General features: G+C 39.8%; 9 protein-coding genes across 32 annotated transcripts; 7 read left to right on the top strand and 2 right to left on the bottom strand.

Annotated features, from left to right (window-relative positions):
• The first annotated feature begins 36,277 nt into the window (after window positions 1-36,277).
• Window positions 36,278-63,070, top strand: stard13a (StAR related lipid transfer domain containing 13a). 3 transcript variants are annotated; one of them, XM_072374968.1, is made up of 14 exons: window positions 36,278-36,784; window positions 47,580-47,651; window positions 48,798-48,879; window positions 50,090-50,153; window positions 51,823-53,129; window positions 53,516-53,686; window positions 54,223-54,382; window positions 54,562-54,760; window positions 55,040-55,253; window positions 55,927-56,041; window positions 56,895-57,146; window positions 57,426-57,643; window positions 61,092-61,268; window positions 61,357-63,070. In XM_072374968.1, the coding sequence occupies exons 1-14, from the start codon at window positions 36,658-36,660 to the stop codon at window positions 61,472-61,474; spliced, it is 3,276 nt and encodes a 1,091-aa protein (XP_072231069.1). In that variant the 5' UTR covers window positions 36,278-36,657; the 3' UTR covers window positions 61,475-63,070. The 3 variants fall into 3 exon arrangements, with proteins under 3 accessions (XP_072231069.1, XP_072231068.1, XP_072231070.1); XM_072374967.1 differs by lacking the exon at window positions 36,278-36,784 and adding an exon at window positions 40,469-41,137; XM_072374969.1 differs by lacking the exon at window positions 36,278-36,784 and adding an exon at window positions 46,242-46,343.
• An 11,002-nt stretch (window positions 63,071-74,072) lies between these two features.
• nbeaa (neurobeachin a) lies at window positions 74,073-165,912 on the top strand. 17 transcript variants are annotated; one of them, XM_072374973.1, is made up of 61 exons: window positions 74,073-74,641; window positions 99,665-99,896; window positions 102,684-102,784; window positions 106,090-106,185; window positions 106,440-106,561; window positions 108,358-108,484; window positions 109,581-109,700; window positions 110,593-110,739; window positions 115,255-115,452; window positions 117,175-117,308; window positions 117,993-118,101; window positions 119,108-119,260; window positions 120,872-121,040; window positions 126,971-127,050; window positions 127,339-127,401; window positions 127,813-127,910; window positions 128,812-128,904; window positions 132,323-132,431; window positions 132,572-132,653; window positions 132,915-133,038; window positions 133,171-133,363; window positions 133,830-134,516; window positions 134,723-135,172; window positions 136,823-137,040; window positions 137,129-137,282; window positions 137,816-137,839; window positions 138,260-138,343; window positions 139,059-139,239; window positions 141,057-141,181; window positions 141,298-141,363; window positions 141,479-141,647; window positions 141,971-142,365; window positions 142,882-143,018; window positions 144,012-144,166; window positions 144,918-145,044; window positions 146,662-146,781; window positions 149,706-149,839; window positions 150,441-150,502; window positions 152,955-153,019; window positions 153,404-153,512; window positions 153,832-153,998; window positions 154,979-155,103; window positions 155,198-155,347; window positions 155,794-155,930; window positions 156,051-156,168; window positions 156,324-156,426; window positions 156,529-156,644; window positions 158,402-158,514; window positions 158,751-158,891; window positions 159,004-159,123; window positions 159,582-159,734; window positions 159,857-160,021; window positions 160,316-160,405; window positions 161,395-161,587; window positions 162,044-162,115; window positions 162,340-162,495; window positions 162,827-162,997; window positions 163,161-163,262; window positions 163,511-163,707; window positions 163,791-163,942; window positions 164,334-165,912. In XM_072374973.1, the coding sequence occupies exons 1-61, from the start codon at window positions 74,336-74,338 to the stop codon at window positions 164,422-164,424; spliced, it is 9,150 nt and encodes a 3,049-aa protein (XP_072231074.1). In that variant the 5' UTR covers window positions 74,073-74,335; the 3' UTR covers window positions 164,425-165,912. The 17 variants fall into 17 exon arrangements, with proteins under 17 accessions (XP_072231074.1, XP_072231077.1, XP_072231075.1 ...); XM_072374976.1 differs by having other exon boundaries at window positions 141,295-141,363; window positions 149,706-149,833; window positions 161,410-161,587; XM_072374974.1 differs by having other exon boundaries at window positions 141,295-141,363; window positions 149,706-149,833.
• Window positions 165,913-167,149: 1,237 nt separating this feature from the next.
• Window positions 167,150-175,194, bottom strand: LOC140279797 (serine-rich and transmembrane domain-containing protein 1). Its single transcript, XM_072374970.1, has 2 exons — window positions 174,875-175,194; window positions 167,150-168,012 (listed from the first exon to the last, which is right to left on the bottom strand). The coding sequence occupies exon 2, from the start codon at window positions 167,997-167,999 to the stop codon at window positions 167,658-167,660; it is 342 nt and encodes a 113-aa protein (XP_072231071.1). The 5' UTR covers window positions 168,000-168,012; window positions 174,875-175,194; the 3' UTR covers window positions 167,150-167,657.
• A 10,744-nt stretch (window positions 175,195-185,938) lies between these two features.
• Window positions 185,939-188,912, top strand: ccna1 (cyclin A1). 2 transcript variants are annotated; one of them, XM_072374818.1, is made up of 9 exons: window positions 185,939-186,013; window positions 186,646-186,804; window positions 186,931-187,150; window positions 187,248-187,360; window positions 187,444-187,670; window positions 187,822-188,026; window positions 188,120-188,233; window positions 188,330-188,463; window positions 188,630-188,912. In XM_072374818.1, the coding sequence occupies exons 2-9, from the start codon at window positions 186,646-186,648 to the stop codon at window positions 188,700-188,702; spliced, it is 1,245 nt and encodes a 414-aa protein (XP_072230919.1). In that variant the 5' UTR covers window positions 185,939-186,013; the 3' UTR covers window positions 188,703-188,912. The 2 variants fall into 2 exon arrangements, with proteins under 2 accessions (XP_072230919.1, XP_072230918.1); XM_072374817.1 differs by lacking the exon at window positions 185,939-186,013 and having other exon boundaries at window positions 186,548-186,804.
• A 1,404-nt stretch (window positions 188,913-190,316) lies between these two features.
• On the top strand, window positions 190,317-196,871 carry sparta (spartin a). 2 transcript variants are annotated; one of them, XM_072375049.1, is made up of 8 exons: window positions 190,317-190,469; window positions 190,712-191,519; window positions 192,962-193,156; window positions 194,086-194,224; window positions 194,404-194,598; window positions 194,813-194,974; window positions 195,087-195,177; window positions 196,202-196,871. In XM_072375049.1, exons 2-8 carry the CDS (start codon window positions 190,713-190,715, stop codon window positions 196,449-196,451), a joined length of 1,839 nt encoding a protein of 612 aa, XP_072231150.1. In that variant the 5' UTR covers window positions 190,317-190,469; window position 190,712; the 3' UTR covers window positions 196,452-196,871. The 2 variants fall into 2 exon arrangements, with proteins under 2 accessions (XP_072231150.1, XP_072231151.1); XM_072375050.1 differs by lacking the exon at window positions 196,202-196,871 and adding an exon at window positions 195,383-196,051.
• Window positions 196,872-197,788: 917 nt separating this feature from the next.
• On the top strand, window positions 197,789-202,979 carry ccdc169 (coiled-coil domain containing 169). Its single transcript, XM_072375051.1, has 9 exons — window positions 197,789-198,137; window positions 198,244-198,326; window positions 198,445-198,555; window positions 199,706-199,746; window positions 200,520-200,618; window positions 201,140-201,193; window positions 201,600-201,676; window positions 202,261-202,506; window positions 202,560-202,979. Exons 1-8 carry the CDS (start codon window positions 198,061-198,063, stop codon window positions 202,448-202,450), a joined length of 732 nt encoding a protein of 243 aa, XP_072231152.1. The 5' UTR covers window positions 197,789-198,060; the 3' UTR covers window positions 202,451-202,506; window positions 202,560-202,979.
• A 4,583-nt stretch (window positions 202,980-207,562) lies between these two features.
• dclk1a (doublecortin-like kinase 1a) lies at window positions 207,563-254,585 on the top strand. 3 transcript variants are annotated; one of them, XM_072375283.1, is made up of 17 exons: window positions 207,563-207,791; window positions 208,315-208,710; window positions 209,290-209,639; window positions 224,942-225,041; window positions 227,947-228,054; window positions 239,049-239,143; window positions 247,442-247,523; window positions 247,844-248,016; window positions 248,360-248,479; window positions 251,184-251,330; window positions 251,915-252,048; window positions 252,260-252,337; window positions 252,687-252,783; window positions 252,891-252,971; window positions 253,059-253,172; window positions 253,383-253,456; window positions 254,433-254,585. In XM_072375283.1, the coding sequence occupies exons 2-17, from the start codon at window positions 208,350-208,352 to the stop codon at window positions 254,488-254,490; spliced, it is 2,172 nt and encodes a 723-aa protein (XP_072231384.1). In that variant the 5' UTR covers window positions 207,563-207,791; window positions 208,315-208,349; the 3' UTR covers window positions 254,491-254,585. The 3 variants fall into 3 exon arrangements, with proteins under 3 accessions (XP_072231384.1, XP_072231386.1, XP_072231385.1); XM_072375284.1 differs by lacking the exons at window positions 207,563-207,791; window positions 208,315-208,710; window positions 209,290-209,639; window positions 224,942-225,041; window positions 227,947-228,054 and adding an exon at window positions 237,452-237,580; XM_072375285.1 differs by lacking the exons at window positions 247,442-247,523; window positions 247,844-248,016; window positions 248,360-248,479; ... (6 more) ...; window positions 253,383-253,456; window positions 254,433-254,585 and adding an exon at window positions 239,247-240,169.
• A 2,932-nt stretch (window positions 254,586-257,517) lies between these two features.
• On the top strand, window positions 257,518-259,297 carry rfxap (regulatory factor X-associated protein). The gene is made up of 3 exons (XM_072374624.1): window positions 257,518-258,203; window positions 258,341-258,451; window positions 258,981-259,297. The coding sequence occupies exons 1-3, from the start codon at window positions 257,778-257,780 to the stop codon at window positions 259,083-259,085; spliced, it is 642 nt and encodes a 213-aa protein (XP_072230725.1). The 5' UTR covers window positions 257,518-257,777; the 3' UTR covers window positions 259,086-259,297.
• Window positions 259,298-259,821: 524 nt separating this feature from the next.
• Window positions 259,822-266,008, bottom strand: smad9 (SMAD family member 9). Of its 2 annotated transcripts, XM_072374623.1 has the most exons (9): window positions 265,895-266,008; window positions 264,949-265,019; window positions 263,610-264,158; window positions 262,419-262,634; window positions 261,900-262,160; window positions 261,686-261,796; window positions 261,344-261,565; window positions 260,516-260,772; window positions 259,822-260,354 (listed from the first exon to the last, which is right to left on the bottom strand). In XM_072374623.1, exons 3-9 carry the CDS (start codon window positions 263,803-263,805, stop codon window positions 260,211-260,213), a joined length of 1,407 nt encoding a protein of 468 aa, XP_072230724.1. In that variant the 5' UTR covers window positions 263,806-264,158; window positions 264,949-265,019; window positions 265,895-266,008; the 3' UTR covers window positions 259,822-260,210. The 2 variants fall into 2 exon arrangements, with proteins under 2 accessions (XP_072230724.1, XP_072230723.1); XM_072374622.1 differs by lacking the exon at window positions 264,949-265,019.
• Between the last annotated feature and the right edge of the window lie 1,707 nt (window positions 266,009-267,715).

Here is a 267,715-nt window from a genome sequence, read left to right as displayed (position 1 = left end):
TGTGAATCGTCCACCTGGCCCTTATTCTGAGTTTCTGTCTGAATTCTCAGAATTTGTATCACAGTTAGTGCTGAGTACAGATGAAATCATTGTAGTGGGTAATTTTAATATTCATGTAGATGTTGAAAATGACAGCCTAAATATTAACTTTAATTCTATATTAGACTCTATTGGATTTTCTCAAAGTGTTCACAGACCTTCTCACTGTCTTAATCATATCCTTGACCTTGTGCTTACTTATGGCATTGAGAGTGAACAGTTAACAGTGTTCCCTCATAACCCTGTCTTGTCTGACCATTTCTGAATAACTTTTTAATTTATATTACTTGACTATACGGCTTCTGAGAAGAATTTTACATATAGAAGGTGTCTATCAGAGAATGCTGTAACCAGATTTAAAGAGTTGATTTCATCATCCTTTTCTTCACTGACATGTGCAAATATGACAGAGGACAGCCACCTAAATTTTACTCCAGTAGAACTTGACTCTCTTGTTGAAAGCACTATAGTTTCAATGCGTACAACACTGGACAGTGTTGCCCCTCTGAAAAGGAAGGTAATCAGTCAGAAGAGGTTGGCTCCTTGGTATAATTCACAGCTGCGTGCGTTAAAGCAGACTGCAAGAAAGCTGGAGAGACAGTGAAGTTCCTCTAATTTAGAAGATTCTCATTAGTCTGGAAAGATAGTTTAATAACGTATAAGAAAGCCCTTCGTAAAGCTAGAACTACTTATTATTCATCATTGATAGAAGAGAATAAGAATAATCCCAGGTTTCTTTTCAGCACTGTAGCCAGGCTGTTGAGCCATGTATTCGTTTAACAGAGATGATTTCATGAGATTCTTTATCAATAAAATTGTTTCTATCAGAGAGAAGATTAATGGAATCCTTCCCACTATTATCACTGATGTATCATCAAGTAGAGCAGCTTTGGAAGTATCTTTAGAACCTGATTTGTATTAATACTACTTCTGCCCAGTTGATCTCTCTGAGCTAACAACAACAATAGTCTCTTCTAAACCATCAACTTGTATTTTAGACCCAATCCCAACCACACTGTTCAAGGAGGTTTTCCCCTTAATTGACACTTTCATACTTGATCAATCTGTCGTTGTTGACAGGATATGTACCTCAGACTTTTAAGGTTGCTGTAATTAAACCTTTACTTAAAAAAACTACTCTTGATTCAGAAGTGTTGGCTAATTATCGACCTATATCCAAACTCCCTTTTTTGTCTAAAGTTCTTGAAAAAATAGTTGCAGTTCAACTTTGTGATCATTTACAGAGAAATAATCTGTTTGAAGAGTTTCAGTCAGGATTCAGAGTGCATCATAGCACAGAAACAGCACTGGTGAAAGTTACCAATGATCTCCTCTTAGCCTCTGATTGTGGATTTGTTTCTGTGCTTGTCCTGTTGGATCTCAGTGCTGCATTTGATACGATCGATCACAGCATTCTGTTACAGAGACTTGAACATGTTATTGGGATTAAAGGAACTGCATTAGGCTGGTTTAAGTCATATTTATCTGATAGATTCCAGTTTGTTCTTGTAAATTAAGAATCTTCCCCACACATTGGAGTAAGTCATGGAGTTCCTCAGGGTTATGTGCCAGGACCAATTCTTTTTACTTTATACATACATTATTAGACAGCATGGCATACATTTCCATTGTTATGCTGATGATACTCAGCTGTACTTATCTATGAAACCAATAGGTTGGTTAGACTACAAGCCTGTCTTAAAGACATAAAGACCTGGATGACTCAGAACTGTCTGCTTTTAAATTCAGACAAAACTGCAGTTGTTCTCTTTGGACCTGAGCGCTTCAGGGAGAAATTGTTTAGTTATATAGTTTCCTTTAATTTCCTTGGATTCTAGTACTGCAGTGAGGAACCTTGGAGTTATTTTTGACCAGAATTTATCATTTGATGCACATGTAAAACTGGTTTCTAGGACTGCCTTCTTTCACCTTCGTAATATTGCTAAAATCAGGAACATCCTGTCTCAGGGTGATGCAGAGAGACTAGTTCATGCATTTGTTACTTCAAGATTGGACTACTGTAATTCTTTATTATTGGGCTGTCCCACATATTCTCTGAAAAGCCTCCAGCTGATCCAAAATGCTGCAGCCATAGTTTTGTTGAGAACTAACAGGAGAGATCATGTTTCTCCAGTTTTTACTTCTCTTCATTGGCTCCCTGTTAAATTCAGAATAGAATTTAAGATTCTTCTCCTCACATATAAAGCTCTTAATGACCGAGCTCCATCATATCATAATGATCTCATTGTAAGATATTTTCCTAACAGAGCACTTTGCTCCCAAGCTGCAGGTTTACTTGTTGTTCCCAGAATTTCTAAAAGTAGAATGGGAGGCAGAGCCTTCAGTTATCAGGCCCCTCTCTTGTGGAATAAGCTGCCAGTAAGTGTCCGGGAAGCAGACACCTTTTCCACTTTTAAGATTAGGCTTAAAACTTTCCTTTTTGATAAAGCTTATAGTTAGGGATGGCTCAGGTAATCCTGAAACATCCCATAGTTAAGCTGCTATAGGCTTAGACTGCTGGGGGACCTCATCTGTCACACCTTTCCTCACTTTGCTCTCTTTTTCCCCCTGTTTAATTTCTCAAATGATATTATGTGACATTATTGTGGTTATTAACTTGTGTTTCCCTGTTCCAACAGGTATCCTTTGAATGGTGTTATGGTGTTTTTTCTCGCCCTCTTTTCCCTCTTTTCTGTCTTCTCAAACCTCAGCTGGTCGAGGCGGATGGCCACCCTTCCTGAGTCTGGTTCTGAGGTTTCTTCCTGTTAAAAGGGAGTCGTTCCTTTCCACAGTCGCCACAGGCACGCTCAGGATGGGAGATTGGACTGAAGACAAGTTTCAGTGCAATCTGTTGGTTTCCTTAGCTATGATATTATTTTTTTAATTGGCTCTATATGAATTAATTGAATTATTTTGAAATTAATTGATTGGATTTCATTGGATTATGATTACAATGAATGGAATTCCAGTTGGCTTGAATTGGACTATATTATTTAAGTGCCTTGAGATGACAATTGTTGTAATTTGGCACTATATGAATAAAACTGAATTGAGGCCTTTCTGTGTGTTGCATGTTCTCCCCATGTTTGCATGGGTTCTCTCCAGGTACTCCGGCGTCCTCCCACCGTCCAAAAACATGCATGTCAGGTTAATTGGTGACTCTAATTTGTCCATCAGTGAGTGAGAGCGTGCATGGTTGTTTGTGATGGACTGGCAACCTGTCCAGGGTGTACCCCACCTTTCGCCCAATGACTGCTGGGATAGGCTCCAGCCCACCCGCTCCCCGACCGACGGATTGACGGTATAGAAAATGATGGATGAATTGAATTTAATTTAATTGTCAATGTGATGCGTTTGCTCCGTAATACTTCTTTGCTGCTCTCGCAAAAAAAAACATATATTAATATATATTAAATATATAATAATAATAATATAATATTAAAAACAGCTTAACAGTAAACCCAACCTGAAAACTGTTAGGAAAGATAAAAACCTAATGATTCAAAAATATAATTTCAGTCTCACACATATAGATGGTCCCACATATTCGAATGTATTGAAAGTGCATTTGTTCATCCAGGTCCCTCGGTGGGTGAACCAGTGTTGTAAATTCAGTAATTCCCAGCCTCGACCGTTTCAGTGCTCCTGCAGACCACTTCTGCAAACATCTTCTCTGTCGCCTGTGCTTTAACATTTGCAATATAAACATTTGTTCTTCAGTATTGATGAGCTCCAACTGCAAATACAGCTGCTACACCTCGGGTGCCATTCTTTACTGTTGTTAACTGTGACCAGAAGAAAAAGCAAGGATTTGGTTATAACCCCTGAAACCAAACAAACACACAGCGACACACCCCTAGCGGCATGGTGAATTGCAGAGCAACGCATTCCCTCAATGCAGAACTTCGAATGCTCAGTAACGGTGACACGTCCTACGCCGTCAACCAGACGCAGAAGCATAAACTAGGCTTAAGGCTTGACCTCCGCTAGTGCTAATATTGTATGATATTCAGGTATGAGCAGACATTTGTGTGCATATACTACAACCCAGGGCAGCCCTGGATAAGACATCTTGTTTGGAGAAAGCTCAGGAGGCGATGGGGAATGAATGATGGCATCTTTTCAACAGTCGGATAGCACAAAGGAATGTGAGATGGTTAATCCCATGCAGCAGCAACAAAAGCAGTAATGTCACCTTGCTGTCATGTCTTGCCACATAAGAAGGTATAAATTAGTATTTAATGAGATTCACCTATTCTGTAAGCACTATGAGGTCAACCTATTATTTTAATCTCAGTCATGCAAAAGTTTACACAGAACCATTGAGTCTTGAATTTAAAGAGCTTTCACTAATTATATCTTAATTTCCCCACCAGGCAGTCAAGTAAACAATGTTAATTCTGTGTTTTCCGTAATGCAGGGACAAAGTTAGAAAGGACACGTTTTTTGGCTTATATGACTCAAAGCATGCAAACGTTTGTTGTCAAAATTAGGATTTGTTGTCTTACATATATCAGACAGTATCTACATTATATATTTTCAAGATAACACATCTCACAATATTTTACATGTATGGTAAAATATTTTACATGGTTGTGGGCTTTTTCTGCATTAATGTTGCTTTAGTGGAAACTTCTTACATCCTTACAAACCTTTAGATTGTTCTTTTTATTCCCCCTTTAATTGTTTTATTACAATCTCAGTTACTAAACGTCACCTTGTGTTCTGTACTCTTCTTTTTCTTTGCTTTTATTCAACCTTATGGAGGTAAATGTACCGCTCTGCCAGAGGAATGTTATGCAGCATGTCTCAGCAGGTTAGCGTTGCTTGCATTGAGATACATACTTGAGTTATGTTAATGCAGATCAATCATTACTTTGATGCGGAACAAAGTACCATCTGGGTCATGTTTTATTCCTTCAGTCAAGAAAATTTTTGCTTATCTGAAGTTCACTCACAGGAATCATTTTGAGATATATGACTTTGTTTTTGTTATCACTTGTGCTTTGTGTTGATGGTGTTTCACAGCATAACAAAAAACATCAGGTTTGGTCAAAAACAATCATAGTAAAACTGTCCTTATAGATGAAAAATTTAAATTCGATATGCAAACAGATGCAAACAAGGAAAATTGAAGAAATGATCATCTTGATCATGTTAACTGAAAAGAATGAATGTTGCAGACATCCTCATGCTCAAATTTCAGAGCTGCTTTTTATTTTGGTAAGATACAACCAATATCTTTACACCCCAGCAGATCGTTGTTTGATGTTACTCTGTTTAAAGTAAATATGCTGTTTGAGTGAAGAGATGTTAAATTTATGACACTGCCTATGACCAAGGCTCTTCTCTTGAGGAACATGTCTCAACATGCAGTATCATCTTCAAAGTAAGTGTACAAATTGCAGGTCTTCACTCCTGACCAGAGACATTCCTTCCCAAACGTGAAATTAATTTAATTTTTTTACAAACTTGAGGAATTCCACTGTCCTTTGACATCTCTACAAGTCATAAATTCTTTTACTTGTTTATTAAGCTCGCAGACAGATTTGTTGTTGCGAAAAAAAAGTATAGTTTAGAAGAGATTGACAGCAGATAAGAACAGTTTAAAGCATTACCTCATGTGTTGTCAAGGAATGTGCGTGTAAGGTGAAAGAAAATCTGTCGCCCCGGGCCATATAGAACAGCAGAGCGAAAAAGGTGGAACGGGGAGGGTAGAAGGGCTCCAGGCATTTTAATCTGAGACCATTTTTCTCTGTGTACATGCATCTATTTAATCTGCTGATTATTTCCACAACAAAATCTTGTGTTTTTGTTCCCCTGGGATCATAAATAATCCTTTCTCCCTCCTGAAAACACGTGTGAAAGAATAGTCTCTCACATACATACCCACACACACAAATACACTTACACGAATAGCTCAAACACCTGCCAGTGGAGCCGCTTCTCTTCTAGCTGAGGTAATGTAGGAGGGAAAAGCATTCCCCAGCCCTTTTTTTCTCTCTCTCCTCCCCGCTCAGTATTTCACATCTTTACCTAAATGAACTCTGTCTCTTTATTACTGGTGTCAGCGCAAAGTTGCTTCAGCTGGATATATCTGTTATATCCCTATTCTTCTGCTGGACTGCTGGAGGAGGTCTTTGATGTTGCAACTTCTGTAAACTTCTGACTGGTATGTTGAAATCTCAACTTAATGCTTCTGTCCAATGCAGCCAGAGCTCCCAAGTGTTATAAGAAATGGATCGCAGTTACAATTGCTCTCATATGGCAATGGGGCAGTTATTATAATTATCATTACTCATTGAAATTATATTATTAAATGACTCTACAGGAATACATTTTCAACATCCAAGAGGGAGCATTAGCATACATGTCTCTTTTTTTGCACGTGTAAGATGGAACCCTTTTTTTTAAAGGACTATATTCTACTAATTTCACATATAGCTTACATGATATTGCTAATTTGTCTTTTTTAAAGGATTTTTGCCTAATGTTTGGACCTTTCACTATGTGTTTTATTTTAGGAGAAAACATACCAAGCAAGGAAAGGGTGTGTTTGCTACAGCCAAAAATAGCTATCTACCAGGAAAAAGCAAAGAAGCGTGTTTGTGAAAAAAGGGGGGAAAGCATCTGACAGCCATGGCACAGTGAGCTTTGATGACCCAGTGTGGTTGGCGTGTGGTTAGCATATGGTTAGCGACATTTACATCTCAATATGTCTTATTTAATTCACAAAACTAATGTATCGGGTTTTGGGGTCTTATAATTGATTTACACTCTCTTTTCTATAATTTCTAATACTTTAGTCTCATGCAGTCTAAAGCAGTACAAAATAATGGCTTTGATAACATCTGTCTTATCTTCTTAGCTTTTGTCATTAAGTTTAAACATTTGTTATGCCGTTTATGTAATTTTCCTTTAAAAAAAAAAAAGATGATTGATTTTAAAAATGCAGATCATGACATTCTGCTTTTACACTTGGATCACCATCCCAACATTTTTTGGAAGTGGGGATTGCTATTTGAGAGGTGTTTACAATATTTTTGTGAGAGGGATAAATATTGGAGAAGAAAGAAAGTAGACTTATGATTCAGCTGTATGGGTTGCATGAATCTAAGCTATTCTAATATTACAAAAGCTGTTCATTAAGTTACTGTTCATGAGAGACTGGACATGATTGTAAAGTACCCTTGAAGCCTGTCTCTTCACTTCTTGAGCAGCTACTGAAATCTCTTTACAAATCCAGACATGAATCCCTGTCACTGTATTATACATGCATTTATTCTTTATAGTGTGCACATGTGAAAACATGAAGCAGTTTGCCCTAAGTAACAGTCTTCTTGTCTCTCCTGCTCAGGTATCAAAGGGATTTGGGCTCTTCAAATGTGGTCCAAATTGTAGATAATAATATTTATCAGATTTACCTGAATCACTTCATCGGGACATGTTTAAATGAGCCGACATTGTGGCAAGGACAAATTAAATTACAAATGAGAGCTGATTCGACAGTCATGCTTGAAGGTCCAGCGTGTGCATTGTCTGTTCAGGAGCAGTCTAACAGGCATATCTTCCCCCAGGCTGTGAATATCCCTTTTAGTGAACCGCACGGACAAGCTCCAAACCTGACTCAAAGCTCCAGTAACCAACTCCGGGCCATGTCTGGACCTGCTCCTCTCCTAGATGGAGCTCTGAATCCTGTGGCCACTCATGCTAACAAATGGGATGGGCTGAAGATGGACAACACCTCCCCCTGCGAAACAGCCAAATCTGACTTTAAGCAGAATGTACACTGTGAATGTAGCTGGAGTGCAGAGATGTCTCCTGTAGAAAGTCAGGACATGGAGGTGACAGATGTTCGCGGAGCTGCGGTTCATAGTGATTCTCAGTTGGATGAACAGATTATAAAACAGAGTGGAACTGCAGTGCCTCAGCAGCAGGATCAGAGCCCCACAGTGACCTTGTGTCCTGCTGAGATTCCTTCTGCTTTTACACCAGTCCTGAATATCTGTTGTGGCAACCATCTGCCTGTATCTGTGAATGTATCAGAGGACTGTTCACTGGATGTGCTGAGAATAATTAAACACAAGCCAAGTGCCATTGTATTCTGTGATTATGACTGCAGCTCTGACAACCAGGTAATTGTTGTGGATGAGAGCACTGACAGCAGAGAGTCCTCCTCATCCCCTTCTAAAGTGGGAGAGGATGACAATGACGACGACGATGATGATGATTTTCCTGAGACATTACAATATAAGGAATTCCTGGTCAGTCGCCATCGTAGAAACCTGAGCAGGAACAGGAAGGGCTTGAGGAGGAGACCAGATGTCCTGTCTCATGGCACTGCTTCTGACTTTCCAAAGCCCACCAACAAAGGCAAACCCGAGTTCACAGGTAGCCAGGAGGAAGAGGACACATGGCAGAACAATGGAAAACAGGTATGAAAAACAAGACAAGGGCAAGATGATAACAAGTACAGAGAGCTTTAAGCGACAGAGTTCAACAGAGTTCAACGTCCCATATAAGCTACGAGTGTCAGTGACCTATCATGCACATGCACGAGGTCCCTGAAACAGAAGCAGCTACATGCATTTTAGTTTAAATGATCTTATCTGTACCTGTGTTTTCTAAAAACGCCCTCAATTCATTTAGTGAACTTGCACCACTAGAGGGCAGCAGCGTCATTGTTATTATTTATAAGTTATTGTTATTGTTATAAGTTATTGTTTTAGATTCTTCAAAGAGCTTTCCTTCCAAAGGCTCCATGGACCAAAGATTCATTGAAATATTTAAACTGCATCAGAACAACATTGATCACATTCATAGCCTACATACTGTAAGTACTTTAAGCTGCAATAGTGGAGGTGTGTGCTGATCCATTGCCGCTCTCAGGCCTCATTAGAAAGCTAAAGCTTCACAAAATTTTTGTTAATTTGTATTAACAAAATCAAAAAGCCTTTGTTTTAAGCTTTTTGTTGTATGTACTGATACAATTATCCATGCAAGAGCAGCAGTGAAATTTTCTGCCATTCGCATATCTTTTTGGACAAAAAGAGCTCTTACCCATTTGAATAATTTGGATAATTACCTTTTGTGTGAAAAATTACAAGATCCAAATAAAAATTACGTTTTGGCGGGTAAAGCTCCTACAATAAATACCTCTCATATTTCCCCCGCCTAGCCAGGCATCTGTTATATTCCAGCTTGCTCCACACCAGCAGGCATTCTTTAATGTAAGCATGCCCCTGACTGTGTTCTCACACCTGTCAGAGCAGCCCTCACTCTCTGGCACGTTCCCATAACAGTTCTCTGGCACTCTGCTCACTGCTCTCCCCTCTTGGCCTGAAATGAAAGGATTACTTCTGCCTGTACCTCTTTTGTGATGTTGCTCTCATAGTTTGACCAAGTATCTTTTAAAGTCACTTACTGACAGGCTAAAGTCAAAGCTCATTTGAATACCTGTTTACTCAAGCCGTGCCATTGTGGTTTCAGATTCTCTGCATATCTTGGCTGAGGCTCTTTAGTCACAACTCTTAGCCAATTAAGGACTTTAGAGTAAAAAGATAAATCAATAGTCTAAGACAGCAACGAGGCAATCTGTTGCAAAGACTTGTCAGGTCCCAACTAAAATCCAATTCTGCTGCCAAGTTAAGATTAGCACAGTCTGTTTTTTTATATGTATATATACGTGCACAGTTCTTTCATCAGTTCATAGATAAAGATCTTACTTCACCATCTTGCAGTCATGTTTTTGCTTCCATGTGGATAATTGCTAATGCCTCTCCTCGTGAATTACTATCATGTTTAGCAAGGGTGGGTTTGCTTCTCTAGATATGGATGATCTTTAGAATGAGCTTGCAACTCTACATTGAATACTTACCAACAAAATTTCAATTACATTGTCTACTTCAGAGCTGTCAGCACCACTGGCTATTTTCTAGAGCCAAAGCTGGTTGAATTACTATGTGCTACTTATCACTTCAAGCGTAGTCTGAGAGTTATTGAAGCTGATCTTTAATTTGTCCAGTTTTACTCCGTTGTCTTGACAACAGCTCTTCCTACAAGATAACATTTTGTGAATGAGATAGAAAGACAAAATTATGTGTATCATAAGTAGCAGCCAGATTTGCTGATCAAATGCACTTCATTAATTGATTATCAGCAAGTGTGAACACTTCTAAAAAAGCAGAAGTTTAGTCAGTTTGGAGCATTCAGGTGTGTGTTAACACAATGCCAAGAAGGAAAGCCATCAGCAACGATCTTAGAGAAGCAATTGTTGCTGTTTGCCAATCTGGGAAGGGTTATAAGGCCATTTCCAAGCTATTTGTCCCTCATTCTAAAGTGAGGAAAATTATTCAATAGAGGAAAAAATTTAAGACAGTTGTCAGTCTTCCCAGGAGTGGACGTTCCAGAAAGTTCACAAGGTCAGATTGTGCAGAGAAACTGTAAAAAAAAAACAAGAAAAAACAATGATGATCGATTGAGATGTAATGATAATGTAGGATCCTCTGCTCTCATCAATAGAACAAGCTGTTACCATTATCATTTTATTTTAAAATGAAAAGCAATAGATTCCTCTGAGACAACAAAGATACACTTATTTCACATTTTGTGTCGCGGTCTTACCAAGTTGAATAATGAAATGTTGTTTTTGCATCAATGCACTGACAAGTCTCTCCTCTGTGGATACTTTGGACGTATAACATCAACATTTCATGAACTTGTAGAGCACTCTGTTCTGGAAGTGGGAACAAACGTGTGTCTGTGTGCGTACTATGGTGTGTATTTCTGTTTGCGTTAGCAGCGTTTACGTGTCACTCGGTGACGGGGCATGTTCATGTTTGCGGCCACTGGTGCCACTGACAAGCCTTCATGGGTTGTGTTCTCCCCTCACCCTGGCTCTGTCCCCAAAAGTGAGGATAAAAATAGCACCCTGGTCTGCATAGACAGCCCTCTGTGTTCCTGTGTGTAGGAATCTGGAGATGTGGGGGCTGCAACACACAGGAAATGGCTTTACTGCCAAAGCCGTTACTGCAGATATTTTCTAAGCTGGCCAACATGATAGTTTGGGGAATGGGAGAAGACAGAAGGGTGTGTGTGTTTGTGTGCATGTGTGTGAGAGTGTGAGAGTGGGTGGGTTGATGAGGGCATGCTTGTGTGTATGCATGCATGCATGCATGTGTGTGAGTGAGTGAGTGAGGGGGCTGTTTTTGGACTTTAAAACTTCTCAAAGGGGCCCTATGTACTGCTATCAGCCTCTGGGACTCTTGGATAGGCAGCAGAGCTCAGAAACAAAGCAGTTTGTTCATTTCCTGGAAGGCCAGTGAACAAGTGTCTCAGTCAGACTCTGACCAATGGGTGGATAGTGAAAGTGAGGATTTACATATGTACTATAACATAGGCAGATGAAGCTCTTCACATTGTGTGCGCATGCTACATTTATGTTTTTATATATCGTAAAAACAGCCTCTCCTTTACCAGTGACTAATTTTAACTCTGGCTTTAGTCTTCCTCTTCTATAAAAGTTTCCTGTCATCCTTTCACTACAGTAATCTCATTGAATAGGTGTCACCTCCTCCACCGTGTAGGGTACACTGCATACCCCCGGTCAGGCGGAAAAAAGGAAAATATTCAAGGTGCTTCAAGGCAATGAAGGGTGGAGTGGTGAGATGAGAGAGGATTGTGTGTGGTTTGGTTCAACAGAGTTTACTGACAGCTGCATGCACGAAAGGCCTCAGTGGAAGCTTAACCTTAGAGTTTGCCCTTGAGCCACACTTTGTGTTTTTTGACCTGTGTGTTGAGGCATGTGACTCCATGACACTGCTGATGAAAAAGTTAGATCACCTCAATGAGGGGATCAAAGAAGTCAAAAGCGCTAATTCCTGCCACACATTCGTCGCCAGTAATGATCAGAAGTGGGAGGGTGCCACAGTAAGTTCAGCAGGGAAAAGCATGTCCGATTTGTTTGCATGGTGCTTGGTGAACATAAAGATGACAAGATTATACATATGAAGGTATAATGTGCAGCAGTAGTGCTTTTGAATGGATGCACAGATGGATGTGACCTCTGTAGAGATTCTATGATATTATTATAAGTATAAAATCATTTGATGAAAAGAAGATAACATTATGGATACAATACATGTGCAGTCTTGAAGGACTCTGTTGAAGGTGAGTAGTATAAATACTGAATTTATTTTAAATCACCTGCAAAAAAAAGTGCTTTTGAATGATGATTCACTTCTCAAACAACAGATTCTAATGTTATTACTGTAATTAATTACTGTAGCAGGTCTTTGTCACATCGAGAGACAAATATTGTTTAGTGCACTTGCATTATTATCTCCTAGTCAGTTTTTATACTGACCAAATTTATAAAATTTATACTGACCCAAATTTTATATCTCCAAATCTGTTAATTATTTCAAGTGAAAGTTACGATTTGAACTGACAATTCTATTTCTAACTTTTTCAGGCATTGATCATACCCATCAAAGATAATCTGTTATAATGCCATATTATCCTTTTTATGGGAAAAAAAATTCCTTTATGACTTTAGATAATTTATGTGTAGATCTGCATCTTTGCTTGTGGATCTCAGCAACAGATTGTTGAGTTATATTCTTTTTTTTTTCGTTTTTTAAACAAAGCCCATGACTTTAGCTATATTTTACACAATATACATGGCAGATCCAACTCCCAGTATTTATCATTAAATCTTCAGACAGTGTACCACACACATACACCTCATCCGGTTCTCCTCCTGTTAAATGTGGACCAGAATACTTCAGATGTTTGGAGGTTCTCCAAGCCTGTTGTTTTTCCATCATTAAAGCCTCCTGTAAATCAAGCAGTTTCTGACTTGTATGGCATCCACATGCAAAAATTTTATTTTTTGCCACAAAAACCACAGATGATAAAAGCTGAGCTCATCACGCCTTGCTGTTATTTCAAAGGCATACGTAACATTATTTATATCTGAGAAACGGTGTGTGGGCTGCTCCTGTTTTCTCCTCTCGTATGGCATCCCAGCTGCCATACGCTTACCAAGAGTAAATCTGGTAACCTCAAATAGCTCTTAAACTAACAGAGCACAATTTAAGGAATTTTTATAAAATGGCTGTATTCACTCAAAGCTAATCCCTTTCATACTATCTGGTAAATCGGGGGAAGCAGCTGCGTAACACATTCATGTCGATATATTTAGCACAGTTTGTTACATTCTGTCTTATTCTTAGTGAGGATCATGACATATCAAGGTGAAATACAAAGAATAACACATAGCAACAATAAAAAAAAAAAATCAATAGAATTCAGTTCAACAACTATCCTTTTAGTGGAAGATGAGCAAAGGGGCCCTTTATCTCCAAAATGTCTATATTTATAGGGCAGCAAAGATTACCTCAGCTCAGTAAATGTGTCTATGGTATAGGTCAGAGTATTGAGGAGTGAAGATTTGTGTGCATTAATAAACCCTGAATTCAAGACATTAATATCAGACCTTTAGAAGTTATCCTCCAGACAACAGTCGCTTTATTAGTCATGTTGTTCAAGCAGTGACCCACATGTCATGTGCTTTATATAGAGAACTATATAAATGCTAAAGCTCCAATGTTCTCTGATTATCTTTTAAATCTTTCTTCCATCACTGTCCTGTTAATAGACAAGATCTCACAACCATCCCCTTATCACCCTTCTTATCACATTTACACCAGAACATCAGTTCATCCATACAAGAGAATGTCTATTATTCTTTTCTCTTTTTCTGCTCAAGTTTTTTCATCAATCAATACAACTGCAACAAAACTTCTCTTTGATCCAATCCCCCATCCTGAGTGTGCAAAAGGCAACAGTGGAAAGAAAAAAAAGTCCCTTTTAACAGGAAGAAACCTCTGGCAAAACCAGACTCAGGGAGGGTGACCATCTGCCTCAACCAGCAGGGGTTTGAGAGGACAGGGAAGAGGGGACAACAAACACCATAACATCAAACCAGGGATACCTGCTGAGAAAGAGAAACACAAGTTAATGTTATATAATATTATATGTATGTCGAGAGAAAAGAGAACAGAGTGGGGAAAGGTGTTTCATGGGAGGTCCCCAGACAGTCTAGGCCTATAGCAGCATAACTATGGAATGTTTTAGGGTCACCTGATCCACCCATAAATATCAGTTTTGTCAAAAAGGAAAGTTTGAAGTCTAATCTTAAAGTTAGAGAGGGTGTCTGCTTCTCAGACATGTACTGGCAGCTGGTTACACTAGAGAGGAGCCTGATAACCAAAGGCTTTGTCTACCATTCTACTTTTAGAGACTCTGGGAACCACAAATAAACCTGCAGTCTGAGATCTAAGTGCTCCGTTTGGAAAATACTGCACGATGAGATCTTTAAAGTATGGTGGAGCATGGCCATTAAGAGCTTTAGATGTGAGGAGAAGTATTTTTAATTATATTCTGAATTTAAGAGAAGCTAAAACTGGAGAAGTACGACCTCTCCTGTTAGTTCGCATTAGAACTTTGGCTGCAGCATTTTGGATCAGCTGGAGGCTTTTCAGAGAATTTTTTGGACAGCCCAATAATAAAGAATTACAGTAGTCCAATCTTGAAGTAACAAATGCATGGACCAGTTTTTTTGCATCAGTCTGAGACAGGATGTTCCTAATTTTGACAATATTAAGAAGGTGAAAGAAGGCAGTCCTAGAAACCTGTTTTATATGTGTGTCAAAGGACAGATTCTGGTCAAAAATAACTCCAAGGTTCCTCACTATAGTACTAGAAGCCAGGGAAATACAATTTCGAGTAAGTATATAGCTAGACAGTTTCTCCCTTAATCTTTGGATCCAAAGGCAACAACTTTAGTTTTCTTTGAATTTAGGAGCAGAAAATTCTGAGACATCCAGGTTTTTATGTCTTTAAGACTTGCTTATAGTCTAACCAAATTATTTGTTTAATATGATTGCATAGATCAGTATAGCTGAGTAACATCATCATGGCAATGAAAATTGCCTAAATGAAGCATGTATAAAGAGAAAAGAATCAGTCCAAGCAGAGAACCCTGTGGAACTCCATGACTTACTCGGGTGTGTGAGGAAGATTCTTTATTTACAAGAACAAACTGGAATCTATCAGATAAATATGACTTAAACCAGCCTAGTGCTGTTCATTTAAACCCAATAACACATTGAAGTCTCTGTAATGCTGTGATCAGTCATATCAAAGGCAGCACTGAGATCCAACAGGACAAGTACAGATACAAGTCCACCTTCAGAGGCCAAGAGGAGATCATTGGTAACTTTCACCAGTGCTGTTCCTGTGCTATTATGTGCTTTGATTCCTGAATGAAACTCTTCAAACTGATTGTTTGTGTGTAAATTATCATAAAGTTGAGCTGTGAAAAATTTCTCAAGAACTTTAGAGATAAAAGGGAGATTGGATATAGGTCAATAATTATTAACTAACACTCCTGGATCAAGAGGTTTAATTACAGCAACCTTAAAACTCTGTGGTACAGCAAAGACACATTGATATGGAATACCAATATGGAAGTGTTGATTAAGGAGAAAACCTCCTTGAACTGTCTGGTTGGGATTGGGTCTAAAATACAAGTTGGTGGTTTAGAAAAGACTATTGTTGTCAGCTCAGAGAGTTCGACTGGACAAAAACAGTCTAAATACAAATCAGGTTCTAAAGACACTTCTGCAGCTGTTGTACTTAATGATACATCAGTAATGGTGGGAAGGATTCCATGAATCTTCTCTCTGCTAAAAAATATTTTATTGGTAAGGAAGCTCATGAAGTCATCACTACTGAGAGTTTAAGGAATACATGGCAGTGATTGTTCTTATTCTCTTATAGTAAGCAGTTATAGATTTGTGAAGGACTTTGTTATATGTTTTTAGTGTTATGATCTGTGGTTTATTTGTTTTCAATTGTTCTTGTCTTTTGAGTTTTTGGTGTTTTTTATAGTTAATTAATTCTTCTGGTTCTTAGTTTGTTTACCTTTCCCTGCTTTCAGTTTGTATCCTATTGTATGTATTAATATCCTAGATCCTGATCATTATTTCATAGTACCCCCCACCCCCCCTGTTCTGGTCATTAGCTCCACTGCCACCCGCCACCTATCTATTACCCTCAGCTGCAATCATTCAACAATTAGACCCCCCTCAGTATTTAAGCTTGTTTATTTCTCTCAGTCCTTGACAGATTTCTTCATGTGTTTCACTGCCATCCAAGCTCATGTTCTTAGTTCTCTGTCTGGTTTTCTTGTTAGTTCTTTGGATGTGTTTTTCGCAGTTGTTTTTTTGTGTTCAAGTTAGTCCATGCGTATATAAATCAATTTTGTTTTCCCTCAGCCTCTTGTCTCATCCAAGTCTGCTTTTTGGGTCCTTCTCTTCACTACCCGAGACAATTAGGCTATCTTTCCAGACTAATTGATACTCTAAATGAGAGGAATGTCATTTTCTTTCCAACTTTCCTGCAGTCTGCTTTAAAGCACGCAGCTGTGAATTATACCAAGGAGCCTCCCAGCCTCTTCAGACTGATTGCCTTCATTTTCATAGGGGCAACACTGTCCAATGTTGTATGCATTGAAATTATAGCACTGTCAACAAGACAATCAGGTTTTGAATGGTAAAGAAAAGGATTAACAAAACCTATGCACTGGAATGAATACACCCTGGAATATTTATAAAAATTCACACTTTACTGCTACTGCTTTAAGCTCAAATTATTTTTTTATCAGACAAAGTATCATAAAGTAGCATCCAGAGGGGCATGAAATGTTGAACAGAAAACATCATCAACATGTTAGAGTGGCTCGGTCCTGATGTGAATCCTATATGAGGAGGGAACTAAAAATCAGAATGATGACAAGAAGTCCTCCAACCTGAAAGATATGAAAATCTTTGTAGAGTGGATGGTCCAAAACCCTAATGGATATTATTAGCTATTAGGAGAGCTATTTGATTGCTACTATATGATATTAAAAGAAAGGCTTTGCTACTGAATACTGAGGGTATGGATTCAAATTAAATAGTATTATAAAACTAGCATCAAAAGATAGAAACGATTAAAATCTCATTAACATCCCAAACACAATGGCTCATCTTCTTCTTTCCTTATTTACATTATCTCAAGTCAGATAAAAAATCTACTGACAGAATCAAATTTCACAAGAAATCCCACTTTGTTATAAGTTTGAATGATTTAGGACACCACTATCCTGAAGTAACTAGCATGGCTCTTAATTCTGTTAAATTATAGACTTTCCATTATGGGAATTTTCTCCATTAAATAACCAAATCAATGAGGAACAACAAAAAAAACCCTACCCTTTAAGGGTACCAAAAATAGATAATTACATGTGACATTTAGTTTGATCTACAGTATCGTTTGTTATGAAGGACACCATGTCCTTCACATTATGTAACTGTGGCCACACAGTTCGAAAATTAGCAACAGCATCATAGTTTCTCCATGATGTACATGCTCAACAAGGTCAGAAAGAGAATGTTCTATACAGACAAGCATTGTTTGTTGTGATGAGGAGAAAATACATTTCTCTGTGCGTGCGTTTTTGTGGACTGGATTCTTGGTAGTAAAAGCCTGGTCTTTTACAGAAGTGAATGCCATTCCTCCTTCACTTTCAGTTACACACACTCACAATTGCCACACACATCCGTGTTATCGGCTCAGTGTCAGACAAGAGGGGAGAGCGGGAAGTTCAACAGCAGGCCTTCCCACTGAAGAGGTTACAGTAGTTGAATCATAGGGTCAAGCTGGGGTGGACTTTCCAGTGCTGTCAGTGAGTGGAGACACAGAGGTGGAAGGGCATTGGCTGAGTAAGGTTGGGATTTTACAGAATCTGGAAAAGGGCAGATACATCATCAGCAAGGTCTTATATCTTGACTTAGTCCCCATCATCACAAGCTCAAGTAAAAACTGGACAGAAACCAGAGAGCTGCTGAAGAGACAGGTGACATGAAGACAAGGACTGGGGTAAGAGGCTGAAGGAGACACAGCTATGTAGATGGAAAGGCTTATTGTGCTGTACAATATTTTGAGTTGTAGCTTAAAAAAAAGCATTTTGTAACTTAAAAGGCATTTGCTTTGAGACATGATGCTATTAAATTGATTGAAACAAAACGGGAAAGACTGCAATACTTTAGAGAGTTTCCTACTGTGACATACAGCAGAAATAAAGAACATATTGTAAATGAGTTATATGCAGTGTAAAGATGTATACTGTTGACAAATAGCCTCACAAAAAGTCCTCTTAGCAACTTCTGATGTTCCTAAGTAGAGTTGAATTTTAGTTGCATACTTTATATTTATTCTTCGATAATTTCATTAATTGTCTTTTTTAATTTATTATTTATTTTTCAAATGTTCTGATCATTCTTATCCAAGTTTCTTTCATGTCCTCCCACATACTCTGCACTATTGTAAATGAGGCCTCTGATCTTCAATGTACTTTTAATTCAAACTTCTCGTCTTCTCCATCCTCCTAGGGTGTTCTGACGATGGGCAGGATGGCAAGCCGAGTAAGTCACGATCAGGGAGCTTGCAGATTTCCAGACAAACCTGAACTGCTGACCAGGCGCCGCTCGCGGCCTTTGACCCGCAGCAGACCGCTGACTCGTTCGTCCCTTTCGTCCTCTTCCCTTCTCCAAGATCGGCGAGCCCGGGTGAGCCACATTATCCTTCACTGTGCGCTTGTCAGATGGGACTATGTGACAGCTTCACCTACAAAAAATGGGTCAGCAAGTTGTTGTATGTGCCCCAGCATACTAACTGTTGTTGTTGGTGGTAAATTCTTTAGTCAAAAATAAACACAGTATACGGGTTGTGAGTTTTATACCCTGCTCACCTTACCTTTCAATGATCAAGATGATAGAAAGCTGAGAGGAGCCTTGACACAAAACTGAAATGATTTTTTTTAATGCAAAACTTTCCTGATTTCTTTGAGTCATACATGCAGCTTCTGTAGCCTACAGTCTACTGCAGCATCTCCAATCAGAACATTGAACCATTGAGCCCCATTTCGCTGACACCAGATCACCTCACATGCCAATATGAGGTCTGTGATTTCTCTCAGCTTGATCAAATTACACTCAGTCTCAGGACAACATTAAATACTTTGAAGTTGACCTCACAGACAGCAGCTTAAAAAAATCTGACTGATTGATTTAAACTCATCGGTAACCCATCGGAGGAAATGTTCTGATGTCTAAATCTGATTTAAATGAAACCTTAAACCCGTGTCTTCTTACCTCAAAGAGTGGGCTGAAACATTGTGCATAAAAACATGCTGTCATAGCATCTCTGTTTCTGAACACACGGACCTCTCATCCCCCTTTCCAGCTTGACTGAACCGCCTTGTTAGATTTTACATCTTACATAAGGAATTTCCATCCAAAATCTTTACTAAAAAAAAAAAAAAAAAAAAAAAGGTTTTTCAGGTTTTTCTCATGTCATGTTTTGACTGTTCCTTTACTCATCATGATTTATTCCCTCCCTTTCTTCTGTCACCCTCCTCCTTCTGTCTGGGCTTCTGTCCAGACTGCGTGTCCCCTGCTGTTGTGTAAATATGGGCGAATAAAAGCATAAGACAGCTCTGCTTAGTCCAGCAGAATTTACAAGGTCACCTCTTGCTCGGTCAGCACTGTTGCAACAGTACTAACCATATATATATATATTTATAAATACCAGTGCTACAGACAGATGAAAGGAGGTAATGAGCAAAAAAAAAAAAGAAAAATCAGAAAGAAAAAAAATCTGCAGTGCCCTTAAATTCACTTGTTTTTTAATGTAATCATATTACAGTCACTCTTTCTTCCAAAGTTATTTGAATAAAAGTGGGTGAGGGGAATTTTGGGTTCAGTAATTTGCCCAGTCATCAAGTAGGGAAAGTTGGGAACTGAACCAGCAACCTTCCAATTCAAGAATGACCGCTATCTGCTGCGGTACAGCTGCACAGGCTTAGAGATAGACATTTTTTAATGAAAATGTTTCATAATCTGAAGCACTGTAGCTGTAAAGTGCACTCATCAAAATGAATATGTCGTGTGACAAAAAAATCCCACCTCAAAACTTGCAGGCAGGTGGTTGGAATTTACAGAGATTTATGACATATATACGCTGAAGTGCAAATGCTCTTCTAGCCCTCACAATGGAAACATTTTAAAGTGGAAGTTCTTTCTTAATCTTGGATAATATCCACGATCATGACATCTATGATCATGATATTATCGTAGTTTCGAGTGGCAAATTATACCAATTTTCCCAAAATGTTTTTCTTTGTCCAACCCCCTATTCACCCTGTTACTGGTCAAAAGACTGACCAGTAACAAGTTCACAGCTGACAAATTATAACCTTGTCACATTTTAAGGTATTTCACTTCCATGGTTTGATCACACTCAGAGGGAAACATCACTGCACAATAAATGATACTTGATCTGAGTAGTTACCTTTTGTCAGAAACCGTCAGGACACAGGTGCAGGACCAATTTCAAAATAAGATAGTTTAAACTTTCTTAACAGGTCTCCAGCCAGAGAAATAAACCCTATGAAAATATCTAAGGCACTGATCTCTATAACTATATCAGAGACAGATGCTGGTATAAACACTTTAGGACTATGAAAAGATTATTATTTAAATTTGGCAACACTCTTCTAAAGAGATTAACAAAGAGAACTCTCCTTCTTATGGAGGAAACTACAGAATTCGATGAAGAAAAAAAAAAAAAAAAAAAATCAAGCATCCACTCCTATAACGGAGGAGCTAAAAAACATTACAACATAAATCACTCCAAAAGGAGGAAACCAAAATCGACTATGAAAATGAGTCAAGGGCTAAACTGACAATCTACACAAAACATTAACCAAATGAAAACTCTGAAGAAGATACGCTCGACTTCACTGGTCAGACAAGGGATCAAAATACTGAGTACCACAATGGTCAAGAAACTTGAGCACAAAGAATCAGGCTAGAAGTTTTCAGAGGCTGGGATGAAGACTGAGAAGTACAACACACTGGCAACGAGACAAGGGAAGACGAAGACTATATAACACATGAGGATCCTAGGGGAACAGGTGGAAACACTTGGGTAATCAGGGGAGACACAAGACACGGAAGGAAGGGCAAGTTATGTGAAACGAGAGAAGTTAACATTCAAAGTAAAACCGGAAGTGACAAGACAAGGTACAAAAACTAAAAGTGTTCGGGGATCATGACACCTTTATTCAGTGGTGTCCCATATATGCACAGGAGATAAACTTGTGGAAAGGTAAATATATAGATAACTGTATAATGTAGGAGTGGAAAACATTGGTACACATCAATGAATTATTCAGAATTATTTGCTGTGCCTGAGTGCGTAGGTAGGTAGAAGGAACTACAGGGGCCATAGGAGCAAACTACTGCAAAGGAGAGAGCTTTTTTTCCCCCCTAACCGTGACTGATAAAGCACAGCTGTCCAAACCAACCATATCTCCTTCTCTATCACACACACACAAACACACGCTCACAAATTTTTAGAAAACTGTAGAATTTTGTATTTTTCTACATACTGTAAATAGGAGCCATGACATAATTAGATTTTGGAAGCACTAAAACTTGAGAGAGAACACAGTTAAGCAATTGTGTCACTAAGGCTAAGTATGCTTGATTGATCATTTATGCAGGAAAATCATCCAATATTAACAATTTGCAAGTTGCAAAAGTGTGTGATTAGCACATAATTTGAAGGTAATTTGGGTTTAATCAGAGGGATAGATGGCAGATCTGAGTGAGACCTCTATTTTATAGAAAAGAAAATAAGAAGCTTATTGAAGTGTACCACGGGACAAACAAAGATTTCTGCCGAGTTGATGATGCTCATCGGGCTGTAACATTTTACAAAATCAACTCAAATGAGTTTGGACTCCACCAGTCCTCAGTCAGATTGTGTCTAAGTCGAGGAAATTCATGAACAGAGTTACCCTCTCCAGGAGTGATTGACCAACAAAGTTCATTTCAAGCGCAAGGTGTGTGCAACAGTCTGCACGGTCACAAAAGGAACCCTGTGTAACCTCGAAACAACTAAAGCTCTCTCTTGTAATGGCTCATATTAAGTGTGCATGGCTCCACCATCAGGAGAGAACCTAACAACAATAATGTACATAGCAGAGCTGTGTGGGGAAAAGCACAGCTCTCCAAAAAGAGCTTTACTGTTGATTTGTAATTTGTTTAAGATTATATGGACAAGCCAGAAGGCTGCTGGAAAAACCTTAACCCTAACAGGGAATATATATATTGGTCATACAACCGTTGTTTAGGTAATCATTGACGGACAGTGATTTCTGAACTTTACCGCTTGATCCTAATGCAAAATGTAAGGATCTCTGTGTGTGAACTGAATATCAACAGAATGTGTCTGTCAGCTTGACAAAAAACCCAAAATACACAAGTGGACCTCCCAAAGAATGTCTCAAGATTAATAAAGATCCTGTTTTGGAATGACCAAGTCCTGACTGTATTTCAATGGAACTGTTGTCAAAGGACCTGAGATTAACAGTTTATGTGAAAAAATGCACCAAGATCCTACAGCTGAAGTCGTTCTGTGCAGAGGGAGAAATTGAAATTCCTCCAAGTGGAAGTACCAACTGACCAACAGTTAGTCACCAATTAGTTAATTAACACCAATTAGTAACGTACAAAGGGTTGCATACTTTAGCCACTCAAAGATATCGACTATTTTCGATGATAAATTTTGACAGTTTATAAATTGATTGGATTCTATTCTATGTATGTCTTTTATGACATGCAAAAATATATTTACGTTCTGTTCATATACAAATGTAAAAAACTAACAAAAAGTGTATTTTTACATCAGATTTATTTTCAGAAAGTCTTTCTTTTGACCTGCTTGTCATCATTCTCTTTATTCTTTGAGAAGATAAGGACATGTGAGAAGATGGGCGGATGAGCAAATGACCCTTTTGTTGTTCAGGTTTCATCTGCCATTTTCTAAAAACAGCTACAGTCAACGCCAAGACTTGGTTGGAGACTTCGATTGGTGATTAGAAGGATATGGTACTTCTGGGAAAAGCATCCAGTGGGAAATATTAAACCATAATCTACTGTTTTTGGGAGGAAGCTAGCACTGTGTTTGGACAAATCTGTGATAACCAAAATAAACATGTTAGACAACTTTTTTTAGGAGAAGCTGTTGGAAATAACTGTATACCAGTCAATTCAAATGATCAACTGTAAGTTAAAAATTAAAGAAAATGGAGAAGTTGAACTGGCAGAAGTCACAAACAGGATCTCCTGTGTAATTTCAAAGCTGCAGGTGCATGAATGGGTGAATCCCAGATTTTTGCGTATGAATATGGGGTTTTCCTGTGACAATGGCTGCATCTGTGATATAAAATGTCAGGACTGTTTTTCACATGCTGATAAGAAAATCAGCCCGGGCCATGTTTTTTAGATGAGTCACTTCCAGTGGATGGCAGGACCCGTGTGAATGTGTAATCTTCATCTCATAGTCACACTGATTTAATGGTGGACTTTGGTATTGCTCTTCCTTAAAAATGTTGTTAAATATTAAATATCATATGGCATAAACGCAAACGAGATGTGATTCTTTGTTCAACCGGATTTGAAATGTAATCATTTTATCAGCGTAGCTACTGCAAGAGAAGGAGAGCAAAGGAAACTGTGTTACCATCTTTGGCCGATGCTGTGTTTACATTCTCCAGTACTTGAGTGAGTCCACTAAGTGTTTGTATAATCTACCGCTTCTGTTTTGGTACTTATCCTGTCTTTCTTTCTTTCTTTTCTCCTTTGTCATGGTAGGCCGCTGCAAAGATGACCAGTGGATCATCAGGTATGATGACTTTTAAAGTGAGAGCGTGTGTGTATGCTTTTCAGTGTGTGTGTTGGGGGGGTGCCTGTGTGTATTTACCGTGCTTTGTACTGGATTCTTTACTACCCACTTCTTTACTATCACTACCCAGCATTACAAATTTAAACCACCAAGAACACATGCTCTTGGCTGTGGACATACACACAAATATTTAAGAGCGAAACTAACTAACAACTTACACAACCAACTAACACAACCCATTTCTGCTTTGAAGTTGTGGTTTGGTGGGACTTGTCATCTGATCCCACAAAGAGGCTTCTCCTTCATCAGAACAAAAACAAGTTTTGCAATTTAAAGAAAAGGTTGCCCCTTTTTCTCTTTCCTTCTTGGGTCTAAGTCCCCCTGATATTGAGATACAAGAGTCTATAGAGATGATTAATGAGCCCAACTCTGACCTCGTTCATATCTCTTATCCTCAGAGCGTGTCTTTTTTGATTGACATGCACAGGCGTCATGGCGACTGTAATTAAGCGCAACCCAGGGAGATGTCCTGGCGACAGGGTCACATTCGCTGCGCTGCAGGTTTGTTTACTTTTGTGTGTTCCGTCTGTGTGCGCACTTGTGTGTTGGGGGGTGTCTCAGATGTGGCACTACCACCAGTTAGGGTCGCATTGCTGTCAATGATAGTCCACAAAGGAGTGGTGCATACTGGGTAATGAGGCTCCAGAGGTTTCAGGGAGGTCAGAGGTGGTGCTGTATGTGGCATGTAGCGATGGAGATGGTGTGCATGTTTGTGTATTTGTAAGGGTAGGAAACATTTTATACAAACACAGCAGCGCTGAAGGAGGAGTGCAGATTAGATTCGTTGTTTGAGATTTCATGCTTCGGGTTTGTTTTCTCACTTGAGTGATTATTTTCTCTTCTGATATCGGGAAACACTTTCGGTCTTTGACAAAAAATCCCTTCTAATCAATCAGTGTTTGTCGGCCTGTGTGGTCCGGGTCTTTGCTGCTAAGCGGCAGGATATGATATGGTCATATCTCAACTCGCATAGCTGACATTCACTTGGCTCTCTGTCAGATAAACAGGGAATTCCTCTCAGGAGTTTTGGTGAACTATTGGTGCTCATTTTGTGTTCTCAGTGGGTGTCTCTTTATCTGACAGCGGATTATTGTAATTACTCCCAGCACGCATCTGTGAGATGTTTATTTACTGTGACAGTTTTATTGAATATCTGTGTCCATGTGTAAAAGGGAATTTGTGGTGTGATGATATGATATATAATCAAATCTTCCCTCGAGCTACAGAGAAAATTTTTTATATTCCTTGCAAAGATGTATTTTCAATTCAATGGAAACTCAAGAGTTTAAATGCTTGAATTATCCTCTAATCTGTGAGGTAACCTTCATGGTGCCTGTTGTGTCTTATTACAGTCGCAATGCAGATTGCCCAATGTAATTTTCTACATTAACTTTTACAATCTAGCTTGTTTGATGCAATTGTTTTTCATTGTTGTTTTCTCAACGGAAAGTCAATAGTTATGTGCATATTCAGGACTCATTTCAGCTGCAAATTATTTGAGTTCAGCAGTAATTAAGGAAAATGGTTTTCTATATCAGTCATCTGCAGTAATTTAAAAAAAAACATTCAAGCAAGCTTTACTAAACCCTGACTAACAGTATATGAAGCTTTTATCTGCTTAAATATTTCTATAACACAGCATCAACACACTTATGGTTCAGAAAGAATTTATGATCTCAGGATGATTAGGGATGGATTATTATGTTGATCTTTATGTTACAGTAATTTGACCGATCAAATTAAATCCACATGATCTTATCCCCTTCAGTCTGAGGATTGGAGAATACTTGAATTGTATGGATATTTGAAGGTTTGTGTATTATTAGGAAGCAGAGCCCATTATCTGCTATTGGTGAAAATATTAGCCTGCTCCATTTTTGTGCATATAAGTTACAACTGAAGGCATTATTTTTGTATGACCATTGTAGTTTTCCTCAGCTTCTTGGAAGGAGTTTGTGAGGTCAATTATGTTCATTTGGTTGCAGTCCGCAATTCCCCCACTAGGTGTCACCAAATCCTACATCTTGAACTCTTAAAAAACGGAAAAAAGTGATATAAAAGTGAAATAACATTATTTAGTATTGTTCACAACGTAAAGAAAAATCATCAGCCAAACATATGTCCACATCAAAATTATGCATCGCTAAAGACTCCTGTGTTTATTGATTTGAGGGGCATTATTTTCCATTTTTTAGTCAAGTTGTTTTCTCTATCTCCACACTGTATTTCTTCATGGTGCTACTGTTTATCATATGATCTGGTGTCCTGAAGTCATTCTTATTTCACATGTTTCTGTGAGCATCACCACGAGGAGCAGAGAAAAGTTGTGCATCAATTCCCTTCACCTCAGTGCTATACAAATGGATCTTTGAGCAACCAATTGCAACGGAAGAGGCAATGGTGTGTCTGGCAATGCGGACTGTCACAGAAACAAATAATTACTTTACCAGGTTGGCACTGACTTAAAATTGGAATTTTTTTATGCCACAGCTAGGACTCAAGATTATGTAATAGCTGTAAAACAATGGCTTTGTCCCACTTTTGATCAAAAGTGCATCACTCCTGTGTATTAAATAAATTAATATGAATTAATCATTTAAACACAGAATATCTGTGTTTTGCAAGTGTGTCTTAAACTTATGTCCAGGATACTCTACATAGACCTAATGTTTTGGAGTTTAAGTGCAGCAAGTGCATACAGTTTTTTCCCAGCTGTGTGAATTTACAGACATTCTGGATAAGCGGACCCTACTTCTTTGGTAAATATATTTAAAAAAGGAGGTGCATTTTTAGACCAAACATATGGAATAATCCATCAGACTTTTCAGTTTATTGGATAGTGTTCAGAGTGCTGTCAGTTCTGACTATGCTTCTTTCATGTTTGCAGTATGTTTTTAATGTATCACTGGATGGATTCAGCTGCTCTGCGATAAACCTTTATAACTTGATAATAGTTGCTTGTTGGTGGTGTTGAAATTTGCACGTGTGTGTGTTTTGGAGCCTCCCAATTAAAGGTCTGTGTTGCTAGGAGGTCCCTTATAAATTCAGTGCTTAGTAAGTGACTTGTATTTGTGCATGTGGTAAATACTGCAGCAGTGTGCAAGAGCGCTTTAACAAGTCTTGAAGTGGATCTGGCAGTTGTCCCAATCTTTCCCCCAGTTTCTTCCTTCATCTCTCCCTTTTCATTTCCCCTCTGTCTTTCTACCCTCTGCTGTCTCTTCTGAGGGCCAGACTGATTTCACTGTGTCCACACTGGCATGATACAATCTAAATTTCTTCATAAATCCACTATCGTTTCTAGTGCTTTTTCCTAATTTGTAAAGTAATCCTTGACTGTACTGATTTATGCTTACATAAAAGTAAAAGTAAAGTCACATGTTTTCTGTGCGTCCCATCACAGTATACCATCATAAATCCATTATCTAAATTGTGACAGAGCCTCAGTGGTAGGGGATACACTCTCTAAAGGTCTCATTTTCTCTTTGACTAAAAGAGACACCAATTTATACATTTTACATACCAGGTTACATCAGTACTAATTTACAATTTATGACCAGTATTTGCTCTTCTCTTAGCTTGATGTATTGTCTAAATCTCATAGCGTTTTATCTGTCTAAAATGATGTGCTACCAGATTTTTGCAAACAGCTCTATACTGCAGAGATTGCATAGGAAACATCTGAGCTGTTTGCATGACTAATGCTCGTGAGAGCTGTGAGACTATCAGAAGGTTAGAGTTGCATTTTGCAAATATTAGCAAATGGAGCCAAGCATAATCAGACATTACAATGAGTGGAGTTACAGTTTGCTCTAATTACTTTGTTGTTTTCATGCTTAAGGATATTTATGGTACTGTGTTTAGCTAGTCAGTATATAAGAGCATTATTTTAATAATTTGATGATTGCTGGAAAAAAATCCTAATTCGCTTGGAAGCTTTTAAGCTGTCCCATTATAAACATTTGACTCTTCTACTTGTGTATGTTTCTGTGTTTGTTTTTGGGATGTATGTTAAGATTTGGCAGCACTCGTATGCACATCTGTGTAGTGCCAGTACATACAGTGTATTTGTGTGTGGTCCTGCAACCCTGTACCAACACAGCAAAAAGGCTTCAGGAAGGAAGTTGGTCCTTATGGATTTTCTGCGTGAAATACTTATTAAAATAGCAAAAAAACAACCTCGCTACATGTATGCAGCTAATAAGTGCCTTTAAAATGAGACACACTGCAACAAAGCAATCCTGTTGGCATGTGACCTGTACTCCCATGACCTGTTGAGTTTCCTTCATGTCCATTAGCTATTGTTTCCCCTCCCGGTGCTGCCTCAGGTCCTGCTTCTTTCATACCACAGTCTGCACCCTGCAGTGCTCTGGACTCAGCTTTCAAATTCCCTCGTCTGTCTCGAAATACAGCGTCTACCCCCTTCCCATTTAGCTCCATACCATATACTTCAAGCTGAGTCTGATTGCTATATCTCAGCCCTAGTTTCCCTAATTTCCTATGTATCATCACTTGGTCTGGAGGAAGAGACCTGTGTGATAACCATCTCCTGATGTAGATGATCCAAAATGTGAGCTGGTCAATATGAACATACTAATGGTATCTTCGTTAGCTGGACAAAGGAAGTTTATGTTATCATTACTGGGAGTGTGTGGATAGACATTCTAAATTAGCTCCTGACCCACTTTCACCCTGGCCCCCTTGTTTTTTTGTTTTTTTTTTCTCAAGGAACTGACCAGAGCAACATTCCTCAATGGCTGGTGCAGAAATATTGACAGAGAAATGTTGATACTGTTGATTCAAGCCAACATGAACAGATGGGTGTACAATGTTGACTCTCTGGACTTTGCTTACGTTTAGATACTTTTGTAATGACACCTAATTGGCATACTCATCCTAAAATAATAGGAATAATAAAGCATATTTCATCACTTCACATTACTATTTTTTAAATGAAGCTCTTTGTTCGGAGCAACTGCCAGTCACAATGTCTTTCTGGTATAGTCTGGTGTAGTGCACTGAAAACTAAACATAAAAGCATTTTTTTAAAGAGCCCATATTACGCTCTTTTATGGGTCTAAGAAGTAGGGAGTACAATCTTCAAAGTTAGAAGAAAAAAAATCTAATTCCATATATACTGCTAACTTTTTCTCGAATCTTCTGTCAGTTTTAGTTTCTGTTTCTTTAAGCCCTCTCTCCGAAAACAAATAAAAACAAAATCATGTAGTCTGAGTTTGAGGTTTGCCAAACTCACCATGCCAATATTTTTGATGGTGATATCATAAAGTAACAGCAGTAACTGTGACCTCAGCGAGAGTAACTCCATTTCGTGTAAATGTTACGCTATGTAACTCTGCAGACCTTTTACGTGGACAAAGAAAAATAAAAGAGAAAATACACAAACACAAACCTGTTCTCTGCTATATTACTTTCCAGTCTGGATTCACGAGACGGGACATATTTTTCTTAGCATTTAAAACTGTTGAAGGCCTTTTCACTGCCTTTAGCTAGTTTAGCTTTCATTTACCCCACTGGAGAAGTCAATGACTACATTTATACACTGTTGTTTTTTGTGGAGTCATTTGAACTCATAAGCACAAATTGTGTGATCTGAATCTGGTGATTCAATGTAAGATGATTTGATGGCTGTCTGTGTGTGTTTGTGTGTGTTTGTGTGTGTGTGTTTCTGCATGAATGAGAGTGGTCATGGACAGCTAAAACAAATAGTATGAGGAAGGAATTTAGGTCAGTGTCACACATTGCCATCTGTTCATTGCTTTCATCTAATCTGGAGATTTTCCACTATAAGCGTACTGGTTGTGTCCACAGCAGGTGACATTCTACTGATTCATTTTACAGGCAGAAAAATGTGTCAGAATGATTGCGTTGTTGGATTATAAGAAAGATCTTCATTCATTATCTGTTCACTTTTTATTTTAGTGTTCCTGAAGATTTTCAGCAGGCAGTTGTTGAGGCGACACTGAAGAGATGTTGACTCTGTGTGCGTTTTGGTCTCCGACAGTAGAGTGTGTAGAGTGGAGCTGAGCTGCTCGGCCTGAATGACTGAGTGTTACTGAAAATAGAAAATGAGAGACAAAGAGAGTTGGCAGGGATGAAGAAGAGAAATTGAACTGAAGGAGGAGGAATGGAGATATGGTACATGTTAGTTGAGAAAACATGCAAATTTAAGCATGAGTGCTGAAGGGAAGGGATAGACTAGATGCTTTTGTCATGGTTTTTGATCATGTGATCTGTTGAATCATTGATTAAGTCGAACTCACTAATCCAAGCTCTTTGTGCAGATGCAGCTCTTGCCTTTTTACAATCATTCTGGCAAAATGTAAGAGTCTTTAAGATAGAAAGTTCAGAAAAGCAGATATTTTTTCTTTTTAGGCATAGAATGTTCAGAACAGTCAAATTCAGCTAAAAATGTTTTTGAAAGAATAAATAATGCATTTTCTTTTATTTGTAAATGCAATTTACAAACAAATTCTAGGTAATAGCAATGTTTAAGCCCTAGAAGACAAAGTGATGGTAGTATCTGCAAAACTTCCTCTAACCTCTTCAGAAAGGCTAATGAAATTATAAAAGAGCATCTCAGTGACAATTAACATGCAGTTTGTGCAGTATTTTTTTACACTGGCTGACCATGCTGCCTTTTTGACACAACTGCCTAACCTCAAATGACCTGACAGGAAGACAGGGCAGAAATTCAACCCCCTTCTCTTGCTCCACCTTCCCCTCCTCCTCTGCTTTTCCAAGCCAGCCCTGTCCATTTCTGTAACCACCGCAAGATCTGATTGCTCCCCCGGTGGAGAAGTCAATGCTCCAATGTCTATTTGTTCAGAAAGTCGGATCCTGGATCTATCCAGAACATGTCCATTGTGCTGTTTTGATTGGCTGTTTGAGCACTGGAATGTGTAAGTTTGGTGTTTTGATTGGCTGTTGCTGTGAGACAATGTTCCTGTGGTGCTCCATCTCTCTGCCCAGGCTGGAGGTTGACCTCAAGGACCAGCTTACTATCCACATCTTAAACATCACAAGGGAGAAATACAAAACTGACTCTGTCAGTGAAAGTTCAGTAGTTTTCCCACAGAAGTGTTTAGTTTCTCTTTCTGTCACATCCATTATGTTTCTCACCCTCAACCCACAACTTACTCTTTTTCTACATTTTCTGTTGTTTACTGAATGTAGTGGCTGGTATAGTTTTGGTAGTCTTTTTAAAGACCATCAATGATTTCTACTGTCTCACAAGGTGTGAATTAATCTTCTAAAGCCATTGGGTGTTCAGAATTAAGATCTTTTGACCAGATGTGAATTTTTTCTGCCATCAATTCTGTCTGTGTTTACAGTTTTCTATCTGTAGAATCTTCCCAAAAAGGACCAACTGATACCAAGAGAAATTTGCTCTGTTCAGTCAGATTTGAGAAAGCTGTTTTAATTTGTAGACTGAGTGGTATTCTTCAAAATGAGACAAAAAAAATATCGGCAGACATCTTGTGAAATGGAAACAAAGAAAAAAGACAAACAAAGAAAAGGGCTTTGAAGTTTTGCTGTAGCTTGTTTGTTGTACAGAATTTTGTGAATGAAATACACTGTTCTCAGATAATGTTTCAGCATCTTTTTTCACACACTGCTCATAGGAAATGGAAAAGGAAAAAACTAATCTATCTGCATTGCATAATAGCTGCTCCTCAGAGGAGCCAGTTTACTAAATATTACATGAAAGTTGTTGGCAATTTGAGTCTCTCATTTATGAGTCTCTCGTGAGCAAATGCAGCTTCTCATTCACCCTCTCAATTACTCGCCAAGTCCGTCACTTCTTCAGCTCAGGTGTGTCTTTGTTGTATATCTTCAGTAATAGTAAGTTTCTTGTGTTTACAACACACTCTCACATGCCTCATTGGTTCTCACTGGCCATAGTAAAGTAGGGAAGCAGCCTGAAGTCGAACGATGAGGAACAACAAGAACTCAGATAGGGAAGTTGTCAAGAATCTATGACTCCTGTGAGAAATCGGTGTTGCCGCAAATGCAACACTAGCATAATAATAGAACAGTCCAAGCAAGCCAGTTACTGTTGATAAGTTTGAAGGTTTTATGTTTTGCTCAATATTTTTTTAGTCGCTGATTTCAATACCTCTCAGCCAGAAAAGCTTGATACCTTAAGCACCTATTCTCATACTCACTCTTTGTAAGAGCCAAACAGAGTCAAAAAACTGTTGTGAATTTAACCATGCAGTTCTGCTGGCTAACCCCAACCAATCAGTGACACTGGATAGAATGGAAAATAAAATGACAAGAAACAGTGCTGTCACAAGTGGCGAGGTACACGTCCATGTGACACATTATTCTCATCGGGGACTCACACTAGATCAAATTCAGGTCTCCAGGATGAAAGTTCAGTGAGTTGAATTGCGGTCATTCCCCTCCTGTTTACTGTTGAATAATTCTTTCCCTTTTTGCACATTGCTTCAAGGGTTTCAGGAAACATGAAATGGAAATATTGATTATCTCTGGTTTCTGTAAAATTTTTATATTTATTGCAACTGATTTGAGAGTAAGACCGGCTATTTATTGTCAACTGACATTTCACCTTTTAAGCGCCATTTACTCAGATATTCCTGTCATTTTGTAGGGTGACCATTATAGTAACATCCTAAGGTTTTGTGCTTTTATCGTGAAACATTAGACATCATCATATCCTGTAGAAACAACTTCCATCCATCCATCTTCAGCTGCTAGACTGGAACTCCAGTCATGGGGACAACAGCCTAAGCAGACAACTTTTTCTCCCCAGCCACCTTCTCCAGTTTATCTGCAGGGACACTGAGACATTCCAAAGCCAGCCAGGATTTTTTTCTCTCCAGCAAATTGGCCTGACCAGATACCCACACAGCCTCAACTCACTCCTTTTAATGCAGAGAAGGAGAAGAGAGACTTTACTAAGCCCATCGCTGATGACTGAGCTCCTCGCCCTAACCCTGTGACCAATTAGTCTTTATAAGTTGTCATCTTTCCAAAAAGCATTACCACTAAAAGTATTTTGGTGATGGTGATTTCATCACACAGTCTAAATTTACTGAAATGTATTTAAAATGACTTCCCTGTGAACCTGTTTCTCAGTTTAATGTATCTGAAGTTGCAATTTCTCTACTTTATACCGATGTGCTTAAATGCCATCTTCGCTTTCAAACTAGTATCAGCGCCTGTACATGCTGTCGCATCTTGGAAGCCACCAAAACATAATCTGCACATCAACCTTGAATGAGCCACTAGCTAGAAAAGTTGTTATTGTGTTTATAGGCATAAATTTGTTTAGAATAAATTAGATAAATTGGTACAATTCAACACAGAAGTACAACACGTTAGAAAATCAGTTGGAAGTCAAAGCAGAAAAACTGCCTTTTTTTGTCAGTTGCAAAATTTTAGAAGTAATGTTTCTCATTACCGGTTTGTTTTGGATTATGACACTGTCAAACACCAAAACTACCGTTCTTATATCTTCACTTTCCTCTTCCTTACAGTCATGATATGAAAAATGCACAGGCCATGGGAGTTTACAAATTTTCTTTCACTCTTGATTTGCAAATAGAATATTTGTGAATCTAATTGCATTGTATTCATTAGACAATCAAAACAGAAACAGGGACTTTCATCAGTTGTTTCATCGTCTCATGTGTGTGATTTGAGGCTTTTCTTCCTCCTCTTATCCCACAGTGAAAGTACCATATATTGGTGGTCTTGTCAGTCAACTTTGCTTTTTGTCTCCCTTGAGCTCTGCGGTTTCTTTCTTTCAGTCTTTCAGCTAGTCATTTTCATCATTCCTTTCCTCTCAAACCACTTTACTCCTCATCACTGCTGTGTGCCAGTGCCAGCCATGTGTCTAACCCTGGCCTCAGCAGTGTAACACAGGAACATGAATCACCACGTCACTCCTCAGCTAAACTGTCATCACACACTAGGACATAGCAGGGCAGAACAGTGGAACCATGAACTACAATAATAATATCACCTCCTATCAGCATGTGCCTTGTATTTTATGAGGACATTTGGGATGAAAATAGTTCCTTAAGTGATTATTTAGAGCCCATCTATGGAAGTCAACCCTATTGGTAGAGTGGTGTTTGGTGTCCATACGACCTCTGGATTCTGCTGACTGCCCAAGATGTCAAGCGTGTTTCGACAAGTTGAACTGCCGAATCAGGTCTCTCCTTTCAGATCCATGCTGACCTGCAACACAACACCACAAACAGGACATCCGACGGTGTCAGGCAGACAGCAGCTGAGGAGCGTCTTGGGCGGTGTGATCACTCTGTCTGGCATTCCTGAATAATACGGGAATAACTGACTGCTCAGGATGAAATTCCCCAAACTCTTAACCTTGTCAGAGGGGGGAACCTGGCTCACAAAGAGAGACAGCTTGAGCACTTTCACTTTAGGTTGTCAGGCTGACTGGAGCATGTCAGCTGCTGAGTGCACTCCTCTGTATCTCAGTTTGCCAAGTCAAAGTCTCCTTTTCAGGTGCTCTTGTTGTTATACCAATTTGTACAGTGAAAGGAAAAAACCCACCAATGCACTTGCAAAATATGGCAAGGAATTTTTGTGTGAACATCACAGAGATTGATTTCTTACTACATAATGTAAAACTTAAGACATCTACTGGACTAACTTCATCCCTGCTGTTCCCATTTGTTGCAATTAAGACTTAATTATCAACTTGGAAACACCACCTTGAATTTAGATCTAATGTCTCTGCTAGTTGACACGTCTATAGAATTCTAAATAGACTGATGTTCAAATCATAAGTAAGGCAAGCATGGCAAACAATTAAAATCAGTTTCTACAAAAAGTTGTCTTGCTGTAAAAAAAATCAGTAATAATAGCATGGCATATTTCAAATCCTATATTGATTGTTTGTTGCAGGAAAAATTCATTCTCATTTTGAATTAGATGCCAGCAACAAATTTTGGAATGGTGCAAATGTCTATAGCATCAGAGAACTGGGGGCAATAACTTCTCTTGTTGTGAAATTTAAATATTTTCCAAATCTTTTAAATCTTGTTTCCCAGGCTCTTGCAAAATGTGGTCTTTCTGAAATAAAAGACAATCAGCATTTTTACATGAGTCTAGAGTAACCAAACCATTACATCAATCAGCCCAAAAACTAATTTTTATGTCAGTCTGATCGAAATTGTACAAAATCAAACATCTTAAAGCCCGACAAACAAACTTTGATAATGCATTGGAGGTTTAACTACGCCAGCATCTGTACACTCAACTAGACTCAAACTGGCTAAGATACACTTGCACATGCTTCACTGTTTCCATTCCTTATTTTGACCCAAAAACAACAGAAGACGCTGGTACTTACAACATTTTTACTCATATATGACATGCACACAACTGTAAAGCAGTCCAATTCGCTGCTCAACGTGGCATAAATTTTCTACCAGCTAAACTATTTCCTATTTATTATTACAGTTGTTTTTGTCCATAACTTGTGAGTCAACTAGAGGGAGCCTAATGCAGAAACGCTGAAAGGGGGCATATGACCCTCTCGGGTCTTTACATACTTATACTGTCATACTTATGTCAATAGATCTATTTTCCCACATGCATGTGTACTGAGAGAACGACAGCTGTTCAACTAAATCGCAATCGGTGCTCACTTACAGAGGTTTCAGAAATTTCCCTGAACCCATGCACAGATTTTCACCACAGAACCATGTCTGTTTTCGTTGCAGGGTCGGAGGATCACAAACATTTGTTGGTTTTCAGCTTTATGCCTTGCTAACAGAGATTTTTTCTGATTTGGTAAATATTTGATTATGTACCTTAGATGGATGGAGACCTTGCAATTTTTCTCAAGGTCCCAGTCTCACTGGATGCTCTTATTATACCCAACCTTCCCACAAGTTATCCTTTCACCAACTCTTTAAAAAACATATATCTTAGAACACAACATATGACATTTTTTTTCATTTAAATGATTGGCAAATCACTTGTCTACATATTTCACAGAATGATAACTTTTATTTTTAGACTAATTAAGTCACTTAGTAATGAAGCCCAACATGTGTGATTTGAGACTTGAATGAGTAGACATAAGTGAAGCTTGTTCTGGATACACAACTCAGTTGGGAGTTGTGTGCATATGTGTGTCATGACTGAGTGTTATTAGTAGGCTACATATCAGGGGGATTGAAAGGGATCCTTGTTTGGGTGAGTGGGTGGGTTTGTGCTGTGGAGAACATGTAGGTTTGGTGAGTGTGTGTATTTGAGAGAGAGTCTTACACTTGGGGAGGGGGAAACCGCCTCTCACATCTGGCACTGTCCTCACATGCAGAAGTTGTGTTGGAACATTACTACACCCTCGCCCTAGAAACGACAGCGGATGAGTAGGGTAGGGAAGGACAGAAATGCTCGATGAGTTAAATCAGGGTATATTTTGTGGGTCCAAATCCTGCCAGTAGGACCTCATCCGCTACCTCTGCTGGTGCAGGACAGTGACGCAGCACGAGAGGAGCTGTAGCCTATACCAGGTGAAGCGGTGACGACTATTGCGGCAGCCAGACTCAGCAACAGGGGCGCGCTGTCCCAGTCGGAGCGTTTCACTGTGGAATACAGGAGATTGAAGAGAAATCGTGGGCTGCCCGAGCGCTGGTTTTAGTCGGAGAATATGCGTCCGGCAGCACCGCAATGACAACCCAGCGAAAGTCTGCCAATAAGCTACAGCTGCGGCGGTCGATCAGTGAGCAGCTGCGGGACTCCACGTCCAAGGCTTGGGATCTGTTGTGGAGAAATGTCCGGGAGAGACGACTCGCAGGTCAGAGCGCCAAAAATGGAAGTGACACTTAGTTTGATATACGGAATGCATGAATACGGAATGAATCCGTATAGCCTAGATGTATGAATTGTAGGATGATTAGCAGCAACAGCTATAGAACTGCAACATCAAGCATTATCTAGTGTTTTTAAATATTACATGAAGCCTTTTTTATTATTTGGAAATTGATTTCTCACTGCATAGCATTTATATGTTTAGTTATAGTTGGACATCGTTCGCCTCATATTTATATTTACCTTCTGCGATGCACAGTTAATATGGACATTTAATATGAAGAGGATATCGAGGACAAAAGTTTAAGCTATCTCCTGTCTGTGTAGGCTGCTGCGAATGGGTCGTGCGCCTATAACGTCATGCGCAGCGCGCTCCCCGATTATTTTGGGAAGGTCATTGTCAAATTTAGTGCTCAAAACAGCACAGGCATGTGGTGTGGAAAGCAGTCCAGCGGGGCATTCAGATGCCAAGCATTCAGTTTTGTTGTTCTAATCCGGAGGCTGGTTGACTTTTTAATTATTACTCCTGTGAGGTGGCTCTGTCAATATTTTGGATTTCATAGCCTATACGCATGGAGTCAGATACTCTTGTGTGCGCGCTATTGCACCAAGTTTGAAGGGTCAGACGGTTTGCTCTGTATTTACAGTGGCCTGGATGCGCAGACTCTGGCTCAGCTGTGCGTCAGAGAGGGAGGAAGCGGAGGAAATGTGAGAAAAGGCGAGTGGAGAGTGAAGGAGAGAGGTAGCTGCAGCTGTCTCCTCGGTTTAATGTGATTACAGAGATGTGCGCCACTTAAACAAATGAAAAGACTAACATTCCCACATTCACAACCAACCAAAGCACCACAGATAACTGTCAGAGTCAGTGGGTATGTCAGGCGAGCTCCAGAGCAAGAGGTGACATGCATGACCAGCAAAAGTACTCTGAAGCTGTGCTGAAGATCATTTTCAGCATTGCTTGAAGGATAATTTCTAATACTGTCATTATTATAATTATTTAAGGGATAATGATTGTGTTAATAATTAGTAATATAAGAATTAATAGGAGACTAAAATCAGTCAGTTGGAGCAATAGAGGACACCTGCTGCCACTATAATCCTCTTTTCCCTCATTTTTCACCCCTCCATCCTGTCCTCTAGCAAGAGCCCTAAGGCCCCTCAGACCCACCACCCCTCCCGTCGTCCCCCTGCTTAACCCATCAGCTCAGAGGCACACAGTTCACATCTGTTTGGATCAGATTTGGAGATGGGGAATCCTTAAAATGTGCACATCTGGCCTTACAGTTATGCTGGTATTCAGCAGTGCATTTTCCACACTGTGAATCAGTCAGGGCAATGAAATATCCAGGTCAGTCAAATGTTTTCAGTTTGAAGCTGTTTATTTTATTCACGGCCATCCGATCGCACATTTTGTTGAGTACATTTTATTCTGGTGCCCTAAGCCCCTTTAAATCAAATTCAGCTAACTGTGATAGAAAATTGTGTATAACGTGCAAACGCAAATAAAAAGTGCACTCCTGTACAAAATCATATTGATGATCAGATACAGTCCAAATAAAATCCAGTTCAAGCAATGCTGGAGATGGATTTGCAAGAATATTTCACACTTTCAGTTGTAAACCTCAGGCTCCCAAAGTGATATACCAAAGTTCAAGTGAATTCAATATTTTTTCGGGGTTCCATTTGTCAGTGTATTTGTGAATGTGTGTGTGTCTGTGTGAAAACTGACAGTATACAATAAGACCCGGATTTGGTTGTAATTCTACCGATTTTTGGATTAGTGGTGGGGGTGGGGTTTTCATCTCCATTTGGGATTTCTGGCTTTTAGTTCATCTGGTGTGAGTATTTATTTTTGTGTATGTGTTAGTTTGTTAGAAAGCATAGACAGGGATAAAGGGATTTACGTACACAAAGAGCTTTATCTTTAATAATCTCTTCCCAGTTAGGTGTTATTCTTTCGAAACTGTCTTTCACTGCTGCACTAAAAACGCTCATCTAGATGCATGTAGAAATCAATGGATATACTGCGTAGCTGCGTCCAGGGCGTGATTTATCAATCATTCTTTTTTATCTTCTCTGAGGTCATGTGGAGCCTTGTGGCCACTAGCTTTAAATCTACAGGATGAAGGGCAATGATTGAGAACCCTTGTGTTACTGAGGGGCTTTAAGTTAGAGTTTGGTTTTGGTTGCGTATTTTTTGATCCAAGATGCTAGGGCTGTAGTCCAGTATCAAGTGGAAGTTTGGAAATGCCTTGACACTGAAGCTCTGAGCTTTTTCATTTATGTCATCTTTTGAATCACTTCTTAAGAAAGTGTAAGACCTGGAAGTCTTGTCTAATGATGACACCTTTAGTCTCTTTTTGTCTTCTGTATCAGTGTGATGGTATCATTGAACTATAGTTTGTTGGTTGCAGATATTCATTGCAAGTATGCACTAAAAGGTGACAAATGTCGAAAGTTGAATGAAAGTTTTTAAATATGTGGCAGTTAAAAACATGTTAGGCCCTAAACACACTCTCAGAGTTATGCATTTTGACCAGGATTCAAACGCATGACATGATTTGCTTAAAGAGCTAATCCTATGTAATGATAAATGAGATTATCAAAACTAGTAGTAAAGTTTTGAGTAACAACAGTTTTAATTCAAGTTTTGGGTTATGATAGTATGTATACAACTTTGTCTTAAAAGTTTATTACACTTACCAAAATGTTGTCATTGTGCTCTTTTTACATTTTTGAATGTTTGAAACAAAATATTTCATACATTTTTTCTGTAGCACAAAGTAAAGTTTCAATAATTTTCATATCTGGTTTGGTTCTCTGTCTTGTCGTGGCCTGTTCTAACTTTGCACGAGTGATGGATATTATATTACTGGCAGCTTACTACGCCCTGCACCCCTCCAGTCACACACATCTATTTGGCTTGATATTACATTACTTTGCCAGCCTGACGTGCGCTGGATCAGCAGGAGAGTTCACTCAGTATTTTTGGCTTGTTTGCTCTTGTTAGTCTATTTTGAAAGCTTGAAGGTTTGAAAATCAATTAAACAAAACAAAACAAAACAAAATCATGCTTTTCCCTTGAGAAATAGTTGTGACAATGTTCTCCTTGATTTCCTCAAGGGGGCAGTGTGATCAAATCTAATCAGATTTTAGATTTTACAACTACAATGACCTATATGTAGATGTCAAGTTAATTTCTCCATGCCATTACAGTCCCACTCAGCAGAAGAAACAACAGTTTTGCTCCTACATACATTCCTCAGCACCACATCACACGCCCACATGCTCTCTATTGTTCTGCTCCTTCCTTATTTCATGTTGGGCTGTGGCTCTTGAGACCATGGTTTTAATCCAGGCCTATCCCCACTCGTCTCAGATATATCCTTCTCAGTCACACATATCCACATATGCCAGGGTCATGTACTAAATAGTTTATTTGGCAGAGCTTCAGGAAGCAGGGCAGTGTTCCCCCAAGCATTCGGGCCATTGGCTGCTGTTCACATGACCAAAGGCAAGTCCTTGTGGAAGCAAATGTTTGTGAGTTCATCTTCCTTCCATCTCTAGTGAGCAAAATGTGGGTGGAGAGAACAAGGACTGTCATCTGAGTCAGGTGGTGTGATGATGCTTGTGTTTTTGTTAGATTGTTGAGAGCTTGAAGGAGGAGGCAGGTGGGCGGCTTCCAGTGAGGGCATGTTAGAGGCAGGAATTCACGAGGAGTGCTCGCACAACAAGTCAACAGAGCAAGAGTGAGGAAGACTTACAGGTTTCTGAGGCTTATATGTCATGGAGGCTGTAGACTACACCATGGGTGACGTGAGTGCTGCAGTGAACATGGGCAGTGTGGCTGCCTCAGCACACTGTGAAGGTGCAGACGGGGCAAATTCTGCAGGGAATGAGGAGACAGTAAACCCTACTCTGAACAGAGTTATTGTAACAGAAACTGCCAAAGGGGAGGATGCTATCTGCACTGCCAATACTGGACAACTTACACACCCAGTGAGTTTAACCACTGCTGACAGTGCGGACAATACAAGGGACGTTGTAGAGCGTGCTGCCATCTGCAGTGAGGGCAGCGTGAAATGTGCCGAACTTACATACAGCGGGAGTAAGGAAATCGATATTGTTATGGACAGTAGCGTGGATCAAACTGCTGAAGAGGACAGCAACAGCTGTGAGAGCGATAGTGACTGCACCAGTGAGAGCACTTGTCTTGAGGCCATGACAACTGATGGGCAGGAATATTACCTGAGGCTGGGAGACACGCCTCAGCGGCGCTCGGCCCTGCGTCTCTCACGCATCATTGCCCGCCAGCAGCTGCTGAGAAGGCTTGCACAAGGTAGAGAAACAGAGAGTTGTAGCAAAGTTTTGATGAATCTCTGAGCTGTTGAGAATTTTTGTGTGAAATCTGTGTTTATTTGCTTTCATAGCTGATTTAAATTTGACCAGATGGGCTGGATGATTTCTCAGTATATAAGGAAGACATTTTTTGAGTTTTTAGTGTTTTCCCCTAAAGTTCTCTTTTCTCTTGTGTCTGAACTCAAGTAACTCGTCATCTGTTCTGTCTATTCAGAGACAGATAACAGAGTGTTGACTGTAGATTCAAACAATGTAAGCTTTGATGTAATCTTAGATTTTGGGAAGGAAGTTTCTGATAAGAGCCTCTTCATGTGAGATCCTGTTCCCCTTGTTTAGGATTTTTTCAATATTACATCTATCCCACCATGGCAATAGTGTACAACCCTCAGAATGTTAGGATTGGATTCATTAAATTGGACATATGGAGCCACTTTTACACCAAAGATGGCTTTCATAAATCTGAAAGGAAGTCATAACAAACCCTAGAGGGCTAAAGTGTTATTGTTTTTGTCTGTGTTCCACCTATTCGACTGGTCACTTCCTTAACTTCCTGTCATATGACTCTTGTTTCTCAAAGACTTAACAGAATATCTGACAGAACAACACAGACACAGCAGAGGCTTTCAGCTGTGTACTCTGTGTTTATTGTAGACTGCGAGTTACTCCTCGTTGTATTCTGAGATTTGTTACAGGGGCGTTTGTGTTATTTTCTGTTCCAAGATTCCATGTCAGCTGATTGACTTGAAGAAGGAATAGAATCGTGTCAAGATCAGCTTTCTGTGTCATCATCCCTTGATGATGAATTATTCTCCAAGAGGCAAATACTGAATGTGTCAAGCAGAGATATGACAGGAATGTAGCTTGGGAAGCATGTTTCTGCCTGTGCTGGGTGATGATGTGTCTTATTTTACTTCCACTCCCTGATTCTTGCGCTTGTACACCCTTTCCTCCTTTAATCATAATTAAACCAAGTCCCCATAGCTTTTCCATTTGTAGGTAGGTGGTCGATTGAGACAAAAAAGGTCAGTGACCAACCAAACAAATACCTGAATAAGATACTTAATACAAGCTAAATGTTACGAGGTATATCTTCAGGTACATTTATTTATTTATTAAACTATATGGTTTTTCTGCAACCCTTTTCCAAAAAAGTTGGGATAATGTTTTAAATGTAAAAAACAATTTAATATAACGATTTGCACATCAATAAAACCCTAAATTTAACACACAAAAAAAGAAAATACACAAAAATAGTACAAAGAACATATTACATGTTTAAACTGAGAAGTATTTCTTTAGCATATACTCTTGTTTGATTTGATGCCAGCAACATATTTAACAAATGTTGTATAGCATGTTTACATCTTTGTTGAATCCTATCTCCTTTTAATAACACTCTGTATGCATTTGGGAGGTGAGGAGACTAACTGGTAATAAGGAATTTGCTTGGTATGCTTAGAAATTTGGGGTAATTTTCATTTCAAAATGTCCCTCATGCTCTGCAGGCTGGCCTCTTCAGCACTCTTTTACAATAGAGGTTTGCTGCCGTTTATGTGCAGAATGTGGTTTGACACTGTCCTACTGAAATAAGCAAGGTCTTCCCTGCAAAAGTCAACATCTGGATGGAGGCATATGTTGCTCAAAAACCTGTATACTCTGTTCTCTGAATCTTTCAATAATATTATTCACAGTTTATGCTGAAATGTTGAAACATTTAATGCTTGTCACTACATTTACAAGGCATGAAATTGGCACTTGATGTCAATATTGGCATGAAATCAGCACAGGTTTAGGCACAGAGCCTCCTTTGCTCTGATGACTGAGGACTGCAGGGCTTGGATAATATGACAGAAATTGAAAGATGGTTGTGAATTAGCAGTCTGCAGTCTGTAGCTCCCCTCAGCTCTGCATAGCATGCAGCTCACTGTGTTCATTGAGTCGTTTCTCTATGACTCGTTCTCATAATTCTTATTCATTTTGAAACATAGAAACAGTGTTGCACATCACGTATGACCAAAATGATTTTATTTCTTCCTCACTAATATTTGATCTATTATTTAGAAATGTGTCACCACTCATTTAAACAGATAATCCTTTGGGTTGTCTTCTTTTGTAAATTTTTTACAGAAATATGAAATCTTTTTTAAGTGTGTTCATTAAGGGTAGGGGTCAGACATCTAATTACTCACTGTTAAACTAGCCACTACTCCTGTTACTTTGCCAAAGCACATCTGTCTGTTAAAACTGACGGCTTTCTCTAGGAATTTAGTTGTCGGTAAACACTAGGTGGATAAGTTGGGAAAGACACCAGAGCCTTTCACGCAACCTGACCCTGAAGACATGCCATAATTTGATTTGATTTGAGTGCAATGCTGCAATGCAACACTTTTCTTTTAACACCCTCTACTGGAAGAAAATTGGTATAACCAAACAGACAACTTGATGACCTTCATATTGGCTTGTCTCATCCTATCTCATACAAATCCAGGCTTGGGACGCTTGCTATAGCTGTAGTGTTGTCAGTCATTCTAGCCAGTTGCTAACTTTCATTCCTTTTTTCTCATATTATGCATCTATTTGGTCTATCTGAACCCTGCAGTCCTCTGCCATCTGTACACAGTAGGCTCTATGCCTCAACTTGCACTGATTTCATGTCAGTATTGATTCTATTTTACAGTACATTCCTGAGGGCAGGACATCATCACAGATGAACCGCATGAGATAGGACAGGCATACTCCTCTTTAACATCCCTCCCTGCCTCTTTCCTCTCCTGACACTCCTCTTCTGTCTTCTTCACTACTTTTTTGACCTTTCAACATGAAGGACTAAGTGCTTTAGCATATGTGGGAATATGGCTCCTTTCCAGACAGCCTGTTTGTGTGTGTAAGAGTGTGTGTGTGTGTGTGTGTGTAGTCGATGACTGCTCGTAGTCTTCATAATCCCTTATCCATGTTATTTGTCTCTTCAGGAATTCTCACTGATTTTGACCAGATTCTCATCATAATGAACAATTACATGGGATTTAGTACTTTCTTGACCATCTCTCTGTTACTGCTCATATCCATTATTGCACCACCTTCTAACAATTGTCCCATCTGAGTCCCACTGACGTGTAAAGCCCAGGAACTTCCTGCTGCTTCTGTTCTTAGCTTGCATGCCGCTCTGGGAAATTCAGAGCAGGAAATGATGTCACGCAAGGCTCTTTAGGGTCCTTGAGACCCAGTAGTAGGCAGACATAACACAGAGAAGTCTGTCAGATACTTAAGGTTAGAGGCAGCAGATAAAAGGCAGGAAATGAAAGGCAGAGAAAACTGAGGCAAACTTTCATTAAAAAAAGACTGTGAGGACACTGGGGGAGCTTGTATTGTGTTTATTATGTAACACTGCTGGCAGCCATGTAATGTAATCAATTACCTTGCACCCTCTTTGTCCCACACATGGATGCCCAAATTCATATACCAACATAGTCAAACGCACAAACCCTCACACACATACCATATGTTTGCCCTCTCGTCTGTAGTTCTAGTGGCTTGCCGCCTGTTATCACATTTTCTCCACAGCAGGACTGCAGTGACATGAAACAGAGAGAAAAAGCACAGTGGGGAGCTTGGATTAGCTGTCTGACTGTGTGCATTGTGGTGTTTTGTTGCCTACTTATGACATGCTTATGTACTAATTAATCTCTTGATTAAATTCTGCACAGATGAAAAGAAGTGCATTGTTCTCACACTGACAGGAGCTTTTCCTCCACGTGTACAAACACATTGGCACTTACACTAGCACAAACACAACAATGAAGCATGCCATTTTTTTTTAACAAGCTTTTTAATCCAATGTGTTCACAATAAATTCAATGAAAACAAACAAAAAAGTCCTCCTCACGCTGTCTTAAAAGACAAATGATGAATCTAAAGTGTCAAAATAAGAAACTGATGTCGTTGATAGGGATTGTTATGCAGTTTTCTACAAACATAGGTAAGAATATTTATTGAATCTCTGGACTATTTTCAGGAGCTGCTGCCACAAGTTTGTATGCAACTCAAATAAATGAAAGCACCAATCTTCTCTATGACAGTGGATCATGTCAGCTGAAACAACATGACTCGGTAATGCGTTCTTTTTTGTGGCATGGAGGAATATTGAGGATTTCCTGCTTCTTTTTCTTGTAGTGTCTCCTGCTCTTCATCTGCATTGGCATTTGTTTAAAACCTTGTTTCTATTAACAGTCAAACAATCTTACAATCTCACATTCAGTAAATAAACAGCTGGTGTGGTATGTCTTCCTCTCTGTGGTTTTCCCACAGTGTCTGTCCATCTCAACTCCCCACCCTGACTGTGTGACTGTCTCATCCATTTTTGCGTTCTCTGACTCATTGGGGGGAACATCTGGGCTGTCTTAAAAGTCCATGTAGTATGCATGTGTGCACTGGATTCTCTCATCCATTGTTCTGGTTCACCAGAACGAAGCAGAGGCCAAAGTCTCCTTGCTAACCTCCTTGGGCTCAGGTGGCTTATGCAAGCTTTCAGCGGTTGTCACCCTGTGACCTCGCTGGTCTAGCTGATGCAAACAACAGCTAAAATGAGCCATTTCCTGTCTGGATGTGATGAAATGGTAGTTCTGGTAATGACAAAGAAGATGTGGACTTTCTTGTAGGAGTAAATTGGGAGAAAGGATGAGGAGGTGTCAGTGAAAGATGCAGAAGGGACCAAATTACGAGAAATAGGTAAGGTAGTAATTTTGTTGGTGAGAAAGACAGGGTTTGTAAAGATAAGAGAGATTAAAGATACCAAGGTTAAAATAAGGAAAAGGTGACATTTAGCTGAAGATAGCAAGAACGAGTTTGACAGTTAAGTGAATGAAGAAGAAAGAAGCCAGATTCAGCGGAGAAGAGTTGTAAAAATAGAGAGATATTTTATGTGGATCCTAACAAAGATGAAAAAGGAGAAAAGAGGTTGAGGAGAAAATTAGAGGGAAGAGAAAACCTGCATGGGGCAGGCTAGAAGAGGGAGGCAGAGCTGTAAACACAAGGTTTGGAGAGGCAGCAAGGAAGAAAGTACTGAATCGTTGTCACTTGATGGAAAGCTGCACCGTAGTGAATGGAGGTACCACTGGATGGAGAGAAAGCTTCAGTCCGAGCAAAGGAGATTTAGGCGCATGTCATCCCCCTCACCATGAGGACTTCCAGTAAGTTTTGATGATTAAATGCTTGGTTGAAATGCTTCTCAGTGGAAATCCCCTTTCCAGTCAGTCTATTTTCAGAATGCTTCAGAAAAAAAAAATCTATTTTTCAAAATCTTCCCTCAAGTTGTGTCTTATGTGATTTAGAAAGAAGAGTTATGCAAAGAATGTTGGAAGAGGGATGTAATTGCAGGATTGTGGTGACAGTGTAATTTCCTCTGTGATGGTGAGGAACAAGATTTTTTATTGCCCTGTTGAACTTTGTTTCTGCGGTGCCTCTCCCATTCAATGCCAGCACCTCTAAACAAGTGAGGGTGAATGAGTGGGGGGGTTTAAAGAGGCACGAAATGAGAGCAGCGACTGTAGATTGATACATTGTATTTACATGAAGCAACTTTGTTTGAAAGTTTAGAATGTATTTGACTGTTCAGATATGTCCTGCAATGGCCTCTACACAAGATTTAATTTATGTAATTAATTCAGTCTTTATGAGTGCATGTGTATGTCATAGTCTTCTACCTTGCTGTTTAAAACGTATGTGATCCCTGGCACCAGTTCATTCAGATGTCTTTGTCAGCACAAAGAGCGGCTCAGAGCAGTTTAATAAGTGTCTGCTCATAAAGAAAATGTGCACACGCACATACACACACACAAACATCAGAGCTGCCAGTTTAGCAGTATGTGCAATACATATGCTAGTGGAAAAAGGTAGTAAAACAAAAGCCTGTAAAATGTCTCATGGTGCTGGCAGCAGTGCCTAATCGTTGCGGTGCCATGTGTAAGGCCTGTTACATTTACCCATTTACAGCTGAGAGCTGACTGCTAGTATGTCTGTGTGGATATCATTTGTGAGTATAGTATTTTAAGTTAAATTATGTTTCCTATGTCCTTAAGACATTATTCCTCCCTCTCTGGCTGATTGCCAGTTTTTTTCAGACTCATCATTCCAGTGATTTCCCAGAGGAAAAATGCATCTTTGAGATGTTCCTTTCTTGTATCCTGTAAATGTTCTCTTAGGGATAACAAACACAAACACAATGTGATGTTATGTACTTTTGTACGTCTTTAACTTGTTTCATTGTAATTCTCTGCTGAAAAGTAAATGATTCAGTGATGCAGTAATGATGAGTATACAAGAACCTGAAAATGAATTTCACTTTTCCGATCAATCAATGAAGGCCCAAACAAATCTGTATGTGTATGTGTGGATTAAACATGTGTCTTATTTTTGTTGCCTTGCAGAGATTGAGGCTAAGGAGGCTTGTGATTGGCTTCGAGCGGCAGGATTTCCACAGTACGCTCAGCTGTATGAAGGTAGCGCACACATACACACACGTGCACAAAGTGGCCAACTTTTATAAAGCTGCATTGTTTCACTCAAAGACTTACTCCTTCCTCTTACCCCCTTTGTTTATTCTCTATCCTCAGTTAGTTTTCTCTCTCTGCCTTATTTTTCCATCATCTATGTTTCTTTCTCTTCTCCTGCCATCCCTCCATCTCCCCATCCCCGTCATCTGGGCCGTTGCGTTCTATTTCCAGGCTTCAGTTCCTGTCCAAAGGGAGGGGTCATGGGAAAGGCCTTGTTATCACCACTGGGACTCTCATAGCTTCTAATTCTCCCTTCTGTATCCCACCTTTTTCCTCATACTTAAGCTCATTCATCTTTTTTCATCATACATAAGCAAAAACTAATAATAATTTCCTACTTTTACTCCATTTCTATTCTTTTTTAAAAACCTTTTTGTTTTTACTTTTTTATTTGGTCTTTAAACAACAATAAAGGTGAGAGGTTGATCGATGATGCACCAAGAACAAAATGCAGAGAAACAAATAACAGATATAAAAGAACAAGATCAACAGTTTAATATATAAAAAGAACAAAAATAATCTGAGTACAACAAATATGCATTTATATTTCTTAAATTCCTTCATCCTGCACTTCTATCCCCATTCCTCTCCATCTAGTTTTGCAAACCTGCAGGCGTTAGCTCATGTGATGATCATCAGGTCTCATACACTTCAAGAACAAACAGTAAATGGGCCTAGTAATCAAAGAAGAGACTCTTAAAATCCTTCTGTAGCAGCACACAGACTGCTGTTCTGGGAAATGTTGTGAGATCCAGTAATGTCAGGTTGTGGATGCTGGGCTATGGGACAATGTGGTGCAAATGATGCCTGCAGTCTGCCTCCAAACGCAGAGAAACACCAAAATAAAATGCTTGAGTCATTTTAGCATTGTGTGGGATTCAAGTTATTTCAGGGGTTGAAAATGTGTGCGTGTATGTGTGTGGTAAACTTCAGATGTAAACGATGAGTGTTAACAGTGGTGCTAGCAGCTGTGATATACTTCACAGACTTCAATAACAGCTAACCAGCAGAGAAAACTACTGCCTCCTGTTTTTGTCAGTCATTAAGTAACAAACCTATCTTTTTTTCTCCCTGTGTGTATCTCTCTCACAGATTCCCAGTTTCCAATCGATATTTCCTCAGTGAAAAGGGACCATGACTTTCTGGACCGGGATCTGGTTGAGCCCCTGTGTCGGTAAGGAGACTTTATTGACCCCTTAAACACACACAGAGCTCTGTCTCTGTCATCCACCTCGATGCACAGTCAACACCATTAAATTCCTCTTTTAGTCTTCCATGTTCAGTACACTGACTTGTCCCTGCAGTCCGCTGCTAAATGCTAGTCATTAGATGTCTGACCCCTACCCTTAATGAACTCCCCATCCACGTCTCCTTCCCAGACACCAAGGCTTTGATCTCACACCTCCCCTCCTTGCTCGAATGTTCTGATCTCCCATTCAAAGAGGAGAGACCCTCAGGGGGCAAAACAGCAGTGGGTGTGAATAGGTTAGGGTAAAGGGGAGGGGGTAAGTGCCTGTGTATGGCTTTAGTTGTGTTTTAAGTCTCTTTGCACACCCCTGTGGTCTTTCTTTGTCACATCTCCTGTTTGCCTCTCATTGAAGTTTTCCTTCCCTGCACCATCATATTTGCCCCATCTTAACTTTTTCTTGCTTTCCTGTCAGTCCCTGTCTCTCCAAGGGTGTGGCAATTATGGCATCAGCATCATCTGACAGCTATATTGCAAGAGAATAGACATCAGACACCATCAAACCATCTCAGGAGCTATAAAACACTTGAGCTGTTTGCTTGCCTGTTTCTCTGATAGGACAGAGAACATTAAGTGTTAACAAATCAAGATTTCTTATTGTGTTGCAAGAGGCTGACATTTCTCAAATGACAGACCTAACAAGCCCCAAAACATGTTTTTGATGGCTCACTTTGAACAGACACCACCCTCTCAGCAAGCTGCTCTTCACATCCTACTTTACAGAGAGCAAAAACAGTGGGTGGATCAGTAACTTTTCTCAGGAGGGGTGTAAAGTTGGGTGGCAGAAGGGAGCAGAGTGGAGGGGAGGAGCCGCATGTGTTTTGGTGAAGATGCACCTCTGAAGGACGAGAATCTGTTCAAGAGTGAGGGAGAAGGAAGAAAGAGTGAGGGAGAAGAAAGTCAGTGTGGGTGGGAGGGATAGACAGAGAGCAATGAGAGGGATAGAGTTGTAAACGAAAAATAAAAACAGGAAAAATCAGATTAGACTGATTGAACTCAGGAAAAAAGGTGGAAGAGTTTGACTATAGAGTGAAAGTGAGAAGTGTTACAGTTTAGGACACACAAAAACAACAACAAAACATATCCAGCCTATCAGCTTTAACCTCAGCATGTGAATCTGTGTGCATTTGTGTTGCAGACGTTTGAATACTTTGAACAAGTGCGCCTCCATGAAACTTGATGTCAGCCACCCTAAGAGAAAGGTAAGTGCTATGTCTAAAACTTGCTAATAGGTTATAAGAATCATGCATCTTTACCTGAATGTCAAAGTAGTCACAGTTTTACCACTCCAGAGTAACTGCACTATTTCTAATTTCAACATCATTGTGTTTGCTCTTTGTACAGTTTAGCTTTATCATACTAGAAATACATGCCCCTGCAGAACCTCAATACAACAAACACCAGTACACCATTCATAGACCAAGAGTAATTTGCTGTATTTTTTTGTATATTTTGGATGTTCTTTTTTTGACAGTCATCTGTAGCATGTAGCGTCCCAGTGTTGCACAACTTTTTGGAGATGTTCTGTCATTCTTCAGAGACAATCTTCTTTTGACACAGTTTGTTGCTAGAGGGAGTTTTGTCGCTCCTCCTTTCTCTTTAGAGTACTCTAAATGTGTCTAAATCTGAACATACAGGGTATTCCCTGTATTCCCCTCTTATTTTGGTGCTTTTTAGCCAAGTTTATTCTGTAGTTTTGTACCAAAGTGCAAGCAAAAGAGCAACACAAGCTTTTTCTCAGATGCTCATCATTACACGGTGTCCTTTGCACTGTCAGAGCTGCCACAGAATCTCTGATTTCCTACATTTCTGATAAACTCTATGCCAAATTTGAAGAGCTTGCTCATCTGTTGTTGCAGAGCCAGATTGCACAAATAGCTCACTGTCAGTGTCGTCATGTTTGGAGGACAGCCACTACAGCTCTATTTAGTGCCACTATTGCTCATTCTGTACCCCCTGATTTCTGATGGAACCGTTACAACTGATTCTTTGGTAGTCACCGATCCTTCTTCATTTCTGTTCAGCTACTTGAAGACTCTCTATCAGGTTCTTTTAGTTTCTCTGATTCTTCTCTGTGAGGAGCCACAATGCAGACGTGCAGACCAGAAATAGCCCACAGGTCCAAAGTTGAGATAGTCTCATGTTTATTCGTGCAATCAAAGTACTTTCAGGTGTATACAGTTTCTCAGGTTGCGTGACACTAGAAAAAAAACAAATTATTGTGTTAGTCCGACCAAAACTGGACTTTTGAAATGCATACAAATAAATTATTCTGGTCTGAAGTGTATAAATCAACTTCTCAAAACCAGACTTTGACACGCAGATAATGTGGTTCGGGTTGAGTTATTCTGCATGTAGATGCTAAACGTGGTTCAAATGGAACTAGGTACTCTTCACATGTTCTAACATTCCATCTTTTTGTAAAAACAGTAAACTGTAAGTGAATGTTAATACACAATTCGGGATTCGCAAATGTTTTTGTTTTTCTGTCAAACAACTAAATGCAGTAGAAATTGTGACAAAAAAAATCAGCCTATCTCAGGTTCCATAGGACGAAGGCTGATGTACATCGATTATAATTCATATGATCGATGATTTGTTAGGATCCACATAATTGATCATTTATTTAGATTTTAACTTTGTTGTTCTGACGATGATAGATTTTGTCCAAAAAGAAACTTTTGTTCAATGTGAATTTATTTTTTTTTATTTGTTCTTGTAATGAATTCAAGCCTAGTCTGAAGAACTTTATATATAACCAGAGACGGAAGATACACCTAACTTTAACATAGGCTTTGTGTGTGTGTGTGTGTGTGTGTGTTTGTACTTGTGTGTGTGTTTCACTTTATTTTTTCATTTGTCCTTCCATAGAGTGATGATTCTGATGAAGATGATCCTTTGGCTATCAGTAAAAGGTGGACATTTGAGTGGAGCAGTCGACGATGGTCGCGCCTGCAAGACTTCCTGTTGGACAGCACTAATGAGAGCAGCCCAACAGGTCAAGGGGAGGGTCTTCGCAGCACGGTGAGCAGTGAGAGTGTGCTGACAGACCTGAGTGAACAGGAGATCACAGAAATCTCGTCACTCCACAGTGAAGACTCTACCTCTGCAATGCCTGACTCTATATCAATGGCATCCCTCTCTGCCTCCTACCAACCACCGAGGGAGCTTCCACACTATAACTCCCTACCAATTAAGAGCAGTCGCCATGGGCAAGGAGGGCGGAGTAAAGCTAAAGAGTTTCTGCGTCGAATGGAAATAATGCGCACCTGGGGACCATCAACAAGGCGGAAAAGCTCAAATCGCAGGCCGCCACTGGTCATCAGTGGGCCAGTGTTACAGGGGGAGGAGCCTCGGGCACTTCAGATGCTTCAGTGCACTCCCATTAGCCAATTGGAACACAACTCAAAATGCAACCACCAAAGTGATTGCGAAGCTTCCCCTGTCCCTCTAAGCAAGAACTGTAAAGACCAGCCTACGTTGAGTGTGAGCCCCAAAAATGAGACTGTGTTGCCCAGCCTACCGGAGCCTGCATGCACCAAACCTCGCACTGCCAGCAAGAGAAGCAGCATATACTTGGAAGACATGGAACTGCCTTCTCAGGGTAAGAGAACTGAAGGTCAGAGCCAACTTGGCAGAAACCAGTTTCACTCATATGAAAACCTCCTCATTCACATCCCCAAAGACCATAAACCAGGCACTTTCCCCAAAGCCCTATCCATTGAAAGCCTGGCACCTTCCCCAAATGACAGGAACAATGTCCCCCAGACTTCTTCACCTGAAAATGGTCTGGATGAACCCTGGTGTGGTAAACCTTTATCCAAACCCCCCTGTCCCGGAGCTCCGCGGGGCAGCAGAGCAAGTGTTTACGACAATGTGCCGGGCTCCCACCTGTATGCCAGCACAGGAGACCTACTGGATTTAGAGAAAGAGGACAACCTGTTTCCTCACCTGGATGACATTATCCAGCACGTAAGCGGTTTGCAGCAGATAGTGGACCACTGGAGCCGCAGTGTGCTTCCTGAGGGGGAAATAGGGGAGGGGGAGGAGGACGGGGAGGGCAGGACCACCCCCAGTGAAGGTGAGAGAGATGGGGTCTCCTTAAATGATACAGACTCGACAGGGACCAGTCGGGAGAGGCGGGACTCTGGAGTGGGGGCCTCCCTCACAAGACCGCGGTGAGTTGCTGCTCAGGCGTTTAAAGAATAATTACAGTTTATTACAACTTGTGTCTTGTTTTTATAGTTTTGTCTAGGTTTGATTGGTTATAATAAATTGATTTTTACCAATAATTTGTGTACAGATGTAAAATGCAATGGTGTGTTTACTTGTTACACAGAAGTGTGAAGAAGTACAGAAATGGAGATCCTTTTCCTTACTTGCCTTATTTTTCAGGCTTCAAGGTTGCTGCCTGTTGTGTTTATTTTTAGCCATAACCACCACTGTAATCATAATGGTGTGAAAGCAAGCTGTTGAAAACTATAATAAAATGACCCAAACTTAACCATATCATATTTACACCGACCAAATCAAAGTTGCACATTGTTTTTTTTACCCATTTTAGTCTGCGATGGCCTAGTTTCAGAACCTCTGATCATCTCAACCAGCTAGCATCTTCACTGCAAATCAGTAGCCAGTCAGCAGGCCAGCTCAGCCTGCTGCAGAAGTTTTCTTTGCTCCGCCTCACTGCCATCATGGAGAAGTACTCAATGTCTAATAAACATGGCTGGACATGGTGGGTACAAACTGCTGCATATATTAAAGTTCCTCAATCTGTTTGTTTGTGGATTATGATTCAGGGAATTCATAATAAACGATTAAACAGTGTAATAGAAATTGGTTGTTGTTTTCTTATTGCCTTAATGTCCCTAATCCTCTGTTCCAGCTAAGCAAGACACAATGTGTTCTGTCTGTATGAGAGCCTTTGCAGTAGCCTTTATTAGTTATTTTGACAGTTCCCTTAATTTCTAGTGTAGATTTAAAACAGCAGGTCCATATATTTTATCAGTACCTTTATACATGTCTTAAAAACTGTAAGACATGCAAGCATTGGACAGAAATTAGGTTTATTTTTTTCCCCCACATAATTTTTCCATGACCCACAAACATGAGCATATCCTTGTGTTGTCAACAGTCAGTCCTGTTAATTTTTATTACGCCCAAGAGGGAAATCCTGTTGACTAGGGAGTACATAAAGAGGAAGATAATGAAAGCACAGACCACTCTTTCTCCCACACGCTTCCCTAATTGCCTTGTGTCTATTGCTGCCAGGTCTGTGCCTAAGTTTATGAAGCGCATGAAGGTGCCAGACTACAAAGAGAAGAGTGTGTTTGGTGTTCCCCTTATCGTCCATGTCCAGCGTTGTGGGTTTCCGCTTCCTCTGTGTATACAACAGGCCATCAGCCACCTCAGAACGCATTGCTTGGACCAGGTTGGTAAACAGCTTTTACTGGGTTAGATTTGCACATATCCTTCTCATGTTGCTGATTTGTTGTTAATTCTTAGTTTTGTTGTTAGAATTGCAAACCTAAAATTGCAAAGACACAACTAAACTTTTGCGTCTATCCCTTTTTAATGCCAGAGCTTTCCCCTCTGTCGTCCCTCTCTTAGGTGGGATTGTTCCGCAAATCGGGTGTGAAGTCTAGGATTCAGGCTTTGAGGCAGCAGTGTGAGTTGTCCCCTGACTTTGTGAGCTACGAGGACCAATCAGCTTACGATGTGGCTGACATGGTCAAACAGTTCTTCAGAGACCTGCCTGAGCCTCTGCTAACAAGCAAGCTGGGGGAAACCTTCCTACATATTTACCAGTGTAAGTTGCCTCAGAGGATGACCTTAAATGGTTTTAATAATTTAGGTTACTTGTTTGTGAAACTGAATAAAGGAATACATTTTCTTTGGTCACGTATTTTCTCAGATATTCTGAGCAAGGAGAAGATTAAAATGTAATCAAGCAACTACAATGTCAATTATTCTGAACTGTATCTCCTACAGAAACACAATTTACAAAATCTAGATTTTTGCTATTTGTTAAGGACCTCCATTTTACTATTTAATCCATTTGTTCATTGTCCATTTTTTTTCACATTAGATGTTCCAAAGGAACAGAGACTGCAGGCTGTCAGAGCGGCCATTTTGCTGATGCCAGATGAAAACAGGGAGGTTCTGCAGATGCTGCTTTACTTCCTACGTGATGTTACTTCCTTAGTGGAGGAGAACCAGATGACCCCAATGAATCTTGCTGTTTGTCTGGGACCATCGCTCTTTCATCTCAGTATACTGAAGCATGAGACCCTGTCACCAAGGTATGCATACGAAGTGATAAACTAATGTTTGAAGAGAAGCCCTAACAATGAAATTAAATTGTTCTATTGACAATTAAATTGACAACCCCACTGAAAATGTAAAGAATTAATAAGGGTACACTTTTTGAAAAAAATTACATGGCCAAGCAAACTTACACTCACTCCTAGGCTCAATTTAAATTCACTAATTAACCTAACATACAACTTTTTGGACTGTGGAGGAAGCCGTAGTATGCAGAGACAACCCAAAAATCCACATGAAGAACATGCTTACTGTGAAAGAAGAGTGCTAACCACTACATCACAGTGCAACGCTTATGTAGTTATATTATATACAAGTCAACTTTTTTTACTTTTCAAATGAAATAAAACTTATAAAATAAAATCTTTTCTATCTTTTTCTGATCGATTGAATAGCTTCATTCCTTGTTTTGTTTGTGTTGAAATCATCAAAATCAAAGTTATAATAAGTTATATAATAATGTAACAGCACTTACATCAGTTATGCCAGTTAATAGTGCTGCCTCCCTTTTGTCTGTTTTTTGATGTGATGTTTACATAAGGGTGTTTTGTATCCATGTATGGAAACTACTGATGAAAATGTAATCCTTTTTTTTAGTGATTAAATGGTTTAACATGTTCTGCATTTTCTGTCTGATTTCTATTCCTTCAGGTCAATCCAAAGGAAATACACTACAGGCCGTCCTGATCAGAAAGACCTGAATGAGAACCTGGCTGCCACTCAGGGCTTGGCACACATGATCACAGAATGCCAGCATCTCTTTCAGGTCAGGATCAAGGCGATTAGTGTTGAAATCCATGATTGCATCCATAAATATGACATATAAGCCCCATTTGTAACTGTGTTTATTTGAGCTAATTTCTAATACAGTACACAGTCATTGCCTTGAGGCTGTCAGCAAGTGCAGTGAATTCTGCTTCTGTCAAAACCTAAGAGAAATAGACTTGATAACAATACATTTTTTTAGCTTAATATGGTTTATGAAGTTTCTCTGCAATAAAGAATGATCGATTCCTCGGCACCGACAGAAAATAGTGGAATTCTTCTAAAAACACAAAAAAATTACCAACAAGGCAGTGCGGGTAGCCGACATTAGATGTCAATAAGTCTGACCATGATACAAATTCATGGTAATTCTGCTTGAGTTTTTTCCCATTTTAAGTAACTTTGTTATTCAACCCATCTACATTGACAATAATTTTCTACTTCTTAAGATAAATAAGCTATAACATTAGCTGTAAATGACATTGTCACAAAGCTGAAAACAAACCCTGAATTTTTGAGTTTATGAAAAAGCGTTTCGTTTCTCACAGGACAAGGTGCAACAAGCAAACAGTGATGTAATTTCATATGATACATTACTAGAGATTAAACTATTCAATAGTGTATAAAGCTGTTTAACATATCTCAACCTAAGTTATCTATTGAAGGGAAATGTGACTCAGTAAATCTGGACTCTAAAACCTAAATTTGGAGTTATAATGCAATACTTTCTACTGTTCTACTGTTCTAAACATATGATACACTTTCAAGACTCTGCCATCTCAGTATGTACTCTGGCAATGCCAAGTAACTGCACTTTGTTTTGATGTGACACACTTTCTCTGGCTGTTCTCCAGATCCCAGAGGAAATGGTTACCCAGTCTCGTAACTCCTATATGGAAGCGGAGCTGATGGTGCCCCCGCTGGATGAGCTTTGTAAGACTAACGAGGAGGAAGTGGATGAGGAGGTGGAAGAAGAGGATGAGGAAGGATCTTATCATGCGCACCTAGAAGGCCTGATTCAGAGTCTGCTGAAAGAGGCCAAAGATAAGAGCAAAGGTTGGGTGTCCCGCTCATCTTCTGACCACACGGAACTGGCATTTAAAAAGGTGGGCGGTCATTGAGTTTCTAGAAAATTATGAGCATTTTTTATAAGAGGCAGGAGAGAAAGAGGGGAAGAGAAGAAGACAGAGATTAATTTAATATTTACCAATATATTACCTTAGATCAGAGTTATTACAATACAAGTTATCACATGTTTTGCATTACACTGTCACAGACAGAAAGCAGAAGCATGACTAACTCTCGATGTTGAGCTTAAAAAGACGAGATCAAAGGAAAGTGCTGCTTTTATTGCGTGTAGATTTTAATAAGTGCGTGTGTTTAAGGTTGGAGATGGTAACCCTTTAAGACGGTGGCGAGTCTGTGTTGAAGTGTCGGCAACTCCCACTGAGGTTCTGCAACGGCTGCTGAAAGAACGTTCGCTGTGGCAGACTCAACTACAACAGGAAAAGATTCTGGAGACACTGGACAAACAGACTGATGTGTACCATTATTCCTGCTGCAACATGGCACCTCAACCCAGCTGTGACTATGTGGTACTAAGGTAGCTTTAGCTTAAAATACCAAATTACCAAAAAATGTCTCACATTTCCACATTAAAAGCCCAACTAAACTCCCCCCTGAGCTGTCACCTTATCGTGGTGGGGGAGTTTGCGTGCCCCAATGAGTCTGGGAGCTATGTTGCCCGGGGCTTTAAGCCCCTGGTAGGGTCACCCAAGGCAAACAGATCCTAGATGAGGGACCAGACAAAGAACAGCTCAAAAGACTCCTTATGATGAACAAAAAATTTGGACCTCATGATCCCTTGCCCGGATATGGGACACCAGGGCCTCCCCCCGGAGCCAGGCCCGGGGGTGGGGCCCGGCAGCGGGCGCCTGGTGGCCGGGTCTGTGCCCATGGGGCTCGGTCGGGCATAGCCCGAAATGATGACGTGGGTCCCCCTTCCGACGGGCTCAACACCCGTGGGAGGGGCCAAGGGGGTCGGGTGCGATGTGAGCTGGGTAGCAGCCGAAGGCAGAGGCCTTGGCGGTCTGATCCTCGGCTACTGAAGCTAGCTCTTGGGACGTGGAATGTCACCTCTCTGTTGGGGAAGGAGCCGGAGCTGGTGCGCGAGGCTGAGCGGTTCCGGCTAGATATAGTCGGACTCACCTCGACGCACGGCTTGGGCTCTGGAACCAGTCCTCTTGAGAGGGGTTGGACTCTCTTCCACTCTGGAGTTGCCCGTGGTGAGAGGCGCACAGCAGGTGTGGGCATACTTATTGCCCCCCGGCTGTGTGCCAGTACATTGGGGTTTACCCCAGTGAACGAGAGGGTAGCCTCCCTCCGCCTTCGGGTGGGGGGACGAGTCCTGACTGTTGTTTGTGCCTATGCGCCAAACAGCAGTTCAGAGTACCCACCCTTTTTGGAGTCTCTGGGGGAGGCACTGGAGAATGCTCCTACCGGAGACTCCCTCGTTCTGCTGGGGGACTTCAATGCTCACGTGGGCAATGACAGTGAGACCTGGAGGGGTGTGATTGGGAGGAACGGCCCCCCCGATCTGAACCAGAGTGGTGTAATGTTGTTGGACTTCTGTGCTGGTCATGGACTGTCCATAACGAACACCATGTTCAGACATAAGGGTGTCCATATGTGCACTTGGCACCAGGACACCCTTGGCCGCAGTTCGATGATCGACTTTGTGGTTGTATCATCGGACTTGCGGCCGTATGTCCTGGACACTCGGGTGAAGAGAGGGGCGGAGCTGTCAACTGATCACCACCTGGTGGTGAGTTGGCTCCGCTGGTGGGGGAGGATGCCGATCAGACGTTTGTCAGAATCCCCCGTCAGAAGGAGCTTTAACTCCCACCTCCGGCAGAGCTTCAACCATATCCCGGGGGAGGTGGGGGACATTGAGTCCGAATGGGCCATGTTCCGTGACTCCATTGCCGAGGCAGCTGATCGGAGTTGTGGCCGTAAGGTGGTCGGTGCCTGTCGTGGCGGCAACCCTCGAACCTGCTGGTGGACACCAGTGGTGAGGGAAGCCGTCAAGCTGAAGAAGGAGTCCTATCGGGCCTTTTTGGCCAGTGGGACCCTGGAAGCAGCTGATAGGTACCGACAGGCCAGACGGGCTGCGGCTTCGGCGGTTGCTGAGGCAAAAACTCGGGCCTGGGAGGAGTTCGGTGAGACCATGGAGAACGATTTCCGGACGGCCTCGAAGAGATTCTGGTCCACCATCCGGCGTCTCAGGGGGGGGAAGCGGCTCACAGTCAACACTGTTTACAGTGGGGACGGGGCTTTGCTGACCTCAACTAGGGATGTTGTGAGTCGGTGGGGGGAGTACTTCGAGGAACTCCTCAATCCTACCAACACGTGCTCGGAAGAGGCAGAGTCGGAGAGCTCGGAGACGGGGCCTCCCATTTCTGGGGCTGAGGTTGCCGAGGTGGTCAAAAAGCTCCTCGGTGGTAAGGCCCCGGGGGTGGATGAGGTCCGTCCTGAGTTTCTCAAGGCTCTGGATGTTGTAGGGCTGTCTTGGCTGACACACCTCTGCAGCATCGCGTGGACATCGGGGACAGTGCCTCTGGACTGGCAGATTGGGGTGGTGGTCCCCCTCTTTAAAAAGGGGGACCGGAGGGTGTGTTCCAACTATAGGGGTATCACACTCCTCAGCCTCCCTGGTAAGGTCTATTCGGGGGTATTGGAGAGGAGGATCCGTCGGATAATTGAGCCTCGGATTCAGGAGATGCAGTGTGGCTTTCGTCCTGGCCGTGGAACAGTGGACCAGCTCTATACCCTCGGCAGGATCCTGGAGGGTGCATGGGAGTTCGCCCAACCAGTCTACATGTGTTTTGTGGACTTGGAGAAAGCGTTCGACCGTGTCCCTCGTGGAGTCCTTTGGGGGGTGCTCCGGGAATATGGAGTGCCGGACCCCTTGATAGGGTCCGTTCGGTCTCTGTATGACCGGTGCCAGAGTTTGGTCCGCATTGCCGGCAGTAAGTCGGATACGTTTCCGGTGAGAGTTGGACTCCGTCAGGGCTGCCCTTTGTCACCGATTCTGTTCCTAACTTTTATGGACAGAATTTCTAGGCGCAGCCAGGGCGTTGAGGGTGTCCGATTTGGCGACCTCAGAATCGGGTCTCTGCTTTTTGCAGATGATGTGGTTCTGTTAGCGTCGTCAGGCCGTGACCTTCAGCTCTCACTGGAGCGATTCGCAGCCGAGTGTGAAGCGGCTGGGATGAGAATCAGCACCTCCAAATCCGAGACTATGGTTCTCAGCCGGAAAAGGGTGGAATGCTCTCTCCGGGTCGGGAATGAGATCCTTCCCCAAGTGGAGGAGTTCAAGTATCTCGGGGTCTTGTTCACGAGTGAGGGACGAATGGAGCGGGAGATTGACGGGCGGATCGGTGCGGCGTCTGCAGTGTTGCGGGCTCTGCACCGACCCGTCGTTGTGAAGAGGGAGCTGAGCCAGAAGGCGAAGCTCTCTACTTACTGGTCAATCTACGTTCCCATCCTCACCTATGGTCACGAGTTGTGGGTAGTGACCGAAAGAACAAGATCGCGAATACAAGCGGCCAAAATGGGTTTCCTCCGCAGGGTGTCTGGGCTCTCCCTTAGAGATAGGGTGAGAAGCTCAGTCATCCGGGAGGGGCTCGGAGTAGAACCGCTGCTCCTCCGCATTGAGAGGAGTCAGATGAGGTGGCTCGGGCATCTGGTTAGGATGCCCCCTGGGCGCCTCCCTGGGGAGGTGTTCCGGGCACGTCCCACTGGGAGGAGACCCCGGGGAAGACCCAGGACACGCTGGAGAGACTATGTCTCTCGGCTGGCCTGGGAACGCCTCAGGGTCCCCCCGGAAGAGCTGGAGGAAGTGGCCGGGGACAGAGACGTCTGGGTTTCTCTGCTCAAGCTGCTGCCCCCGCGACCCGACCCCCGGATAAGCGGCAGATGATGGATGGATGGATGGATGTCTCACATTTCCACATTAAAAGCCCAACTAAACTCATTGCTTTTCTCTGCAGATCATGGCGCACAGACCTGTGTAAAGGCTCTAGTGCACTCGTGTGTGTGTCTGTCGAACATGAAGACAGCCCACGCATTGGAGCTGTGAGGGGAGTTGTTTTGGAGTCACAGTACCTCCTAGAGCTTTGTGGGACGGGGAGGACCAGACTCACGCACATCTCTAGAGTGGACCTCAGGTGTGAGCAGAATTCAAGCATTTTCATGGTCAAGGCTTTCATCAACTTTGCAATCACTAAGGTGTGTTATTTGCTATTCTTGTTTCAGGGGAAGATCTCCAGAATGGTACAACAAGGCATTTGGTCACCTGTGTGTTAATGAAGCCCAGAGGATCCGCTCCTCTTTTCTCCCTTTAAATCAGATGAGCCCAGAAGCCAAGATCTGAGCTCCAAATGTCAGACTTTGTCTAGGGCCGGAGAACCAGTGACCCACGAGGTTAATCATCGAGTCAGTGGACTTAAGAGTTTTATCCCAGTGCTGAGCCATACTGTACTGAGTTAGCACACACAGAGGAAAAAACTGTGGTGTCATTTTGTTATGTATCTTTAATAAGCATTACATTTATTTATACAATAAATTATAAATTACCAATCCATTTTTCAGTGACTAGTGATTAGTTTTCACTTTTTACAATGAAACAAGTCATTCGGATTTATTTAAACAGCTATTAATATTTCATGTGATTGCTGTCTAGCCCTCTGAATTATTCGAAGACAGAAGTTGTGTAGACAGATGTTCTTTTTATTATTCACTGCTTTTGGTTATTCTTTCAAATTCACAGAATTTAACATAACATTTAGAAGAGAAAGAAAAAACAGTCAGCATTTGAAGGCATTGCAGACTGGTTATCTCAAACCTATTCATTGTGATAACCGACTGAGTGATATGCAATCATAAACTGCATTAAAGATTACAACAAATTATTAGATAATTGTTGTGTGGGATACACACAACAAATCTGATTGAAACTATTTACCTTATTTTTCATCTCAGACTTCTTATTGAATACAATAAACAAGAGAAATAGACTCACCCACAATCAGATTTTTTTAAAAAGCCCCACAAGCAACCCTGACTATTCCTGATTATTGTATCCACAATTGTTTGCTCCTTCTGCACTTATCCACATTTTACAGATAATACAAAAAAAAGCTTTAGTACAATATGGATACATGTCAGCACTGTGTTGTGAAAAGTGCATTGTTTCCGGAATAATGGCAACACGGGGGATAGAAATCACATAAAGGAGACACACTCACTGGGTCCAATGCTTTGAATACATTGTGTTGAATATCACTGCTGATTTAGTTTTCTGTCACTATTTTCTGTGTTAATCTAATTACTAATACAAATGAATGAGGTGCCATTTTAACATTAGGATTGTCATTCTATCTCTGTATATGTTTTGTTTTATTTCAATTTTTTTTCGCTGTCATGTTATACAATGTCTGAGACATGTGACCATTTCACTGCTTCTGGGAAGCATGTTTGAAATTTAGCGTGTGTGCATGGTTGTGCCCGTGTATCTGCATTTTAAACACATGTACAGCCTATACTGTAAATATCTGCAGCGTTCTCTGTGCCATCACAGTTCTTCAGGATCTTCCTATCATATTGATATGCTGAAATGTGAACTTTCCACTCACCATCCCAGTGAAGCAATAGCAGATTAAAGCTTGCTCTGACTCGGCACTGCCTTGGCTGTTATTTTGTTTCGGCTGTAGGCAGTGTTGCCATGGTGTTGCTATGATATAATATCTCCACAGTGCCACCATAATCCTGCGTGAAAGCCTTTCTTGCTGGAGAACAGTGCAGCGTGTGTGTATGTGTGCGTAAAATTTGTGAGTTTGAGCAAGACAGCCAAAGAGCGAGTGACTCTGACGTAAGACCTCCACTGTGTGTGGAGAGTCTCAAAAACCAAATTGAGAGCAGGATGATTTATGCTTGTTACAAAGTGACAAACAAGACCATTGTTTCAAAAGAGGAGAATAAAAAATTTTAAACTCAAACATTTGTCTTCAGTTTGTCGAAATGGTTTTCAGAGTCTGACATGAAATTGTCCTAATTTCATGAGGCACATTTGACAGAATTATAACAAATATAGGTATACAACATGGAATATTTTTCTTGCCATATGTCCTTGTGTCCATTAAGTGGTGCTCTTGCCCCTCTGGAGTCTGAATGAGCCTGAAAAGTATGCCATGGTAATATTTTTAGATCACTAAATGAATGAAGAGTTCCCAGAACAATTGAGAGTTGTTTTTTTTCACTCTCCTTTCCTTGTGTCCTTTCAAACAATGGATGGAAACTAAACCTCTAGTAGTCCAATCAATATTCAATCACATTTACCTTCTTAGATGTGATAGATGGAGAGGCAGCCGGTAGAAGACAGTGGAGGCATTTAAATGCAGACAATGCTTTCCGTTGCATGTGAGTCAGCATGTCCTTTAGTCTTGTGACAGCGTGGAGACATTACTTTAACCTCTACCTCATTTAACATGTCAGTGGTTTTATCTGGAAAGTAGGGCACATGGTTACAGCTCCTGAATGTCAATGATCCTCTGCACTGTGGGTGTGCTTTAACTCCACTGCTCCACGGGCTCCGACAGACAAGGAACATCATGTTACAAATAGCTTCATGAGAATAAAAAGTCTACTGACAAGATGAATCAATAATTCTGCCATGAATCCACTTCATGCCGGAGCTTTTTCTTAAAGCCACAGATAACTAAATATTTAGTGACAGTGATGTTATGAGTCATGCCAAGAAAAGTGCTGTTTCATATGATAGCTTTCATTATGTGCAAATAAAATGTTGAAGAAATATTTTGAAAAAAAGATCCGATCCATGTTACACCAGAATTCCAGATATATCCAGTTTACTGCAGCCCACATCCATCAAAAGGTTAGAGGGGGGTCCTCTTCTGGACAAAAAAGGAAATACACATCCAGTTACATGTCTTGTTTGTTATCTGAAATATTCTTTGATCTTTTATTGTCAAAGGTTGAAACGAAGGTTTCAGTGTTCGTACATGTTGGAGTTAATATATTAAAAAGCTTCTTCGGGAATTTATGTTGCTGTAACACTCCACCCCTCATTGTGTTGTCTTGTACTGGGGTGCGGCATAAAAAAAGTTTGGATGGATGGATTTTTCTATCATTATTTGCAGATTGATGCTCAAACAATAGGTTGATTTTGCCTTTGGGCTTTGATAGGAAGGGTTTCCTTGGAGTCAATCAATCTGCAGTGGGTAAAAAATTAAACCTGCTTTTATTTCATATTTCTATATTTTTTGCCATTATAGCAATATTTCAAACAGATTTTTGGTGTACTTTTCACAAATAACTTCAGATATTATCAGGCGTGATATCTTTGGGAAGTATATTCAAACAAGAATTTCTCCTATGACTATGTGTGTATGTTTTGACACTTTATATACCCTCTTACCTGCATCACTGCTTTTGCAAAATTCTCTGCATCTGCCCAGTGAATAATTTTTACATCAGTATTGTCAGGATCGGTGGTGCAGGAAAGGAAGGACCCAGATGCAGAACTTTAAATAAAAAAAAAAAGTTTATTCCAAAAAACAAGGAGCAAGAACAGAAAGCGCAACTGAGCCGGATAATCAAAAATACTTAACTATGAAAAAACAAGACTGTGGCACTGAGAAGAAACAAGACTATGAATAATTAACTATGACAAGACTATGAGGCAAAACCAGACTCAACTTCTGTGACTGTGGCATAAGGGTAGGTGAGGATTTTGCAATGAGTGCAAGTGAACCTAGAAACTAAATACTGTGGGGAAGTGATCAGTGATGACGTGCAGCTGTGAACAGAAACAGGTGACATGAGTGAACCTAACGTGACAGGGGAAAAGCATGACCTGGAACCTGAAAACATGATGAGAAAGAAAACATAAGAAAGTATCAGAGAGTATCTCATTCTACATTCAGCCCGTATCAAGCTGCATCAATAAATCAAGACAGAAACTTTTCAATCTTGAACTGTTCGAAAGACATGATGACATATCAAGTTAGATATTTTGTTTGTCTAACTTACATCAGTGTGAAGTAAATGTACATATTGAATTATTCCATTTGATATTCCTTTTGGTCATGTCTAAGATGTGAAAATATTAATGTGAAAGCTTATATGTTATAGGGTACTTGGGATAAACAACAGCTTTTTTTTTTTCAAATTTAATGGTGTATAATAAAGTCTGAATCAAGTTAACTTTCCCTAGAAACATTTAATGAGAAACAGATTAAACAGTCTAGTGTTGTGCATTTTCCACTTTATCATACTCATACCTCTGCACCAAGCTGAATGAAAATTGGCCCCAAAGCTTTCATGTAATCTCACTGACATAAACAAACAAATACCCTGAAAACATAGCTGACATTTTTGTCATCCCAAATTCAGTTTGCGGTGATGCTGACATTGTTGCTCTTTATCTGCATCATGTTTATATTATGAAACCTGAACAGGGAGGGAGAAAGACATAGGGGAAAACCAGATGTATGTCTTGTGAGAATGGTTAATCCACTGTCTTCTTCCAGACAACCACGATAAGGTCATTAATGAATAAATTATCCAGTCAGTGAATAATTAACGAGACCATGTTGCCAGTTGTGAGTGCAGATATCTTTGAGTGTAGACAATCTGTAGCCAGGTAATGCACAGTAAGTGACAAAAAATGTTGAATCATGTGGTAAATGGTTAAGATTTAAAAAATGTTATACTGTTTCAGTTAACTGTAACAAGCTAGTAAGACATAAAGCGGGTTTGTTGGTGCTATGATAAAAAGTCAAACCCATCCTCAGGCACAAGACCTTTCACATATGCCATTACGTTACAACTGATTCCCATTTGGAATGAGTCACTTTTTGAAAAAGAAAAAGAAAACGCTCTTTTTAAGGACTGGACACAATACAGAATATTTAGTAATACTTACTTCTGCTCTGAAGGTGTCAGGTGTTCTCAGTGAAGTGTTGTTTTTTGTCACACACATCAAGAAAAACAGGAACTTCACTTTCTATATAAATTTTAGATTTTAGATTTTTTTCACATGCACACCTTTGGATAAAAAAAGGCTAATGTCTTGAAACATATAATTTTTTGTTTACATTAAACAAAATTTTCATCCAGTTGAGATGAACTGTGTCTTTCATAAACATCAGAGCAGTAGTATGAGCAGGTAGTTATTTTCAGGAAATGATGTGCTTAGAACGAATAATTAATTATAACATGTCAAACACAAAGTGGTACCTCGAAGACAGAGTGATCTGGTTGTTGCTAGGCTGATATTCGTAAATCAGGTTTATTTTGTGGAATAATTTAGCAAGGTGTTTTACATTTGTGTGTTGAGCTAGCCATTCATTCTGTTTATAAAGTATTACATTAAGGAAACATCTCTATGTGTTCATTGTAAGAGGCACTAAATTCCTGTTATTGTCCTCTTGAGATTACCAAGGCTTTGTAGTTTCACATAAAATGCAAACCTAACAGCTGGTTATTCATCTATTCGACAAAATGGCTTCCTGCTGCAGCCAAAACAAAAGCTGCGAGAGTGGCAGTGGTTGAACATGACTGTCAAAAATGGGCTGTGTGTGTGAACCCAAATAAGTGACTGAAAGGCAAGACACAAGTGAATAAGAACTAAATAAGAACTTTCATCTCTAATTGACAAACCAAAATCAAATGTGCTGCCGGGACCTGACTCACATGTGAGGAAACAACAATGATAAATAACCAGGGAGTATAGATACTGTGCGATTAATGACTAATGAGAACAGGATGTATGTGGTAAAAACTGACCAAAGCTGGGAAATAATCAACAGAACTCAGAACAGATGTGGAGCAAACATAAAAAAAGAACAGAAATGATATAATGGTAAAATAGACGTGTAAATAAAACCGAGAACACAGAATCCAAATGAGAAGGTAAAGTCACAGAAACACACATCAACGAAAAAAAACCCTCATAATTCATGGCATTAACTCAGTTCTTTTACTCATGACTTTAGTACAAAGTTAGGTTACTTATGTTGAGTTTTTTTCTCACCTACATTTCAGGGAAGAATATTTAGCTTTTTACTGTATTCATCCAAGTGTGTCTTTACTAGAACTGATTTACAAACTGTCATTTCGACATACAAAAGCCTCTGAAGAAGTTGTCATACTCTGAATTGTATGTAGAGCTTAAATGTTTGGCTGAGTAACTGAAATCGATCAGAAACTTTTGTGATAATAATACGGGGAACGCATTTGATATGTGTGACTGTGCTTGAGTTACGTTCACTCAGTGGCAAAAAGGCTGCAGACTCTTTGACTGGCTTGAAAACACAGAAAACACATCTAAATTGGAGAAGAGCTGTTGTCCAATAGATTGTACCTACAGATTCATCAAAACAACTAGAATCCAGTTTTGGAAATGTGTATATGCAGCGAAAATTATTTGTGTATGTAAGAATATGTATGTTAGAATCACGGTAAAAAGAGACATTTTGACATATCAACAATGGGCATGTCTAGATAGAACAATGAAATTCAGGTGCATATGAAGGCAGGAGCGTGAGCATGAATAGTTGTTTGTCTTATTTGTCTAAGTGCAGACTCTCTGATGGATTGGCAAACTGTTCAGGGTGCAGGACTTTCTCTTTAAATCTATCATGGATTATAAAGTATTGCAATGGTACTTTTTCTTCAGCCTCTTGATGCTTCTTTCAGTACTCAGTAGTGAAATAAAACAGTGGAACTAAACTGTTAAATAATTACCCGAAACTCATGGTTGGGTGTAGGGGAGAGACACACGTTCAGGTAATAAAGACTGGTATAGACTAAGTGAAAAATAGAAGTTTCAACTTATGCATTTCACAGTATGTACACACACTCCTGCGTGGCCACAACAATAAACATGTGAGGGACTTTAACTCTCCCTTCAATTTCTTAATCTCTTCTATACAAAACTTGGAGTCAGTATTTTTCACACTGTTTAAACACACTCGCTGCTGAGCAGTTTTATTCCACTGCCTCTGAAGCACACTCTTCTTAATTGAGTAAAATTCATTAATCGTTCCTTTTAAGGATGTGTCATCTCATAATAAATTCTAGTTGTGTTGCGCTTCTGGCTCTGCACCTTAGCCTTTAATTCAGCATGACAGATGTAATATTTTTTAAAATCTTTGAATCTTGAGTAGAATTTGTTATGAACTTCTTAGCGTTTCAGCATTGCGTCGGCAGCATAACTGACTTATCTTGGGACTGAGGCTTCATGGGGTTGAAGACATTGAGCCATCACTGTCATGAATACTGACAACTTAAGCTCACGTCCAGCCAACGAGCACGTGTTTGTTCTCTGCTCTCTCATGCACACATTTTTTTCTCCCTGCTTACTCACAGTGTCCAGAGCCATACAGTATATCATTTGTAAGATTTTCTATCAGACTAAAGACCATGTTTTTATCTCTGCTGTGTTATTCATAGCAACAGCCATGGCTCAAGAGCGCAGTGTTCCAACCCGGTCAGAGGGCCTTGATCCTAGATGTGATAAAGAACTGTTCCTTCATCTCTGGTGATAGCTTTCTAGGCCAGCAAGGGTATCACAACAATACACAATATAATGAAAAAGAGAAAACAAATACAAAAAATCTTTTGCTATCGGAACATTTTGGTAACAGTCTATTAAAAATCCTTCATCTCCACATTTTTCCTCATTACTGTCATCACGCTGCACACTTCTGAGTTCATCCAGAGAGGTTTTGAAAGGGAAAGATGGTCTAATCTTCTTAACTAAAACAGAGTGTGTAATCCTTAAAACCTGTCAATGACCAATTCTGAGGATATGAGATTTTAACAGGATGACTTTTTTTCTCAAGGTACTCCCTCCTTCAGACTAATTATTGCAAGGGCATTCTTTTTATCTTTAAAACTTTATTAAGCTTCTTTGTGGTATCCCTTGAGGATTGTCTGTAATTCCACCTGTACTGAAGCAACCAAGTGAATGCATCATAGAACATAAACCTGCATAGTCAAAGTATTTAGTCTCAAGATTTCAGAGGATCATAGAAAATGAGCCAACGGGAAAATCTTACCTAATACCCTCAGAATGTGGACTGTGTTTTAATGTGTTTTCCCCTACAGTCACTTTTCACTGAATACATTTAACTTATCATTAGCAGGAAAAGCACAGCTATAACTGATATCATTTAAATTAATGTTCCACTTTGGTGAGCTTTAGTTCCAGGGTTCCTATATCCAACAGTGTGGTTCTTGAATGGAGCCATTTTTGACAAAATGGGATCTCACCTGTATTTTTCCTGGCATGATTTTAACCAAGTTTTCTTGTCAGCAAAGTGAAAAAAACTGCCAGTAAGGGAATAAAACTACCTGATTGTGATGAAAACAATATTTCACTAGCTTTTTTTAAAGTGTAATTTTGTGCAGTGAAGTGATTTATTCTTTCATAACACAGACAATGGCAATTTCCAGCAAAAACAAACCATGGCCAACAAACAAATAGTCCTGGAATCTCTTTGGAAATGTAATTGTTTTCAAAGAAAAATAATTATGTTGTGAAGTTAGCTCTGTAAAAGGTTCGACTTCAATGGTAACTCATTGGTTTACTAATCCACCAAATGAAATTCATTTGTTTCACCCCTGGCTGTTCCTGTCCACATACTGAGGTGTTCTTTGGCAAGAACCCTTCATTGCCTCCAGTGTGTTTGTGCGTGTGGATATGAAAGATAGAAGCACATATAGATTTAGATTCATTGTGTACATGTGACTTGTACTTTAAGGCTAGACTAAAAAGGCCTTATAGAAATACAGTATATTCAAAATAGCTATTAAACCAAATATAATAGTTTGTAGCAAACTATAAAAAAACAGGTGCAGTTTTAAATTGTTATTTTATGACATAATGCAAAATGGGTTACAGTACTGTCATGCAAACATTATCAGGATTTATTCAATACCACCACCGTTTAACTATTTATTATGATGGAATATTACTTTCCAGCTTTATATGTATAAGAGGGCAGAACAGGTTGAAGTTACTGAAAATATTAGATTAACCTGAATAATTAGATTAATTCGAGATGTTACAGAACATCATATTCATGAAATGTTCTTCTAGACTAGCAATGTTGGCAAAAAATATTAAGATTCAACTAAGATATTATTCATGAAGCAGAAGCCAGGTCAGCAGCCTGAGCTGTTAAACAGTTGGACACAAAACTAATCATGATAATGTGAGCTTACTGTCATTAGCTTGCCAGCAATTTGTTGAAACATCATACAGGACTAAAGCTGCTCCACTGGCATCACCATTTAAATCGCTATGACCAAAAGTAAAAGTCAGGAGGAAATTTTTCCTGACCTGTGATGTCATAACAAATGGTTGCACACTAATCAAGGACAGTCTATCATTCACTGATAGAGATTAGTGGCTTTTTTTAGATTTGTTAGTGCTGCTGTGTTTTGATTTACAGTAATATCTTTCCAGCATTCAATGAAAATCCACAGTGATATACTGTACACAACTAAATCAGCAAGAAACGATTGAGAACACAGTATCTATGGCATCTGCCGTAACACACTGTTCAGCTTATACTGCAGAGTTATGGCCACAAGCTTTATTTTAAAAATACTGATTAACAAAAAATGTACACAGTTCGCATTTAAAAAAATAATTTGATTTGAACTAATTGAACTCATCAGTGTTTTCAGATATTTTGTTCCCAGTGGGGTGAGGTGAAATAAAGGGAACTTTTAATTGGTTGAATCACAGCGATCATATAAATTACTCATCTGACAAATTAGACAGGAAGTTTGAGAGAATTGCTGTTTTTTCATCTCTGTAATCAGCTCATCTCTCATCTCTGTCACACTCTCTTCTATCTATCTATCTATCTATCTATCTATCTATCTATCTATCTATCTATCTATCTATCTATCTATCTATCTATCTATCTATCTATCTATCTATCTATCTATCTATCTATCTATCTATCTATCTATCTATCTATCTATCTATCTATCTACCTATCTATCTATCTATCTATCTATCCATCTGTCTGCAAATGATCTATAAATACACATACAGATATGGACATGGACCACACACAACAGTGCACATGGAAGCACACTCACTTACAGCCATCTTGCTGATGACTCACATTTGTCAGTGAACACAGGAAGTTATTATCTGTGTTTCTGTCTCTGTCTGAGGTCATCCCTATATACATAACAAGTCTGATTTTGAACTCCACAGAGAGACAAAGGGGAACAGAATAAACAAATTAATATCCTAAATTCAATGTATGCTGTTTTAATCCTAATATTCTTGTATTATATTAGCCCAGGACCTCTCAGAGCTCTCACTGAAATAATAGACAGCTGGAAGTATATTACAGTGAGAGAATCCAATTGCAACTGTTGCATATTTAGGGAAAAAAAATCCCCCAAGATCAAACTATATTTTGCCCGGTACACACTGATCAAAGCTTTTGTGACAGATGTCACCTCTGCTGCATTCTCTCTGCATGATCCTTACTGAATCCCAGTCCCCTCAGAAGCTCCAGCACTGAGATTGTTAGCCCACACAGGACGCTGGCACTCCCACCACACATCTCTTCAAAAGTACACTGCAACAGAGAGGAAAATAACTGCCTGACTGCAAATCTTGCAGCTCCATTGGAGGTGAAGGAAAGGAAAGAAAGACATGATGTAGGGGGCAGATGGGAGAGAGAGAGAGAAAGAAATAGGTGAACAATCTTAAAGCTTTTACCCAATCACCAACCAGACCTTTCTTTCTCCTAAAGGAGTCTTTTGTGGACTCATGACAAAGCTGCAGAGGCAAGCCTTTGTCTGAAAACAAAGAGGAATGTGTTTGTGCATGAGAGTCTACCATTGTGCTTGTGTATGTGTGTATGGATCCAAACATGTGAACATCCTAGAGAGCTACGTACGTAGTGTGTGTTAGTTCAAGAAATAGCACCTCTTGAGTGTGAGGCAAGTGTGTAACAGATGAAAGAGTTATGTGCAAGTGTGAAAATGATGGAATATGTTTGTGTGTGTGTGTGTGAGATTGTCTTCCTTGGTTCCTTTGTGCCAAATATGCTGAATACATTTGAGGAACAAACAATATGGTCTCGGCTCATTTGTGAAATTATTTAATGGTGTCACATGCACACATGCATGTGCACAAAAATGTGTGACACGCACATATAGTAGAGTTGGCCTCCTCAAGCTTGACGCCCTTGTCAATGGTCGGTATCTCATGAAGATAACGAGTGAGACATCCAAGAGACATCACGTCCAGTGTGAAAATACACACAGACACAAACAAAAAGGTACAGACAGAGCAACCAGTCAACCTCTATAGCCATCGTGTTAATGGAAATCCTATCCAAGCAGATGTGCCCTGTTGAAGAACACATGGTGCGTGAAACAGGCTTATGAACACACACAGGTTGTGAACTAGTAGCTATTGTCTTTGAAGTCACAGGAGGATACTAGGTGTGTGAGTTATTTGTGTGCTAAAGACTCTGGCTGGACCTGTGATACAGTGCTCGTGGAAACTGAAATTGGTGCTGACCTTAAAACTGAAAGAAACTGCTAGGAAATACTGCAACATCATCCAGACTTTAATTATGAAATCTCCTTGTAAATACTGATACTTACGTACACACCAACCATACTGCTGGAATTACTGTTTTGCAGCATGCGAGAAAGGATCAAAGGTGTGGAAATAGAGTGTGCACATTATTAAGACACCTAAAGACAGTGCAATCTTGGATAATATAGTCTTTTGGTATCTGTTGGAGGGATGCTTTGAAAACCAGAGGGTAGCATATGGACAGAGAGGACATATGATGATGTAAAACAGCAGTGCAAAAAGTGAAACTGATTGCAGGAGAGGTTAGAGAAATCCTGAAATGTTTGAAAAAATAATTGTAATGAAAGCAACACAGTGGTAACACCATAATATGGTTATTAGCCTGTTTTTGTGAGGGGTTTGATGGGAGAAATTATAAACAAAGCTCACATTCAAGCTTACAGTAGATCCAAATAAACGTCTTCTCTCAAGTTGCCAGTTTTGTTAGATGTGTCTTAAGAGTCGTTTTATTTACTTATTTTTTTGTCAATTGTGCATGACTGTGATTCATTTCCTTTGTATTTACAATAAAAAATGGACGATGAACAATCTGAACAAGTGCTCCTTTTGTTTAACACGAGCTTTTGATTAAAACAAAACAACACAGCAACTAAATGTGTTGAAAAATATCCACAGTATAAATGTAGTTTGCACCAGTAGTGTTTTTGTAAGAAAAATTAGATTTAGGCCAAAATACATTTTCTTGGCAATGCAAAAAGTTGTTTTTAATATCTAAACAGAAAACAAATTGTGCTGCAAGTTTATACTGCATAATATGCAGTATTTTCAGTGTATGATTTTTAAGTGCCTTAATATGGAAGTAATGCAAAAGTAAGGACTGGTAAGATTACATTTTTTTGCAATCGTGTATTTGTATTCAGACTAGTCTGATGCAACCCTGCCTATGAATATATTAACAGCCCCTGTCTAGAAACTATAACCTGAATGAATTCCATCTGAAATGCCCCTGCACTGCACCCAAAACCAAAGAACTTACCTAGCCTGATTGCTGTCTCTTCCTTTTTAAATTTTGTATTCTGTGCACCTTTGGCTACCGTTATTTGTCCCTGTAAAACTTACTAGGATAAACTAAATAAAAACATCACAAATCAAAACAATAAACCCAGTTGTTTCCACAGTGCTGTACTCCGCACGAACCCATGCATGGATAGCTCCATGTTATTCCACTTCAGCACCCTCCCAGGGAGTACCTACACGCGCATGCGCGGCAAAAGCGCGCTACCGCAGACAGGGGGCGTCAACATGGCGCTGTCTCCTTCACGACCGCCGCACTGACTGCAACCTGCCAATGAGAGGGGGAGACAGACAGAGGAGAGAAAGAGAGACAGGAACGTAAGCTACCATCCCGACAAGCCTCCATCCTTTTCTCCCCCCAGCCCTATGAATCCCTACACATTTTCAGGTGGATAGGGTGAATTCAGAGGATTTTAAAAACACCGTTTCCCCTTATTTCTTTTTTTCTCTCTTGTGGATGGTTTTTGAGCAGCAGCAGACGTCCGGGCTTCTAAAGCAGGTGTGAGAGACAGCGGCGACCGCTCCTCTCCTCCCTGTTTCCAAGGGGAAATGTCGAGCGAGAAGCCGGTTTCAGCACCGCCGGGCTCAGCTTCTTCGCTCACGGACACAGACCGAGACTCCCATCCTCCGCCGGGCTCCACGCAGCAACCGCAGCAGCAGGTCGCCGCGGGCGCTGGCTCCGGCTCCGCGGGGGAAAGGATGGTGTCTGCAGCCGGCTCTATGGTTCTCCCAGCCGGGGTGATCAACCCCGCTGTTCCGATCAGGAATATCCAGATGAAATTTGCTGTGTTGGTGGGCCTGATCCAGGTCGGGGAGGTTAGCAACAGGGACATAGTGGAGACGGTGCTGAACCTGGTAAGTGTAAGCAAGTATTGTTGGAAAACACAGAAAGGAAGCCATAGAAAACAGTAGAATCGCTGCGCCCTAACCCGCTATGTTTTATTTACGATGTCTCTCTTCCCCAGTTGTGTGGCTTTCAGGGGATGATGTCATTTGTTTGGTGTTTCTTTTTTTTTTTTTTTTTTGGGAGAGATATAAGTTTTTTTTTTAAGAAAAAGTATTTCTGCTGATAAATAGGACCGTACACGAGGCGGTGTGCAGCCTCCGTGAACAAATGATGCACTATTATTGTAAAGCCTGGAGAGGCTGAGTGAAGCATGTGACCCCACCAAGGCTTTGAGGGTAGTCTAATCACCAGCCATTGTTGACTAAATGACCCGTTTGTTGCAGGGTACAACAAGGAAAAGGGGCATTAACAGTCAGGCTGCAGTGGACAGTGCAAAGGGTATGCAGTCTATTCTCTTGACCCCGATATGTACCCTGAGGTGATGCAGGAGCCGACGAATGCTTACAACGTTGCGGACTAAACCATGACCCACACGGGAATTATTCGCCTTCCTAAAGTGGGAAACCATGCAGATATGCTTGGCTCTCATCTCTCAAACAAACTGTTCCAACGCGCACAAAGGCCGATTAGCATTATGCTATCTATCGTTGTATGTGTGTGTGTGTGTATGAGAATGGCTCAAAATTATGCACAGGCCTATTGTTGAAGGCAGGGCCCTGCATCCTGTGCGCAGAGGAGTGATGTATAGGTAGCTTTGAAGGCGGTTAGTGGTTGATATTACTGTGCCTCACACAGCTATTATTTATTGAGCAGATAGCAGATATAGGCTGCCACCCCCCCCTTTCATTTTTTCCCTTCCATCAGAGGAGGTGTTAGCGATCCTGGGCCTACCCAACATAACACAACAGAGGATTTAATCCAGCTGGGGCTACTGACATGACTGGTGTGTACTGTTACGAAACAGATGGGCAAAAATGTACAGCAGACGTTGGTCCCGAAGACTAATGCTTTAGGAGGAAATAGGACGTGTGTGTAGGTTGTTTTTCCTCCTCCATACATCAGGAGGTTGGGTGTACTGCATGATAGCCCCTATTTGCCAAGGCAAGGAGGGCTCTGAACATTATTGATTTTCTTTTTAGGAAGACGTAGAATGATACAGACATATCTTTTTTTTTTATCTTATTTTGGGTGCAGGGTTTTCTGGAAGCTGACTGTTTCAGGGCTTCATGTTGCCAGTGGCCTATTTACCCACAGGATGCTTGGAGCAAGACAGCATACAGTTAAGCTGAACCATACTTTCTCTCAGCCAGACCGATGAGCCAGCCTGATTCAGGTTGCCTCTCATCTCCCAATCGATTATAGGTACTACTCAGAGGAGCAGGGTAGCTTTGCTGGCTCACCCCAATCTTGTCTCCTGCTCTTAGAGCCACATAGAACGCAGAGGCTGATAACCATCCATTGTGCTCCACAGCCTCCCCCTTCACTCTGGAGGGCCTGAGAGGAGTGATGCTGCATGCATAGACTTGCTTGGCAGGGCAGCGCCATGCATTTAAAAGCAGGTGGAGAGGGGTTGAGAGAGGGTGGGGGAGGAGAAGAGTGAGTGGAGGAGGAGGAGGAGGAGGAGGTGGTAGGATGCTGCAGTGGCTATGTGCTCAGAAATCACCAGCTGATGCAGCGGAAGAAGAGAGGACTCTAGATTGGTCCACATCTGATAACGGGAAGCTCATCAAAGCATTCGACTGAAATACACTCTTCAGTATTTCATGTAAGCTACTGCTTTTAGGCCAATGTTTAATTGTGAATGTTGCTCTGATGCAATAAGGCACAAAGGCCGGACTCCCTGACAAATTAAAGCAGTATGTGTTGGTCATACAAAGCTTTACAGGCTAAATCCTTAACTGAACAATCAGTTCTGGTTTCAAGTCTGCCAATAGCTAAGCCTGTTAGGGAATTCTGTTGCTCAGCTCCTTAATTAAAAGAGTTGAAACAAAGAGGTGTGGAGGCAGGAAACCTCAGTGGTCATGCTGCTGGTACAATGAGTCCACTGTGACCCAAAAGCTGATCCATTATTCCAGTCAATGTGGAAGACCACAGCAGCTACGTTCTCTGTCCACAGTGGCCGTATTGATAACTTCCCTCTGTGGCTTGTGTGAGCAGATGGCTGCATCAGATATATATCTGAAGAGGGCGCATGTTGTTTGTTCTAAGCGGCACAATGCTTGCTTTTGGTAAGCAAAGGACCATAGAAGGAATGGAAGGAAACAGAGAGGGATGGAATGATAAGAAACTATTGGCATAATCCTGCACTGCAGCCTTGTTTTTGTTATTGTAATTATAGCATTTTCAAAGAGAAATAGTTCAGCCTCATATGTTCTAAGCTGTGCACTCATATATGTATTTAAGATTAAGATAACTGTGTCATGTTATTCACACAAAATTACTCTGTACATTGTGTTTGTGGGATGACGGCTTTGAGGTGCTCAGCTGTTATCATCAAGGCAACACAGTTGTCAAGGCAACACTGTTCTTTGGCTGCCATCATCCAGTGGACTGGACCACCTGGTGTTGCTTTCCACTTCCGGACTCCTGACACAGAACTCCGTGACAGCACTACTCTCTGTTACGTTCTTTAAAAAAAAACCAAAAAAACCCCAACATTTTAATACCCATTATTTGTGGCTTCAGGAACTAGTGGACGCCAAACACCAGCGAGCTAAACAACATTAAGCGAGTGAAGAAGAACACCAGTAAAGCCTTCTTGTTTTGTAAAAAGTTTGTATAGCACATAAACAGGTGACAACTACATTTAGGGTTTATTTTCTAATTTCTCAAAGGAGTTCTGTAGAGCTGACATCTGGTGGATTTGAAGGCCATAGAATGCAATTAGTCATTAGAATCCACTTCAGTAATTCCCTACATGGAAGCACCTGCAGTGGCTATGATTGTCTCTGTTTTTAATTTTTTCTGTAATATTCCACCTGGCTGTACGTGTACGTATGTATCAATCTGGGAAATGTAGATTTTGCAGAGCAGTGAATCCTTTCTCACCCCCAGAATTTAGACGGAGGGGTCATGAGATGATTAGTAGGTCAGGTGGATGCGTATCGTAGCACAACTGGTTGAGAGGGCGCGCCGTGCACATGGCTAATGTCTCCACTGCAGTAGGCCCAGGCTCAAGTCTTGACATGTGACACTGTACTCCATGTTTACCCAGTCTCTATACCCACTTTTTTCTATACTTTAGAATAAAAACTACCAGGGCCAAAAAATATATTAAATATAGTTAAAGTGGGCAGAAATCAATATATATTTTTTTTCAGATTCTCTTTGTCTTCTTTTCCCTGAGCAAATATGACGTATTTTCACATTTTTAGACCTCATATAGAACATCTTCCTGTTGTTGACCTGGATAAATTGAACTCGTAATGCTTTGGTTTGTGGGCACAGGACGAAAAAGGTTTAACACATCTCTTTACGCATCACACTGTACAGGACAAGATACTTTACGGTGTCGTGATGAACAAATCTGCTGTTTTTGTTTTCGCCCTTTTAGAGGACATTTCTTTCTTTGACCGGATAATGGTCTTCTGCTCGCAGGCTTTTATTATTCGATATGTTGTGATGTCACTTAATGCCGGGAGGAAGCTAGGTGAGCCGCAGTGTTTGTTGACAAAAGGCTTGATGTGGGATTTATCTTTCTGAAGCATACTGTCGCATCTGTTCTTTATTTGTAGACTTGAGACATGCTTTTCAAATGCATCTACAGTACTGTCAGTCCCACTGTCTCAGTACAGCACTAGCTGCTTATTTATAGGCACCGTTATCAAGTAGTATTCTTATTCTTTCTCTTCATGTTTGTCTGGCATTGAAAGGCCTCTTGGCCTTTCTGTCTGCTCTTAGCGTTTCATTCTCTGATTCACCATTGTCTTTATTCAGATGCAATATCTTCTGGTAGCGTCAATCCCCACCTGAGCCTCCTCACCAGGCCCACTGGGTCTCTGTTAGCAAACGTCTCATTATCCTTGTCCACACGCTTCACCATCACCAAGGTCACAAGTCCACAGCCGAGAAGAGTCGGAGGCAGCGCAACGCACTAAATTTGACACTCACAGCCTTAGAAAACACACACATACCCACTGAGACGTGCACGGCAACACTGAAACCTGCCAGCTGATTTGCTTGTTCTTTTTCTTGTAATATCAAGTGGCAAAAAAAGAGCAAAGCAAGAAGAAGGAAAGTGAAGGGAAGTAAAAACAAGGTTAGTTGTACTGTGTGCCATGCTGATTTGTACCTCACGTTTTTTTTAAAGGAGCTGATCAACCATTTTATTAAAATGTATGATGTGGCAGCCACCTCAGGGTGGACAAAAGTACAAAAGCTGGTTTGATTAAACTGCTTTTCAAGCCTGCCCTGTGGCTGCAGACCTAGGCTAAGGACTAACTATCCCCTGCAGCATTTATAATCTCCTTGCATGTTTGTACAGGGGAAAAAACAATGCGTCATTACGTTCTCACACATTCAAGCAGACCAGTGTCCCGCTAATACGTCTCTCTAGTCGACTGAATAATGTCTTGTGTGGGTCGAATGGGATGTTTGCATAAACACAACAAATATACTCTTCATACACAGTATTGCGTCTTTAGCGCACAAATAGTGAACAAATAAAGGTTATAAACCATCACCTCATTAGGCTACAAGAGGAAACCTGTCTGGACACACGCTGGAGTTTCAACAAAGAAATGCCCCTTTTGGTTGTCTGTTCCGAGTTTTGTGCAGTCTTTTGCAAAAAAAAAAATGATACTGAGGGGCTATTTTGGGGAAAGATTAGCTTCTGTAAAGCTGCAGAGCAGCTTAGTCAGTTTGTGCCTGTGGTCCACAGCCAGTGAGCAACATCAGCCCACGGTGGAACAGTGCTGGTTCTGACCCAAGGGACAAAAGGAAATGTTTTTGCATGGAATGACCTGCCGCTTTAACTGCATGAGCGTACACACACTCTGCGTCTGTTTGTTCCTTTTCTCTCTCACACACACACACACACACACACACACACATCTAAGAAGAAATGGAGGACAGAGGGTGTGGCTTCTACTGCAAGGTCATGAATGACTTTGCTATTGGTCCCACAGCTGGGCTGTCCTGACCCCCTGTGTGAGCCAGAGAGAAGATGGAGGAGAGGATGAAGGAAAACGATGATTTGTGACAGATGCTCATTTTTAATGTTTAGGGAGGGATATGGAGAGAAGGAAGTGAAACTAAAGGAAGATAAATTATGAGGAGGGTTTAGGGAGAATATTGAAAAGTCTGACACAGGTCCAGCTTTATGATGTTCTGTGGGGGTCTGATGAGCTCCAACCCTCCTGTGGAGCCTCATCACTCGTCAGGTATCACTGCTCACCCCTCTCCTCTGCTCCTGGTGACAGAGGAGTGAAAGCAGCAGTCCAACAGGGTACTTTGCACTGTTTTTGTATTTAACGTAGGAAAGCTGCAAGCACACAATTAATAACAGAAATGTCAAGCTGCAAGCCTCGTCACTCCCAAATCCTCGTGATAGAAAATATTTATTTCATTGTGATCTACTGTGGAAGCAGGTGAGTCTGTTAAAGTTGGGCTGCTGACTGCTGCTGATTTTATTGTAATTTGGGTTTCAGTTTTTTTTAGCTGAATTATAACCTGATCTGTGGTAATCTCTGATTTAAAAGTATGTGTCAGAAGCATCCAGGCTAAACCGTTCACCTCTCTGTGTGCTAAAGCGCCTCGATTCTGCTTCGCTCCTGTAAATTCCTCCTCATCCTTGCTTCACTGCCATTTTCAGATGGTGGGATCATTCCAAGGATAAGCCATATGAGATTTTGGGTGAGGGCACTTTCTGGGAGTAGGAAAAGAATGTAGGAAAACGGGTCCCATCCTTGCTTATGGACAACTTTTGGTGCTTCTCTGTCGTGTCCTCCTTCTCTCCGGTCCTTATCCCATCAAAGCATGTCCATCCCCCTAACCCGTCGGTGTAATCTTGTACCTCGCTCCCTGACTCTGATGCAGGTTGAAGCGGCTGGTGGATGATCCATATTGTTAGGAGGTAATGGAGCTTTTTTTCAGCACCTTCCATCTCCGACTCCTTTTCTTCATACACTCTCTCCTCCATGCTTGAGAGAGTCTGGAGGGTGACTATGTTGTGAACCATATGACTGCTATTAACTCTTACCTTTCTCAAGGAAGGCTTTTGTGAGTGTGAATGTAGAGCTGAAGGCAAGGGAGGTGGAAGATGACATAATGATAGCAGGCTTAGAACTGTAGAACTGACTAGCACCATCACTGGTGCTAAAATGGCTTTCTACAGTTTTTAGGATTCATATAGGGATATTCCTTTATTGTAACCTCATTGAAACACACTGAATATTGTAACAATTCCTTTGACTTAGATGCAGAAATTGCCATCAGAAATCTATTATAGATAAATTGCACTGAGTAGATGGCATGAATTAAACATGAATTCCATGAGGAAAGCATGTCACCAACCACTGACCTGTAAATTTAATCACTGTTGAACCAAACATTCACATTCACTGTTTGCTATTTGCTTTCAGGCTTCCATTACCAATCTTAATTATTTATTTGAGTGAATTTACAGTGCTTACTCGACTGAAGTCACATTTCTATAAAGAAATGCCTGGATATTTAGATATGAAAAGGTTGCATTCAATTAAATTCAGTTAGCAGGTCTTCTAGTGGCGAGGACTGATCAGAACTTCTACAAATAGAGTGATTTATCATGTAAAAGGGGACTAAAGAGTTGTGAGTCATGCTGCATTTAAGTCATTAAAGACTTCAATTTGCATTTTTACCTTCACTGCTATAGAATTAATTTACTTTGTATAGTTTCCTCAGGGTTTTTGCGTTGAATATGATTGAGCATACCTTCCTGCAATGTGCTTTGAAATCGATATTTCCTAAAATATTAGGTTCTAATAGTAATTTATTAAAAATGTGTAAAGATTAAATAAAATTTAAATGTCCAGTAGTGTACAAGAGTATTAATGTAGGTGTAATAAGCCATCATTATTGTTTTAATTAGGCTGTGAAGGTATTAATTAATTAGTTTTCTGTTACTTTGTCAGGCCAGATAAATTCTGAACTTCCACAGATGCTTACTAATGCTATGAGAAGTGTGCGTTCTTAATTGCTTTATCTTTTTACTTTATGCTCCTCATTTCTGCACCATTGTGTCTGGCTGCTTCGTGCTATTGTGTCTGCCTCTAATGTGTGTGTGTGTGTGTGTGTGTGTGTGTGTGCTTTTTCTTTTTCTGAAATGTTTGCATTGTCTGTGTGATTGTCGGGATGGGAGGGGTTGGGGCTAGGGCTGTATGGAATCTTCACACACAGCATTTGGATCTAAACCTCTGCTGAGACACTGATGTCGCTTTGTATGCATCTGTGCATGTGTGTGTATGTGCGTTTTGTTTCTGTCTGGCACTCATACCGTGCAGTAATCTCCAAATTCTAACAAGCTGCTTTGTTTGAATTACCTGGTATTTGTGTGCTGGCGTGTTTGCGCCCCCCCCCCCCCCCCCCCAACATCCCAGCTTGTTGATAAATGGGTGTTCCTACAAACCCTTGCTTTACTGTCCTACACCTTCATCTGCACTTTTTCTCTGGCAACGCACTCACTCTCGTATACACAAACACAAAATACTCACACTGCTCTCTTCCTTCTTGTAGCCCACATCATTGCCTGGCAGGGGTGATTTTATATTCATGCTGGCCTACTTCGCCTCTCTCCCTTGGCTCTACACACACACACACACACATACACACATCTGCTTTACTGGAAGTATAACCGACTGTGTAGCTATTCATCATGCTGTATACTGCAGTGGCCGAAGGTTGATTATTGCCAACTTTCTAGTGTGTGTGTTTGTACGTGTGTAACTTTGGTATTCTACATTACACATCTAGCATTTACCCACTTTGCTCATACATCCCCTGCAGCCTGAAAAACAGTGTCAGTAGTTGTAACAAGTCATTTAACACCACATTAGGCTGGTTAGTACATCCACTCCCTGTATCGAATAGCAACATTTTCTACTTCTTCTTTCTTCCATCTTGGCTGTGCACAGAGTGAACAATAAATCAGGACTGCATGTTCCTCCCATTAAATAGACTTTAACTAGTGATTGCAGATGAGAGCTACGATCCCCGATGGATTTGTTTTAATGAATGCACTTCAGTAATGGCAGAGAGCTTTACATGAAGGGGAGGGTTAAATAGTTTCTTGTTTATTTATCTGTCATTTAGCTTTCACAGGTTTTTCTGAAATGGCACGGCTTGTTATTGAAAAAATCTTGGGCTAGTTGACACAGTATGTGACGCTACCTGTGTAGCACAGCAACACTGTTTTTATCACACACAACAAGATAGGGGCTGTTACTTGTGCAGTAGTTCACATCAGTGAGGGAAATAAGAATGGTATTGTTGTCTACTGTGACAATACCGTTCCGTGTGAAGGCTTGATGTTAGTCACTGGCGTCAACAACTAAGATGAAAACAATTTGTACCAATGTCTAATGCCATAACAGATCTCACATGGTTTGCTGTACAGTTTCTCTCAATATAAGATCTTATGTTGTTTACATCCAGTAACCATCCAGTGACGCATTCCTTTCCCACTGTTCAGACTTTTCTCTTGTGAGATAAAGCAAACAATGTCAGAAAAATGCTAGAAAATCCAGCAAAAATTGGAACATTATGCTGAACTCTTTATTAGCCGTTTTATTATTAACTCAAGATATTTAGCCGTATGAAGCACTGAGTCCACCTGTAAAGGAAACAGGTTGGTCTGTGAAGATATCTAAACCAATTTTCCAAAAAGCTTAACCATAAGAGGAGAAGCTGCTTATGAAACGATCCACTAGACATAGTAAAGTTCTAATTAGGGGGTTAAAAAAAAAGGTTATTTAAATTTGTCTGGAAAAGGGGCTTATTTGTGTGATTCATCTCAATGTTTTTGATTTTTCATTCAAAATGGTGAATGTCAAATGTGCATTCAGGTGTTAGCGGAACATATAACCATGTGTGTTTGCTATGTTAGCAAATGGTTCCCATATGCTGCCATTTGGAGAACATGTATGGAAACTGTGAAGGTATAATGCTTTATATACCCAATAGATGTTAAGATAGTTTGTGAGAAATGAACCTACTGGTCATTCTAGGACAAAATGATGGAAATACCAGCTGATTAACCTTGAAGCAACAATGCTAGTGTGGCTGATATTGAATAGTAATGTTGGCAGTTATAGAAACAACAGGTCAATGTCCTGACTTGTGTAAGTTGTAAGTGATTGTAAGTGAAGTGGCCCTCACAATCACTTACAATCACTTCATGAATAACAGATAGTTGCAATACATTTTCTGCTACAAGCAGCCATCTTGTAAATTCCTCTGGGTTCAGGTTAAGAAACTAATTTCCGTTTTTGCGTGAGCGTTAACTGTATATTTGATGGTCACCAGAACAATGAAAACTGCATTAAGATCTTGCCACTTTAGTTGGATAAAAGAAATTGACAGTTTATCCCAAAAGTATGATTTTAAAAAGCTTGTGTGCAACATGCGACATTTCATGACAACACAATTAATTTTGGTGTGACCCATTGTTTTCAGCTGATATTTACCAAATGCTCATCTTCCTTGTGCATCCACTTGATGTCTGTGTTCTCCTTTTCCGTGCTCATTTGAAATGCTCACAGCGTCAAAATCTGTCTGTAACAACGTGTCAGCGGAACAAAAGGATTAGCCACATCACTTTTCCTCCCTATCAGCAGACGGATAGCCTTCATTAAGCAGGTGTGGGACTTGTCATAAAACTAGTCTTTGACATTACGGAATTCTCCTGTGATTTTTGTTCATGATTGTATAAAAGCCACATCCCTCCCTTAAAACATGTCTCCTAGAGGCAAAATGGAGATTAAAATCCTGTAGGACGTTGCCAGGGTGTAGCTTTGCCCTTCCTGTAGGCTCTTTTACTATTAAAAAAAGCTGAGTAACTGGTACTGGTGGTGACCCCACACCCTTTTGGGTCCATTCAGTCTCACTACAAGTGATATAAATGAGCATTACATGGTTTCTTAAACTTCAGATAATGTATTGTTTGGCCTAAGGGGCTGGATTTGCACAGGAATGTTTACCTCCAAAGTTAATATGATTGATGAATTGCATGTGTTTATTTCTCAGAACTGTCTCCCTCATCTGCTTTCTGCACACCCCAGAGGTTTTACTGTTCCTGATGTTATTCTAGGTTTTTAAAACATTTTTTTATCTTAATCTTTCCCCCTCTTGCAGTCATAGTGTCTGGCATCCACAGGGAAGAGAATGTGAGCTCTTAAGGCTGTAAGTGCACGCTGGCAATGCACAGTGATATTTGAGAATGGATTTTTTTGTTGATATGACCTTTTGATATGAAATTGTTTTTAAGGAGGGAGTATGGCATTTGACATCATCATCAGGGGGCCAGAATTTTCTTTTATAAACTATACGATGCCACTGTTGCAGTTTGGAAATCAAATTTGTTTCAGTGCAGTTTGACTGAAACTGCAGGTAGATAAATGCATCTGAGTCAAGCTTTTAACTTTTAAAGACTTTCATAGCTTTGCTCGGTAAAAAAATCATTTAACAGTAATGAATAAGCAGATTTTAGTCTTTTGTTTACCTTATGCTTTGTAGATATTACAGATTTGAACGATTTTTAACCTCTTCCTCATTATTCATAGTATCAGTTTCAGCTGTTTAAACTTTAAAGTCAATCCAAAGGCTCACTCGTGTCCATTAGTATCCACAAAAATGTCCTCCAGGATGACAGTACTGTTCTTTCATCAAAGCGGGAGCTATGAGATGAAGTAATAATTTGATAAATATCCTCAAGGCATCTAAATAAGACTAACTTAACTGTAAAGGTATAAGAAACCAATTATGAGAACAATAGGAGTTGTGTAAAATATGGAGAAGACTGGAATCTGGGTTTTATTGACATGAATGCAAGCTTCCGACAGCTGCTTTGCTGTTACAGCTGTGTCTGCTGCACCTCAAACAACATGAGCCCCAAGCGGCACGTCTTCACCACTCCTCAGTGTGTACATGTCAGAAAGACGCTGACCAGCCTGTAACACAAAAACACGTTTCCAGACAAGCAGCCGAAGCTGTCGCTGATTCTTTTGGACCAGTTGTCTCGTTAAAAAAAAAAGTGTTAAATTTGGCTTTGACATTGTGACTTTGTGCATGTTTCCTGTGTTCATAATTACACTGTGTGGTTGTCTAATCTGACTTTATCTTTGTGTGTGGTCTTCTTTGCACAGTAATACGAAAACTGTCATGCTCTGCTGACCTTTCGACCCCTTTTCTGCGTGTGTACATTTGTGTGTGTGTCATTCTCGGCCATGTCTCATGATGGTGGATTACTGGAGACTCATTGGAGCTGCTTGCTGCCTCTTATCCTCCGTCAGCCGTTTCTCAATGGAACAGTACTCTCCATTGTTTCAGCGGATGGCGAGCATGCACGCTCACATGCATGCGGGAGTACTGACACAGCATGTGTGCACTCACCTAAATGGTGCAGTGCATACACTCAACCAAGCCAGACAAACAGATTAGTGGTTCGGCATTGCCACCAGCTTGGCCTGAGTCAGGTCTGCGGGACTTATCTGGTGACCTTTGAACTAAGCATCAGCTAGTGCACACCTGCCTCCTCACACAAACACACAGACACACACTCAGATGTGTTCAAGGAAAAAAACAGCAGTCATTGAGAAATGAAGAAAGACAAAAACCTATAAACCCACAGGTTCAGTGAGTAGTTGGTGAACTGTCACTAAAAGGCATGAAGTGAAAGATTAAACAGTATTTTCAAAATTTTTAGCAATATCAAGGGAGCAACATGCTAATGTTTGTGCACGTCAGCAGCTTTGAGTTCTCATAGTTTTTACCAAGTATTGAAATCTTATTTAGCTTGTAAGGCCTGTTGACATGGTCTGCTGATGCAAATTTTATAGCTTTATAAATACCACCACCTCTAAAACCTTCTCCCAACAATTGGCAGCCATTGGTTTGTGTGTGGAGCTGGTCAGCACTGTGAAAATTGAAATAGTTGATACACACAAAGTTGAAGAAGGTGGCCGTTCCCTCCATTTGCAATACGATTAAGAAACAACAGTTAACGTGAATGATGTTGGTGAAGTTGTGATCTGGATTAATATTTTCAGAGAGAAGCGGATTGCCAGAAACACAAACTGAAACACCCACGTCAGGTCAAGAGACTCTAAAGAGGGTTTTAGTGTGTTTGCTGCACCTGCACAAATACAGTATGACCCTAATAGAATAGTGAAAATGTCACCAGAATCGTAATAGGAGCTGTATTGTATTGCAGTGGGGAACTAAGAAAGCAAACGTAGATGTTCAACAGTTTTTAGCCTTTACTGTATTTTTCTGCGAACAAATTTTATCTGTTTTCTGATTGGTTGTGCTGCACATCTCCATCTCCAAAGAACGCAATCATGCTTCAGGTCACGGTCCCATGGAACATTTTACTGGTAAAGGGAAGAATAGATTTAAAGACCAGCAAATTGTGGAAGCCAACATCAACTGATCTTTTTATTGAAAAGTTAGCCTTGCTGAGAACATTGGGAAGATATATCATCTTTAACTTTATGCCTTTTGGAATTGGCAATTTTGACTAAAACTTGACTAACATCCTAAAACTTGTTGCTTTGATTAATCCCTCTGTGTCGAGGCAGATGAAGAATATGGAATTCAGGCTGAGTAATTTGGAACTGTCAGTTATGCAGTTATACAGTTAACCAGACAACCTTGACTGCTTTCACCTCTTCTCAGTTCCTTTGAGATGAACTCATATGAGCCAAATCAGAAGGCAGGGAATGATGGCCTTGTTAAAGTACACACTACGAGCCTTAAGTACGTCCTCCCACAGCTCGCGTGACATAACACACAATGAGTTTTGACGCTTCCTGTCTTGAGGACAAACTCTCCTTTTCTTTCCAAAAATCTCCTTTTTACAAGCGGAACAAGTACAAAATCTGAAAAGCTGTATTTCAGGAGACTGAATCCATAGAGGTCTTAATCTGAGCTGATTTTGTTTGGGAAACACAGAACTAATCGTCGTGTGGGACTCTGCTGTAGCATCTTTTCCGCACTTCCATCATGTAAGATGTTGGGTTTCATGGATTTATTTCTTGCTCCCTCATTTTGACAGTGAATCTGGCATTTGGTTGTGGGCGGAAATTAAGATTTCAAGAACAATATCTTGTGTTGAAATATCCCGAGCTACATCCGGGAATGAGAACCACAGAAGCACCTAAAAACACCACTTTAACCGCCTCTTACATTTCGCCATTCTTTTCATGCTGCCTTTTCCCTCTCTGTGTCAGACTGAATGTCTCATTTGTTTCACACTGTCCCTCTAAGGGTGAGCTCTCAATCACAACCTTTCCCTTGATGCTACTTTTCCGACTTCCTCTTGGCTTTCCTCTTTGTTCTTTTTCTTCACTCGGATTCTCATCTCTTCAGATGTTTTCTCTCTCTCACCCTTCTCTTCTTCTTCTTGAGACCTCCTCCCTCCCTCTATAACTATAACTCTCTCGCTCTCAACACATAAATCATGCTGGTTTCTGTTCTGGTAAGGCCCAGGCGTTTCCCCAATGGACAGTAGGTGTTCACTGTTTCAAACGCTACTGTTGCTTTTACATTTCCTATAAATCCAGTGGGTTGAGCCTATGAAGAAGATACCCAGGTGCTCAGTATTGCACTGTACTTTCCAGAAATTGTAAAGCTGATAATGTTGTGAAAATTTCCTCATGTAGTGTTATCAGTTATTGTGGCAAGTGCTAACTGAATTTGAGAATATCACTTTTTTTATTATCCTGCTTATGCCCTGCTTTTGTCTAGGACCCATCGAACATGAGCTGAAAGTGGATCAACCAAACATGATAAACTGAAACGGCAGCTGCCTGGTATTTGCTGAATGCTCAAAGATGTATATTATTCATGGGAATATTTATAGAAATGTCCACAGTGTTTTAAATGCATACTTGCTGCCACAAAATGCGTTTAATCTATTTTATGCAGTGAATATACTGTGCATAGAGTTTGAATTGAAATAACTAACCCCCTTTATCAATGGTTAAAAAAATGTACTAAGAGGCACAAATACTACTGAAATCTAATCAGATGTCTGTTGGCTCATTGTTTGATCTCCACATTTTTAACATAACTAACCTAAAGACAAATAGTAAAAGCACCTAAAAGTTGGAGGTGAAAATTTAACTTTCAATGCCAAACTTTAAACTGCATTATCTTCTGTCAAATGAAATGTTTCAGATTCACTCAAATACATATGAGATCTGGTTTGGTGACTGAGGAAGCTTTGTGATCCAGTAAACAACACTTGTCATCACGTGTGCGAGCGAGTATCACATGATGTTCTGCAAGACAAAACGACCAAAAGGTTTTTTTGTTTGTGACCCAATAGCATGTGACGGGGCTTATTGCTAGATCCGTTACTAAGCCTCTTTGGCCAATCAGGTGGTAGACATTTTAAACTGCAGTTGGATGAAGTCAGCTTTGTGATCACTTGGCTGCAGTTCTCAATCCCTACAGTGTGTATGTGCATGAATGTGTTTTGACCTGTTTTTTTACTGAGAATGTCAGCCATGCAGAGCTCTAACTTATATGAATTTAATGTTAGTCATATTCTGATGTCTTTTGGTCCTGGAAAGTATTACTGGTATCAATGTAGGAATTAGACTCAGCTTCAGCTGCTTGTAAAGGAGAGATGCAGTCCCAGTGAAAGGTTTCCTCTGTAGCTTCTCTCCATCCATGTGTCAGCAGAGAGACAAGGAGCTGTCCATTGTGCTGAAATGACTCCAGCGTATGTTGGTGTTCTCTATTTATTTGCCATTTATCTCTGCTTTCAGCAGCGTTACAGTTATAGTGCATTTCTTTCTGCTCTGGTCATGATGTCTGACCTCACTCTCTTGCCATCACCCATTCTCCTCTTCATCTGTTTTGCTTTGTTGATCCACTTTTTTTTTTAAAACCTCTTTTAAAACGCCAATAAACAACTTCTGAAAAAGAAGATTTTCCTAAAAGTTTTTCATTCGCTGATGATGTGACACCTCATTATTATTGTTTTATTTTGAGAAAACTCTCTGCTTCTCTGCAGATCACTCTTTTTGTTCCCTCTTTATTCTTAATCAGGCTGTCATTCATGTGGCTTTCTGCTGCTGTGAACTTCTACGAATGTGTTAGTGACGGAATGAATGTGTGAATGACTTTTTGCAATGAATTGTTTAAAAGCCTTTTGCCCATTGAATGCAAGGCATGTTTAAGTTCTAGTCGACTTTGTCAAGTGTGTGAACGTTGTTGTGCACTTTTGTTTTATGCTTGCTTACCCTTGACTAGATTTGAGTCTGATGTTGTAGGTAGGAAAGAGCCCACTGACCTCCTCTGCTGTGAATTGGAGACTTTCTAGAGAGAGGAAGCATCAGCTCTGAAATCATATCTTCTCTTAGTCCTTATTTTTTTTCCATTCAGCTCTTTCTCTCTGGTGTCTGAAAGTGTTTACAGAAACTGACAAACCAATACAAGGAAATGCTCAATAACTTCTTTTTTTTTTCTTTGATGTATCTACAGACGCACATTAACGCTTATTTTTATGGAAAATGTGCCCAGGGTACAGCTCCTGGTGGTTAGAACACAAATGTCAGTATTTGAATCAGATGAAATTGTAGAGCGTACACTTATTTGCCAGATTTGAAGTAGCAGTTGCCTGATTGGAATTTGTCACCTTTCCTACGCAGTGCCCTTGACAGGATCACACCAGCGGATTGAAAAAAGCCTTTTTTGCCCATGGGCCATAATATTTATGCATAGACGACATTTCCAATATGCTAAATTAAGCCCTGAATTGGTACAAGGACTTAATCAATGTTTATCCAGCATGCCATGAATCATGCTTATGGTATTAGTTTATGTAGAACACAAATATTAATTCCACCATTGTAGTTTGATTTGGAATATGATTACTTATAGTCATTTTCAAACGTATTTGCCTGCAAAGTCACATGATAGATAACACTCATTGTGGAAAACCAGATGTTTCAAACCCAGTTCCAAGAGTACAGCGGATAAATGTTCTAAATCAAACCTTTGGTTTGGCTTATTTTTCCCTTGTTTTCCCTGTATCAGAGAATGTATTGCACTGAGCTGCAGTATGTGGCTTATGTATGAGCCTGTAATGAACAGAAATCTGCACTTTCCTGATGGAAAAATTTAATGCATTTGTAAGATAAAAACAATGTTCCTGCTGTGCGGCTTTTTATGGTTTCTGTTGGCAGTTTGAACCTCTCTCTGGGTGTTTTTTGTCTTCTCGTGGAGGCCTATAAAAGTCTAGTGCACCCACCAGTGTTGTGTTGGTGGAAGATGAAAGGTGGTGCTATATAGGCCCATTAGTCTCACTCTGTCGCAGAGCGGCTGGATGAAGATCTGTCAGTTTCTTGTGATCCATGATATTTTCTTTGCTGTACACATTGCCTAAAATACATTGTAGTTATGTTTTAAACTTGTGGATTTTGGTTTCTGATAATGTGGCTAAAGGTTTGTGCTTTTGGAATAGAAACACAATCTGTGTGACAGTTCTCTCCACAGATTTAAATTAACCTGTGTGATCACATGTTTTGTCGTGTTGATTCTCTACTGCTTTGACACTCCTTTGAGGATTCTGCTTTGCTTGCTGCTTCTCTTTTATCGGCCATGCTGTGCTTTGCTAACAAAAGAAAGAAATAAGTTACACCTTCAAGATGTGCAGTTCCTCCAGTGAATATTGTTCTAATTGTGTCATAAACCATTCTCACTTTTGATTGGTTCACGTAGAGTAGGAGAGTTGGAAAAAAACCCGCCAGAAGCCAGTTTTCGCATACTAGTTTACGCCCTCAGCACACTAATGACAAACACAGGCAGTATCTAATGCATTGGGGTTGCTGAGGTAGTCACATGAGCGCCACCTGTCACATTTTCATTTTCCAGTGCTGACTACCTGCGCCAATTTATCATTGACCAGATTGGTTTTCTCGATTTTTGTCCCTGTGTCATACGTCCATAGAGGAACATGCACATTAATAACAAGCCAACCTGTTCAGTGCCTTTGAAAGTGATAAAATGTTCCAGATTTCAGATGCTGTATACAGTATAAAAAAACTCTTGAGTTACTGTAATCTGAAATAAAGTGGTGGCTTTCTGCTTCTGTGTTGTACAACACAGGCAGAGCAGTCATGGCAGATTTCCTGCAAACATTTTGTTTGTTGTCACGTTTTGTCAGTTTCTATTTACTTTCATCCCTCTGAGGAGGCTTAACTGCCTCATGGGACCTTTATCATCATTGTTTGGAAGTGTATCTTATGGACTCGAGACATGAGACTATGTCATATATTGTTACTGATGTTACTCTAAATAGCTACCTTGGTCACAAAGTGGCCTGCCTGATTTGTGCTGGACAAACCACCCTTACGTCCATCCCCATCTGTCCCCCTCATCCATGTGTGGATTTATGTGTTTGTTGCTGTAACTGTGTTTCTCTGCATCCTTCTATAAACAACTCTGCTGTGATTCTGCAGCATACTTCACTTTTCTCTCTTCATCTCAGCCTAAACTCTAAAGTAACAACGATACACTCCATACATAGCTGCTCTGAGATAATTCCATACACACTGATGATATTTATTTTGCTGACTGTGTGGTTGTGATGTTGTTGCTCTGAATTTCATGAGTGGGGGCTGTGTCTTGTCTCTGCCATCTGTGCAGACAATGTTGCAAAGGCCCATGGGAAATGCAGTCCAGTGCGCTCGACCCCTCTTGCCCCCGTGTCTGGAGGCTGCAATCAGTCAATATGTCATTGTTGATTTCAATCAGATGGAGGGACAGAGATGCACTCGCTGCCCTTTTTTAAGTCAAGCCCCATCCCTAACTATTTCTTTCTACTGCTCTTTTTCTATCATGCTAACATTTACTAACAGTTAGAAACCAATGTTCTCAACTTATCATGTTTGCTTATTATCAGTTTAACTGATGATTACTTTAATTGCCTTTTTTTTTTAGTTTATAAAATGTAAAAAAGAAAAAAGAAAAAAAAAAAGGGTATTCAATGTTAAAGACTACGTGTTAGGGGTCATAGCTACCAAACAAAGAAAGGAAAAAGGCTCACTTTTGAATGATCTAAATCTCTGAAGGTGACTTTTAAATATTGCTTGTTTGCACCCTCTTCAGTTGTCCAGAACATTGATATCACCACCATAAGTTAAAGGACAGCTGCATGTAGCAGTAACTTATTTGATTAAAAAGTTACCATTGTTGTTGCTTAATTATCAGCAAAACTGTCATCAATCAATTAGCTGTTTTGTTTTTATGGCAATTCTCACAATAACAGGCTTTTATTTAATTTTCCTTCACTCAATATTCACCCTTATTATAAAGCCAGTGAGTTCACATATACAGTATTTTTGTGTTAAGCTTCGAAAAAAACAAGATTATAGTTTGCCCTTTGATTATGAATCTGAGCTGGTGATAACATTAACTGCTGCTCTTATCAATGCAGTTTACCAAAAATGAGGTCATGCAGAAAGCAGAATGTGGATTACTGAGTGTTTAGTGGCCAGTTTAGCGCCAGCATAATCCATATCTTTGCAGAGATTTGCTATGGTCATCAGCTGTGCACTAAACCAGCCACTGCACATTGTAAAGCTGCAGGCAATAAAATTGCTCTGCCGTCCTGATAAGAAAAGCACAAGAGCATTCATCCTCACTTTATTTTTCGCTCAATCTTGCCTGTTCAATCTCACAAATACACCGTTTTTCATCTGTTCTGTGCAAGCTGCACCTCTGCGGTCCACACTGACCATTCTCTTGTTTGTTTTTCTCTCTTTCATCTCCCTCTTTCGCCCCCCCCCCACTCTCCTTCAATTTTGCTCTCCTGTGCTCTGATGAGCGCTCTTGGCAAAGCGTTAAGTGTATAATCTGTGATCTCATGTCTAGATGGGCCTCTCGTCTCCCCTCACTCCGCACACAATGGAGGCTGAATGGCTGCGACTCACTCAGGGGACACAAATGAATAATGAGCCACACGCACTCATACGTGCACACACCAAACAAACACACACCTCTCCAGTGCTCTCCCAGGGGCTTTGAAGTTGCATATTGATGATGCCAGTATTAAAAGCTCAATTGAACGTGTAGAAACAGAGGAGGCGGCTATTGACCATCCACTCACCTCTCCGACCTGTCATCTCTGATGGCCATAACGAGCAACAGGTGCCTCCTTTGCCAGGTTTGGCCTTGATAGTCATCCAATATTAGACACTCTGTCAAAGTAATCATCAGCTTAATGGCTTGTTTGATGTGTCATCAGAGCACTTCATAATGAACGGGTCTGAGAGTTTTTGTTTATAATTTTATAATTATGACTAATGTATCAGCCCTCTGAAAACATTTGAAATAGCTAAAGAATTAAGTATTTTAAACTGGAATCTTGATTAGAAAGGTATGTAAACAAGGAAGAGAATAATGTCAAACCCAAAAGAAAAAAAGGGGGGGGGGGACATGACTAAGTATGTTTTCATAAAAATACAATACGATGTCTGAAAGACTTTAACATGTGGTAAATATTGTCAGCCAGATCCAGGTCAAGACATTTTGACGACATTTTGATGAAAACCACACAAAAAGTGTGTTATGCTTTTTTTGTTTTTTTCTTTGTGTGCATGTAAAAGGTCTGCAAACTCCACCACAAAGGAAGTTATTTTCATTGCATTTATAGAAACATTTCATTTATGTTTTTGGAAATATTCAAATTGCTATATTAGCTTGACTTAAACCAAACTAATATACCAAGATAATGCGGTTGAGTTGAATTACTCCCACGTGTAAACAGTCAGTTAGACTCCAGCTGGTCCAGGCGGCCAGCAGATGCTTCGCAGATCATTTTAACATCATGGAGAAGTAAGTTGGTAAAAAATGAAAAAATATATATATATATATTCACCACTCGGTATGGTGCCAGTTCAGTACCTGCTCTAACTTTTATCAGCTGTGATGGAAAAATTGCCTGTACTAACAAGCTGAAAAGGGGCATACTGCTCTATGTCATAGCAGAGTCTGACATATTTTGCCCATTGATCGATTCCCCTCCAGTACTTGTTCATTGGGACAACCAAAGTAGTCCAATCAAATGGTAAAGTCACACATATAACCAAAGCTTAACCTAAATGGCCATGTGAACATACACACTACCTCTGAGCTACCTGAAACACCTGGTTTGTAATCCAGACTTTTCTTACCTCGCTTGGCTACATCACCATGCAACACATTTGTGTGGCACGCTCCAAACAAAGAATTAGCAGCTGCCTCAAACATCTCAATCTTCACCAAAGTCAAATTTGAATTTCAATTGATCAGTTCAGACAGAAGGTGACAAGAGGCTCTTCAACAATTTCTAATCGTATAAAAAATTTTTTCCCTTTTACAATGAAATATGTCCACATTGTTATGAATGCGCATGATATTGGCTCTTTACTTGGTTTACTCGGACATCTAAATGGAACAAAGACATAGATAATTTAGTAATAACAGCTGTCATTTGCCTCATATGGTAAATTTTGGGACAGTTATGGAGCTGAATCAGACAACATTTCATGTTTAGTTTTGTCCTTGATTGTGTCATATCGCTCAGGATTCTCACACTGAATTGCACTAAGCATGACACGAAAATGTTTAAAAGCCATCTGAAACTTTTTGGGTTTAGTGTCAAGTTTATGCAGCTTGACACGTGAAGGTTGTTGATTGAGTTTGTACTGGATCTGCAGCTCCATGTCTGGCCACAACTTTACAGTTTATGTAGAAAGCTTTTAAAACCACTTTGAACATAGCATTCAGTGTAGTGGTTGGAGAGGCTTTAAATGGCTTCATTTTATTCATGTCTTCCTGTGAGCAATGACAGTCACCCAGATTGACATTAAAAGGGACCCAGGCCATCATTCATTTTAGATTTTACGCCGTTACTCGTGCAGCTGTGACTTGTCTTTGCTTCAAAGGGTCAGTTGCCCTTGGAGAAACCCAGGCCTGTTTTAGAGCCATATAGCTGGTGAACGATGGTCAGATGGACTGAGGGAGTGTTTGTTTTACCAGCTTTTCATGAGAGCTAGTTTTTGGCTGGTAGAGCCTGCTCATATAAGCTCTTTGTGGTGTGAAGACGGTCCTGGCACTCACCTCCACCCTCCCTCACACAGTCAGATGGATGCCAACCTTAGTGCCAGCATCCTTCAGGGTCTGAATGAGCAGCGATGTAAAGCTGGTCAGGACAGAATTAGAAACAGGGAATAAGGGAGAAAAGGTAGCACATTTCTAGGTATAAATCACAGTCATGAAGTGAAAAAGTGTGGCAGATCGACCTCTCTCTCGAGCTCAGAAATACTCAACAATATGAGGAGATTACTCATCAGTGATTAGCCCCGTGGCAGATATTCTCATCCTGCCGACAGCCACTGAATGTGTTTCAAGGTTAAATACAATATACTCAAACCTCTGAATTACATAGTAGGCATAAAACATGCTAACTCATGCAACTCTGCTAACTCATGCTAACTCTAAACATATGCACCAGCTCACACTTCTAATGTTTACCTGTCAGATGTTCTAAGAACCCCCTGGAATGTCAATTGTGGGAAATAGGTTGTTACTCCCTTAGCAAGTGGTTGACAACAGCCTGTTTGACTCAGCAGCTGGTTTCCTTGCTTGTGGTTTGTGTGTGTGTGTGTGAATGGAACATAGAGGCATAAGTGGTACGCTTTGGGAGCAATCATTGTCATAATGCTGCCAAAACAAACGTCTTCGACCAGTTGCCAAGAAAACAGTGAGGTCAGTGCCTCAGAGGAAAGAAGGGGTTAGCTCTGCCAGGCCCCTTCATCCGGAGGCGTGTAGCCTAATGCACGTGCCCGTATATGTTTATGTGTCCATTCACCAATAGGCTAAGTGTCAAGTGAGTAAAGGCATCTTGTTCCTGCCCGCTGATGTGAAAACTTGAACATATGTAAGAGTTTTCCCACAATGGGTTTGAGCTGACATTTTGCAGAGTGGGGTGAAAAGAGAGGTTCAAGGTTACAAGTGTTTATGCACAAGAATTATGTTCCCTCTTAAAAGTAATTAGTAGTCTTTTGTTGCTGTGCATGATGGCGATGGTGCTTGAGTGAATTCAAGTGTGCTTAGGGTCTCTGTGATCAGCCTTACTGCTATTTATACATCAGTTTAGCACCCCGTTTACTGAAAAAAAAAGGCTCAAACATCTATCACTTTTATTGTTGACAACAGAAATGGAGTACATATATTTGATGTGAATATTTTCACATTGAAAAATGTGTTCTTCCTCACCGATCTCTCTCTTTCTCTTCCTTTTTGTCTGCTTGTTTGAAGTTGCTCTTGGCAGTGTCACCCAGGTTTTAAATCACCTTTCCAAATGTTCCTTTTGCTGGGGCAGAGATAACAATTATAGTAGCCCTTCCTTCTTATTCCTTCCACTATGCCTTTGGCTGTCACGCTGCTTTTTTTTTTTTTTTTTTTTGCTGTATTGTTTGTCATGCGACTCATTTTGTTGCAGTCGTTTGCATCACCCCTCTCATCTTGTTGTGATATTCTGAATGGGAAGAGTAAGTGGGGAGAGATTATGCTTGTGCTGTACATGTGTAGGTTTGCCCCCAGGAGTTTGTGCATTTATATGTTCGAGTTGCTTCGTACCTGCAAGCAAGTTTCTACAAATGATAGCTGCGCCGTTTCTCCCTGGAGCCTTGTATATTGAGCTTCTTCAGATAGACGTGGTGTGTAGATGTGGCAGGACGCAGTGGTCCCCAGTGAGCTCTGTAATTGGGAACCTCGGCGGAGTTAGGAAAATACAATGCGGGGTGAATTAAATTCTTTCTCCTTATTATTCCATACCGCATTCTCTGTAATCTGTGCTAATGCATTCACAGAGTGCCATGGATCAATTCACTTTGCTGAGAGAAGGACGGGAGAGACAGAAGGACAGAATGAAAGAGAAAAGGGAAGCAGTTGGTCTGATTGAAAAGAAAGGGATGGGAGGCAGGTAGACAACCAAGGAGAGCCCAAGGTCTAAAAACTGATCAATGAAGGTCATGTTCTTGAAATACCAGGAGAGTAAACAAGACTTGGCAAGGCTAACTACTGATGTTGAAGATCTCCCAGTGCCTGAGACCTCGAACCATCAATAGGTCAACATGTTATTAAGGCTTGCTAATATTTGACTTTTTGGTAATGTTACATAAATGCAGCAAGATTTTTTTTATTTTAAGTAAGACTGCATACAGGTGTCATGTTCCAATATCTTTTGATTTTTATTTGACTTTTTTTTTCTGGTCTGAAAAAACTGTTAGCAGAGTGGTTTGTGATTGCTGTGATTTAAAAAAAAATGTGACTATATTCCACATGAACTTAGTTCAAAATGCTTGATTTATTATTTTTGATAAAAGACACTAAAACCCATGCTTAAGTAGATTGTAAGAATCCCATTTGCAGCACACACACCTGTGGTTTCACAATCTCAAATCCACCTAAAATTACACAACCTTCCCGGTGATATTCCTTCATGTAATGCCAGTATACACAAGGGTATATCAGGAGTAGCCTGATAGAGAAGAGAACATTTTTTGGCAGATGAGATAACAGCAAAGTTAGAGAAGATTGGACCGAGGCATTGCTTTTTATTCTGGGAGCTAAAAAAGTGGGTTGACAATCAAAGACAAACACGCAGCTTGGGAGTATGTTGCTGCTGCAGTGAACAGGGTGTGCTAGAAAGACAGAGTCGTGGCCCATATCAAAAAGCACTGGTCTGACCTTAGTTTAAGACCTTAGTTTAAGAGAGGGAAAAAAAAAACCCACAATAGCCATACACAATAGCTGTTCATTCTCATGGACAGTTTCCCACAGAAGGATTTCTTTCAAAGGTTTGTCAGAATTCTATTTAAATTTCATTACACGAAAAAAAAAAAAAAAAATCTGTTACTACATTCATAATATAGTCTCTTCAGTGACATCACATATTTATAATTTTTCATGTAGAAGTTGTTTAACCAAACAACCCTTGATCAGATGAGGTTCTGATTCCAGTTACAGTCCTAATAATATTCATCCTTTTCTGTGTCTTGCAAGGCTCTCCTAATCTATTTCATGTTGCTGTTCCATCTGATTTAATAACCTCAATGGTGCTCTTTTAGCTTGCTGGTTACCGTGGTTACCATTTCCTGGACAGTGTAGTAAGCTAAGGACGAATTGTGTGGGTATGCTATGGTGCTCGTGCGGCACATGAGTGAATGTGAGGCCCAGTCATACGAAAGCTGTACTTTCACGAGTAATTATAGTGCTTTAGCCATTAAGAGACGGAACATTTGCTCTCGATTTGAAAAGTGTGGTATCATCTGACTAATGCCATCTGAGAGAACTAGGACTGAGATGTGTATTAATCACTGCATGTGTGAATCTGAATGTGCTTGCCTGCAGTTGTGTGTGTGTGTGGGGGGGTGTGTGTGCATGTGTGTGTGTGTGAGGAAGCAGAGGGGGCCATTTTTATGCTGGCTGCATGTTGAGAGTAATTGTGGTTCAGGAGGAGAGTGCTGGTCTCCTCATGTTAGAGAGAAAGGAGGAGGTGGTGTGTTTGTGTGTCCAGATGAAGGACGTTTGTTTGTTGCAGTCTGCGCCCCCCCACCCCGGCAAAAGATATGGTTTCCTAACCGCAATCAGCTTCCATCAGAAGCCAGGCTTACCTCTCCTGATGACAAAAGATGAAAATGCTGCACTAAATCGTTCCCTCTTTTTGTTCTCTCTTTCCACCTTCTCCCCCCCCCCTTACTCTTTACGTCCACAATCTCCCTTCCTTAACTTTGCTGGTGTCCTCTTCTTTCTACTTCTCCATCACCCTCCCCCAGCTGGTGGGCGGCGAGTTTGACCTGGAGATGAACTTCATCATCCAGGAGGCGGAGAGCATCGGCTGCATGGTGGAGCTGCTGTCCCACTGTGAGGTGACGTGCCAGGCTGAGATCTGGAGCATGTTTACCGCCATACTTCGCAAGAGCGTGCGCAACCTGCAAACCAGCACCGAGGTTGGCCTCATCCAGCAGGTGCTGCTCAAAATGAGCAGTGTGGACGACATGATTGCAGGTGAGCTGGTTAGCTCTGCTTTTTTTGAGCGTGTGGTGGAATATGTGGGAGCTCCTAATTAACATTGTTAGGACAAAGAAAATGAAGGAGGCCATATGGTGGTGTTCATGTATAATATTCTTTAATCAGTATACACCATATTGGGATAAGGAACACAGGAAATTGATTATTTTCAGATAAAAATGTAATTTTAGTGCTTTTAAGCCATGTTGAGTCACTTAGATTAAATGCTAGATCACTGATTAGTTGCTAATTCTAATTAGATAAAATTACTGTCACTAAAAAGTCCTAACTACCTACATTACTAAGTGACCTGCAGAGGTATGCAGATGGTGTACTTCTGTCTTACTGGATATGAACATGCCTTTGCAATTCCATATGAATTTTGGTGCCAATGTCACAGTACATTTACTTTCAAAATGCTGACTCTACCTCATAGCATTGCCATTTTTATGGTATATAATCTGAAACTGGAGGAAACAGACAGGAATGACAGATGCAGTGTTCCCATCACAGCACTTTGTGAATGATCATTTTTCCAAATATAAGCTGCACGGGGGCTCAATGCATAAAGGCTAACATGCTGAAGGGATTTTTTGTCATATAAAAAGACTGTGGCTTCACAGTTGATGTCAGCAGCATCTCCAGCTTTAGATAACCAGCAACAGGCTTATCATTTTTCCTTCTTAGTGGCAGCTTTAGCCAGGTTGAAAGCAAGCTTCTGTTTTGGGCCTGCAGCATCGTTGTTGTTGTGCTGCTCTGAGCTTGCAGCCGCTTCAGTGAATTTGAATTAAAGTTCTTCACTGTTGACACACACTTATCACCATGGCTCAGTTTGCATGTTTTTGACATCTTATTAGCTTGATAAGAGCATGTGCAGTGTTACAGTATGACTAGTGATTTATAACTTGAATTACAAAATGATTTACTGGTTAAAACAAAAGAGTAATCAAAGTATCATTAATAAAGACACCATGTAAAAGGATGGCACAATATTTCCTTAGATATAATATATATATATATATATATATATATATATATAACTTGATCCACAGTTCACGCAGAAAGCTGATAGACCCTTGTAAATTTATCTCATTTTGTTACGTTTCAGATGAGTCTTTGGAATTAACTGAATTAATTCGTCCTCTACACATAGAATTTTTTTAATCTGTTGGAAATAAATCAATTAAATATCCCATTTACATGCAGACCCTGGGCTACATCTGTCAGTGAAGGTGCTTCTGCAACTTGAAAGCACACTAGCGGTCATCTTTCTAAAACCCCAAAAATATGAACCACCATTTTTCATAATTGGCCTTGCAGCCAAACTGAGTGATCAGGGATGAAAGGCCTTTGAAATGTTTGTCTCTGTGTGTGTGTGTGTGTTCAAAAAACACCTAAGAACCCTCCATTGCAGCAAAAGTGGATATATGACCTCACTGTACAGGGGTTTATTGCAGAACAGCACCTACACAGTCATTCTCTTTGCATGTTCATAATGACCCTGACTTTCCTTTATTGATGCCTCAGCATACATACAACAACCCCCCTCTCCTCTCTGTCCTACCTATCACCAGAGGATTTTGTGTTTTTATAGCTTCTTTGACTTATCGCTGAGTATATGTTGCTTTAATCAATTTAATGCCGCCTCCTTTGAACCATAATTCCGACTCTTTCCTAAAACTATTTAAAATGACCTACATGGATTAAATGCACTAAAAACAGAGCTTGGAGGTTTTGAATCTGGGACATTGTGTGTGGCATTTTCTTCTCATTCCAAGCGGCTCGGTGAGCGAGCACTCTCCTTTCCCCAGTCGCTTGGTTCTGGTTAATGAAATATCGTGGGGAGAGTCTATTCATATTTAGCTGGCGTAATAGGAAAGAAGAGCCTCTCTAAGCAGATTGCCTCTCTCTGAGAGGGCTGTGCTGCACCTCTGCCATATCTACACTGATCTGTTATAAGTCAGTGGAGTAGGGAGGATGTTAAAATTGCCGCAGAGTGGTACTGATAAGCTTAATTATTTAGATGATGTGATATTTATTAAATCTTTGGTTTTGTAAATTCATGGAATGTAATGGTAAATATGATTTTTAAAAAAAATCAAATTCAGTAAGCTAATTACTGCTGTTATAGCTTTATACTTCAATATGTCAATATGCTAGCTTTTAGAAAATCAAAGCTTTTGCCAAACCTGTCAAATAAGAAAAAAGATATAAAGAGTTGTAAAAATAAGAAAGATTCATATATAGCTTTTTTTGTTCCTGAATATAATTGGGTAATATGATAATGAGTCCAACACCCCTTCAGTATGTTTTATTCCTGGTCTTTCTCATTTGAATGGGATTTTAGGGATAGAGTGTATAATTATTTAATGTCATTTATTTGATTTTTTTTACACTTGTCAAAATGCCTCGAATACCAAGTGTGTTGCACATAGCTAATTAACACTTTTGCAGTTGTTTTGCCACACGGACAACATTTGTTGTATTAAGTCACGCTGAGCACCTTCAGCTCCGCTGGAGATCCAACGAACCGTGTGTTTTGTTTACCACGGAGTAGCTTTGAGTGTGAGCGTGAGCACAGTTGAAAGTTGACTGCACTGAATGATAAATAGCCCAACACTCGCAGTATACAAGCTGTCTCTGTCTTATGACCTCATCATATTTTATCAGGAGAAATGTCACGACAGGGCCCTCCAAACACTGACTCACAAAGGCGCTCATGAGACTGCGCACGCTTGACGCCGCCGTCTTACGCTCCCTTTTTGCTTGTGTGTGTTTTCTCAGACCTCTTGGTGGACATGCTGGGAGTCATGGCCAGTTACAGCATCACAGTCAAAGAGCTGAAGCTGCTCTTCAGTATGCTGCGGGGAGAAAATGGCATCTGGGTAAGTTAGTTGTGATTTAAAAAGATCCTCTGACATAAGGAATGATAGTTTCAGATGTTTGTGCGTGGGTAGTGTTATGAGAACAGGTATATTTTAGCTTGAAATATACATCTACTGCACTCTGTACACTAACGAGTGTTTTTCAAGAGCTTGACTGCAAACATTAAACAGCCCATATTTTACATATTTACAAGTCTTTATTTATATGGTGGGAAAACAAGTGGCTGACCTTCCAAGGGCCTCACTCTTCAACAGTTCATACAATTTCACAATGACCTTATTAAGTGAAGGAAGAAAGCTGCATTGCAAATAACACATTTCAAGAAGTTCATGAGTGTTGTTTTCTGTAAGAGAGAATAACAGTATTGGTTTTGCACCTTTGACTTGCATTTATTACATGTTTTTATATGCCATTAATGAATGGTGAAGGAAGAAAGTCACAAATAAGGAAAACATTTGTGACTTTCTTCCTTCACCATTCATTAATGGCATATAAAAACATAAAAAAATAACTTAATCTGCCCTTCGATAGAACTCCAATTGAAGAAGACGCTTCAGTTGAATCCCCACTGTCGGCTCAGGTGGCAGCAGACTAACACATATGAGAAAATCTCCAGATTATTGTGGACTGTTTGACAGGAGCTGGTATTCATGAGCAACTTTTTGGATTTTCTCCATAACACACAGACATATTATACTGTTAAAACTTTGTCAACAATGATTGTTTATGTCATTCTACAAATCCAATTCCATTAAGACAAGCACAGTGTGCAAAATGTAAATAAAAACAGACGCAATAATTAATAAAATAATAGTCCATTCACAATAGAACACCTAACTACATCAAACGTTGAAAGTGGGACTCTAGCTGCTCTACAGTTCTGGGTCTTCGTCATATTTTGATGATGCACCACATTTTTTTCAATTGGTTAAAGGCCTGGATAACAGGCAGGCCTGTCCACACCCAGTCTTTCCTACTACAAAGTAATGCTATTGTAATAGATGCAGTGTAACACTGTCTTAGTGAAATGAATAGGGCCCATGTTGCTATGAAAACTTCATATTTCTTTCAGCACATGATGCTTTTCCACATTTGCTAGTTTTATAGGCACTAATGCATCCCCATACCTTGAAAGATGCAGGCGTTTCAACTGAAAGCTGCCTGGTCCCTCGGCTCTTTAATCTGGTGGATGCAGAATCCACGATTTTTTTTCCAAAAAGATTTTCAGATTTGAACAGATGTTACCACAGAACAATTTTCCACTTTACCTCAGTCCATTTCGATGAAAGCTTTTTTGGATGGCACAACAAACTTTGTTCACATTCAGTGATTTCCGGAAGTGTTCCTGAGCCCGTGTAGTGATTTCCGTGACAGGTTCTGATCAATTTAACGTGAATAGAATATTTTTTATGAAAGTTGTTGCATTTTGTTTCTTAATGTAAGTGGGTTGTAAAATGACAAAATAATCATTGTAAATAAGTATTTTTGTATATTCAATCAGGAGCTAAAAGTTTTAACAGCATATTATGTCTCTGTGTTACAGATAAATCTAAATTGTTACAATATAGTTACTCATGAATACCAGCTTATGGCAAAATATTGTAAAATGGTTTTATTACTAAATGTTCTTGATTTTTTTCACCCTTTCTGAAAATCAATTATTGCACAATTAACTGTTGTGGAAGCTTATTGTAATGAATATGAAATTAATTATACTGCATATGTTTGTGGTGTTATTTGTTTGAATGCCACTGAATGGGGTGATTGTGCTAATGAACTAGATTAACATAGGATACGTATCTGTTTGGATTGATTTTTGCTTTTGATATGAAGACGAGGGCAATTTGTGTTGTTTTTTTCCCATCAGCGATATTTTTTTCTCTCTCTTTTGATTTACTTTATGAACGCAACAAATGACTAATTGAGTTACTGCAGTTAGAGCAGTAGTCTCTATACACGCACCCACCATTTTCTATTACTAACCACAGAGCAGCTCGACTGAACTAAATACTTAGCTCAAGGGCTCTCATTTTTTCTTCTCCACCACATTTCCTCATCTTAAACTCTGCAGAGTCTGCCATTCAAACCTTTGTAATCCTGGACTGCTAAATAGGCATTTTATTTGGTTATTCGTGCTTGATATGCTTTGCTTATAAATACAAAATAGTTGATCAGGCTTTGTCCCTCAGGGAAACAAATATGGAACTCTTTTGCATCTGATTAATTCAGGCTTTCCAACAACAAACACTATTTATTGCATATTTTTTTTTTGCTTTAATTATCCAGTGAAACTAGTTTCCACAGTTTTTTACTTTCAGAGTAGCACCGGTACCTGTTAGTGAGATTATTTCAGAACTGAGAGTTAGGGGTGATTAGTTCAACCTCAGCTTTACTACTGTTGTTCTAATCTTAACTGATTACCTCATCTTGCACTCACTCGCTGCAGTTTCCTCACTTCAGATGTTTGAAACCTGAATTGTGCAGATTAAGGATGTCTTAATGGGGTTAAAGTTCCCATGAAATGTCAAGCATGGTGCTATTTGCTTCAGTTTATGTACAAATTTCCTGTAAAAAGGTTAAGGAAGGTGCCCTCTTGGTCAGATCCATCCACTTAATCAAGCTCTGCACACAACCTTGAACATTTTTAAATAGTTTTTCTAGGAAATTACCAATTCCAAGATACCATTGGGGATACTTACAAAACTACTTTTTATGTTATTCATTGGCTAAATCTTGGTTTATAAGTGACATACAGTACATGAAAAATCATATAAGCACATCTAAACATCCTGTTTGTCCTCATGTTGACTTCTCCTTCAATGTCCATAGCTACTCTAGGGTTATTGAGGTGTACAGAGTGTGTGATGGCTTGGTTTTCACTAGCTAATGCTCCTGTCCCTCCTCGTCAATATCCCCTCTACTCAGGCTCCAGCACAACCTCCATCAACAACCTCTGGTCTCTGATCAGCGGTCCATACCTTCAGCTATCTCTCCTTACTCCCTCTATCCAATAACTATCAACAACCCATCCACCTTGCCCGTATTTCCTAGTTAATTCCAATTCCTCCTCCCCCAGCAGCCCTCTCTAGAGACAGATCGATTAAGGGTCGCCATGGTATTGAAGGGTTGTTGTCGGGGGGAAGGTAGAGGTGATTGAAGACTTATTGATTGATTGTGGTTGTGGTGGAGATGTGATGTCACACCATTTTTTTTTCTTTATCAGAGGCTCTCCAGTCTGCCTCAGATAGGGGGCATCTGTCACATAGTAACGACAGTGTCTCTCTCCTGTACTGTCCTCTTCTAGCCAAGACATGCCATCAAGCTCTTGTCTGTGTTGAACCAGATGCCTCAGAGACACGGTCCTGATACCTTCTTCAACTTCCCAGGACGCAGTGCTGCGGTGAGACTGACCAGTACAAACACACGCACGCTCATCTACAGCACCTACATTGTAGACAAATTATACAAATTTATTCTTTGTGTGCCCAAATTGCTTAAAAGACTTTCATGCGATCCATCTTTACAGTCAGTCGGCGCATATTTATTAGCACTTTACACCGTCAGCATGAGATATGATGAACATGAAATAATGGCTACCAGTTCAATGTTTTTCACCTTTGCAAGAGTTGCTCTGATGTGTGTATCCTCCCCCAGGCTATAGCTTTACCACCAATTGCGAAATGGCCGTATCAGAATGGATTCACCATCAACACTTGGTTCAGACAGGATCCACTCAACAACATCAATGTGGATAAAGACAAACCATACCTCTATTGGTAAGTAGTCCACCATTCATCTCTACTATGACAGGAAATAAAACAAAACCTTTGTACTGATACACTGGACTGAAAAAGAGTAAAAATTTTGAACTAAACTAAACTTATGACATTGCATCAACATTTTTGCATAGGGCATTGGTGGAGGAGTTAATTAATAGGATTATAAATAGGATTAAAAGATGGTTTACACCATGTTTTTGGGTCAGTCCTTCATGATAAAACAAAAGTTTTTTTTTTGGAAGGCTCCCAATTTTCTGGAAGAAAATGGCTGTAGAAAATCCTGAAATTTCAGCATCTCTACTGAAACCAGCCTAAAAGTGTCTTTTCACTCGTTTTGTATAAACTTTCATCTGTTATATTGCTGTTGATCTGACTAAAAAAAATTCTCACAGCTGAATAAATTAATAAAGCAAGCCAAGGCACCTTTCTACTGTATGCCAATATGTGTTGTGAATATCAAAAGACTTTGTCTTCTTGAGTCCTGGGAGTGATAATGCTTTGATTTAGATTGATGCTATTTAGCCAAATATGTATCCTGGCCACAGATGTTGAGCAGAAGATCTATTTTACTAGTTTTCATTAATTTCTTCCTGAATGTGAAATCCAGCACTTTTGCTCAAGTTTTTTCTTCTTTTTTTGCTGAAGCTCTTCAGATAATGAAATCCTAACTTATCAGACTGAAGGACATGAACACTAAGTTAAGAGATAAACAGATAACTTTGAATGTCTATACGCTTCAGTGTAAGTGTACAGGTTGATGAATGCCTCAGCTCGTGGTGGAACTCTGTACCTCACTGGCCTCACTGTTAGTGTTGTAAATGCAGACCGTTAGCCAGTGTGAAGCTTCATTAGCTTTGACCTTTTATTTAATTGAACTACTTTACTCCACAGCTGGGCATCTTCTCTCCACCTCTTCACTCTGTGATGTTAACTAGCAGTGTCCTCCCTTCACCTCTTCCCCTAACTGAGTCAAAGACTCATTACTGACAGGAAGATTCAATGAGCTGGTCTCATGCAGGATGCGAGGATAACATGGAAGTGAATATGCTTGAGATACCATCGAAGAGATGAGCTGTAATCATGTAAAGTGTTAGGATGTAATCTTGTTTCCTTAGTAACCGTTTGTCAGGTTGTCATGGTAAGTAAGGTGCAAGAAAGGGAGGGCATCCTTGTCTTTTTTTGGTCCAGGTCTTATCATCCTCCCCCAGATGCAGCTACTACTCAAGTTGCATGTCTAATACTGGCCTCCACAGCTGCATGAAGGCCATGATAACACACTTTAATGCCCTCCTAATGTGTACCAGGGATTCACTCGAGAGGGATTTATATCTGCTCTCTGGCTCTGCTGTGTGCGTGATCCTTCTGGACCTTTTTTAGAAGTGAAATGCGTCTTAGCTGTGAGACTGTGTTTTACGTGGCTGCTACGAGTGTGGGAAGAGAAATATTATGGGTGAAAAATGTGGGGGAAGGGGATTAATAGTGTTTCTCATAAACCTGTGATCTGGGACCCCTGGTGATGCTGCAAAGAAAGCACTTTGAAATTCAGCTTTTTGTGTCTGGAACTTGCTTTGATAATGTGATATCTGGATGGGTGTGGAAGGTGCCCTGCTTGTTTTTTGATAGACAGGATTTCTTTTGGTGCAAATTTATCTGTAAAAAGGGCTTCTTTTTTTATTATTACACTTAGATTGAAAAATAAGAAATGTTTCACATGTCATTCAGAAAATTAAATGTTGCACCGTTCATTGACCTTAATTTGTTTTCATTTCTTACTTTTTCTGATTTCTTTGCAGTTTTCGAACCAGTAAAGGAATTGGTTACTCTGCCCACTTTGTGGGAAACTGTCTTATCGTGACATCATTGAAGTCGAAAGGAAAAGGCTTTCAGCACTGTGTGAAATATGATTTCCAACCTCGCAAAGTAAGAAAACACACGCTGTTTGGAAGTCCTTGGACCACTTGTTAGATGAGACGGCATCAGTAGTGCTGCTCTCCTCCTCTATCTTTCCCTGCACTCACTAGGAATGTTGATGAGTCTAGATAAGGTCTGTCAATTAAGGCCGGCGCACTGCCTCTCTACCGCTCTGTCAGCATTTTGCTGCTGTCCTGCACACAAACTTGCACGCACGCACACACTTCCATGCATGCACCCGTAAACAAACACATATTCGCTTGATGAGATGGCCTTCCACAGTATTTGCTGATCCAGTAGAATCCCTGTAGTGCTTAACAAAGTTCCCAGTGGTTCCATTTGATCAATTTACAAGTCACCATGTCTCACAGCATTTTTGTCTGCAGTGTTCATGGGTTAATATGTGTGTTCATGTGTGTGTGAAAGAAAGAATGCTTACATGTACATTTGCTGTTGTGCACTGCCCTTCAATATATAAGCCGGCAGGTCTTTAGGTTGTATTCCTCACTCTGAAAGCTTACTCCTCTTTTCAGTCTTTCCTCTTGAGGACTGAATGAGTCCAGCACGTTGTGATAGTCTGTGTTCGGTAAAATTCTTAATGAGAGATTCAATTTAAGGTCAGAAAGAAGATTCTCAGTATTGTTAAGAATGAATATCAGCTGTACAGGACAAGGTTAACTGAAGCAAACTTATTCTCAGTATTTTCTGGTTATTGATAACAACCACACAAGTGAAAACAACATACTTTCCTTACCACAGGCTTCAGCAGGTTTGCTTTTATCGTAGATGAGTCATTATGATGCGTTTGGCCAACAACAAAGCTGCCGCTCAAAGTAACACAATATTATCAACAAGATCAGACAAGGTGAGAAAAACCTTTGAGACGATGTTCAAACCTAGTATGATTTGAAAACACGATAAAAAGGCAAAAGAAAATGCAGAGCTGTCTCTAACCAAACAGAAAACTGAGTTGAGGAGTTGCAAAAATAGCCCAAAGGGAGGAGAGTCATTTTTTTTGTATTCACATTTTGGTTCATTGTCTCTTTTGACTTTTTTGTCTTTCTATCATCCCGTCCGTCTCTGAGCATATTTTTGTATTTTTCAGTGGTACATGATCAGCATCGTCCACATCTACAACCGCTGGAGAAACTCCGAGATCCGTTGCTACGTCAATGGCCAATTGGTCTCCTATGGTGATATGGCCTGGCATGTCAACACCAATGATGTAAGGACACCAATGCTGTCATGATTGTAAATGTAAAGCTCATTGTACAACTACCTGTTCTTTTTGCTATTGCTGGCTAAAGAAACATTTTCGATGAATCATCTTTAACTTTTTAAATAAGGGCCACCGTGGTGCTCTCAGAAATCCACTATTGGACTGCCTTCATGTCACACTGCCCTCCTATTGTGATCTTGGCAAACATTTGAGGTTTGCCCTTCTGCATCATCAGCTGGCTATGGTAGAGTTGCCCTTGGGCCCCTTGCCAGCACAACTCAGCCCAACTCAAACTTCCAACTTTTCCATTTACCAGGGGAAAGGGAGCTTGGCTTCTCTGTGGCAGCGCAACCTTTGATACAATTCCTTTCCAGTTGGCGTTTGACTTTACTGCATTTACTAAGTTGTTCTTTGTAAGAAATTTCTCAGCCTTAAGGTCAGGTGTTGCAGTTTGTGCACATGTTTTGAGCAACTCATCAGAAGACTCGTAGGAGGTGAAAGAACGTCTCAAAATGCCTTGATGCTATCTCAGTTTGTTTTGTCTTGAAGACAGAAGATAAAATGCATGTCATCACATTGAAAGAGCACAGGAGGACAGATCTTATTGTGATAAAGGGCATGAATGGGATGTGGCTAATGAAAGGCGAGTGGACAGAAAAAATGTAAGATAGCAAAGTTGGAACAAATGATTAGAAACAAGAAAAAATGTATCTATTTTTCTTTTGTTTTTTTTTCTTTTTACCATCCACATCAAGAAAAGCTCATTAAAACTTGTGATGCATTTCAATATAAAAATCAACAAAATGTTTTATTCTTAAAGGGGCTCATGTGTCCTAATTTACTGTAAAAATATATCTATATGATTGTTAACTTTTATACTTCTGTTTTTCTTTTCCAGAGCTATGACAAGTGTTTTCTGGGTTCATCAGAAACAGCAGATGCCAACAGGGTGTTTTGTGGTCAGCTGGGAGCCATTTATGTTTTCAGTGAAGCTCTAAACCCAGCTCAGATCTTTGCCATTCATCAGCTCGGCCCAGGATACAAGGTAAGAGGACATGACACCCTGTAACCTATTCACATTATGCTTTATTGGGCATCAGTGCTGCACACTTTTTGGCGGATGTGACTTGAATGTTGTCTTTTCCTGCTCACACTGTCAATTAGTGGTAGGGACCATCAGTCCTTATTATTTTCAAATGCTAAAATAACCTGAACAGTAATACCAAGATGGCAGCTTAACAAGTTTATGTTGAGATGTATAATGCACACAGTGTTTCCTCTTGTTATGGTGCATTAATTCTTGGGTTCAACAAACATAAATCCTTGTTGCATGAACCAGTCAAGTGATTCCTCAAATCCTTTACTGCTGTGTACTTCATGTGTAATGTATAGCAATGGCAGTTTTTTTTATGTGGAAGCCAGCAGTAGTTGACTGAATGTGCTTTAGATTAGCAGATTAAATATGGAAATATAGGCATGAACAATTAGGTAATGCAGACATCATACAGTACTGTATCAGTACACTTAATGTAATTTAAAAAATACAACACTATAAAGTGTCTACAATTATATTATCGGTGTGATACCAGCTAGACACTTTTTACAGCAATTTATTACTTTCTATCAAGTTTATTTACACTTTAGCCAGTATGAAACTTAATTTAATAACTTTTAGCTTTTTAAACACGTCATCTAATGTCAACTGACATTATCATCATTTATCCATTACTTTTAAAGTATTTCAACAACTTAGCCATAGTTAGCTTTCAATTTCGCTATTGTATCTATTGCTTTTTAAGTATTTCACCTGTTTATCCACCGTTTGCTGACTATTTAAGTGTTTTACCATCCATTTTTAGCTATTTCAACTTGTCACGATTAGCTATTTTAAGAATTTAGAATAGAATAAAAAATAGTACAATGCTTGGTACAAACTCTAAGCAATATGTACATAAGTAGATTTAGCATTAGATCCTAAGTTAAAACAGAGTTTAGCATTAATTTTGGCAATGTGAAGTATTCATGTGGGGTTTCACAGCATGATGAGCCTTGAGAGCTTCAGGTCTCTGCCTCTTGGCCTGGGTTTCAGTGAAAGATGAGATGCCGGAACACCTTGCCAGCTGTCTCTTTGGCAGACTTGCACGCCTCAAGCCACTTATAGCTTGTTTATAAAGGTGTCCAAAGCTGTCAAGATTTCAGCACCATGAGACTGCCGAAGCATGAGGCTGCCGATGCGAAACCAGCTGCTGGCATTGCAGCTACGTATCCCGAATAAGAAATTTTCTTCAATTATGAGACTTAGCAAGATGAACCAAATGGAGAGAGATATACATGACGTGTTCATTACTGAAAAAGAGAGCATAGGTTTGTGCTTTGTTCATTTCGGAGCACTAAATCGTATATGGAAGTTTCACCCCTTTCCCTTTTGATACTCATCTGTTTTCTCATATATCATATCACAGGCGGTAATTTATAGACTGAAATTCTCATATGTTCCTTCTGAAAATCACATGTTTGGCATTTGCTGTTTCGCTGCCATGAATTCTGATTTCTCACTCACGGCCCTCAGTTTCCTGAGGCTGATCAGAAAGATGATTGCTTCTCTGCATGGTGCAGAATGGACTTCTCTGATGCCCAGAAGAGACCATTAAATGGCTCAGTTGTTTCAAAGCCGCAGGCCTCAGTGTTGGTGCTGTAATGATGAGTGCGTGGGTTTTTCAGCTGGCTCAAGGAGGATGAGACTCAGTTTGTGTCACTGCTTCTTGTCTTAATGGGAATGTAGGTCAGTTCTTGTTGTCATGGCTTCACGCAGATGATGATGTATATGACAGGGTGCTCCTTGGGTACCGCCTATGCTGAGTTACGGAGAGCTATATTTGCGTGTGTGTGCGGAGCTTTTTGCGGTGTCTTGGTCTCAGCTTTTGTTAGTGTTACCACTCAATAATGAGCAGCAAAATGCAGACAGACACTCTGCTTGCTCTGCTGAACAAGCCTTCAGCACAGTGAAGAGGCTCACGGACTTCAAGTCTGAGGCAGCTTATGATGGCCGACACACTGTGTGTGCTGAATATCTGTGTGTGCAGTTTAGTGCCTCCACGCTTCACTAATGACAGAAGAAAATGGAACATAACATCTTGTTTTTATGTGTGGGCTAAGGTTGAAGGAAAGCTCTGGTAGTGTTTTATCTTTCTGTGTGTGTGTTTTTGTTCTGTATGTGTGTTATTGAATGCGTTGCCGGTTGCTCACTTCATCAGGGATCCAGATGTCCTCCAAAGCACTGCCAACAGTCTGGCCACAACATAATGAACCATGCAAGTCTATCTGGGCACCTTTGTTGTATTTGTCATGTGTACATGCTTCTTGTGTGTATTCCTCAGTTTTTATCATAATCATAATGAAAATGTACTGATTTTTTATATTAGACTTTAACAGTGTTAAATCACATCACAGGGCTTAGAACCACATGACATCATGCTGAACATTCCTATAAGCTGGGATCTTGGCATTTTTGGAAAGTGTAATTTTGCCCCCCGCTCTGAGCTTAATTGAAACCAACTCTATATTTCTGAAAAATGCTAAGAAGTGGACAAGCAGTGAGGCCGGAGCTTCTAAGTGCAGTTCGAAAATGGCAAGACAGAATTGTAAGGTACCTACTGTAGAGTGCTCTTTTTGAGTTGGAGGACTTTCCCCTCCACAGTTTCTCGAAGCAGACATAAGCAGGGAAAGTGAGCCGAACTCTTCAGATTAGAGGGTGTGAAATTTTCCTTCTCATGTACAGTTTCTGACGGATAGAACTGCTTTGACCAGGCTAGCTTAGCAAAGTTTGGATGCTTTCAAGCACTTATTGGTCTTTATTCAGAAAATGTGAGAATGCAGGATGAAATAGACTGAGCTAATGGACTGTGTGTGTGTTTGTGTGTGTGTCAATGTGTCGATATATCACTGCAGCCCAGTGTCATATGCGCTGCTGTCAAGTGTGAGCTAGACTTGACGTTTTCTCAGTGTGTGTGTGTTAACAACACGTGTTTTTAAATCTCAGTTGAAAGTCTCTGTGCACTCTTTCGTCATTTAAAAACTCAGCAAAGTTCCATGACAATTTCACCTACCTGCTTCTTTTGTTAAGCAGGGCAACATTAATACAAGCTCATTATTGCACAGTAAATATGCTTACCCTGCAAAAAAACAAACAAAAGAAAACTGCATTTTGATAAGTGTATTAATTTTACATTCAGCCTATTCTGTGTTTAGAGGGCCTGCTCACCTTCAAAATGAACCAAAGAGCAATTTCTTTGTATTTGTGATTGATCATCCCTTCACATAGCTAAAGCTTTGTTTGTCATTTTTAATGGATGAGCTTTTTAACACTGCATTATAATAGAGAAGCTTTTAACACCCAGTCATCAGCCCTGAAGTAATATGTTCTAAAGTCAGTAAATATGAACATAGGCGTGTTGTAATTACAATTAATATCTCCTGCTAATATTGTTTTGCTGTGAAGAAGGTGTGCGTAGGTGTGTGAACGGAGAGCAACTTCTGAAGCAACCTGAAGATTACCAGCCTCTATCAGTCCCTCTTTATATTTTTATAATAAAAAAAAAAGTTAGCTTTCCATGTTTCTGATTGTTGGAAGGATATTTGGAAGACAGCTGAGAAACTTTCAATTTGTATGTAGCACTTAAAATGGAGTTAAGGATGTTGCATTTTGTGCTGCTTGGTTAAAACCGCTCAATGCACATAACTTACATTAGAACTCAGATGATGAAAGGCTTAAAACGAGACGGGACTGTAGGTCTGTGATCAGCCTTGGGCTTTCCTGTGCAGTCAGGCTGAGCAAGGCACCTGGGGACTCAGCTGCTGGAAGGAGAAAGCAGCCCCCGCCTGAAGCTGCTGCAGTGCAAAGGCTGGAACAGCAACTTGCAAGCCTTTCATCTGCCGGGCTTCATATGTGTAGCAGCACCGGCACTGCTGCAGGATACAGGAACCTGGAGACCTGTGCAGACAGATATAGACATAAATGTGCAAGTACTACCTATAATTCCAACAATTTAGGCACACACTAGTAAAAATGATCTATATTTTGCTTCTTTTTTTATTTCTAAGATGGCAAAATATTTGACATGCCTTCCTATACTTTGCATCTGTGCCATAAATAATGTTTATGTTTGAGAACCTCATAGCCTGCCAGGAAGGATAAGATGGACATGGTGTAATGTACAGCTATTGAATAACACAAGCGTGTCCATCTTTTGTGTGTTTTTGGTTGAGACACCACAATGAGATAAATTTGGATCTCTGAGTGCTTCTCTCCCACACATCAGCTCCCCCTCTCTGTCTCTTATTCTGGGCTAATTGAATTAGTGCCTTGGTTAGCACTGTGTTCATTAAGCTAATGTTGTGTTGTTTACACATGGCTCATGCTGCAATTAAACAGCCTCCATTTTGGGTGTTGAACTTGCGCACTCACAATTCTCTCTGGACAACCTATTTGTTTCTCATTCCAAGTTTTGTGTCACCCAACCCTTGACATTTCCTTCCTCTTCTTACTGCTTTCTCGCTACAGAGCACTTTCAAGTTCAAGTCAGAGAGCGACATCCACCTGGCGGAGCATCACAAGCAGGTGTTGTACGATGGCAAGCTGGCCAGCTCCATCTCCTTTACCTACAACGCCAAGGCAACAGATGCCCAGCTTTGCCTGGAGTCGTCACCCAGGGAAAACGCCTCCATCTTTGTCCACTCACCACACGCACTTATGCTACAGGTCAGTTTGCCTGTATTCTTCTGAGTAAGTGCTTCAGGACTTCGAAATCATCTTACACATCTCTATATTTGTTCAGCAATGCAGAAAAGAATGTCGGTTCAGTTTCACTCTCAGGCTACTTTGTCGCAGTCTCACTCATATCCACCTCAAGTGCATTTTCTGTGCTCTACTGTTTTGATTGATGCTGTTAGTTTAACTACTTGTACTTCATTTGAAGCTTTAGAGCCTAATGTTGTGAATTGTATTTGTTTTATTTATTTTTTTGTTATGCTAATGATACATCCAAATTCAAGCACAAAAAATGTAATTCAGAATCGCATAGACAGCAATTTAGTCATGTTGTGGTTTGGTTATTTAGTTAAAAAAGGATATGCAATGAGTTGACATGGCGTACAAAGGTAAACGGTTGCAATTTGCAGCCAAAATTTCAATTGAATGAAATAATTCACCCTTTTTTCTCTCTCAGAGATCCAAAAAATGTCTTTATTTCTTTGTAACAGTGTGGTGTTTTTTATATGCATTAGACATTTTAAAATCTGGTGCAAAAGATACCTGATAGTAGAATCAGCATAATAATTCCAAGCCATCATAGGAAACCTTCTGTTAAGTTAAAGGAATCTTACTAAATCCTAAAGATCTAATCTAACAGCTTCTTTTAGTTTGACATTAATTGACATTGACATTTAATGTTTGGTCCTATGAGGTAAATTCAATAGTTTTAGTTTTTTTTTTTAACTCGCCAATCGCCCCACTGGATTGAGACATTTGTCACTGAACAGCAATTGAACCCAAAGGACAAAAAGAAATACTCGGAACACTTTTATATGCAATGCCGTCCAGTACACCACCGCCACTCAAAGTAACTTCAGTGATAAAGCAGAAACAATGTCAACAAAAACTGAGAACGTGGCAGCTTCATAGAGGTAGAATTCATGGCAGAGGTCCTTGTGGGATTAATACAACTAAGTTGTGAAAGAGAAGGTATCGCCTCGAGCTAGAAAACCTTGAAGTGAACATAATAGTGATGTCTACCTGTGAAATGAAACCAAATAAAGTAAGAACAATTATAGTCAGTGAAAAGTAAGAAAATACAGCTATTAAAAAAAATTGTTATATTTTAACTATTTTTTAAAAATAGTTAAAATATCTGTATATGTATATATCCATATAATATAACATATAACATCCATATAATCATATGCAGTCAGCCTTTTGTGGTTCAGTCGTGTATATAACATTCTAGGTATACATAAGAAACTTGTGCTAAAGAAAAAATGGACCAGACTCTGTGAATAATTCCCTATAATCCCTATATAGATATAACATATATGTATACGCTTAAAAAACATCATAGTATTCAGAGTAGAGATTCAGGATCTTTTGGATTTTGCAAGCTTCAGTAAAATTAGCAGACGATTTAGAATTTATTGAATTAAAAGAAAAGAAAACTTGACATGAGCAGGCTTAGGTGAGTCATCGTGGATTGAGAAAGAATGTATATAATTTAGAAAGCAGGGCTCAGTTTTAGTTAATGTTCAGGTTTGAACACACTTTGAACCCAAACTAACTTTTAACATCTCTATATTTGAGATCAAGTAGATATTGTTTAGATGATGTTTTAAGTTTGTAAGTAAAAGTTACTTTTTTTAATCAGAAGTATGTGACGAGTGCGCACAGAAAAATGCTCTTGGTCGTCACTAACAGATCTTTAATAACCCACAGGATGTGAAGGCCATTGTAACCCACTCCATCCACAGCGCCATCCACTCTATAGGAGGGATCCAGGTCCTGTTCCCACTCTTTGCTCAGCTGGACTACAAACAGCTCAATGACAGCAGCGTGGACACCACAGTCTGGTGAGTAGTCTGCATGAAAAGCAGCGGCATAGACAGCACATGCTATTGCTTGTGCAGGAAAATGGGCTGAGACAACAGCAAAAAGGAGTTTTATTCTGCCGCTGATCCTAGAACGGGACCAGATTAAATCAGAATACACAAAAATAAGGGGAAAAGGGGAGATGATGAGCAACATTACAGAAAGATCTATTTGTAAATCTGTAAGAATTTTATTCATCTCAAAGAGTAAGCTTTGACAATTATGCTGGGAGCTAAAAAATAATGGCTTATTAATGGATAGAAATCAGGGGATGAAGTGTCAAAGGACAAAGAGAAATGTTGTTTTCTCTGGAGTCACAAGTGATTTTTACAAAGGATACTTGTATCCTCCGGCTCCCAGATCGTGCTGATATCAATCCATCACATGAGGCTTAATGCTGTAACGTATCAGGCGGCATCTCCACATTATCTTAGCTGCTGTCAGATCATTTATTAAATATCGTCACAACGATAACAATAAGAAATGAGTTAATCGAGCTGCTTATTAAAAATAAATGCTGGTGAATATGAATATGGCTGTAAAGAGCTGTGAAGGAAACATAGTGCAAGTTTCCTCGCCCCCTTTACTAACACAAGGCAAAGAAAATGCACAGAGTTCCTGTTGTGATTTCAGTGAAATGTATGTGTACAATGTGTTTGCTGCAGTGCTACTCTGCTGGCGTTCCTGATGGAGCTGTTGAAAAGCTCAGTGGCCATGCAGGAGCAAATGCTGGGAGGGAAGGGATTTCTGGTCATTGGATATCTACTTGAGAAGGTCAGTACAAAAGCCTCCAACGTGAAGAGTTTGAGTTCCACCTTGCATTTGTTTGTTGTTGAATGGATAAGGAAAGTAGCCTTGGTTTTTACCGTGACCTCCTCCAATGTTTGTCAAGGCTTTTAAGCATCAGATTTTATAGCACCTTTTAAACTAGATATAGATATAGATTCTTAATCCTGGCCATCACTGTTTGCCGTGGTAAAAATTAAGTCATATTCATCTGGTGGATATTCTAAAACTAATGCGATGGAGTACATCAGTGGATTGTCATTTGTGGTCTTGTTAAATTGAAATGCACGATTCTGATATGTATTCTTATGATTTTTTCCAATTAATTTATACCATAGAAAGTGGGTTGTATAACAGGAACACCCCTGACTACATCCTTCAAAATCATTACATAATTTAACAATAAACACACTTTCAACAAAATCCTAGCATGAATAAAGGTGGGAGTTATTAGGTTTGAAGGGCTTTTTTCTTTCTTTTGCAAGTTTAACCTTGTTGTGTTTTCAACAAAAATACAAATTTTAGCTTTTGTTTCATCTGCCAAGGGAAGTAAGAAAAAAAATAGACAAACAATTGAGTTGTTGCAATTAAAAACACAATCGAATGTTCAGGATTACAACCAGTGTAATTTCTTTGAACAGATATCTGCATGTGTATTGAGAATTTGCTGACAAAGGACAAATTTTGTAGTTACTGCTTGTGGTCTGAATGTTTTTGACCGATCACATTTGAGCAGGTTATACGGTGGCAAACAGTTGCATAAAGAACAAAAGATAAGGAGGACATTTGACAAGATTTCAAAATAGGATAAACAGTTAATCGTTTGGCTGTAAGAAGTGTATAAATTAAGAATATATGTGCACCGAAACAGTGACCAGCAAATGGAACAGGAGATCTTTCCTGTGGAGGACCCCTTTTCTTTTTGATTTCTATCAATCTTAGTGAGGACAAAAAGGGTAAAATATCTATCTATTTTCTGCTGTTCTTTGTTCAGTCATCACGGGTCCACATCACCAGGGCAGTACTTGAACAGTTCCTGTCCTTTGCCAAGTATCTGGATGGTTTACCTCATGGAGCGCCACTCCTCAAACAGCTCTGTGACCACGTCCTTTTCAACGCTGCCATCTGGATACACACCCCTGCCAAGGTCTGTTTATTTCTGTATATCTCTTGCAAATGTATGCATGTGTGTGTTTTTTTTCTTCAGTAATCCTGCTCCAAAAAAGAGAAATTTATGGTTTGAATCTTTTAACTAAAGGAATGGCAGAAAAAGAGAAAGGAAGAAAAAGGAAATTATATTTTCTGATTCTAGCTTCCATCAAGTTTTAAATGAATGAATGCATGGAAACAGGCGAGCTAAACAAAGAGGAAGGACATCTCAGCAGCTATCATCCATTCCAATAACATAGTAAATGAGACTGAAGGACATGAAGGGAGGAGCTGGCACATCGTGCTGGAAAAGGACAGAACATGCGAGCGAGGGAAACAAAGACAAGAAGTGACATTTGAAAAGACTCCAGGACAAGAGAGAATATGCAACTCCTGTTTTCCTTCCCACTCTGAGCTAGATGTGAGTGTTCCTGGCATTCCCGCAGGGCCCGTCAGCTCTTGCCTCCATGATGTCCAAAACTTCTTGATTTCCCGTCATCCTCTCTCTGACCCCAAGAAATTATCCTGGAGACAGCAGTGGTGCCCTTCATGGCATCTTAGGGTTAAAAATCAAAGAGATGCCAGCAAGCCGTTGATGTTGCTGAGGAGATGGAGTGTGATAAAGCGGAATCCAGCACCTAATGATCCTCATTTTCACCATAAACCCTTTTTTTTTCCATCTTCAATTGACTACCAGTGCAGAAATGCACCAGAAGTCACTCTTTCCTGTAATCTTACATCTGGATCATTCCGTCATCCACTGAGCTTTATTATTTTCTACTTCTCAGAATAACCTTGGTCATATTAAGATCTTAATGAAACGCATCTCAAATCCCAAGGGAACTGCATCTCTCATAATGTCTCATCTGCTTGCTTTGAAAATAGTCTGTTTTCTCTACCAAGCACTTCTGGTAAACAGTGTTTTCAGAGACAGAAATGTTTTTCCACTAGCCACTGTTGTGGCAGTACTGCCAAACTGCTCTGCAGTGATGTGAGACTTTTGTTCTGCTGAACAAAGTCACACCAGATAAACAGCTCAATGTGTAAGTTTTAATGTAATGAAGGCCTTTCAAGTCGTCTGGGTGCGATCTGCAGTCTAGATGAGCTGTGATGTGATATGCTCAGGCCGTGGCCCTGTGCTAATTTCATCCGCTTAAACAGAGCTACCTCGTTAAGGCTGCTCCTTAGCATGGTGGCCACTGTAATGAGCTCAGAGATTTGTGAGCTGGCTCAATTTAATGTACATACGACAATGAGGATTGGCTAGAGGAATATGAAGAGAGAGAAAAAGGGAACCGACAGAAGGAAGGAGAAAATGAGCAGTGGGAGGGTGCACTCCTTAAATGTCAGGAATTGTAAGTAGTTCCTCAGATGAGGTTTAATGTTTCCCAGCACAGAAACATAAAAATAACACAAAGACAAAAGGACATTGGTGCTTTTATTTAGTTTCCTCTCACTCCTGTGTGGCTGTCTAGTCACATTTAAACTTGCTTTTGTTTGAGCATCATAAACACACATCTCAAACAAGGGATATTTTCCATCTAATTGAGTGTGTGAATGTGTGAATGTAAACTATACAAACTGTCTGAATGATTGTGTGTGCATCCAGGTTCAGCTATCCCTCTACACATACCTGTCATCGGAGTTCATAGGCACCGCCACCATCTACACCACCATTCGCCGTGTCGGCACTGTCCTCCAGCTGATGCACACTCTGAAGTACTACTACTGGGCCATAAATCCTTTGGAGTGCAGCGGAATTAACCCCAAAGGTCTTGGTATGTTCACACTTAAGCATTGTTTGCACATGCAGTATAAAGATATGCTCTTTATAAGAAGAAAAAGAAATTAGGTAGCATTGAAAGTCCTTTTACAGTACTGTTCTTGATGAACCCAAGTTACTCAGAGACAGATACTCAGAATTATATTAGAATATGAACACTAATTGTCAACGTTAAACACTTGTTAAAGATTGCTGTTAGAACAGTCTGTCTCCTATCCTGTGGAGGTGTTGTGTCAGCAAACGAGTACATTTTACACTTGTTATAAAAGTGTAGGTAAAGTTTAGCCACCTTGGAAGTGTCACAGCTTTACTGTTATATACAGCAACATCTTCTCTCCTCAAAATGACTGATAGTCACTCAAACTAAAGTCAAACCTAGGGTATATGACTTGCTTCCTAGGGCTGAATAAACCTTGCAACTTAAAATAATCAGAATTGTACCGTAATTACAGTGTTTCCACCCAAAATTTCCACAATTTTTAGTCCCAGGATCGTAAAGGTTCCTTCAGACTGCTTGTTGCCTGAGTTTCCAATGCAATCAATGCGTTAATTTGGGTCATGAGTCAGTAGAAGAGACGAGCACAAGTATCTACACAGATACAGAATGCATTAAACAATAAGATAAAATGCTTTGAGTACTCAGTCAATCAGTAATTCAGTCCTGAGACCTCACCCTAAAGTGCCTGAAAAGGGACTTTTTCAGGGGTAGATTTATTTCTCTGAAAGGTAATTTTTGGCCCTAGTTCCTGTTGTGGGAACACAGTGAGGCTCACCTAATGTGAAACTGATTTATGTTACCAGAGCATTATTAATACAAGTGCACAAGTGCATTTAGGGTAAATGTCTCTCCTCTTAACAAAAACTGTCCGAATGCTTATAGGGATGGTAGACAGCCCCCATGTTGCAAATGATTCAGTGTATCTGAGAGTGAGCAAGACCTTTCCAGAAGCAGAACGTGCATAAATCTGGTTTACATGGAAACCAGAAGTTCAGTCTCCTCAAAAGAAGAAGAAGAGCAGTCTTCCTGTGAAGCCTCCTGTAAAGGAATGTTTTCTTTTTTGAATTGTAGATGCGTCCTTTAATGCGTCCTGTGAGAACAGTGTTTGTTGATGTTTTTTGAGAAAATGCAGCTGTAAAATGTCATATTCCAAACGACACGGTTTCAAATCAGATTTCCAATTTCCATCCCTTTTGGATATATAGCGAGACAATGTTAACACAGCTTCTGCAACCACATACTGGAGCACCAGAAGGTCAGAACACCCTCTCACTTTAATCAACCTCTTCTTTTGCCCGGGACCCTCCGCTGACTATGAGTATGCATCCTGTGTCGCCATGGCAACAAACGAATTTGATGGGCAGATCCAAGGGAGCTTTTGGAATTTCTAATCAAGTGGATGTCTGGCTTCTTTTCTGTTTGGTGATATTACCGTTTGACTGCTGGGATTCAGCCCCGTAAAGAAGCGCTGATAACAGCACAGTAGCAATTAGCTTCAGACAAATACTGACTGCCATTCAAAGCTAAAAGTCACAAGCTGTTGTTTGACAGTATGCATGTGTGCACTTGACAGCACTGTACAAGTGTGATATGCACTAATTTACATAGTAATGGGTAGATGTTTTGATCATACCATGGGCTTTGTGGATTAAAATGCATTCATCTATGCGTCAGTCGGAGGGAATGAGGTTGAATCCATGCTGTACGTTACATTTCTTGTATTAGCCTGCACTGGCTTTGCATCTAGTTCGAAATACATTTTTAATTTTTACAAATAATTCAGTTATGGTGTTAATAAAAATAGCTCTCAGAACAACAAAAAGGAGCACACTGTAGCTAATTAAACTTAACTGCACTTCTTTTGAAGTCTTTAGCTGAGTTATAATTTATTAGAAATGGAAGACAAATTCCTTCTATTTAGTGAAAAATGATGGAGCCAAAAACCCATCAATAATGGCATCAGTTTGGACTTATGTAAATAGCTGTTTTCTCTACTCATTGTTTGTATAAAATTCTAATCCGTTAAACTAAGTTTGTGTTTTGCTAGAATTTATTTAGATATTACATATTGATGCAGCATTAAATCAGCATGTCTCGTTGGCCGCTGCAAGGGGCGCCTCACCAGAACAAACTCACAAGTTGTCAAGCTTCCAAAAAACGTGGCATTACGGAATGCCACAATGTAAATTGAAATAGATTGAAGTGAGTTGTATGTTGGAATGTTTTTCTGAAAAATCTATGTCAAAATTAAGAGAGGGGCATGTTTACCACTGTGTTGCATCATCTTTAAACAGGAGGCCCAGATAAAGCAGCAACATTTCTGGATTGTGGTTTTAATGTTTTTAAATGATCCTGGTAGAGTTTTGACTTCCATAAGGGAGATCTGTGACGAAATGCGTTTATTGTGCAATAGTTTGTAGATATTCCTGAGCCCACACCCATTCAGTATTGGTTTCCAACCTTAAGATTTCTATAGAATCTTTAAACCCCTGAATGAAACTATGTGCCATAGGTGATGAAATCTTGGTGAATTATTTGGCCACTTCTGTCACAAAGCGTAGAAGTCTTCTCTTATCTGTACTTTTGAGAGACTCGGCCAGTCTAGGATGTTCTATCCATTCCACATAATTTTACTGACTGTTGCAAATTAATCTTATTAGTTGTGGTCTATTCCACCAGATTTATTTTTTTCTTTTTTAGCATTACATTTTTTTTAGCCTTTTGTTGTCCTTTTTTAATTTTCTTTGAAAATATATTGCTGCTGTCAAATAGAAATGAGCATACATAACTATATATCACTGATATTAACTTAGTCAAGTCAAGTCAAGTCAAATTTATTTGTATAACACATTTCATGTACAAAACAATTCAAAGTGCTTTACATAAAATAAAAGCATTGCACCAGGGAGTGGAAGAAGCATTAAAAATACATAAAAGAATATAAAGAGAAAACAAATAAAATAATTAAAATTGAATTAAAATTATTAAAAGCAAGCAACAATCTAGATAAATTAAAAGATATCGTGCAGATTTCATGCGTAGACACATGAGAAAAGAAGTGTTTTTAACCTGGATTTAAACATTTCTACATTTGGTGAAAGTTTAATCTCCACTGGCAGTTTGTTCCACTTGTTTGCAGCATAACAGCTAAATGCTGCTTCTCCATGTTTAGTCTGGACTCTGGACTGGACCAGATGACCTGAGTCCTTGGATCTAAGAGCCCCTCTAGGTTTATATTCTCTGAACATATCACAGATGTTTTTTTGGCCTGAACCATTCTGGGATTTGTAAACGATCAGTGGGCTTTTAAAAATATTTCTTTGACTGAGTGGAAGCCAGTGTTAAGATTTTGGTGTGATGTGTTCAGATCTCTTAGTCCTGGTTAAAACTCTAGCAGCAGAGTTCTGGATGCTCTTTTTGGGAAGTCCAGTAAAAAGACTCTTACAATAATCAAGTCTACTGGAGATGAATGCATGGATGAGTTTCTCCTGTTTTTTTGGGGGGAGAGAAAACCTTTAATTCTGTTGATGTTTCTGAGTTGGTAAAAAGCTGCCTTGGTGACAGCTTTGATGGGGCTGCTGAAAGTCAGATCTGAGTCTATAAACACTCCAAGGTTAAGGACAGGTTCAGTGATTGAAAGGGACCAAGTCTCAAGATATTTACCAATGCTGGCCCTCTTCTCTTTGCGACCAAACAGAATGATCTCAGTTTTGTCTTCATTTAATTGTAGAAAATTCTTTCTCATCCAGGTGTTTATTTCCTCCAGACACTGACATAGTACGTCTGCTGGGCTGCAGTCATCAGGTGACAGAGACACATAAAGTTGTGTATCGTCTGCATAACTGTGATAATTGATATTAAAGTTCTGCAATATCTGACCCAAAGGGAGCATATGGTCATTCGCTCAGATTCATAGCTGCCAATTGTGACAAAATAACTTTTTAGTAGGACCTGAACCAGTTAAGTAAAGTCCAACCCAGTTTTCTGTGATCTACAGTATCAAACAGCACTGAGATCCAACAGAACCAGGACTAAAACATAACCAGAATCAGTATTCAACCTAATGTTGTTTAACTTAGCCATTTTTACCATTTGATGTCTTGTGTTTGTACCATTTTTAATCCAAAAAATATGGTCTAATGATTTGCAAATCGGTGTTTTAACACATTTTAGACGTCTTACCTCCTTTTCTCATATTGGAATGGATTTGTACATTTCCACACACACGCTGGCACACATTGTGAACATGAACAAAAGAAAACCACCTCTTTGACTCCTTGCGGTGTCATTATCTGGCAGACAAAAAAAATTTAAAAAATCTCATTTGATGTCACACTTACTTGAGAAAAGTGTCAAACTCAGATTAAGGGCATAAGAGGAAGAAAATTAATTTCAAAGAGAAAAAAGACGGTGATTAAGCTTGCTCCTGAGAACCCTCTGTGAATAAAAGACCCTAAGCAAGAAGGACACATTCACATGGTGCATCCATGCACTCACTTGATGCAGAGCTGGTGCATAACCATAATGGATGGTCACTGTCACCATTCCAGCAACATGTAGCCGCCTGACAGATGAGGATGATGGATCACAGTGGACTGCCACAGTGTCATGTTTTTTGCTTTGTGAAGAGCAGGTGAATAAACTGAAACACATACACACTCATATGATTAAAGGCCAGCAGACCATGACAAAGAAATGCAGGAGAGACGCTTCGTCTCTTCTTTTTCCTTTCACTCCCTCAGTCTTTTATGTGTCTCTCAGTCTACTTCTGCTGGCGAGGCAGCAGTTGGGGAGTTATCAGCTCAAATTTTCTCAGAGCGTGCGGCACGTTCTATTCAGCATACAGTAACGCTCTTCGTGATTGCTTTTCTTTCCACTCGTGGCATGCGCAAAATTAGAACGACCCCAAACATCGTGAGACTGTTGTGACAAATACACACAAGCCGGACAGCTTAATTAACTGAACAGGCCTCGGCTGAGACTGATGAGTTTGTGAGCTTTATATTAGTGCATGTGTTGATGTCTATAAATCATCTGCTGAGAAAAATGGAGAATGAATGTGAATGTGGGGAGGAGAAAGTCTGCTTAATCAGACGGGGAGTCATTAAAGGAGAGAAATACTTGAAAGAATGGGTCTTATATAATTATTGCTTTGATCTGTATCGATGCATCTTTCAGACTAAGTAACACCATTCCATTAGCGAGTTATTTGGCAGCAGTTTTGAGCCAATTCATAATAGCCACTTGTTTTGTGTCTTTCTGACGTACCAATAAATCAAGTTGAAATAAATATATATATATATGCTATAGTTGTCGAAACAAACGTTGTGAATGTGTGTGGCTCTTTGTGGCACATATCTGAAGGCAGTTCTGGTCTTTGACAGTTGAATGAATGAGTCATGGCTAAAATGGAGCTGAACGCTACAAGAACGGCAAAGACTTTCAGATATATGAAACTGCTCGTGGTGTGTGTCAGATGCTTTTGTGGTTTTATCCTGATTGTTCATCTTTGCAGCCCACAAGAGCAAGCTCCAGATTCAGTGCTAGAGTGCCTTTAAACCAGATACAGTGGATTACAGGGGTTGTTTGGTTTGGATCATTCGGACCATCAATCACATTTTTTCAAATTACTACATCTCTGCTGTAATAAGTTAGATTAGAACAAGCATAAAATATCCAGACTGCCAAATTGCCACTAGAGTTAATGACAGTGATTTACAGTTCACAGTTGTAATGTAGAGTGAGTGTATGTGTGCGTGTCTGTGTCAACATGTTTTTCTCTGCTCTCCAGGAAGCCTAATAAAATGGAATATCAGTAAACAGTAGGGCTCTCTCAGGCTGAGCTGCAGACATATTTAGCTGATCTTTATCAAGCATGAGAATGGCATTTAAACAGGAAATTATTTTTTTGTTTTGTCTTTTCTTAGATGGACCACGACCATCCCAGAAGGAGATCATCTCGCTCAGAGCCTTCATGCTTCTTTTCCTCAAACAACTCATACTGAAGGTAGAGTGAGAGAAGCTGATTATCTTCATCATATAGTTTTAAGCTGCGGGAAATCACTTTTACTTCTTTCATGTTCTCTGTTTTTCCCCCCCGGGCAGTGCTGGCTTCATCTACAATGTGTGGAAAATAACATTAAAGATCAGCCGCCTGAATGAAGCGCCGTAGCTTTTTTGTTGCGTGCACTTGTGTCGATTCGTTCCTGTGACTGCAGCAAGTCATTTTAGGTTAATAAGAAGTAAAAACAGAAGATCATGAACGCTCTGGTAAATGCTCGTCTGTTTTTCTCAGGATCGGGGCGTGAAGGAGGACGAGCTGCAGAGCATCCTCAACTATCTGTTGACCATGCATGAGGTAAATGCCTACTTTTGTGTTAAAATAGCGTTTGAGAGAGAGTGAAAGAGGGAGACGGTGAGAGATGGTGAGAGCGGTTGAGTGGAGCTGGTGGCAAAATGTGCATTGTAATTTGTGGGCTGGAGTTATGGTCCACTTAAAGGAGTGAGAGTGTGAGTCAGCTTCAGTGCTGTGACAGCATGAAAAATGGCGCAACAATGGACTGAACAGAATGTACTCCTCTGTAACAATTATATCTATTCTTGCTCTGAAATACCACCTGCTCCTCCACAATCCCCCCTCCGTGTCCACCCCTGCTTCTCTCTCTTTGTCTTCGTAGCCCTCTATTCGTCTGTCCTCCCAGGCTTTTTTCCTCCTCCTCCTCCTCATCCGCCACCTCACCTGTTCAACTTTGCTTTCTTTTCTTTGTAGGATGAGAATATCCATGATGTGCTCCAGCTGTTAGTGGCTCTCATGTCTGAACACCCGGCATCCATGATCCCTGCGTTTGACCAGAGAAATGGCATAAGGTGAATGCTTCCTACGCCTGCACTACATGCTCTCATAAAAACCTCAGTTGCAACACCAAATTCTGCTGAGATGAAAACAACAGTTCACATTTATCCTTTGCTTTCTGCTTAATTACGTTTATCTTCAGACTTTTGCCTGTCAGTTTATGTATATTTACTGCGGCACATAATAACTGCTACACTTATAAAAGAACAAACAGACTTCAAAACAGACAGTTTAACATTCACTGTAACAAAAAAATTTAATTATGTAGAAGCTTTTATGTCTTTGTGAATTTACTATTTCCTTATTGTTGATGTATAGAGATTTGAAGTAAATGAAAATAAAAATAAAAATTAACCAAATTCACCAAGATTTTAAAGCCATGGAGGGATTTCAGAATTTTAGACTCATTGACATAGATTTTACACATACGGTGTTATTCTTTGGGATAGTTGTATAAAGTATAATACTTGGCCTTTGTCACATTTTTCTATAGTCAGTCTGGTCACCAAAGAGCATTTTGGGTTTTCTTCCTCACTGGTTCTATGCAGCAGGAACATTAATGCTTTACTATACTTGAACAGGTTGAATTAGAGCACTAATGTAAAGAGAGCAGTCTGATTTTTCAAAGACAGAATCGAACCAATTCTGGTAATTCTCTCAGTGCTTATCTACACTTGGATGTCTTTTTGGTTGCCACAGTAACGCTTCTGTTGCTAGAGAGCTGCTTGCGAACTGTTTTTCTTTTCTACCTTGTTTTTTCCTTGGAAGAAAATGCCTCAATCAGCAAACATGTTGACAGCTTTAACTTTAAGACCACTGACTGCATACTGAAGAATTATTTCATGTTCTTCTTTTTTTTTTTTTACTTTAACTCTGTCTACATCTAAGGCTTTATGTGTGTTTGACATGCTACAGGGTAATCTGCAAGCTCCTGGCCTCTAAGAGCGAGAGTATCCGGGTTCAGGCCCTCAAAGTTCTGGGTTACTTCCTTAAGCACCTTGGTCATAAGTAAGTACCTTTCTTTGTTTTCGTGCTTTTTGATTTCCTCCTGTTGTCTGCTATTCGGGAAATGGTGAATCTCTGAAATGACGGTACACTTAACATTTTCCTTGGACAGGAAATCTATTTTTCTGTCATATCAAAGCAAAGATATTGCATCAGTGTAGGGGAGACTGTGAGGATTCAAAGAGTGAGTAAAACCCTGCTTTATTCAGTGGCCCTCAAAAGAACTGTTTTGTTTGTGTGTGTGTGTGAAGGCAATGTTCTCATCATTATGTCTAGGCGGAATAATCATTGTGACAGTGTGCACTAGCAGGGAGGTGGAACTTTGATTAGTAGGATTGAATGCTAGGGGATTTATTAATCCCGTGTGACATGCACTCCTCTTTCTCCACAACATGATAGCAGGCTACCATGCTGCACCTGAACCCTGCATCATCAGTCTCCCACCTACATGGGAGATCACCTGTACATCTCTATAAAGATCATTTTAATGTTACATCAAACATGTCTTGAATGCTTTCATCAGTGTTATTGTTTGGTTAATCTTTATTTTATATAACCTTTATATAACCAGCAAAATAGGACCCTTCTGATTTAAAAATCTATTCCGCAAGAGTGATCTGACCGAGATGGGCAGGAGCTCAGTTAGCAATTGTTCCACAGTATTACACATGCAGTGTACCAAAAGTGGTAAACACAAACAAAGTGGTGATTCAAAAGAGTGGTGGTTCAAAGCTTCTAAACCCTTTAGAAATTTCTATTTTTCTGCACAAATATTACCTTTCCACACATCCTAAACTAGGGTTGCAAAATTCTGGGAATTTTTCGTGTTGGAAACCTTCCATGGGAATTTATGGGAATTAACGAATATAAACTGGGGATTTTCTAAATTGAAGGTTGGGAACTTAACACACAGCACACTACTTACTGCAGTGCTGTTGAGGCCACACCACATGCATACATTGTGTATTCCTCCATCATGCTGACAGATGACTTTTAGAATTCTGGACGTCTAAAGCTCTTTGAGCCCACCGCACAGACAGACTATTGAAGCCACACATTTGAGCCCAAAGACTTCAAGTTCTAACTTCAAATTCAAGTAAATGTTGATTAGGTAGACCTATTTTATCTATGGTGTTAAAGTTTAACTAGGATCTGGTAAATCTGACAAACCTGATATACTAAATGTAAGCTAGCTAGCATCATTGCATTAAATAGGCTCTTATAGAGCTGGCTACATTAAATGTGATGCTGTTTCTCCTGCATCTTGCTCGATAGCTATCTGTAACCGTACAAAATTTAACAGGAAAAAGCCACGTACACCATCTGATGTGTGGAGGAGTATTTTATAAATTCTTGAACTAAAGTTCCCATGGAAATTTACAAGAAATTTACCAGGAATGTCACCTAGTCCTCAAAGTAGAAAATTCAGTGGAACAAATTAGATTAAAGTATCTAACTTGGTCACTTACATATATATATTGAGGTAAATGATCCAATATTATTCATCTGTAAATAGCAAAGGTGCCTGAAGTGTAGGTTTATTAGATGATTTAAAGGTGAAATTAGAGACAAATGTTTTCAATGGCTTGGTATTCCCTCTAAATCATGTGTTGTAAGCCACAATGTGTGTGGTGGTGTAGATCTGTGCAGAGATGCAGCCCTCTGCTTATATTTGCCTTGTATTTTCTTCTGGCATGTTCAGGACATTTTGGGTTGCAACCTAGAGGCAGAAGTTGTTTAGCTGTCATCCAACGACAATGTTGGTGGTGTGCCACATTCAAGCTCTATTTGCAGTGTGGACGTAAGACATAAAATCCATCAATGCGTCGCCTTCCATTGGAATTGTTTGGAGGTCTGGATGTAAATGATGGGATTGTCGTGAAACTACCGCATGTTTAAATTACATTTACTCTGATTTATTGCTGTGATTGAGTGCAGGCTGTTTGCCACTTGCTTGAACAGAGTTGTTGTTACTCTGCAGTACAGGGGAGGATGTTCCAAGCTAGAAATAACAGGTTTGCAAACGGTAAGCGATTACTATGCATTTAAAGTATAGGGATTCATTAGTCTGATTCTCACAACTGGTTTGTGGAATTGTATTATTGCACAAACAAAGAACCCCAGAAAAAAGAGACAATGGTGTTCAGGTTGAATATTTACAAAAACAGCCAGTGCTATCCAAAAGGAGCATTGCTTTCAGTTTGCTGTGAAAAAATGTGTTTGTTGAAAAAAGAACACTGCATTCTACCATAAGAACTTGATTTCATGTTTCATGTCAAAGAGAGTGAGGGCCAGTTTCTCTTCTTAAATCACTTAATATCTACATAGGCACAAACATTCAGTTAATCAACTGAACTGTGCATTTCTATAGAGAAATTGTGGTGGGATTTGCCGCAACTACCTGCCACTTTTCTCTTCGCTAACTGCGGAGAAGTTTAGCTAATTCTAAATGTATGTTTGGGTAAGCTCTGTGCATAAGTAGAGTCAGAACATCAGCTGTGAGAGGCAGTTGAACTAAAATGCTACATTCAATGCAAACTCACACCAAAAAAAAACTTGCTTTTAAACTGGAATTCCTGACGACATAGTTTTGGTACCTTGAGCATTGCAAGGCTTTGCAGCATATATATCGATGTGAGATTTATGTTTCTAGTGTAAAAAATGTGCACATACAGCTGGGTTAAGAACTGAATCAGTCTCTGTTTTCTCAGAAAATCATACTCTCATTTTTCTAGTCTATAGTCTAGCCCTGTTGGGGCATTTTCTTGTCATTTGGTGGCTTCTAGCCCCAAATATCTCAGTCTGTTGGCTTAAAGATACATTTCCTATGTTCTGATGATGCCTGTATGGTCAAAGGCGCTGCAGCGGTTTAAAAAAAAAAAAAAAACAAACCATACATTTTCAGTTTGTCCCACTGTTGAATTTAATTTACATTTCATTGGGTGTTTTTTGTATTCAATAAATCCAATTAGTCCAATGTTTGTCTGAGAAAAGTCACAACAATCATCATGCAAACAAGCCAGTCGTTTGGGCATTGGAACAGAATTTTTAATTAGTTAGTTTGTGCTTTGCAGAAATCACATCAATAAAGATACTGTGTTAGTTAACCCTGATTTCTGTGGGTTACCTATCAAAAGTCTCTTAGAAGCGCAATGTTCCCCCAACAGCAAGTTTAATATTAAAAGCCAGTAACTGCCAGCCTTATGAACATTGCCTTAGAGCTTCCTGCACTGTAGTCATATTGTTAATGCCTCTTTTTCATTTCTCTTGTTGCTTATTTGCTTTGCTCCCATCGTAACTGACAGGGCCAAATGGTGTCACCTGCCAATATCAGCCTGTCACCCAGTCAGTGACAATCAATGACTTTTCAACTGTCATAAAGCTATTATTAAAATGCAAGTGTGTATTTGTTCCCCTGCAGGAGGAAGGTTGAGATCATGCACACGCACAGTCTGTTCACACTGCTGGGAGAAAGGCTGATGATGCACACCAACACCGTTTCCATCACCACCTACAACACTCTGTATGAGGTTGGTGATTGCTGGGCAGCAGCGCATTCACACATTGCATTTCTATGCCAGTTTACATAAGGTAGTTTATTCTGAGCTGTAGGGATTCAACTGATTGTTGTGGTGGTTAAACAGTGAGCATTAATTTTCTGTCTGTACAGATTCTGACGGAGCAGGTCTGCACTCAGGTGGTTCACAAACCCCACCCTGAGCCTGACTCCACAGTCAAGATCCAGAATCCCAGTAAGTACAAAAGCGCTGCTTGCATCTCTCTATCTATGCATGCTCTTTGGTATGTAAATGACTGCTATTTTAATTCAAAGAAACCACAAAGCCTGAATTTAAAGCAGACACTGCTGCCATCTAGCACTTATCGATCTGCCTCACTCTCTCTCGTCACTCACATTTTTCTCTCATCCCAAATTCTTTTTATGTTTCTGCCTCGTCTTGTCTCCTCCCTTCTTTCATTGTGATCTTCTGTCCCTCTTTTCTCATGCCACCCAGTGATTCTTAAGGTGGTTGCTACGCTGCTGAAGAACTCCACCCCCAGTGCCGAGCTGATGGAAGTCAGGAGACTCTTTCTCTCCGACATGATAAAACTCTTCAGTAACAGTCGCGAAAACCGACGGTAGATGCACAAACATGTCTTCACTTATTATTCAGCCACTTGCCATTTGCTTCTTGAATTTATCATTATTTTTGTGAGATGAAGCTCGAGCTACATCTAAACTCACATAAACTGTTTGTGTTTATGCACCAGCTGCTTGCTACAGTGCTCTGTGTGGCAGGACTGGATGTTTTCCCTCGGATACATCAACCCCAAGAACCCAGATGAGCAGAAAATAACTGAGATGGTGTACAACATCTTTAGGATCCTGCTCTACCATGCCATCAAATACGAGTGGGGAGGGTGGAGGGTCTGGGTTGATACCTTGTCCATCGCTCACTCCAAGGTGAGGGTGCACATTTAGATCTTAATTATATGAAGAAATAGCCCTTTGTGACCTATTTTGCATTCATAGAGCTACCTTTCTTGTTTGTTATTTGGCAAGTTGTGCCCACATTGATCATGACAATGATTTTAGATGGTGAGACTCTTGTTGCCTTAAAAGCTGAACAAAAACATTGATTTCTTCATACTACTGGTTGTTGGTTGGAAGTTTTATTCACCTATTTTCTCACTGCAGTATGAAAGTAGGGAAATATTATGGATGACAGTCTAATAGCCCTGGGAGGCTAGTGTCCTAGTTTTATCTATCCGGTTTTAAGTATGATAATCTGTGCCCCCCCCCCCCCCCCCCCCCCCCCCCCCCCCCCCCCTTAGGACTACCTGGTGGTTATAGATGTGGAGGGAAACTATCGTCTCACACGATACATGTTCTGATCACATTACCTGTTCTATCCCTCCATCTGTCACAGGTGACCTATGAAGCCCATAAGGAGTACTTGGCTAAGATGTATGAAGAGTACCAGCGCCAGGAGGAGGAAAACATGAAGAAGGGGAAGAAAGGCTCTGTGTCCACAATATCTGGCCTCTCAGCTACTCCGGCCCCTGTTGTCAATGGCAACCTGGAAATCGATGACAACTCCCAAACTCAGACACCTGAGAGTGAGGCTGAGTACAGCGAAGGGGCTGGCAGAGACTCGCGAAACCTCCTCGCAGACGGTGCTGTGAAGCGACCGAATGGAGAAGCCCTGACACCTGGGGAGCAGAACGCTGGTCCAGGGGTGAGGGTGGAGGTCCATGACCTTTTGGTAGACATTAAAGCAGAGAAGGTGGAGGCCACAGAAGTGAAGTTGGATGATCTGGACCTGTCTCCAGAAGGACTGAGTGGAGGTGGAGGTGGCGGGGGTGGGGTAGGGATGGAAAATGGACCTCTGGTAGAGGTGGATTCTCTCCTAGACAGTGCTTATTGCTCGGTGGTTCAGAACCTAAATGGGAATTTGGCACCTAAAGATGACACAGCGGGCTCAGGGGTTGGTATAGGAACAAGCCTGGGACTTTCGGGTGTCAGTCTGGAGGATGATGGGAACATGGGTCCACTCATCACATTAGCTGATGAAAAAGACAGTGTTCCAAGCAACAATGGATTTCTTTTCAGTAAGGTATGATGGTGTCATTCTTGTCACTTTGTTATTCAGATCAAGTCTGTGGAGCCGCATCCTCTCCTGCTGACCTAGAATATAATTTCACCCATCTGTTGTTATCCTTTTGTAGTTTCTTTACTCTCCCAGATGGAAAAAAAGTTTTACCAGCGTACTTTTCTTAATGTCCTAATTCTGTTTTTTATTGCCCCATGCATCTTCCTTAGGTTGATGAGAAGTTGCTTCCAGCTCTGGCAGCCACAGACCCCCTTGTGCTGCCGAGTCCAGACCAGCCCACTCCATCAGGCGCAGTCCCTGCTCACTCTACCACCAGCGCTAGTGATGACCTCAGCCTGCTAGCCCACATGACCAGCTGTGGCTCTGATTTAACACAGACTCAGAGCCACACTTCCAGTGAACTTCCAGAGGATGGACCCTTTAAGATCCAGAGCCCTCTTGCTGACATCAGCTCTATTGCTGAAGCTGAGAGTCAGACACAAATTCAAGGAGCTTCTAGACCAGATTTTCCAGAGGGAGAGGGTACATCTGGGGCAGAGGGTGAGTCCGCAGGACTTAAGACTGGGGGAGATACAGCCAGCACCACCTCTGACACAGAAAGGTCAGATGATGGCAAAGACAAGGACACAAAGAAGATCCAAACTACAGCAACTACTCAGGTGTGTTTTTGTGTGTTTGTACATGTTTTTGTAGTTCAGTTATTGTCAAGGATGGAGAAAGTGAGTTGCAAAATCACTCTAAATGCACTTGGAGTTGTGCACTAGGTCTGGGTGGTAGATCAAATTTATGGATTAATTAAAATTAGGTTTACAGGAAATTCAAATTTCTCTAACTTTGACATACCAGCCCTCTCCCTGGGGTTCTGTTGATCAGCGATTGCCTTCTCTCCTGCGTTTTCCTCCCACAGAGACACAACATGGCAGAAATCAGAAAAAAGTTCATAAAAATTGTCTCACTAAGGCTATAATGGACTGTAATGGTAAAGCACCATTTGAGTCTAACTGTTTTAAAGACTTTAAGTAGAACACTGACAGCTTCAGATTTCAAAACTCCTGAGGAGAGTATCTGGAGGCATGCCACCAACAGGCAGGGTGAAACCATGTGGAGGTTCAGTTCAAAAAGGGGGCAGTCCAGGACCGAGAAACACTGAACAGGGGTTGCTCACCCCGACTCCATGGACACCCAATCATTAAGTCTGCTCAGACCTGAGAACAGGTCTCTGGGAGTGCCGATATCCATTAGACAGCCAGGTTTAACCTTGGGAAAGCCCATCTCACAACAACAGGCAAAAGCTTTCAGTGGTGGACCAAGGAAGCAATAACAGGCAGATGTTGACCAATACTGAGTCTATAGACAGGAGTACAGATAGAATGATACGTTTGGACATACCGGTAGTTTGAAAAAAAAAAAAAAAGGGAAAATCTATTTTTATAATAGCATTCAATCTGTTAATGGATTATTCTGTGAAAGTTATGTTTTTAAACTTTTGTCCCCATGGAGGCACCTTTTTTAAAGTTTTGAACAGAGTTTTAATGTGCCCTGTGTCACTGTCAAATATCTCTACATTCTTTTGTGGTATATTTTCAAAATGGGGAATTTAGGTTCTTGGGAATTGTGATGATGTTATTGAAACATTGTTCGAAAAGTACATTTTCAGTTTATAGTGGCAGGCTTTGGCAGTTTCCTTCCCTCTAAACAAGCATATATTCTATTTGTATTGTTAAGATAAAAGCAAAAAGTTCTGAATCATTCTTTTGTCATTTGTAATTTGGTACTTAATGAAAGAAGCAAAATAAACTGATTAAAATCAAATTTGGTTTTAGGCCATATTGCTCTGTTCTACTGTACACTTTAAAGTTGCTATAAATACATGCTGTGCTGACAGTGACATGAAGTATAAAAGATAAACTTTTCTGATGAGTAATCATTTAAAGGGAGACGAAGAACTTGCAGATACTGTTCAAATATTGCTTTTGTGTATGCATACCTGGTATCTTTCAGTTATAAGGAGCTAAACAGATGAACCACGAGGTGCAAGCCTGCTTCTCTAACCTGTCCAATGTGATTATTTGCTTTTAGTAGCTTAAAAAAAACTGCCATTGTCACATGGTTTCAGCCATAAAGGGGCACAGAACTAACCTTTCCTAATGAAGATATTGCAAAGTGTTTTTTCCTTTTGTTTTGATTCATCAACTGAAAGTGAAATTGAATTTAATAAATGTACAAATGACCAGTTTTGTATCAGAGCAATAAGACACGAGGTGAAGATCCTCTGCAGGCTGACCGAATAGTTGTCCCCACCTTTGCAGGCCCTACACGGTCGCACTGCAGCACAGCTGGAACGGGACCTGCGTGTCGATCTGGGTTTCAGGGGCATGCCCATGACAGAAGAGCAGCGGCGCCAGTTCAGCCCCGGCCCGCGCACAACCATGTTCCGCATCCCAGAATTCAAGTGGTCTCCAATGCACCAAAGGCTGCTCACTGACCTCCTGTTCGCCCTGGAGACAGACGTGCACGTGTGGAGAAGGTGAGGGAGGCTGTTTGAGGTGTGGATCTCTCTATCTGAAATCGGACTAGTTGACTCATCCCGCCTACTCTTATTTCTTTTATTTTAGCCACTCCACCAAGTCAGTGATGGATTTTGTGAACAGCAATGAGAACATCATCTTCGTCCACAACACTATTCACCTCATTTCTCAGATGGTGGACAACATCATCATTGCCTGTGGGGGCATACTGCCTCTCCTGTCGGCTGCCACCTCCCCTTCTGTAAGTGGCTCCGCTCTTCCCCTCTGTGGTAGGAAGGAGAACTGCAGCTCTTTATTGTGCCTGCTGACATAAAAGAACCTGCTAGACCCGATTCCCCTCACCCTCACAGCTGTGTTTGTCTTACATGGTTGACTAGACTAAGTCATTCTTTGTGTCAGATAGCAGCTGTTGACATATGAAGTCGCGTCAGGTTTGAAATAACTTCAGAAGTTTCAATGTTATGTTTGCAAAAAAAGCTCTGTTTCGTCTGTCAGTAAGTATAAACAATTGTGAACAAATTAAACTTCTAAATACATCTGATTTCTTTTCATAAGTAACTCCATATATTCAACTATCAATCTAACACTATATTTTAACCTTTATTTAAACTTTTTAAACCTTTTCAATTAACTCTGTTTGATTTGATAATTTGATTTTAACTATTTATTTTAATCACCTACACATTGTAATATTTCCTTTCCTCTCTGTGTTACATGTATTTTGTATTTTCTTGTCTTTCTTTGTCTCTGTTTTTGTCTGTTTTGCATGTGCAGAGTTCTAAGAGTAGTGCCAACACTGTAAGTTGTTTTTTTTCCCTCTCTTTCAATTAGACTAATATTTCGTTTTGATTTCTTCAACATTGTGACTAACACTATCCCTTACCTGTCTGATGTTCATAGTGTTTCAATTTGTTGTGCTTCTCTGCTGCTAATCAAATCTCCACCTTATACTGTTTTTATCTGTTGTGAGAATGCCTTGTTCTCTCCACCGTAAAGCATTCTAACACTGTTAGAATATCATATGGAAATGGGCAATAGAAAGGCCTGAAATGTTGAGAAGTGGATCAATAATAAATACAAACAGCAATGAGGGGATTATTTATTTTTATAATGGATCCAGTATAGAGTGTATTCTATGAGAGAAAGAGCATGAGAGTTTTCCTAAATTCCTCTGGGGTTGCATCTGCTAAGAATGTCCCATTTGTATCAACACTAAAGAAGGCAGGAGGAGCCGGACCCCAGAGGGGTTCAAAGGGAGAGGAGGTGACCCCTGTTCCTGGGGGAGGAGGCGCAGGGGGAGAGGTGCGTACAGAGCCTGAGACTCTCATCATCACCAGAAGAGCTAAGAGCACCAAAGCCCTTCTGTCCTCACCCTGTGTGTCTGTTACTCCCCAGCTGTCTGTGCTCACTTGCTCTGATGAGCCTTCAGATGCTTGCACTTTATTGGCTCTCCACAGCCCTGCACATCCTGCTTACTGAAGCAGTGACACTGCAAACCACGCGCTTGGTTCAAACCCCTGTTATGCTGCCTTTAGATTTATTTTTAATGTAGACTTGTGTATGAATATCGTATTTTAAGGGGACTTGGTTTAAGTGTAATCTAATAAAGTACAGTCAAAACAGCCTGTCTTGACACCACTACTGCTAATAGGCCACACTGTTATTGTCACAATCCCACTGTTACCATTGCCTGTGTGTCATCAGGCTGCTCTTCCTGTGTGTTATGTAGAGCACCCCATGTTGCCAGATTTCATCATTTAAATCTGTTGGTGATTTATCCAGCATGATACTGGAGTTTTTTTTTTTTGTTTTTTTTTTTTAAATCTCTCTGATTGTTGGTGAAAAATGCCATGACTGTTGTGGTCATGTGAGGCCCAGCTGTGTACATTTTCTAAAGGGTAATAATCTTAAAAAAGAGACCTCTTTTCAATCACAGAGAGAGCCTCCATTTAATTGTATTTAGATGCTTGTGTGTCACTGAATAACTGTCAAGCATCTTTTTTTCTCCCCTAACCAGACTGAGTTGGAGAACATAGAGGCAACACAAGGGATGTCTTCTGAGACCGCAGTCACTTTCCTGTCTCGTCTCATGGCCATGGTAGACGTGCTGGTGTTTGCCAGCTCCCTGAACTTCAGTGAGATCGAAGCAGAGAAGAACATGTCATCAGGAGGCCTTATGAGGCAGTGCCTCCGCCTCGGTGTGTGCTTGTTTGTCTATCTGTTCAGTGTTAACTACAATTCAAACAACTTGCTCTTGCATTAGACCCACAGCTTCGTGGCCTCATTCAGAAATCCTAAAGCTACTGCTATTATCGGAGGTGACAAATCTGTTGATTAATTTTTCAGCGGTTCAGTCTTGAAGGAACATATTATGCTCTTTCTATTTCCCCAGATGACAGGTTTAAATTGCTTTGTCTGACATTGCAAAAGTATATATATGTTCAGTTCAAAAAGGTTCTACTGTATATTTATTATTTAATTTTACCTGCTGGAAAATGTTGAATTTAGCATCTTTGCTAGATAAAGTTAAAGATGTGAAAAATGCATTTCTCAATTTGTTTGAGACTGAGAAATACCCCTGAAAAAAATATCTTAAAAAAGGGAAAACTAATTGATTCAAAGCTATTTTTGAATTCTCTCAACTGAAATGTTGAATATGATGGAAATTCTTGTGAATTAGCTGGAAGCAGTGAGATGACATTGACTCGCATAGGACCAAAAAAAAAAGAAAAAAAGATTTGACCTGAAATATGTTTTAAAAATAGAAGTGTTAACTGGAAAACAACTTCATTTAAAAAATAGTACAAGCAGCAGTATCCCTCCTCAGCTCCTACCATTTGTTTGTCACAATGCATGAGCAGCGGCTCTTTGTCTCTCTATGGCGCCGGTTCTATGCAGACAAGTATTCATTGTTTACATTCAAGTGACCTGTTTGAAACACTCCTCTGTTTTGACATCTAGTGCAAGGCATTGATGAGGTCAGTCAGTCCCTGATTACACATTTGACCTACAGTATGACTCATTATCCAGCACAGAGAAAGTCTCTTGTATCATATGATCCCTGAGTCTAACTGTTAAACTTCTTCATAATATCGTGTGCACCAACTGTACTTGTACTAGGCAGGGATGTTAGAAGATCCAGAGGCAGAGTAACACTCTCCAGATTGACAATCTTTTAAAGTTTTATGTAGTACATTGCAAACAATGACTCTTTAGCCATTTGACATAAAATGGTTGTGTTTTGATCGTCGGCTGTTTAAGTAGTGCTTCTCAAAGATACTGGACACATGGGGGCTTCAGGGTGTCAAATATACAAATTAGTTGTTTTTATAGTAGCTTATATTTTTGGGGGTTTTGCACTGTTTGCTGATGAAAGAGCAAGTCATCAGTGACTCTCTTGTTTCTGTGTTAGAACCAAAGAACTCGAAGTGCAAATGGAGGACACAACATCCTTGTCCATTGCCTTATCTTGTCATTTTAAAGTCCTGACCAATCGGCTGGTGCGATGCCTTTTGTTCCTGTATTTCTCTGCATTTCTTGTAAAAACTGTAGTAAAGGCTTCCCTCTTTTAATGCCAAAGTCCACTCTGCTTCGGTTGGTCAGCCCCTGTGGGCTGATCACGACCCACCCACTGTTCTCCATTTGTTCTGCTAAAATTTTAATTTAAAGAAACCAGAGCATCAGACAGAAAGTTAAAATATGCCCCTGAGCTAAGGGTGCTGTGCTGGATGAAGACCACTTTTAAAATAGATGTTCTTTTGTTGTGGCAAATAGTAATCTTTTGAGAACAGGCAGTGCAAGAAACATCATATAAAAACACTTCAATATCAAAATTGACTGTTTGTCAGACACATAACTTGCTCTGATCTCATACCTCCACCTCACCTCTTGTATTGGCTGAGGAATAAACCGTCAAACTAAGCCGCATGTAAATCACTGATGAAAATATTGATCACTTCTGTTGTGGTAGTAGCCATTATATGATACTCACATGTTTCCTCTCTGCGTAAATCAGTATGCTGTGTGGCAGTTAGGAACTGCCTGGAGTGCAGGCAGAGACAGAGAGATCGGAGTTGCAAGTCCTCGTTAACCAGCTGCAAGTCGCAGGACAGCCTCCACAGTGCCTCCACTGCCAGCAAGGTACCAGACACACACAAAATGAAATACACGACGTCCTGCAACACTTACAGCCAGACACAGAAACATACATATGTATGACACCTCGCTATTAATGTTTTATACGCTATTCTTAGCAGGATCCAGACAGACTTCTGCAGGATGTAGACATCAATCGTCTTCGAGCTGTGGTTTTCAGAGACGTGGTAAGGATGTGTGTTTGTGTATTTTTAGCATCTAAAACATTTTTTTGGTCACGGATACAGTGCTAAAAGTGTTTTTTGACTGAAATTTCTTTGCGCTTGTGTTGTTTTGCTGTAGGATGACAGTAAGCAGGCTCAGTTTCTTGCGCTGGCAGTCGTTTACTTTATCTCAGTTCTCATGGTGTCCAAGTACCGGGATATTTTGGAACCCCAGCGTGAGATTGGCAGGTCCACCAGCCTATCGGGAAGAAGCATCCGCCAAGAGATAAACTCCCCAACCAGTACAGGTGATTCTCGTTTTTTCATTTTGCTGCAATATCATCTTGGATTGCTCAGCAATGACTCATCATTGTAAGGTTGGCGGGAACACCGACTCCAGGCAAAGTAGAATACATTTATCAAGGATATGAAATTATTCAAACTAAAAAGGGAGGGAGAGGAAGTATGAGCAGCATTACACAAACAAGGAGAAATGGCAAAAAATGAAATCTTGGAAAAATACCTTGTAGAATTGCTGGTCATAGAGATTGTTTTTGTGCAATTCTACAATCATTTATATCTTAAAACAAAAAGGGAGATTTAATCCTTTATTCGTGTCTCCTTGACCTAGAACACCCATCCAGCGCCTTCTCAGATCGTGACAAACAGACCCCCACCCCAGTGGATGACTCTCCGCGGGCTGGCCTCCCCCACACAGACTCGGGCATCGGAGAGGAGGGCCATGTGGCTGGATCCTTGAATGGCTCGGAGATGGGTCTGGGGCTTGGCTTAGGCCTGGTGGGGAGAGAGACGGATAGAGACAGAGACAGAGACATGGGAGGCGTAGGAGGAGGAAGTGGGGGAGGAGGTACAGATCTGTTGTGCAGTCTGTCGTCTGATGTTCAGAGGTCACAGGAGAGCCTACTAGATTCTCCCCACAACCCCAGCTCCAACCCCAACTCCAACCAAGGCCCGCCTTCGTCCATCTCCAGCATCAGTCAAACAAACAAAGGCATCAACGTTAAGGTCGGCAATTGATATCATCATTCAGTCCAGACTGCTTAGATATGTTCAAATACTATAAAAACACTATTCAATATGTATATTAAGATATTTCTTCTGTGAACATCCAATGTGCAGTATACTTTAATATGTACATTCTAGTTATAGAATTTCTAATTGTCATGTACCCTATAGTAGTGAGGTCTCCTTAGGCACTTTCATATCCTTATTAATAATCATGCTACCTCTGTGTATCGAGCTGTTTCATTGTAGTTGAATAATAAGAATGAAACCAATATCTTTTCATAATGCTTATTTCACATTTGTAGTTATGTTGTATTAAAGCACGCATGCTTTTCACATCGATAGTACATTTATAGGTCCCTGCTCACATAAAATATTAAGCTTCTTTTTGTTTCTTAGAATCTTTCAGAGGCATAATGTTTTGCGGCATAAGGGACATTAAAGCCTAATGGAAACCAAATTTACTAGTGTCACATTACGTAGGTCACCAGGTTTGTTGCTTTCATCAAAATGCAGGAGATCCTGAAGAGCTTGGTGGCGGCTCCCATTGACGGCGCAGAGTTGGGACAGGAGTCCGGCCCAACGCCCTATCACCCAGACCCTGCCTTGAAGACACATCCAATGCTGCCCATGCAGTTCCACTCATTTGACAGGTGAGTCCAGCTTCTGTTTGGTATAAAAGGTGCATAAAACAGGTAGAGAAACAGCAGTCAGCTCAGTCTTCCACATCCATCAGTTATTATCAGTTATCAGTTATTATTGCCAATTACTGCCAATACAGATACGGACAGATACGGTTTACCTGCTATTTTCCATCACAGCCATACCCATAGATTCATCACCTATATTACAAAGAGGTTTAGATTAATGCCTTTTGTCCAGACTTTTATTACACAGACTGCCCAATAAGTGATAACGTGCTGCAATCTCCTGCGCATCAATTAGTCTCTCCGATCCTGATCTGTCACAGTCTCTAAGAGCTAAGTTATTGATTGAGGACACTGTGCATAATTGATCATTGATGCTGCTCGGCATCCATCTCCAACATCTATGTCCACAACATGTAACAAATCTGTCTTCAGATAGGCTTGATATATCTAATCCATCTTCTCATGTAAATTACAAATATCTCTCCACTGAAAAAAAATCTAATTATCTTCGTTTTAATAATAGGGATGTCTGCTCAGATATCTGTTTTTAACAGTCACAGCTGTAATGCCCATGCGTTTTACATTTATATGCGCACCATACCAATTTCATTTAACTGTATATATTTTCATTTAGAAAGGTCATTTTTAGAGAAGCTCTTGTGACGTGGAGACATCTATGTCTGAGTCCTGTCTCTATACAAAGTGTCCAATTTTAAAAAGATTTGTGAATAAACAGCTTATGCATACGACAACTAAACTATGAATAATTAATTTGCTTCAAAAAATTTAACAACAGGCAAAGACGTGCTCTTTTTATTGCTATGGTACCAAACCAACAGTGGATAGTTGGTCCATCTGATGTTGTGACTTCAATGGCAGCTGAAGTCACAACTGTCTGTTCATGTCGCCACACACTGCAGACGTGGGCTGACACAAGCCAGTATATCACAGTAGTGTGTCAGTTTGCCTAATACCTTTGTGTCTTATCTTTTACAGGAGTGTTGTGGTTCCAGTGAAAAAGCCACCACCTGGCAGCCTGTCAGTCAACACAGTGGGCACACCCACCACCAGTGGAGCAGCCACTGCAGGCAGCACACCAAACATTTTTGCTGCTGCAACAGCAACACCCAAGAGCATGATCAACACTACAGGTGGGAGATTACACACAGATGGTGCAGTCATAAATATACTTTCTCCTCAAACCTATGTCTATATCTTTTAGGTTTTTCTGCACTGTCACTGTTCAGTGTGTAGAATGAGACGTAGCCAACAGAGATCTGCAGAATGACAGAGACTTTGTGTAACTCCACAACTCAAAGTCTGCTCAATAAAGCAGGAACGAGTTTCTTGTCTTAAATCCTTAATTTCACTGTGAACCTGGAGATCTTTTGAGGATTAGCTTTAGTCTATTAGGGGCCAGATGAATGAGGTTTCATACATCACAGCAAATCTATGAGGTGCAAGTTTACATTGCTCTCAATTAACACTCCCTGCATCAAGAAGAGATGAAGAGAAAAAAAAAAATACAAGTGTATGTTAACAACGTGAGATACAAATAGACATCAGCTGACATGCATTGTGGCTAAATTTATTTGTATTCAACTCTCTGTCAGCCTAATGGGCATATTGTGCTGTATATATATGTTATATATACATAATGGACAAGAAGGAGGATTTCTTCCTTGGAATCGATTCTGTATATTGATTACAAAGCTATTTTCACAAACCATTGCCAGAAGACGAGCATGAGTATGTCCAGTGAAATACAGTCCAAATTGAATTTGTTTGTTGTTACTAATACTAATATACATACAATGTTGCATACAAAATGTTTCCATGCTTGATTGATGATTTATGTATTATTTCTCATCACTTTCCTCCCTGTCTCTTTGCCTTATCCAGGAGCCACAGATTCTGCTTCCTCATCATCCTCCTCCTCCTCATCATTTGTTAATGGTGCGACTAGTAAGAATCTGCCAGCAGTGCAGACAGTGGCTCCCATGCCAGAGGACACCATGGAGAATATGAGGTGCATGCTCTCACCATCTCCAATCTTTTCAATCACTCAGTTTCCTCCCACGTTTTCTTTTTTTTTCCTCCTTTTGGATTTTGTTCATGTTGATTTGTCTGCTTTCTTGTGTGCCTGTCCCTTTTCCACGTCATTCCAGTCCCTTCATCCTTCCCAAAGAACGCTCACAGTTCACTTAAAAAATCATTACTGACATCGAAAGTTAAATGAGTTTTTTTGAAGAAGAACTGTTGGTGTCAGGGGTGCGCCTAGATTTCTTTTTCCAGCCTTAAGTAACAAATACCAATCAGTCACAGTAGTTGTTTGAGGATCTTTGGAGATGCGAAAGAATCCTATGTCCTGATAAAATAATCAGCCAGCAAGATGGCAACTAAGATACTAAAGTTGAGGCGTCAGTGGGTGATGCCACAGTTGTTGCATTCATAGTCTGTGAGTTGTGGAAAGTCACATTTAATTAATTAAATGCAAGATAATTGCATCCCTACCGTGCAGTATATACATAGACTGTAAAAGAGTTTTGAGCTGTAATTGATATAAATTAGTTTTTGCACATGAATCTCATTTAATTACTGAATTGGTGATGGCAGTATAATTTTGCGGATTCACTTAACTGGAAAATTGCCCTTTGTCCTTTTGGATGAACTCAATTCATTTGCTTGCTACCAACTGAAGCAATTCATTAAAGTTTGTTCCTTTTTTCAGTGTAGAATTGCATCGCCAGACAAATGTGCAGGAGACGTAGATTTTGAAAATCATTTTTGGTGTCTATTATCGACAGACGCAGTGCTCAGTACGTTTTGTCAGAACTGAATAAACCTACAACCAGTCGGAGGAACAAGCGTGAAGAGACAAAATGTTAAATGTTAAAAAAAATACCTTTTAAATAAACCACCAAGTTCTATCAAGTGCTCACTTGATAACCAGGTCAAAAGACAATTTTGCATCAGCTCCTGCCATCTTGGTTTGTTACAAAAATGATTGTTTCAACCATTGTATCCAACCTTTCCCTAATTAGGAACGTTACTGTAATAGCATTGACTCAGACTAAACTGAGTGAAAATCCGTTTCAGCAGGAAGAAGGTCGGATGCCTTCTGTGAAAGGAAATGAAACATGAGTTCTCAAAGTCATCTCACTTTCAGGCTAGATATTGGCTAATATTATCAGTTCTTCAGTCGCTCTTATTTGATGCTGTCATGCACACACACCACTAACACATCTCACTCAGCCAACACTACGGCACTCTTCATCACTGGCATGGCGGTTGTGTTTTAATGTCCTAATTTATATTATACAGTAGAATGCGACTCCACCAGCACTTCAGAGAACATGTAAATGAAATTGTCATTAACGTGAATCTGTGTCTTGTTTTAGTTTGCACACTGTATTAGAGTCACCAATAGAATATAGGACAAAGCTTTTACAAATAAGGAAATGGCCTTAAAAGAGAAAGTTATTAATTTAAACTTTGTATCAACTTGTACTCTGAACATTTCTTTCAATGTTAGCAGATAAAGGTGCACACACATTAGAGTGGGTGGGTGTGTTTCGGTGCTTATGCACCTTAATCAGTGTGCATGTCTGTAAGTGTGTTTTTGAATGTGTGGTTTGTATTGCAGTGCCTATTGTGAGGTGGCGCAGTGTGCGCTGCGCAGCGGTCAGACGCCCCCTGAGCTCAAGTCTTTTAGCTCTCTGGCAGGCTTCCAGGCAGCTCCCCGAGATGCAGGACAGTGTTTTAGGCAAGGAGATACTCGTCCTGTCCCCATGCCCCTCCTTCTGCCCCACCTCCACCACACACTCTCCGCTATGCCTAGCAACTACTAAATGTTCCCAGTACACCTTGCAAGGAAGGGCAGACCTTCTTGCTTCAGCAAGATGACAGTTTGTTGCACTTTTGTTTTAGGCCAGCAGATTATATTCTCACACCTTTACAATAACACAGTTTAGTCTGTAACTTCTTGCATGGTTGTCTTCACACACTAACCCTAAATGCCAACTCAGATTGTTTTAACCCTTACTGCAGCTTTTGCAAATATCACTCATCTGATACCATCAACAGGTTAAAACAAATACATAGATAAAAGGACACATGAGTGTCCTTTCAGCCAGAAATCCCATGCTTAAAAGGACACAAGTATGAACCTAACTGCCATCACAGCTTCATATGTTAGTCTGCTGTGATATAAAATTATGGACACACTTTGTCTGTTTTTTCTTTCATCTCATTATAAAGGAGGCCCAAAGAATTTCTGTTGATCCATTTATCTAATTTTGGTCTAATGTGTTTCCTCTCCTCTGTTTATTACATAATGACAGTTTGAAAAAAAAATTCTTCTCCAAAAAATCTTTCCTGTTTTTTTAAATTTCTTTATTTAATCTAGTTTTATTGGTTTATTAAATAGACAGATGGATCTATAAATTACATTAAATTAATAGATTTACTGTGTCTGGGATGAAAAATCCTGTGTACAACACTTAGGGAAAAAAAGAGATCAGATTACAAAGCATTGACGCCTTTGTTTTCCTTTTTTTCTTTCACTTAGAAAAGTTAGAATCACGTTTTCGTTCCCTTAGGTTCTACATCTATAAATTGTGCAGATCCTAGCAGCAGTGCAATTGTGTGAAAATGAAAGTACACCCTCTTTTAATTCTAAAGTTTCATGTATCAGGGCATTATAAAAAAAATTATCCGGTACACACCTGTTCTTAAAATTAGGTAAATAGATATTAACAACAACATATGAAGTAAAATATTACACCCTGTCATCATATGTCTTTACAAAAACATTTTCTACATGAAAAGTGTTCTTATAGAGAAGAGTTGATGAAGTGATCATCAGTAAGTGTGAGCAGCACTATAAAAGCAGAAGTTTTGGCCGTTCACATATCTGTTAACACAGTGCCAACGAGAAAAGACATCAGCAGCGATCTTAAAGAAGCAGTTGTTGCTGCCCATCAATCTGGGAAGGGTCATAGGGCCATTTTTAAACAATTTGGAATCCATCATTCTACAGTAAGAAAGATTATTCAAGTGGAAAACTTTCAAGACACTTAACAGACGACCACACAAGCTAATCCCAAAATATGAGAATTAATCAGAGAAACTAATTAATTTCCCAAGAGCTACTGTGCATCGCAGACTCTACAAACCTCAGTTAGCATGTTAAATGTTGAAGTTGATGAAAGTACAATTTGAAAAAGTTTGGCTTTTTTTTTAAAGTTTTCAAAAAGAGAAAGCATCTTCTTCTTAAAAAGAAAAAACAACATGGCAGAACAGCTTAAGTTTGCAAAGTTGCATTTTAACAAATTACTTCTGGAGCAATGTTCTTTGAACAGATGAGGCCAAATGGATATTTTTGGCTATTATGTACAGCAGCAAAAAACAAACACACTATATAAGCATAAACTGAGTCACTGAGTCCACCATGAGCTCCTCTGTATACCAATCTATTCTAAAGTCAAATGTGAGGCCACCTGTCCGAAAGCTAAAGCTTGGCTGAAATTGGTACATGAAAAAGGACAAAGATCTCAAACACAGCAGCAAATCCACAACAGAATGACTGTAAAAGAAAAGGATCAAGGTGTTGCAGTGGTCCAATCAAAAGTCCAGACCTCAACCCAACAGAAAGGCTGTGGCTGGATCTTAAGACAGCTGTGCATAAATGGTGCTTTGGAACCTGAATGAACTGGAACAATGTTCAAAGAAGAGTGGGCCAAAATTCCTCCACAGTGATGTGAGAGACTGATAACATCATACTGAAAATTATTACCTTTGTCCTAAATTATTAAAAAGTTTTTGCTGCTAATATTATTGAATCCTAAGGTGTACTTCATTTTCCACAAGTTGCGTCTGCATTTCGCGTAAATTTTTTATTTTAGTAAATTATGACAGTATGTGTCCTGCGTTGTTGCTCATCTCAGGTTGTATTTACCTTGTTTTACAGCCTGATAACAACCAGATAGATTTTTTATGTCCACATACATAGAAACCGGAGAACTGAACGAGAGTAGTTTTTACTATGACTTAACATATTGTTTCTTTAAAATACGATCACGGCAGAACCTTATTGTCAGTTGTTTGTTCATCATGAATATATGAGGGGAAACAAATTAGATCAGACTGAGGAAATGGATTACCAGAATCCTCAGGGCGAAATGCACAGTAGTTTCTCTATGCACATTAAAAGGGACTAGCATAGTTTTGCAGCATATAAAAGGCAAGTCAAGATGCAATGCAGTATCTGGATGCATTTTGCATTTTTAAAAGATATTTCTTTCAGGTTTAGCTTTTAGTGCTCTTGCTTCACTCATTCCACAATGCTGAGTTGAATAGCTCTCCAAGTAGCTTTAAAACCGCAGTACCATCAACCCTTTCTTGCCAGTACTAACCCAGATTAAGCATATTTCAGGTTCTGTCATTTTTTGTGTGTGTCTTTGTCCATTTCACACCTATTTCTATGTCTCTCATCTGCCTTATTTTTCCTACTCTTTACTTCCTCCCTTGTTCAAACCTGTCCCTGCTAATTACTTTTCATGCATGTTTTTCTTGCTCTCTTTCTCACCCACCGTATATCCCCTGAGTTTTTACCCTCATCTTGTATGTTGCTTATTTTATTTTCACTCCTTTTCCTCTCACTTTTTCTCTCGCTTGTTTCTTCCGCAGCATCACCACCAAGCTGGAGCGAGCTTTGGAGAAGGTGGCCCCCCTGCTGAGGGAGATTTTTGTGGACTTTGCTCCCTTCTTGTCCAGGACGCTGCTGGGTAGCCATGGGCAGGAACTGCTCATAGAAGGTACAGGTGCTGTACACGGCTCCTTTTCCTCTAAATGGCGTCTCTCTGTGGAGTCTCCTCATTCACTGTCCTTCACTGCAATGTCTGTGTGAGAGTAAGACTGAGAGTGAAGTGGATGTGTGGCTGTGTGAGGATGACTGAGTGAATGTGTGTCTTTGACGTGGCTGCTTCACTCATTTGCCAAGCAGGTATGAAGTCAGTATCTTACACTTTCAAATTAGCTAGATAGGCATTTCAATATTGTTAGATGAGATTACAATTATTATTAAAATTATTTGAATTTCAGAGTGTTTTGCAGACCTCTCTGTACCCACCTGCTTCCTGGTGTCCTGTTTTTGTGATCCACTGTCTGAGTGTTGAGTTTTTGTCTCCTTCCTTTCTCACTTTCCTCCTCCTTCTCCCTCCTTCCTCTTATTCTCAGCTGTTCTTGTCTGTCCTGTAGCATGCTTTTAATGAATTTGACTATGATGACTGTATACCACTGCAGAAACCTCTGACACTTCAGTAACTTATTTGATGATATTTTTGTCTCGCAATGATGACTTTGTTTGAGCCGCAGAAAAATAAAAAGAGCCTCCTGACTGTGCCGTTTGTGTCTGTGCTGCAGGTCTGGTGTGTATGAAGTCCAGCACATCCGTGGTGGAGCTCGTAATGTTGCTCTGTTCTCAGGTTGGTGACCCATCGCCTGTCGGTCTTTGCACTGCCCTCACTCTTAAGATCCATTTGGTCAAAGCCTGAATGATTGTGTTCAGTGTGTCCCTTTTCGAACTCATTCTGATTTTTTGTTTGTTTTGCAATACCTGTTATGACTGGCAATGCTTAACCCACACAGGAAGCTGTGGAGTTATTGATCTGCCCCGTAAAGCAGGGCTGACTCCGTAATGAGCGCATTGCAGATGTAATATAATATGACTGTATACCCATTATTCCGATATAATTGTTCCTCAGCAATATCAAGGCCGAAAAACATGTTCTTAATTTTCTTAAACCATTTTTACCTTGAAAAATGAATAAATCATTCAAACCTCACATCTTGATTAATATCAAAGATTATTCAGCTGATTTAGCTCACTTGCATTCAAAGACAGCGTCTCAGTTTTACTGAATAATGTTAAAAAGACAGGATCACACTCAAGGATGAGACTCACCATTACAGAGCTTTCCTGGGATGGTTCGGGTGACCAGTTTTCTTTCAAGTGTCTCCCATCTTCTCCCTGTTTTGTTGGATTCTGGTTCATTAGAGCTCTTGTTCTCGAAGTTCTTTCCTTTTGCTCGTCCTTTTTTTCTCCTCAACTCTACCACAGCCTCTGCTGTCTTTTCTTCTTTCTTCCTGCTCCACCTTCACTCGCACCATCAGGCACTTCTGCTTTTCAGGCCAATTTTAACTCAAAAGTGTTTCAGTAGCAACTGCTTTCATCTTCTGCCATTCCCCGCTCTGCCCTTTCGTCCCACCACTCCCTTTCCTTTTTGTCTCCCTTCCACTCTTCTGGGTGGCTGCTCGTCAGCATGTATAGTATTACCACTGGCTCCGGCCTTGTCTGCCATTAGAAGCCCGGGAGAGTGTACTCGAGCCCAGAAATCGATCCTCTGGGTGGTGGGGGTGTAACAGGAGATAGCTTTAAGAGCCAGAGGAGCTAATGGAACTCTGATAGTTTCAGGCTTTCAGCAACACTGTTATCCTGCTCAGAAGTCTCCACTCCCCTATGCATGAAAAACAGGAGACACTCACTAATGCTTCGATGGATGCATTCTCATCGACACTTAGAATTCTAAATGTGCTTCTTCATCTTTATGTGCACCTATTTTGTGGGAGTGTTCACTGTTCACGCTGATAAAACTGTACAGTTTCTTTTGAATAGTTTTTTTTTTTTTCAACTTTACACTTCTTTCGTTTTGATAGACTGATTAGCCACAACATGTTGCTTAGCTCCCTCCAGTCATTCTTTGATGATATAACAATAATTGGAATGAAGAATAGCAATTCAATTCAATTCAGTTTTATTTATGAAGCATCAAATCACAACAAATTCCATCTCAAGGCACTTCAAATATACAGTCCAATTAGAGTCATTGTCATTGTAATCCAGTTATAATCCAATCAAATACAATTTATTGAATTCAAAATTAGTCCAAGTCATACAAAGCCAATTTTTTTTTTTAAAAGTGGCCTCGCCAAGGAAACTAACAGATTGCATCAAAACTTCTCTTCAATCCAATCCTCCGTCCTGACAGTGGAGAGAAAAAATCCCATTTAACAGGAAGAAACCTCTGGCAGAACCAGATTGAGGGAGGGCGGCCACCTGCCTCAACCAGCTGGGGGTTGAGAGGACAGGGAAGAGAGGACAACAAACCTTGCCTACCTGCTAAGAAAGAAACATAATGACATGACAACAATAATGTTGTATGTACGTGGATAGTAAAAGAGAGCAGAGTGAGTGCATCATGGGAGGTCTCCCAGCAGTTTGTGCCTATAGCAGCATAACTATGGGATGTTTCAGGGTCACCTGAGCCTTCCCTAACTATAAGCTTTATCAAATAGAAACGTTTTAAGCCTAATCCTAAAGGTAGAGAGGGTGTCTGCTTCCTGAACCTAAACGAGCAGCTGCTTCCACAGAGAGGGGCCTGATAACTGAAGGCTCTGCCTCCCATTCTGCTTTTAGAAACTCTGGGAACCACAAGTAAACCTGCAGTTTAAGAGCAAAGTGCTCTGTTGGGAAAATATCTAACAATGAGTTCTTGAGATATCTAAGATATGATGGAGCTCGGTCATTAAGAGCTTTATATGAGAGACTTTTAAATCCTATTCTGAATTTAACAGGGAGCCAATGAAGAGAAGCTAAAACTGGAGACGCATGATCTCTCCTGTTAGTTCTCATCAGAATTTTTGATAGTCTAATAATAAAGAATTACAGTATTCCAATCTTGAAGTAACAAATGCATGGACCAGTCTATACACACAGTGCTTATTCTGGCTGGATTTACCATCTTGTCTTTCCAGGTATTTGATTAATGACATTACCCTAAAACATTGTATTTTTATCTTTAAACTCTGAACTGGATTTCCAGAAAATTTACTTAAAACGTATATAAATGATCTGCACGATTATTTTTGTGCACTCAGGAGTGGCAGAACTCCATTCAGAAGAATGCTGGACTGGCCTTCATTGAGCTCATCAATGAGGGAAGGTAATCCATCACACTGAATGATTATCACTTCACACAAGCCCTTGCGATTCACTTATTAACTCTAGTTGTCAGTGCTTTACAACAGTCAGGTGTAATAGTGCCCTAATGAGAGCCTTAACGTGATAAGTGCACGGTGGTGTGTGTATTCAGCTGGAAGTGCAGAGTTTAAAGCTGATATGTGCTGGATAAGTGCTTTGTTACTGTATCAGTACGAATCTTGGAATAAGAAGATGTGCACATCTGCATACATGAGTGTTTTCTGAAATAGTACAACAATCTGTTACATTTAATCTAGTAGAAGGTGACTTTTTTCTCTAAATGAGGACATCAGTGGCATGTTTTTTCATTCTGTCGCCTCTCACATATTTCTCCCTCTTTTGCCAGACTACTGTGTCATGCCATGAAGGATCATATTGTGCGTGTTGCCAACGAAGCAGAGTTCATCCTGAATAGACAGAGGGCTGAGGATGTGCACAAACATGCTGAGTTTGAGGTAAATGCGCAGAGTGCCATCTTTGTTTGTCATGCTGCTATTTGTAGGCCATGGGAAGTGGCTGTAAGTCAACTGATATTACAGATGGTAAACAATAAATGCGCTGACTTTTTTTTTTTTCTCTCATAGCTTTCTGTAAACAGTGATAGTCTCTTAAAAGTGTTTCAGATTTAAATTCTGCACCGACCTGTTGTGAAAAGTGTAAATTGTTCTCAATCTAAAGCTTCAGTGCTTTTGCACTGCTGATGTCTGACTGGGATCTTGCTTTGTATCTGACCGTTTCTGTTCCTCGTTAAACTCTTTATCTGCCAATCCTCAGTCCAACTGTGCCCAGTATGCTGCAGACCGGAGAGAGGAGGAGAAAATGTGTGATCACCTCATCAGCGCTGCTAAGCATAGAGATCATGTGACTGCCAATCAGCTGAAACAGAAGATCCTCAACATCCTGACCAATAAGCATGGAGCATGGGGGACAATGTCACAGAGGTGAGCAGAGCATGCTAGGGTACTGTGGGTCGGATTGTACCGTGGAACATTTTCAGCTTGCAATTACTATACACAAGCATGTCTTTTCAGTGAAGACGTTGTGAGATCGAGCACACTGAGAATGTTCTTTGACTTTGTAGATGATAAGAGGGAAGCATTAAACCAACAAAAAGCGGGAATTTTCAATCAAAACCTGATCCTACCGTGTATATGAACCAAAGGAAGAAATGGAGTTGGCTCTAAACATCGAAGCTGCCTGGTAGCTGTGTGAGACTGATTTAGCACACTCATGCACACTCATTAAATCTGTGATTGCTCATTATGCAGGTCTGCCTCCAGGCTCACAGCTACAATAAGGATGTGAAAGAGCTGGAGGACGTGCGGCATCTGAAGTCTGTCTTCCTCAATGTCACTGTTGATGAAGTAAATTGCTTACTTCAGTGGGCCCCCAATTATGGCAGATTCTTTATCTTATACTTTTGTAGTTTTGTGACGTTATTCTGTTTGCGCAGTTAAAGGCTGGGACTTCTTGATGCTCCAGTTCCATTTTTCATCTGTGAAAGCTCTCTGACCTCAGTCTGAGAGGCGCACAATTCAGCAACATTTTTCTGGAATAAGGATAGAGTTTTGATTTGCTTTGTCAAGAAAAAAAAGATGTTTATTTCACTTCAAGTTCTTTGGCATTAAATATTTTAACTTTGCTCTGCTTATTGAAGACTCTCAGTCGCTCTTGCATGGTTTAAACCTAAGCTTTTCATTTTCTATCTGTTTTCATAAGTCAATTGTTTTGTGATTTCTTAAACCTAAATTTAGTTATTGGTACATGCAGAGTTGGATGAGATACTGCTGTACTTTATCCCAATAATCACCAAAGGAAATTAGTTATGGAGGTTGCTTAGATAAATGTTATTTGTAGCTTCATCTTCATCTAAATTACCACTAATTTCTTCATGTTTGCACCTTCCCTTTTATGTTTCCAGCCAATTACATGACTTCTGGCGCCTGGACTACTGGGAGGATGACCTGAGGAGGAGACGAAGATTTGTTCGAAACGCCTTTGGATCCACACACGCTGATGTTTCACTAAAAGCTCTGGATGACTACAGTCAGTATTCCATACCGATACAGAGACGTTGAGCTCATTCCATACCTGCTTGTAACGCCCTCTCATGAAGACTCTCGTTAACACTCTCAAACAGGTACAGAAGAGGACGAGGATGGTATAAAGTCGAAGAAAACTTTCCGCAGCCAGTCAGTGGTCACCCAGAACCCGGAGGCAGAGTTGATGCTGGAAGGAGACGATGATGCTGTCAGTCTGCTGCAAGAGAAAGAAATTGATAACCTCGCTGGTAAGATGTAAACACATAAAGACGCACAAACGAGCATCATAGTTTCTGTCCTGCTAAACGGTGAACTATCTATAACTCTTGTTTTTAGTACGTTTCCATCCAAGACTTTTTACCTCCAAAGGCAAGTCAGATATTCGAAAACTTTTCGCAGCTGCACTAACCCACAGCTGATTTATCTCTCTTACAAAGATGAAGTGATCATGTACTGAAAAACTGATTCTAATCGAAATCTAACCTTATTTAATCTGGTAATCACTCGCTGAATTTCAGCCTGACGGTTCAATTGCAACAGCAAGCAAAGCAAAAAAATGCAAATAAATGATCAGTCTTAACTGACATCACTTGTCTGTGATTCTTTTCACGTCTCTGTATAATAAGCCAGCTTTAGTCCGTCTTATGAATAGCTCAAGTAATAATACCTGAATTATGCCTTCACCCACCCCCAGGCCCTGTGGTGCTGAGTACTCCAGCTCAGTTGGTAGCGCCAGTGGTGGTTGCCCGAGGCACTCTTTCGATCACTACGACTGAGATCTACTTTGAAGTTGATGAAGACGATCCTGCTTTCAAGAAGACGGACGCTAAAGTGAGAGCCAGCAATCTTAAGATGAATGCACAGAAAGACTCTAGAGAAACATAAAACTTAGAATATGAGGGACAGAATTGTGCTTGTATTGTTTCACTTTTGAACATTCATCCTGGACAGGTTCTGGCTTACACAGAGGGTTTGCACGGCAAATGGATGTTCAGTGAGATCCGAGCCGTGTTCTCCAGACGTTACCTCCTGCAGAATACCGGATTAGAAGTTTTTATGGCCAACAGAAGTGAGTCTGCAGAGCTCTTCTTATGCAATTAAATCAGTGATCAACTTTTCGTTCAGAATGATGTGCACCTCTCATTTAGCACAGCATTAAGTGAACGATTGGCTATGAGTGTGTTTTTGACATGCTGACTGTGTCTTGTCTTGTCACCTCTCCAGCATCTGTGATGTTTAACTTCCCCGACCAGGCCACTGTGAAAAGAGTGGTCTACAGCCTTCCACGGGTGGGGGTGGGAACGAGTTATGGACTACCACAAGCCAGGTACATACGAGGTTTAGTTAGGTGTTCGCCCACTCCGTCTTAGAATGGCAAAAAATGAATAAAAGAAAAAAAATTCACTCAGCTCGTGTGTTTGCATCTCAGGCGTATTTCCTTGGCCACCCCACGTCAACTCTTCAAGTCGTCCAACATGACGCAGCGTTGGCAGAGGAGAGAGATCTCCAATTTTGAGTACCTCATGTTTCTTAACACAATTGCAGGTAAAGTGCTGTCATTCTGCTTAATCTGTTAGTCTCTAAATAATTAATTTTATTGTCAACATTCATCTCAAATATGATACATCCTGTTTGCTTCATTTTTGCTCTTTCTGATGTGTGATGTGGGCATTTATTTGCTGTGATGATGTACAAAGTGTGACGTTATTTTGCTGCTTCGACAGTTTCTATTGTGGTATGGTGTTAAAAATTAATAACTGCGCAGCATTAAAGTGCAGCTATATCTCATTTGTGTATGTCTACATTGCCAGTCTATCAAGACACTTCATTGCAATATTTAGATACAGAATTTTTAAGATATTAGATAAGATCATTTCTTATGAGCGGCTAATGGATTTCGGAAGTTTTCCACATATGGGCTAACCTTGAAAATTTCACAATGTTATGCACAGTTCTCCACAAAAACAAAAAAAACCCACATTTACATAAGAATTTACACCCTTGTGACACTCACAGATGAACTCTGCTGCATCTCTCAGTGCTCCATGGGATGCTCGATTAACTTGTAAGGGGATCCCCCTGTGTCTGATAAAAAGGCATCTGAAATTAAAAGACACACACCCTCTATTTAATCTCTCACAAGAACATTGCAGCAGCTCTTTAATCTCCAAAATTAAACCTATTAACAGACTTCCAGTATCTACCTGCTCATCGAAACTGCATAATCAGGAACAAAGAACCTTGATCAGACTTGTAGCCAACAGGCCATTGATAAATACCTTATAAATAAGATCTTGATTATTTTGTGCTCCGAAATGTACAGTGTACAGATGGATGGCCATCAGTGCAGCCCTCCCATCAATCGGGTCCTTATTTCGGAGTGGTCTAACAGAATTATTCCCTACTAAAAGGAACATGACTGCCTGCTGGAAATTTGCTAAAAAGCACTTGGAAGAGAAGCAAAAATCCTCTGAAATGTAGAACAAACAATCTGACCACCTTTCACATTTGTGTGTGTGGCGCAAACCGGGCATTGAGCATCAGCTCATTAATACCATCCCTACAGTAAAACATGGCGATTGCATCAACATCCTGTGGGTTTGTATTTGTCAGGCACATGGGGGCTGGTCAGAAGAGAGGGTAATGGGAAAACAGAGAAATAGAGAGCAAGAGCCTGAGAATAAACCTGTTGTTAAGAGTGCTCGGAATCTATGGCAAAAGTTTATTCTAGAAAAGGACAGTGGCCTGGAGCATATTGCGCAGTACATTTCTGTGATTGTCCTGGAACGATGCTGCCACAGTCTGAAACTGAATCCAAATCCATTTCAGACTTTTATTTCTAATAGATAGACAAACCCTGCTTTTGCTTTGCTATTGTAGAAAAAAAGACTTATTGTTCAGTTTATGTCATTATTGTTATTCACGATACATGAAAAAAGGACTTTCCTAAAGTTATGGAGTCATAAAGTTACTATATGTAACCATATGGCTGTGGTTTTATGCACAAAAAGATGTTTGCTATAGGTATTCTGCTTATGTATATATAAATTTGAGAACATTTGTTTTTTATTTATTGACATGGGTTATTTGTCACAACTCATTCAACATTATGCAATGAGCTGCTTTAATGAGACGTTTAATGTCAAACTCAATGCAGTCCGGTAAAATAATGTCCTGACAATTAAACTTGCTGTGTATTTGTACAGTATCTATTATAACACGCAGGCAGACAAACACCGACACATTTTGTCACAATATGAGACCATCTTCAAAGTGGAATGTTTTCCCTTTCACCCCTGCAGGGAGGACCTATAATGATTTGAACCAGTACCCCGTCTTCCCTTGGGTCCTGACAAACTATGATTCAGAGGAGCTTGATCTCACTCTGCCTGGTAACTTCAGAGACCTTTCCAAGGTTAGAGCACTCCAACACACCACTACACTGCATGCACCTTTTCGGTGAATTGCATGTGTCCTACACTATAAACCGAAATCAGTGATGAAATGCACACCAAGCAATACCACTTGACATCACCAAATCATCACTGAGAGTTCTCTGCATTGCACTGGCTATTTTAAAGAATAATGTGTTGAGAAGCTTTCTTTTTTCTTTTTTTTTAATCACTGACTTACGCAAATCATGTCTTCTAGCCAATCGGTGCGCTGAATCCCAAGAGAGCAGCTTTTTATGCAGAACACTACGAGACGTGGGATGATGACAGCACACCTTCTCACCACTACACAACCTTATACTCCACGTCTCATTCAACACTAATGTGGATGCTCAGAATAGTGAGTATCCAACTGACACAATTACAAACTATGATACTAATCAGGTATTTAAACACACATGATAAATGCTCAAGGCTTTTATTTGAAGTTATGTCTGTTTTTGTGCCTCTAGGAGCCTTTTACCACATTTTTCCTCAATGCCAATGATGGCAAGTTTGACCATCCAGATAGAGCCTTCTCTGGTATCGGCTGCGCATGGAGGAACTGCCAGAGGGACACGGCTGATGTAAAGGTAACTATTCTTGATGGGTTGATGTAGCAGCTAACTGCAGTAACCACTTTTTTAATGGAAAGAGTCAGTTTAGCCTGAAATGCTCCTGTATGGGGACATGAAAACACAGTGTTGCTATGCACCAAAAGTAGCGTTTTGAGCTAATATCACAAGACTTTTGCTTCTCAAACCTGTTGTACTCTGCTCTGGCACCAGCCTGATAGAGAAGGAGAATGTGTGGGATATGCATTGCTTTAAAAGTCAAAAGAGTTTAGAAAGTGAGAGAATGAGTAAATATTTTTACCAAGTTCCCAAAAATCTGGTACAGCCTTTAGGGTACGATTAATGAAAACAGCTTGTGTGTCTGTGCTCCTCAGCTTTGATAGATGACTAAGTGTAGTTGAGGTCATACAAATTTTGTGAAGTCATCAGTACAAACTAAAGTCAATTAATAAATGTGTTCCTCTCATGCCAAATAGGAGCTGATTCCAGAGTTCTACTACTTGCCAGAGATGTTTGTCAACAGTAATGAGTATGAACTGGGTGTGCGTGACGACGGAGTTCCTGTGTGTGACGTGGAGCTGCCTGTCTGGGCCAAGAAACCTGAAGACTTTGTCCGCATCAATCGTATGGTGAGAGACATTTCTAATCTTTGAAACCCGATAACTTTCTGTCTGACCTTAAAGTCTTTGGCACAGAAAATTATTTTGTTCTTGACTTTGTCCTGCCATTCTCTACCTTTTGCTTCATGCAGGCGCTGGAGAGTGAGTTTGTGTCGTGCCAGCTCCACCAGTGGATTGATTTAATTTTTGGTTACAAACAGCGGGGGCCAGAGGCAGTTCGAGCTCTCAACGTGTTCAACTTCTTGTCCTATGAGGGAGCAAGCAACTTAGACAATCTGGATGCTGTGCAGCGTGAGGTAGGTTTCTATGACAACCCATCACTCTCAATAGATAAATCATCATTACATAGTTGCGGTGCAGAAATGTCCTCCTCGTGAATTTCTAGTGCCACAGTAGGGATTTCTTCAAGACAATATCACCCAACTGATACAGTGCCAAAACCTTCGGACATTGTTGTTTAAATAGTTATCCTTATGAATTCAAAGTACAAAAAGTACCTTTTGTTAACTTGATAATTCCTTATTTTTCTGGAATGTCTGTAACCTTCCTCTTCTCCTGTGTTAACCCCATCTCTGTCTCTCTACCTGTAGGTGATTGAGACCCAGATTCAGCTCTTTGGTCAAGTCCCCTCCCAGCTGCTGATAGAGCCACACCCACCTCGGTCGTCTGCCATGCACCTGGTGAGAATACTTTAAAAGTTTTCATAAAACATGAAACATGAGGTTTTTTTAGTTTTATTTCATAGATTCCTTCAAAAAGAATTCAGACGAAAACACACCGCTGACAGCTGTAACTTTTTAGAAATCTCCTGCAGTGTTACTGAAATACTAAACTGTTTATAGGTGAATGAAAAAAAGGGATTTCCTTTTTTTTTTTTGTTGGAATGCAATATTTAAATTTAATGCTCCATCTAATTTAAGTGGAGCTGGGATGATGTCACATTTTCACCACACAGCTAAATATTTCACAACGGTATAATTGCAACATCAGTAGAAAACCTGAAGAAAAGATATTTGCTGTCACACTAATTCATCTTTGTTTTCTATGGTTTTTTGTATCCTTTTTTTGGCATTTGAATGATACTCAAAATAGCTGCCAAGAAACATGTAATTAATGTCATTTTGACTTTATCAGCCAAGATCAAAGTTTTTTGTTCTTTTAGTATCATGATTATTGTTAATATCACGACATCGCAACAGCTTAGATTTTAAGTCCAGTTCTGAGTCTACTGAATGGCTTCCATAGCCATGTTGTGTTGATCCGTGTCATTTCATTACATACTGTCGTATGTAATGATGTCTATTTTTCAAGTTTTAGCCTCTTTGTCCTGCCTGCTACCCTCAGCAGCACGAGGCCTCAGTGTCTCCACATCAGAGCCATCCATGTCAACCCACACCCGTCATCCCTGAACCCTGAACCAACCAATGCCTCCTCCTCCTTTCTTAGTTCTCAAGTCGCCCTCAATGTGTGTACCTGCTCTGACCCTGCGCTCCCACTAATATACCGTTTCCCCTCCCTCCCCTCTGTCCCATTCATTCTGTATCTCCCTCTTCCTCTGTCTCCATCCCCCACCCCCACCCCAACCCTCCTTCCTTCCCTCCTTGCTCTGTCCTCTCTCTTCTTCTTCTTCTCTGTTCTTCTCTCTCTCTTTCTCTGTCTGTCTCACCAGTGTTTCCTTCCCCAGAGCCCTCTGATGTTTAAAGATCAGATGCAGCAGGACGTCATCATGGTGCTCAAGTTCCCCTCCAACTCCCCCGTAACACACGTTGCAGCCAACACACTCCCCCACCTCAGCATACCAGCAGCCGTCACCGTCACATGTAGCCGACTGTTCGCCGTCAACCGCTGGCACAACACAGTCGGTGAGTATTGAGAGAATTTGCTTTTTCACTTTATGACTTTAAGGATGAAGTGATTAAACAAATTATTCAAAATATCTATATAGAAAAATCAGTATGTGAGTATATTAGCAACCATTAAAAGATTAAAAGATACCTTATTGTAGACTCAGTGGGTGTTCGCTCGTCCCAGTGGTTGATAAAAGCCTCGATATTCTCATTAACAAGGATATTGAGCCCAACAGGCTAGGTTCCATTAATCATATTGATGTGATTACGTTTGGTCATGAGGCTGTATATGTGACTATTGCTACTGATTGCTTAATGAGGCGCTTTGTGTTCAACTTGAGCTTTAATCAGAGATTCCACCAGAGACCATATAACTTGTTGATTTTATGTAAGAGTACAATTTGGGTTTATTCCTCACCATCTTATGTTATGTACATTTATGACTGTAATATTCACTTTTTTACCCTTTAGGCCTCCGTGGAGCACCAGGATACTCCCTAGAGCAGGCTCATCACCTACCCATTGAGATGGACCCTCTGATAGGTCAGTGCACAGCTATCTGAATGGCAGGTTTTATTGGTTTTGCAACATTGGCTCTTCATATGTTATTGATATTCCTTACCTGGATTCTCCTTTAAATGTGCAACCAGTCAGTAATTATAATATTATGGATAAAGCAGATACGGGGACTGCAGACTGGTCACCATGATGGCTGACACTCAGGAAAGACTTCATCAACATAATAACATGTCTGTGCTCCCATATAGCAAACAACTCGGGCGTGAACAAGCGTCAGATCACTGACTTGGTGGATCAGAGCATCCAAATCAACACTCACTGCTTTGTGGTTACTGCTGACAACCGCTACATCCTGGTCTGTGGCTTCTGGGACAAGAGCTTCAGAGTCTACTCAACTGAAACTGGTTAATTATGTTTTCATTTACAAACATTTTGAGTCGTAATTAAGTGCAAATGGACTCATAGCTTGTTCTGTCTTTCCCACTTTCCCACTGAAGCTGCAATTCACAATTCTGTCACCGATCCTACTTTGCATGTTTTTTTATGAAGTAGCTTTGGAAAGCTGTCGTTCTCAAATAATTTCCCAGAGTAGTATTTATCAGCCCTTAAATTGAAGCAGGAGATCTGCTTTTTTAACCCTCCATCCTGAATTATTTTTGTCCTGGAAGATGTGGCCTTCAAACACAGACAGAGGACAAAGACTAAATAAGATGTCTGCCCCCTTCCTCTCCACAGGAAAGCTGACCCAGATAGTTTTTGGCCACTGGGACGTGGTGACATGTCTGGCTCGGTCAGAGTCCTACATCGGAGGAGACTGCTACATCGTGTCAGGCTCTAGAGATGCCACTCTTCTTCTGTGGTACTGGAGTGGACGGCACCACATTATAGGGGATAACCCAAACAACAGTGAGTGGTATCATAGTGCAAAGGCGCGTGTTAATGTCTGTCTGTCAATGAGGGTGTCAGTGTGTGCATGGGTATGTTGCCGGTTCAAACTAAGCTCAGAAAAAAAGCTTTAAAGGGATGGAAATCTTCTTATTTGAGCTTCATGGTGATGCGTTTCCTGTAGGTGACTACCCCGCTCCCAGGGCGGTGCTGACAGGACATGACCACGAGGTGGTGTGTGTGTCTGTCTGTGCAGAGCTGGGGTTGGTTATCAGTGGAGCCAAAGGTTTGTGTATCTTTATATTTCTTTATATACATTTTGATCTTTTTCTTTCTTTTTTTTTTGACGCATGTTTCGAATTTTTGTTTAAAAAACAGACAAAAAAGTTTATTATAAACTGAAGTGGATTTATTGTGACACTGATAGAATAGCTTTGCTGTAAACTAAATTAGCTTTACTTACTGCAATTACTAAAGTTGTGCAGTTAAAAAAACAATGTTTCTTAACTGTCTTCGTGTGGTTCTGCTCCTCAGAGGGCCCATGCCTGGTCCACACGATCACAGGGGACTTGCTTAGAGCTCTGGAGGGTCCAGAGTTGTGCCAGCGGCCACGTCTCATCTCAGTGTCCAGCGAGGGACACTGCATAATCTACTACGAGAGAGGCCACTTCTGCAACTTCAGCATAAATGGAAAACAGCTGGCACAAATGGAGGTCAATGATTCCACACGGGTAAGGCTGCCAGAGTTAATGCTGTTGATGTAATCGTGTTGTAACATTTCACCCACTAACTTCTGTTGTGTTTTTCTCTTCAGGCCATCTTGTTGAGTAGCGATGGGCAGAACTTGGTGACAGGAGGGGATAATGGAGTTGTAGAGGTGTGGCAGGCATGTGACTTTAAACAGCTCTACATCTATCCAGGCTGTGACGCCGGAATTCGTGCCATGGATCTCTCACATGACCAGAGGTACAGTTAAACAGAAACTTGATCACCTCCAAAGAGAGGGGAAAAAGTTCTGAATTATTGACTGGTATATGCTGGTATCCCAGCATTAGCAAAGTTATATGACATAGTCAATGGCCTTTGTCAGATTGACATTACTATACAATAGCATATCACAAAATTAACTGTTCCTGTATTTGTGAGGTTATGAGAGATATCACATTATATTGATGATGTTACCGCTAGCAACATGTGCACTAATTCTACCCAGCTGAACAGAAGAATTCTTTCCAAAATTAGATCATCCTTTGTCAAAATATAAGTGTCTCCACTTGTGGGCAGAAACTAAAGCAGAATACAACTTTATCGTAAAAACAGCTTCTATGATTTTTTTTTTGTGTGTTTCCTCTTGCAGGACTCTGATCACTGGCATGGCGTCCGGCAGCATTGTCGCATTTAACATAGACTTCAACCGCTGGCACTACGAACACCAGAACAGGTACTGAGGAGGAGACAGCACGAGGAAGAGAAGGATGGAGAGGGGAGTGAGGAGGTGATGCGTTCTTCTGTGTATCTGAAACACGGGGAAAGCACAGGTACCGAGACGGAGAAAAAGTAAAGTACCAGACCTTGGGCTCTATTCCCTTGATTTGAGGATGCGACAGTGCTGGTGGAAACGGCTTCCTCTGTGCATACTTGTATGTACATGCACATGTGTAACCACAGACACATAATACTCAGAAGATACACACCAAAACCTGCTAATACAACAAAATGACTGCAGCGTGGGGAAAAAAAGAGCATATCAAGCAGACCGTGCACAGGTTGATCATACCGGTACCACTAATGGACAGGTGCGGTTGCTGTTCCTTCATACATTTAAATCTTCACAGATATTGATCTTAAGTCTTTTCTCTTTTTTTTTTCCTTTACTTCCGTTTACATTTTATTCAGTACTTTTAATTTGACTGGAATTTAGTTCATAGCTCTTTTTGCAGACAATAAATTCTGACTCCTTCGATGTGTCTAAAGTGATTAGAAAAACTGACAGAAATGCGCCAGCTCTACCCACGATTCAAAAACAGGTGCTATTGGCTTGATCTGAAATTCACCCTTGAAAAATGGCCTGGGGTTTCAATTTCATTTTATCTCGTTTGATTTTCATCTGCCAGGGTTGATTTTATTTCCTCTTGTACCCACTGCAGGGTTAAATCTGATTTTCCTGTAAATAAGGCTCTGCTTCCTTCAGAGTCACACTTGTTCTTTCACTACACAAACTGCGCTTATCACCTTTAATTTATTAATGACTTTCTGTATGTAAGATACTGTGTAATAATTATTATAATGTTGACAAGACTGATGGTAAAAAAAAAACAGTGGTATCAAGGATGGTGATCTGCTGGAGAAAGTAATGACAAAGAGATCTTGCCTGTGCGCCACCAAGGATGACAAAGCAAGACTGACCAGATTTCCTTTGTATATTTGGTGATTGTTTTGTCAAATATGTACATATAGTCTTGGTTCAGGCTTGGCGGGAGACTCACTCAGCTGAATGAGACTGAAAGTGCAGAGGAAACCTTCACTCGCCCACATTTGTTGATTATTTAAAAAAAATAGAATCAAATCAGTGTAAAAGTTTGTTTTGTATTTGCACTTTGCACCAATCACATATCATTATTTATTAGCTTGGTTCTTTCTGGTCGGCTACCATTATGTTTAGGTCCATTTTCCTTTGGGATTATTTGTGCATTGATGTTTGTATTTAAAGCGTTGAGCTCATGCGTGACTCTTAGTTTTACAACCTCACAGTTGTAAGCAATATCATGATTCTGTAGCTGATAGAGGCGGTGAGGAGGGAGGAGAGAGAATGACACGTGAGATGTACTGTATGTGTGAAGCCATCTTGATCAACACGCACATGCACATACTCTATCAACAGGTTCAACTTACGTATCCAAAAAAAAAGGTTAAATATTTTTGGATCTATGAAACCCTAAAAACTATTGTATTCATGTTTTATTGCAAAGATGTAAAATATGACATGTGTGAGTTGGAAAAAAAAAAATCATGATAAGAAAAATAAAATATGCAAAGAATTTGAGGTCTGGACTCCTGATTTTTCTCATATTTAGTGAGACACTGATAGAGTAAGGTGTCGTCTGTTTTGTCTTCACTGACAAGAGGATCAACACTTGAAGACTGGGTTAAAATCGGTATAAAATGTTGCTCTGCGAACACATTTAATTGAGATACCTGCTCATTTCATGTCCCTTGTTCTCCACTTTATAAAAACACAGATGAGGTTTAATGACTTGAAGTCAAAATATGAGTCAAGTGTCTGTTTGTTTTGTTTTGCTTCTTTTTTCCTTTTTATCTTCCTAACACTGTTGAATCAGTTCTTGGATTTCTCGGTTAACTTGAGGACAGACAGGAACATTTCCTTGTTTAATTTGCGTCTTATGTGCTGCGTAAAGCTAAAACGCAGAACCAGTCACCAGTGATTACATTGTGAACATGCTAAACTTGACACGAAGAAAATGAGCTTGCTTACATCTTTGATTTCACTCATTCACTTAAACCAGACACTTTTCTGTTTTTGGTCAGCATAGATTGGTCAGTTGATTACAAAGAACTTGCTTAATGCTCGTGTGAGTAATAGATGATTCTATTTAAGGTAGTTATAATGTGCTGGCAATGTAGTTGTATGTTATTATAAATGCAGCCATTATGCTACATTTATCCTCTCAAATTTACAGTATGATCACAGCCATTAGATTCTCATTTTCATGCAAATGATAAAAGGTTTTGCCCTTACGCTACTAGAGACTCTGTCAGTCAGAAGCCTAAAGGATATTGGAATAAAATGCTTATACTGTACATAGTGGAACCAGAGTTACTATCATCTAAATGCTCACATTAACAGGAGAACAACAAGGATTTCTCAGGACTGCCTCCTTTTATTGTTTGTAGTTGTCATCTTTGCTTTATGGGCTTTGTGTCCTTGTAGTTTTTTGCCACTTCTAACCCAATCTGTTTGTAGCTGCAAAAGGAGACTGTTTTTTTCTGTCAATGGTCTACACGCATCATTGCTTTCTCACCTCCACAGCACCTCGTCTGACATCTTTACTGCGCAACCTCCTTTCTCCAGCCTTTTCACAGTTTTAAATGTAATTTATACTTTCCATCCCAAAATGATACTGAGCAACTAGGAAACATGCATGCATATCTGTACAAAGTAGTAGTTTTTTTAATATGATTTTTGAGGATTATTTTGCAACGTACTCTACAGATATTATCAGACATGCTGTACAAAGCTTCACTTCAAAACATTGTTATTTTTAAAAATACAAAGAGGGAAAGAAAGGTAGCCGTCCTTTTCGTTGCCGTTGGAAAACCCTTTGTCTTCATCACTAAAGTAACGTTCAGAGGCGTATTGTTACCCTCACCCAATCAGACCTCTTCATCACATTGAGTTACAAGGCCCCGGTGTGTAAGCATATTGCACAAACACACCAGAATCACTGAACCACCAGGATTAGAATACACATGCATGGAGTTTAGTGCCATTCTGTCAGCTAGTTTGGGGCCAACTATGCGTTTTTGTGTTTGTACATCACAGAGAGGCTCCCATGTGTGCTTTGCTAACATGCATGCTTGCCAGTAAATTGCATGTAAGCATGCAGAAATGACAGCACATGGATGCATAAGTCTGCACTACATGAGCTCCTTCCCACCTCCCTCAGGTGGAAAGCGCGGAGATGGTGGACCTCTGAGACGAGATGCTACAGATCTCCATGTTGGTGAAGGAGCTTCCTCCCTCACTGCTGCAGTCTGGAACAGAGGAGGAAGAGGAGATGATGTTCTTCAGCCTGTGGAGGGAGATGATGAGCAGTGTCAGCAGGAATACCAGCAGGCCGAGGAAGAGCCACACGTACACATAAACATTGCCCTGACGTCCTGGAGATGAGGCAGCTGCCGACGTTGATGCAGAAGTTGGGGAGAAACGGAGGAAAGTCCCATTGTCTATTGGTGTGATTCCAGTGTCATTATGGTCCACCAGCAGGACATCCATCCCTGACATCCTGAATGACTTCCTAACATGGATTTGCAGGAGAGAGAAAGGTAGATTAGATTTATTGAGAACAAGCAGAAACCCACACAACTCCAACATGAATTATTTAAACGGCCTGTAGGAGAAATTCTCTTTTGTCTGTTTGGAGCTGCTAGAGATTTACCATCTCCCTTCAGCACACTTCAGCATGGCAGATGGTTGCTGACAGAAGAGTTTTAACTCACATCCTCATATAAGTGCTAAACAGCCTTCAGTTGAGGAAGAGGAAAACGGAACAATTGTGCGCTTCTGAGTTTGGGCCAACAGATTATGGCAAGATGATGAAAATACTTCTAAGGAAAAATAGTTGCAAGCAAGTAATGAATTATTTTAAGCCTCTGGGAGCCCAAGGTGACAAAAAAAGATCTACCCATTGATCTGTAATTATTATTACAAAAGATAAAATATTTGCATGAACTAATCTGGCATTAAATTGCGAATGACTAAAATTATTGTTAAAAAAAAAAGAATAAATACAAGTATGTGAATTGTAGAGAAATTTCCAATCAGTAGATTAATTATGATGTTGTATGCTACAGCGTGTAGAAATCATGTGATGTGCCCATGAATAAAAATCCAAAATGCAAGTATATTTCAACATAAACATAATGTTGGAGAAAGGGACTCACACAACCTTTGACTTTGCAACATTACACAAAACACATGACATTATGGAGAAACCGTATAGATGCTGGAGTGTGTTGCTCATAAACTATGACTATCTGAGTTTTCAGGGTTGTTTACATGGAAAATTCAGGAAGCTGCATAGATTGAAGGGACCCCTTTGAACTAAATGGAGCAGAGTGTGATGAACAGCAGGGGGAGTGCTTGTCTCATCAAATGCCTGTCAGGCTTCGCGCCAGCAGCAGTGTCTGCTCATAAATGAAGGCATCCTTATCTGATGAAATTAAACTCCTCATAATCAGCTTTCATAAAGTCAGCTGAGGGCCAGTCCTTTCTACTGAATATAAATACTGTTGATAATGTTCCATCTCAAATAACTGCATGGTGCAAAACTGACTGGATGATAGGAAGTATAGGTATTGTGAAGACGTTGGCAGTCTTTGTATTGGTGAGAGATGGAGGCGAAGAGGGAGAGGGGCTGATTTGTATTTGGTTCAGGCCAGCCTTGTGTCTTGACTTGATCTATGACAGCCGGGAGACACTTCAAAGGGAGGAATAAATGACCATGACTAGAATGAAAGCAAAAGGTCAGCACACACTTTTCATCTCACAGTAGTGTGTGTTCACTTTGCTCTTATCTGCCAGCTCTGCAATCCCCCCCCCCCAATCCATTATTCATTTCCAACATGCCCCACATACATGCCTAGCAACTTGCATGATATTGAGGAGAGTAGGGTAAAATACATTCGCTCTCCAAAAGCCGTTTGAACTGCATTAACTGAGTGTGTGGCCCCCATTAACAGAACATGGTCAGTGTTTTTGTGCAGAATAGGAGGATAGCAACAGAAGGCACTCTAGAAAACACTAAATGCATATTGGAAGAGTGTTGTCAATTATTGTGATAAAAATGTTTTGCACAGTTAACATTATTTCAACGGTAATGGTCAAAATATTGTAGCTTTAAATCAATATTTTACTGTTCTCACTTTTGAATAAATGCAAAGGAATATTTCTTTAATTTTCATTTTTTCACTTCCTCAGGGCAATGATATTTACAAGGACAAGAATGGGGGCCCTGCGTCACACGGCACATTGTAACTACTGCTGCTCTGATATACCTCAACATACAGTATTTTGAATCATATATTTAAGCACAACAGAATAATGTCTTATAGACATCAGTAATAGACCATGACATGAATTTGTGAAGTGTAGTAAAGTGACAGCACCATATTAAGTTAGTAAAAAAAACAAAAACATCTTGCTGCTCTTAAACTTAAACATTGGTTTTAAACATTATTTCATTATTGTTGTTATTTTTTGCTGTTATTTTTCTAACTTTATTTCAACTTTGGTCGTGAATGTCATTTGAACCTATCAGCCTGTTACATTAGCCTTCCCTATAAAGAGGTTTTGTATGCTTTTTATAAAATATGTTGAAAATATGTTCCCACTGTCAAGAATGCAACAGCAGCACTGCTCTAGTGACCAGCTTGTCTTCCACTAAAGATGTGGTTAGGTTTTTTGTTTTCTGAGTGTAATGAAAAAATCTCATCTCATAGAAAATGTTACCACTTTCCTCTGTATTGCTTATGAAGTTTAAGCAAACCAATCTGTCCCCAAATTATTTTCTTCCAGATTCATTCACTCGCTTTCATGTCTTTCTCTGGAATGAATATTTGACAAGAACTCTTTGATATGCGGCCTGAAGCACCTCTGGGGTGACGCACTACAAAATGAGGATAGACGAGTTGGGCTGCTTTCTTTCTGTGATTGTGTGCTTTGCTACCCTATCTTTGTTTTCTTTATCAAATGCTCCCTGTGGTCGACTCAGCCATGAAAAAAAGGCTTTTGTTTGCTTTTATTGTTTCCTTCTCCCCAGACTCTTTCAGAGTTGAAGCATTCACATTCACGGCACAGAAACAGTCATCCTCTGCTTTTGTAGTCTTTCAGCAGTAAGTCTTCTCCGTTTTTTGTGCCGTTTTTCGTACTTCACTTTATAAACGGACTGCCACTCATTTTACCCCAGAAATTATTTGACAATCTGCATTTCAGGCATAATAACTACATGTTCACTGAGAGTTTAACCTGTCATTTTGTAACTCCACTTTTCTTATCTGACACCTTGTCTTCACCTTTACCATTGTTATTGTACTCTTTCCGTCCCACTCTTTGCTTCTCTGTATAGGTTGTGCTCCTTCATGATATGTTGTTTTGAAATCTGTGATGAAGCTTGTTCATTGTGAGCTGAAGTGCCTGATAATTGTACCTAATGATGCTTTTTGTAGCTAGGCAACAATGTACGCTCAGTTCTTTTTCAAGCTAATCTACTTTAAAAGGCCAAGCCACGCAGTCCTGCAGAGTCGGGAAGAGGTTAGACATACGCATGCATTCACACACCCACCCACACATGATAAATACCGCTAGTTATTTTTCCTTCCCAACCCATTTGATGCTCGTGGTTTTGTCTGAGTCTGTGGTCTCATCTCTACAAGTTGTTTCATTGCGCTGGCATTTTGTTGAGAAATCTAAGGTGAGTTTAATGGCACACTCTCTTCATGTCATACCCCTCTGCATATTTCTTGCAGACCACCCAGCAGAGTATGTTTTTAAAATTATGTAGATGTCTTTTTTTCTTCTCTGTGTGATGGATCTACGTTTTTCTTTTCAGAACAAACTAAAAACAACTAAAAAGTTTGGGGCTTTTCATGACTAGTATACTAGTACTAGACAAGTATTTCTAGTCAACATGACTTCTCATCAAATCTGCAAGCTTGTTGAGGGAACAGGTTAGTTTTTTTTTTTTAATAACCTTAATCAAGGTTACTAACCTTTTTTTTAAAAAACAACTGTAGGATCCACATTGGGGGAATGGGTAGTGGATGGTGCATGGAGGAACTGTGCGTTCAACCATGCAGCAACCATGCAACTTAAACACTTTTGTCACTTCCTGGTTTAGATAATATTATTTTGGTAAGGTTAGAAAACAATCATGGTATTTCCTAAAATACATTCGTTTTACAATGTGACCGTCACCTTCATGGAAACCATTTTTTCCTTTCACATGCAGTTGCTCTCACGACCACTAGAGGCCACATATACTTTAAACACATTTATTGGCCACATCGGCCTAATTGAACAGAGGCCACATGGGCACATTTTGGGGAGATGGGCCATCTCTCTGTTATGTATAGTTTCTGATATGAAACCATGTGTGGGCTGCTACTTGCTCTGTTTTTTTTCTGCTTGCTGTCTCTTTCCATCTGAAGAAAAATAATGTGCCTTGTCTCAGACTCACTTGATGTGCTCTCAGCTGCTTTTACTCCTCTCTGAGCGTTTTAAAAGCTTGAGTGGCTACTTTTTTGCATGTCTGTACAGTATAAACTGATGTGCAGCAGCTGCTACTCTAAGAGGAAATGGCCTGACTGGGCTCCAAACATCAGTGCCATTCCGACTGAACATTTCTGAACTTCACATTATGTGACCACCATCTCCACACTTTTTAAGAAACTAATAAAAGAAGTCCATTTACTTTATTCCTAGCATTATATTTAGATTTTTCTCCTCATACTGTCGTCCTCCATATTCTCGTGCTTCCTCTTACTTTACTTAAAGTCTCCTATCCTGCAGCTCATCAATGAGTTCTTTCAGAAGTGCTCCCCCTTTTCATTCTAAGATATGCCTGTTTTATCCGGCTGTTTCACCGTCATGCACATGTTTCTTTTTTTCTGTGAAGGGCTTAAAATATAGCTTTGGCTCTCTTCCAACCTGCCTCCCTCTAATAAATCTTTCTCCATGAGTTCTGTACCTTTTCCTCTTCAGTCTTGACTCAAGCATATGTTTTGTCTGCCACAAATCTGTATTTACAGACAGTAGCTTTCACACCCAGAGCTCTCTTTTGTCCTGATCAAACTCCCCCCTCAACCTGCACAATCTCTGGGAGTCACTCCTCAAACAACCTCATCCTTTGCTTGTTGAGCACATTCAGCCAAACTCCTCCTGAGACATTGTGCCGCATAGCTTCCCCTGCTCCACTTTCTCAATCTGTTCCCTCCACCCTTCTCAGTTTTTCTCCATCGCTGAATAATCTCCACTGTCATTTTTCTATTTATTCAGCTCAATTTGCCTCCTCTTATGTGTCCTGTCCACAGAAATATCCTGCGCAGTCGTCCTATTTTTATCACAGTTTGAATTTTGAGCGTGTATTTTTGTGAAAGTTTGTGCTTTGACTGATTTTACTTTGATGATTTCTGCACATACTTGACATGGCAATAAAACAACTGAAAATAATGTTTTTCTGAAGAGAAATTATATTTTATGATGATTAGGAAGAACTTAATTATCTTCAGTTTTGATTTCCTCTGATTTTCTGTTTTTTATCAATAAAGAGCCACTATTGGGGCACTAGGGACATAATAGTTCATGATAGTTAATTCAGGTCCAAACAGAAGCCGCAATAGACTCCCTGCTGTTTCCAATTAAACTTTGGGATCTCTGGGACAGAAAGCTGCCCAGCAACTACTGCAATTTTAACCACCTATGCTTGCAGGGTGTGCAAATATTTACTAAAATTCAAACTTCCAAGTGAGACAGATTCTGTTGTCTGTTCTGTTATGATATAAGCTCTGCATTTCATGAATAATGGACGAGATCTAGATGTGCCAAAATGTCATGGCATTTGGGCATACTATGTGTGTATGTGTGTGCCTGCACAAGAGCATGCTCTCTCCTTCTTTATTCGCACCACACATCTAAACCCCAAAAAATCATGCTAGACCAAATTAATAAGTACCAGGGATGTTCATAATCTATTTATATGTGCACAGATAGGAGATAAAAGTAACTTAAATTTCCAACACATTAGGTATCTGATGTTCTAAGCCAGATCAGCTGAAGACAGACTGCAGACTCAATCACATGAATTCCAAATGGCTCCTGCAGCCCCAAATACCACAGATAACCTGTGCAGGGGTCAGAGATAAATGATGAAAAGTATGAAGAAAATGGTGCTTCAATATGCGACACAAGCTTTCTTCAAATTCCCTTTTTTTCCCACAAGACAACTTTTTTTGCTTCTCTCCATTTTAGATTGCTTATTTATCATGTGCTTGAAAATACAATTTAAAACACTCATATGCCAATAAATGAGTGACAATACTCTGAATTTAGCAAAAGAGGGAACATTGTAATGAATCTGTAAAACAATAGACCTGTGTTTTTATTCACTTCTTTTACATTTGAATGACAAAATCTAACAGCACACCTGAGTGCACTCAGAGCTACAGCAGGGGTTCAGCATATCTGCTAGCAGCTGTTATCTGAATCTCTCAGATATTCAGGGCATGAAAGTACGAATTACAAAAGGCACAAATTGGAATGAGATTTCAAAGGTGTTGCAAAAGGCTTATCATAATCGACAGTAAGATAACATGAACTAAAACCCACACAGACAGTCAGATACTGGGATTGCTCTGAATAGTAAGTATTCAGTCATTTGTTTGGTTAGTGGCCAGTGTGAATAATGAGCACTATTGCTTTGATGTTTCAGTGTTTTTGTGTATGTGTGTGTGTGCTCTTGTTAGTTTATCCCTCAGGTAAAATTAATTTTTACACCTTGTTCCCATATCTGTTAATTACTCCTAATTCTGAGTGTTGCTGCCACTGAATTTGGTACTGACACAGTGTTTATGTGCATCTTGTCTACTATACGTTTATTATGTGAGCGTAGTGAGTCATAAATCACTTTAAGCACACACGAAAAAAGATACTTTTGTTCTCATTGAGAACATATCTTCTTCTATTTTCTCTCTCATTCTGAAGGTACATTTACTCCACCTTCACTCACCCTCCCTTTTTAACTGCCCCATAAAAAGCCCGCTCATTTGCCAAGTTGATGTACATGATGTATACAAGAATTTACCCTCTTACATTGACCTTGTTTGCTAGATGTAACAACGGAAGATAGGTTTCGTAAAACATAAATATTTCTCTTTCTCTAGCCAACCATAACGCCGTTAGTAGTCTTTAAACCATCAAATAAAGTTGACCGAAAAGATAATTATGAGGTGAACAATGGCTCTCTGTATTCAACTGTATTCTTGCATATCAGATTAACACCATCCCTTTCTCTTTCGTCTTCTTAAAAGCAATTTGGAAACGTTTCATTGAAAGCAGTTTAAACAAACAGCAGCATATGATGAAGAAATGGAATAGTTACAGACCTTTTTCTGTGTGTGTGTCTGCTGCTCCTGGCTCACTTTGTGCAGAAATCCATCCTGTGTTCAATCTTGCAGTAGAGCAAACTAAACCTGCTGCCCCAGAGATCTTCCCTGAGAGCCTGTCCGCTTTCTCTCTTTCTCCCTCTCTGTCATTTAGTGTGACATTGGCAGCACGGGCTCTAAAGCTGGAGTAGACACTGTAAGATGTGAGTCCAATGTATGAATGGATACACACATACACACACAAACACACACACACACACACACACACACACACAAACAGCCTTTAACAGAGGCTGTAGTTAATGAATGCTGTTTTTTTCCTTGAGAAGTGGTAAAGAGAAATGAAGAGGGGGTGTAGTGCTCATTCCAATCACATCCCCTCTCTCTGTGACTCCCCCGTCTCCACCCTCCTACAATCCTCTCTACTTGCTCATCACCTTCAATGATGATCACATCAACAGTCAACTCTATTCCTCTGTGTCGTGCCGTTATTCATTTCCCCAGAGCAGACATTGCTCCTGGCTGACATGCTGCTCAACACTGGCAAACAAATTGCTAAGTCAGTAGAGGCACAGTCTGATCAATGATTTGATAAATCTGACCAATAAATCAATATTTACTATTCTGAGTATAGACTTCAACAAACTGCAGCTAGGCCCTTGTTGTCCGCCTTGTGTTTGTGTGAGGACACTGCTCTAAGCAAACTGCGTCAGTAGAGAGTTTCCAGTGGTGAGCAATAACTGGCTGCTGAGGTGCTGCCAGACCAAGCTCCTCAAATGAGATCCAAAACAGGCTCATGAATGAGAAAGGGCAGTTCAAGGGGAAAGATACTGCCTTTAACACCTTAAAAGTTTCTAAACTCTTCGCACCTCATGTCATCTTAAAGCTCTTAACTTGTATTTTCACCCCCTGCTCTTTTCTCTGTCTCTCCCTTTGATCCCCTCTTGATGCAGCATGTCTGTTAACAACATCTCAGCACTTGAGTTGTGTAAAAAAAATCTCTTGATGCAAGTTAAAAATGAACGCGCTGAAACTAATTATACGTGATATTTGACGATTGTTCAAAATGCTTTTCTCTACATCTCTACTGTATTCCTTCAAGTCTCAAAATAGAGATTATTCTATTCTTAAACTATACCCTTTGTAAGCACAAAACATGCAATTACATTTTCCCCTCTCAGCTAGTGGTGTCAAGATATTCAGATTTGTCTGGACAAGTTTTGAAATATATATCTACAGTGTGTCAGAACAGATTTAAACATGACGGCTGGCTCTGTTTCTATCTCTGTCCAGTCAAAGCCTTTCCTCCTCTTTCTTTTCCCCAGAGCCCTGCACAACTATAACACTTGACAGTCCAGCTCGATGCCCAGACCTATCATTACCATGTCATCAACAAAGACAGTCTGACAAGTGTTGTGTGCCTGTGCTTAAGCACAGTTGTACTTTGTGGTGACGGCCAATATAGGCATCACAAAGGTGATGCTTGAACATTGGTTTTAAAGGTGCATTGTGCAACAAGAGAAAAATGCGTGTGTCGCACTCGCAGCCCAAGAAATATCTGTCTCTAGAGTCTAAAGCTGTTTTACACACCTGTAACTCACACCTGCATGCACACTTGTACACAACTAAATTCTAGAAATTTCGTTCGGGGGCTGGAAAAAATCATTGAAAGAAGTTTGAAGCAAATTGTAAAGACATACAAGTTTGCATATGCCCTCCACTCTGGAACACCTGTAGAACATTTCAGGACTCTAGTGCATATGTAAAAACAGCTCATGGTACGTTATTCAGTGGAGGATAACATTGACTGCATATCAATGAAAAGCTACAGTAGTGGCAGTAGTAGAATTGTTTATATGTCAAATTTCTAATATACATACATGAGTGCTCAGAGTTTGAAGAATATGTATTCTTTTCATTATCTCAGCTTACCATGTTAGGGTCCTATCATGTTTGAAAGTATGTGAAATATACTGACATCTAGTGTAAAAATTGCATATCACAACCAAATAGATATCCTCTGTCTCACCCTCTCCCTTCAAGGGTTTGGGAGAAATTGGGGTGGCCTCCCCTTTTTGAGCCAGTGCTTGGTTTGTCTGTTTTGGTTTGAATGTGGAACCTCAACAACACAGAGCTCTTTGTCATGCTCTCTCTATGTGCTTTGTAAATCTGGGCAACACTGAACCTTGGGAGCACAGAAATGACTCACCATCCCCAGAGCCTTTAGTACTTCTAAAAATTCAAATTGGTGTTACCACAGAACAACGTTTTGTTCCTCTTTTGTTTTTTTCCATATCTTTTTTAAGATTATTTCAAAGTGCCGAAAGATAAGATAAATTATTTAGAAGAAGAAACACTCGTTCAAGTTCAGTCTCGTCCGAAGTAAAATAAACGTTGTGCATGACTCTGAATCTCATATGAGCTTGTTAGCACCTTGATGATATTTATGAAGGTGGCAGATGACACCTGTCCCTGCTCTGTGAAGAGGAAAAGGCACCTCCTCTTCCACAGATGCCTGTGTCTTCAGCCATCTGCCCACGAACTGGAATAGTGGAGGGAAATGGCAGCAAAGGAGAACAGAGAGGAGAGATGAGAGGACTTTATTTCACACTCAAATCCGGCTTTACTTGCCTGACATTTTAAGTATTTGCATGCACTTCAGACAAAATCTGACAAAAAAGATGTCTGGGATTCATTGGATGAGCACATATTTGTATTAGAATATTTTCTTAATCTGAGCCCTCCAAAGAGGGAAAAAAAAACATGATAAATATTCTAATAAGACACTACTGGTACTTTCGCTGATGCTGACTATTTTGGGGAAAAGACCAACGACAGAAACAAGGGAGCATTTGTCATTGCTTAGTTATTCCAATGATGATTTCTCCTCACCTCCGTTCTGCTAATCAGACTGTTCCTAAGTCTATCACAGGAAATCATTACACACACAGCAGTTCCAATTTTACGTAATAGGGAAAATGTTTGGCAAAGTTAATGAAGGCAGCGAGTACACGTACTGTCTGTGCAAGCTCTAATGATCTTGAGGGCTTTTGTATTTTCTGTGTGTGCAAGCATGAACACGAGAGAGGACTGACGGATAAAGATAAGAGCATTGCCCTCAGTTGGCTTTTGTCACTATTTCCCAGAAGGTGAAGAAGCGGTCGTTGATTCCATGTCTGAAATCCAAGCCTGTTCTGGTGTCATGCCATTCCAGCGCTGCCCTTGTGAGGACACCAGTGTCTGCACTGCATTTTAATGAGACATGCTGCAGGGGAAGGGAGGGGTTTGATTTGACATTCTGCTAAATCCTTGTGAACACAAGTCAAAAATCTGAGATACAAGATGGGAAAATGTCAGGATATAAGTTGCAAATACACTAGGTGCACAATTATTAGGTAAATTGTATTCCAGAGAATTAGTTCCACTGTTGAACAAATATAGTCTCAGTCAGTTTTGTCTTAGAGGTTTTGTCCTTCTAAAGTAACACAGAATGACCGTTCAACTTTTAGTGTGGAATATTTAGGGCTGTATTTTGCACTTAAAGGCAATCTTCAGTGCTGCACACTCCCCTCCAGAAATTGGTAGAAGGTCTTTTAATCAATTTACAAACTGGAAAGGTACAATTAACTCATCCGTAATGACAGCATGCCATATCAGTACCCCTCCTTCACTAAAAATGGCATCTGTGTCCCTTACTGAGTCCACATCCATCAGCTCCATCAAAAATGAAAAAGAAAAAGTGCCTTGAAGATGTTTCAATTTACCAATCTTCTTTCACAATGTCTGTGGTCAAAGTTATGCAGGACCCAAATATGGGAAACAGCACTATGGAGGCAGTAGGTGAGTACTGAGGATTCATCAAAAGAAACAAAAAGTGTGACTGAGCTGGAAAACCAAAACCTTGGAGCACAATAGACAAAATGTTTATGCATTTGGCAAAAGTTTTTATCCAAAGTGACTTACAGGTAGGCAGAGGAACCCTACTGGAGGTAGTACCTTTCATGCAGGGGATTTGAACCCAGGTCTCCCACATGGAAGGTGGCAATCATTACACTACACTATCCAGTCAAATAAAAACAAATAACAACCTGAGATGGAGAAAAAAACAGTGCATCGAGGAACAGGAAAACAGAGAGGAAGTAGATAAAGGAACCGTTGTAACAGCAAGGATCTGACAAAGACTGAGATTAACCAAGGGGAATACATACTGAGGGGAACTAATGAGAAAGTGACTGCTGCGGGGCGATTGAGTGGAGACAGGTGTGAAAGTGGAGCTGCGTACCAAACAGGGGAAATAAGGATATCTAGGAATAATGACCAGAACAAGATTCTAAAACACAATACAGGGTAAGGGTAAAAGCACACATAAAAAAGGAACTAAGAACAACAACAGAGAGCAACCAAGGAGCCAAAAACTAACTAAACCATAGAAACCCAAAGAACAGAAAATCCAAAACAGTTAAAACTACCAAGTGATAACACAAAACAGAGCCAATCAAGAAAGTCAGAAATGATAAAACCATAGAAAAGACCAGGAACTCAAAGGACCAGGAATTCAGAACAAAGACACATACTAAAAACATAGATCATGACACCTTATTCAGATGTGATCATAATTAAAATATTTTTACTTCGGCCATGTCTTTGATAAGTAACTGTGCACATGGTGTATGTTCCAACTGTGTGAATTACAGATGTGCTTCTCGATTTTATTTCTATTCATTAGCAATCTGAATTGATTAAGCAAAAACACTTTAAGAGACTGACTCATAAAAGCAACATTTATGCCTTCGGTGAGCACATAAAACTGTTTTGCCTCTGACTGTAAGACATCACTCATCAAACCACAGTTAAAACACATTTCGCCTGTTTCAAGGAAATTTGTGGCACACTCCAGCTTTTGGGCTCACAGGAATGACATGCCAATCAGAGTGATCCCCCTCAGATCTGAGTGCATTGAGCAGGGCAAGCATACTGAGGCATAACAGTGGCACGCACGCATACACAAACACACACATACACACACACAGATCGGCATCCTGATAGGCAAGTACTTGTCCAGAATAACAATGAGACATAGGAAAGTGTTGTGTCCTCTGTGACTGGGAGCAAAAAACAACAACACTTAAGCACAATGAAGCATGTGTGAGCAAGAAGTCCAAGAGCAGATTGAAACCTTTTCAAGTCAGTAATTTTTTCTACCACTAATAGTGTTGACAATTTAGTGCAATCCCTCTGAAGTGTACACTCAAAATACATGAAAGACGAGAAGAAAGGGAAAATGTCCTCAGATTCATTTGAATATATGAATAATTTAATGTGCCAAAAGATTTGGGGCCCTTAAATTGCAAGTAGAAGAAAGCTAGTATTTTCTTAACACAGGCATTCATAATTAATCTGTTTCATAGTTCAAACTGGGAGATATTGATGCAAAAGTCCGCCATAGACTGTGATGAGGATACATGGACAAAATGCAGCACTTTTATCTTTCAGCATAATTACAGAATGATTTTGTCTTCCTACATTTCATTTAGTGGATATCACATGGTTGATTTTGCTCTCTCCCTCCATATCTCTTTCTTTATGAATCACTCATGAAACGACAGACCCCCAAAATTAAACAGTTTCATCAGTGGTTTGTAGTGTTGTGGCATGCTGTGATCTTCATAAAGTATACATGTAGTTCATTGCTCTCTGGTTAAAGATTGAACAGTCTCAGCTTATGCGTGTTGCAGCTTCCTGCTACAAGCAACATTAGTAACCTGCCATTTGAAACAAAATTCTCAATCTCATTTTAATGTTTTTTGTCTTGTTAACATATGAACACTGTGGGGGAAAAAAATTCAAACAAGAGACAAAGAGCCACAGTATGTGGACTGTCTGATTGAAAACATGCCTGCTATTTTTGATGACATGAGGATTCGATGCAGTTTGTTGGCGTTTTTTGTGACTCCACTTTTAAATCCTTTTTCTCGTCAAGCAGATCAACAGAGTTGATTTGGACTCCTTTGAGTTTTCTTGTTTTGCTCTGAAAACTGGATATCAAATCACTGATTGTAAGACCTTTCATAGACCCAATGAATGAATGGTTCTGATTGCCCCTCAACAAAATATGATCCATCTCTGTGCAAGTGTTTACTGGAACACAGTTGAGGTGAAGTCTAATAAGGATGTGCTGCAAATAAAAGTTGCTGTTATCAACACAGAATGTATAATTGAAAGCTATGAGCCTTAATGTATTTTTTTCTTAAAGTATTTACTTACTTAGCTGGTTAATACCTTATCCTCTGAGAAGCAGAAGAATGGTTATGAATAGAAGACAGTAAATTGGGTGACTTAAATTGGAAAAAGCTCAATTGATTATTAATAAGTGGCACATAAGAGAATTTTCCGGTAACTCTAAATGTATCATTACTTACATCAATAAAACATTGGCATATCACAGATTCATTTGACTGTGATTATTAAAGTTAGATTGCATGTTGATCAGTTAACCAGATCTTTGCTTTTGACAACTGCTTCCTCTCTGTTGAATATTTACATGAGCTAAAAACCAATAAAATATGGTTTTACTGCATGGAAAGAGGGTGATATTTTTACAGTTTCTTTTTCAAAATGATGAAGACCTCTGTGGTGATCAGGAATGCAATTCTCAAAGATTGTGTCACTTCAATTAAAACAGTTCTTAACGTTTTAAGATTTATGTTGTATCATAAAAGTCTAAAAGACTTGGCTGTAAAAAGCTCAGTTAAAACTGCCCAATGGACCAATAGGGTCCCACCACTACAGGGTAACACTACAAGGGCACAAAAAGTCAAGACCAGTGTTTGCCAAAACCTGCTTAGATAAGCCCTTGTGTGGCCAAAGGAAAGCTCTTTGGAAAAGCAGAATGTTTTTGTTTTTAACTGAGAACGTAAAGCTCATAAGGAAAAAAAAAAAAAACAGCCTGAGTAGCCTAGAGTAAAACATAGTGAAGGTCCTAGCATGCTGTGTAGCTGCTTTGCCGCTGCTACTGTAGTAATGAAATGTTTTACAGAAATTATGAAATGGGACGTTTAACAAAGCATTTCAAAGTGAAAAGTGCCAGAAAAAGTTTATAGTTTTCAGCAGGGCATCAAACTAAAAAAGCCACCCAGAAGCACAAATGAATAGTTGAGAAGGAGAGGATGGACTCTTAAACTGGTAAATTTCTATGGAAAAATTCTGGAGTAGGGCTAAAATCTACTATTGCACAAAGAACTCAGGTAGACTTTGAAGCGCTTTAATATTTGGCATGAAAGACAGGCAGAAACTACAAGCAGACAGGTGCAAGAAGGAGGAGGTTGTCATTGTTTCCAAAAGATACAATTTAATGAAAAGTGATGGTACTTGTGTCTAGGATACATTTTTGTGTTTAGATTATTTTACTATTACCCAAGTTTTCTTTGTGTGTGTCTTTGGACATTTCATTTAAATGTACTTTTACAAAGATGGCTCATTTGCACTTATAATTGAAGCTATTCTAAATTTACAATTCAGGGTGGCAATAATTCCGACATTCTTGGATGAGGGTGCTCTTGAGACATGAAACAACTCCATCTTCATCTACAATTCTCTTGGATGGCACTATTTATAGCTGATGCTTAGACCTCCAGTACATCTGGTCAAAGCCTGTCACCAGCAATACATCACACTAATGAAATGGCTACAGCCCAATACTATCTGTCACGAGTAATCTGCATCTACTTAGGGACAGAACGGAAATGAGAGAGGGATAAAAGTATAGAGGGGACGTCTGTCCCCTGAGAAAGCGTCATGTTTGTGTTTTTGTGTAGGTGTGCATTTGTGCAGTCCCTCGGCTCAGTATGCCCTCAACAGATATTGATTATATTTTGACAGGAGAAAATAGCCACAGCAGCCTGCCTTATCCCCCATCTACACTGGAGCAGATAGGTGAGGATATTTCACAAGGTCTTCGGTGGAACAAAGTTCCAATGCATCTTACCTGTCAGAGAGAAAATTACTCCCGCTTCTCACTGTAACTTGCTTTTCTTTTCATCCTTCTCTTGAATCGTATGTGCCTCCTAGCCTTTTGCCCTTGGAGTTACTGGTGTTGAACTTAAGTTTTTTGAGAAATTAAGTGAGTACAGGAAAATAATGAATGTAGTTTTACATATTTTTCATATAGCCTCAGCTCTGCTTTCACATTGGTTTTCACTCTCAGAACTGCATTGCATTATTATACAAATATTGTGAGCTGCTTAATGGCACCTTTATATATATCATGATAAATTGAATTGAATTAAATTTTAGTAAGAACATCATAGAGCATATTGTTTATGTTTCAGTCAAAAGTCTGATATGATTGCAGAGGAAGACAAATGATAATGTCATTCTGGCTGTTATGACATGAAAGCATGGTCAAACATTAATATTAAAGCTTCTGTTTGGGAAAATGTCTGTTTATCAGCACATCAGAGTTACATTTCTATCTAAAGGCCCTTGTCTGTATGTCATTGATGGGTTTCTGTATGGTTCTAAATGCTTTTGAGAGAAAATGGACCAATCAACGTGCCCATATTAGTTTTGCAAGTTTGAACACACAAATTAAGAATAGTTTCTTATCAAAAGAGGAGGAAAAACATAGTGAATAAAAAAAATATGTAGGACTCAAAAAGTGAGCCCTTCACCAAATACATCTGTCAAGAAAGTATTAGGAATCACGGTTGGCTGGAAGTTCAAGAAGCAGCCTTCTGACCAAAACGTTGCAAATTGGAATCTTAATCCACAGCTGCTCCGCTGGAGCTGCTCAGCAGCAGCATGACAGGACTGCAGTATACTCTTTGTACCCTTATCTGCCTCTAGGATATATGAAGTTTTTGCCATTAAGAAAAGTCACAGTAACAGTGGTAATGAGTATGTCCCACAGGCATCTAAACATCTGCCTCACTCTGGTTTTTAAATCAGCTGAATATTTCATTGCTTTGCACCATCTCCGTTCCCAAGAGAGCAAAGGCTCGGGGCTAATTTACAGAATTACTTTTAATAGGGTCACAATGTCATGTGATAAGCTACAATTTTGTTCAAACCCATTTTGATTATTGTGCTTGCTTGCCGGTGTTACTGAAGATAAAGCATGCCACCTGATGGACAATGTGGAACTTGCAGGCATTCATACTTCATTTAGACAAAACAACAAAGTGACTTTTTAAAATTTCTTTCTTTCATTGATGTTATTGCTCAACATAGTTTTTATCATCCATAAATGTGTTGTTGCTGTATACATCTTGTTGCATCAACTTGCGATTTTTAAATTTGATAATTAAAGTAAATGCATGTTAATTTATTTATTTTGGACCAAAACATCAAAATTGAATATTGTCTCTTTTAATCCTAATCCTCTTATTCACGACCAAACCAAACAACTTCAGCTTCTGCAACAACAGTGGAAACAGAGAAAGCTATCAAAAATGTGTCTTGCTATTTAACCCCAGCTGAGGACCGAACTGACAGAAAAATATTTGTCCAAAGGGACCTATAGATTTTTTATGTAAAAACTTGAGGGAATAAGTATTTGCAGTGAAGTGGAAGCAGCCAGCTTAAAGAGAGTCATGAATATTCCAGTAAAATGTTTGATAAGCAAGAGTTGTAGCATTGCTTTGATAAGAACATCAAGCACAAATTTCACATATGAGCAATTTCCCGGCAATGGAAGCAAAGAGTCAGGCAGTGACTGAGCTACAGTTGCAAAACATAAAAAGATATCATGCATACATACAAATACATAAATCCTTCTAAAACATAAACCAAAGTTGTGTTGTAAATATCCTGGAGCATTTATACAACTACTTTATACATAACAAATAAAAAATTCTATTTTGTCAATATATGTACAATCTTTATGTTTTCAAACATTTAGGCATACCATACTTAATATTAATCCTATAAAGTTCCTGAGAGAGATGCATTTCTTCTGCTATCTTTTACCACTGTAAGACACCAAAAAAACCATTAATGTAGTGACTCCATTATTCTGCTATCCAGCTGCCAACATCTGTCCAAGCTGCTTTTTGGGTGAATCAAAAACCATACCGCAAGTTATCACACGCTGACCAAAAGCTTTCTTGAAATTATGCAGGTGATTATTATACTGAATAGAAATTAAACCCCAAGGGAGGTCATTTGTGAAGTTTAAAAAAAAAAAACGGGTATGAGACACACATATTACAGCTATGAAAATGAAATATAAAATCAACATTCATTTGGATGAATTGAGAAAAAGACTTAAAAAAAAAAAAGTTTAATTCTATTGTCTTACACAAAAGTGTCCACAGCCATCAGTGGGCTGCCCTTTGCCTGGGACATCTCACCTTTTATGTGAAGAAATTGCAAGAAATAATAAAAATCCTTCTGTCAGTGACCCATTGCTAATAGATATTAAATAGGGTCTCTTTGTGACAAAAGTAGAATTAATTAATTCAGTACAGCTTTGTTACATGTGGAAATTTATTTTTTTTTTTTGCAGTTTGATGAGCAACTCTTTAAAAGCTAGTCACTGGAATCAATTTCCTGTTCCACGATTCTTCTTTAATCATAACTATAGGCTATATATACACAAACTCAAACACCTGACAGGTGTGTTATATGATGATTCGTGTTATGAGTAAGTTTGAAATATTTTTCTGAATTTTAGACCCAAAGTCTGATTATCTTGCCTAACTTGTTTACATAATTTCTAGTCATAAAAATCATTTTTAGAAATAGATAAATAAACCAAGACAGGAAGACAAGGAAAAAAATTAAATTGGTCAAATGAAAAGCTAGTATGTCAACCCATGTGTTTTGTAACTAGTTCATAACACATAACACCTAATGCCTTCCTCTTGCCTAAGTGCTGCTTCTCGGGGTTTCTATGTACAAAGAAGTCATTTCTATCTAAATTTTGCTGCTTCATGTAACGTGTAACGTACCATGAAAAATGCTACAGTGACAATGACGTCGACTGTCAGCGCCAGCGTTCTGACAGGTGATTGGACAGAAAACCCGGAGTAAAACAGCTGATTAACACGGAAAGTTTCCCAGAAGGTGAACAAACCGCTTATCCAGGAATCTGCTTTAGGTCACTCGCAAGCAGTGAGAGGTCGCTGTTTGCAAGAATTGGTAAGAAAAAGAGAAGATTTACGTGTTTATTTGTGCGGTTCTTTTAGCATGCACTCCTCTCCCGTTTCTACCTTGAACCGCTAACGTGTTGACAGCCTTGGTCCGGATCGCGGTGAGTTGAATTTTGAATAGAAACTGAAAAGGTTGTTGATCTTTGCTCAGTGTAACACTGGAAATGATGCTCTTTGACTTAAGTTTGATTGACATTTTTCTTCTCGTTTGTTTGATTTTACATGTGTTTCATATTCCTGATAAATTCTCGTAACCATGGTAATGCGTCTCAGACACCGTTGGTGCACCCATAAGGTCTCAGTGGCATTGACCGTAGATATGTGCACCCTATTTTGTGCTTCATTTACTCAAAAATGACAAAAGAACAGCTATATACAGACACACACACGGGATATACACACACCATATGCACATGCGTACTATACACTATACAAGTTTCTACAGGGATAAATAGTATGTTTGTCATTTAAGGTGAATATTTACAATTTAAATACCTCAATGTCACCATTTCCCCCATCACGTTTCATGTGTTTCCTTTGTTTCTCAATTGTTATACTCCTTAAACCATGCAAGGTACTTTTTTTCACTTTCTCCCACCATCTCCATCTCCTGGTTTAAAGATGAACTTCAGCACAAGTGCCCTTTGTGGCAGTCCCATTTGCAAAGAAAATATTCCATCTTCAGCCAGAACGGATTCATTTCAGCGCCAGAGGACCAAAGAGCGGACAATACTCGGTATCTTGTCAGAAAATGAGCAGCGTGGTCGATCTCTGAGCCAGGTAGGTGGCAGCGTCAAAGTGGAAAGCCTTAAAGTTGATTGATTTTTCAGTCAGTCTCCCGTCACAGAGCATTCATATTTCAGGTTTGCATCATAATCATATACTGTCTATAATCTTCCTCCCCAGGGAAGCCAGTTTTCCAAACACAGTTCTGTCTCGGACAGCTCACAGCTTAACTTTCTTGGCTGTCCATCAAGTTCCAGTTATGATGTGTATGTTGAAGAGGCTTGTGAAGTTATTCTTGCAGCTTCTGGTCAAGAAGTGGTATCAGACAGTTATAATCTCGATGCTGAGGCCAGCGCCCAGCAGAATGAACATATGAGACTCCTGCTGGAACTTAGTTCAAGTGAGTCTGACCTGCAGTAAATCATCTATCGTGCGAAATATCTTTTGAAAAATGATTCCTTTTTTCTTTTTACCCACTGACTGTTTTTTTCATGTAGGTCCATGTCAGGATGCTTCTATGCAGTCTGAAGCAGATGAAGCCCTGATAACAAGGGATGCATTTTGTGTGGACTATGCAGAGGATATTTACCAGAACATGAGGGAGAGTGAAGTAAGATGATTGTTGCTATCATTATTATCATGTCATTATCAACCCATTATGTTGTTGCTTACTTATATTGGGTCTTATTCCAGAAGAAGTTCAGGGCAAAGCCAGACTACTTAGAGAGACATCCAGAGATCACAAATGGCATGCGGGTCATTCTGGTAGACTGGCTAGTTGAGGTTGCCCAGGAATACAAGCTCAGTTCAGAAACTCTGCACCTTACTGTCAACTACTTGGACCGCTTTCTCTCCTGTACAGCATATGTGAAACGGGGCAAGCTGCAGCTAGTTGGCACAGCCGCTTTACTGATTGCTACGTAAGAATATGTGTGTTTTGTCTTTAAATCTCATGATGCTGCTGTCCAGAATCTAAAACATTTTTTGGGGGGTTTTGGTAAAAGTTCCCCTTATAAGTTCTGACATGAGGGTTCATATTTGCAACCTGGTGTATTTTCTCTGTCTTTGTAGAAAGTATGAGGAGATCTTTCCTCCTGAGCTGAATGAGTTTGTGTACATCACAGACAGCACCTATACTAAGAAACAGCTCCTCCGGATGGAGGATGTTTATCTGAGAGTGCTGGCCTTCAACGTGGCAGCACCCACTACAAACCAGTTCCTTCGCCTTTTTATGACTATCCACTCTGTCTCTGCAAATACAGAAAGCCTTGCTATGGTGAGTAAAGTCAGTCACAGTCATTGCTCCATAGCTTAAGATTTCCACTTCCCCATGATTATATTTTGATTTTGTTTTGTCTTATGCTCATAGTATATTGCAGAATTAAGCCTACTAGAAATTGATCCATTCCTGCAGTATACACCATCGATAGTTGCAGCTGGAGCCTACTGCTTAGCCATCTACACTATAAACAGATTTGTTTGGGTGAGGTTTAGCATTTGTCTTGCTAAAATCACTTTGTGTGGAAAAAAAAAAAAGCACAATTTATTTATTTTAATCCCAATCTTTTTTATATTTCAGCCCGACTCCTTAATTTCTTTTACTGGTTATACCATGGCTGAAATTATGCCCTGCTTGGCCAATCTCCACAAGCTATGCATCAGTGCAGAAACCAGCCCACAACAAGCCATCAGAGACAAATACAAAAGCTCAAGGTAAGCTGTGGCACATTGGATCTCATATGTGTATTAAGACAACTTCACAAAGAGTTTAAATTACAAGCTTTTGGGATTTTTCAAAGCGATTCAGTTTGGGTTCTTGATGCACTCAGGACACACTATTACATTTCTAAATTAATGTTCTCCATCTCTCCGTTAACAGGTATTGTCGCGTTTCATGGATCACACCACCTGCTGTGCTGCCTCTTCTGTCAATCACCGCCCCACCCTTTTGATCCGTCTGCCAGGGCAAAATCCCAGTTTGCCAAAAACAAAACAAACACAACATATTCTACTCCCTCTTACATTCATACCGGAGAAATGTGGCTACTTTATTATCTTAGTGCTTTTCATAATTTCATCAAGTGTATGCAGATACAATTAAATACGAACTACTATGATTAAATTTTACTCCATGACTTAAAGATAATCATTTGGGCACGTTCAAAGGCATATGAAACACTCTTCTGTGAATCATAATCTGTGTCTGATGTGCTTTTTCTATTGGAATATTTCAGTCATCCAGTTCGTAAAGCAAAAAAAAAAAAAATTCAATAAATACAATGATAATAAAAAGTTTGATTCATGATACTCCCACATCATTGACTGAACTTTCTAGTTGCTTGTGCGATGCAAACCCCAACACAAATCATGCCTTAAATATAGATTAGGCAATCACAAAAACATTGAACACATGCAGCAATAAAGTAGAACATCCAAAATAAGTTATTTCGAATGTAGGATACAAGATGTAGGATACAAGAAGAATTTGATTACTTTTATGTGTTGATGTAAATAGCTTCATAGGTAATAAGTCAGTGATGGTTTAGCAAGTACTCCTCTACCACAGTACAAGTCCTATATTTAAAAGCTTAAATCTTTGTGAGAATTAGCAGCTAAATATGCTGAAAGTACTAAAAGTAAGGGCACTTTTTCTGTTAAGTAACGTTCCCTGTCGGTATTTTTTACTGTGCTTTTGGAAATATATTACTGCTGAATTAATGTGCTAATTGCATTTTATTGCCTTAGATATTTAAGATTTATCTTATTTCACCTAATTAGATAATCAAATGTTTCTGTGGCCCTCCTCAGAACCACAGATCTTTCATTAGCTCAGGTTAACAGAAAAAGACCTTGTGAGCCTTAGCTTTGTGACAATGTATTAATTATTTCATTGATACATTATAGAAACAGACCCATAATTCTTTAATCCTTCCTGCTTAACGTGTTTGTAGGAGCTTTTCAGTAGTCAGGAAGAGCATGGAAACTGTAATTAGCAGATGAAGCTAGGTTAAAAGTACTGTAAAAGTACATTTATTAGTCACATTTTCATTTTGTCTCAGGAAAACGTGTTTATTTATTAACTAAATTTTGAATAAAACTGGTTTTAAATCGTTACGTTCATTTACTCTAGGCCGTGGATTTGTTTTGAAAGTATGGGCGGAAGCCGTTTCCTCACTCTGACTGCGACGACTGACGTGCTTTTTTCGGGGCGCTGATATTTTGACAACTGGACTACATTGCACATCCTTGTGAGGACAGAAGAAAAAAATTGAAAACCGATAAAAGAATTTTAAAGCCATTTTTTTTTTTATTATTACCACCTCTTTTTTTCTTTCCTCGCAGGTTAAAGTTTGGTTGTCAGGGTAACAAAACAAGCCGTACCTGAATGCTCCTTAGTGAGAGTGCGAGCAGTTACATACCCAGACTGAATGAATGGCTTTTGTTGTCAGATGCATTTTGAAACTCATTTTAACATGCGTAAACTCTGCTATGTGGTTAGGCCTAAAGAATGCATCCACACAGGTCTTGCTGTTCTGGAAAAACCTGATGTGTTCGCTGCTATTTCTCATTTAAACTTCAGCTGCCAGGAGCATTTGTATGACTGAGACATCCTTGTTTTTCAATTTGGCTGTCATAACACCGCCGCAGTTCTTCAGTTAAGAGTTCAGGTAACAGTTCTAGCCACCAACAAGCTACTTTTAGGTCTACATTGCTGACAGGTAAGCTCTGCTCATTTCTTTTTTTTGTCTCACCAATAAATTCACGTTTTTAATCTTAAAAGTCTCAGTTGTCACCCAGACAATTAACGAAAGACAAGCTGTGATTTACTAATTAATAGATATTTGATATTTGCATGTTTTCTATAAAGTATATGTAATGTCAGTCATTATATTTTGAGGATTCGTGTGAAATACTTAAATAGCATCCATTATTCATTTCCTTGTCTCTGTCAATCCCTCAGTATGGCTGAGCCTGCTGAATTGTTGCTTATCAAGGACCAGTATGAGTTGGCGTTTCATTCTCTGAGTTGTGGATTGGCGGCTGAAGAGGCTGACAAAACGCCAGAGGCCCTTGTGTATTACAGGAAGGGTCAGCTGCATCTTACTCAGGGACTGGAGGTTCCCACCGGGGGGGAGAGGCATCTGGGAGAGGTCTGGGACACAGCCAGACAGCTTCAGCAGAGGTTGAGGGACACTTTGAGGACCGTCAATACCCACCTTTCTGATCTGGAAAAGTCCCAGCAGACTACAAGAGAGCAGAGGGGCTTACTGTTGAAAGATCTCCCCACTAATCTTTATCCAGACTTGGCAACCAACAGGCAGCCCCCTCACAGCACTCTTCACCATTTGTACCCCACCATACCTGCTGTCACCCAAAACACAACCCCAACCCCCACTACAGCCCCTGTAAGTCCTGCTCCCCCTGCTGTTTCACAAACACACACACTCCCTACAGCCACTCTGGAAACTGCAGCCATGGACAACCCAGGGGACCAGCCTCCAGCATACACACCAAAGCCCACAGATGGGCACCGCAGCCTGTCTTATGGCCCTACTGGAAGTAGCCTCGGGTCAGAAAAACCAAGTGGAGCAGCAGCAGCTGGAAACGATGGAAACGTGCTGCTTTCCATCGCCTCTGGGGTGCAGCTGTTTTTTGTGGAACCTAATGGGCAGGTCAGCTCTCTGTCTTATCCGGGCTACCTTCAAATCATCACATTCGAAAACCATCACAAGGATTCCGCAGCTGGGAAACCCTCTGCATTTTTACATGTAAGTAGTAATGAGCACATGTTTGAGCAGGTGTCAGTTAGAACATTCTTTTGGGTGTGTTTGTCACAGAGGTAAGTAGGTGTGACCTCAAGGAAACCACATCATCATTGTTAGAAGTTTGCTTAGTCGTGTGTCATACATCCGTCAGATCCATGAGTCACTATGTTGGTGTGCTAAACAATACCCGTCTCAACGTTGAAATTCATCTAACAAGTGATGGTGTTGTCTTTGGGACATTAAAAAAAAACAACTCACACCTAAGAGGGATTTGTTAACTGGTGCTATCACAGTTGATAGTGCAACTAAATCTTACTTTCTCAATGAGTATCTTATATAACCATGGGAAGTTGTGAAAATAGAATATGAGGTAGACAAAAAATCGAATATTTTCCTTTCCTGGGACTTGCTTTAAAGTGACTGAAATATTACAGAAATTGATTAATTAACTGTTTCAGATTCTTTTAAAATGTATTTGTTGTCTTTGTGCTAAATATGAGCTTTGTTGGCCTGATGCTAAAGCAGTAAATGTCTCTAACGATGTATCTGAGAGTTGTTTTAGATATAAATTGATATGCCTTTGCAAATCTCTTTAATTTTTAGGCAATTATCTGTTATGTCCATATTCTAGGAAATGATTATCAGTTGCTTAATATCCATCTGTTTTATGACATATACAGCTATGTGCGTTTTCATTTCTTATTTAGAGACCTCTGCATGTCCCACACTTCTGTTTCGGGATTTTTGTAGGGATTCAATATGAAATTAAAATCTGTTCTGGCAGCTCAGAAAAGCATTCATTTTGCTTTGCTGTGTACTGCATTGCAGCCCATGGGTCGGTTTCCCACCAGGCCAGGCTGGTAGGCTGCTCTCCTGTATTCTGTCGCTGTTTTGTTTCCCAACAAGACAATGGTCCCATTAACAGATGACTCTGCACTTCAGTTGTGCTGCCGGTCAGTGTCTTGTGCCCTTACAGAGGTCATACTGTCAGGCGGCATACCAGTGGGACGATACAGCAACAAGCGTGCATGTGTTTTATGTCTGTGTGGGGGACTGACATCAGTCCTGGTGCTGTCATTTGTATTTGAGAGAGATCAAAAAGATCACGGGACGCTTTGCTTGCTGGAACAACAAACAAGCAAAACAAACCCTAGGGACTGAAAACAAATAACCTTTTATGATGAGGTTGTTTTTTTATAATGCCATAAGATATGGGATCATTTTCAGCAGAAATCTTATTAACTGCTCATAGAGAAAAATGACTCAACAAAAGTCCTGATTTTTTTTTTGTCGAATCTCATAGACCTGAGGATGCTACACACGGTGTGACCAGCTAAAGTAGCTGATCAGGAGAATTGAATGCAGCCTTTTTGGTGATAATGATGGTTGACTCAGAGTACTTTCAATTCCCACCCTGTTTATTTTTGTGTCACTGTGTTTTCCAGGTGTGTGACCGGCTGTACCCACTGACGACAGACACTCCAGTGCTGCTAGCTAACTCAGGGATCTTCATGTTTCCTCACACCTTGGCAGAGACACCAGGGTCCTATGTGGGTATAGTGCTTTCCTCTGAACTGCCCGCCGTTGACCTGGAGATGTTTCAGGACCTCCTGTCGCAGCTGGCGGATTTTAGGATCCAGGTCAGTCTTTACTAATGATATAGAACAATACAAGGATGGGCATGCGTGTGATTTGGTACAATCTGTTTGGGGTGGGTTTGTCAAACCTCACAAAAATCTGTATACTTTTTTACTTTTCTCAACTGTTCTTGTGCCATTAATGTATTTATCGCATATCAACGATTTACTTGGCACTTAAGACTTATTAAGAACTGAAGTTCCATCTAAACATGTGTACAGACTCTGCTCACGGGTCTTAATGGGTCTTAAAGTGTTTTAATTGATTTTTTTTACCTTTCACTACTTAAAAATAGACAATTGTTAATCACAAAAGAGCGCTTCTTCTTTGTTTTGTTGTTACTTTTAATTACATAAAAAGCCTTAATACTTCATCCACTCCTAGTATCTGCCAGGCTTGTTTATAGTCAAACAAAAGCTGGTGCTGCGCAAAAGTTTATGCGTTGCAATGTCCAAAAAATTATTTCTGCCAAAACCAACTGGATACGGATATTTGTAGTGTCATGTACTTGGAAATACTTGATTGTTTCTTCTTGTATGACATAGTAGTAAGGTTACCAGAATGCAGGTGTTGTATAGTATAATACTTTCCAAACTGTCAAGCTGTATCAGTTGCTTTCTTCACCAGTTATATTTGAAGAAACATGTCGTACCAGTCATGTGGCATTTGAAACAAGCACATTAGTGTATTTATTACTATGCATAACAGGGTGTTTCACTGGAATAAAAGAAGCATGGAATTTCCGTTTTTATTTGTAACCCCATCATTGCTGTCTGAGCAACAAATTCTATGATTCTGTGGTCATGTTGTGAGTAAAAACATTCCAAACCTGCTATAATCTGTTTGGTTTTACACACCGTTTTAAAGGCATCCTGTCTCACGTTCCATTGTAATCGTTGTTTAGCATGTGACCTTATACATTTTCTGACAGGGCCCAGAAGAAACGGGAGCAGAGGTCATCAACTTGAGTACAAAAGTCCCCCTTGGTTCCCTGAACCAGCATTCAACAGAGATGGAAAAACTTCCGCTCCCTGGATGGAGTGAGAAGATGGCACAAGGAATCTTGTCAGGTGAGTTTGTAAACGGGAGCGACAGTCTCCGTAACTGACCACTAGTGGGTAGTCTTTACCATCGTAGCAGTCTCACCTGACCAGGATTCAATCGTGCGAGTTGTTGGACCGCCTGTGCATTTGATTGTAAAAGATAATATGAGACCGCAACAATTAACACAACTGATTAATCTCTGTAGGAGCTACACGGTTAAGTGAGTCATTGGCAAAAGGAGCTGAGGCCACGGGGAGGGTCATTCACAAAAGAGCAGCCAAGATCCGTGACCGCATCACACCAGAGGACACTCCGTCAGAGGTCAGCCCCCGTGTCACCAAAGGTCTGCATGTGGCTAAACAGGCCACTGGTGGTGCTGTTCGAGTCAGCCAGTTTTTAGGTAAGGACACACAACAGTATGGGAAATTATCCAACAGGAAGTAAGTCACAGTATTTTGATCTGACTTGATCTAAGGGCTTTATACACCAAACTGGTGTCAAGAAAAAGGGGCGAGGGATTTCTATGCCTTTAAATTTCAATTAAAATGCAAACTGTACTGATCTGTGTATGACTGGGGATATACAACTAATTTTATGATGTTGTATATTTATAGTGAATGGGGTGAGTACAGTTGCAGGACATGTAGCAGATAAGGTGGCACCCCATGTGAAAAAGCATGGCGCTAAGCTGGTCCCAGAGTCCCTGAAGAAGAGCCAAGATGGCCATGCTTCAAATTTGGATGGAGCTAAGTTTGTAGCAGCCAGCGGCGTGCATAGTATGTACAAAACCGCAAGCTCTAACTATATCAGATATGGAATTTCTAATGGATGATTAATGTTACGCATGTTTTCAGAGAAATTGATTTTTGAAATTGATTCCAAAATTAGGTTTCTCTACTGTTTGGTTGAGTCTGGAGACTGGAGCAAAGCATGTTTGCAAAAGTGTTGCAACTGAGACAGTCACGACAGTGAAGTACAAGTGAGTTCCCTATCTCTGCTTCTATAATCAGTTGATTTATTATTTGGGATCTTGAATGGATTATTCCATCTTGTTTCCACTCTTGTTTCCGCACTATATGGCAGTAGAGGGCTGGATCGTGACACCAGCCTGATACTTGCCTTCTGTGCTAATTTCCTCTTGGTATGTTGGTGCGCTGACCTGCTTCATGCCTGTTTCCTTTCAGATTTAGGGGATTAGAGAATCTTTTAAACAAGTCCAGCAACATGTGACTGCGCAGGGGAGTAAAGGCAAAGACTTGTGAACTAACAACTGACATTGCTTAACCCACTTGTGTACAATCTTTTGCTAACACAAATCAGGTTGGAAAATAATACAAAACAACACAAACCTTACACAGAGCAAACAGAATTGTCTTCCTCAAACTCCTGTTTGGTTTGATAGAATGATTTATTTTCTTTAATCCTGTATAATTCAAAGCTTCGTCTGGACAGGCCACATAATGGCTTGCGTTGCACCTTTACTGAACACTCAGAAATGCAACGTATTGCATTTCATGTTCTCAAATCTATTTTCCTCTTTATTGTGTGCATAGCTACCATGATTGTTTATTGCTCTCTGAGTGCCTTTAAAACTAGCATTACCCCACTTAATATTGCTCATGACTGCCTCCTGTGTACACATACTAATCATTGGAGCTGGTGCTAGCTAACATGTTGCTTGCTCAACAGCTTCAATGTAAAAGCAATGTGCCTCTGGTGTTCATCTTTCTGGGTCTGTCCACGTTAACCTCTCCTAAATGTCGGCTTGTGGTTGATGGTGATGCTCCTTTTGTTCACAATAATTTGTAGACCTTTCCTGTAGTTTGTTACTAATAAACAGCTACTATACGAGACTTGACTGTGTTTTTCTTGAACCCAAAGGGCTTTGGCCGCAGCGCAAACTGTCACGTTGCTCCAGTGTTTGAATCTCACATTCTTATTCACATGTATTTTCCTCCGCCACACCACTCTTCCCTAACTCAAGCATGTTATTTGTGGTGAAGGTATGGTGGCGACGCAGCCCAAGCCACAGACACTGCTCTCCAGTCAGTGGCCAATGCTGGTTTGACTGCACACAACATTGACAATCTGGGAATGAAAGCCTTCCTGAAGACTGCCGGTAAGAAGACGGCCAAGGCCTTGTTCAGAGGCCACGATGAACATCAAACAAATACAGAGGAGAAGGAGATGCTGACAGAGGAACAACATGCACAGGCTGAAGAGAAGAAGGTGGAGGAAGAGGAAAAAAAATAATTTCTAGAAGCCGCAAATGCTTTAATATATTTCATGTAAACTCTATGACTTTATAGGATGTGAAACTCTTTGAATTAACTTTAGTGTATGTGCCTCGATCAAGTTTTTAAGTCATTGGCTCAATGCAGTCTTTTCCTTTTTGTTGTATATACAAACTCATTTTGTGGTACAGTATTTTATAGAGATGTATATATGTATGTATGTACATGGACAAACATTCAGGTACAATGTCAGTAAACTGATTGTTAAAGACATTTAAGATTAGTTATGTTCTGCAAAATACACCAAAATTAGCCCTGTAAGACCCAGATACAGAAAAAATTAGCAAATTTTGATATTGTTGTCAGGTTTTTTACATTTTAGTAAGTTTTTAGGGAAATGTTGTAAATTTGCAACGTTTGGCATAGTTGGGAGCAGCACTGTCTGGAGGCACCTGCGGGTATTTCTCCCTGAATGAATTCAGCCATGGTCTGAGTTTCCAGAGTTTGTCCTTCTTTTCCATCTCTGACACAGTCAAGTTCCTTATCATACTAAAAAAACACATGCATCCCCCCAGAGCACTTACAGCTTCACATTCAAGACCATTTGCACCTGTCCCTGAACAATGCAACAGGCATCCCTCCCAACAATTGCAGAGCTTGTTTTTCAATCTCCGAATGCTACTAACTGCTGATTGGGCAACACTGAGAAAAATAGCTCAGGATCATTTAGAAGTGAAAAAACAAAGAAAAAACTACAAAGATACAGGGAGTTTCAAATACTACTATAGATGCTGGAGTTTCAAATATCCCATACAATTTATTCATTTGTTTAATTATGGTCTAAGCTAAACTAAATAAAAATTTTACAGAAAAGCCCATTTAGCACTTAGTTACGATGAATCATCTAACATTTTAAATTTTTACTACATTTTGCTTTCAATTTGTCAATTTGTGATCATGTGAGATATGCAGTGTCCTTATGTAATGTGTAAGGAGCACAGGCTATTTTGACTACCACTCTGACCCAACGTTGCAGAATTACAACATAGACATAACAAGCTCTAAATCAAAATTGATTAATCCTGACAAATCCAGTCATGCAAAAAAAAGGAGATGAGCTCAACGGGAAATTTGCAGGTAGAGTGAGTTCAAGGCCAGATGACCGGACCTATAAACACTTCTTCTATCCAATAGCATTGTGAGGACAAGCAATCGGACTCATTAACTATGTAAATGTGGTCTTGGGAAAAAAAAAAAAACATTTGCAGGCCTTTTTTTTTTATTTTTTGAATTGTTAGAGGTGATATTGTAAATTTGCAACCGTGGGTCTTACAGGGTTAAAGGCTACTGTAAAAATGTTGCTCCTACATGGGTAGCCGTGGGTGGGGCTTTGTAGCTCATTTCAGGCGTAATTAAGCACGAAATGAGCTAAATAAATAAGCGTGTTGCCAAACTAACATCAACTATTTGTAGAGATTTGTAGTAATTTTAAACCAATGAGTTGGTTTTACATTAAAACGACTAAATCCTTTTTTCTTTCATTCTCTCTCGCCTTTCCGCTTAAACAAGCCGGAAAGTGCGGTCTCCATGGAAACCTCGAGCAACAAATTTGTCAGTTTTTCTGAAACATGTCTAAAGATCGCGACTACAGTAAATACGACTCGGCACAGCTTCGGGTAGAACTAGAAGAGGAGAGGGAGGTGAAGTGAGTTTTTCATAGTAATTTCTCACAAAGCTGTGCAGGAGATTTGGATGTCCGGGCCCCATGCACTGGGAAAAAAAATTAAGCATTTTCTGGTTCTATGTTGTAGAGACATGCTGGAAGAGTCGGTGTCTGATCTGCGGACAACGTTGTGCGAATTGCAAAAACGACTGCACAGTGTTGATTGGGAAGGTGAGCATACAAGCAATAGTTGCACAAACAGTGGGCGATTTGAAGGGGACCCAGTGGTCTGGGCCTCTCCACAGTGAGACTGCAATGTCACAGATTTCTCTGTTTATGCTAATGTCAGGAAATGAGTGGAAGACAAGATATGAGACGCAGGTAGAGTTAAATGGACAGTTGGAGAGGCAGATTTCATTCGTTCGTGAGAGGCTTGAGGACATAAGAGGAAACCCCATGGGTGAGTTCTCAAGTTTTAGTTATTATTTGATAGAAGTTTTTGGTTTTCTGGAAAAAGGCTGCACCACAGCACATTTATTGGGCAAGCAAGTATTGTTACTCATCATCTTTTCTATGCACATCTCTCAACAACATATCTTATCTTGAGTGCTTATCATATTAGGTCATTTTCATATGAGATGTTTCTTTGTGAGTGATTAAACTCGTGCTGACGTGTGCATCATTATGCAGCTCCATCATCCAAGTTGTGGCCACGAGACAATCAAATATTTTAAGGTTGGCGGGGTAATAAATAAATTAATAACCTGAAGAAGAAATGGAAGAAAAGTCAGCGACAAACTTTAGAAACCGAAGAAAAATTAAACATTGAGCTTAAAAAAAGGTTTAAAAAAGGTTTAATGGACAGATGAAATGAGAGTGTCTCTTAATAGCGCAGATGGATGGGCCCGTGGCCAGATTGTTAGTGTCGTTTTCACAGGTGCTACAGCCCTGATGTATCCTCGAAATATCCCAAAGGGAAGCTGTCCGGAGGGTTCCCTGCTCCTCCCTCATGACACCGAACAGGATGAAACAGATATAGAAAATCTCAGGTTGAGTAGAGAGTTTGGAAGGGCTGTGTATGAAAACACAAACGTCCACAGGAGAATAACCAGCCAGCCATCTGGCAAGGAGTCTGGACAATGACTGTGAATGAACACAGCAGGTCTTCTAGAGCATTCACAGTGAATGTGGGTGATGATGACATTTGCCGCCTCATACTTCATACTTTTCTACTGGCCTGCATGTCGTTTTCCGCTTGCTTGTCAATATTTCAGATACATCTTAATAGATATGGTTTTGATATTGACACAAAAACTCATCATTTCGAGGGAGAAATAGGGAGGAAGCCTTTTCCACCGCTTCTGTTGTGTCTTTTTCTTGAAACATTTGGGTTTGTGATTCTTGTAAGTACTACAGTTTGTCCTGTTCTTCTGAACTCTTCAAAGCATCTCTTCTTTTTTTAAAGTAAAAGTTGAACAAAAAAGAAAAAATGTAAAAAATGTAAAATATATTTAAGAAATAAAAGTTAACTATGATGTATTCACCCTTGTTTGGCAAGTTTGTTGCATATGTTGATACATGGTAAACACACTTGTTCTTGTGTTTCACAGATCGACTGGCCTCTATCAGGTCATATGATGACATGCCAATAGTGAGTGCAAACATCTTAAATTTCTTTTGAGGTTTTCCTTGATTTGTTTTTGTATTGGCTATTTTGTTATTCTACCCATGGTTCTCAGACAGAAGTACACACCAGCAGAGAGAGCTAGAGATGCAGAATGAGTGCAGACAGGACAGAGAGGACTGTGATGCCAGCTGCTCTCCGTCCTCTGGTTAATGCAGGCTGCATAAACCAGAGTTTAATCACAGCACTGTAATCACAGGATTACAAACCATGGGAGAGTAATGCACCCTAATTACAATGCTTTAACACACATACAAATACACCCTGCATGCTGAAGGGTTGCACAGTACAGTTTAAACGCGCTGTATGCCTAAAGGCAGTGCGAGCAGATGTTCATTAGTGTATCCAAGAAATGACTGCAAGAGTTTGGATTTGCAAGTGGTGAGTCTGAAAGTAAGATAGCATGCGAGAGGCTTACAGATGGTCATCACACTATACAGTACAAGAACAGGGAGCCTGCTCTAAATACCCCAAAAAAATGCCTGCCCTGTGCTATCAGGCTGACGTAGCCTCCCCATGTCTCAGCAGTAATATGTTTTTATATAATGAATGAATAATGGATGAGCCTAACCTATTTTTGCACTCCTGTTTTCATCATTAACTATCCTCTTGTTGTTTGATCCTCTCACTTAGCAGAGTGTTATTCAAGTACAAGTAGATTTCTTTTTTCAAAAATAGTCTACGGCTGAATTACAGCTTTTATATGGAAATTTGTAATTTATGGAAACTCTTTGCCACAGGAAATGCTTAAACAGCGCCTGAAACTCCTGACAGAGGAGAAGTCTGACCTCCGGAGTCAACTGATGGACTGTCATCTTCAAATTGAACAGGAGGGAAAGGTGTGGGGGGGGGTGTTATATGTTCCTGTAGGGAGCAGTGTGAGAGATGTTGTGTTGAGGATTTATGAGGGCCACAGTGTCTGCTGGTCTAGTTTTATTGTGCCTAAGACAAGCAGCTTTAGGTTTTTCTGTGTAATGGCTATTTGAGTTATAAATAATCGCCATTAGCAATGGCTTGAGAAAGATTTGGCTGACAGTTTTGTTTAGCATGCTTTGTTTTCGAACAAGTGTGATGTGAAAATTACCTTCGACCTTTGTCCTACACTGCTGTTAGTACAGCACTTAGGTTCTTTGTGCATTGTTCAGTTCAACAAATAGCACACTATTAGTTAAAGAAAGGTTTAATGCACGGCATGTGCAACCAGTAATCCTTAATCTCTTGTTCATTAACAATGAAGACTTCTTAAATGCACACTCACCAAGAAAATACCAAGCATTATACCCATGAACAAATAGATTACTGAAAGTGGAATTAATGAAAAGAAGTGACATTATGGTTTGCTGTTTCTTTCCTGTGTAAGGCATTTCACAAAACCAATGATGAGAGGCGGGCATACCTTTCAGAAATTGCTAAGGTAAGCATTTACTGAGGAGCATTCATAACTCCAGACAAATCACTGAGCATCACATTTACCTGATGGTAGTCCTATGAACAGACAACAGATATTTACAGTATAAAGACATGTGGAGTGTGTAGAGACCACACTAATGTTCTCTGTGATTCTTTTTCTGCAGCGATAGTTGTGATTTCTTATTCATGCTTGTGTTACATAATCAGGGTGTCTCAAAAACACAGAGTCAAGAACTTTCTGCCTTTATGTCTGACTTTACTGCTTTCTGAACTACTTTTCTCCATGTCGATATTTTAGAAACAAAACAAAGCTTCACATTTCTATTTGCGTGTTTGATTCTTAGGTCACATAAATGTCTGTGCGTGCTGCATACTTATATAAGTGACTCATCAGTTGTCCTCTCCCTCAGCTGTCTTCTACCAGTGAGGCCCAGACAAGACGGTTCTCCTCTCAACGACATAGGGAAACAGCGAGCAAACAGATCAGGTCAGTGAAGCGCAACACTTGCAGCCATTGAACAAAACGATATGATCAATAGTACAAAGGTTAATTTTAATAGTGCAACAGTTTCTTCTTGGATAATAGAGGAAAAACCAATGACATAGGCTGCTCCAGAATTTAAGGTGACAGTGTCCCATGTCAGAGAAGAAGAAACAACTATTTGTTTACATTCAGTCAGAAATAAGCACTGGACAGTTTTGAATCAATGTTACAGTTTTGCAACTGTTTGACTCAGTTTGCTGCAAATATACAAGCTCTTAACTTATGGCTATGATGAAAGCAATCCTGCTGGTCACATCAGCAGGATTAATAGATGAACAAATTCTGAGATGTATCTTATGATATGGATCGTTGAATATCAATCAACCAGTCAGTCAAACATACTTGAATTATATTGTATAGCCTCATTTTGAACAAATCAGAAGCAATAATTTAGTGTGCTTTATGGGCAATTCAGATAATGTCGGTTGCCAAATTGTAAACATACCATCTTTTATGTTGACTTTTTGACAGATTTATCATGTTTGATTTTCTTTTTTCACTTCTCCATGATATTTTCTGGTTCATAGAGGGAAGCAGACCAGCAGGAAGGCAGATGCTGATTCTAAGAAAGGAAAAGAGGGAGGAGAGGACAGAGGAGGAGAGCATCTGAAAGGAGGAGGTGGGAATTATTTAACAACAGAGAGAAGAAATGAGAGAAAATCACAAAGGGAAAGCAGGTTACCCACACTAAGGCACTACCTGAAACTCAATCCTTAACCAAAACATAGCGTTACTGATTTAAAATAGAATCTTTTGAAATTATGTGTGATGTTGTTCTCTGCTCTGTACTATTATTGGTATGATTGTTATTGTACATATTTGTGAGCTTCACTTGACTCTTGTTCATTTTTCTTAATGGCTGAATATATTACAATGGAAAAAAAAGGCTTGTGCGTGTACTGAGTCAGACATTGCTTGTGTGACGGCATTTTTTTTTCATGTTCCTCCTACAACATGCATTACATAAGCAACACCACATTCACCACTCTATCTGCATGTGGTTTATCCACAGAGAAAGTAGTCACCCCCCATCCTACCCACTGAACATCTTTATGCATGTGGGCATTAAAAAACTATACATATGAGATGAAATATTGATTTGGTTCGTTGCCAGTAGCTCTGTTTTCTTTTTGTGTGTGTGTGTTTGTGTAGAATTTGGAGGATGGCTTGAGTCTTTCTCAGTCTCACTACATTCAATTGAAACAATATCTCATTGAAAAGAAATAAATCCACCATATAAAACCAACTTGTGATCAATATTTTGTGTTCTGTTCTGTTCCTTTAGTTTAAGGTTTCTTTAAAGTTTCTATGTTCACCGATGGTGTGTAGCGCACTGATGTTTCATGAATTAGCTTATAAATTCTGACCTTAAATTGAGATTTTTTGTCTGTGATTTATGTATTACCTAACCCATGACCATATATCCAATTGTAGAGACAAATGATCAAGCCCTGGTGTCCACAGTTTCAGACTCATTGAACCTTTTTTGAGCATTACAGAGAGCGCTTGAACTCCTTCAATGTGCCATATAATTGCTTCACAATAATAAATACAATTATTTTATCTTTTTGATAAATCTCTGGTTGAACGGGTCTAATCTTAGTTAAAGGAAAAGGCAGGACTTTGCCTTCCCATACACAACTTTTTAAAAATATTCTGTTAAGATACAGGTCACATATGAATTTCCTTATTCAGAATCAAATTTTCCATCAATTACGACAAGCTGTCGAAGCCCAGATGTAGCAAAACAGACTCAAGCCATGATACTACCACCACCATGTTTTTACAGATAGTTATGCAACAATGCAGTTTTTTTCTTCAAACATGAAATTCTTCATTTAAACCAAATTGCTCAATTTTTATCTCATCAATCCATGAAACTTTTTTTCTGACAGCCTTGTAGTTTGTCCTCATGAGCTTAGAAAACTAAAGATGGACATTTTTTGAGAGCAGCGGTTTTCTCCTTGCAGCCCTGCCACGCACAATTATTTTTCAGTGCTCTCCTGATAACACATGAACATTAACACTGACCATTGTGAGAGAAGCTTGTAGGTGTTAGGAGTTCGTTTGTTGACTTATTTTTGGAGTGAACTCTCTGATGACAGCAACATTCTTTAAATGGTACATAATCTTTCTGACTGTACATATAGAAATCCGAACTCTGTAAAGATGGCCTCATAGCCTTTGTCCAGTCTAAAGAGGACCATCAACCCTTTTTCTGGGGTCCCCAAAAATCTGAACAGACATGTGTGAACAGACACCTGCTCACACATGATGACCATCCAGCAAAAACACCTTCCAACTTCACCTGACCTTTCTTTCGGCTTTAGATGAACTGAAAATCTGTGAGGCACTCGCAGACGGAAATTTGGATATTTTGCCTAGACAAATAAGTGTCAGAAGCATGGTGTGAAAGGGAGGACCCAGATGCAGAACTCAAGTGAAACAAGATTTATTTAACAAAACACAAGGCAATGACAAAAAGCGCGATTGAGCCGGATATCGAAAATCTAAAACTGTGGAAAAACTGAACAAGACAAGACCGTGGCTATGGAATAAATAAACAAGACTAGATTATGACTTGGAAGCAAAACAGAGGCAATAACCTGACCTGACAAATGCGATCGTGAACCATGGAAGGTGGGGTAGGGTGGGGTAGGGTGGGGTAGGGTAAGGTGAGGTGAGGTGAGGTGAGGATTCTACAATGGACTGAGGGAAACCTGGAAATACTGTGGGGAGGTGATTGGTGATGGAGTGCAGCTGTGACACAAAACAGGTGACTTGAGTGAATCTAAGGTGACAGAGGAATGACAAGAGAATAACCTAGAACCTGAAAACAAGACAAAACAGAATTCAAAACGTGCCGTGACAATAAGTAATGGAGTTCAATATTTTTCTTGCATTTTTTAAAATTTGTTTACATGATCAGCTATTTGGAATTTTTTTGAAATTTTAAGATATTTTCAGACATGGTTATGCAGCAACATAGAACATTTTAATGGATTCACAAACTTCAAGACACTGCTGTATTTATAATGCATGCTGTACCTCTCAGTATCTGTGTATTAATTATAGATTTTCTTAGTTCAGCGTTAAGCTGTCTAATCAGATGTTTTGTGGCTATTTCGGATGCAACATTTCAAATATAGCATGATCTCACATTGTCACTAATTTATTGGCTTGCTGAGTCAATAAACCAACTCTAAAAAGTGTTGTCTCCTTCTATCCAAATCCAGATACTCTACTTTCCTTTAACAGAAGGAATTTGTTCATTGGCTTTCTGATATGGTTGGCCAGCTTGGTGGACAATCATAAATGTTCTGCAGTGACAGGTTGTTTGTCTTAAATGAATAACTTAATTCACAGATTGCAAATCTATGTTGCCTTATGAGAGTATGCACACTCTCAGTATGTACACTCACAACTCCTTCTTGGCTCATTTTATTTATTATTTCATGTGCATGCTGTTTTTGGCACAGCGCACTGGATCCTGCCCATGAATCACACAGCCATAGAGTAACCAGAAATATGCCCTCTGCTGACAGGTGAAACACTGTAACAAATCACTCCAGCAACTGATGTAACATCAACCACAAAACTGCTGCTTTCCTTTGCTATTTCAGTTAGCACTTATGTCTACACTTACCATGTGTGAGCTGCAAGAAAGTTCATACGTTACATGACTTCACGTGCATGTGTGCACTCATATGCATAAGCAAACCTGTAAGAAATGAGTCAGTGACATACATCTACAGCCACTCATGTATTGACAGACCATTCTGTGTTATGTAAAATTGTCTGACTGCACTTAAACATGCATTAACTGAGGCATGAAATACGATTTAATTTAAGATAGAATAAAACATTGATCCCTGTAGGGAAATTCGGTAACTTGCACATTGTAGTGTCTAAGAAAACTGTTTGAATTAAAAAGTGGGAGACAGGAGTTATTGAGAGAATGGCTTGGCTTAAAAAAATCATCTATGACCTGAGAAAAGTAGATCATAAAACTGTTTAGTAAATATTATATGAAGTCTTTGTGGTTAATATCTACAAACAATATGAAATATGCCTCAAATGAAACCTAAACTAGAATAAAATTGCCATAAAATAAAAAAAAATCTTTATATACTTGTCAGTTTTCAGGAAATTAATTTATTATGCCTCAAGAGCAAAGATGAATTCCAAACCATTTACAGTTTATCTTATTATTATGGGTGTAATATGTTTAAGCCTATATCATTCTTATTCCATTTTGACTTGTCTGTAATTAGTCAGCAACACTGGAGACAAATATGAATGGAAATGAGTTGTGATGGTTTAAACTACTCTGACATCTTTTATAGTGACTGCAGAATAATCAAATTAACTAATCGAACCGACAGAATTGCATTCAAGACATTTTTTTTTACCTTTAAATCCAATAATCCATGTTTATAATTTATTTTTTCATTTGGTGTAGATGTGGAACACATGAGTAGATTTGGACAAATTCCCACTTTGACTTCCTGAGGAAATAAGGTCATGACAATTACTTTGTCCTTCCCTTGTCCTCCAGCTTTCTGACACTCACTTCTAAGACTAAGTCTCTCCCGCATATGCCCTTGTTTCCTCAGGATTATTTTAGACAAGAACACTTCGTCTGCCCTCAGTTTGTGACGCAGACTGGGTCCCTGTGAGTGCGTCCCTAAATAGAAAAATTGGTGTGAGGGCAAAAAATCCTGTCACTATCAGACCGTCTGATTCATGAATGTGCATATTTACACAAATAGGCCCCATCAAGGAAGCTACCATAGACATACAGCAGCATGATCACATACCATGTTTACATACAGTGAAATGATGAGGATCAATATTCAGATTAGGGACTGGATAAACAAACATGTAAAATGCAAACAAAGTGAGAGACTTCATGTAATGAAAATTTAAAGAGTAGGTCTAAAAGAGTTTGGCTGCAGCTTTCACCATTACACATACACAAAACAGTAGGCTCATCGAGCAATGAGGGGAGTTGGGTGGTCTTCTGGGGATCATGATGTAGGTCAGTTGGCTCTATCTCTCCGTACCAGAGAGAGCATTCTACTGTCATCTAAAAACTCTGTTTAGAGGAAGAACCAAGAATCATCTGAGAAAGACGTAGCCTCTTCATATCCCATCTCTCTGTGCTGCGCTATAGAACTGTGTGTGCAATACCTTGTTTCAAAACATTTAGACATGTGGGCTAATCCCGGTTGAGTTTTTTTATGGGGGAAATAATGAAGAGTAAAGGCATTAGATGGTCCAAAACGTATTGATCATCTTTTGAATTTAGTATGTTACATAACAACTCATGGAAGTATTTCTGTGGGATTGTGTTTCTTTATGTTTATAGTAGATGTGACTAATACATTCTTGATAAAGATTCCATGAATTGTGTTTTAAATCTAGCATAAATGAGAAATGAAAAACAAAATACACCAAGCTATGGACAACATTTCACATGGCCTTTGGTTTTTCTAGAAGTTTTTTTTATTATTTATTTTTTTAATACCTTATAGGTTTCAGAAGATTAAAGAAAAAATGGGCACAAAGGGGATGTGGCTTCCCCCCAGCTGACGCGTGTCCTCGGGGCTGGGAGGTGACCAACTGCATCTCAAACACGTTATGAACCGTGGGTTCGCATCTTAATAAGGGGGGTGGTGGAGCTGAATGAAAATCACGACAGAGTGACGTATGAAGGAGGAGGAGAAGTGAGAGGAGTTGGAGATAGGAGGGGGTGGCTGCGAAAGAGATTGGGAGGGTAAGCGGCTGCTACCCAGTCAATTTCCAGTCCAGCCTGTGCCTCTTGATCATTGCGCATACACAAACACAAATACACACACAGACTGGTGTTGGGTGGTGAAGCACCGACAACACAGGGACACACGGAGTGGGGCTCAATAAGCTCACTGCAGCCAGGACACAGTACCACCATCCAAGCTGCGACAATCTCACTGAACTCCCTTTTCACATCTGTTGGGGAATAAAGCATCAGTCAGACTGGAGGTGACCGTCAAAGAGGCGCTAATTACTCGCGTTGGTAAGCCTGTCAATGTCTTATTATGTCAGTTTATTAAAGTGGTGAATTATCTTAACTTAATTTCATGTAACAGAAAACACACTTTTTAACGATATACTATAACAAGTGTAGATCATGTCACTTAAAAGTAAATATTGAGCCTAATAGCGATTGTGATTATACGATCAGCTGTCTGGATGCTGGGTGTTGTTTGTCTGGATGTGTGCGCATCTTTCAAGGCTTTATAGATTAAAAAAAAATCTGGTTATATCGAATCGTGACTGTCGTTGTCCATCCATCTGCACTGACAGCTCATTGTGAGACGTCATGAAGCACGCTGTCCACCGCTCGGCTTAAGAGCACTTAATCTGTCATTAGGGAGTTATTTTAAAACAGCGCAGCAGCGACAGACACCGGCTGGCTACTTTATCAGCCTCTCCTGGGTTGGTTTGTTCATCTTCCGCACCTTTTGTTTTAGTTTCGCTACTTCTTTGCCAGAGAAAACTTTTCACCGCAGCATTCCCCTCCCCTCTTTTTATCCCAGACAGTACAGCCGTACTCGTGAGTCTCGGTAGCGAAATGGAGATGGAGCATTTCGACGAGCGGGACAAAGGTCAGAGGCACGGCCGGTCCAGTGCCAGGATGAACGGGGTGCCGAGTCCCACACACAGCGCCCATTGCACTCTGTATCGGATCCGGACCCTGAAGACTCTGAGTGTGGAGAAGAGAGCCAAGAAGGTTCGCTTCTACCGCAACGGCGACCGGTACTTCAATGGGATCGTTTATGCTATCTCCACAGACAGATTCCGGACCTTTGACGCCCTGCTGGCGGATCTGACTCGCTCCCTGTCTGACAACGTCAACCTGCCCCAGGGTGTCCGCACCATCTACACCCTGGACGGCTCCAAGAAGATCACCAGTATTGATCAGCTGGTAGAAGGTGAGTGTAAACGGAACTCCTGAAGGGCTGCAACAAAATGTTTTGTGATGTGAAAGCCTTCGTCTGTAACTAGTCGATTGGCCTTACTAACATAGGCCATATCCTGCTCCTTTTCATGTATTAAGCTATGGATAAGGCTAAGTAACAAACAAGACCACGCAGTGAACAGTCTCAGCTTTGGACTCCCTGTCACAGTTGCAAGCTGGTTTGAAAGTAGGGTGACTATTTCACAGGCATTACTCCATAAGTGGTGATAATCAAACTAAGCACTGTTGTTGAAGATTATATCACTTATTTTAAGTCCATATGGTCAAACAGATGTAACCTTTGTTTCAGCTTAGATTATCTCTCCCTCGATCTGTTTTACTCTCTTATGGCTTAAAGCTAATATTACTACATCATGAGACAGGACATGGGAAAAGCTTCAATTAGTCTTTACCTTTGTTTTCTGTGCCATTTTTCACTATATTTACTCAGCAAACCCACCCCTCCCATAAGATTTTAATTTTTTTGCTATTTCTGAATGTTTGTGAGTTATGCCTTCTTTGATATCCCCCTCCTCCACTTTAACACCAACAGGTGACAGCTATGTGTGCAGCTCCACCGAAGCCTACAAAAAGCTGGATTACACAAAGAACGTAAACCCTAACTGGTCAGTTAATGTGAAGGCCTCGGCGTCTTCATCCCGTGGTCCTGCTTCCCTGGGTAGCTCCAAGGCTGGGTTTGCGGAGGGCCGCGAAAGCAAGGACTTCATCCGTCCAAAGCTTGTGACAGTGGTGCGAAGTGGAGTAAAGCCTCGCAAAGCTGTGAGGATCCTGCTGAACAAGAAAACAGCCCATTCCTATGAACAGGTCCTGACCGACATCACTGACGCCATCAAGCTCGACTCTGGTGTGGTGAAGAAGATCTATACTATAGAGGGCAAACTGGTGAGAAATCTATGCAAATCAAATTCTTCATTGTCTACTAATTTCGCTCATTTGATTGAAAATAGATCACTAAGTTTGTTAAAACGTACTAATGGGTCACAAATGAAAGAAAAAGCCAGTATTCAGAGGCATAAAAGCTTCAGTGCACCCTGATAGAGAAACTGCAAGTCTCTAAAGCTTTACTGGAGGGATAGAACAAATTCTCTCAAAGATACTCTCTAATTTGGTGTTAAGGTAGTTTATTGTTTATATATGAGATAAAGTTTTATATTTATAGCTAGTAAGCAACTGGTTTTAAATGCATTGTAAGTTCCAACAAATTTATCATAAAGACCATTCGATAGGGTTCTTACTGTATTGTTGCTGACATTTGTAATAGCTCTAACTAGCAATACCTAGCAATACAGTCTGAGGGAGCTTAGGTTTTGCTGCAAGTGTTGTACATGATGAGTGGTTCTCATAAGATAAAAAAAGACCAAACTCTAACATAACGGGGAGATTATATATTGCTATAACAGCTCTAAGTCTAAGTTGTTGGGAATAAAAGGCTAAATATTTAATGACTTTTTTTTTTCCCTGATCCTTTTTCTTGAACAAGGATTATTTATGACTCCTTTCATTGTCAGAGCTGTGGAGAGTGTGACACATAGACTGAAATAGGACAAGAAAAGGTGTTGAAAGAAATCTGTGAATGGAATCTCACCCACGCTGCAGCAATATTTACTAGCAGTTTGCCTCGAAAAACAAAAATAAATCAACCTCAATCATGTCCCGCTTCATGGTCTACCCACATCTCCAGCACCTGTTCTCTCAGACCAATGCACATTTTCTTCCCTACATCTCTAAAATGAGACATTTCCAGGTGTGTGGAAATGACACTGAACTGGTCTGCACTGCAGCCAAGAACGATATTGTCTAAGACCGCACATCAAGGTTTCATCCTACACTTGTGGCATGCTTTAACTCTGTGGTCTCCTCCTGTCTGCCTTCACGTCATCTCTGTCTTGCCATCTTTCATGCCACCTCATCCTGTTTGTCTGCTGCCTTCCCACTGCCACTCGCTCGGTCATGTTGTAGATCTAATTTATTGAATGTACTGACACAGAGCCACTCTTCCCCTGGCAGTAGCATCAGAATGACACCATTATTTTTTTAAACAGAATGCACCAGACATCAATGGCGTCCTGCCATTTTATGTCATATAGTAGCAATCAAGTCCTAAATGTCCAATTTGTGAGCTTTTCTCATAAATATGTTATTTGCTCTTGGGGATTTACATGCTTAATGGCCCTGTGCTCACATTTATCTCTGTTCACGTGGTCTGTTATTCCTATTGGTTTATTTATCCCTTGTTAAATCAGTAGGAAGTCACCCTCTCTAAGATCCCACCACCATCACATGAAATCCAAATACCTGGTTTTCCTTTAGAAACCTCCTGTCAAGGATTAAACACACTCTTTTCCACAGTGCCCACTCACTCTGTGGTTGCTATTGGTTACAGTTTTCTTGGAGATTACACAATAAATGCCCTGCTCGCCTTGTTCATCTGCGATTGGAAGTAAAATCGTCATGGATAAGCTATTTTTAGACACAGTATTGATTGGGCCTGTAGGCATGGCAACACCCTCACTGCCAAATTGGCTGGGCTGGGCTGAGTGCGGAACCCTCTCCTCTCCCTTTTAGGTATTATTTTTGTGGAGGTGTTGGCTAATGATTGTGATGTTTTTTTTTGTTTTTTTTTTAGTATCTTGTCATTAGGAGAACAGAAAAGAGCGAGTGTGGGATTCTTATGTAAGGTGGAAAATAATGGTGAAGGATCAGTAAACTACTACAGAGCATGGTTACATTGTACCATTCATGTTTTATCCTTGAAAAAACCCTACACAAGCTTGAAGAGCTTCCTGTTTCTGAATGGGTCAAAGGTTTTACCATGCTTTAGTTAAGCTTGTGGGAGATTTGAACCCCCCACTATATGTGGTAAAACCATTAGGCTTAATTTAAGAGATAATCAATCCCTAACTAAATGGTTATTGAAGTCAGTATGACCAAAAAAAAACTGTTTTCTTAAATATATAAGAGCAAACTTTGTGTTTGTAAATGGTTCAGTTTTATTTATATAGCGCCAAATTACAACAATTGTCATCTCAAGGCACTTGAATAATATAGTCCAATTCAAGCCAATTGGAATTAAATTCATTGTAATCATAATCCAATTAAATCCAATTAATTAATTTAAAAATAATCCAATTCATTCATATAGAGCCTATTCAAAAAACAATATCCTATCTAAGGAAACCAACAGATTGCACCGAAACTTGTATTCAGTCCAATCTCCCGTCCTGAGTCTTGAGTCTACATTATTGAATATTAGAAGTGTGCTAAAGGTAATTACTTAAGTGTATAAGGATAAGGTTGCCTTAAAGGTTAAGTAAACCACACATCTGTGTGTGTGCAGATACATGATGTATGCAGACAGCTTTTGTGAGTTTGGGCTGCTTTTTCAGCTGAGCTTTGTCAGTCACTGAGCCTATGGCAGAAATAGGTTTCTGGGCCTGGGTGCCAGTAATGTTGAGTCCCAGCAGAGAGGAGCTTGGGCTTCTTACTATCATTAACCCCTGAAATGAGGCCAGAAACAGACGGGGTGGGCTTATATGTACTTTTGCATAAGGATTGTCAGAAGTTCAGTCAAGATAAAGACACTGATGTTTAAGTGCGCTGAAATTAATAATGTAGTTACTAACAGCCTGTTTTGAGCTATGATCTTCTTTTAATATTCTTCTTTATGAATATGTTATTTATTATAGTACAAGGGATTGTCATTGCAATTTATAATACAATCATTTTGACTGTAATACAACACAATGTTTTTTTAGTACGTTGTTATTGGGAGCGAAAAGGATCTTTTCTCAAATTAAATACAGACTAACAAATCTAGACTAACACTCCAACTTTTGCCAGCCATCCATTGACTTTGGCTCCCAATAGTTCAAAACACGATGTCACCACCACCATCTTGAGGTGTGTCATACTCAACACTCGTTACTGATCCTGCAAATTTGCTGTAATAATATGGGTTTGATATTTTGTTCTTTTCAACATGGTGACACAGTTAGAATATTTTTCACTTGGTGATTGGCTTTAGATATGAGGATGGAGATGAGAGACATATTATAGGCTCTGAACAAGTTTCTGTGATGATACCCTTGTGTGTGATGATAGTGTGTTTGATACTCTTGAGCTATCTCCACTGAGAGCTTACCCCACTGTGGTGGTTTTGATATCATATTTCTCTCTGTAATGTGAGAATCTGAGTAAGGAAGACCAGATAAAGTTCTACCCCCACTTCTGTATTGATTCTCCTGAGATCCATCCTCTCTACTATGGCATTACCACAACCTCGTATTTCTCTGCAAGCTTGTCACTTCATTGGTGTCTGTGATGATTTGATCTAGTTGCCAGGGACTGGTTAACCTACTATGATGTCACACAGTAACACAGCGGGATGGCGTATCTGGGCAGGTATGATCAAGAAGATAGACGAACCGTAAGTGGCTTAGAACACGGACATGACTGGCCTATTAATACATCTAAGCTCTGTTTACACACAGACACCGTCTCAAGCCTCAGATGTCAGCCTAGAGCCTTTACAATGCTCCTGCATGATTAGGCACAGATAGTGACACACACTCCTTTCATTGGACTCATAGATGTCTGCTCATGCACCATTCAACAATAACTGCAGTCAGCTGCCAACCAGTGCATGAAGTGATGCCACTTAACTCATCTCCAAGGTTGGTTGAATCCCATTATTACTAGTTTTGTTAATGAGAGCCTTTACTTTGGCTCTCAGCTGGTCAGGACTTACATAAAACAGTGTGAACATTTAGGAAAAGGATTCCAAGGGCCAGGTCATCCAAATGCAGATAAATGTTTCCTCCTAATTTTAGGTTGGTATCTATGCAGATAGTTTTAGGTATTCAGAGATTTGTTACGTCTAAATGTAAATCTGCACATGACTATGTAGAACTCAAAGGCAAAAGTAAAGATTTTTCATATCAGAAGCTTTTTGGTTTCCATTGGTACGAGTGGTATTGACCGATCCAATATGAGCTGGGTTTAACTGCATGTACATTAATAGTGATGTGGAGGGCAAAAGACATGACAAGCTCTTTAAAGCTTAATGATTTATGCTTGATTGATCCTGCTCCATGTTGGTTAAGAAAAGCCAAGGCAAAGATGTTGAGTACAATGGCTTAAATAGAATCTGAAAACCACTGACACTAGTCTTTTACTTTGCATCTTTAAAGGCACCTTCATTAAACAATAGTTGTGGTTCCTGATAGCTGTCTTCATCATTTCCATAATTTCTATTGTGTTGTACTTCTGTAGTCAACAATTCGTGCTGAAAAATTAGAGCAATCCACTGCATATCTTCATGAACCAACCCTTATCGATCACCAACAGTGATATTCTTTTTCCAGATAAAAAAACTTTAAATGTGTTGTGCATAGGGATGGAAACCCAGCTAATGATTACTAATGTCTGGAATTGGAAGTCTTGGCACTGAGGTCTGATACCTAGAAGTTACCTTGATATCTGTTGTCTGCCCAGAAATTTAGATCAGGGAATTTTGGGGTTCAGATTAGGAGTTAAATATTTATTTATTTATTTATTTGGACTCTTGGCTCAAACAGTGCTGGATTACACATTTTCCACAAAATAACTTTGTCTTCATTGTCTTCATAACTGCTCCATACTAGCATTGTGGAACCTTATTATATTATGTATTTTTTATGTTATAAATTTTAAATTATAAATTGATTGGTTTGTAAAGTTTACCAGTATTCACAAGACTAGAAAAATACAAAATAATCTGCTGGATTCCGTTGATGTTTGCACAGTCATTCATTGTCGCAAGGGGATGAATCCTGCAGAAAATGTTTTCTTTGGCTTACAACTGTATATCTTCTAAATTAATCATATTAGCCAAAGCTGTGCTTTATGGTAATCAGCAAATGCTAACATGCTAACCCTTTACACCAAGATGCTGACCATGATAAACATTTTCTTTTTTTTTATCATTGACATTAATTTTGTCCCCTTTTGTTGCCACTTAAAACACTGTAACTTGCATGATTTCTTGTTAATTAGATAACACAGAAGAGGTGATATGTAGGAGAGGAATGAGGATGAATCACTTGTTCACAATCTGCAGTGCAGCTCTTACTTCTCAAACTGCATTGTTGGCTTCTTTGTATCTTTGCTGGCAAGGCCACACAGCTTTTATTTTCCTCCTCTGCTTTCTCTGCATCCCCCTTCTTCTCTGTGTCTTTAATTATATCTTTATCTTCTCTCCACCAGAAGCTTTGTTTGCTTCTCTATCTTCAGCTGTAAATTTTCATCCTCCTATATATTTTCAATTTTCTTTCCATCAAAAGATTTTTCCTTGAATCTCCATCAGCCGCCTATTCGTTTTCTGATCCAGTTCTCACCCTCATTTTTCTCTGTCTGCCTCTCTCTTGCTGGCAACTTTCCATTATTTTTTTATGGCTGTTTAGTCCTCATTTAATTTGCACACTCTGCATGCACCCCCAAATCCAAAAGCTGCGACATATGTTAGGGCTCTCTGTCTCTCCTCCTCTCCTCCCTCTTCCTTTCTCTTTGTTATTCTGTGTCACTCTGTACATTAAACCATCTTCATTAAATTTTTTTTTGCTTCCTTTAGTTTGTATTTTTCTCAATCTGTTCCCTCCCTGTTTCTGGTCTCTTTGGTCTGTATTCAGCTCTGCAAGGACTGTAGAGAAGGTGCTGCAGCAATATCAGTTGTATGTAGTATGTATTATGATAACCTTATGCGCACATACAAAGAATTTAGCTGATTTTAATCTCAATTGGATGCATTGTGTTGTATCTTGATGATGTCACTTTTTGTTGTGCATTTGATGAATGTGGGTAAGTCCATCTGCTCCTGCCGATCTGCTGAGTCACAGCTACTCAACGCAGTACTTGTGTGAGAGGGTGTGAGGGGGTAGTGTATAGTGTATTAGCTACTGTGCAGTGTATGGTTTGTGGATTCCACCGCAAAAATCCTAGTACTGCTGTTTCGAGAGTAAAAAGTTATTTCAGGCATCTTTTTCAGACATGTTTTCTTTCTGTCTGTCTCTGTCTTGCTTCTATTTGCCACCTTCTGTACGTGTGTGTGTGTGTGTCTGTGTGTGTGTGTGTGTGTGTGTGTGTGTGTGTGTGTGTGTGTGTGTGTGTGTCTGTTTGTCTGTCTGTCTGTCTGTCTGTCTGTCTGTCTATCTGTCTGTCAGTGATGAGTGACTGTAGCAGATCGGGGAGCTGGTTATAGTCAGAGGATCTGCTGCCAAAGTTGGATCGATGGCAGACATTTCCAGCACTGGCAGACTGTTGAAACTCAGTTGCAAAACAACTTCATCCTAGAGACACACGCTTACTATCTGAGTCATTCACTTCCCAACTCATACACTCTCTAATCTGTCTCGAACAAGTGTGATTTTGAAATATGGTGTCCTGGCTTAATACCTTTAGTTGCTTGCACAGCAAGACTGACATCTCTTAACTAAAAAAGGCTTCAGCAAACCAGCTGAAGGCAAACATGATGTGCTTCGCAAAGAAAATGAAGCATTCGTGTAATATTCAGCAATCTGAAACAGAACGTTGCAAAATTTGTGCTATTTTTAACTAAGGGAAAATAGCTCACAAGTCCTACTGATGAAAAGTAACAATTAAGTAGATATTTCTTTTTAAGTTGTCATCAGAACCAAATGCAACACAGTGCACAATTATTATTTTTTACCATTATTTTATCCTCTTAATCTCTGTCTATTTGTCACTATCTGCTTCAGAGGTCAAATGTTATTTTCAAGTTCAAGACTTCTGCATTAAAGTGGTCAATTCTCCAATGCATAATCCAACTGTAGATTCAAGACAAAATATGTTCCATACATTAGGGTCTGTTTTTCTTGTGTTTATCTCGTACAACAGAGATTCCCAAAAAGTTGGGGCACTGTTTGAAATGTAAATAAAACAGAATGTAAATATTAGCAAATCTCATAAACTAATATATTATTCACAATAGGCTTACAAAACACATCAAGTGTTCAAAGTGAGACATTTTAATATTTTGTTGAAAAAATATTATCTCATCTTGAATTTGATGCTAGCAATATGTTTTAAAAGAAAAACAAATACAGAGCCATCTTTACCACTGTGTAGCATCCCGTCTTCTTTTAACAACACTCTGTGAACATCTGGGAACTGAGAAGACCTGCTCCTGAACCTTTGGGAGAGCATTGTTGTCTTATTCAAGTCTGATATAGGACTCTAGCTGCTCAACAGTCCTGAGTCTTCTTTGTCATATTTTGTGTTTCATGATGGTCCAAATGTTTTCAGTTGGTAAAAGGTCTGAACTCCAGTCCAGCACTCCTTTACTATGAAGCACGCTGTTGTAATAGATACAGTATGCAGTTAGTATACAGCTACAGACTTTTGAACTGTGGGCTGATAACAAGCTGAATGGTCCCACCTCTCTTTAGTCTGGATGATGTGGTATTCTTGATTTCCAGAAAGAATTTAAAATTTTGGTTAATCTGACCACAGAACGATTTTCACTTTGCCACAGTTGAACTTTGACTTAGAAAGGACAGTAGTATTTCTGGACTTTCTTTACATATGGCTTCTTCTTTGCATGGTAGAGCATTAACCTGCATTTGTGCATGGCATGGAGAACTGGGTTCACAGAATTATTTCTGGAGGTGTTCCTGATCCCATGTAGTGATATCAGTGACAGACTCATGTCTGTTTTTAATGCAGTGCTGCCGGATGGCCTGAAGATCACAGACATCAAGGATTTTTGACCTTGTCCCATGCACACAGAGATCTCTCCAGTTTCTCTGAATTTTTTGGGATATTATGTACTGTAGATAATGGAATATTCAAAGTCTTTGCAATTTTGACTTCAGTGTATGACTTAAAAGGGTGCTCTGGCTGACCCAGTAGATATGCATGGGCTCAGGGCTCTAAGCCAGATCCATTTTCTTACACGTCACCTCTGGCTCTAAGAAGGGAGATCGATTGTATAGAAAAATAAGTAAATTAATTAACATTCTGGGTTGAAGCAGACAGAGTGAGTTAAATAAAGGCAAGACAGGGTGAGAGACAAAGCAGGTTGATGAGATAGGTAAACTCTAAATCTGGAGAGCAAACACCAAAGAGAAATAAAAGTGAAGTTGAAGCATGCCAAGTTGAGTCTTTCTGTCCTTTGTGAACCAGTGAGTCATATTTTCCTTTTTTGAGATTTATGTTGTGACTGCAAAAAGTTGGCTTCAGACGCATGAACGACAGAAAAATGCAGTCACATTTTAAAATGAAACACATTCACATCCTGAGAAAGTTTGATACCCCCCAGTGGAGGGCAGAAGCTGTTACATAAGGTACTATGCAACAGAGCAGTTGGCAGACTGCTATATGCTGCTTTTAGGTGAACTCAGATACACTAATGCCAGCTCGGCCCGCTGCACAGATAATTGGCCTCATATCACCGCTCACTCTGCTCTTATTTCCTCTATTTGTTTTTGAGCTCTTCCTGACTTCTCACACTTTCCAGCCCTCTTTGTCATTTCTCATCTCCTGTCAGTCACTGATGAAATGGGGCTGTTGAAATGCAGCAGTAGTAGTGTGTGAATGTACCTCCATGTGCATGTTTGTATGCCAATCCTGCTGCTTTTAAGATTATTTCTGCATGTCATCCTTCTTTTCAGGTGCTGAGCCTTTGTTGTTTCTAAGACGATTTGGGAGACATTTTAAATTCCCTCAGAGTGCAAGGCTATGCCTTTTGGCTTTTTCTTTTTTGAGAGTGAGAACTTTCATATTTAGTACATGATATAGTATATTTAGACATGCCTGGGTGTACTTTAGTCTCATTAATATATTGATTCTGTAGTGGTCATTATGCATATCATTCCTATGAAATATCATGCCAACAATATTCTTTATTATTACAGTATATCACTGACTAGTAAATTAAGACTTTTATATATATAAATATATCATATTGTCCAGTTTTACAGCAAACGAATACATAGCACGTGATGTTCTTTGTCATCGTCCACATACTGCATGGCAATCTTAAACACTGAATGTGTCTGTTGCTGCCTTGATACAATGCTTTTTAAGTATTAAAGCTTTGTTCATGAGAATCAAAATTTTGACTCCTGTAACTTGCTCATTTTCTTCTTTCACTTTGGCTTTGCATGTCTGTACCCTTTGCCATTTCTGTTTGTGTCTCTCTTTATTTGTACAGTATCAATACATCCATCTGTTACTCTGTCCATCTCCAACTCTGTATGCACTCTGAGGTTAGTGTTTCAGAGCAGATTGGCAGGCCCAGTTAGCTGCTGTGAATTCAGCACCACGGATAGCTCCACCGAGCTTCCTCTGGTTTAACAGCGTGACAGCTCATCTTTCAAAAATTGTGGTCTTTCTGTGGGCTGGATTATGTTGCCCTTAGCGTGTGTCCTCTGTGTGACCACTGTGAATCTATTGTGGTCCAGAAGATTAGTGGGCTTTCAGGATTTAAAAAATTGTTTGACTGTTTGACACAGTCACAAAGAAATGCCTCTCTGTTTCTTATCAGTGAAAGATCAGGCATGAAAAATACAAATAAACTCGAGTTAAAGTAATCAAGGCTCAGAAATATGTTGAGCAAGGATGCAGACAACTCTTATCCCTGGGATTTTTTTCCGCTAATATTTTGTTGAGGATAAGTTTTCTACTTAATTTACAAATCATCAATTAGACCTGAATACAAGAGCGGAAACAGAAACAGCTGATGTAAAGGGGCACTGAGAAAGGCTGTCACTGATCATTTGTACCCAGTTGATCTGCAGGAGCTGTTCTCAAGGAATAGACAAGTTCTTTGAACACAAAAAGAAAATATTTTGTACCACTAAGGTGCTGGGAATATGATGTGTGATGCTATTCGTGTAGTGTGCACTCATCTTTGCATGGCTTTACAAAATGTTAAGTGTTAAATGCACATACTCTATGTGCATTTGTTTTCTGTGTTAACACAGATAACATAATGTCAACTTGCAGAGATTAAAGTGAGTCAGTTTTTTTGTCATTTAATACCAAAAAAGGGTTGTGCATCAATATTTTGCAAACTGACATTTGACACTATCTGATAACAGAAAATCAATCTTACTTGTTCCGGTTGTCATGCTCAATTGTTCTTGTGTTGAATGTTTTATTAGTATAGTCAATAAACAGTGCCACCATGTGGTGTTAATTATTTTTCTGCTACTGCTTATGATGACTGTTGTCATTCTGCAAATATTATCTGCAGCACCAAAACCAGCAGGTACAAACAGAAGAGAGAGAGGAGTAGATATTTTATAATTTTACACTAGGTGGCGTTGTGAGAACATGAAATGATTGCTGAGAAATAATAATTTGTTGTATAAGTAATTTTCAGGTGGAGATGGTTGTATACCTATCTGCTCACGAGGTTGTGACTTGTTGTGCAATACCCTCCATAAAATTCTTCTTTTGATTTTTTTTTTATATTAAATTGAATATCAAACAAATATACTTCCTCCCCTTTGTTATGTAAAATCACTACTTATGTAAGCTACATACTGCACACATGTGCAGTAAGCAATGTACGAAGGGAGACAACTGTTTATTAAGTCAGTTGATCTCTTGCTTTTCTCCTGCAGCCTATGTTTTAAGTTGACACGTCGTGTATATTTAAGATGCTCTGAAAACTGTAACCGATGTTTTTTAAAAAAGGCTGATGATTATGAAATTACATATTACCACAGCTCTACGTATTCTCTTAATCATCTTCTAGACCCTCTGTTCCCCTGTTCCTGTTTGTTTCATCTTGTCCTTGTTTCAGCAGCGGTAGGTGTTGTGTAACCGAACTGGTTCTCTGTGAGCAGGGAGCACCACAGACATCAAAGCAGAGAAAGGCTCGGAGCAGCAGTCAGGAATAGATCTCCTCTGTTACCTTTTTCCTGCTGTCTGTTTTCTACTTCTCTTACTCGGGGGAACTCAGTCATTTGGTTTTGTCTCTGACAGTTTTTGTTTTGATGTTCTTGTTGTTTTTCTCCTCCACATCTGAGCAGCATCTCTTTAAAAAAAAAAAGAAAAAATAGGGAAAGAAACAGTATTTAAATACAACTAGGCCATGATGATGCTTGCATGTGTTCATGTGAGAATTTGCATGAATGGCACAGTTCTATAGAGTATCATATAGTAGATAAAATATGAATGATGGAACTCTTTTATAGAGTGTGCACAAAGTGGCACGCAGCAGTAATGCACCAGTACTTCTGGACAGTGTTACCATAGCAACCATACTCTTTCACACCCCTCTCGGTAGCCCACAGTACATGTATTATGTGTCTGTGTCTCAGTTATCAGCTTAAAGATGTCTTCTCAGGCTTCATGTCCCTGTCCCCCTTTCTGCCTCCTTCCAACTCTACTTTTTGTCCTCAATACTCCTCTTTTTTTCAAGCATCATTGCACATGTGAAACAGTTTTGGAAATTAAATGTATTAAATACTCTTTGAAGAGTAAAACAAGATAAAAGAAAATCATTCCAAACAAATAATTAAGAGAAGCCTCCAACACAGCAACAAATTGGATCACTGGTTAATCAGAATTGCCAAACATTTTGCAGTCTTTTGACCAATGTTGGATTCTCTTCTATGTTTTTATAATACTGCTAATAATAACATACTGTACTAACTAATTTACATAGAGTTTGATATACTGAGATAAAGAGTGCAGACCTTATGTTGTAGTTTTACAATATTTTTTAACTATACCTGTGAGAGTAGGGTTCAGAAATAAAGAGACATACAGCTGTACTGTACCTACATGCAATTCCTAATTGCTGACACTTCAGTCTGTATACTTTAACTTCACCTTATATTTCAATGTGAAGTATTGTTACAGTAGTTATTACCCTTCCCTGTTCTATTTTTCAAACAAGTATGTTTATGTAACATATAAAAAAGGTAGCTAAGACTGAAGCTAATAATTATTTTCTGCATTGTACAAACTACAGATGATTTTCTTCAAAGATGTAGCGATCTAAGTTCTCTAAAAAAAAATTGGTAAATTAGGATGTTTTGACTGAGCTTCTGTCACAAATGCCAATTATTTTGATTTACTTTGTAACAATATTCAAAATTAAAATGAAAACTATAATCTATTGTGAATTACCAGGCAAGTAATATCATGCAAGACTTAAGGTTGAAGTCACACATTCTTTGATATTCAAAATAAGAGTCTCAAAATATCAATGCAGTGAAAATGAAGTGAAGCAAAAGTTTAGACTGTCACGGTCAGCTCTTCGTAACATTCCTTTTGGTCAGTAACAGAGCCTATTAACTATTCATCTTGCAGTTCACTCACTCTGAACTAGTTTTTTGTTTTTGTGATGTTTTTTTTGCCTGTCCTTCGTCTTGAAAGTATTTGGGATTCTTGAGCCTTCTTCCGTGCACTGCTGCTTGAAAGTCTGTCCACAGGCTTTTGATAATGTTTGGTTCAGGGTACCTCTCACTATTTTTTTTTTACAGGTGTTGTGAAATTTGCTACCAGAATTTATTGTTTTTTATCTGAATCCATTCCTGCCTCAATGAGAGAAATGCTCCCCAGTCGACTAGCTGCAACAGAAGCCCAAAGCATGATGGATTCACACCTATACATGACAGTAGAAATGTTTGTTTTTTTTTTATTCAATTTTGTACCCTTTAAAGATACCTCTGCTCCCTCTGGGCCTAGCTTCATTCCAACTTCCACAATACTTATTCTCAGCATGCATCAAACTTGTCTAAATGTTAATTGGCAAATTTAATAGTGAGGATACAGAAAGGGTTTTGCTCATGATGACTATTTCTGCAGGTATCAATTTACAGTAGAAACAAGCACCCCCACTGCAGAATCTGTTAAATGTGTTAGAGCAAAACAGGAGTGACAATTTGCCTTTTGAGCATTTCTATGAGTAGTTACTGGTCCTTTACAATCTTCCTATTGCCATCTTTTAATTTGTGATCACCTGTTAATTATTTAATGTTCACAGAGCTGGGTAGCTGCAGAAAGGAACCCAATGCTTCTGATTGTTGAGACAAGATTTAAGCTGCAAAATTTGCAATCAGTTGGCCTTTCAGTGAGCTAATTACATATTGAGATCTTGTTAATATTCATACAAGATCTCAAATCTTTTAGAGTGTCCAGTTTGCTTGGTCATCATTCTCTTTTCTTCACCACTCAGAACTTATACAAAATCCTGAAAATTATGTTTCATCTTTACTCTTGTACATATTCTAAATCAGTTTATCATCTATTCACTACTCACAGTGACAGATATTTTGATCCCAATGTGTTCTAATGCTTGCATGAAGCTGAGGGTCTGACATTTTTCTGTTGAAGATTAATAACTTGACTGAATGGTCATTATCATGATTAACGGCTCAATTATTGCTGATCAGCTGTTTTAATGAATTGACCAGACAATGCAGCATAGTTGTTACAAATGTGACACTAACACCACTAGCATCTGGGTCACAGCCATCTTTCCATAGAAGTGGAGCTGATCACCCCTGAAAGAATCACAGCGCTGTCTGGGGATGTCAGGAAACAAAGCAATATGAGCTCTGTTATGAAACTAGAATGTAATTTCCTTTCATGTGTGCTTGTGCAGAAACGTGTCTTCCTTTGATGTCTGGCCAAATGGGTGTGGACACAGACACACACACAGACAACAAACCCTAGATTTATGGTCTAAATGGAAAAGATCCATAAACAACACACCACAGATAGTCTAGGGTTGGGTAGGGGGTTGGTAGTGAAATTAGGTGTGGGCCACACGAACAAACACATACACTGAACAGGCTGTTTCCTGTTGATTGGATATTTTGTTCATAATGCTGTTACATCAACTGTAACTTTCTTTTGGGGTGTTGATTAGTGGCTAATGGGAAACTGAATATGTTATTGGATGTTAATTGCCATGGAAATGCAATAACAGACGCTTTGTGTTTATGTGGTAATTCTGGGCTTTGTTAGACCTGCAAGCAGCCTTAATTATAATAGCTCTTAATAGGTTTTTTGGTGGGATATTTGTCACAGTGGATTGATATTGTCTTGTATATTTATGGCTTGGGACTTAAATGTGACAGTTGGCCTGTGGGGTGTGATTAAAGTTCTGTGAGTTGATCATGCAGAGTTTAGATCAGATAAAATAATGAACTGTAGCATACATCTTACCATATTTCCCATCATAAGTAATCCATTAGAGGGTGCTTACAAAGTAATAAACTGAGCAGATAGGGTGAACTTTTTAATGCTTAGACTGAAGATTTGTGAATAATGTGGTTATTCAGCCTATGTCTGTGATGTGTCACTGTTTTTAAATCTATGCCCATCAGCATGTCACTGTACATTTGGTATTAACTGCACAGTAAGGAGTCTGTCAAAAAGGTGACAGTGACTCATTAAGACTGTGAGTCAGATGTAGATTTAATTTGCTATGTATTATTCAACAGTGATCTAACAACTTATCTCAAATTTGTGTTTCCTGGAAATCCCTTCCCTAGACCCAGGTTTTAGTCAGATTCACTGCGTTGTCTCAGTCTCTTGTATTTGTTATCCATTGTCGTGTGTGAAATACAAGTATTGAGGGGGGGAAAAAAAACCCTGCTTACCTCTTTGGATGTACGGTTTAATTGCTAATCAGCAAATAAGCAAATGAGCAAGGTCTCATTCTGGTAAGTGATAGACTGATGAACAGCACAGTGTTGCACATTTGGGACTTGTTGGGCATGCACAGAGAACAAGCATGCGCAACCAGACTCCCTTGGTGTTCTATATCAGTCTTCTTCTTAATTTGCCTTTTCACCCAAGTCAGGAGGACAAAAAAAAAGTTTTGAGACTATGTACAATGCAAAGCAGTTTGTGAGTGTTATCTGCAGTTTGTTATGTGTTTGTGTAGTTGTCACCACAAGTAAGGAAATTGGTCAATATGTCAAGAAAGCTGTCCTTTAAAAAATGGTCTAACCCTGCTGGGAAATTGCTTGTTGTTAGAGGCTCTCCTTTCCCCGAACAAATGATTGAACAAAACAGTCAGCCCCTAGTAGCTGAAAGTGGTCTTTGTATTTGGCAGCTTAATGTCTGTTTGTGTGTGAGAAGCCTGGAACACTGGTGGAAAAATGTCAACTGACCTGGAAAAATACTAACTCGTTTGTGTATGTACTGTATGTCTTTAGGTGTCATGTCTGCAGGACTTCTTCGGAGATGAGGACATTTTTGTGGCGTGTGGACCAGAGAAGTTCCGCTACCAAGACGACTTGATGCTAGATGAAAGTGGTGAGACGACTTTATTCTGACATTTTGCTTCTCCTCCTTCGTTCTGTCCCCTGTGAGCAACACTGTTGAAAAAAATAAAGGCAGAGTGCGTTTCTAAACAGTTCTGAAATCTGTTTTTATGGTTCAACATTATTCATCACCCATGCTGTATGCACTATAGTAGTTATATACAGTCTATTTATTATAGTTAGACTGTATATAAAAGATGGACATAGCCACTGTGATGTTGTCAATTAGTTGTAGATTTTTTTAAGTCTGAAGATTTCCATTTGGTTGTCAGCTAACACTTCCTGCCTTGATTAAAAGGATGCCTCTCTAACTCATGTTAATGTTAGGTGTCCCTCCACATTTTGTCAGAGCACTTGAGAAACCAAATATTTACTTAAAAAAATTAAGAATACGGGAATACGGGACCCAGGTGTACTCTCTCATTGTGGACACTTTTTCTTGATAGAAACACATGTTTACTGGCTGTAAAGTCCCATGGACAATGAAACCGACAACAACAACCTGTGGACAAAAATAGATGAGATAGATTAATTTCACTGTCTCTGAGTCAGCTGGAAGCTCACTCTCTGCCCTGCTGTGTGGGGCTGATATCTGTAGCCCAGTCACAAACATCAAATATGATAAACAAGTCTAATTATTTCTGAGCATTTAATGGCATCCCCTCATGTCAAATTTACGGGGTTTGCCCTGAGAGGAAGTCTTAGTTAATGGACTGGTAAGTTGTAGCCCACAGAGTACTGAAAATAAACACACTGTTACTGTAAATTAGACAGAAAGAAAAACATTTAAACTCGCCACTATCTTCTCACTGTCTCTGTCCCCTATGGTCCACTGGGGATACTTTCTATCCTGGTGTCACCTATCTGTGTTTCACTGTCTGTCTCTCCTGTTCCTACCATTTAGTGCTCATCTGTATTCTTACCCTCTCATCTCTCCTCCTGTCTCCTACATGAATGAGTGTGCACTGGCTTTTGTTCAAAGGCTTATTCAATTTGTTTGTTTCTCTAGTATCCTTTCATCCATTAGATAATACCCATCCCACCTGGGTCACCATCCTCCACCTCCACCCCCACCTCCATCCCCCTTTTGTCTATGTTCCTCTTTCCCCCCTCCCTCTCATCCCCACTGTGCCCAATAATTAACAAAACATAATACCTAGCTGCTTTCATTGGCCAGTCTTTCCCTAGTAACCCTCCTCTCCCTTGACAAAGATCACAAAACATCCTCCTACATACGACAAGGCTTAGAGGACCATGCTTCCATCTGAATAGTCACTGATTATTGATGATTTTCCCCATAAGCAATGGACCATCGATCACCTCTTAATGTATCTGTCAGATGAAAATTTCATTATATTCTCATGTCTGGAACAGTATGTGTGAATATAAAGATACAGCAAGTCATCGTGTCCACTGTTATCCCTGCCGTTAGCATCTGCGTTTGTTTTGTGGTGCATCCACTCAGTATTTCAAATCAGAATGCATCTCACCAACAAAGCGTGTAGCACCTTAAAAGATCTTGCAAATGCACAAAATGTTCTTTTTTCAAATTGAGCAGGAAAGAAATTCTATAGTCTCTAGTTTCCCAAAATTCATTGTCATCCGTTGCTACTAACGGAGCAAAGATATTATTTGAAATACACTCCATTATGGGATCCTTAGCAGGTAAATTGATCCAGTCATCTTAGATACTTAGTAAAGCTTCTGAAAAGTTCACTTGTCTCATTTGTATATGTCACTTTATGTAAAGTGATGTTCATGTTAATTAATTCTCTGAGGAGCTCATACCAGCTGCTGTTTGTCGTTCTTTTTGAAGAAGATATTTTGTAATGACCCTTCCCTCATTTAGGAATCTCAAGTTACTAAAAGTCACTCAAAATGCTGTCTTGACTAGACTGAAATATGAGTTTTTAATGTCCCAACAACTATTGCAGAAGGTATTTCAGTATCACAATATTCTCTCACTATCACTATCAGTTACAAGAAAGCTTAACGACAATAAAACAGAAGTTGTTTTTCTTTTTAAGAAACTTTTTTTGTAAATGACAAAGTGTGACAGGAAGTCAAGGGGGAAACTACATCTGTACTCACAAGAAAGATTCTCCATCTTCTCTTTTTGTATCTCATATTAAGAAAACATACATGGAAGGCTATGACAATCATGCAGATGATAGTAATAAACTATCAAACTAGAAAAATGTTCACTGTGTAGGTTTATGCATTTGTGGCGACAGGTAGGGATGTGATTAGAACACACTCATGCCTGTGCTGTTTTCTCTTTGGCAGAGGACAGGGAGTATGATGTAACACCTCCTCATGGTCTGGCAGACAGAGCAAGAGACAGGAACAGACAGACAGGAACACGGAGCGACAAACAAACAGACAGCGCGACAGAGAGACAGTCAGAGTCAGAGCTGTAGACAACTTCACCTCCTCTCAGCATCACTATAATTATCGCCTCTGCCTCGACTTCGGCACAATGTCATCATGTTAATACTCCGTGTTGTACATTAATCATCTTACCACAGCAACTACCACACAAGCAAATAACACATACACACACAAAGACAAGGACAGGCACACATAGCAGCCTGTGCAGTCTCCCTTTCCTTCTGGTCAAAAATGTTAATAAGATCTAATGAGGCTAAGTTAATGAACAGGAGAGAAGGGAAAGTATAGGGATGAAGGAGGCAGAGCGGTTGTATGAGTACCATCACATGGCTCATTTATCTCAATAATGTATCTGCAAACTATCAGACTTCCGTGATTCAAACGCAGTGTGCTCCTTTTTGTGGTCTTTTGGGATCATTTGACGAGATAAATAAGTCCAATTGAGGGAAATTGTGGGTATCAAATATTACCTGTCAGTTATATGTGTCGGTTTTTTGCATTTATAGAATGCCGTATGATGAAGTCAGTGACCTATGGAAAGATATTGGGCTCTCTGAACCGATCCTCCCCCAGGACTATCATCCAATCACATCGCAGCAAATCCCCAGCATCTGGTAAGCGGGTACATTTTTTGCTTCTTGTTTTCCTCTCTTCCTCTCTTTCGCTTGTTAATGGATTTTAGCATTGTTCCCCTGCATGTTTTTGTGCATCCTTGCATCTGTGTTTATGCAAGGAGAATATGCACAGCGTCTCAGACCCAGTGGACATCGATGCGAGTAGCCTATGTCCTAATACTTCCTCAGCTGATTGTTTAGTATTTTCTGACTCATTACTTCCATCAGCATCACAGCGGAGGATAAGTAAACAGTGCAATGAAATCAGAGTTCTGCTTAGTGCCTGGTAGTGTGATTGTGTGCATTTGCATCTCATTGCATGCAGAATATGAATTCAAATGACAATGATTTCAAAAGGGAGTGGAGAGAAATGCAAACGGGGTGAGAGAGGTAAAAAAAATAGGAAAAAGAGGGGGAGCAGGAGTGAAGATGAGAGGGAAAGAGAGAGGGCTGGTGACTCAATCCTGCAGCTCTCAACAAGCTGCTCTTCACCTGACATACTAATGAAATGGCTTACACTCATTTTGTACCTGCTCCATTGTTTGTGCCTGACAACACACCAGAAGCTCCTTTCCAGGCAACAGCAAACAAACTATTTCCACAAAAAATATATTAACACCACGGACCAGATGCAGCTGTTGGTCCAATCTTTGTGTGTGCCAAACACTTAGCAAAGGCTTGATGATTAGTTTCAGCTTTAACAAATGTCAGTTCAGTCTTATTCCTGATTGCACAGCTTGAGCTTCAACTGTGTGTGAGACATCTATAAATATGAAACAGTGCACATGACTTTCAATTTTCATTGTAATTATTTAATGATTGGACTTTACAGAGCACTATTGTTTTTGAGGGTGATTCGATGGGTGATGCAACAAAAAGAAATCCCCCAGAAATTCACAGTTTGAGCACCAGAACAAGCAGAGATGCATTTATTAAAGATCCTGATGATGATTGCAAATTAAAGAGCAAAATTCTGGAGGACATAATGAGGGAGAGTATGTAAGACGGAGCATAGATACTGCTTAGGTGAGAAGAGCAGGTTCTTGATGTTGATGACATGACTACTTCGGGGAAAAGGTTATGAAAGTGAGTCATGCACTATCTGATCTTCCTGGCAGCAGTGAGTCTGAAATGAAGGTGTATACAAATGTGTGTGCGAGAGAGCACCCCGAAGACATCAATAGAAGAGAAAACGAATCAGGGGTGGGATGGGGAACTGACTCGTCTTTGTTGCTATGGAAATGTAGCACAGTAAGAGCATGTAGCTACAGACACAATAGCTTGTAACACCCATATATGGCAGCGACTTCCTGTGAAATGGCCCGCAGTGAAGAGCAGAGCTGACTGACGCTCAGGCCCCCTGGAACCCTGAGTCAGACCAATCCTGCCATTTCTCTTTTTAGAAATGTTTCCCTTCTAGCGCTACTTAACATCATCTCATGCTCCTGTGTTGCTGTTGACTGTTTTGTATAGTCTCCTTACAATGTTGTCTATTTAAAATAGAAGAGTTAGGAGTGAAGCAGGGTTGGGCCTGGTAAGTGGATGGGGGTGGTACGGTGGTGTGGTGGTTAGCACCGTCACCTCACAGCAAGAGGGTTCCAGGTTCAATCCCTGCCTGTGGCCCTGTGATGGACTGGCAACCTGTCCGGGGTGTACCCTGCCCCTCGCCCGATGACTGCTGGGATAGGCTCCAGCCCACCCGCTACCCGATTAACAGACTGTCAGTATAGAAAATGGATGGATGGAGTTAGGAGTGAAGGAGGAAAATAACCAATGTATCTGTTGTTTGACACTTAGAGATCTCTGTTAGTTTTTCCTCTCTTGTCTTTTTTTCCACCATGAAAGCACACCACATCTTCCTTTCCTTGTTGGACAATTTGACCTAACACAGTCTTTGTGCTGTGCTGCGGTGCTCATTCCATTATTGATGTGTATGATTATACATCAATAATGGAATAGAATCCAAACTCACCACTGTTTTTTGAAGAAAAAAAAAGTTTTGAAACCATGGTAGCTGAATTTCACCTCATATCAACTAGGCACATTTCCTTGAAATGTGCATTTGTGATTGAAGGAGTGAATGTGTTTCAGAGTTTGCAGCTTCTTGTGGAACATGAAATGCAGTTTCATGTTCCATGTTCCACTGCAGTTTGAAATTAAGAAAACTAGGAGTTTTTCCAACTCCAATAATTGTGTAGAATAATGTATTTGCGTATATCTAAAAACGGACATGTGATCTAAAATTACAGTTGAATTATACACATTAGAGGACAAAAAGCTATTTCTAGATGTGTTGTATCATTTCTCATCTACACTGCCTGAGCTCAATAATGAACTCGGTTGGCTTTAAACCTCACAGCAGGTCTTCAGGTCTCACAGCTTTGAAGTCCCATCTTAATTTTCTCTTCAGCCAACACAGACCTAAAATAATTCTGTCTAATTCTGCCAGACCAAAAGCGCTGCACAGAGCAGATGTGAAGTGTGAATTTATCTCTGAGACAGAGACTGTGAGGGCGAGAGTGTGTATCGGAAACACGTGTGCCGTCAAACACCACCTGGGTCCCCTCAGTGGGCAAGTTTGCAGCTGAGACCTGGACACTGCTGAAGAGCAGAGGTGTACGTGAGGGCAGACGAACAGAGGAAAGGATGTTGCTCATGCACTCATACTCACAGTCAATGCAATCAGAAGGTGTTGCATTGTGAAATTGGAAATAAAAACTGAATGTTTACTGGGAAAAGATTTTTCCCCTTATTTGTTTGTCATGCAACATAGTATCAGATTTTGTGATACTCATTAAAAAACATATACGTCATTATTTTTTTTATTTGTAATTGAAAAGAAGTCATTCAAAGCTATCTAAATGTGGGAATATGTACACTGAACAAAAAAAATTGAATGTTTGATATGCATTTCACCACAGGCACACAGCTGTGAGATTGCGACATGCATTTCAGTACGTTTCAAAGTCGAAAAAATGGCTTTTTATTGCTTTGTTAAAAGCGTAATGTAAAAAAAACATTTGTTTTCAGAGGCATATTTTGGCATTATTTAGTCATCACTGCATAACAATGTATGAACTCTTTTTCTTTTTTGTTTTTAAGTCAGCACTAAAACTTCTTTGCAACCTAAATAGGACACTTTAATTATCACTCAGTGAGCTTGTTGGTCTTAGAAGTCTCACATTTTTACAACGGTAATGAGCTATGAATTTATTTAGATTCTTCTTCAACTTGAAGAAGGTACTGCTTCTATTCTGCTTTATTTCTCTGAAAAGACAACTGCAGTGGGATTTGTACAAAAGGTGTCTGTCTCCTTGTCCAGCTTAGCACAAGATAAATGTCCTCAATGCTCACATAGAACAAAGAGTTGTGAAATCTCTGGGGAGATGTTTCTCCATCACTCTTTGAACGTGATAAAGGACATTACCTTTCGATATGGAGGATATACAGGAAGAAAGAAGGGTCATATTTGGAATGATGAAATGCTTTTAGCTTTTATTTTTAAGATAATCCAATAATCCTTATTCCACCTGATACAAACATTTTCAGTCAGTGGCAACATCATTTGGTTGCAAATGTCAGTATTGTACTGTGACAATTTGTGACAATTTATTTTTCTGTGGACCAAAAGCGTTTTTTTTAATATGTCATCTGATCGTTCTGGCTCTTGGACACAAATTTGACCTCTAGATACTTATAAAGAATAATTCTGATTCTCTGCTTTTCATGACACTGATACAAAGAGATCTGCACCAGTTTTTTTAAGAAAATAGTCCATATTTGAAAGCTGGGGAATGTAGGAATGATGATGTAGACTTGAAGAATCTCCAGTCCAACAGAACTTTTTACACTTGGTTTAATTTAAAGATTCACCTAAAACTTACCCTCACAGTTAGGTTCAAGAATTAAAACTCAATTGGTTACATTTAAGAGCATAAAACGACTCCTTTCGCAGTGTTTACCATATATAGGAAGTTTCCTTTTCACAGTCACTCTGTTTCTGCAGTAGACACAAAGTTTCGAGGCGTGAAAGTGATCACCCATGGAATTCCATCATGCGTGGTGCCTCAAAACAAAGCAAACAAAAATGCTCAACTCATATCGCTCTGCCTGAATACATTGATCTTTGTTTGTGCAAATTTCATGTTTTTCCAAGAGACTGGGCTGCGCAATACATTCACAGTTATCTATTGTGTTCTTTTGTCCATACGCATTTTCTGTATTGTACAGTGAGAAGTGCATAAAAACATTTATTTATGAAACAATTCTATTGTGGATAGCTCTCAAAAGCAGTCAGACGAGAGAACAAAAAGAACTGTGAAACTTTTTTGTCTGTGCGTTGCATCGTTTGTGACGGCTTAGACAAACACATTTTACGATCTGCTGTCTTTCAAAAACAATAGACTTCTGAGAAATCCGCTGAATCCATTCAGAGTTGCCGTAATAACAAGCAGCTCTTCTCTGTGCTTCCAAGTGAAAGTGTAATTTAGTTCTCCCTCCTCTTTCTTACTGAAGAAGATCAAAACTTAGAAACCTATGTGTTGTATGGTTGTTAGGTGAATAATAGTAAAATGACTACAACTAATGAGCCATAATTTAGAAAATTAAATGATTTGATATGAGGAAGGAACATCAGAGTGAGAGAAAATCTGGGAAACTTTTTTCTTCTTTATGTAATCCATTTCACATGACAGAAATGTCAGGTATTCCCTCGTATATTGTGGAGTATTGATTTGGCATTTGTTCGTCAGTCATGTGTGGGTTGGCTGTTGCATGTCAGCCTGACTTTGTCATTACTCAAATTTCATTCTTAGATGATGTCACATCCCCAGCTGAGTTTTCATATATACTCAGACCAAAAATAATGTGTGAAAACAATTTGCACTCAAGCATAGTTTCTTTCCCCGTTTTGCCATCTGTCTCTCTGCCGATGCCTCTTGTCTGCTAAAATTAACAGGGGAGTGCAGATGGTGTCAGTGAGCATCACTCCGATACTTTGCGGTCTCACCTTTTTGTCACAAGCAACTCTGCATGAGGGCAAGACTTTGTTGTGAAGTGTGTACGGCAGCTGACCCACAAATAGATTAAATCCAATATGTCTCCAGAGGATCCACTGCTGGCAGAGGCTGTTTCTGAACTGTGAACACATGTTGTCTGCTGTTTTCACCTCTTTTCTTGCTTCTCCACTGTAGTGTTGATGGCTCATGATATGTTTTGTATCACATAAAAACGTAATCTTGACATGATGAAAGTCTATGTACTATTTTAGACATGAAGCTGATACATTTTCTCTTCTTATGATTAATAGGAAGATGGGCATTCTTGAAAGGGGCAGGATGCAGATTCTTGTTCTGAAAAGTTTAGCCAATGTCAAAGTGCCTTAAATCCAGTCTTTCTAATGGCAAACTAGACAAAACAAACATCATAATGTCTAAAGATCATTGAGAAAATGAACCTACTTCGCAACTGATTTATTATAACTGTTCTGGAAAACAGTTTATTGTCTCAATTACAGTTTTCTTTAACAAGGCTTCAGATTGGTTTTCTATGGTCTCTTTTAGAATAAAGTACTCAGTTAAACAAGGTGTGTTTTAGATTATGGCTACCTTATTACTGACAGCTTGCTTCTGTGTGAATGTGGTGTACTTAGTTTTTCTTAGATCCATCTCTTATTTGTCAAGAGTGGTTTATAAAAACAAACAAGAAAAACAACATGACAACAGCCAGAACGCCAAACCTAAAGCTTCAAAACCGCTGTTCATGGACAAAAAGTATGACTTCATTATCGCTTTATCCATCTTTTATATGCAGTCCATGTGACACTCTTGACTTTGCCTTTAGCATCACCATAAGGTTTATATGTGAGGTTTGAAGTCAAATAAAGAAAAAAAAATGTTATATAACTTAGCATTTCCTCTGGCATCATCAGGTCAAACTCTTAATTTGTCCAGTGACATTCACGTCAGCCTGAGTTGGGTTTTATGTTTCGTATTGTTGCATTCTACAGCCTCAGACAGGCTGGCTGTACACTCTTGTTTTCTGCTTTTGTAAAATACTTGAGCTGACTCATGATTGTCTGTTTAACTACATATAAAAGAATAATTTAACTAAAAATAGTAGAATTCCCCTCAAGCAGATCCATGCCCAATTTTAGCTGCATATCTACTCTATAATATGATCCACACTCACTTTGAGGCCATGTTTTTTTTAGTCTGCTTTTGATATTTCTGTTGTTGTTATTGAGTGTTATTGCTGTTATCTACCAGCACATCACAAAAGTAAAGACATGTATTATATGTTTATGTTTTCCATATTCAGCGTTGTTTGTGGCTCTCTTGTGAAGTTTTTTTGCAATCAAGGAAAATAAATTAAATTGAATTAAATGTACACAAATGGGAAAAAGCATATAAATCATCACAATCATTACACATACAGGAGAATAATCAGTTTTCACCAGTCTGGTAATATGGTACAATTGGAAACAGGCATAAAAACCCAGAACATTTTTTCTGATAAACTTAACATAATTAAATTTTTCTTTTCTTTTTTCATGACACCCAGTATGACTTTCAAAGTTTCAGTGGGTGGTCCCTTTTGTGCCCCCACCATACTGGTGTCTTTTGCAAATTGAGTGGAACTCATTTGTCGGTGAGGCTAAAAATAAGAATAGTAATAGTACAGTGGACATCTGACTGTATGTTTTAAGGCAAGCTGTGATGTTTTATCAGCCCTTTTCCACACTGTTTTGATGCCTTAACCCAGCAGCTGAAGGGGAACTGATTTTCAGCCCAGAGGTTTTGTGTCCTGTCCACCTTTTTGATGTGAAAGAAATCATTTAAATCAGACTAAAATTCAGTTCTTATTATCCAGTATTTTGTCTTAGTTACATTTAAATGGGTTAAAGTTTAAATGAGGCCTATACTGTTTCACTGCATCCTTTGCTAGTTTCTGCAGTTTTATTTCATATTGCCTCATTTTCAGGATTTCTTTTTCAGAACTCATTACAGTGATGGCATCTAAGTTCTCCTTAGCCAGTTTGCTATTGATTGAGCAGATTTAATCTTTTTTATACCTAAAAATAATAATAATAAAAGTTGCAATGCAGAAATAAAAGATAACAATGATTGGACTAACTCTAATTATAACTGGCATGATACACCCTGGGTAGCTGAGGAAGAAGAGCTGCTGTCCGAAGGTTGCCTGTGTGGCTTGAAGTGTAAATGCTGCTGTGAGTGGTCAACACAATGTGAAAAGCACCATATAAAATGCTGCCGAATTACATATTTTGTCCTTTAAATCTACAATGTGAAAATTGTTGGCTTCTTGACATATAGATTTAAGGCGGACAAAAAGCATCTGTGCACCTTGTGCATGTTAGTTTTTAACTTAGATTCATATATGTTGTTTAAACTAGAAAGAATACTAAATGACAGGTAGAAACCTCTCAGCAGTCAGATTCCTTATGACTAATTTCAGGGTAATCATTCTCACTAGGGGATTTGTTTGTTTTGCCACTCAAAGGCTACACAAACATGTGAAAAAGGCTTTATGTAACTGCAGCTCTTGTTTAATTTTGTCTTTTCAAATGGCATTTGGAGAACATTCTGTGACTGGTGATTTTTTTTTTTTAAAACACTGACAAAATGGCATTCCATATTCATTTCCAGCTTCCTCGTCTCTCTCTCTCTCTTTACTTTGATAAGCCAGTTCTGTGCTTTCTTTGTCCTCTTGCAAAATATATAAGTTTCCCACTGTGTGTCAGACTCCAACACCTTTAAATTTTTTTCCCCATGTTGCATTTATATACTATTTATTCCATTTTCTCCTTTTCAAAGCATTATTAATCCCTATGTCATAAACGTGAATTGAAAAGATCTTGTGAAGGTGGACTGTGCGTTCTTTGTCACCCATGACCATATGGGAGGGGAGAACTGCTTCAGGTTGTAACCATCAAGATTATTGCAACCCTGATAGTGTGCAGCCACAAGTATGTAGAAAGTAAAAAGTGTACACAGTGAGCATAAAAAATATTGAAATGATAGGCAAAGTAGCCCTCCTTTTTCCAACTAGAACACAAGAGCTCAATAATTTTCAATCAGGAATACTATAGAAGCTACTGATTAGCTGCTCAGGGAATGACTAATCCTAAGAAAACAGAGTGAAGGTGTGGGTAAATCACTACTAGAAACAACACTCAGCTTTTAAACTAAATTAAGTGGCATTAGGGGGCATTCATAAACAGTGAATGTAAGACAACACATACTGTGTTATTTTCAACATATTAATTCTGGACTTCCCTGCAGGATCAGACTTGGAGTTGTGTACAGTTGTCTGTTCACACATGAACTAAAGAACATGGAAATATGCTACAGTGGTGTCTAGATAGAAAGCACAGGAGGCAGCACATGATACAAAAAGCCTAGTGTGCAGCCTTTCTAGGATAACTTACAGGGCTATAGCTTATCTATAATGATGTCTGATTTTTATGTGAATGCCACATAGGACAGTGACCTGCTGTAATGACACCCAATCACACATTACCTGCACTTTGTAGGGTGCTGAAAATCCGCACCTTTTCTGGTCTGACCGATTTGGATATTTTCTCTTCTCACATACAGCTCCACCAGGTGATGTCTAAAAAATTGTCAGGGCTGCATGTGGGTTTTTTTCTCTCTCTCTGTTTAACACTGTAAGTGAGAAAAAAGCCTGATCTCTCCAGTTTTTGTGGCATTGCAGTCAGATTGTTATCTTGTGATAACACTCTGTGTGAATGTTGGTGATTGAATCTGGAGAGAATTTTTTTCGTTGTTTGACAGCAAGTCAAACCAGTTAGTATATGGGAACACGTTTGTGTTAAGTTCTCGCTCATCTTCTGATATGTGGACAGGAGGCTTCAGACTCTTGATTGAGCTCTTCTAAATAACATATTTTCACATGAAACTATCAAGTTGGTTTGAAAATAACATAACATGACCTCTGGGTTTCTCTCAAGAACAGATAAAAATCTGGTGCAGAGTATTTTGCTTTGAGTGAGGTTTCAATTCAGTAATATCAGTTTTTTTTGTTTGTTTTAAAGCTGTTTGGACAGGGGGCACGAAGGCCTTTAAAGTCCATCAGGACAGTCTACCCCAGACCGTTTCAGACTCGTTCTATTTTTTTTGGGGGTTGCTTACATAATCCGCGTTATTTAAGTCAGCACTCATCTGCCCTCCCAATTTCGCTTGCAGATCAAATCTCGACGTTTGTTCTTTGGCATGGAAGCAGAGAAGCCACCGTCAAATTATTAAAATTCTGCATGCATTTTTTTTTGTACCTCTCCCCCTGTGTTTCTGTCTCTCCCTCTGACGGCGCGCGTCAGAGTTTGCGCAAGCAGCCTCTCCGCCTCTCTGTGTAGTACAGCGCTGCTTCGTCTCCCATTCACCACAGTTTACTACCACACTCGGACAGAACGCTTACAAAGGTGCTGCTCTTCTCTTTTCGCCGCTTTGGATTAACACTGTGCTTTTCATCATGCTGGAAGTGGAAGGTAGGAGCCACATGACGGCTTTTATGATGCGTCTTCGCACAAACCTTCAAACCAAATTTTGTGTGGGAGATTTTTGATTCGCCGGTTACCACGGATATATGACCTTGACAAAGAAAGCGACTTTACCGAAGTGTAATACTGTGATTTTCTATTGAGTATTCAGAGAGAGATGTCTGAGTCGTTCATGCTTATCGCTGTATTATTGGGAGGAGTGTCTCTTTGTGTGCGTAACGCTGGAGCTGAATTTTATCAATGAAGATGTTCTGGGAGGGCTTTCAGAACAACAGATATGTATTTAAATTTTTCATAGGAGAAAATGTAAGAAAAAAAACTTGTGTAAAGACATGGGAACCCTCGCGTGTTTTATCTCCTTTTGTCTTGAATAGTTTTGAAAATTCTTTGATCTCGACAGAAAAATAAGCTTTCACTTATTTGCTGCATTAAGACTCTGAAGCTTTGTTAAGATAGACAACACAGATAAAGTAGTGTTTGCTCACAGAAATCCTTAAGGTTAATACAAAGAAGCTTGAAGATGAAAAACCGAAGAAAAGCCATGGGTAGTGTCAGGGAATAAGCTGGTACTTATTGTACTCATCTGCTGCATCAAGATGAGCTGACTCTGAAAATGTATTACTGTTTACATCCAGCAATCCTTCAGGCTGTGACTAATGGAATACATGGCTCAGAGATGGAAGTAAAATAAATTCAGTAAAAAGCCACTAAAAATGAATCTAGTGATGTTTTTTTTTCTTTTGTCCTAAAGGTAAACTTGTCTTCCTCCAGTCGGACTCGCTGTTGGAGTGGAATACATAGTTGTTTACTATTTTTGTTTGCTCCAATCAATGTTTTGTTGCCAAGAAACAACATCTCATGTTCTCAGTATGATTGAAGATGGTCTTATTATTTGTGGCAGGGGAACGATGCCATTGGGCTTTTTCTTTTGCCTGACCACACAAAGGATTTGGATGTAATGTTGATTGATATCATGTTCGAGTCTACTGAGAGGATGCCCGTTTTTTTTTTTTTTTTTTTTTTTTGCTGTGCTGCATCTGGAAAAGTAGACTATGCCGAGATCACAAGTGCACTGAATATGTGGTTAAAATGAGGACAGCCTGGTGTTGTTTGTTCACTTCCAGTAATGCATTTAAAGCCTGGAACTGGGGAGTATCAGGGAAAGTTGAAGTAACAGGGTTTGTATTTTGGCTAAAGAAAAAAAAGACTGGAGTGGATTTTAGTGTTCTTTTATTTCTTCCTCACACCGCCTCTTGTCCTCCTCCACCTCCTCCTCCCACTCTGCCTCATTCATGTGAATGGATAGATGCTGAGGGTGGAAGTGTGGGCTGCTGATATGCACTAATATAACTGTTCTGGAAAACATGAGCTCACATTTATAGAACCATCCATTTGAATATTTCTTATTCAGTCTCATCTCACGTGCTCCTTTTCCCCTCTCATTTTCTCCCTCCAGTGAATGGGATGCCGGCCAGTCAGATGTCCACTCCTCATTCGGGAAAATCTCCCAGCCCCTCCCCGACCAGCCCAGGCAGCCTCAGCCGACGCCGGGTAAGACTAGAATATGCAGCTACACACGTGCAATTACACATAAATGATCCGCCCGTAGCCTTAGTGACACTAAATCCACAACACATTCCTTCTATGTTCTCAGGAAACGGACAAAGCCATCTCTGAGCATAGGCCGACAACATCTTAGTCGCTAGAAAACGAAGAAACCACTACATCCCAACATCTTTAGTGTCTCAGTACAGGGCGCAGCAGCAACCTTTCACCTCATCCAGTGCTGCTATGGGATTCCAAGAATGCAAGACTTGTGTTAGGATCCGTGTTAATAGTTAAAAAACACTGCCATTGCATTACATGCTGACCCTTAGCTCTTTGTTCCTTATGGAGAACTTTATCTGCAAGTGGAAGCTCTGTAACAAAAAACACTGAGATCTCCTGATCCTGGTCAGCAGTTTGTGCAATATCTGATCTAAAGATGATACTGACTAAAATCATGTCATTTTGTACAGGTCTGCTTGTGCAACCGGTTTAGAATCACATTTGATACTAGTACAGGTTATTTCAGCTATTTTTCTTTATGTCAAGTTTTCTGTCATTGATCTCAACTCTGAAAAAAAAAACGAAAAAAAAACAACTCCTGTCCAAACTCCTAAACTAAGAATCATAAACTAATTTCAGGGGAATACAGCAACCACTATTTTCACAATGCAACTTGTAGTTAGATTAGGACAAAACAGAGCAGGAGCATGCAACTCAAAGGGAAAATCTTGAATTCCACATTACACTTCCAGAGTTCATCGAGAGGATGGTGTGTGTTTCTGGGTGTGCACGAATGTGTGTGTGTGTGTGTTAAAGATCAAAGTATTTGTTAATCCAGTCCTTGGCAGGGATGATGGAGAGCTTTTAGTACCAGCTTAATTCCTAATCAGATTTTTCTCAGTGAAGCATTTTAATTTGTAAGAACTTTTAGCCTGCTATGGATTTAGTTCTCTCGTCCTCCTCAACAAGCACTCACACTGAGTTCCCCTCTCACTCTTACAGTGTACAGACACAGGGGTATTTTGTAAATGAAGTGTTTATGAGCCCTCACATGCATATCTCATATGTTTTTTCTTATGCAATCCAAGTGAAACCTGCTGCATACTTGCATACAGCAGGAACGCAACTATAGGTTTACTTTTAAAGTTCTGATGGAAATTCTTTTGAGCTGGCGGGAAGCAGGTGGAAGAAACATGTGAGTTACAGACAGAAGTGCTTTCTGAGGCTGCTAAGCTCAGGAGATATAAAGATGTGTGGGAAAAAATTAGCACACTGCAATGTCAATCCAATTGTGAAAGCTGTTCCCACTTCAGGGTGAGCTTGTAAACACACAATTGACGAACGAGCGTTGCACATTCTCTGTGTCTCTATCAACGCAGCCTTCGGTGTTAACAGTTTCGACTTGACACTGACAGCTCTTTATTGAAGAGCCTTGGCTGCAATAATAGGATAAGTCCTCATAGACAACCTGTACCCCAAATTCCATGACATGTTATGTACTCTAGCTGTATGTTGCTTTCGACACAGCATTTTTTCCTCGAGAGGAAAAAGCAAGAAGTTGCAGTCAATATGTTTTAATAGGTCACATAAATAATTGATTGGTTTGTGAATAATTTCTGTACATAGATGAGTGTTTGTGACTGTGTGTATGACGGACCGTGCACAGTAAATTCAACCCAACATAAAGATTAGTAAGCTCACTTGTGCTAAATTTGATGAACTAGTAATAGATAGTGAAGGGTCTGGCCCTCTGGCTTCTGAAGCCATTAGTGGTACTGTTGTATTGATGTAATATGAAGGTCAGCCTGGGCCGCAGGAACAGATCAGATTTAGGTTGCAGCCAGTGAGAACTGAACAGGGTACCATATAGCTTCGACATCTGTTTGGAACTGGATCACCATAAATGACAGGGTGAAGAGGAAACAGGTTGGCACAAGTGCACATTTGTGAAATCTCTTCTCTCTGAATGGGTAAATGGGTAAACTTGCTTAATATAGACAATCTCTATGCTCTTATTCCTTGCACTCAAGTGTGAATTTCAGAGGAAGATGTTTCTAGAAACTATGGATGTGTAAGATCTTAGAGCCCAGTGTTACAGAGATGCTTTTGTAGGAATGTGCAGGGTCTTAAAATGTGTATTTTACACCTACCCTCTTTCCCTAACTGTAACCAAGTTGTTTTGGACATTGTAAAACGAATGGAAAACAATTAGTTTTACGCTTAAGTCAAACCCACACCAAGGTCTGGTGACTTTTAATCCAGTGCCACCCCTCCAAACTCTGCATATGGACTTGTTTGTGGACTAATAAGAGACATAGTTGTGTATGTCATTGTAGAATTTGCTGAGAGACTAATGAGATTCAATATTTTTTGGTATCTAGAAACGTAACTGACAACATTTCAGTTAGGTGAGTGGTTTGGTTAGAGAGGTGGGCTAATTACATGTAATGAGAAAATTTTAAGACCTTCCTTACGTCTTCAAATTTTTTTACTACTGCTAATGTTTTTGTCACCCTCGTCTCTTCTCATCAGTTGTCAGCCATCACAAATTAGCTCTGTTGTGCAATTCACTGATTTGTGGGTAAATTCAAGCCCTGCACATCGCAAGTTGAGAGTGTATTTCTTAGAGAGAGATTATTCCAGGCTTTGCAGTCAGTGACACTCTATACGAAGCCTGCAGTAGCTTGACTAGGAAGAGGGGAGGAAGCTTCACAGTCCATTATCTCTGCTCTCCACTCTGCAGCTTCACACTCTTTAGACATATTACGATGTAATTCTCCTCCACTTCTTACTTTTCCATCCACCCTGTGAGCGATTCCTTCTTCCAGTTTCACTCCCAGCCGTTCTCTCTCATTCACACTCACACCCATCCCCCTTTCACATCCCCATATGAAGAAGCATTAACTTTGCTGTGTGAAATTGCATTCCATAATTTTTCTTGTAGAATAATTCTAAGCTTATTTTAAAAGTAGGCACCGACTTCAGGACACTATTTGCACACCCTCACTCCTTCCTTGTAATATCTGTTGTAAATATGCATTCATCTTAAATATTTACTTTGATAACACGCACCAATCCTTCTGTTGTTATGCTTGTTGCGCAAGAGAGTAGTGTTTCAGATATTAAAGGTATAACTCAATCTAACCAAACCATGACTCCACAAAAAATGAGCCTGAATTTTAACATCCGCTAATATATACGTACAGCTTTTTTAAGCATTTAAGCTTTTTTTGCATGCTCCATCTCTTTGTGCCAATTCAGCTAATACAATGCTGAAAGCTACCAAAAATTTGTTTAAACTAGTATGATTAAAGTTATATGAAAAAAAATTAACATTTTATAAGCAGCCATATAGTCTCAGTAACCTAGTGTTGCGAGTGCTGCATTTAAACAGTTCATCTCACTGGACTCTACGTTTAAATACTTAGAGGCACTTTGCTGCCTGCGCCGCTCAGACCATTACAGCCTTTTCCCCTCGAGCAGAATAAGCAGACATCCCATCTTTTTCCTTTCCCCTGTCATGCGTGCATAGTTTTAATCGCTTGCGTGTTCACATATGTTTCAGAACAAACGCTTTTCTGCATGAAATCAGCATTTTGTGCAAGGGCAGGTTGGCGCTCATGCTGTGTGTTTGACACATTCTGCGCGCACTGTGACCCATTTTTATGAATTGCTAACAGATGCATGAAAGAGTCGTTTGCATTCAGTCATCCAACCTCTCTTTTTTTACATTTTGACTTCTTTTGGTTATTTAAAGACCACTTGCCTCACAAATAGCAACACTTTTTCTGTGCAGATTTTCCTTTTATATTTCAACTGAAACAAGCACATACATTCATAAATTGCTTAGCATATGAAGCACATACAGATTAATTCAATAAGCCAGCAAGGTCCCGACTTTCTGAGAAACCGAAGCAGGGGAAAATAATGGTTTTAAAAAAGTCAATAGAAAGCTTGACAGATTGAAGGCCAGACAAACTGTTACAGAAGCTGTGACATGTGTCAGGTGACTGTTTGTGTGAGTGTTTATGGGAAAAAAAAGAGAGCGCTACTTGTTGTTACATCACCTACATGCTCATTCCACTGTTTAGTCCATCATATTCTCAATCCATTGAATTGCATGCTCCATCTGTCTTTCTTATTGTTCATTTTTTGTGTTGAGTCATTTATTATTAAATTATTTGTGTGTGTGTTTATTTGTGAGGGACAGAGAACGCGAAAGAAAGTGTGCGTTATAAACTTGTAATATTGTCTCATTCATCCATGTGAGTGTGCTTTCACTGAAGAATGTATTTGGTTTTTTGTTTTGCTGTATTATATTTCTTATTTCATGTTGTGTTAGTGTCATTAGATGGCTTGTCTAATCTTGTTTCTGTGATGCCAAAAAGAGTGGCTGCACCATATGAGAAAACAGTCATAGTTTAAATTTTAAAGATTTAAAATGGTCCTTTTGAATATTTTCATTCAAATTATGTGTGAAAGTTATTGAAATCGGTTCATGTTCAAATCTTCAATGCATCTAAAAAAAATCCTACTTTTACAGAGGGATTCAGAATATTTGTGTACATAAATATTTTTCACGGCAATTTACATTGATGACCTTGTTCATCGACATAATATGTTTTTTGTCATATGAGGCTGCCAGCTCTTCTAGGCTCATTTGTTTCTGTTTGTGTTTTCTTCACTAAATGTATTAATTTCCATTTGTTGAAGTCATTAAATCAAGTGTCATTTCATTTTTATTTTGTGGTCTTACTTCTTTGTTCCTTGTGTTTTTTGTGTTTCCTCATGATTAGGATAATTATGAGGATGATGATTACCCTCGCGTTTATTAGCAAAAACTTACTTTTATGTTCAGAAGAGCCGACCATCTATCATAACACAAACACAGCCTCAGAGGTGCAGTTATACCCCCAATACAGCAAATTCAAAAAAATCTGAAAGCAGTCCATGAAACTCTCACGAATCATAGACTGTGTTCTTGGACTCAAATAGTCTCGTGGCTTTACTGTTACAAAGGTATGTTTACCAGTCTGAAAATACAAGAAGAGAAAATCTTTATTTGGAGGTTGGACAGGTGATGGCTGAGTTTCACATAAACATACTCGTGCCCCTTCCCTTCCAATACATTTTATTTAGTCTTAAACCCTTTTCATTTATCATATTTTCGCTTTCACTTGTTGTTTGGTTAAGTTTAGGCACTAAAAAACACTTACGGTAAGATTAGGAAGACCCTCTCACAACATAATTTTCATTACAATCTCCCTCTTCCCGGTTCACAGGTTGATGAGTCACTATGTCTTTTCAAGATAGGGATCATAGGTATAAAAAATGTGTGCTCTGTGATTTTTCTTACCCACCTGTTTAACAATTTTGGACCAGACTTCTATCTCACTCCCCCTCTTTTTTCTTTTGGTGTGATAGCTCAAGTGTCCTATGTTTTTTTATTTTCTATTTTCCCTGAAGCATTGAAACACGTTCCTGTGACTCCCTTGTATTGCAGTCCTTCCAAACTGTGATTAGAAACCTTCGGTGTGCGACTGGCAAAGCAGAAAGCCAGAACTCCCCAGTGAGTTTTGATCTCCACCAATAAAAGTCGGGTAGATTATGTTTTCTGTCTGTCTAGACAACAAAATATTATCTCAAAGGCATTGTGTACCTATAAAACATAGTAAGGCAAGCTGAGACAAGTTCTCAGTTTCCATCAAATCTTATTAGAATTTTCCAAGAGCACAAACATTAATAAAACACTCTTATGCTACATGTTGTCTTAATTGAATGTGACAAGAAAAAACAGAAAGGCAGCCAAGAGACAAGTTTGACTCTTCCAGCCGAAGAGATAAAAAAAATGAAGATCTCAGAATGTGTCTAATAATGAGTTTCAAACACCAGCATGGAAGAAAAAGCTGCACCTCCCTAACTTGGTCATGTAAATATGCACTGCATTTTTAATCCTAAATTCTACAGCTGGCAGGCTTCCGTGCCAACTACAGAGTAAACAATTATTTCTGCCGCAACACTTTTGTGCAAACACTCCACATTTGAGGACAACCATAGTCATCTACTTTAATTCCTATATTTACACTGGTTAGTATGCAGTTGTTGAGTGTTGCTATTGCAGCTTTGAAGAGCTGTTCCTCCAGCATTGATGGCAAAGGTTTGTCAGTGTGTTTTTCAGCTTGTGACTCATAGAGTAAAAGTGTAGAGATGAGGAGCCAGGAATAGTGTATGTCATATTGTGCAACAAGGAGGAAGTTGGATGGTCTAACAATAACAAGACAGTTTCCGACAAATCTCATGATCTCCAGACCAGACTCCATACAATTTTTGAATGTTTCCTCATCACATCCATCTCTCTCTGTTTCTCACTCTGTCTGCCGCTCCATCTGTCTCATGGCTGTTCACACAGGAAAGACTGACAACATTTTCATCGAAGGTTAAACCCGCCTCCCAGCCCGCAGGCAGGAAATGGCCATATATAGGCTTTTGTCTCCACACTGGAAGTCTCAGAAACTGCTGTTCTCCTCTCCTAGAGCAGTTTCCATAGCAACAGTATTTTGTTTCCCTGTGTGGCAGGGAGAGAAAGAGAGATAGGAATTAAAAATGAGACAAAGGGTAGAGCATAGGACAGGGCTGGATGTCCAATCAGGGCACAACAGGTGTAGATGCAGGGGTGGGGGAGGGGGAGCAGGACAAGGATGTTTTTGAGATAAACACAGAAGGGTCATCGGCTTTACAGAGAGTAGGTTTTCTTGTTCAGGGATGAGTGCCCGACCAAACACAGTATTGCATAAACTAGACTCAGCCTGACTCACAGCTGCTTTCAGCTAGGTGGTTTTCAGGTCAGAGCAGCAGAGGTGAGTAAAAGCACTGACAGCTACTCAGGCGGGGATATAGGACAAATCAGTTCTGTAAATAGTTTTCGTATCCAAGTCATTACTCAACTGTGAATGGCCTTTTTCCCTCTCTGTCATGATGACAGCAAGTTCTGCACAATGTACACATGTCAAGGACTTTTTTCTTCATGACAAAATCAGACTTTTTTGTTAACATCAAGTAGACATTGTTGGGGTCTTTGCTCCAGAACCACAATATGATTTAAGTGACGGCTTCAGAGCTCCTTTCAAAAGTTTAATTTTCCAAAGTTTTATTGTTACCTACCAGTTAAATTTCACCTCTTTTTACACCTTATTGTGTTTGAAATATTTGCTGGATTAACAGCTCAGCCATGGCCTGTGTCCATTTATTTAATGGACACATAATTGTCATTTCGCAAAAATGCCATGTGTGAAATAAAGCGTATTAACAATATATCTATATTTCTGACCAACATTTTGGCCATCTCCTTTGTTCAACATCAAAGAACAGTTTCTCATACATGATATGTGTTACAGACATTTACAGACCAAGCTTGTTAATAATTCAGGTCATCTACATGAAACAGCTATGACGTCCATTTTCGTCACTGGCAAGACAGCATATTCTAGTTGTACCAGTTGGATTTATTTGAATTCTGGAATAATCCATACCCAAGGACCTGAAGTGTGACGCAGGAGAATTTGAACAGATGGTAGACAAAAGAAAAGTGAAGATAGTTACTGTCGACACAATTAAAAGCAGAATCCATTTTTCAAGTAAAAGAAGAGTAAGCCATCGACAGCATATGGGAGAAATGAAACCATAAAGATGGACAACAGGGCAGGAAAACTAATAGAAATATGAGAGGGGTACATTCTCATTTATAGTTCCGACCAGATCCCTTCTCCCAATCGCTGCTGCTTCCATGACAACCAGACAGAAGGTTACAAGGTGGAGGCAATAATGAGTTTTTTTCTTTAGATAGATGCAGAGACCTCATCTCAGCCACTCTCTTACCTTAAAGACCTCCTACTCGCTAACCAGTCAAATATTTCCATAACAGTTTCTCCAGAACCTCTCTTCCCATGTTTACTGAAGGTCAGAGAGGAGCTTATTTGGATTAGATTGTCTGCCCAACATAGACTCACACCTAGGTTTGCTGTATGAATAGCTGATTTTATTGGCATTATTGGCTTAATTAAATCTGTTCTGGCTCTTTTCTTGAGAAAACTAGACACACAAAGCAGGGTGGAACATTACAACAGATGGATACATAAATACAAAAACAACATTCAGTATGCATATTAATTTTGGCTTGGGCTGTTGTAGAGATAACTGTGATCATACTCTGTTGAATATGAAGAGAATTGAAAACTATTTTTGATTGTGTAGAGTAAGATAATTTTGCCATCTTGCTCTCTGCCTACCCTCTCTCCCTTTCAGAGCTCCCAGGGTTCTTCCACCTCGCTGTCTTCCGCTCAGATTTCCAGCCCTGTGGAAGATGGCGATAGACTCATCACTGAAGGTGAGGAAAGATTATGTTGCAGACTTGCTCCATCTGTTCTTCGATTGGCAAAGGTCTTGTACTCGCAAATATCATGCATGTCTGAATCATGTACATGACCTTTGATGCAACTTCCGTCTAATTGCGTCTAATTTTTCTTTTGGTTTGTACATCATGTTCTCAGCACACATCATTTTAGTTTTTATGTTTAGTTATGTGAGAGAAGACCTGTGCGTATATGAATGCTTATCAGTCATAAAGAACAGTGAAATGATTACATGTGAATTTGTTGAAATCCTCAGTACCTCAGTTGCTCTAATCATCAGGCTTCTTCTTTGCAGCTGAGGTTCTCATGGATGATGTTCCAGCGGTGCCATCCTGCATATCAGACCGCTACAAGGTGGGGCGGATGTTAGGTGATGGCAACTTTGCAGTCGTCCGGGAATGTGTGGAGCTCTCTACGGGACGAGAGTATGCTCTGAAGATCATCAACAAGGGAAAATGCAGAGGCAAGGTAAATAAAAATCCACAAAGTGAGATTCCCAAAGCAAAAGTGTACTTTAAAAGTCCATCCACTCAAATAGAAAAACTATTGCCTTACACTAAATGTAGGACTTCTTCAACTCAACTGCTCAAATACAAAAATAGCTTTTTTTTAGACTGCTCTGAATATCCAATATCATTAAAGCTGAAATACCAATAAAGACAGAAAAAAAAGGAAATTAAAACTAAGAAAAGCAGTCTTTTTTAAAGGCTTGGTGCTGTCATGTTTTAATGAGACAAGAGAGCCATCATAAGAACTATGTGTAGTTCTTATGATTTCACTGGGCTGATTGGGCTATTTTCTTTCTGTCCAGGAGCACATGATCCAGAATGAGGTAGCCATCCTCCGCAGGGTCAAACATCCAAATATCGTCTTACTCATAGAGGAGGTGGACACTTACAACGAACTTTACCTGGTTATGGAATTGGTGAAGGTGAGCTTCTGTAATGCATTTACACGTTTATATGTGCCACGAACCACGAGTTTTGTTGGGGACATTTTCCCAAACTAAGGTGCAGAATAAATACATTCTCTTACATAAGATGGTGATCATTATCTCAAACTGAAGTGTAACAGAGAGGAGCAGAGAGGCAGAGATGGTGACAGCAACAGAGGGGTAACAATCAACCAATGCAGCAAATGACGAAGTTGCACAGCATGGGATCAAGAGAATCAGTCTGTGGCCCCAGGCACTCCTGCGTTCACATTCTTCATTCTCTCGCTTGCTCTCTGAGTCAAGAAATGTTTGTGCATAATTCAGGAGCCAGGAATGCGATCCATCTGTTCGTGCCATGTTGTGGAGTACTACAGAATTTAGATGAGAGACAATCTGTGGGAGAAATGTGCGTACATGTGAGCATGTCCAAAGTAGGAGGATAGAGGAGGCTGTGGATGAATGAGGTGGAAACAAGTTGCTGCCAGGGTGACAGGGACTGGGAAAGCAATAGAAAAAAATTGTTTAGAATTGAGCTAAGACTACATAACAAACATATTTTAGAACATTTTATTTCTTTCTGTTTTGGGTTTGGTGGTTTAGGTTTGATTAAGAGGAAACATAATGTACAACAATGTGTGCAGACAATGATTTGTGGTAGTTTTTGTGGAAGGCCTATTCCTCTTTTTAGCATGACTGTTAGCCCGATTTTTTCATTGGAAGCCCAAGAACAAGCTGGAGAAATCGTTTATTAAAAAAGTATTTATTAGTAGTCACATGTAAAGTATATTGCAGCGCTGGATTCGGAGTGCCAGAGCTCCCGCAGGAAATCCGTCAGACCGAGCCCCGTTATCTGGAAACATGTCATATTTATATTCAGCTTTATCTCACAGAAGTTGTTTTCACACTTGTCAGAGTATAATTGGCTAGTTTTTAGTGGCGTGATCAGGCCAGCTGCTGTCCTTGTTGTGTTCTTTGGATGTGATAAACAATGTGTGTGTGTGTGCTGTTTTTAGGCGTGGATCTAATGTACCAGACCTATCTACTCTACTAGAGATGTTTTGTCTGACCCAGTTGTTTATGTCATTCTAAGGTCTTGGACCCTTTTAAGGCTATCGATTGTGCAGTATGAGCAGAGTGGAAAAGTACCAGCTAGGAACATAGGTTATTTAGTAAAATACAGAATATGAATTTATAATGTCTAAGAATAAAGCCAATTATAACAATGACCAAAAGTAATTTCTCTGTGGACTTGGTTCCTGATTGTGCTAAATTAATTACTACATTGGTGTTTAAGACTTAACCTTTTAGTGTTAAGTATGATCACCAGATTTCAGGTCCCTAAAAGTAGATCAAAATTTTTTTTTTAAATTAAACAAAAACAAAAAACAAGAGAAAACAATAAATGAAAAAACAAAAAACATTGTACATGGTCATAAATTTTTGGGAGAAAATGTTCCCACACTATATACATTTCCTGGTGTGCCCCTCTGGATTTCTTCACATGAATAGCCCACTTTAGGTCCTCTCACAACATTTCTGTTGGCTTAAAGTTGAGACTTTGACTTGGGCATTCCAAAGCATGGGTTGTATTCTTTTTTTTAACCAGCCATTGCTACAGAGACTTAACAGGGTGCTTAATATCCTGCTGTGTTTGCTTTGAGACTCAGTTCACACTGATGTTCTGACATTTTGAGTGTGGGGATCACACTGCATGATTTCAACGTTCTATAAATAGGTCAGGCTGTCTACACGAAACTGATTGCCTCTCACTGACCAAAAACATCTGATTTAACCTTTAAATGAACTATTAATCCAAGAGGTTCAGATTGTTTTGTCATGAGATAAAATAATTTTCCTCCATAAATAAATAAATAATCAAATATACTATTGTTGTTTCATTTGAATAATTTGGGTCCTATTGATCTACTTTCAAGACTTAAGTGAAAATCTGATGATATTTTAGTTCTTATGCAGAAATCCAGAACCTTCTTTTGTGATCACAAGTACATTCGTGTAACTGTTGTGGCAGCTAATCTCCAACTAAAATCTTTTCGGATGCCAACTGTGAGCCAGGCTTAATTTCCCAGTAGTGTGTTAATATCTCTGCTTTTGGAATGAGATATTTAAACAGTCACATATAGATGTAATGTGTAAACCATGAGGTTGGGCCACAATTCAGACATAAAGCAGGAGAGAGGCTGAGCTTGGGCATGTGACAGGTCTCATATTTAAACAACTGTCACTTAGTTTGAACCCTGACTGTGTGTCTGAGTCAGTGCTGGAAGAGAGACACATTCAGCCCTATTTTAAGCTTCTGCTCCACTTAGTCCTCTCAGAGAGGAAGACACATAGATAATGAGAGAGAAAAAAAGAGATGATTGAAATCCAGAACAAATAGAATATATGATGAACTGAGAGAAAAAAGGAAGAGAGAGAATTAACAGAAATTATTACAATAAAAGGTAAATATTACAGACAGGGGGAGGAGATGTTTTTCAATACAGCTGCAGAATGAGGACATGGATTATCCCTCCAGCTGCTGAGAAGCCTAAAAACATGCGCTTAAGTGAACTTTTTTGCCCAAAACTCTTTTCAGCAGAAAATATCAGTGAGAAGTTTTCAAGTTTTGTTTGAGTCTGTAAACAACAGTCTATTGTTCCCAACTCTGACAGCCCTCGTATGCATCATGACTTGTCCACAGGGGGGAGATCTGTTTGATGCCATCACCTCTGCCAACAGATACACAGAGAGAGATGCCAGCGGTATGCTCTACAATCTGGCCAATGCCATCAAATACCTCCACAGTCTCAACATTGTGCACAGAGACATCAAACCAGAAAACCTACTGGTGAGTTCCTCACACACTTTGCACAAATGCTCATATAACTTGGCGCAGTGTGCCTCCTCCCCCTTCTCTCATTTCCTATCGCCTTTGTGAATGAATGGTATCACTCACTCTGGACTCTCACAGAGAGATGACTCATCCCTGCTGCCCTCACATCTCCTGCACACTCCCTCATTGATGCCTTCTCCTTTCTGATAAAACCCTTATTGCTGTTCTTCTTTTGCCCCATCATATGCCTTACAAGTGATGGTTAGATCAGATCCAGACTTTAGAAATATGCTATTCTAAGGCCACAAGTACCCCAACACACCAAACCATGCGTTCTTTTCTTGTGCTTCCTCTTGTCTCTCCTTGTTTACTTACCGATTGATTCTTTTATGCTTAATTTTTCATGTAGTGCATGAAAAAAAACAATGTTCTGTAACTCTTGGAAACATCTGGATGAGAGTGATAGAATTATTCAGAGTGAACCCTTTCACATACATGCAGTATGTCTAACAATGGTGTGAAACAGCTTCAAGGTGATCTCATGCTGCTATTTTATAGTAAATGAAAGATTTCTCTACATGTTTGTTCTCTGTGTTTAGGTGTATGAGCATGCAGATGGCAGCAAAAGTCTGAAACTGGGAGACTTTGGTTTGGCGACTGTGGTTGATGGACCCCTCTACACTGTCTGTGGAACCCCAACATATGTAGCACCTGAAATCATTGCAGAAACAGGGTAAGAGCAGCTGCTGCTGAGCTGAAGTTGTTTAGACAAATCACAGAAGAAGGCACCGCTCCTGTATCTCCTTTATATCTTAACCAAGATTCATGGTCGATATACCTCATTAGTCATGTTTTAATGGATTTAAAGATGGTGGCTACAGAGTACCTCTCTTCCTTTACTTTGAGCTCATTTATTATCTTCTTATCTGTGCTTATCTTTGTAGGTATGGCCTTAAGGTGGACATCTGGGCAGCTGGAGTAATCACCTACATCCTGCTGTGTGGCTTTCCACCATTTCGAGGGTAAACTATAAAACCTACTCCACTAACACAAATTCTTATATCCCTTTTTCTGCTTTGAAGTTGCAGTGTGAAAAATCTATCCAGAGAAATGCAATAAGATATTCACATCTTTGTTTCCATTAGTATTGAATTGCATGAAAAATGTTTCCTGTTTTCATTTCCTTACAATAATCACTTTGTATCTAAATACCAACATCTTATTACAAGTGAAAGCCACTGCAGTTTGCATGTAAATATGTTATATTCACTTGGTTGCAATCTGGAATTATTGCCACAAGATGTTAATACATCATACACACTGGACCTTCATTTTTTTAATAAAGACTCTTTGATGTGGAAACATTTGCAGGAGCAGTGATGATCAAGAAGCGCTTTTTGATCAGATACTAATGGGCCAGCTAGAATTTCCTCTGCCATACTGGGACAACGTGTCAGAGACAGCCATGGTGAATATTCACGGGTGCATGGGTCAACTCTGTGTGCATATTGTGAACAGACTGATGTGCTTTACACATAGTGAGCCAAACTCACCACTGCCCACTTGTTGCTGCAGGAACTGATTCGATCTATGCTGGAGGTGGAGGTGGATCAGAGATACACTGCCCTCCAGGTGCTGGAGCACCCCTGGGTCACTGTGAGTACAGTGTCATCAAATTTGTGAAGTGCAAGACTTTTATGTAGTTGCATCATTTTCCACTGACTTCTCCCTTGCTCAATGCAGGACGAAGGATTGTGTGAGAATGAGCACCAGCTGTCAGTAGCAGGGAAGATAAAGAAGCACTTCAATACCAGTCCGAGGGTCAATGACACTACTGCAGGAGTGTCAGTCATTTCTGTAAGTTACCATTCTAAACTAAAGTGCACATAAACCAGCTGGTCTGACAGCAATTACAGAAAGTTAAACTGGTTTCCACAGAGCTCCAAAGTTTTCTGCAGCTTTCTTTTCCGTTTGTCTCTTGAGACAGGTATAACTTTCAGAGTGAAGTTTGTGTTTCCACATGAACTGGTGTCTGGATTGATTGTACTGGTTTCTCTTTGTGTTCAGCTGGATGACAGCTTTTCTATGCAGAGATCTGGGTCGTTGGATTTCTACCAGCACCCCGCCATGTACTGGATAAGGTATGCTAGGTTTCCATGGAGACACAATAAGGTCACAAACAGCGAGAAATCAAAACAAGCTAGAATGGTGTCTCTGAAATTAATCCCCCCACCACCACTCACCTACCCTGGGTGCTGCCCTGCTAACTGCTGCTGCCTCTGTGCTGTTGTGGCTGTGTCTTTTGATTTCTGTGCACGTTTTTTTTTATTTTTTCCTTTCATTCCTCCCTTGTTTTACAGATTTAATACCTGCACTGTTGTCATCCGTCTCTTGCCATGGATTGTTCTATGTTGTCTTACTGTTTATAAATGTCTTGTTGTTTTCTCAATATGTGTATATGGCAATGTAAGTCAATTCAGCTCCTACAAAGCTACATCTTTGATGATAAAGTAAACAAACTGCTGTTGATGATCAGTTGTTGATCACAATTTCTTTGTGCCTTTACAAAGAAATAATCCTCTACCATTGCTTGTCTCTTTGAATTGCTGTGATTTTATTCATTTCCTCATTTGTCTAACTTGATGTGAAGCTTACATCCCTGCTGCCTCCTGCATTACCAGGACTTGCTATTCAGCTGCCATTGGCCAGCTACTATAATGTGACATTTCCACTGACTTATGGAGGATCTTTAGATTCATAGATAGTAGTGATGCCAGTGATAAGGGGAATTATTAACAGACTTAAATAAATTAATAACAGATTTTGACATGCCAATTAGTTTTCTGCAGCTTTCTATTTGCAAACAAGACCATATAGAGCTCCAAAATACCAAATTTTTAATGAGATTTTGCAGTAGGTAAAGACTAAAGTAAGTAAGAAAGAATTAGTTGTTATAAAATATCTTGATGAAATGACTATTTAATTTTATTATTTACTGACTAATTCTCCTTATGAACGAGTCAAATAGCAATAAGTAACTTAAACTCCATATTGGACAACTCCTTGTGCTAGTCAAATGATCTAATCATAATCTCCTTCTGTGCTTCCCTCAACCAGGCCACCCCTCTTGATAAGGAGGGGCAGGTTCTCAGACGAAGATGCCACCCGGATGTGAAGCCAGCACCTCTGCAGATGATTCAGACTGTGAAAACAGAAATAACAAGAAACACACACCGGGCTGAGCCACCCTGTTGCCTCCCTGGCCTGCCCACGGCCCCTTCCTCTCTGACCCCCAACACATGCTCTGACCTCTCCCCAGACTCCAGCCCCCCATCGGACTCCGACGACATCTCCATCAGCTCAGTCAGCACCATCTCTTCCCCCAACTCACCTTTCTAGAGAGGAGACAGAGGGGAGGAGGAGAAGAAAACTTTGGAGAAAAAAAAAAATCGAAGATAATTTTGAAATCCCCTGAATCCATCTTTCCGAACCTGGAGGACAGATCGATGAATGGGTGGAAGAGCAAAAAAGGATGGGAGAGGTTGGGAGAAAGACTAAAGAGGCCACAAGAAACAAGGATCCTGAGGAGGAAGAAAAATGTGGAGTGAGGTGCAAGGCTTTTATTTCTTTTTAACGTTCTCTCATCTGAGCACATGTTGCAGAGCTCAAGGAGCAAGAAAGGGCAACAGGACAGTTTACCTTTCAGTGATGATCCGGGCCAAACATGGTGGAACAAGGCAATATGAGAATATGGACCAATGTTCATGTTTTATTGAACCTTATTTATTCATTCTTTATTTACTGCATTTTTTATATGTATCTCCCTTTTTCATAGAAGATACTTTTTTTCTTCTTTTGTTGACTAAGAGCTTGGTGAATTGAAAATAATGGAAAAATTGTGTTGAAGTAGAACTCAGACGTGTGTAAGTAGGCTGTAGTAGACTTGATAAACAATCTAATTTTGTAAAATCAGAGCTACAGGAAGTAGAAAAAAAACGAGTTCTTGCAAAATATGATGAAAACAGTATTAAAAACAACACTTATGCTGTGACTCTGTGCTCCACACAGTACTGACGTTGCCTTCCCGTAACGTTGGATTACAGTGTTACAGTGTACACTTTAAACAGACTGCTACAAAGACAATAATGGTGCATTTTATTGCAACTTGTTACATTGTCATCTGCAAGTTCATAACATCTCAATACACACAATTCAGCAGCATTCGGATGCTTGTAGCAAACTTGACACCTTCTTTCTCAATGCACTCATTGATCCTCATTTATATCAACAATACAGGTATAACTCAACATATTCCAGCAGTAAAGAAAGTTCCAGTTCACGGTTTTGTATGTTTTAGATGTGTACACATGACAAATAATGAGGGCTGCGTATTTGCACAAAAGGTACTGCTTTCTTTGTGCAGTCCAATGGGACAGAAAGAACGACAGTATGGATGTCAGAAAACCAGCAGCACTCGCGTAAAGCAGTAGAGTTAAAAGGATGGAGGAGGATTTGTTTAAGCTCTGTACAACCTCATTCATGGCTTCATTTATCCTGATGAAAGCATGACAGACATACAGTAGCCTATTCTTATAAAACAAAACTGTTTAGTGATGAAGTATTGTTTATATGTTATGTAAATAACTATTTTATTTATTTTGATAGTTCACAATACAGTATATTTCTTTACTAGTAGTATGTCTATGAGAATTGTAGAGGGGAAAAAAACGAGAAAAAAAAAGAGTCATACAAAACTAAATGAGTCTTGTGTAACAGTCAGTTTAGAAAACAAGGTAATAATCCAGTGGGGAGCATTAGCTTGAAATGAGAAAAGCTGTTAGCTGAAAAGGACCATTTGGATCCAGATGTAATTCCATCTGGATGAATCTACACAGTCAAATCTAGAGAAGAAGAAGAGATCAGCTTCATTGTTTCATGTTAGACATGGGAAATCATGCCAGTGCTTGAGTAAAATCAACCAGTACTGTGATTTCCAGTATCTGATGGGAGGTCTGACAAGCGAGAGAAATACAGAGCAGCTCCAGTTTTATTTATTTATTCATTTTTGCAGATTCCACTGCGGTTGTTGCACTTGTCTAGATTTCTGTATTTATTCTTATCAGCGCACATGCACAGTAATGTGCCACAGATCCGTATGAATTTGTTGTGCTGTTGAAATTTACACTCTAGCACAAATGGTTTACCAAAGTGCTCTCACAGCTGCACCACCACATTACAGTCCGTTCTAAATACTAATACCTGTACCTCTGTTTAACGATGGTCTATCAATGACAATAGAAATAATTAAAACATGTTTCAAAATCAAATTGTTGGTGTCTTTTTTTTAAGAGTTTTAATGTGTTTACAGTTTTGACATGCAGGTTTATATTGTTTTCTCTGATTAAATAAACACTATTATCCCACGAATGCACTCTTTTGCTATTTTTAGCTGTTATCTGCTGGGAGGCACTTCACTAGAGGGGTACTCAATGTGTTTTTATGAATCCCAAGAGGCAAGAGATGTAGGATTCGCAATTTTCTGTGCTCGACAGGGCAAGTGCTCTGCATGCAGGTGGGATGACAGAGTGGAATTTATTGCTCAGACTGAATAATAGAAATTTGTTTTGGTTTTACCACAGCATGATTAGAAAAATGGACCGGAAAAACAGCTCATGATTCAAGTCAATTTCAGAGGTGAGCGGGTAATATCTAATAAATCAGGGAAATAGGGTGTGACATGTTTGCATGTTTCAGAGTTCCCACCTATTACAGAGCTAATAACTTTGCTCAAAAAGTGTAACAGGATGCTAAAAGACCAAAAAGAGACATATACGATAACCATGAAGAAGTATAAGATAGTGTAACACGATCCAAATCATACACTAATTCAGTACAAACAATGTTAGAGAAAATGTGACACAGTCTGATTGTTGTGTGTATGACAAGTAAGGGGCTGTGAACAGTGAGTGTGAAGAGAAGGCTCCCCTCTGTGACACACAATTAAATATGTTGATATTTTGGTCAAAGTGCATGTATTCTAGAAACACTATTTAGGAAATATATTTACGTAATTTATTCTGTCAGTTTGTGAAATGCTTTCTTGCCATCAAATCTGCACATTCTGAATGGCGTGCCATTCCTGTTACGGCCTGCAGGGGTCACCCTAACACGAAACCAATAAGCGAAGAAGATAGTTGAGGAAATGCTTTGTGAGCCGGGTCTAACAGCAATTGAAGTGTCACTATGGTGGACCATAAATCATGAGATAGCTTTTTGAAATCATGTTGTAGTCATAGTATTTCGTTCTTCAAAAAGAGGCTACGCTTTTATTACGGAAAACTGGCTTGGGAAATGTAAGATAACTCCTGTATGAGTTAGCTACAGTTAAAGTGAGGTTACTGCAAAGGACGGGTAGTTAGCTTGCTAGCTAGCTGCAGCTTCACTGTTCTGTGCGCTGCCGTCATGAGCGAGGAGGACAATTCATCAGCAAATAAAGACAAAGACTCGACTCTGCTGCTCACTAAAGACGGACAAAGGTACTATGTGAGTAAAAGCGGAGTAGTCGACAGTAGAAATGTGATAACTCCACACGAACCAGAAAACAACGTCTCCTCCTATGACATGGATGATCCGGACGAGGAGAGCGATGTTCTGGACACTTCGGATCCCAGAGACAGCGCCGCCAGCCCGGAGGAGCTCAACGACGAGGAGACCTCGGAGGTGGACAACGCCCCCAAGCAGTGCACCTACGACGGATGCACGGAGACGACAACGCAGGTGGCCAAGCAGAGGAAACCGTGGATGTGTAAAAAACACCGCAACAAGATGTATAAAGACAAATACAAGAAGAAGAAGAGTGATCAGGCCATGTCCACCGGGAAACTTGATGTAAGGCAAAGCTTCGTTACATCTTTTATTTTTTTGGAAGCATCGATTTGAATGGTCTTCCAGCTTTTCCAGACTTCATTGAGTCACAGTTCAAACCAAAGTTCCACAATGGTTTATCTCTGTTTTTACCTGACCAGGACAACTCAGAGGAGCGGCCCGTGTCTGTGAACAAGCAGCGCCTGGGGGCCATGGGGGACCGTCCAGCCAGACCTTCCCTGATAGAGCAGGTCCTCAACCAGAAAAGATTGGTATGTCATGATGCGGGTTTGATGCAGAAGTACAAACCCTGACTAAAACAATTATAGAATCACCACAGGATCATTCTGCTTTATTATTTTGAAAAAAATGTCAAATGAATAAAAAACAACAAACTTTATTTTTGCTTTTGTTTGATCCAATCAAATAGAGGGGAAATGAATGAATATCCTAGGTTTGTGATCTCATACCTTCTGACAGTATGTAGCGAATGGAATTTACAAACCATTCAGTGAACCCAAGCTTTAAGGCACTGCCTTTGTTTCCCCCTTTCTCCTTTATCCAGAATTTTATTTTACTGCCTTTCTTTACACCGGTACGTTCATTCTCATTGTTTTTCTTTTTTTTTTTTTTTTTAATGATCTGTACCGTTCTTTGCTACAGCGGAGCTGAAGAAGTCTCTGACTTGAACACAACCAGTTGTTTGATTATCACCAACTTGCTCACTGAGATGTTCTTTACTTTTATACCAGAATGATTTTTCCGATTTTCCTTTAAAATGTGAATATCTGTTTCCTCTAGTCACTGCTCAGGAGTCCAGAGGTGATCAGCTTCCTGCAACAGCAGCAGCAGCTTCTGGCGACACACAGCCGCAGCCAGACACAGCAGCAGTTCCAGGGCTGTTGACGTTGGCTATCAGTGCAAGACAGTATTTGGGATGAAGAGGAGGATAAAAGAATAGTAACCATACACTGTATGAATTATATTTTGCAGCCTGTGAGCTATGTGGAAGAAAGTGTGTTACAGGAATAAAGGGACAATTTAAAGGCACGGTGAGGCTGGTGGACTATATCAGGTGAATTCAAATAAAACCATCAAAGGGTGTTGATTTCAACAAACTTTTGGTGTCTTGTGATTGTTTTTAATTTATTTTTCCAAGTGCAAGACAACTTTTCTGCCCACATACAATTCATTTGTGTTTTGTTGCATATGTAAAGTCCCATTCTGTTTTTTTTCTTTTTGCATTTAGCAGTAAATACTCATGCCTTGGAATATATTACATGGATATATGTTGATGAATACATTGTTCCTCACTGTGATTTAGTGATTTGTCTTTAAATGTTGTGACGTGTGACAATCAACTGTCTTTCAAGGACGGGTTTTGAATATAATATTTAATCTGTTCAACTTGAACTGTGGCACAAACTGTAAATTATGAATGTTTAGAAAATGTTTAGAATGTTTAGAAAAGAACCCTTCATGTACCACATGATGCTAAAGTGCAGTAAGAGAAGTGATGTTTTTTTTTTTCCCCCTGATAAGACATTTCCCAGGTTTTTGTGTTTCGTGTGTTGTAAGTTTTATTCTTTGTTTTTATTTAAAAAGCTGAAGTTTTTAAATAAAACATCTTGGAAAATAACAATAAAGGGGAAAAAAAAAACATTTTTAATGGAACAAGTAAAAAGCAGCCAGTACAATAAACATTGGTCAACACATGGAGATATAGCACATACAAATGTATTTATGTTTCTATAACATGAGTACCTGCAAATATATCCCATTTTTCTAGTCTTTGTTCAGATAACGTGGCCCAATGGAAACAACGATGAGAGTAAATGCTTCATCATACTGAAATCAAGAACCACTTCTAAGCCTTAAAGAACATGTTTCAGTTCCCTGAAATGTTAAAGCTGTACACCAACATGACATTTTATACAAGATATTGAGAGGAAACAACAAAACATACAGAATCTACGACTACCTGTCTGAAGAGAACAATCACACACTAAAAAGTGTGTGTATGTGTTCATGTTATGACACCGAAGAGATGGGGTTGTGTGGTGAGCCCATCTGTGTGAGGACCTTGTCCAGCCACTGCAGGGGCCCATGCAGGTGCACTTCAATCCAGCAGGGAGTGCTGGTCACATCTTGTCTGTGATATTCAGCACCCCAACCCTGAGGAATGGACACAACCATAAATCTCACCTGGTCTGTTGACAGTTTGGGTGCTACCTAACCAAGTATATAACAAGATTTGTTAGAAATGTCACGTAAAAGAAGATTACTATCAGACTGTCTGTCCCCATATGCCACATACATGATTTAAAAGAAAGTACCTTAACAAAGCTCATCCGGATGGTGCACATCTTGGTGAGCTCGTAGACGACCTCAAAGCCATGGTTGACAGACTGGGCGAGAAGTTGTGCAAAGAGCTGGTTGTTGAAGATCTTGAGGCTGCAGCCACTGGGGATCTTACACACTGTGGTGGTGTGAAAGCCATGCTGGAAATTACAGTTGCGGCTCTGAACAAAAATGCTGCTGTCACTCAGACACTCTGCATACACCTCCCCGCCCACATAGTACAGGTGTAGACCTGAGAACAAAGAAACAAATTCAATTCAATTTTATTTATATAGCGCCAAATAACAACAATTGTCATCTCAAGGCACTTAAATAATATAGTCCAATTCAAGCCATAATCCAATTAATTCATATAGAGCCAATTAAAAAAATAATATTCTAGCTAAGGAAACCAACAGATTGCACCGAAACAAAGAATCCAATACTCTCATTTGATGACGACTATAAAGACTAGCACATATAAACCACTTTTACTGTGCTGCAAATGAAACAATATTACAGTATGTGAAAGGTACAGTGACCGAAGGATGAAAAATGCTACAATATTAGACAACACACAGCAAAAACTAGAATGTGAGACAACGCAACAACAAAACAGAAATTAACATTTTAAAAAACAATGTTTTTTTGTGAAATATATTTAAAAACCTTTATTTTGATTGCTTAAAAAATCAAATACTTGCACAGAGGAGGATTAATTAAAAAAATAATGGCTCTTGCCAATTGTTCGCTGGTTGACAGCAAGATGTTAGACACAAGTGTGGCCTCTGATAGGAATTATCCACAAGAGCTGTGCAGCCTACCTTTGCCTATGTGTCTGCGTGTGTGCTCTATAGTGGAATTGCGGTTGACGTTGGAAAGCAGGCCCAGGCAGAAGCGGTTCTTGTTGTTTGATGGGTCCGTGAAGCCGTCTACCAAGACGCTGCGGGCTGAGGCGTGGAAAGTCTCTCCCACCCTGTTGTTGAGCTCATAGTAAGCTATGGAACACCAGTACTCAGGCTCCTCGTAACATACAGGCCTTAAATCTAAAGAGAGGGTTACCTTACAGCTGTGCATTACAGATAAAACATGTTGTCCTTCATAAGCATATTTCTATTTTTACAGACACTTAAAATTCATGTAAAATTCAACATATACAAAACTACCTCTGTGTGGAGCAGAAAACGTGAGTTTGGTGGTCTCTGTGGCGCTGCTTGGCTTCACATCTTCTTGAGGGCTTGTCTCCATCATGCTATACGGAGGTGGAGGAGTGTCAGCTGTGGGAAAAGATGATCGATGCCATCAGGGTCACAATCTACTAGATCCACGGTAAAAGTTGAACCTGTTTGTCGTGTATGCGCAATACTTTTGATTCCTTACCTGTGATGTGATATGGACTTCCAGGTTCTGCAGAGCTGTTCGGGGAATTGGGGTAACTTTTTGAGGTGGGGGACTGGGCGAGTGATAAAGGAGGGGAGGAGGAGGGGAAGGAGGAACAGGGCAGGGGAGGGAAGGAGTCTGGGTAGGTGGCATTTTGGGGCATCAGAGGCTCGTTGTGCAGGGAGGCATTCCTGAACTTTGCCAGTAAACTGTGCTGAGGGTTGAACTCGCTGTGGCGTGGGACCAGAACAGGTGGCAGCACTAAAAAGACAAGAAGGGAGGATAATGAAAAAAAAGAAAAAAGACAGAAGGTACAGACAGAGCTGATAAAAGACAAGAGAGATCGAGATGCTGCTCAGGTTAGCTCAGGTTACAGCAAGAGCTTTTGACTTGGAAACACAATGAGATCAGATGTCCTGTTTCTATATACAAACTCACAAAAGCTTTATGCTGTCAAAATTAAAAAACAACCATGTTTTTATGATAAATCTGGAAGATGTTCTCCACTAATGTCTGTACCTGGAGTCTCCACACGCCTGTAGTGATATGGGTTGATGCAGATGTCCTTCTGCTTAGAGCCAAAGGGGAACTCGCAGCACTCGAGGGCTTTGAGCTCGTGGTGGGATTGCAGGTCAGGCCAGCGCCACACCCTGCAGTAGATCACATGGGGCAGACCCTTCCTGTGGGACACCTGCAGCCTCCCGTCCAGCGACCGCGGAATCGTGACACACTTACCTGAAGGATTAAAATAACCTTAATAACCTTAAGGAAAGTGTATTACTGTGATTTTCTTTTTTTATTATTATTTCTCTTGAGTATGAAAACCACTTCAGCTAACAGTTTTACTATTTCTTGTGCACTTAATTGAAATCTAAGTTCTTCAAGAGAATAGATTTAGATTGTTTTTCGTGCTTGAGGTGGTTTGCTGGTTTGAACTTCTTTATAGTGAGCTGACAAACAGTACAAATAAATCTGGAAGATTTTAAGATGATTAAAAGAAAACAAAACAAACAAATTTCAGATGCACAAATACAGAAATCAGAATTTTTGGATGTTTTCTCCAATATTTGATTTTTCTTTTCCACATCGGATCATTTGCGCATTCACTAAAATGAAACCACGTGAGAGGAGGAAAAAAAAAACTAGTAGAGAGGAGCTTAAACGTCTGTCCTGTGCTAGTTTTCATTTCAGGGTTGTGCAATAAGAAATGGAGAGAAAGAGCCGCAGCATTATTTACTTAATGCACCATGGTGCTTTATGAAGCTGTTAACAACTCATAAACATCTGAAATATGGCCCCAACTACACACTGTTTTTGTATGAAGTCAGAGGAAAAAAACAATTTTAAAAGGTTGTGATGTTGTTCATTGTGAAAAGAATAAATCAAATTAAATATCTGGTAACTAAAACTGTCAAACTAATGGAGTAGAAAGAACAATATTTCTGTCTTAAATTTTAAATTTGGAGGAGTATAAAGTAGCATTAAATGGAAAACTCTAGTAAAATGCTGAAGTATAGCCATTTTGATGCGATAGCCAGTAAAAAACTCAAGCAAACATTAGAAAAGTCAGAACATTGCTTTTTTTTTGGTCATCTTTCCTTATCCTGCAAATCTTCTCATGCCAGGATTATCTTGGGACCCCATCTATGGCTTATGAACGACAGCTAAAGACCCAGGTTAAACTTCTATATTTGACACTGCGATACTCACTCGGCTGTCCAGGGCTGCTGAGTGCTCTCTCCAGCTCCTCCATTGCACCTTTCTTTTTCTTAAGTTTCTTCACAAGTGAATCTACAGCCTTTTCTGCCCACTTCTCCTCCTCATCCCCTTGCTTCCAGCCAAGCAGGCGCTTCACCGCCGGGCTGGTGAAGGAGAACAGGGACGTAATGGAGGTAGAGGAGTTCATTTTGAGATGGATAAACGGGTGGCGAGATGAACTGATAGGTCCAGTTAATGGGATAAGAGCTCCCTTGAGGACAGAAGTGAAGATGCAAATAATGAGCAGCCAGGACACAGAGGAAGAAAAAAGGGTAAAGATAAAAGGGTGATGAGTCTGTGTAAACAAAGGCTGTTTTTTTATTCCACAGTTACTTCCGAGCAGCCTCAGTGGAGAAGTTTGGACTACAGCCAACACAGTGCAAACCCTAAATCCCCTCTCTGTGTTGGCACCGAAAGAGATCTGACAGCTCTGGATTAAGGGTCTCCTGAAGGGAAGGTTGTTCCTTACACAGCCAGAAATCCAGGTCAAGTTTCAATCATCTGGCAAGAAACACAAGAGACTGTATTAACTGACAGTTCAGCCAAAACAGATGCAAAGCTGGAGGTTAGGGAGCAAAGAGATGCTGGGGTTTATTTGTGATTGAGGTGGTAAGTTGGCCTGGAGACATGAGTACAGTCAGAACGAACAGCACATACTCATATACTCATATTTAATGAACTGGGCATTAGAGGTGGATTTCCATCATAAAGAGTCTGTATCAGCAGGGTTACAGAGAGTGTGCTTGCATCAGACTGATCTCCAAACTGAATAACTATATTATTATTCTTCTTGGAGAAAATGAAATGCTTAAGAAAACTGTTTCAGAGAGAGCCGGCCAAGATGGCAAAGCTCATTTCTAGATTCACCAACAATGAGGAATGTCCTTTCTGGCCTCTGTTTCTATGATCATGCCACTGACGCCCAGGAGCCATACTGTCTGGCCAGAACACATCACAGGGCAGGAGGGGGAGAGGGAGACAGGGAGGGAGACACACAGAGAGTTCTCTCCTTGTGTTTGTGTCTCTCTGTCCATCTGAATTGTACTGGAAATTACAAAAGTGCATGCAATGAGGTATAAAAGCACAAAAGTATGTGATATGCCATAATCGACTCCAGAGTAGTGTCTTAACGATGAATTTATCAAACTTTTTTGATCAAATATTTATACAAGACATGTCTGAGACGCAACTGAAAGTTTTTGACTGCCTCCTTTGTAATATGGTTCAGGCTCTGAGACATCATGTCTGAGTCATTTTACAGAAAAAACAACATACTTTTACATGTAATTACCTTTTTCTTCACAGATTCAGGCTTCCCTTTACTCATTCTGCATTTCTCCACATCTGTTTATTTGTATGCATCTGATGCAGATTTGCCATGTATGTGCATACAGACTTAAAAAGGTGACTTGGAAGTTCCTATGCCCACATGCTTTTGGCATTGCCAGATCCACATTCCTCTTAAATTTTGCTCTCTCCAATAAGATGTAGCTAAAATAAACACAGGTAATATCTACATCACGCCCTGGGCTTGTTGGTAGAAAAGTGACCAGCACTGGCATCTGGTAGAGAAACAGACAGCTGGGGTTTTACAATGACAGCAAAAGCGCACAAGCTCAATGCGGCATCAGTCCGTCGCTGCTGCTGCTGCTTTATGAAGCCTGGCGTCACTCAGTCTGCAGCCTCAGATAGGCTAATTACCTAATGCTTTATCACCAGTACACCCCTTTCCAAAAAAGTAAACACGCCAGCTTCCTTTTACAATCCCTCCATACAGCGTTTTTACAGAGACAAAATCCGGGTTTTGCACCAAGCTTTACATAAGCACACATTCATGGTGAAACGTGAACAGAAACGTCAACAGTCACTACTGAGATTCTTATAATCAAAGTGTCATAAGATATCAAACGAGATAAGTCAACCAAACACAGGTAGCAAAGACATAACTTTAACTATTCTGGTATATGTGCGCAAGATAATAATGCGGTGGTATCATAGCATGATATTAACATACACATAATTTACTACACTCAATCACATCTATCACAATAACTGATCCCGAAAAGTTGCCCGACAGCAGCCCACAGGTAAAAACATCTTACGCAACTGTTTAAAACATCATCAGTCTTTTGATATTTGTCAGATCTGCACACCCCTAACGACAGATGACACATGCAGCAAATAATAAATGAAAAGTTTCTGCAAACATACAACAAGCTGCTGGTTTGTTTTCTCACCTCTGAGCTGACAACAAGTGCACTGCAGACGGCTGCGTGAGTGTGGAGACTTCCCAGTCTGTAGTGGGTCAGGCACTCGGGCGATGAAGGTGTGTGTGCGTGCGTGTGCGCGTGTATCTGATAGTGTGTGAGCGTGTATATATATTGTGTCTGCGAGTACGTGTTCACGTTGAAGTGTAAAGAAAACGTTGATACGAGTTTGCCTCCAACTGGTTATTTCACAATTAAAGCATAACTAAGGTACTAAAAACCCACTGATTTTAAAGCGGGAAGGAGAAAATTGCTGGTACCACTAACTACATCAGTATAGCCCACATCATATTATACCTTTTTTGTAAAGAACTTGTTTAGTAATTTAGATAATGGAAGTCTTGCATAAGATATAAATATAAAGATAAAGTGATGATTTGCAAATCATTGAAGCGCTCAACATTACACATCTATTCAGTATTTCGTTGCTCATTTCAATAGTTCTGAAACTTATTAATATCACATGCTATCTTTGCATTATCTTCGACAAGCCTATAAGATCTGTTATAAAAAATCTGCTTGTGTATAACTACAGTCGAAACAATATCCTATCAAACTCGGAAAACAGATTGAATGTTGTTAAATGTAGCTCTATCATTCAATTGAAAATTACGGTACAAAAGAAAATGGTTTTCAGTAAGTAGCCTATGATCCACCGCCTAGTTTAGTGGTACAGAGCAGACAAGCCACATAAGTAAAATAAAAACAGCCAATTTCCTTTTGAACAAGTGTATTTGTCAAGCTGATATGAAGACTGTTTAACCATTTGCAGCATTTATTTGACGCACAACGATCAACAAGTGACTGAATTCCCGTTTTTATTGTGAAGGTTCTGTCACAGTGTCTTCCGCTGCAGTGATCCACGGTTGGATTGACGCAGGTTTGAAGGCTCCACTCCTCCAGCAGCCACAGCCAAGCGCCACACAGCCCCGACGGCGTCAGCCTGGCTGGAACCGCAGCGCCTGTGCGCTAGATCCCTCCGCCTTCCCCCTCCTGGAACTTTCCCAGGATTTCAGATTCAGCGCTCACAGCAGCGAGGGGAAGCGTGTGTACCACCTGAGCTGTGCACAGTCCCTCAGTCATCGGGTTCTGTGAAGTTCATGAAGCTGGGAAAAGAAAACATTCCCACCTGTCCTCCTGTCTCAGGCTATGTTAGTGACTTGTTAAGGGCATTCGTTATTATGCATTATATAAGGTAGCTGCTCACAATAAGGCCTGTTGCTGTCTTTAAGTTAAATGTTTGAACTCCCAATTCAAACATCCTAATATTCTCATAGGCTGTTTGGTTATGTAGGCCATGTCATTTATATAAAAAAAATATCAAGTGCTGTTACAAGTGATAAACGCCTTTCTTTACATCTGTCAGCCGGTGCCCTGCAGCCCATAGTATCAAGTATTCACCTATAACTTTTTACCCGTTCAGTATCATTATAACTACAGAGATAGTTTTTCATTAATGTTTAAAAGGAAGCAATTCGCATATTTTCTTTCATGCGTTTCCATGCAGCACCCACGCACAAACACACTGCACCTGTAGTGTGAAAAGAGGTAAGAGTGAACATTTGTCTAGTGGAGTTGCGTTCGGCGCTCTACTTCTACCACAACCACAAATAGCCTACTACCCTTGGGGCGTGAAATTGATTTGTTCCCCTCCCAAAAAAACATTGCTTGTTTTAATTATGTATTGTTGGGAGCCATGCAGAGGTATTTCTCATTGCGGATGGATACGAGCCTTTATTGTGAGTACTGTGACTGGTCCAGTTAATGACGCAAGCCCGGCTGGCGACAGTG

This window comes from Leuresthes tenuis, unplaced genomic scaffold (assembly GCF_036924035.1).
Source record: "Leuresthes tenuis unplaced genomic scaffold, fLeuTen1.0.hap1 SCAF_21, whole genome shotgun sequence".
Classification (NCBI taxonomy): Eukaryota; Metazoa; Chordata; class Actinopteri; order Atheriniformes; family Atherinopsidae; genus Leuresthes; species Leuresthes tenuis.
This window is presented reverse-complemented; position numbering and strand designations above follow the sequence as displayed.

What these genes read in the sequence shown, in the direction of transcription:
- dclk1a (XM_072375283.1), top strand. Translation starts at nt 208,350, where the DNA reads ATGGAGATGGAGCATTTCGACGAGCGGGACAAAGGTCAGAGGCACGGC. An exon ending in ATACTATAGAGGGCAAACTG is followed by an intron (nt 209,640 to 224,941) that starts GTGAGAAATCTA and finishes GTATGTCTTTAG; the next exon opens with GTGTCATGTCTGCAGGACTT. An exon ending in GAAATCATTGCAGAAACAGG is followed by an intron (nt 252,049 to 252,259) that starts GTAAGAGCAGCT and finishes TTATCTTTGTAG; the next exon opens with GTATGGCCTTAAGGTGGACA.
- rfxap (XM_072374624.1), top strand. Translation starts at nt 257,778, where the DNA reads ATGAGCGAGGAGGACAATTCATCAGCAAATAAAGACAAAGACTCGACT. An exon ending in TGTCCACCGGGAAACTTGAT is followed by an intron (nt 258,204 to 258,340) that starts GTAAGGCAAAGC and finishes TTACCTGACCAG; the next exon opens with GACAACTCAGAGGAGCGGCC. An exon ending in TCCTCAACCAGAAAAGATTG is followed by an intron (nt 258,452 to 258,980) that starts GTATGTCATGAT and finishes TGTTTCCTCTAG; the next exon opens with TCACTGCTCAGGAGTCCAGA.
- LOC140279797 (XM_072374970.1), bottom strand. Translation starts at nt 167,999, where the DNA reads ATGTCAGGGATGGATGTCCTGCTGGTGGACCATAATGACACTGGAATC.
- stard13a (XM_072374967.1), top strand. Translation starts at nt 40,585, where the DNA reads ATGGAGGCTGTAGACTACACCATGGGTGACGTGAGTGCTGCAGTGAAC. An exon ending in GAACGCATTGCTTGGACCAG is followed by an intron (nt 54,383 to 54,561) that starts GTTGGTAAACAG and finishes TCCCTCTCTTAG; the next exon opens with GTGGGATTGTTCCGCAAATC. An exon ending in CATGAGACCCTGTCACCAAG is followed by an intron (nt 55,254 to 55,926) that starts GTATGCATACGA and finishes CTATTCCTTCAG; the next exon opens with GTCAATCCAAAGGAAATACA.
- ccna1 (XM_072374817.1), top strand. Translation starts at nt 186,592, where the DNA reads ATGCAAGGTACTTTTTTTCACTTTCTCCCACCATCTCCATCTCCTGGT. An exon ending in CCTGCTGGAACTTAGTTCAA is followed by an intron (nt 187,151 to 187,247) that starts GTGAGTCTGACC and finishes TTTTTCATGTAG; the next exon opens with GTCCATGTCAGGATGCTTCT. An exon ending in ATACAGAAAGCCTTGCTATG is followed by an intron (nt 188,027 to 188,119) that starts GTGAGTAAAGTC and finishes TTATGCTCATAG; the next exon opens with TATATTGCAGAATTAAGCCT.
- nbeaa (XM_072374972.1), top strand. Translation starts at nt 74,336, where the DNA reads ATGTCGAGCGAGAAGCCGGTTTCAGCACCGCCGGGCTCAGCTTCTTCG. An exon ending in CACACGCACTTATGCTACAG is followed by an intron (nt 115,453 to 117,174) that starts GTCAGTTTGCCT and finishes AATAACCCACAG; the next exon opens with GATGTGAAGGCCATTGTAAC. An exon ending in AAAAGCTCTGGATGACTACA is followed by an intron (nt 155,104 to 155,197) that starts GTCAGTATTCCA and finishes ACTCTCAAACAG; the next exon opens with GTACAGAAGAGGACGAGGAT.
- smad9 (XM_072374623.1), bottom strand. Translation starts at nt 263,805, where the DNA reads ATGAACTCCTCTACCTCCATTACGTCCCTGTTCTCCTTCACCAGCCCG. An exon ending in CAGGCGTGTGGAGACTCCAG is followed by an intron (nt 262,161 to 262,418) that starts GTACAGACATTA and finishes TTGTCTTTTTAG; the next exon opens with TGCTGCCACCTGTTCTGGTC. An exon ending in AAGTCCATATCACATCACAG is followed by an intron (nt 261,797 to 261,899) that starts GTAAGGAATCAA and finishes CTTTTCCCACAG; the next exon opens with CTGACACTCCTCCACCTCCG.
- ccdc169 (XM_072375051.1), top strand. Translation starts at nt 198,061, where the DNA reads ATGTCTAAAGATCGCGACTACAGTAAATACGACTCGGCACAGCTTCGG. An exon ending in GCACAGTGTTGATTGGGAAG is followed by an intron (nt 198,327 to 198,444) that starts GTGAGCATACAA and finishes TGCTAATGTCAG; the next exon opens with GAAATGAGTGGAAGACAAGA. An exon ending in AAATTGAACAGGAGGGAAAG is followed by an intron (nt 200,619 to 201,139) that starts GTGTGGGGGGGG and finishes TTCCTGTGTAAG; the next exon opens with GCATTTCACAAAACCAATGA.
- sparta (XM_072375049.1), top strand. Translation starts at nt 190,713, where the DNA reads ATGGCTGAGCCTGCTGAATTGTTGCTTATCAAGGACCAGTATGAGTTG. An exon ending in AACCCTCTGCATTTTTACAT is followed by an intron (nt 191,520 to 192,961) that starts GTAAGTAGTAAT and finishes TGTGTTTTCCAG; the next exon opens with GTGTGTGACCGGCTGTACCC. An exon ending in AGCAGCCAGCGGCGTGCATA is followed by an intron (nt 194,975 to 195,086) that starts GTATGTACAAAA and finishes TTCCAAAATTAG; the next exon opens with GTTTCTCTACTGTTTGGTTG.